Source organism: Camelus dromedarius, chromosome 4 (genome assembly GCF_036321535.1).
Source record: "Camelus dromedarius isolate mCamDro1 chromosome 4, mCamDro1.pat, whole genome shotgun sequence".
Lineage (NCBI taxonomy): Eukaryota > Metazoa > Chordata > Mammalia > Artiodactyla > Camelidae > Camelus > Camelus dromedarius.
The window spans coordinates 44757744-44990878 of record NC_087439.1 but is presented as its reverse complement, the minus strand read 5'-3'; the positions used below and the strand labels follow the sequence as shown (position 1 = coordinate 44990878).

General features: G+C 35.5%; 8 protein-coding genes, 1 non-coding gene and 1 pseudogene across 19 annotated transcripts; 4 read left to right on the top strand and 6 right to left on the bottom strand.

Moving 5' to 3' along the window:
- The first annotated feature begins 2837 nt into the window (after nt 1-2837).
- LOC105091109 (FGFR1 oncogene partner 2-like) lies at nt 2838-7113 on the top strand (annotated as a pseudogene).
- An 11555-nt stretch (nt 7114-18668) lies between these two features.
- On the bottom strand, nt 18669-51318 carry KLHL23 (kelch like family member 23). Of its 2 annotated transcripts, none has more exons than XM_064484894.1 (4): nt 51063-51318; nt 32506-33720; nt 29331-29483; nt 18669-20752 (listed from the first exon to the last, which is right to left on the bottom strand). In XM_064484894.1, exons 2-4 carry the CDS (start codon nt 33716-33718, stop codon nt 20442-20444), a joined length of 1677 nt encoding a protein of 558 aa, XP_064340964.1. In that variant the 5' UTR covers nt 33719-33720; nt 51063-51318; the 3' UTR covers nt 18669-20441. The 2 variants fall into 2 exon arrangements, with proteins under 2 accessions (XP_064340964.1, XP_031307469.2); XM_031451609.2 differs by lacking the exon at nt 51063-51318 and adding an exon at nt 34641-36519.
- A 126-nt stretch (nt 51319-51444) lies between these two features.
- PHOSPHO2 (phosphatase, orphan 2) lies at nt 51445-52181 on the bottom strand. The gene has a single exon (XM_010982492.3). The coding sequence runs from the start codon at nt 52179-52181 to the stop codon at nt 51456-51458; it is 726 nt and encodes a 241-aa protein (XP_010980794.3). The 3' UTR covers nt 51445-51455.
- A 5037-nt stretch (nt 52182-57218) lies between these two features.
- Nucleotides 57219-86109, top strand: CFAP210 (cilia and flagella associated protein 210). Of its 4 annotated transcripts, none has more exons than XM_010982491.3 (9): nt 57219-57355; nt 64329-64555; nt 68437-68610; nt 68709-68902; nt 74756-74912; nt 78490-78629; nt 80921-81113; nt 81823-81987; nt 85650-86109. In XM_010982491.3, the coding sequence occupies exons 1-9, from the start codon at nt 57292-57294 to the stop codon at nt 85992-85994; spliced, it is 1659 nt and encodes a 552-aa protein (XP_010980793.2). In that variant the 5' UTR covers nt 57219-57291; the 3' UTR covers nt 85995-86109. The 4 variants fall into 4 exon arrangements, with proteins under 4 accessions (XP_010980793.2, XP_064340961.1, XP_064340962.1 ...); XM_064484892.1 differs by lacking the exon at nt 64329-64555 and adding an exon at nt 66822-66881 and having other exon boundaries at nt 57290-57355; XM_064484893.1 differs by lacking the exon at nt 57219-57355 and adding an exon at nt 66822-66881 and having other exon boundaries at nt 64519-64555.
- Nucleotides 86110-92802: 6693 nt separating this feature from the next.
- Nucleotides 92803-128404, bottom strand: PPIG (peptidylprolyl isomerase G). 4 transcript variants are annotated; one of them, XM_010982490.3, is made up of 14 exons: nt 128256-128404; nt 118640-118687; nt 118238-118315; nt 118069-118143; nt 117353-117460; nt 116700-116744; nt 115518-115605; nt 111254-111283; nt 111023-111162; nt 100085-100298; nt 99135-99302; nt 97644-97731; nt 96062-96198; nt 92803-95875 (listed from the first exon to the last, which is right to left on the bottom strand). In XM_010982490.3, the coding sequence occupies exons 3-14, from the start codon at nt 118296-118298 to the stop codon at nt 94768-94770; spliced, it is 2262 nt and encodes a 753-aa protein (XP_010980792.1). In that variant the 5' UTR covers nt 118299-118315; nt 118640-118687; nt 128256-128404; the 3' UTR covers nt 92803-94767. The 4 variants fall into 4 exon arrangements, with proteins under 4 accessions (XP_010980792.1, XP_031307465.1, XP_031307463.1 ...); XM_031451605.2 differs by having other exon boundaries at nt 128121-128395; XM_031451603.2 differs by lacking the exon at nt 128256-128404 and adding an exon at nt 127842-127941.
- A 1011-nt stretch (nt 128405-129415) lies between these two features.
- Nucleotides 129416-130083, bottom strand: LOC105091070 (large ribosomal subunit protein eL29-like). The gene has a single exon (XM_064485412.1). The coding sequence runs from the start codon at nt 130010-130012 to the stop codon at nt 129551-129553; it is 462 nt and encodes a 153-aa protein (XP_064341482.1). The 5' UTR covers nt 130013-130083; the 3' UTR covers nt 129416-129550.
- Nucleotides 130084-138557: 8474 nt separating this feature from the next.
- FASTKD1 (FAST kinase domains 1) lies at nt 138558-171510 on the top strand. 2 transcript variants are annotated; one of them, XM_010982488.3, is made up of 15 exons: nt 138558-138636; nt 139474-139993; nt 141954-142022; nt 149082-149207; nt 151430-151828; nt 153564-153674; nt 154419-154550; nt 156895-157381; nt 158505-158619; nt 162378-162506; nt 163308-163439; nt 163796-163909; nt 169632-169770; nt 170414-170528; nt 171067-171510. In XM_010982488.3, exons 2-15 carry the CDS (start codon nt 139659-139661, stop codon nt 171160-171162), a joined length of 2499 nt encoding a protein of 832 aa, XP_010980790.2. In that variant the 5' UTR covers nt 138558-138636; nt 139474-139658; the 3' UTR covers nt 171163-171510. The 2 variants fall into 2 exon arrangements, with proteins under 2 accessions (XP_010980790.2, XP_010980791.2); XM_010982489.3 differs by having other exon boundaries at nt 138558-138741.
- LOC116153187 (small nucleolar RNA U13) lies at nt 155401-155503 on the top strand. Its single transcript, XR_004136979.1, has one exon. It is a non-coding gene; the product is annotated as a small nucleolar RNA U13 (small nucleolar RNA).
- Nucleotides 171511-173214: 1704 nt separating the features above from the next.
- KLHL41 (kelch like family member 41) lies at nt 173215-187361 on the bottom strand. Its single transcript, XM_010982486.3, has 6 exons — nt 186164-187361; nt 182526-182683; nt 182295-182402; nt 179521-179706; nt 177708-177854; nt 173215-173884 (listed from the first exon to the last, which is right to left on the bottom strand). Exons 1-6 carry the CDS (start codon nt 187271-187273, stop codon nt 173773-173775), a joined length of 1821 nt encoding a protein of 606 aa, XP_010980788.1. The 5' UTR covers nt 187274-187361; the 3' UTR covers nt 173215-173772.
- Nucleotides 187362-189529: 2168 nt separating this feature from the next.
- Nucleotides 189530-211117, bottom strand: BBS5 (Bardet-Biedl syndrome 5). Of its 3 annotated transcripts, XM_010982483.3 has the most exons (12): nt 210960-211117; nt 208499-208581; nt 204693-204758; nt 203932-203981; nt 203672-203799; nt 201126-201261; nt 199635-199730; nt 196927-196989; nt 195443-195577; nt 191497-191580; nt 190441-190464; nt 189530-190287 (listed from the first exon to the last, which is right to left on the bottom strand). In XM_010982483.3, exons 1-12 carry the CDS (start codon nt 211016-211018, stop codon nt 190186-190188), a joined length of 1026 nt encoding a protein of 341 aa, XP_010980785.1. In that variant the 5' UTR covers nt 211019-211117; the 3' UTR covers nt 189530-190185. The 3 variants fall into 3 exon arrangements, with proteins under 3 accessions (XP_010980785.1, XP_010980786.1, XP_064340960.1); XM_010982484.3 differs by lacking the exon at nt 196927-196989; XM_064484890.1 differs by lacking the exons at nt 196927-196989; nt 199635-199730.
- Between the last annotated feature and the right edge of the window lie 22018 nt (nt 211118-233135).

Genomic DNA, 233135 nt, shown 5'->3' with positions numbered 1-233135 from the left:
CTTATGAACAATGCCTGTAAAACATTTTCCTTAAAGATAAGGATTGGTACAGAACAGACTAAGTCAGATGACCTGGTGGATACACTGAGCTGCACCTAATGGAAGTTTTTGGCTTAAATTCTTACTTATGACCTTACTAATACTGCTAACTATACTATTTGTATTTTTCCTGTTTTACAAAATTGTCACATTATATATATTCATTGTCACATTTTTTCTAACTAATCCTTTCTTTTTGTTGTTAACAGTTTTATGAAATCAGTTTTCATCAGACTTTTAAAATTTCTTACCCAGTTTAGTTCAGTGCTATAGTTTGAAGTTTATCAGAAACCAGTAAATCTCCTTGAAGAGAAAGCATTTTGCAAAAGCATCAAAATAAAACAATAACTGTCTATAAATGACAAAAGACTTAAAAGCATGGTTAAACACTTAGTTACACTGTAATCGATAAAGAAACATGGTTACAATAACCATAATTATGACTGGTAACATTTCAGACATACCAGATTTTTAGGGATTCCATGTAATTTCTAGAATATCTATATCAATATTTTTTTCATACAATATAACCTAGGAAGATTTATTATTCATTTGACAATACTTTCCATGTCATTTAACATACCAAATGAAACTTACTAGTTTAAAATCTCTCTTTGAGGTGTTTCAGGGGTCCTCTGAAGCATCCCAGATTTAGCTGGAAGTCAAAAGAATTCTGATTAAAATTTGATATTTGGGAAGCTTGCTAAGAAGTTTGAAAACAATTGGTCAGATAAAAGTATAGGTTACTGTGAAAGAATACTTATTCATTAACAATAAAAATATTTCAAGGGTAAATACAGAACAGATCACTTAAGGGGTAAAAGAAACATTACAATCTGTTACTAAAGGCAGATTAACATTTTAAGAAAACTTTGTCCTCATAACAGAGAGAGAACTAAGTCTAGTCTTGTACCAGCTTACTTCTAAGATTCATTTAATGAACTAAATTTATTTTAAACTTAGCCAGTCCCGACCATGTACAAAACTCTTTCACAAACCTTCCATAACTTTCTGTATCCATATAATTTTGTCTCTTATTTTGTTTTTCATTCAGAAGCAACTAGCTTTAGGACAAAGTCACTATTCTTTCATTAACAAAATATAATTCCATTCCTTATACCTTCTTTCACTGAAAACATTCATCTTTCTTTCCTAGCATAGTGGGATGTTTTCCTTAGTAGTAGAGAATATTTCAAGGTGGCACCAAACATGTATTAATATTTATTTCTAAATATCTTTAGTTTCTCTGTAAGATGAAGTCAATACTCAGCAATTAATGTTTTGATACCTTATTTTATCTGAAAATGACCTAGCTATATAGTAAACTCCCATCATTTAACTTAATTTAGCAAAATTCTAAAATTTTAAATTACCAAATATCTGGGGAGATCATTTGAGTAGACATTTCTGAAATAATCATTCCTAAAAAGTTTACCCAAAAGCTCTTTCTCATTTGCATTTAACTTACTTAGAAGAATATTATACCAAGTTGTTTTTCTTGCTGGCAGATTTGCAACAGATATAACAGGGTCTTATTGGACTTCTATTAAACCTAAGTACAATAATAGATTTATACTTAACATTAATGAATCTTGAAACATGTCTATATAAATTAAACCAATAAGTGTAAGCTAGCTTCAAATAACAGATATTGATTCAGTACTGAATAAATTTTTAGATCACATGAACCTGATTTTCATTCTGGCCAGTTTCTTTCATATTTCTGAGTATTTATATAAGCTTTTAATTTTCTTTAAGCCAATTAAATAGAGCTCTTTTACAAATTAATTTTGGCCATGCTACATATATACAACACACAAATAGGTACATACAAACACACATAGAGACCTCATAGTTTCTATTTTAAACTTTTAGCCATGAATCAAATACAACAATATAAGACTCATCAGTTACAAGAGGTTGGATTCAAACTGGTTTTCTGCAGATTGAACAAATCAAAGTTGCCTGTCTAGACAGCTAAACATTTTTACTAACTTCTATGCAAGATATTTAAGATTTCTATTTGTTTCCAAATTATTCCCTTTCTCAAAATTTGCATTCCAGAGTTCATAACAGCAGTTGAGTCATTGATACTGAGACAGAAGTTTAGAAGTTAGAAGTTAGAATTTAGAAAGTCCATTAGTTGAGACCCCACTGTCAGTTGTACCAAAGGATCTTGGGTGGCAATTGTTACAGCGGTCTTTAAAATGGCTAAGAGCCCTGGGCCCTGTCAGTCATTACCTTCCTCATTATGGGCTTTCATAAAGGCTTGTATGTATGGTATTTCTTCCTATTTACCTTTTCTCTTTCTAGCTGGAGAATGGTTTAGTAATTTACCAACCCATTTTCAGGCCAGCATTCCCCAGAGCCTAAAGTGTGCATTACTCAAGCAGTATTACATTAAAATGCCATCTTTTTCTTAGTCATAGGTGAATAACTATAATTAGACCAGTCATTCAAAATCTTACCCAGTGAGCTATTAGATGGAACAGACAGCACAACCCCATAGCAACTTATTTCAAATACAAAGTATAAATACAAATACAAATTTCAGATTGTAATACTAGGCCTTTGTTGGTAAATGGAAGCACAAACTTACAAACGACAGGCTAAAACAAATTCAAATTTCAAACTACAAATACTTTCACTTCTAAGTCCTCTCAGCCCGAGATCTCTGTTACATGGGTACCTGTTTCAAATACAAAGGAGAGTTCCCCACCTGTCTAATTAGAGATCTCTCAGGTGAGATCAAGGGGCCTCGGTTGTCACCAGGAACTTACCCTAGGCTTGCCGATCGGATGCGACGCTTCAGAAGAAACAGAAGCATCTTTTCTTCCTCCAAGGAGTTAGTTCGGGCGATTGTGGTCCGCTGACAGGTGGAAGGGCAAGGGATGAAAGGATCCCCAGAGCAAAAGAGGCCCTGGCAGCTGCTGGGCTGTTCTCTGTTGTCCCTCCGTAGGCCTGGAGTGGCAGTCGTTCGAGCCTTGTTGGCCTGGCAGCAGGGTGGAACCTGAAGCCCCTCTTAGAAAAGAGGGTGTTTAACATCTCGTGTGGGCGCCATGAATTTGTTTTTGTTGCTGAAAGATCCGCCCCCTTCCCTGATGAGCCAAATAACCCAGAGACAAGTTCTTGGAGTTTAGAAGAAAAGAGTCAATTTTATTGCTTTGCCGGGCAAAGAGGACTCACAGCAGGCTAGTGCCTTCAAAACTGTGAACCCACCTTGAGGATGGGGCAGGGTGGTTATATAGCCATACCTCAAACAATAAAGTAGAAATATTTTCTCATCAGAAGACTTATAATGGCGACATGATGCCTCCAGGCGACCAATTCTATAGAGGCCATCAGTTAGATCTCTTTATCCCCTAAGCACTCAAGGTGTGGTCTTCTTGGAAATTCAGACTATTTTGTAAAGTTACAGTCCTGTGACCTTCTCCTTGGAGAAGGACTCAGAGACCAAGCTTGATTATTACTTTCAATGACTGGAATAAAGTAGAATCAGTAAGTTCAATAGCTTTAGTTTTAACAACGGGCCTGGAACGGTGAGTAGTAACTGGTCAGCCAGGTCAGTTGACCATTTTAAGGGCAAGCATAAGAATAAGCAATTTGTTAGCCTAAGTGTGGCCATTTTATTAATTCTCCTTCATTAGGGAAAAAAACTAAAACATAAGCTTCTAATCAGGAAATGGTGATATGACAACCAATTCAGTTTCTTGCTTCTTGGTTTTTGCCAGAGATTTAAGGTTTTTAAGGGTTAAAATTATGATATATGTAATTAAATCTCCTAAAATAAGTATTTCAGTATACAGTGGGAAAATAAGGTGTATGTTTAATGGTAAAAGTTTCATTAAAAAAAAAAAGAGGTTTCATACATAATCAGGATTTTGAATATCTAACAAATTCTAAAAGTTCTTTGTAGCCCCAGCTAACTTTAAGATGATTTAAAGAAAACCTGCGACAACTCAAATATCATGTTACCTAGGATTATTTAATATGTAAAGTTAAATATAATCAGTCCTAATTCTAGTAATTACAAACAAATCTATCAATTACAGATGTTTAACCATGTCTTTTAAGTCTTTTTTGTTGTTACAGACTGTCAAGTTGTTACAAAGGTGCTTCATCTTTAAAAATATTCATCACAAGTCAATGGAAACAGTGGGTTACAACACTCCCACGTCAAATGATTGCTATGCAAAGATTCCAGCCCATACCCTCAGCCCTCTGGACACAAAAACAAAAGGCTGTCCTGCCCCTGGGGCCCCTAGATTATGCATTCAGAGATTTTTTACTCCCTGCTAGGCAGGGTCAACACCCCTACTCAGCCTGGCCTGGAAGTAGTTTTAAGAAGGCAGACCATCTCCCCTCTACAACCACAGAAGATTATGGGAGTAAAATCTCTGAGGGGGGAATGAGACAGGAAAGGGACAGGGCACAGCCATTCAAGGAATAACACAACAATTAACACCAGAATGGCGAAAGATTCAACCCCCAGTAGGCTTTGAGGCTCAAGATGGTAGGAGATTTGACTTCTAGTAGACCTTGAGCTTCATTACATTCCTGTTGTAATATATTAGCATGGTGACTAACAAGCCCACAGGCGCCATGACAGTCCCAAGGCTAGCCACAAAAGGTCAGAGTGGGAAAAGGCCAATTTTCTGGGAATCCCAGCCCTTTCCCCAGACTAGATAGACTGGTCCTTCCAGTTATTAACATGTAAAGCTACTGAGCCCATAAAAACTGACAAAATGGGTGCCTGGTGGCTGCCGCCCCCTTTCTATCCCTCTTTGGAGACGGCCCACACTCTGTCTATGGAATGTGTACCTACTTTTACTCTAATCTAAGCACCCAAAACCCACACCTCATGGTCTTCTTGCCTCTTTATGTATCTCTAAATAAATCTACCTTTACTCAAACAAAAACAAAAACAAAAAGGTGATTTGTCCCTCATATGAGCAGAGGACTAAGTTACTCAGGACTGGGGGTGGATGTACACCTATATAATATACATATTTTATATGTGTGTATATATATATATATCATATTTTATAGGTATATATATTATATTATACATGTATATATTATATAATATATGTATATATACTCATATATAATATACATATATACATTTCCATACAGACTTGTATATATAATATATATAATATATATCCACACACTGACATGTGTATACACATATATATATTACATATTATATGTGTATATATTATATATATATATACATATCCATACACAGGCGTGTGTATTTACATGTATCTGTAAAATAGATACATGATACGGCTGCACATTCATACCTAGACCTTTGTATGGATGTGCACCCCTTTAATAGACACATGATTAGGGTGCACTTCACCTCCACCCCGGCCTGGGGATGGAGGGGTACTCCATCTCATAGACAGATGACACTGCTTTTGACTATTCAACTGGGCCTGTGCAAGTGTCCAGTGGATGATCTTTGATGTCAGATGGTCAGAAACTCCACTCTCAGGTCACACTATCATTGTTAATTTCTGAACATGCGACCAATGAATCATGTAATTCAGATGCTCCTGAACAGAACATTGATTATTTCACTTTTTTCTGGGCTCCAATTGTCTTTTCCTACAACTTAGACCACCTTGCTTCTTTATCCCATCAGTAGCCCGAGCCCCTCTCCTTTATGGAGGCAGACTTGAGATTTGTTCTCAGGTGTCCTCCCCGCTTGTCTGCCTTGTGAATAAACCATTTCTCTGCTGCAAAGCTTGGAGTCCCAGTGTTTGGCTTGCCACCATCCAGCAGATTACATATTGAAATGATGTTGAGAAAGCAAATCTTAAAAGTTCTCATCACAATGGTAAAAATTGTAACTATGTAAGGCGACTAATGATAATTAGCCTTATTGTGGTGATCATTTTGCAAGAATATAAATGTCAAATCATTATGTTGTACACCTGTAACTAATTTAATGTTACATGTCAACTATAACTCTGTTTTTAAAAGAGTAAAAAAAAATGGTTAAGATAGAAGATTTATGTTATTTGTATATTTCCACAAGATTAAAAAAAAAAAAAAAAGAAAGAAAGAAACCAGGTAATAAGAAGCTAAAAAGAAGATAATTCGCCTTTGATGGCCCACTTTGGGGTTATGACTATGCTGATCCCCTAAAAATAAAGACATTTATAAAGAGTGATTTTATAAAGGAAGTTAAATGTGGACTGAAGAATTTTCCTGTTTCCACAAGACTGATAGTACAAACTGTATCAGAGTCCCAGCAGGAAAAATTGATATACTCAAATTGGGGAGCTGGAATAGAGTTTGATACGCTATTTTCTACAGGGGTGTGGGCAGGGCATAAATAAGCTCTGAGGGAGAGTGCCTATCCCAGGGTTAGGAATATTGAGAGCTCCATGACCATCTGAAGGGATGACCAGGTGAAAGAAAGGAGTGGTCAACAAGTGAGTAGAAGCTATGAAGCAGTATCAAGAAGAAATCCAGGAACTTAATGAAGTTGCAAGACATCGGCCATGGTCCACATTAGTTATGGGAATACAGCAAGAAAACAGACAAATTAGAGAACTGCAACAAGAAAACAAAGAACTATGTACATCCCTGGAAGAACATGGCTGCCTTGGAACTTATAATGACAAGTATCGAGAGCAAATGTTTAGATTGCTAATGGCTAGCAAAAAAGATGATCCAGGTATAATAATGAAGTTAAAAGAGCAGCATTCTAAGATTGACATGGTGCATCCTAACAATTCCGAAGGATTCTTCCTTGATGCACCTCAACATGGACTGGAGAGGAGGCACTTGGAAGCAAATCGGAATGAGTTACAAGCACATGTTGACCAGATAACTGAAATGGCAGCAGTAATGAGGAAAGCCATTGAAACTGATGAGCAGCAGGGTTGCAAGAAACAGGAACGAATATTTTAACTTGAATAAGAAAATAAAGGCTTGAGAGAGATCCTTCAAATAACTTAAGAATCATTCTTGAACCTTAGGAAAGACGATGGCTCGGAAAATACATCTTTGTCAGCATTAGTGACCAGTAGTCACCTGAGTCTGAGGAAGAGATGAAGAGCTTTTCTGTCTGTGAACTTGTTACAAGGCTCCAAACATCACCGGGACTGGCCTATTAAATGAATAAATTAACAGAAAAATCCAAAAATAAAATAAAATAAAATCTAAGAAAATTTTGTATAAGATTAATGGAGTATGAAGCTAAAGTGATAAAGAGAATGACAGAAATCAGTGGGAATTACTCTGACTTCAAGAAACTATAATAAAAAAGTTTTTAGGCCACACCAATAGCAGCAATTAATTAATAAGAAGAGATAAATATCAAAAAAGAAATGAGGAAGCTTCTTGGATTAGTTATAATTAAATTACTACAGAAGAAAGAATCCTAAGAACACATTGGAAGAAACTAAATTTTTTATTATTTGAAGATAATGATACAACAAATACAACTTAAAATTATAATACACCATTACAATGACACTGATGACAAACTGTTTAATGAATGCCATCAAGTACATTTACATGCCTTGAAATCTTACAGCCTATATAAAAAAAAAGACTGATAGAAGTCTTCCCAAATTTGGTAATACTCTTAAATATTTACAAGGCATCACCAGCAACAATAAGCCAACATTTTTCTAAGAAATTAATAATATAAAAACATTCTAGAGGAATTCTAACTATCCTAGAGGAAAGACTTTATAGCCTTTCTGTAGAAAATAACCCCGCTATAGAAAATATTACAAAATTATTGTTATATGAAGATTTATCAAAGTCTATGCAGCCAAAATGTGTAGGAAAAAAGTATTGCAGAGCTGTTTTTGGAAGTTAACTGATTTAAAATGTTAATTTTTTCTGGCTTTGTGGTATTTGTCTTTGTTGTGATTTATTTATCTGCTTAAAGAGATACTCACTTTTTCCATCTAATTTGGTATTTTTTCTTAAAGAGGCCCCCAAATTGCATTTAGCATCATGCCTCACAAACTCTGATATGACCCTAACCAGAATACAACACAAAAGAAGCAGGTGTTAGGCTAACTTCAACAATAATAACAGCAACAATTAAATTAGAATATGCGGCACTCTCCCTTGATAGACGACAGGCACACACATATTTTAAAGAGTCTAGGAACCTTATTAAGATGGAGGGGGTTAAAAAGCAAAACCAACTGAGGTGCGTAAGTTGCATTTTGGAGGAAACGTGGACCCACACAACTTTGGCAACGAAGTGGTGGAAAATCATTCCAGAAGTAAAGCTACTTTAATTGGCTATCATGCAGAGACCTGCCAGGAAAGCTCTGTGGGGACTGAAATAGTATAGGAAGTCCTGGGGGAATCTCCTCTAACACACAAACTGAAACCATACTTTGAGGTCAGCTCCTCCTATTGGAAGGACTCCTCTAATACACACATTGGGGAGCATAGTTGTGCAATTAGAAAAATCCCAGGGGAAAGAATTCTATCTTACTCATTCAAAAACAGAAATGAAGCAATAAATTAACTCTAAAGAACTATGGGAAATTTTGAATTAGGAGCCCCAAAAGGAAGAAATCAGATGAAATATTGTAAAGATATTGTTAGAGCAGGTAGATAACTAGATATAAGCAGAGAAAGGGGTACACAGACCAAATGGCAGGAATTGGGCAGAAAGGAGGGTCACAAGCCTAATGCAGGAAAACATACATCATATAAGCACCAGGGGCCCCTGGGCAGAGAAAGAAAAGTAGGAATCTTTGGGCTGATAAGGGGCCACACCTTCTGGCCTGGAGACCAAAAAAGAAAGGTCAGAAAAGGCAGGAATTTCCAGTGTCCAAATGTAACCCTTTGCTCATTATGCCCTCATTTCAATAAAATTAGCCTTGCACCTACACCATGACACTTTTAATCCAGACTAAATAAGGACAAAAATCCATCCTCCCTTTGGGAAGGTGGAGTTGGGATGATAATCAGGAAATACGATCCCAAGCCCTTCCCTCATCAATGAATATTCCACCCATTCATTTTTACACCCTATATAAGTAACTTGCCAGAGAAACTCAGGGCAGCCGCTCACCTGAGCCTGCTCACTCTCCCCTTAAGAGTGTACTATCCATCCTTTAATAAATCCTCACTTTACTTTTTTAACCTCTAAGTCTTGTCTCTGAATTCATTCTGGGACGGGACAGGAACCTGGAACATCGGTTGGATCCACCGGCAACAATATTACTAATAAGCTATTCATAGATTTGAAAAGACGAGAGCTCAGAGACTTTCAAGTTTTGGGGGTTTTGGTTTTGGTTTTGGTTTGTTTTCATTTTTATTATGAAAATTTTCAAGCATACACCAAAAGCAGAAAGAATAGTAAAACAACTCTCCAAATAGCCATCATCCAGGTTTTACATCTATCACCGTATGACCAATTTTGTTTTATCTACATGCCACCACTTTCCCAAAGCCCTCACTAGACTATTTTAGAGCAAATGGCAGACATCATGGTTCCATCTACAAAATCTTGTGTCTGAATCATTAAGGACTTTAAAAAAAAAAAAAGAACCATTTTTTTTTACCATTATCGTACTCAAAAAATAAAATTTTACAAAATTATTTAATGTCATCAAAATCTAGTCAGTATTCAAATTCCCTTGATTGTCCCATAAATATTTTTTCAGTTTCTTTATTTAAATCAGGATCCAAATGCTATTCACATATTGCATTGTTGATACGGCTGTTAAATTTTTTTTAATTTATAGATTCTTTTCTTTTGTTTTTCTTCACCATTTATTTGTTAATGAAATCAAGTCATTTTCCCTATAGAATTTGTTACATTCTAGTTTTGGCTGATTGTATCCCGGGCTGTTATTTAAAATCTTCCTCTATTCCCTGTATTTCCTATAAACTGAAAATTAGGTCTAAAGGCTTTATAAGATTCAGGCTAGATGTTTTGGGAGAAATACTTCATAGGTGATGCTGTGTTCTTATTGCATTATATCAGGAGGCATGTAATGTCTGTCTCTCTTTTTAGGATATGAAAATTAACCAGTGGGTTCAAGCATTGTCAGCCTGGTCGATCATGTAAAGTTCTCTATCAGCCTCTCGCCTAATGATTTTAGCAGTTGTTGATAATCACTGACTAAATTCATTATTTCATTAAGGTGGCAAAATGGTGAGTGCTTATCATTCCTTCTGCATAGTTAGCTAGAATTCTTCTATTAAAAAAATTACCACATTCATGTTTTAGTTTCCTTGATGTACAGCTGATACAGGAAAGGTAGGATATATGCTTGATTTTTCTTCTTTTCACCAATTTTCAGAATAATGTCCTTTAATGGATGAGGAAGCACTTATGTGTTGGTTCTGATAAGGTACAAAGGCCAGGACTTAGAGTCTTAATTCATATACAAAAACAGTAACAAATGCTATAATTGGGGAAGTGAGGGGTAGAAGGGCAGCATGGAAGAGGAACAACTTCCCCTGAGAATTGATGTCTTAACTAAGACCCGAAAATGACTCACTTGGCTTTTTTCCCACTCATCCAGTAATGCCACTGTGCCCCACCTCCTTCCTTCCCACAGACACTGGAAGCTCAAGCCTCCCAGTCCCCTCCTCTGTGTGGCCATGCTCTTTCTGCTCCACACAGCTCCCAATCTGACCAAGTCCTCCACCCTTCCAGGCCCTTATTAAAACCAACACATAAGTGCTTCCTCATCTATTAAAGGACATCATGTCATATCTGGGACCAACACATTAAGGTTGACTCCGTATAAACCCCTGAGCTTTCATAGCGTGATGACATTTGTTCTCAGGGCAGGGGTGCACACTATCCCTCCGGTCTCCTAACCCTGGAAGCTTAGACTCTGTCCAGAGGCTCTGGACCTCATTTCCATCAGACCCCCTCTTTCCACATCCAGGCCACAGGTACAGCTGAGGTTGCTGCCAGGGAAAAAGAGAGAATCCATGCCTACAAGGTGACCAGTGAGCCATTGCAACACCAAGATGAAGTACTATGGCTTTCCACCCCTACTCCAAAGAAAAGCTGGAATCAGAGGTAAAAGTGTGTAGTATTGTGGTACACTCATACAGAAGGCTTAGTTTAGATAGATGAAATAATTCCATACTGGATAATCTCTTATTATGTTTTAAAATTCTATTAAAAATATAACTAATTTGAGAAAGCAGGGTTCCACACTATTACATCAATAGAATGACTGCCCCAGGGTTCATCATACATCTTAGACCTTATAAACTTCAACATGGCTTTCAGTGGCAATGGTTTTTATACTTTTGTCTCCCTCTCTGAAAAGTCAGCTCTTCAAGGGCATGAGCATATCCCTCTAGTTTCTCTTAAAATAATCCTCACTGTGCACTGTAAAACAGAGCTGGGTGATATAATGTAAGCTGAAACCTAGACCACTGAATAGAGAGAATGAAGACTTGGCTTCCACTCATGCTGATATTACTCTGGGTTCATTGTGAATGAGCTAACAAGCAGTAGTTTCAAGTCACAAAACAACAGAATAAGCACAAAGCCAATAGAGCTGAGCTGGGAAGACAGACTTGGGTGGCCTTGAAAGCAGCTGTTCCCTTTGAGTCTCTAGAACCTGCCCGGTGTAATTAGACAGTCCTTGAGGAGGGGCTGTCAGGTGGGTGGGAGGGTTTCAGCAGGTGCTGACGAGTGCCTTAGAACTGAATGACTGAATACCTTTCCTTTCTGACCAGGGATCACTCAATTTGTTCAGTCCTTATCTCTTATCTTTTTGATGACAGCCATTCTAAAAAGTGTGAGGTGATATCTCATTGTGGTTTTGATTTGCATTCCCCTAATGATTAATGATGCTGAGCATCTTTCCATGTGCCTGTTGGCCATTTCTATGTCTTTTTTGGACAAATGGTCTATTCAGGTTCTTTGGCCATTTTCTAATTGGGTTATTTGTTTTTTTGCTATTGAGTTGTATAAGTTCCCCATACACTTTGGATATTAACCTCTTATCAGATGTATGATTTGCAAAATTTTTTCTCATTATGTAAGTTGTCTTCTCATTTTGTTGTTTCTTTTGCTGTGAAGTTATTTTGATGGAGTCCTACTTGTTTATTTTTTATTTTGTTGCTTTTGCTTTAAGTGTCATATCCAAAAGAATCATTGCTAAGACCATTTAAAGGAGCTTTTTTCCTATATTTTCTTCTAGCATTTTTATGGTTTCACGTCTTACATGTAAGTATTTAATCTAATTCAAGTTAATTTTTGTGAGTGGTCTAAGATAGCGGTCTAGTTTCATTCTTTTACATTCATTTTGATTATCTATTGAGTACTCTGGCTCCCTTGTCAAGTATTAGTTGACCATACATTTTTGGGTGTACTTCTAAGCTCTCAATTCTGTTCCATTGGTCTATATGTCTGTTTTTATGCCAGATCACTGGTATAAAAATGGGCACATCAAGGTTTTGTGAGGCCTGAAACTTATACAGTTGGCAGGGGTGGGAGGGCTTCTTCAAGAAATAAAACATTAAAATTACATTTAAAAAATTAAGTGTGAAAGTTGAGTATTTATTTATTTACTTATTTTTTTGAGTATTTATTTAGAATTTGAATAGAAATCACAAAAAAATTCTGGCGACTTGGAGATTCAGTTTTTTTTTCTCTAAGACTTTTAAAGGCAATTTACCAGAAATGCTTATGTAAGAATATATAGTGGTTGCAACCTGGCTTCCACTTGCCACCTAGAACATTCTACAACCCTCAGCAATTCCCATCCCTCCCTGGGGCATCGTGGCAAATCTGACTCCACGTTTTATATATTGACTTGATTGCTTATTGTCAATCTGCCTCAACAGAATGTCATAAGCTTTTTGAGAGAAGCAACAGTGCCTTCTGTTACAGCTTTATGCCCAATGCACCCAAACAGTGCTTGGCACAGAGGGGCTCACTATATGTGTTTAGTAAACTTGATCCACCCCCATCCCTGAAAATTAACTTAGGGAAAACAATACCTCTTCCTCTCCCACTTTAGCCACTCTGTCCTCTTAGATCTGCTTTATTTTCTTTTAGCACTATCACTTTTTAAAATTACCTGCTTATTTATGCATTTATTGTCTGTGTGCCCTGTTAGGGGATGCTCTACTAAGAACATGGACAATGTCTGGCTCCCTCTGTCTTCCCAGAGTTCAGAGCAGGGCCTGGCATAGAGGAGGCTCTCAAGAAGTAATTTCTTATTTAATAGAAAAAATGAATAGAAGCAGAATAAGCAGATGAACAACTTTTCATGATGAAACTTGCCATACAGTACAACTCTTCATGTTGTTCATTGCATCACTATGTACAATAGCCAAGATATGGAAGCAACCTAAATGCCCATCAATAGGCAAATGGATAAAGGAGATGTGGGAGATATAGATATATATCCATATATAAAACATATGGATATGAAATATTACTCAGCCATAGAAAGAATGAAATCTTGCCATTTGTGATAACTCGAATGAACCTAGAGGTTATTATGCTAAGTGAAATAAGTCAGAGACAGATAAATACTTTGAAAGATAAATAAATGATTTCACTTATGTGTGGAATTTTAAGAAAATGAACAAACATAACAAAACAGAAACAGAGTTATAGATTCAGAGAACAAACAGGTGATTACCAGAAGAAAGGTGGGTGAGGGGAAGAAAGTAATAGGTGAGGGAGACTGAGAGGTACAAACTTCCAGTTGCAAAATAAATGAATCACAGGAATTAAATGTCCAATGTTAGGAACATAGTCAATAATTATACAATATCTTTGCATGGTGACATAACTAGACTTATCACAGTGAAAGGTACAGAAATTTTGAAATGTATAGAAATACGGTATCATTATGTTTTGTAACAGGAACATAGTGTTGTAGGTCAATTATACTTCAAAACAAACAAACTCAGAAAAAGAGATCAAATTTGTGGTTAACAGAGGTTGATGGGTAGGGGAAGGAGGAATTGGATGAAGGTGGCCAAAGGTACAAACTTCCAGTTATAAGATAAACAGTTACCAGGGATGCAATGTACAACATGATTAATATAATTAACACTGCTGTAAGTTATATATGAAAGTTGTTGAGAGTAAATCCTAAAAGTTCTCATCACAAAGAAAAATTGTTCTATTTCTTTAATTTTGTGTCTATCTGGGATAATGGATGCTCATTAAACTTACTGTGATAATCATTTCATGAAATATGTAAGTCAAATTATTATGCCTTACACTTTATAGAGTGCTGCATGTCAATTGTATCTCAATAAAACTGGAAGCAAAACGTGGGCAAAGAAAAAAGGAAGTCATCCCTCCTCTGGGGAGAAGCCAGGTGGGGGCGTTAAACTAGTGGAGCTACTTCCGCGTGGAAGCACACATCAGAAAAGCAGAAGTGTTCCCACGCTAACAAAGAACTCCTCTGTTCAAAAGGATTTTTCAGTTGTAATTTTGATTTTTCAAAAACTTTTCTCTTGGTTGCCCTTAGAAATCTACCAATTTAAACTCCCTCCAGTTGAACATGAATATAGCCCCAGAGACGTGAAAATACAAGACAAAGCTTTTTCAATTATCTGTTTGTCTATTCATGATTCAGTACCTCATGGGTTTTTAACCTTCCTTCTTTTTTAAAATTTTATTTATTTATTTATTTATTTATTTATTTATTTATTTATTTATTTATTTATTTATTTATATTGAACTATAGTTGACTTATAGTGTGTTAATTTCAGGCATACAGCAAAGTGACTCAGTCATACATACATAGATATACCCACACGTATATATTCTTTTCCATCATAGGTTATTACAAGATAATGAATAGGACCCTGTTGTTTATCTAATTTATATATAGTAGTGTGTATCTGTTAATCCCAAACTCTTAATTTATCACTCCCCTACCCTTTCCCCTTTGGTAACCATAGTTTTTCTATGTCTGTGAGTCTATTTCTTAACCTTCTTTATTTTGAAATGCAACACACCAGAATTTTAATTATAGTAGCTTTATAGCATTTTAATATCTGGCAGACTGTTACTGGTCCCAGTATACATTAACACCAACTTCCTATTTGTAACAAGACTCTGAGCTTTCACATGAGCATGTGGCTATCCATCTTTGTGTCCGTCTATGAAGGCATGCACGTATACTACAGGAAGGTCTTTGGTTTTATCTCTAAATAAATTGGCGAGTCATCACAGGGATCTGAACAGAGGAGTGACATGATCAGTGTCTTGTAGACTAAATTGTTGCTGTTGTCAGCAGGGATTTATCTGCTCATCAGCAAAATCTGGTAAGTACAAGGTAAGGCATTTTTCAAATAGAACTGAGTGCAAACTCTTCTCCAAGACCAGAACAAAAGTTGCTCTAACGAGGTGAGGAGACTAGGACTATGGAAAACTGGGTGGGTGACTCTCTTTTCCCCCACCTTAAATTCTTCTAAATGTTTGGTTTTTGCAGACAGGGAAGGGGAAAGAAAAGGGAAGGAGCCTGATGAGAATGTTTCTGATCCTAGATTTATGAGACAGGATGCTGTGCTACTCCCACAGAAGTTTTGTTAACTTTTTGCAGGTGTTTTCTCATAAAACTTTGAGTTTCCTCATTGAAAAAAGATTTCAAAGCTTCAGCTCATCCACTGCAATGGCCAAGAACATCTTTATTTATAACTTATGGAATAAAAACACAGGTTCACAGAAGGCGGAAGTCACTATGGAAAGATGCCCAGTTAGAACTACTTTTCAAAATATTATAGGTATGCAGATGAAAAACTCAAATAGGGAACACAAATGCACTGGAAAACTGAAGTTGTGCCCAGCCAAGGAAATAATGATAATTTATACTGGGCACAATTTTGGTTTAAACTTTATAACAATTTCCTAAACCAGGAATGTGCTGTGATTTTGGTGAGGCTGAGGAAATGCTTAGACGCATGGGACTTCTGAACCCCCATGTACAATTACTGTCACAAACCCCTTCTTAAGAAGTTTCTTCTTGTTCAAGAGACAGTTATGGACTCCATCACCTTGCCTTCCTAACTTCTTTTAAAAGCAGAGGTAAAAAAGAGAATAGAAGCATTGTTAAACCAATATCTACTTAACAACACTGGAAAATAATTTTATGTTTCTTTTGTGTTCACTGGATCTCCTAACACGTCAACAGGGGGAAAATGTTATCTGGAAGGGTCCTCCTATAAGCTCTTGGCTGAGCCTCCAAGAATAAATGTCTTGTGCTAGGAATTGGAGGATGGAAGAGCAGAAGGAAGCTCTAACCAAGATTATGTTTCAACGACTTTCAAAAATTATGAACAAAACATTCTAAAACCTTCCTACTTTTTATGTATGTTTAGAGTTCCTGCCCGAGATTCCTTACCATTCTGACTAAAACCCCAAGTCTCAGGTGGTAGTTAGCCTCAGGTGAGTTTCAATCTCACCTTCTCATCTGCTTTCTGTTTGAAATTTTGTAGCAGTCCAAACTTATTGAAAATTCATGCCTAAATTGCTTGTTGGTATTGTTATTCTGAGTGACGTGTGTGTATGTGTGCGCGCGCGCGCATTAGAGAGAGAGAGAGAGAGAGAGAGAGAGAGAGAGAGAGAGAGAGAGAGAAGGGAGAGAGGTGGAATAAAGCAAATGAGCTGTAATGTGATTCTCTGATTCTCTTATCCCAGGTGACTTTGAGAACCAGAATATTTTCTGTGGGAAAAGGGGGGGCTACAGATATTGGGATAGAAGAGGTTAGGTGGTTTTTTTTTTTTTTTTTTTTTTTAACGGCTTCCTGACAATGAGAGGATCTTAGGAAAATTTAAGTCTAAGGATCCCTCTCCTGCCTTTTGTATTTTTATTACTATGTATTTGAATTTTAGGCTAAAAACAATGAAAGTCTAGTAGCAAGAAGCATCCCTAGTGCCCACATTACAGTCTTGAAATGCCATTTTTCACTAAAAGGAACCAGGGCTGCCTGGAGCAATGGCTGATTCCAGGTCTGAAGCAGGAAATGCACAAGATGAGCCAGGAGTATCTAGTCAGACCAGAGAGCAAAGAAGCTATCAAACCCACTGGGGCTGTGCCAAAAGGAACTGGGAAACAGTCTGCAGAGCCTTCCACTGGCTCAAGATGGAATAAACTGAGCATCAAGAAGAGTAACTGCAATGGACTGAAAGACGCTAAGTACATTTAAATCCATGAGTTCATAATGACTTAAAAAAAAAACAATAAATCATGTTTGAAGGATACTAACAACTGTTTGGCAAACTGGGACACAAAGTTGGGAATCGAGCATCTCCTCTGCCTTTCCTATACAAACTACACCTCTGGGTGGACAACTAGTAAGTGAAAGAAGATTTCTCCTTATAGAAGCATTTCAACAAATACACCAAGAATATACAGCTTGGGAAATCTCCATTTTGCAATCCCTAATGAATTCAGGATCTGAATATTGAGCATTTATGGCTGCTAACATCAGAAAGAGACAATTATGTGTCTTTTGACAAACGAACACAGTACCACCTGTGAATTGTGACCAAAAAAACCCCCCAAAAACCAACCCGATCTGATTAAGCTTCTGGATCTAACTACCAGCTTATAGGAAACACAGAGGACAGAGATATTCATATGCTTAACTACACCATAGGAACATAATCAGTATAATCTCGCCTTTGGGAAAACAGGATAAATGATCTAGCTTCTTCACAAATAAACTGCAAGGGGTTAAAAAATGAAGAGATGGATGGGGAATTTACAGATTAAGAAACCGAAAAAATTTTCCGTGAAGGTAAAGATAAATGCTAATGTGCCTTTAAGCAAGTACCCTGGATGTTGGTCCTATTTCAGTTGCAGCTAAAAACTAAAAACAAGACTTGTGAGAAACAGCAACTTTTAACATTTGGATAGTTAAAAGTCCCCTTAATTAAGTCATACTCAAAATCATCTGCATAATTTTAATTATTTTGTAAAACAGTGTTTGCCCTCTCAAAACAATGCCTTGCATTTAATTATAGCAAAATATTTTTCTTTCATAGAACAGTGGAACTTGGGATAATTCTGACAGAAATGTTTACCTTCCTTAATCCTTTCTTGCATGTGTACACTAATAGCAAAAAAGAATTTTACGGAAAATAGGAGCTGAAAATTAAATGTCTCAGATCACAAACTGTTTTTAGGATCCTTCAAGCATCCTTGGAATGATTTTCTATCAAAATAATTGATACCGTCCGTCAAAAAAAAGGACTCAGGATATACAAAATGACATGGTAGACCCTGAGAATACCAAGAAGTGATCCATGATCTCGAAATTAGCCAAGAGACATACTATGTCTATATAAATGATAAATTCTTTAAATGTGACAATGGGAGTTTTACTGTGGCTGAAACTGTCAGGAAAGAAATACCAGAGGCTGGATTTGAGCCAGGACTTTATAGGACTTAGATAAGCCAAAAGGAGGGAAAGGTGATCACAACTGTTCTCATCTAGTCGTAAAACAGATTTCTAAAGCACTACTGGACAACATATCATTGGTTCAGCATTAAATGCAAGTGTTCTTGAGAGCAATAAAATAGTCCATAATTCAATTATAAATGGAAATAGTCTATAAATAAGTTGTTTCAATAATGCAGATTGTCCTTCAACTCAATTGGTCCAAACTCCAGCAGTTTTACCACATATGCAGTGATTTATTATTTTTATTGAAAATACAAAGTAATACTAAAGGAAAACATTTAAATAAATTAAAAATCATTCCACATCCCCCCATACTAACACAATGAATTTCAGTTCTGCATAGTACCTTCCACATGCATAGTTTACAAAGTCACAATCATAGTGTGCACACCATTTTGAATTGTGCTTGTTTTACTGACCGTAACACAGACATGTCCATGTTTCTACACAGTCCTCCAAATAATCATTTTAACAGCAGTATAATACTTCACTGTTTTTATTAGTCCACTTTCTTCTTTGACATGTTCCAGTTTTCTGCTATTACAAATAATGCAGACATAACCTCATGCATTTACCTTTTGTTTGTTTTGTTCTTATATTATTCTTTAAGTTACAAATTGAGGAGTAAAATTTATGGGGCAAAGATATGGTCATTTTTACGGCTTTTTCTATGCAGTACCATATTATATTCCCAAAGGGTTCAATTTTTTAAAAACCTCTTATGAAATGAATGCATTAAACAGGTTCTTTATAAAATTAAAAAAAAAAAACAGAAGCTTTAGTTAAGTTTTAAACTTAAAATATTTAAAGTTAAGATAATTATTGTCTCTTTTAAAAAATGAAGAGTGTGGGTAGAGCATCTAACAGATTACTAAAAATTCAGATGAGTTAACCAATGCTTCCTAACTTTTCTCAAGTTATGGCACACGTGGAAAGTGATACGGCAGGCACGCTGGAGAAAATGGACAAAGATGTTTCTGACCCAGAATCTCCAGCTACCCAGGCCACCTCTGGCTACCCCAAGGGTTGCAGGGTCCTTATCTAGACACATCTCTGACCCAAAGTGCCAGTGTGCACGGGTAGGGGAGCTCTAATTGAGGAGAGGTTAAGTGATTCAATCCAAGTCACAAAATCTAGTTAGTGGCAGAGCTGAGAAATGAATTCAAATTTCTTCTCATCAACGTATTTTCTACTATATCACAACTGTTCTACATGCTTTCTGGCTCTAATATTCAATTTCTTATGCAGACATGTATCTATACTTATGAATAAAGAGGATTTTCTAACATGCTTAAACTAAAGACATCTAAACTACCAATTTACATCAAAGCTGAAAATTAACAATAGCTCTTAGGTACAGCAAATGTTCAACAATTTTCTCTGCAATTCTTCAGATGTGCCATTCTTTTAGTTTGTAAACTCTGAATAGTAATAATCTTTTGCACAGTATTTTGTATATCTCTGGCAGTCAGTAAATAAAGAATAATAACAATAAATTATACACAGTACAAAGGAAAAAAAACTAGACTTAAGTCCACATTCTAAATAATTCTAAAGGTGGAAAAAAAATTTAGGTGTTGATTTTGTAGAGGTAGAGAAGATTCCCTCCTTATATTTCAAATTTCTTGCTAAACAGAACCTTAGTGTACACTGTCTGTTACACTATAGGGCCATAAGAGGCATTTCATTCCACAGAATGATTCTGATCTATACCCAGTGTTGATGCTACCAGGAGAAAAATTGACTACAAAGGCATTTCACCTTTTACCAAATCACCACTGATAAGGAGTGATTATGTGTCAACCCCACTGATTCAACTCTAAATATACATAAGATTTTTCTTGACCATTAATCACTGCGTAGGGGTGTAGTTGGGGTTAGGAATAAGAATTTACCTATTATGTGTCAGTCCACATAACAAGGGACTCCATTCTTGCTTACTACACCCTGAAACAGTGATTACTTGGTCATTTCTGTGGATTTAATCAGACATTATACACACAAACGCACCCGTGGGACCGCATGGCACTTGGAAGATTACCCACTATTTCCCATTTGTTAAGATCTGGATCATATTTCTCAATGCTCTGAAGATATGTTCCCTTTGAGTAGGAGTAGCCCCCAGTGACATAAATACATCCATTCATGATGACGGCACCACACTCCATCCTCCTCTCCATCATAGGAGCAATCTCTCTCCATTCGTTTTGTTCAGGGTCATAGCATTCTGTGATGGTAGTTTGTCCACCAACTAGATAGAGCTTATTTTCAAATGGAACTGAACACAATCCATATTCTATTAAAAAGAAAAAAGCACATTTTTATTAGGATAAAAAACAAAAGAGATACCTTAAGGTGACGATGTAACAATGCTTTACAATTTAGCAAACAAAAATAGAGTAGTTGTGACATTTTGATTTCAGCACACACTACCGCAGCACTGAATCTTGGAATCCACTCCCACCAGATTCAGATTACCTGTTCCTGCCATTGTCTTTCAGGTTACCCTTTGCAGGATGCTAGAGAGGAACTCAGACCACTACCCTTCTGGGAATTTCCCAGCACAGACACCCTTCACTCTACACCAAGTGTAACAGGTGGGAGCAGCAGAGTCCCTCTGACATGAAGCCATCCTAAGTAACTGGTGTAGGTTCCTTTGGGTCTCAGCCGCTATCCCTGTAACCAGGATCTGCTGCCACAGGTGCTGTGCAGATTACCTTGCTTGCCTCTTTCACACTGCTGGTCAAGTTAAGGACACAAGAAGTAAGAGAAACAAACCGGTTTAGTGGGGAAACCGTAGTCTGTGATCTTAAGAAGCTGTGACAGGTGCCCAAAGGCAGAGGGCTGCCGTGTGAGGTCTGCGTTCTGGGGCTGGAGTCCTCTCCTTGAGGGTGAGCCTTCAGGCTGTTTTATTTTTGTCTATTTTATCTGCCCCTCCATATCCAAACCTGTTGGCTCTTCAAGGCACCAGGATCTTTGGCAACTTCACTTCCTCTCCCTCCTCCTAGGGCTGTGACTAGGGTGAGGCACGAAGAGGCTCTTGCTCTCTGAGTGACTCCTCCAACTTTGTGCTTCAAGCGTCTCACTTGCCTCATCCTAGCCCCTCATTCTAACTCACTCCTAGCCTGTGAGCTCCTTCTCTGGGAATATCAGCCGTAAGATTACATTTCATACATCTAGCCACAGACCTGAACAAAGAATAGGATTTGTCCGTGGCACAATATTACAGTAAATAAATGAAGATTTAGCTTGCCATTGCTGAGTTGTTCCTTCTGTCTGGAAGTCTCTCCTTTTCCCAGGTCTTGGCACAGCTGTCTCCTTCTTGTTATTCAGGTCTCATCTTACTGTCACCTCCTCAGACAGGCCTTTCAAACGGATCATCCACCCTGAAGGACCCGGCCAGGCATCTCTACCACATCACCCTATTTTAATTCTCTCCACAGCTCTTCTTGCAATCTGATGTGTTCTGTGTTTACTGTCTCTCTAACCCCTTCTAACAGTGCAGGAATTGGGTCCCCACTGGAGGATGGCAAGTATCTAGCACCTTGTAAGGACTCAATAAATGCTTGCTGCATCAATGAGTGAACTGTACCTTGTCCCCTCTGTGCCCAATTATGCGCTCCTATTACTTTGTGGAAGAAAAGTTTTTAAGTCCTTCTTTAGAATGAAAGAATGTACAATCAGAAATGTGATTTCCCCTTTATTTAAGTATGACAAATTCTTATCAGCAAAGTTCTTGCTATTTAGGTTTCAAAGCCTAAGGAAACGTCTGAGAAGATGGGTATTTCTGCTTTGAGTCTACATACTGTCACTTTCAAGTTTCTGACATCCCAGAAAATAAGAATTCTCCTACCTCTGAAAAACTTCCAGTTATATACATGCAGAATTTTTATAGGATTTAGCTGTTTTGAGTACCTATGATACATTGTTTATACATATATATATATATAAATTATATGAATCATTCCATCAAATGGTTATGAAAATTAATGATTCAAATATTTTATAAGTTGGTATTTGTGATTCAACAATGAACTTATTAGGCTTTTCTTAAATAACTGAAAGGTTACAAAAGTCCTCAATTTGTGACTCTTACATTAAAAGAGGTATCTCAATCTTTCTATAGCAGTAAAATGTTTAAAATAAAGTGATTCCTGGGCTCTCTCTTCGGTTCCATTGAGCTATGTGTCTATTTTTTTGTGCCAGTACCATGCTGTTTTGATTACTATAGCTTTGTAGTATAGTCCAAAGTCAGGGTTCATGATTCCTCAAGCTCTGTTCTTTCTCAAGATTGTATTGGCTATTTGGGGGCCTTTTGTGTTTCCATACAAAATTTTAAATTATTTGTTCTAGTTCTGTGAAAAATGCCCTTGGTATTTTGATAGGAATTCCACTGAATCTGCAGATGGCCTTCGTCTTTTTAACAATATTAATTCTTCCAATCCATAAACACAGTATATCTTTCCATCTGTTGGTGTTATCTTCAATTTCTTTCATCAGTGGCTTATAGTTTTCCATGTACAGGTCTTTTACCTCCTTAGGTAGGTTTATTCCTGGGTATTTTATTCTTTTTGATGCAGCAGTAAATGGAACTGTTTCCTTAATTTCTCTTTCTGATATTTTGTGGTTAGTGTATAGAAATGCAACAGATTTCTGTATATTAATGTTGTATCCTTATGGTTAATTTGTCTATGACAAAGGAGGCAAGAATATACAATGGAGAAAAGACAGTGTCTTCAGTAGGTGGTGCTTGGAAAACCAGACAGCTACACGTAAAAGAATGAAATTAGAACATTTTCTCACATAATATACAAAAATAAACTGAAAATGGATTAAAAACCTAAATGTAAGATCAGAAACCATAAAACTCCTAGAAGAAAACAGGCAGAATACCCTTTGACATAAATTGTAGCAATATTTTTTGGATCTGTCTCCTAGAGCAAAGGAAATAAAAGCAAAAATAAATAAATGGGACCTAATTAAACTTAAAAGGTTTTACACAGCAAAGGAAACCATCAACAAAACAGAAAGACAACCTACTGAATGGGAGAAAGTATGTATTAATAATATGACCGATAAGGGCTTAATATCCAAAATATATAAACAGCTCATACAACTCAGTATCAAAAAAAAATAAATAAATAAACAACCTGATTAAAAATGGGCAGAAGACTTGAATAGACATTTTCCCAAAGAGGACAGATGGCCAACAGGCACATGAAAAGATGCTCAACATGGTTAATCATCAAAGAAATGCACATTAAAAAACCACAATGAACTATCACCTCACACCTGTCAGAATGGCTATCATCAAAAAGACCATAAACAACAAATGTTGGTGAGGATATGGGGAAAAGGGAACCCTCATACAATGTTAGTAGGAATGTAAATTGGTGCAGCCACTGTGGAAAACAGTATGGTGGTTTCTCAAAAAACTAAAAATAGAACTACCATATGACACAGCAATTCCACTCCTGGGTATATATCCAAAAACAAACAAACAAACAAAAACACTATTCAAAAAGATAAATGCACACCAATGTTCATAGCAGCATTATTTACAATTGCCAAGGTATGGAAGCAACCTAAATGTCCATCAACGGATGAATGGATAAAGATGTAATATATATACAATGGAATGCTACCCAGGCGTAAAAAAGAATGAAATTTTGCCATCTGCAGCAACATGGATGGACATGGAGGGTAGTACGGTAACTGAAGTAAGTCAGACAGAGGAAGACAAATAATGTATGATGTTACTTATATGTGGAATCTAAAAAATAAACTAGTGAATATAGCAAAAAAGGAAATAGACTCACAGATCTAGAGAAAAAACTAGTGGTTACCAGTGGGGAGAGGGAAGGGGCAAATAGGGTTAGGGGACTTAGAGGTACAAACTATTATGCATAAAATAAATAGGCTACAAGGATATACTGTACAACACAGGGAATAGAGTCAGTATTTTATAATAACTATAAAGAGAGTAAACTCTAAAAATTGTAAATCACTATGTTGTACACCTATAGCCTATATAATATTGTACATTAACTATATCTCAATCTTAAAAAGTATAAAAATAAAGTGATTCCTGGTTTTCCCCTTGTTATCCAAATACAACACATCACAGTATAGCTGATGGAAACTTCCTCAGCTGTAACTGCCTTTTTTCTTGTTGGTCACCCTATGAAGCTAGTGAGGCTAAGGGACTGTGTCTTGTTTCTTGAGCTCCTAGCACTGCAAATAGCATGTAAGAAGCACTCGGCAAGTATCTGTTAGACAAATGAATGAATGAACAATTTCAAACCAAGCATAAGAATGGCACCATCTGTCCTGGCTCAATAAGTTTACACACAAATATTCACTATAAATAGATGGCAGCCTCTATTCAGTGTTACATGAGTGGCAGGAACAAAACCACAGAGGGATTCAGAGACAACCACGATATTTTCAGGTATTCAACATCCATTGAAGTGCTTTGAGATTTTTACCTAAGATTTTTTCTCACTGAAAAGACCTGTATAGCTTATCTAATCTAACTTCCTTATTTCGCTGGAAAATAAGACCCAAGAGCTTAAGCCCAAGATTAGGTAAGTAAATAAATGGCAGAACCAGGAGAGAATGCTCTCCTCATGGGACACAGCTCTCCATGGTTTTTCTCCTTTTTCACTTACTACTTCCCAGTTCTTCACTCTCTCTTCTTCCTCAGCTCATCCTTTAACTACTGCTGTTTTCCAAGATTCTGCCTACAGCTGTACTGTTGGTCCCACCCTCCCAAGGCATCTCATGTAACCCCCACACAGCCATCATCTCTAAGCAAACAACTCCCTGATCTCCATATTTAGCCACATTCTTCCTCCTGAGCTGCAGAAGCACACTTCACTTTGCTTGCTGGACAGCGCTTCTGGGCTATCTAGTTAGCCCTTCTCACTTAACTACAAAACTGAGCTCAGCATCTCTCATCTTCTCTTTTCTTATTGGTTGCTTCTTCAGTGCTCCCAGTCAACCAGCCAGAGACCCAGGAATGACTGTCAGCTCTGTCCTCGCCCTCATCTCCTATGTCCAATCAGACAAGGGAGTGATCACTACCATCCAAGCAATGTTGAACCTGAAACAGTCGTCACATCCGCCCATTTTCTATTCCTACCACTTCAGGCTTTCAGCATTTCTCACCTGGTTTATTACAACAGTTTTAGCAGACCTCCCTGCTGTCTGTCTTTCTCCCAGCTCTCTCAAGGGAGCTCTTTTCTTAAAACTAGAACTGATCACACATCATCCTATTACTCTGAAAACTTTGGGAGTTCATTTTTAAAATTCCCCAGACTGCCATTCAAAGTTATGAAATGCTTTTCAACTGAACTCTCCCATCCAGTCTCTCATTCTACCCTCTTACATCTCATTTACATATTTGTACTCCCAGGAACTGGAATAAACCTAGAATTCTCCCTTCTGCCTTCCTTCATTGGCTAGCTTTCTGCAAGAACACCCTTCCTCACCCTTCCTTAATTCTAGCCATTCTTTAATGCCTAACTTATAACAACCTACTTCTGGAAGCCTTCTAAGACTGCCAGATTTCTCTAATTAGGCTGAAGCTCTCTCTGCCCTCAATATCAACAGCACTTATTTGTAAGATTGTCTTGTATTCCTGTTATATAGGTGTATTTACTACTAAATTCTGAATCCCTGTGGCAGTAAAATTAATCATCAGTGGGTCTTACATAATAACTAGAATGGTATCTTTCCCAAGGTAAGGTCTCAAGAAATGTTATCTTGAATTTAGTGGAATTACAGTCCCCTGCTTTTCAACTATACAAAGCTACCCTGGTCAGGAGGGAGGGTGTAGCTCAGGGGTAGAGCACGTGCTTAGCATGCATAAGGTCCTGGGTACCATCCCCAGTACCTCCACTGAAAAAAAAAAAGCTACCACCCCTAAAAGTATTAAGAAAAAAATAACATTTATATTACCTTTTAAAAATAATAGTAATCCTTTCTTTGCGGTCTAAGGTACTTATCTATAAGGCAGACTCAAGCCTGACGTTTTTACATTCCTCAGGAGGTGCTCTTAAAATGCCTACAAAGCATATCTGCCTATAATTCAGAGGATGTAGATCCAAATGCCTTCAAGGACCAAAGAGATAACAGACTATCTGAATGAAACAGGTTAGGGGTAAGAAAAACAACAGCAAGCCCCCCTCAATCTGTAATGTGATGAGAGATGAGAATGAAAGAGACTGGTGAAACGGAGCATACAAGCCTCATCTAAAGGGAACAGCCCCAACTTGGCCCCAGTGATTGCTTCCAAGAAGGAAGATGGTCCATGGTTGCCAGATCTTGCAATCTTTCTAAAGGCCAAAAATCATGATTTTTTTATTTGAAATCTCCTGAATTTTAAATATTGGTGACAAGCCAGTTAAAAAATATTTTGAACACTATGAGAGCCAAACAGAAGATACCATGCAGGGTGCTCATTTAATACCTTTGTTTCCCACATTATGTCAGGAAAATGTCCAATATAAATCAAAATGCTACAAATGGAATTCTATGTTACCATGATTTATATTGTAATTTAGTAATTACGTAATTTCTGATTGATTTTTCAATTTGCCATCGCTTTTCATACTTTGGCTTAAGTTGCACTGCATTTTAAACTCTCTTTCAAGCAGTTAACAAGCTGTATCAAATTTAGGTATGCTATGAGACATTTATTTTTAAAGGAACCCCTTTATGAAATATGTTTAAATCTGTAATATAAATAATTGCCCTCTAATTTGTTAATCTGACTTTTCATATGTTAGCTTTTCTTTGTAAAGATAAGGCAGAGTGGTATAGAACTCACAAGGTTAACATGAGGATCAAATGAAGTAACAGTGCAGGAGTTAAGAGCATGGGCTCCCAGCCAGACTGCCTGGATTTGAACCTCACAGCAAGCACTGGCTTGCTGACTTGGCGCAACTGACTTACTCTCTCTGTGTCTCAATGACCTATAAAATAAGATGGTAGTAGTACCTAGCTCATAGGATTGCTGTGAGGTTTAAATAGATTAAGACATGTGAAAGTATCGGAATAGTTAGTGCCTGGCACATACTTACTGAATAAATGTTAGCTACTACAAGCATTCCTGTGGATTCAGTTCTAGACCACCACAATAAAGTAAATATCACAATAAAGTGTCACACAAATTTCTCGGTTTTCCAGTGCATATAAAATTTATGTTTACACTATACTGTATTAAGTGTGCAATAGCATTATGTCTAAAAAACCCAATGTACCTACCTTAATTTAAAAATATTTTATTGCTAAAAAATAACAATTCAATTATAATAGAATATCAAAGATCATTGATCATAGATCACCATAACAAATATAATAATGATGAAAACATGTGAAATACTGCGAGAATTACCAAAATATGACAGAGACACAAAATGAGCAAATGCTGTTGGAAAAATAGCACCAACAGACTTAACACAGGGTTGCCACAAACCTTTAATTTGTAAAAGATGCAATATTTGCAAAGCACAATAAAATGGGGTATGCTTATACTCGGTATGACTGTTACTATTATTTTCCATTGTAACTTAATTGGTCATAACAAAAAGTTGTGGGGAGTCTGGGATAATACCTCTAAACTACTAGGAGACAGAAGGCTACCTGATTCCTTCAGAGCCAGGACAGCATGTGGCTGAAGTCTCTTCTTATGCAAATTCCACGGTATATGGAGACACAGCCCCAGGTTCAGGTGCGCTCCCCCTGAACTGTGAGATGACATATATGACGCATGATGGAACTAGCTGCACTGGTCAAAAGTAGGAGAGCCTACACCCTTAAAGAGAGGCAAACTGCTTACTGGTTATAGCACAGGTTAACGCAACCAAACTGCCTACCTTTGAATCCTGATCCACCACTCCCAAACTGTGAGACTCTGGCAAAGTTACTTACCCTTTCTAAGCCTCCATTTTCAAATATGTAAAACACGGATAAACGATACTTACGCGCAGGGTTGTAGTTAGATTTAAGGTAATATTACATGCAAAGTGCTTAATCAGTTCCAGACCCGTGGAGAGTGCTCAGGAAGGTTAGTTATTACTATTACTCTCAGATGGTTCAAGCTTGTGAATTTCAATTATGCTCTCCAGAAACTCACATAGAAGCCTGATGCTATATGGGAAATGATTCAAAGTAGTATGGCGGGCGATACACTGACCTGGATCTTTCCTAATGAACAAATCTTAACCATACGGCATACCTGTAACAGACTTATGCTTCCCCCTGAGCTCTCCACAAAGAGACAAGTCAAAGAACAAAGGACACCACAGAAGGCAGGTCATTCCTTGTGGGCAGACAACATGATCCCTTGATGACTGAAATTAAGGCCAACATCCAGCCCTGCACATCATAGGAGTAAGTGCTTAATAGTTATTGAAACCCAGAAAGAACATGTTCCTGAAAGAAATCATCTCCTGCTGAACTGAATCAACATGTATACTTCCCAACTATTTGATAGACTGTTTTTTTAACTGTTGATAAAAATTGTTTTATATAATGCATGTAGTAAATGAAAGAAAGCACAAAACAAAGAAATAAGAAACACGCACAAAAAGAATCTAAGTAAAAAAGATTTAAGAAGAAACTAACACTTTTAACCACACAGGCTCAAAATACGTGTCACGTAAAGACATCAAGGAAAGCATCTGTAGACATTACTTAATTGGAATAAGCTAATTGTGACTACTGTTAGGTGGACATTTTAATATTTTGAGCCTACATGTGTAGTCTACTATAAATTGAGCACTTTCTACTTCCAGCCCATTTTTAGCCATCTCTTATGCAGATATGCCGCATCACAACATGTACTATTTGAGACAGTATCTTGTTACCTGGATGTGGACTGGAGGTGATGAGGCTCCATTCGTTGATATCTGAATTGTAGCTCTGGACCTTGTCATAGGTGCAGCTTCCTCTGTATCCGCAGTGGCCACCAATGACGTAGATAACTTCATGTAAGACACAGGCAGTAGCATTTCCCACGCCTGTGTGTTAATTAAAATCACATCTTCAGATTGGTCTTTCATTCTGTTGTGTAATGAGTATTGGGCTAAATTTATTATTGCTTCTGTTATTATTGATAACAGCTGCAAGGCATTGTGCCAGGTGCTATGAAGGATAGAAGAATAGAATAAAAAGGCTCCCTGCACTTTTTTTAAAAGAGGGTGAGACATTTACACAAATAATGAGAACACAGGGTACAGACCTCCTGTGAACACAGAGCCAGGAGACATTGCTTTGACTAGGGGAATCACGGCAGAAGGTGGGAGAATTTGACCTGGGCAAAGGCAGCCCTTTGGCAGGTAGAGGAGAGGGGAGCCTCCTATGCAGAGGGAAAGGCAAGCACTAAGGCTTACTGGGCACTGCCAAGTAGCCCAGTTTGACGCCGGTGCACAGGCAGGGCAGGTGGCACACCTGAGGCTGTTGTGTGGGAACGAAAGCTGACGTGGCAAATTGAAGCCACGTGGCAAAGGATCCTGATGCCCAACTAAGAAATGTGGACTTAATTCAGCAGGACGTTTAAGGATTTTCATGAGAGGAAGGGAGGGACTACAGAAGTAGAAGGCCAAGAGTAGGAAAGAGCTAGGTCCTGGCCCAGGTGGAAGTACCGAGGGCCTGATTTACAAGGGCCCTCGGGTCCAGAGGGAAGGGCACGGGGGGCACGGAGGCAAGAGACACAGGAGAAACAGGCCTTGATGACCGACTGCATCAAAGACAAAGAAGACTTATTCTGGGGTCCTGAGCTTGGAAAACTGTAAAACACTGATACCATAGAAAAATAGGAAGGAAATGGGTTTAGCAGGGAAAGAAGCAGCGAGGAAGAAAGATGAGGAGGCTCATTTTAGTTGAAAATGCCAGTTCAATCTTTCAACTATCTTTTTACTTAGCACCATTACCTGCCAGGTGCAGTTTAATTTCCCAGGGCATCTCTACTCCAAAACAAAAAGTAGGCTCATTAGCAGGGCAGTTATGATGGGTGGAGGGGGAGTTAGGAGTTCCCAGCCAAGTATTTATTTCTTCTCTGTATATCCCTAAACTAAAAAAGGAAATGAATTTGAAGTTTGACTCTACCCAATTTAGGTGCTCATTACCAGGGAAAGTTGCTAGTTCACTTCATAACTACAAAATAAAACAAATTGGAGAACACAGTGTTATTGTTTCTACAGAAAAATGGGAAACAAAGTTCAGCATGAGACCACCCATCAGAACCAGCACTAGCCCAAAATGCACACAACTGACAAAAGTGTTACCCTTTCCTGGGATGATCAGATACAATCAGGAATCAAAACATCAAGTTAAAAGAATAAAACTCTGGAGTTTCAGACACAGCTGGGAGATGGGGAAGGACTTCAGCATACGAGGGTCTTCCCTTCCATTCAAGGCTAAGACAAGAACACATGTGGATTTCAGTCCTCAAAGAAACATACTCTAAACTATAAAACCACTGAAACTGTGATCTTATCATTAAGAAACAGAGGCAGAAATACATCCAGGTTTACAATAGCTACTGAAATATTTGAACTTTCCTTGTTTCCTTTGTAGGAAAGGAGTCAGGACATTCAGAGCCACCCTGGGGAAGGGACCGGGAATTAATTAGTAGGGGACTGAGCTAAGGGAGAGTCAAAAACCACAGCAGAAATAGCACCGGGCGCTAAGCCACTTTCTCCCACCCTACCGACTACTGCTGAAGCTTCGGGCATGCAGGAGAGAGGTCATAATAGAATATGAAAGACACTTGTGCCCTACCAAAGCTGACATGTTCTTCTTTAAGGACGTTCATGACCATAATGCCTAACACTTACTGAGTGCTTACTCTGTGCCAGGCACTGTTCTAAGCGCTTCACATGCATAAATTCATTTAATATTGCTCCCAGGACTCTAAGCTATGTAATATTGTCATCCCCATTGCACAGCCGGCAAAACTAGGGCACAGGAAGATCAAACCACATGCCTAAGCTCACCAGCAAGTAAGTGGAGAATGGGGATTTGGACCCAGAAGTTTGGCTTCAGAAGCAGCAGTGTGCCTGATCACAAGACCATGCTGCCTCTCAGGCTTCCTGTTCTCCTCCAAGGATCACACCGGGTCAGATTCCCAGACCAGGTCAGATTCCCACACCCTCACTAGCATTTAAAAAGAAACAGAAAGGCCTGGGAAGAAACATTTGGGATAAAATGACACAAATTTGGTAACAACCTACCAGTTGTTTGTGTGCAACTCCCCAACACCAATGAATAAATGTAAAATAAATGAGATTCCAGTTTAACTTTTTTTCCAGTTGGAGGGAAGGAGAGCAAGGCTAACCTGGTACCAAATCCCACAGAAAATAGTGTTTATCAGATAAATACTGAGATCCAACCATGTGTGTGCCTGTGTGGGCTACATGGGGAGAGGGGTTCTCCCCCTCTCCTTTACCCGAGACAAGACTCGAATCACAAAGAGCAGAGGCTGTGTATCTCTAGTTTTTGAGAAAATGTAATTTGTTACACCCTACAGAGACCAAACCTTTCAAGGTTTTACTGAAAGACCTTTTAAAAGAGATGATCAGATGGTGAGAGGATAAAAAAGCTGAATGTATAAAAGCAGAATCAAAAAGGTTCAATTTCAAGAGTAAGCCAAAAAAGAAAAATTACATGAATAAAGCTACCCAGCTTTCTCTCTTCATTTAGCCTTTGATTTAAATATAAATTCTTAGGACTCAAAGCAAGATGTAGATTCAAAACAGGTTGTAGAGTAAGTAGAATGAATTATACTGTTTTCTTAGAGCAATAATATTTCTCTGCTAGCCTGAGCAGCTTACACTAATCACATAACTCAATCAAGTTGGAGACTGCTATACTGTATTTTTACTTAGAACATTCTGTACATTATTTGTGTAGTCCACTGTAGTTCCTAGGTAGCATTCCAAAGTGATAATTCCTTTTTTAAAGTTATTTGCAAGAGAAGTGAGATCCTTGGCCTAACCTCAAACATCTGAAAAATATAGAATAGACATAACCTGCACTTACCTTTAATCATATTTGCAATAGGAATCCACTTCTCCTTTAATGGATCATAGAACTCGGCCTCTTCTGCTGGAGCCCCTTTCCTGTAACCACCTAAAGCATAGACACAGCCACCCAAGGTGACTGCGCAGTGGTAGTACCTGGCATTGAGCATTGGCAAACCTTCTGTCCATTCATCACTTTCACTGTTATATATCCACACTGTGTCAAGAGCCTCTATGTTATCTGTCCTGTAACCCCCAGTTACATAAATGTTGGGTCCCAAACATGTAACCCCATAGCTCTCCCTAGTATAATCCGGTATTTCTGCTCCTTGGATCCAAACATTTGTCAAAGGATCCCATATGTGAACCTCTGATAAAGGATGCCAGTAATAGCCTCCAATGATATACATCGTAGCTGTGGACCTCTGGGAAATCTCTTTATGCATGGGATTCAAAGCATTGTATATTAGAGATCGTATCTTATTTTCTGTTAATAGGCAGCTTCTTTGAAGACCTAAGGCTGTTTTTAAATACATTGGATCTATATCTATGTTGACATAGCTTAGTAGATTATATAGGCATTCAATTCGATTTTCTACATCGTGAGCAGTCCACTTAATAACTGGCTCTATAATAGCTTCCTCTTTCCAAACACTGAGATTCTTTCTGGACAAGATAAAGAGAAATTTTTCAAGACTGATTTCCAGAAATTCTTCTTGTTGCCACACTTCCTTAAACCTTGAGCACAGAATTCTTCGAGATTCCTTCTCTAGTTCTGGACACACATGAAATTCTGCAAAAGAGTGCATTCCAATACAATTATCAATATCCAGATGCCTTACCAAAAACTGCTCACAAGCTTTCTTTACTGAAAGGAACTGTAGCAGATCTGCTGCTTCAAGCAGGCTTTGAACATTTCTTTTAGTTATTTCAATTTGGGAAGTGTATGCATAATTTACAAGGCCTTCCAAAATATCATGGTGGATGCCAGAGATTTTTATTTTATTTTTAAATTTTTCTTTCATGTCAGCTGTGAACATTGCCTTAAAATAATTGCTGCAAGCAGCTAAAACAACTCGGTGACAATGGAAGATTATGCCTGAAGGACACTGAAGGGTAATATCAGTAAATAATCCATCCAAGTAAAATGTTCTGAATGCATCCAGAAAATCCACTGGATGAGCTGAATCCTTGAAAAGGTAAATATAATCTTCTTGTCCTTTCAGAGCCATGGCTGCAATAAACATGAAACAAACGTATTTTCAATTTTGCATATTACATCAGATAATCAATGCTAAATACTCCTGTCATAATAACAGATTAGCACCGAATGGACTCCAAAACTAGACTAAGTTCAGCACACTAAGCCACAAATGCAAAATGTGGATAGGCTACTTCGTGATTTACATGATGGTCAATTTACATTCAGGGTAGCTCAGAAACTGAAATGAGGCCCCCATATGGTTCCTTTCGAGAAGAAATAGTGATTTGCTACCCCATTCACACAATCTCCGCAATCCGCCCAGAGCTGGCGGTCCTGGAGAGATCCCACACTTGGCAAACCAAGTGTCCGAAGGGTCATCTCAATCGAGGCAGGACCTTGGCCGTCTCGGCTCGGCCCTAATTGAACTTTTTTCCCTAGCTCCGTCTCCTTTCCAAGTCGCATCGAGGTGCCAGGAAAAGGATGATCGAAATAGAGTAGAACAGAAGAAATCTCGTAAAAGGGAAACCCTGTGCCTTTCTTATTAAGGAAGGACAGAAAGGAAAGCGGCCTGACGTTGGCCCCTCCATCCCCGTGCCCCTTCCTCCCGCTGCTGCAGGGGTTTCCGCACGCCCGGAGCCCGGGCTCCGGGCCCGCGTTCCCGCCCCGAGACCGCCCCGCCTGGGGGCCTGGCGCGGGGACTCGCCTCGAGGGTGCCGCGCACCGCCCGCCGGGCCGGGTGCCCGCGTCCCACTGCCCCAGGACGCCGCACAGGTGTGGAGAGGGCGCCACGGACAGCCCCGCGCTCCGCCCGGCCCGCAGCCCGCGAGGCCATTGTCTCCGAGCCTCTGCCGCGGGCGGGCTCGGGAGGCAGCGCGGCCTCGTGCTCCCCAGTCCGGCCCCGCTCGCTCCCCGCCAGCTAGCCTCGGGCGGCGGGCCCGCCCCGCACCTACCTCCGGCGGCAGCTCCGGGACGCGGCGCGGTCCCGCGGGCTAGCGGCGAGCGTGGGCGGGGGAGCCTCCCGACCCTCTGACCATCTTTGGAAGAGGCGCGGCGGAGGCTGCCTGCTAGTGCAGCTCCAGCCCACAAGCAGCTCCTATTTTGGTGCCCCGGCTGCTCCCCGCCTCCAACCGAACAGCCCCCCGCGCGGCTGGGGCACGGGGCCACTCGCGGGAACTCCGGGGTGGCAGGGCCGCGCTGCGGACAGGGGCGGGGTGGGCGGCGGGCACGCGGCTGCGGCCCCTCCCCGGCGGTTCCTCCCGCAGCAGGTGGGACGACTTCCCCAAGGGTTCCGCCCGCGCCTAGCTTTCCCCCTGCTCCTTGGACCTGTCCCCCCGACCCTACCCTACACACACATACACCTGACCATTTTCTCTCTAGACAAACTGAGTCCTGAATTGAGACCTTATATAGGGGCTGGGAGGGGGTTGCCCTTTTCCCCTCCATGAATCGCTCTCCCCAGCCTAGGCCCTTATGGTGAGGAGGAATGAGGGAGGGGGTGGGGTAGAGAATGCAGCAAACCTAAAGGTCTAAGGTTGAGGTTGTTTTCAAAATGCCAGAAGTAGCTGCCGCTTTCCCACGAACTCCATCCCTTGTCCCCTACAGGGCACTCAGAAGGGAGCCCCTGGGGCTAATTTGTACACTGTGGGTTAACTTGGAGGTTTGAGAAAAACTGGGAGCAGCCAAGGCCAAGGACTCAGGTTACAGTATTTAGAACAGAGTAGCTGGAAGGAGCAGCCTTAAGTCTTTCTTCCTGGAGTCTGCCAGTCCAGTCACATAAAGACGTCCATATGCGTGAGACACCAGAAAGTTAAATTTTCTTGTCCCAACAAAATCCAGTACCAAATATTTTCATTTATCATTCATTCATTCATCTGCAAGATTTTATTGAGTGACTGCTAGGAATAGGCACTGGTAACAGTGTAGTGAAAGATGGTCCATAGCTCTCATGGAGTTTAGAGTCTAGCCTCCTTGAGGGAGGAAGCACACCAGGATGAAAGGACCACCAGAGGACCAGTGTGTTTGTCAGCATACGGTCCAAGAGACAAGAATATACAAACGGACAACAGCCAGACTGTATATAACAACAGAACTCTGAACCACACAAGAAGCCCAGAAAGCCAAACCACAACTTCTGCAGCAATTGGACCAGAACAGTCAGAGACTGCCAACTTCCTTACTTTTACCCCTGCTTCCAACTTGGGACCAATCAGAGAATGCCAAATATGCTTCCCAAAGCAATCACATAAAACATCCCCTGATTCTAGTAGCTGGACTCCAGCTTTCCCAAGCCAACAACCCCTTCCCACTTTTCCCACTTTTATAAAGCTTTCCCACTTCCCTACCTGCCTTTGAGTCTATGCCAAAGGCAAGTGATAGTGGCTCACTCTCTTGCTGTAGCAAGATCTGAATAAATATCATCTGTTTGTTCTCATTTGGGTAGCTTTAATTTCACATGTCAGACCATTTCAATTGAATTATGTAGGATGCTGGTTATATAGCACCCCACAAACACCACCACAGTCCAGACTTCTATGAGGTGGAGACCTAGGAATCTGCATTCTAATCAAGGGCATCAGGTGATTCTTTTGCACAATTAGAAGAATGTATGTTGGACCCCAAATGGAAGGAAGATGGGGGGAGGATATAGCTCAGTGTAGAGTGCACGCTTAGCATGCATGAGGTCCCAGGTTCCATCCCCAGTACCTCCATTAAAAAAAAGAAAGAAAAATGAAAGGTTTAGTATCTCAACATCTGGTAAACAGTTTAGTAGAGAATAAAAGTATGTGAGATTTTGTTGCAGGCTTAAGATTCTTCTCTGCCACTTATCTATCATGTGGCATAAGTAAACTTCTCTGATCCTTAGTTTTCTGACCTGTAAAACACAGAAAATATCCGTACTTTCTCAACCTAACATAAGGTTATTGTAAAGATAAAACAAAATTATGAAAGTGAAAGCGCTTAGGTATATAAATGTTAACGATTATAACGAAAGGGTATTTACACTTAATTCTCCATTGCAACCTCAATTTGGAAAGTAGTATCTTATTGACATTTCATCAAAAATTATCAACTCTGTAGTTAACTGTAATCACAGTTTGTCCTTCATAACAGAGAGTGATGTTATTGTTGGTGTTGTCATTCGAGGACATGATTGTGACTGACTGAAGATGGGGCATTCTTTCCATGGTTATCACTGAAATGTGGAGGTGGCTGTTTGTGGCTATGATGCCAAGTTTGATTTATGGTAAATATAGGCTCTGCCTAACTCATAGGAGGGGCTTCTAGAATCACAATGGTATGTAATAAACGATTCTTGAATAATAGAATTCACTATATTGTTATTTCAGATTGCTGAAGAGACCAATTTAAACTTTTGCTTCCATTGCCTGATGTTCCCTGGTTGTGAATTACTGTTTAAAACTGTGTATCAGCTATATGTCAGTTATATCTAAAAAAGACTCCCAAAAGTATATATTAGACTGCTTCAACCTGCCAAGAGAGGAGCAGTTCCTCTTACCAAAGAGACCATTGCAAATGCTAATAGATTCAATGCACTCAGAAACATATAATTAGCATTCATAAGTTAAATAAATTAATGACACTGTTCAAGAAAACAAATGTGCCATCTGTGAAACCAAGTCATAGGGAAATAAAGAGCCACCATGGAGATGAGAGATAAACAACTCTTGGCAGATACTGAGCTTAGCATGGAGTTCAAGGCTTTTTGACATCACATTGCACTTTTCAAAAGACAATTGGTTTCTAAAAATAACAATTTCATTTATTGTTTTTACTTTACTAGTACATCTTTCCACTAACTATTGCGATGTCATTAAATGTTCGATATGCTAATTGTGATATTATCAGTGTGTGTAAATGTGCCAGTGTGCAGAGAGAATTTTGTATACTTCATTTAACATACTGGATTAAACAAGTTGGTGTTAAGTGAAAAAATAGTAGGTATAATTTATAACACCACCACATAGGGCTATGTAAATTGTGCACTGCACAATGCCAGGTCATTCCACCAAGTAGAGTGCCAGGTGAACACTGTCTCTGGAGTTGTATACAAACTGCAGAGGTATATGTGGCTGCCCTGGAGTTGCTGTGTCTTAGCAAAGCCTTTTTGGTATGCTTCCTGGAAAAGAGGAAAGTGAACATTCTAATGGCTGACTAACAAGTGCTTTTGCAAGCCAAAAGGTTTCCAATCCCTTGTTTTCAACAACAGTCAAAGAGCACTTTTGACAAATAACTTGGAAAGAATCCATGAAATGAATGGCACTGCTATAATAAAATTCCTCTCATTTCCATCTAGTTGTCTATAGGAACACATTTTCTCAGGGATTACATCTATAGAAATGATAAACAAGAATATCACTGATACTAAATTCTGTCTCATGTGACCAGAAAGCAATACTCAACCAAGGTTATTTGGTCTAAATGAAAATAAAATAGCCCAATTCATCAGATTGAAAGAATTTTTGATAAATTTTTACTTTTGATTTAATTTAAACATATTTATGTTGTTTGGTCAATTATAATAATAATTGTAATGTTAATAAGCCTAGAAATTTTTTACCACTTAAGAATCAAGGACATAAAACAATTAAAAATTTATGTACATTTTTATTGCAGAGAAGCTTAAGAGGTGACTAATAAAAGATTTTCAAGTATAAAAATGTACAGACAATTCTTTCTTTGAATGTTTCCAATATGCATGAATTTCCAGTTACCACCATCTAGTGAAATAACACCAATCCCCCAAACAGGGTCTAGAGTTCAATTACTATGTTATATTAACTGTGAGTAATTGCATAAAATACAAATTTCACCCTCTAACTCTTCAGTCCACAAATCACTACATAAATACCAGATGAGCATCATAATCAGTGACCAAACATGTCTTTTCTTTCAAAGCCCTTGGTGATTGGTCACTGTGCATCTGTCACTCAGTTCACACAAGAAAGCAAAGCTTGTAAGTTCTCTTACCTCCTGTCTGCCAGTGATAAATCTATGTGGTATTTTACAAAAATAGATGACTGAAAGAGGACATTGGCCAACAAAAATGAAAATGTAGCAAAGAATTAAAAGTGATAATGCCAAAAGTGAAATTTTCGTTGAATGTAATGAGGTTCTAAGAAACAGCTGACCATGGGAACGCTGACACTGCCAGTAGTGGAGAGATGCTGGATATGCAGCCAGCCGAACTTGGTGACTCATGTGAGGATAGTTGTTGACAAACAGAAGGAAGATATCCTAGTATAAGTGATGCTGGCAAAAGATTTCATATTAAAGGAATTCTTGGCAACACTTCACGATATTGGAAATGCAAAGGAAAAATGTTGGAAGCTGATCCCAAACTTAGAAGGCAGTATGACAATTCACTAAGGAATAGAAAGATGACTGCTCTATATTGTAAGTTATAGCACAAAAGGAAGCTGAGAACTGTTTACTTTGGATAAGGTTTTTAAAAAGAAATATAATACATTAATTTCCAATGTTTCTAATAGCAGTGTAGTAAGTAAATATTGGCCTTACTTTTTTTTTTGTTTTCCTATACATTTATAACTGACACTAAGAGTTTTTAAAGTTCTGACAAAAAAATTCAAAGGTCACAGGACAATCACAATTGTTCCTACTGATTACTAAGATTACTTTGCATGGAAATCTTGCACAGTCATTTTTATGCAAGGACTGCCTGTATTTTCAGTAGGACAACATTCTCTGGGAGAAGTCCAATGTAAATATGAGCTCAGAAAAAAAAGAATAAGATAACAATTTCCCATTATTGGACAACTTGTTTGTGTATTTTTAAATGAATGATGCTAGGTTTCAAATTACAATTGTTAGCTTTTACTACATAAATTTAAAAGAGTTATTTAAAAGCTTATTAAAAAGGCACTATTTACAGTATTTTAGAAATTACAACCTTGGCAAATGTTTAAACTTATAACGGAAAGTTTTCAAAATCAATCTGACAATGTGGAAGTGAGGATATATGTTACTTTTGGAGTACTTGTTCAAAAAATAGGTTTACTCTCAAAGTAGGAACTAGCTTACTACTCTTTGGAAGAGGGTCATTTAAAAGATAGTAATTTACTGAGAATATATTTTTGGGTGCCATGGTTAAAGCTAAATTCCAGATAAAATTAATACAAGGCAGGAGATAATAAACTAGGACCTTTTTCAATTATAAAAAAAAAAAAAGAAACAATTTTTCTGGCTGGAAAAAGAATAAAAGAACATTAGCTCAAATCAATCAAGATAGACTGATACTCTTACATAAGTTAGAGATGAAAACTTTCCAGTGACTTCCTGTCTCATTCACTAAAAGCCAAAGTACTTACAATGGCCTCCTCCCACCCCCACATCCATCCCTGCTTCTGCCCTCACCAGGAACAGCGCTGCCTCAGGGCCTTACTACTAGCTATTCCTTTTGCCTGCACTGCTCTTCCTCACCCCTCCGCACTGCTACAGGACCCACTCACTCACCTCCACTGGGTTTTTGCTCAAATACCAATTTCCCAGCGAGGCCTTCATTTAACAATCTATTTAATAGGATCTCCGTACTCCACCCAATATTCCCTATCCCCCTTCAATGCTTTATTTTAATTTGTAATACTTATTACCATCTATAATATTACATATTTTGCTTATTTTTAAGTTTATGGTGGGATTTCTCCCCCTAGAATATAAACTCCACGAAACCAGAGATTTTGTCTGTTTTGTTCGTGGTATTTCTCCAGTTCATTTCCGTATTCCTAGAACAGGGTCTGCCACATAACAGATACTCAGTAAATGTCGCAAAAGTGAAAACATGAGTGCATTAAAAGTAAGACTTCTAGAACTTTCTTCAAAAACTTGCTCAAGGGCTCACCGTTCTCTAAGAAATTATATAAATGAGTTAATCCACAGACACTGCCCTCCTGCAGCATATGATGTAAAGTTTTGTGCTTTTTTTCATCTTCAAATTCAAAGCATCTGGTTTATCTATCCCTTCCTTTTCATTGCCTCTGACAGAATTCTTATCAGGTCGTCATCACTTGGCTTACTGCAAGATTCTTCTGTGTCAGTCTCTCTCCTGTCCCCTTAAGCTGTACCTTACCTTTTATCCTCCCCAAACACCACTTTCTTGACATCACTTCCCTTTACTTGCTCTTAGGGATACCTGGAAAAAATTCAAACTCCACTGATTAGCTTTCAAACCTGTCCATAAACTGGCCACATTCCATGTAACAAAGCTTTATTCTCCTACTCCCCATTTTAAACCCTAAACTTCATCAGGCTGGCCACATTCTACCTCATAAATACGCTCTGCTTACTCTCACTTTGGTTCATGATATTCCCTACATCTGGGAAGCTCTGTCAAGTCCTTTCCATATCTCCAAATCCTTTTCATCCTTTCAAGTGTAGATCACAGTGTACCTCCTTCAGAAAGCTTCTCTTATAGCACATTTAATCAATTGACCGAGTACAAAACACAATACTATATGGTCATCTAGTTGTTCCTTAACTTAAGTATTTCGTTTATGCTGACTACTAAGATGCTTCATGAAGTATATTTGGAAATTATGAACTACGTATGTACATGTCCCACCTCTTCAATCACATTGTAAATTCTCTGAAGGGCATCATTCTTTGTAAGATATAGTCCTACACTTCTTTTACTTCCACAGGCTTTTGTTTTGATTTGGTTTCTTGCACACAGTAGACCCCAAAAATATTTGTTTACTGTAGTATTTTTATCCTCCAAAATTGTGCAATAGGGTATTTTTTCTGGATTTAAACCTGAAAAGGGCCAAGTTATTAATAAATCCCTGAAAGAATATACTCTCATACTGAACTGAGGATAATAAAATATTGCATGGACCAAGCTGTGAAAATAGTAGAGATTTTGGTATGTAATAAAATGCAGACAATGATTCTAGAGGGGCAGAAAAAAATGTGAATGAGCAAGTTTTCCAGTTGGCACTGATTATAAAATCCTATGCAGCAAGTGGTATTTAGTTTAATTGTAAATATTTTTACTAGTTGTTTGGATATATTACTGAACATTTATTGTTTGAATATAAAGGACAAACTAATTTTTTTTACTATGTAACATCTTCCATAAACAATGGGAGTTTCTAAGAATTTTTGTGTTAGGAAATACTTTTGTTAATATTTTGTTTCCATATGAACCATCATCACACAGACAGCAGTTTGTATGACATGAACAAATAAGACAGATTTAGCATTTGGCTTAGAATGCATTATTGCATATGCCCTTATAGAGCACATCGAAAAATCTGTTTACAACAGAACTATCACATTGTCCATCTGAAAAAGAAGCCCATCAGGCAGCACAAAATGATACCGTGTTAGCTAAAAGATTTAAGGCAATTAATAATTATTTATATATTCCCTACAACTGGTCTCATCTGAAGATGTGCTGTGGGGCTATTAGGTCAGTAAAGCACTCGTTCTCTCATCTTATGAAGAAAAGCATACCTGATAATAAGGGTAGGGAAGTGGTTATAAATCCCAGTCCCACTCACACTATTAATAGAGCTACTCTACCTGGTCTGGTGCCTGCCTGCAGTTGCCCTATTGATGTATCAGCTGTCCCTTGGAAGCAGCTTTTGAGACCATAAAGGAAAATTTCTAACTCTCCTTCAGGGCTAGTATAAAACAGAAGCTAAAAAATTTAAATGCTGTAAAAGTAATGTGTATCAGAGGGAACATTTTTCAAAAGTAGAACAAAGATGTAATTATAACCTGTACTATTAAAAGAATACACTTGCACTACAAAAGCAGATTTAAACTAATAGATTTATGCCACGGTACATGTAATACTTGGACAGGAAAAAAAAGCCTAATATGTACTAATACATGAAGGAGGTGACTGAGCTGGACATCAAAAATATTTATTAAACACTCAGCTGGTGATTGTTATGGTGTGACAAGGCTTGGTGATATGGAGATTACTACACGGGGGGAAATATTCTGGATCTGTGGCTTTAAGAGTAGCAGTATTCCTTATGTACAATTGCTATATCTTCACTTGATCCACAAATAAAAGATATGGACTTTTAAGCATTAAGTAAGTCATTCTCAAAAAGGGATTATTTTATTTCCCAGGAGACATTTGGTAATGTCTAGAGATGTTCTTGGTTGTCACAACTTGCAGGGAGGAGTGGCACTGGCATCCAGTGAGTAGAAGTCAGGGATGCTGCTAAATATCCGATAATGCATAGGAAACACCCACTCCTGCCCCTGACCCCCAGAAAGAAATTATACAGCCCAAAATGCCTATAGTGCCGGAAGTCAAGAAAGCCTACAATAAGTCATTTGCTATGCCAGGTCCCACTCTAGCAGTTTATTTCTGTGTCTAGTAATTCCTCTTTGGTGATCAAGTGCGTAGGAGCTGGGGTAGGCTATCCTGTGGCAGATAAGCCTGCACATCATGATGCTTGGCTGCTCCTTTAGAGTGGACAGGTTGGACTCACTTTTAGGGGTTGAATTGACTTTTAGATTATTTTTATGGCACCCAGACTTGACCTATAAGCCAGTCAAGATTGCTTTCTGGGTTTTACTGTTTTTATAGGAAATGGTGCTAGACTCGGCAGGTGTGGTAATCAAGAGGCATCTAAGTATTTGACATATTTTATCTCTGTGTTAGAAAAGGAGAATCTCAAGTCCCACCCCAAACCTATGAAAAACATTTTGCATTTTAACATGATCCCAAGAAGCACTGCTTTACAATACATTGAGGAAAAAAGGAAGAGAGAAGAAAGACAATGCTTAATAGAGCAAAATGAGATAATCAGTGACTTGTTCCTTGAATATAGTACTGTTCAGGGACAATCTTGAAGGTCAAAGAGGACTGTGAGTAGGTCAGAGGAGAGTCATGAAAATAAAAATTCATTTCTAGGGATCAGATAAAGAAATCATAGTTATCTAGCCTAAAGACAAGAAAACTAAGCAACATGAAGAGTTCAAACCTGTGACCTATTAATATGCTGAAAATCAGCAAGGCCGACCCCAAAATGGTTCTGTGATAAAATAAAAACCTCCTTCTGATGGCCTTAAAATAGGGTGAGTTAATTTTATTCAGAGGATAGACTAAAAAATTGCCTTGTAGCTAAACCTACAGAGCACTCAAATTCATAATGGTAGCAGAATTACAGAATTTTAGAACTGGAAGGTACTTAGGGATAAAACTCAGTCTGGTCATTTTACAGAAAATAAAATGAACTCCAAGAAGCAAAGTAATTCACCAAAGTCATATAGCTAATTAGCAGTTAGAGCTAAGACTAGAATTCAGATCTCTTGACTAAACATTACCTAGTTTTGAAGAATTCTTTTATTACTTAGTTCTGTGACCTCACCAAGCTTGTTTTCTCATATAGAAAATTGGAATAATATTTCTATTTTGAAAGATTTTTCAGGTAAAACAAGTTTATACTTACTTACATTATGCATGTAGTAATGCTTACACCTTCCTAACACAGCAATCACGTCACACTTCAATACTGTCCTCTTGTTTTACTTCCTGAGTTCTTTAAAGGACAGAGATCTTTCTTTCTTCCCTCTCTTCCTCCCTCTCAATTCTTCCTTAATTTTATTTACACTTCATTCCATTTAAAGTGCAAAAAAAGTGAATTTAAATCAAAAATTTTAAATTTAAAGAATATTTATTAATATAGGTCAATTCTTATGCTATAATTTTAAGTGACAAAAGCAATATAACAATTATAAGAATAATCCATCTGTGTCAAAGAGCACATATATATATATGTATACATCTATATGCATATATACACAGACACACACACACACACACACACATATACAAACACACTTTGAGAAAATTATGAAAGGATTTGGTATATGGTGACATTATGGTCAATCAGTTTGTAAACGTCACCCAAGCAGTGAAGAAGTATTGGGCCTTTGGACAGTAAGCAGCCCTTGGCAAAGCTTTTATCTGGAAGTTGCTGGAGAAGGTATGGGCACACATCTGGCTTCATGGTTATCTGTGCAGTCAGAAGAGCATTGGTTAAATGCTCTGCTGTCTTGAAATTCTTAATAATCTTTGAACAAGAAGTGCTGCATTTGTACTGTGTTCCGGGCCTCAGAAATTACGTGCAGTCAGTTCTGTCTGAGCAGCGCAGCCCTGGCCATTCACTGGTAGGTGATACTGGGTGTGCTCTATCTCCCAGGAGGTCTTGATTTCTTTAACATTTTTTTTAAAGTACAGTTATAAAAAGTTAGAAAATAGATTAGCAGAGAACTTAAGTCACCCCTAAAACTCTCACAGGCAGGGACATTTTCATGAGCTCCTCTTCATACATCACAATGTTCTGTGTCTAGTCAGAAGAATAAAGAATGATTTGTTACTTTATAGTATGAATTGCCAAACACCTACTTACAAAAAAGGTGTGCATATGAAAATCAGACTACTATTCCTTAAGAGATGGGATTAGCTATTGTATTAGTTTTTTACTGCTATGTAACAAGTCACTACAATTTAGCAGTTTAAAACAACACAAAGATATGTCACAGTATCTGCAGGTCAGAAGTCTAGGCATGGTGTGACTGGGTTCTCTGCTCAGGCTCTCACCAGGCTGAAATCAAGGTGCCAACCTGGGCTGTGTTTCTCATCTGGGGCTCAGAATCCTCTTCCAAGCTCACATGCCTGGTGGTAGAATTCATTTCTTTGCAGTTAATGTTAGGATTGCGGTCCCTGTTTGTTTGCTGGCTGTCAGCCAGGGGCTGCTCTCAGCTCTAGAGGCTGTCCGCATTCATTACTATGTCCCTTCCTCCAGCTTTAAACCAGCCATGGTATGTTGAATCTTTCTTGCACTTCAAATCACTGACTTCCTTTTCCGCTACCAGCCAGGAAAAGTCTCTGCTTTTAAAGGGCTCATGTGTTTGGGTCAGGTCCACCTGGACAATCTCTAGTTTAAAGTCAATTGTGCCATAAAACATAACCTAATCATGGTAGTAAAATACATCAAATTCACATACTGGGGATTATGCTTGGCATGTACACCAGGGAGTGGGGAATCTCAGGGACCATTTTAGAATTCAGTCTACCATGGCTATCCAGTGAAGAACAGGAGGTTCCTCTACTTCTCTATCCTATTATGACTTCAGTAGCCTTTTTCAATTTACATTTTTAACTCTACCATCTCTATTTGGTAAGTTCACCTTTCAGCATAGTAAAGCTGGCCATGAAGACTTTGCTTATCTTTGAGGGAAACAGAGATTCTTTTGTTTTCAAAGGGAAAATTTTAGAGAACAAGAGTCTTACATTTTAAAAAGCCTAGTTAATTTATATCAATATATTTGTTTCGTTAAATCTAACAATCTAATGAGATAATAAATCACATGTTTAATTTAGATGTTTATATTTTAAAATGAAGACTGAGTCTAGATTATCTAGAAATAATCAAGCATAAGATTTAGAAAAGATTAACATAAAACAAACAATATTTGTCACAAATATGGCAATATTAGTATCTTCCATGTATGAAGTACTCAGAAAAATAGATAAGCAGAACACAAGACCCTACAGATGAATAAGCAAAGGACATGTCCAGACATTTAAAAAGAGGAAACAGAACTAATTTAAACCTGGACTTCAGTGATCTAACACTGAGTGTGCAGTATGTGTGTGAGGTGCTGGTATACAGGACTGAGAAGGGCTCCTATTCAGCCACAGGCACTGTTATGTTTGTGGCCAGCATCCATTCTTCTGTTTGGTGCTTCTGTTCTGACTGGTTGGTGCCTAATCCCTGGAACCCATGAATGTCACCTTATAAGGAAAACAGGTCTTTGTAGATGTAAGTTAAGGATCTTGAGATGGGGAGATGGTCCTGGATTATCCGGATAGGCCCTAAATGCAATGACAAATGTCCCTGTAAGAAAGGGGCAGAGAGATATTTGATATAGACAGAAAAGAAGAAAGCAATGTGACCACAAAGGCAGAGATTGGGATGATGCAGCCACTAGCCAAAGAATACTGGCAGCCACCAGAAGCTAGAAGAGACAAAGAACAGATTCTCCCCTAGAGTCTTTAATGGAGGGTGGCCCTGCTGATACCTTGATTTCAGCCTAGTGAAACTGTTTTGGATCTTTGGTCTCCAGAACTGAGAGAGAAAATATTTCTGTTTTAAGCCACCCAGGTTGTGTTAATTTGTTACAACAGCCACAATAAACTAATAGAATGTCTAATTCAGTAAACCTTCACAACAATGTTAGGGGAGGAAGGAACTATTATTATCTCCATTTAATAGAGAAGAAAATTGAGGTGTTGAGAGACTAGTAATTTACCCAACGCAGGCCTAGAACTCAAGTTCAGGTCTTTCTAACCTAGAGCAGAGCTTTTTATTACCATGTTGCATTAGAAATTAAAATTGAGATATTACGACTTCTGCTTCTGGAGGAATTGGGATCAGACTAATCCTCCCACTGTAAATAATAAGAAACTGGGCAAAATATATAAAATAACAGTTTCCAAGCATTGGACAACAGGCAGTGCAGGACTGCGATCCATGAGAGAAGGGAAACAAATGAAGTGAGCCTGATAATTGCCTGTATTTCTGCCTGGAGACACTTTCAGCCTGAGGTACAGCAGGTGGAATCCCAAGCAGAGCATGGTAGTCTCACTGAATTGAACAGATGGAGATAAGTTTGAGGAGGCAGAACTGGCTGCAATTCGTAGGGCAGAGTACCAGACAGGAAGGAGCTAAATGGAGAGAGCTCCAGAAATCTGTAAGAGGGGAGTTCCCCTTGAGTCTGTGATTAGATAGTAAGCCACACATGCATAGGGTGAAAACACCAAAGTATGGGCAAAAAGTGACCCCAGGAACCATAAACAATTCCCAGAGTTCACATGGAGCTGTAAGATATTTGAGTTCCAGTTAAAGCCAGAGAAGCACTGGTTTTTATACACTGGGGAACAAAGAAGGAAAGTGAAAGAACAATGCTTATGTTAAAAAGGCAAAGGGAAAAAAAAGACGGATAGATAGAAGGACAGACAGATATGTAATAAAACAGACAGTAAAATGTTAATGGTAAAATCTAGATAGTAGGTATTCATGTGTTCACAGTCAAATTAAAGAATTAATAAGGAAACATTATGTAAAACTATATGCCTATAAATTGCACAACTTACATGAAATGGACAAAGTCCTTGAGAGATGCTATGGTCATTTAAAACTATGTCCAATATTATTTAACTCCACTTTCAAAGGTAGAGTCCAGTTCCTCTCCCTTTGAGTGTGGACTTGACTTAGCATTATGTTTTAACAAACCAAATACAGTAGAATTGATGGTGTCTGATTTCTGAGACTAGGTCACAAAGGCATGGTGGTTTCCTCTTTGCCCTCTCTCTCAGATCATTCAGTTGGCAGGAAACCATGTCTTTAAGGACATTCAAGCAACTCTTTGGACACGCCCATGTGGTGAAAATTGAGGCTTCCCGCCAACAATCAGCAATAAACTGAGAATTGCTGAAAACAGTTGTTGAGAAACCAAAGCCACTTGCCAAAAGCCATGTGAGTGAACCACCTTGCAAGCAGATCTTTCAGCTCTAGTCAAGTTTTCATATGACTACAGCCCTAGCTGACATCTTGACCATTAGAGACCCTGAGCCAGAACAATCCAGTTAAGTGCTCCTGTATTCCTGATCCATAGAAACTGTGAGATAATTAATGCTTAGTTTTAAGCTGTTAAATTCAGAGGAAATTTACTATGCACCAATAAATAGTCACAAACTACCAAAGCTTACTCAAGAAAAACTATACAACCTGAATCCATAATCTATTAAAGAAACTGAATTAGTAGTTAAAATCTTCAAAGGAAAACTCCAGGCCTAGATGGCTTCACTGCTGAATTTTATCAAACATATATGAAAAAAAATAATACCAGCCGTTAGTTTGATTGTTGCTCCTTTCAATGTCATTTTTTTTCCTCTGGCAGGTTTATGCTTTTTTCATCTTTGGTTATTGGCAGTTTTACATCTTTTTATTTTCCTGTTTGGGGTTCCTAAACCTGTGGTTTGATGCCGTTTATCAATTTTGTACTGTTCTCAGTCATTATTTCTTAAAAGATTCCTTGCTTCAATTTTTTTTCTCCTCTCTTTGTGGGACACCAACTTCCTATGTCAGATCTTGCTGTGCCTCCTATGTCTTAATTTCTCTTCTGTACTATCATTGCTCTGTCACTGTATTATTCCGGATATTGTCTTCTAACTTGTGTTTATGCACTCACTCTCTTAGCTGTGCCTGTTCTATTGTCAAATCCATCCATCAAGATTCTAATTCCAGTCACAGTAATTTTCAATTCTAGCACATCCATACTGTTTATATAATTCTCAATTCTTTGCCAAAGTTTAGTTTGTCTGAAAACTCCAATACCTGAAGGTCCTACAGGTTTGTTTATTTATTTATTTCTTAATTGAAGTTTAGTTGACTTACAATGTTGTGTTAGTTTCTGGTGTACAGCCTAGTGATTCAGTTATACATACATATATTTTTCATTATAGGTTATGACAAGCTACAAGCTACTGAATAAAGTTTCCTGTGCTACACATAAAACCTTGGTTTTAAAAATCTATTTTATATATAGTAGTTTGTATGCAAGATCTGTTTAAATGAAGTTCCTGATGGTGTTCATTTATGTTCCTTGGTGTGTCTCTTTTTATTGTGTGCCCTACAATGTACTTACAATACTGTTTATAGATTTATTTTGAGGACTGTTGCATTCATTTTCTATTGCTGCAAACAGTATTACCAAAAACATCATCTTCAAATGACCCACATTTATTATCTCATAGGTTCTGTTGGTACAGGAGTCCAAGCACAGCTCAAAGGACCTGCTTCAGGGTCTCACAAGGCTAAATCAAGATGTTAGCCTGAGCTATGATCTCAGGTGAGGCTCCACAATGGAAGGATCCACTTTCAAACTCACTGGTTATAGCATTCAGTTTCCTGCAGACTGCTGGACCAAGGACCTACTTCTTCCCACTGGCTAGAGGCTACCCTCAATTGCTTGCCATGTACCAGTTTACAACATGGCAGCTGGCCTCTTCAAAATCAACAAGGGAGAGAGCTTCTTAACAAGATGGGCATTAAAACCTGATGTAATATAATTAGATACACATAATCACATGCATCCCATCATCTCTGTGATATTGCATTAATTAGAAGCAAGTCATAGATCATTTCCTCCACACACACGCAAGGAATACCAACTTACAGGATCACAGGGGTTTAACTTAGGGTCTGCTTACCATACTTAGGATGTTAACTTCCCCATGAGAGAATTCTGATTTGCTTCTACCAAGCACCTAAGAGCTCTAAAAATCTTAGAAAACTTCAGTCCAATTTCAGGGATTGAAAGTATTTAAAGGCGAGCTGATATTCCTCTGAAGGCCTATTTACTTCTGAATCATTCTTACTCTTGATGGGCAGCATTTTGAGATCCTTATTCAAAGTAAGGGGAAGGTTTATCACTGCAGGCCTCATACTCCAATACCTCGTCCCCCTGGTCCCGTAAGATTGCCAAGATAGTCACTCGGTATCTCAGGCACCACTTACAGAATTGGCCAGCACTTTCAGGGATGAGCAGCTGACCTACCTAGGTTTCTGTGCTTCCTGAGCTATTGTTTATCACTGTCAGCTCTTTCATGTTTTTAAGCAGATGTTTTAAAATTCTTGTTCAGCTATCAGCTTTTCTAGATGCACTCTGTAGAAGATCTGGTCCAAATTACTTGGTCTACAAATGCTATAAATGAAAGCCTTATTATTATTATTTTTTTACTTTTATATTTGTTACTAGCTTCAACATGTAGAGAAATTATAATCTTTAACAGTAAATGTGTTTCAACATAATCTAACTATTAATTTAAAGCAAAACAAAGATTTACCTTTTCAACCACAAAAAAATAAATTAGAAAGTACCAATATTTTCCCATAAAATTACATGGAACATTTCTATTTCTGGAGTTTCAATAGTGGAAAAGAAAATACTAATATTATTACATAATGGATACTTATGCCTAAAACATCTGAGCCTAGAAATTAGCATGGTATTATAAAGCTTTCTAGGTCAGTTGATATTTTGCTAATATCCCTATATGAAACAGTCTCTTAAATGTTGAGTGTTCCTACAAATCATATATTGCAACACTCAAGACTTCACTGACAAAAATTTTATGTGAATTAAGCATTAAGCTTATTTTTAAGATCTGTAATTATTAGACATGCTTTGGAAATAAATATCTAAGAAAATAAAACAGATGACTATTCTCTCTGGGAATAAATTTTAAAATATAATCTACCTAATAACCACCTTTGGTAGAGACCACTAGCTGTACTTACCTCAATTTTGTACTCCTCTTTTTTCCAGTTTTTCCCAGGTGCACGACCATCAGGAATAAAAGCTGTATTTTTCATCCTTCCTTGCAGTTAGGTAAGAGCACTGTGACTAAGTTTTGGCCAGTAAAATTTAAATGAGGGTGTAACCTTCTCACGCACTGTCCTTCTTGCTGGCCAGAATGCTGATGTGAGGGATGGAGCTTGAGCATCAATGTTGGATAGTGAGTTGGAAGCCAAGTGCTGAGGTTGGTAGAGCAACACAGGAGCTTTGAGATGCTTAACTCTGGAATTCTTTTAAGTAAGAGAGAATTTTTTTTTAAGCCACTGGTATTTGAAGTTTTAGTTTTATGCTGCTGTACCTAATCTTAACTGATACACATTTCAGTTGTTGGCAGATTACTCCTTTATTAGGATTTGTAAGTGAGAAATTATTTCAACACCTGAAGACCAAACTACAACAGAAGATTCCATAGGCTCAAGATTTTGAGACATTCTAGAAAGAGTTTTCTGTAAAGTAAATCCTTTCCGTGGCATGGCAACATCATTCTTCTTTAAAAAGGTTACTGGACAGACATCATTTCCGCCATCACCTATATAAACAATTTGTGTATAATTCACTCCTTGTTTTAACTGTTTATCTACAAATTCTACCAAAACTACATTTTTGCAAAGATTTTGGGGGCACCTATTGCAAGAATGAGCATGATAATTTCCCACAGTGAGATGACCACTGCTATCAAAAGCTGCTGGATTTGTAAATACTTTATCAAACACATCAAGAAAATTGGTAGCTTCTAAAACCCAATCTATGAAGACTGAGTTTGAATCTGAAATAATGATGCAGTCAAATTTATCCCTGTTCTTTCTTATAAAGTTTAAAAGTTCCACCATCCCTGGAGCAAAAGGCATTGATATCATTGCTCTTTTCATTTCATCTTCTCTTACACCTTCATCTCCCAAATACTTAAAGACTCTGCCCATAAATTCTGTCCAAAATCCTTTTTTATAAGAGTCTTGTAGTTCAATAGGAAGCTTTTTCTCTGGAGCACACTGGACAATCCAGGTGTCACTATTGTCATCTATGATTGTATTGTCAAAGTCGAAAACCAGCAAAATTTTCATGGTTCCAGAAACAGATTTGGGTTACCCTGAAAAAGAAGAAATTATTATTCCCTAAACATACTCTGTTTTACACACCTAGCTATAGTATTTATTTAACAAACATTACTGAGTGTTAATCTGCTAAAACAAAGGGTGACTATAAACAAGTTACAATGATTAAATATTTTAAAACTACCATTTAAGCACTTTTTCCTAAGAAGCAAGTTTGTATTTGAGTATGTTAAGTGAATAGAAAGCAGAATATCTAAAAAGGATATTCATGGTACTATTGTGCTCCTGTGGGGGTGATTTTTTTTTCTGTGGGGGTCATTCTTTGAGTACCCAGGATTAAATTATAGAGCAATCCAATGAGAGAAGTAATGAAACAATTATTCTCTTACAGTCTAATTTATAAAAGTTATAAAATCAGATAGAAAAAAATGTAGGCTAGTCATTCTTATTGTCTTTAGATTATCATAGTCAAACTTACTAGTTTAAAATATTTACAATAATTCTCATATTAAATAATAGGTCATGTACAATACAGATTACTCTGAACTAGCGAAAATTCTGGCCAAATTTAATGTAATGTGAAATCTTGCAAAATTTAAATCATTCTTCTAAAAGGGTTTTAGCTTAATGTCATCAGTGCCAATGTTGTAACTAAATGGCTGCTTGATGCTGTACTTGAAATTCTAAACAAACTGCTTGACTGGAGGTCAATTAAATTCTTTCAGACTAAAAGTAACTTTTGTTAACAATTTTCACATTTATTTATATTTTCTCTAGATAATTTTGCTCTGGAGTGCCAAATCATCTGGATATATTTTAAGTAAGTGCACTGCTTTTGATATAACAATTACTCAAATCTGTTTTCATTAATTAAGGTCATTAATTATAAATCTCAAGAGAGAAGCAAAGAATAAACCGGTCAACAGATGGTTCGGATAAAAATTATCATATAAAAAAGGAATTATACAGAATACCCCAGAAAATCTACAATTTTTTTAAGAGTAACTGATATATTTAGAGATATCACTATACACCAAACACTGGACTAAGAACTTTACAATCTCATCATCTCATTTAACTGTTGTAAACCTATTTAGTAGGAATTATTATTATCCTCATCCTAAAGATATGTAAACTGGAGCTGAAGTATTAGTTACATAGGTTAGGTATTAATTAATAGCAGAGTTGGAATTTGGCCCTAGGCCTGCCTGACTCCAAAGTTTATGCTTTTAAGTAACCCAATATAGTTTCTAAGAAATAGAATATTTAGACTATTGATCAGTCTAAAAATAAAATACCAAGTAGGTCATTTTGATGAAAAGATGTTTAATTATACAAAAACATTTTTTAGTCTCAAAATACACAGTAACCATAATACCATATCTGTCTACTTTATAACCATTCTGAGGTTTTAGCAAGAAATCCTAAAAAGAAGAAAACCCCCAATAAGAAAAAGATAAGATCAATTACAAATAAAAAAATATGGCATTTATCTACATGTATTCTATGGTTTATAACAATAGATATCCAGTAGGTGCAACTGAGAATAGAGCTCATGATTCATTATAAGACTAAGTATCTGTGCCTTTCAGTTGAGACTATCTGGAGAATAACTAACCTTAGAGGGGTCATTCCTGTTGTGTGAATTTAAGCATGACAGAATATTCTGACGTTATGGATCTTTCTATCTCTAAATGTCTAACCCAGGTGTCTCTGACTGCCTCCCAGAAATTTAAACGCAGAATTCACTTTCCAATAGAAACAATGTAATAAATAGCAATAAGGAATGCTTGGCAATCACATTAGTACTGCACCAGGCACATTTTTTTTTTACTGTACTTTTTAAAAATTCAAGTATAGTTGATATACAATGTTGTGTTAGTTTCAACTGTACTGCAAAGTGATTCCATTTTATACATATATATATATATATATATATATATATTCCTTTTTCAGATTCTTTTTCATTTAGGTTACTACAGGATATTGAATATAGTTCCTGTACTATACAGTAGGTCCCTGTTCATTTTATATATAGTAATATGTATCTGTTAATCTGAAACTCCTGAGTTATCCCCATCCCCTTCCCCTTTGGTAACCATAAGACTGTTTTCTATGTCTCTGAGTCTTTTTTTATTTTGCAAATAAGTTCATTTGTATCATTTTTTAGATTCCACAAGTGATATCATATGCTATCTGTCACCCAGGCACATTTTAAATTAAGATGCTTTTTAGGCATTCTGATTTATACATATTTTAGAAACATTTTTCAAATGTAACTCATTGTTGGTTGAAAACTGCTTCAAGCTTAGATTTAATTAGTCCCATGTTACTAAAATTCCTGCACTATTAACCTCAACATAAGATATATAACCCTGAAGTTACTGTAGTTCTCAGAAGTTTCTGTTATTTTTTTTCTCAACACTCGACATAAACCTTCATTAAAAATACTTACCCAATTTAGTATTTCCAAGACAATTAATCTGACTTCAGCATAGAGCTTAGGTTAAACAGTCATGACAATCTTCAGTTTTAAATACCAGCCAGTTTCTAATCAACATTACTCCTACTCTATATGCAGAGAACAAGGTCTTCTGGTTTGAAGCAAAGGAATAAAGACTTCTTAACTCCTAAAATAAATAAAAAGTATTTAAGATATTTTAAAATTTATGTTTTCTAATTACATTGTTTTCTCTTACCTCAAAAAAAGCATCTATTGGCAATGGGAGAAATAAAATTTTGCTTAAACAAAAACCTTAAATACAAAACAGAGGATGTTATGTGAATATAAGTTTTTATCCAGCAGACAAAATCACAAATGTTAGGCTGATTATTTTGAGATTTCCAGATTCCAATTTTTCTTTTTACTTGTCAAACAATGGACAAATACCACATTCTGTTGTCAACAAACTTTCAAAGATTTAGTGCTATACTTGAAATAAAAATTTCTCCAAAAATTAAGGATGTACATAGATTCGTGTTAAAAAAGCCAACTGATTTTGAAATCAACATATTAAAATATCAAAAACAGTTATTAACTGTTCTCTCAGGAAGCATGACTAGCATATATTTTGTTATGTCTGCCATGTTTCCATAGTCTAACAACAGCCTATGTGCTTTTTTACAATAATGAAAACTAGAAACTACACAAGAATTCCAATAGGGGGGTTGCTTAAATAAGAATATGTACATGACAGCCATATAATGGAATATTTATTTAGCCAGTAAAAGGTAACATGTTTGAATTAAACAAGTCACAAAACAGTGTGTACAGTAGTGTCTCATTTTTGTTTAAAAAAGTCTGTGTGTACAGTGGTAGGTTCAATGCAGTCCATCCTCTTCCCACACTGATTCTGCAGTAAAAAATTTCCCCCAGAATAATTTAAGCTCTGTTTCAGATCAAAGTGCATATACTACCTTAATTTCACAAGAACAAAAAAGGAGTGGTGGTCACAGAGGGATAAACAACTAATTCTAGATACACTTGGTTGTAAAGATCCATGGGTTAGTTACAACCAAGTGTTGGAAATAAAGTATCATTTTATCAAACCGATAAAAACGGCAAATCACTGACACCAAATCTTACAGAATTCAATACTTTTTGCAACCAATTCAGTTAAAATTCCAGAGATTTTTTTTTGTTGGGAGATAATTCTCCATGGGTCTCTGGTGGCTCTGCCTACCTTACAAGCAAGCCAGTCACTGCCCTTTGCTCTAGACTGTCTCAAAAATGTATGCACAGTGAACACCCTTGAGAGGCATGCTTATTGCCCACTATAATAAAGACCTGGATTCCCTAAACTGAGGGTTCCTGTCCTGTAATGCAACACACTCCATGCGCAGGTGACTTCTGGCACTCCCTGCATCATCCTGTGGTAACTGGGGCAAAATTGCTGATAACCTGGCTACTGCTACTGCTGTAAGTAATTCATCACTGACCTAGGGGTCTGGGTCTTCCACAAAACTGTGGCAGACTAAGTTGTTAGCATACAAGTAGGGTAAAATCTCGGACTCTTTCCAGTTCTTGACATTTTTAAAACTATGATTCCAAAAAACCACCATGTTGTATGTGCAAAAACTAATTTCTGCCAGCAAATATTTTATTAATCCTTTCATACTTACCAGCATTATAACGGTGGAACATCTGGTAGAAAATCTAAAGAAAAACAATACAACTACGTGTTAGAACCTTTGCTGATTAAAAATCTTACCTCCTTTTATTTTGAGTAACTTCAAATTGATGCCTAATATGTACGTCATAGGCAACTAGCTTGTAATGAAATCGTTTGTACCTCGATATGTTAGAAAAGGAGCTTCTGAAACCAAGCTTGTATCCACTTTTAACAGGTTTTTGTGTCCTTAGAGGTCTTATTGGTCCCTCGAAATACATTCATTTTATTGTACTGAATTTACCAAGCAATTAAAAATATCTTAAGGGTCCTACTTAACATGACTGTTCTGGGAAAACATCCAAGCTTTAATATTTCTATTTTCTAAAAAAAAACAAACAAAAAACTAACCCCTGTCTAGCTCAGATCATGCTTTACAAACCAAAGTGTTAAAAAACAGATTTTCTGTCATTTAATCCCTGGGTTTTTATAGTTCAGTGAGGGGAGCTTTGCACTTCACCTTCCACCCGCGAGGAAGTCTGTGGACCACACACGCCACGCCTAGGCCTCGCTCTCCCGCACACCTGCGGGGTACGTCCCAAAGGTAGGGGTAGGGACCCAGTTGGCTGTCGTTCTCCGTGAGGCGCACGATGGGGATGAGGATGGGAGCCCCAGGCCGGGCTGGATCACCAGGGCTCCTCACTGACGCAGACCGGGGATCCGCAGGGGTGCTGGCCTCCCCGCGGCTGCCGCGGGCCCTGTCCTCCTGCCTCCTCCCGGCGCCTGCCAGCCAGGGCCGCCCCACTCCCACGCATAGCCTCGACCTCCCGCGCAGGCGCACTCTTCCTTTTCCAGCCCACCGCCGACTGCTGCGCTTTCTCCGTCCCTCGGAGACGACTGTCGTCACTTCCGGCGGCGTTGCTAAGCAACCGCCCTGTTTGGCCAAACACTCCGCAGCCTGGAGGCCGCGGGACTCTCCGCGTCGGAATAGTTTTCCAAGTCAGAGCGCCATGGGCTCCTCAGAGATAATCGTGCGATTCCGGAGGCGCGGTGGACAGGCGAAGAAAAGCGCAGGTGAGCTAAACTGACTCATCTCGGCCCTGTTTCTGGCCCCCAGGCATGGGGTGAGAGGCGAGGGTGCCAAGTGCGGACTTTCCTTACCTTCTGAAACGGGCTCCACCAAGTCGAAAGCATCATGGGCATCATTGGGTTCTGTGTAAATTACAGTTTTGCCCTTGGATGAATGGGTAGGTGGGAAGAGTTTGCAGAAATACGGGTAGAGAAAAGAAGTCAGAGTCCCAGTTGACCAGCTGGTCCGATCCTCAGGCTGCGGAGTTGCAGCTCCAAGAGTCTGTGCTTGCTAAATTATCTTGCACTTAAGCTTTGTTATTCATTGAGTGAATTGGAATATCTTTTGGAAATATCAATGACCTCATTAGAGTCTTGGCTCTTCTGTGAGCCTACTGAGTACTCTTAGGAAAGTCTGAAGAAAATGTCTTAATTTCTTCAACTCTAAAATGAAGATAAGGTCTCACGCTAAGGAAAATACTTTGTGAGAGTAAAAATAATGCTACTTAGTGTATGGTAATTCATATGACCTTTTATAAAACCTTAATTTTGTAATAAAAGTAACCTAGTGGAACACTTAAAGAGCTCTTTATTAATTCTAGTGATTTTAGTTTAAGTCTGTAAGTTCCCAACTAATGTTATGGTGACAGAATCTTGGGAACTTGGACTAGCTTCATGTCATTTCCTGAGTTTCTGTGGCAATAGCGTCTCTTGTGCCAGATGCAGAGTGAATGCCAGCCATTCACCCAGCAGTGGACACTAGTGGATACTTATGCAGTGGAGGACTTAAGAAGTAGCAGCAGAGGGTCATGATATGTAGGAGAGAAACAGTACCCATGTGGCATGTATTGAAAAAAAAATTCTCACATACTCACTTTCTTATATATAAAGTACTGCACTAAAAGATTTAGATTTACCTGATAAGTGTTTTGTGTTTTGTGGCAGTTGGTCCAAAAGTTTGTATGTGATCCTCACTGCTAAATTGTAATCTCCATTTGGAAGATGGTGAAGTAGGAGATGGATTCAGATATGTAGACAGCTAGCTATAAAACAAATAATTAAAGATTAAGTGGGGTGACATCTTCCAGAAGAGTGGGATAAGGATCTCCAAAATTCCTATCCCCAATTAAATCAAAAAGAACAATGGCAAAAATTGTTAAAATCCACTTTTTGAGAACTCAGGAAACCAAAGGCTTGCAACAATTAGGAAGTGTTTATCAAGAAAAATAACTGAATCTTAGTTAGAACAGTGAGTATTTTGGCATTTTAACTTGTTCCAGTCCCATACTTTTCTCCCTGCCACATGGTAGTATAGAAAAGCACTGCAGTCACAGTAAAATCCAGTGGCGTAGCAGTCTGTGGAGGGAGCAGAATAGGGTTGAACCCCTTCCTTTTTCTTTTTCCAGATAACTTATTATTTGATCTATCTGGCAGTTCCCTGGAAAATCCCACTCACAAAGCTTGTATTTATTTGACCTGACCCAGAGTTCACTGGTTATGTTTGTTAAAATAAACAGTGGCAATTTTTTTTTTTTAACATCACAGCTGCCTGGGAAGTGATAACAGTTGGACACAAACGACAAGCTGACCAGAAAACATAAAGGGATACGTGGGAAATGAAATGTCTGTAGGGGAGATGAAAAGTTCCCTACATATTCCTAGGAATCCACAAGGTCAAATGCATGGATAGGGCTCTGGACATGTCCAGGAAAGACCTGAGAATGCCTGAAGCTTTCACCTCTCGTTGACTCTGATTCTCTGTTCAAGAAAAAAGTAAAGGCTATGACAGAGTTGTAAATTCTCTGTCTGAGCATTGAGGTCATGCTCCATCATTCACAGAGAGTTCCTTGGTAAAGACTGGGAGACTTATTAAGAAATTTAAATTTATGGAAATTAAATTTAGGTAATTTAAGGAAACTGTCCAATCATTAGCTGACAACTAAACTAACCAAGCTAAGATTCGACTAGCCACATATAGCAAAGAATGTAGGCTTTACAGATTTAGTTCAGGAAAATCACAAACAGCAGTGGCAACAACAAACTTTGGGTGTTGGGGGAATCTGACTTCTAGAGTTGCCACATATTATTTTAAATGTACTGTTTTCAACAAAAATGACAAGGCATGCAAATAAATATGGAAGTGTGGCCCAAACCCAGGAAAAAAATTCAATAAAAACAGTCCCTAAGGAATCCCTGATGTTAGAATTACTAAACAGTTTAGATTCAAAGACATATATAGGATGAAGTTAAAAGGCTGGAGAAAGATGTCATACTGGCAAACAGTAACCAAAAAAGAGAGCTGGGGGACTATACTAATGTCAGACAAAATAGATTTTAAGACAAAAATTGTTGCTAGAAACAAAGAAGATTTTACACTAATACAAGGGTCAGTTGTTCAAGAAGATACAACATTCATAAACATAGATACACCTAACAACAGAACCCCAAAACACAAGAAGCAAAAGTGGAATTACTGGATCACATGGTAACTCTATTTTTAATTTTTGAGGAACCTCCAAAATGTTTTCCATAGTGGTTGCACCAATTTACATTCCTACCAACAGTGCACAAGGGTTCCCTTTTCTCCACATTCTCACCAACACTTGTTATTTCTTTTCTTTTTGATAATACCCATTCTGACACATATTAGGTAATATGTCATTGTGCTTTTGATTTGCGTGATTTCTTTAACCCATTTTAAAAATCTGAGTTGTTTAATTTCTACATATTTGTGAATTTTCCAGATTGCTTTGTTACTGTTCTCTAATTTCATTCCATTGTGTTTGGAGAATACATTTTGTATTTCTGTATTTTTAATTTTTTAAGGTTTTGTTTTATGACCTGTCATATGGTCTCTCCTAAAGAATGTTCCACATGCATTTGAGAGGAATGTATATTCTGCTCTTGTTGGATGTAATGCTATATAGATGTCTCTTAGATCTTGTTGGTTTATGGTGTTAAGTCCTTTTTTTCTTTGTCGATCTTCTGTCTAGTAGAAAGTAGGGTATTGAAATCTCCAACTGTTATTTCATTGTCTCATTCTCCCTTCAATTTTGTCAGCTTCGAAATTGATAAAACAATTCCATTTACAATACCATGAAAAATTCTTAAGAATAAAATTTTGTTTCTATGAAAAAAATACTTAGGAATGAGAAAAATTTATATACTGAAAAATGACAAAATATTTTTGAAAGAAATTAAAGATCTAAATAAATGGAAAGACATCCCATGTTAATGAATTGGAAGACAATGCTGTTAAGATGACAGTAATCCCCAGATTATCTACAAGTACAATGCTGTCCCTATTAAAATCTACCTGGCTTCTTGATGGAAATGATTCTAAAATTCATAGAAATGCAAGGAACCCAGAATATCCGAAATAATCTTGAATCAGAAGAACTAAGGAGGAGGACTTATACTTCACTGTATCAAAACCTTACTATAAAACTACACTCATCAAGACAGTTTGGAATTGGCCTAAGGATAGACAGGTAGACCAATGGAACATGAATGTTCATAGCAGCAATTTTCATAATAGTCAAAAAGTGAAAACAACCCAAATGTTAATAAAATGTGATACATCTATACAGTGGAATATTATTCAACTATAAAAAGAAATTAAATACTGATAGATGCTGCAACATGAATGAACCTAGAAAACATCACGTAAGTAAAAGAAGCCAGACATAGAAGGCCACGTGTTGTATGATTCTGTTTCTATGAAATACCTCGAACAGGCAAATCCCTGGAGACAGAAAGTAGATTAGTGGTTGTCAGGGTCTGTGGGGAGGGGAGAATGGGTGTATGACTGTTAATGGGTACAGGGTTCCTTTCTGGGGTGATAAAAATATTCTGAAATGAGATAGTGGTGATGGTTGCACAGCCTTGTGAATAGACTAAAAACCACTCATTGATACCCTTTACAATTGTAAGTTTTATAATATGTGAATTATATCAATTTAAAAAAAAGATTTTGTAAACCATGGAAAATGTGTCAATGATGAAAAGCACATGGACTGATTTTAGACACCCTGAAGTCACTTACCACTGCTTTTCCCCCCTCTCTACTGCTTGAGAGTCTGCCTATTCATATTCTTTCTCTCTCTGTCCATCTGTCTTCCTTGTCCCTTCTTTCAGCCTGCTTAACTTCTCTAACAGCCACTACTAGCATTGTGTGAAAGCCACTTGAGGTAGGAGGAAATAAGATTGCCCTCTGGGAACTGAACTCTGCATCAACCCAGTGGATTAAAGCAGGAATAGGTGAAATCATTCATAGGTCTGATGTCAACCCAGGCTCTCCTGGTCCTCAAAGATGTGAGGGAACTTGGCCCAACTTTTGTGGCCTGAGATAGTAAAAAGCCTTTCCCAAACGTTCTGTGGGTTCTCCTATTTTTTATGGTTGCCCATTTCTGCTGCTTTTGTGGTTGTTCTCTTGATTCTCTTCCTGTATCAGAGTCCATGAAAAGATCTTGAATATCTCATGAATGCAAGTACTCTACAGAAGACTGGGGTGTCATGGAGGAGGGATCACATTGTATGCTTCACAGCTTTCTGACCTCCCGTTCTCCTGCCACTGCTGCCGAAACCTGCTCCCCACTGTGTACTTTGTAGGGAGAGGTTCCTGCCAGTGTGGGCTATTTGGTCTAGTCAGCCTTGTTAGTATTTTGGCAAATTAAATTCTCTCCATTTTATTGCACATCTTAAAGAGTTGAAATAACCCTTGAGTCAGAGAAAGAAAGGCATTTTCATATGCCTAACAATATGTTCATCAAAAGGCAGGTGGTTTAACTTAGTGGCCTTTGTTTAGTTAGCCCTTGGTTGCAGGTAACACAAACCAAGTTGAGCCAGCTTAGGCAAGGCAAAGGAAATTTGTTGCAAGGCTATAAGGATACAAAGGTCAGGACTCTGATTACAAGTGACCAATCTGACTTATTGTAGTTAAAAAAGGGGAATATTCTGGCTCACATACCTGTGAATTTAGATGTAACTCGATCCAGGACACTATTATACTTCTCAGCTTTGCTTGTCTTTATTCTGCATGTGGAGACTTGTGTATTGTAGGCAAGATGGTACCTGTGGTTTTGAACTCACATTTTAGGTTAGCAACCAACTTCTCACTCCCATCAACCTTAATTTAACCCCCAAGAAGACTCTAATTGATCCTAGCAGCTTTTCTTTCAGTATCTTTCTCCCTTTCTAGAGCTTCGTTTCTGCTTTTCTCTCTACTTCTATTTCATTCTTCTAGTAAAAGTAGTAAAAATTATAATAGCTAATATTTATTCAGAACATATTGTGTACTAGGCACTATTCTAAATTCTTTACACATCTTACTTTATTTAATTCTCACATCAATTATATAAAATAAAGTATGTACTATTACTATTACCATTTTGCAAATAAGGAATTAGAGTTAAATAATTTTGTATAGATTCACATAGTTCATATGTGGTGTGTTCAGAAAAAGTCCAGGTCACCTGCTTTCAGAGTCCATACTCTTACCCACGGTGCTTTATTGCTTTTGTTATGACTGTGGCCACCCACCACTATTCAAATCCATTTCCTATTTTGGTAAATTTTTCTCCTTTCAAGCCCTACCTCCTTAACTAGAAGCAGAATTCATTTTTTCTGCCTCCCTTGCAGCTAGGGGGCAGGCATGGGAACAGCCAGTCAGTTGTATATGTGCTAGATTTACATTCCAAGGAGGGTGATGAGGAAGCAAACAACATGTTGAATCCATTTTCTGGGGAGAGTGGCAGCAAAAGTGTACCAGTTCCAGAGGCAACACTGGTGAAGGTTCAGATATGCAGTGTCCAGTGGAGCAAGTTATAAGTGGGGCAGGTTGAGGTATCTACCCATTGCCAGCCTCCCTGAATCTTCACTGGAACCTCATGATGTGGTTTGTGTGGTGTTTTGAATGTATATCTTCTAAGGGTATTTCTTCAGCTCTCTGAGAGATTCAGTGGGCTACCTAATATCTTTTAATGAACTCCTTTTCTGCTTAAATTGAGTAGAGTGAGCTTGGTTGTTTATAATTAAGAACCTCAATTGATTAAAGGGGTAAAAACATTTCTCAGAGAAGAGCTGTTATGAGCTCCATTGTGTCGTTTAGAATGTTTTTGAATTCATTTAACAGACTACCCAACTCAATCATGTTTAAAAATTAGGAGATTTATTTTCTCATATAACAGGAACTCTAGGCTTCAGGTCTCATTGATCAGCAGTATAATGAGATCCTCATTACTCCAGGATCTTCCTTTGTTTCGTCTTTGTGGTTCACGGTTAACAGTTTCTTCCTAAGGCTGCTTCTTCCTGTCATAGGATGGCTGCCTGTTTGGCCTTTGTACTTCCTTGTTCATATCTAGCTTTAGAGTTGCTCTCAGATGTCTCTCCCAGAGGTACAAGGAAGAACTTTTCTAAAAGTCTGAAAACTCTTCTCCTATTTGTTTGCTTATTACAGAAATAATTATTGTCAAGGGAGATGCAAGTATTCTTAATGAGACTCAACCTGGGACTGGGACTGTAGTCAGTTCTCCAAATTATGTTACTACTGCTTGATTAGGAAGGGGTTGAATAGTGTCAGTCACAATGTCTACAACCACAAAAGGTGGACATCCCCAAAGTTATCCATTTATAAGCTGCTATTTGATTAACTTGGAAAATACTTTTATAACAGCCTGTTGGGGTAGGTATTATTGATCTCAACTTTAAAGATATTGATACTTAGGCTCTAAGAAGTTAAATGACTTGCCCAAATTTACACAGTAAGGAATTGACCAAGCAAGGACTCAAATGTGTGTCTTCTGATTTCAAGGTCTCGTATACTTTCCCCTTAATCCTAGCTGTTCTTAAGATAACAAGCATAAAATTATTATTTGGAACAATTTCCAGATATCATACCAATATAGAAATGTCTGAGAAAAACTATCATTTAAACTCTTCTTAAAAACTTTTAATACTCATTTTAAAAAAAATTTATTAGAAATAAAGAACCGTGAAGAAGATCAAGTTCTCTATCCACCTCTTCTACCTTGCAAAGTAGATCTCCGGCAGGTCACCATAATTCCACACAATGAGTGGAGAAGGATTGGAGATAGCCTTGACAGTTTGACAAGAGAAGCCGCACGCCTTCGTGCAGAAAGAAAGGCAAAGAAAGAAATGCATTTACGATCACAGGAAGTGGTAAAACATTGGACTAATACATACGCAGTAAGTATTAACCACCCAGGAGGACACATGCACTGAAGACTTACTCCTGTTTCTTAGTACTCTTTTATAAATATTTTTATATGTAAAATATCATTAAAATGCACTACAGCACATTTTAACAGCTTTATTTAGGTATAAGTGACATACTACTGTACATGCATAAAACTGGACATATTTAAAGTGTACAATTTAAGTTTTGACATATTAATATACCTCTGAAACCATCATTATGATTAAGATAATGAACATGTTTATCACCCAAAAAAAGTTTCCTCATACCCCATTTACTCCCTCTCACTCCTCCCCACCCCTCCTCCTGTTTCTCTGGGAAATCACTGATATGCTTTCTGTTACAAATTTCACTCAGCACAATTATTTGGTTTTTGTTTCAATTGTTCATTCATTTTATTGCTGAGTGATATTCCATTGTATAGATATACCACAATTTGTTTATATGTTCAGTTGTTGATGGTTTGACATCAACCAAATATTCACTTTTGACCTGTTTCCAATTTTTTTAGCTCATAAATAAATCTGTTTATGAACATTCATGTATAAGTCTATGTATGGACATATGCTTTCATTTCTCTTGCGTAAATATCTTGGTGTAGATTGCCTGGATCACGTGATAGATGTACATGTAACTTTGCAACATTTAACTTCCAAACTGTTTTCAAAAGTAGTTGTCAGCAGTGTTTAAAAGTTCTTTCTAGTTTCCTCCACATATTTGCCAACTTGCTATGGTCAGTCATTTTAATTACAGACATTCTTATAGGTGTGAAGTATTATTTCATAATTTTAATTTTTCTGATTATAATGATGTTGAACATCTTTTCATGAACTCATTTTCTATCTGTGTATCTTCTTTGGTGAAATGTCTGTTCAAATCTTTTGCTGGGTTTGTTTTCTTATTATTGAGTTTAGAGAATTTTAAAAATATATTCTGAATACAAGTCCTTTGTTAAATATTTGACTTGAAAATATTTTCTCCCAGCTCATGGCTATGTTTTTTTATTCCATTACAGTGTCTTTCTAAAAGCAGATTTTAAATTTTAGTGAAGTCCAATTTATCAATTTTTCTTATATGGATCATTTTTTTAGTAACTTAAGAAATTTTTGTCTAACCCAAGATCACAAAGATTTTCTTCTATGTTTAAGTTTAAAGTCATTAGTCTTATATTTGGGTCTATGGTCTATTTTTAGAAGTGAGATATGGATTGAAGTTCATTTTTTGCATATGAATATCCAATTGTTTCAGCACAATTTGTTGAAAAGATTATTCTTTCCCCCACTGAATTGCCATTGCACATTTATTGAAAATCCAATTGTCCATATATTTGCAGGGGGAATTTCTGGGCTCCCTATTCTATTCCATTGATCTAGTCATCTATCTTTATTTTCCAATAACATACTGTCTTGAGAATTGTAGCTTTAATAATAAGTCTTGAAATCAAGTAGTATTAGTCCTCCAACTTTGTTCTTCTTTTTCAAAGTTGTTTTGGCTATTCTAGGTCCTTTGCATTTCTACATGAATTTTAGAATCAGTTTGTCAATTTCTACAAAAAATCCAGCTGGGATTTTGATTGGGATTGTGTTGAATTTCTAGATCAATTTGGAGAGAATTTACATTTTGACAGTATTGAGTCTTCTGACTCATGAACGGAGTGTCTTTCTCCATTTGTATAGGTCTTATTCAATTTGTTAGCAACATTTTATATTTTTTAGTGTATAGGTCTTATTCATCTTTTGTCATATTTATCCCTAAATAATTAATATTTTAATGCTATTATAAATTATATTTTTTAAAGTTTCATTTTGCTATTCATTGTTAGCTATAGAAAACAGTTTTTTTTTTTTCCTTTTTGCCTTATTGTACAAGAATGGATGTTAGATTTTTAAAGTGCTTTTCTTTTGTGTATGTCTGTTGAGGTAATCATCAGGTTTTAATTCTTCATATGATGAATTGCATTGATTGATTTTCAGATATTGAACCAAGCTTGCATTCTTGGGATAAATCTCCTCTGGTCATGATGTATTATCTTTTTGATGAATTCAGTTTGTTAAAAATGTTGTTGATTTTTGCATCTGTGTTTATGGGCGATATTGGTCTGTAGTTTTCTTGAAATATCATTGTCTGTTTTGGGGTCATGCTATTTATTGTTATGATGGAGGATTGCACAAAAAAGACAGGACTTGAAAATATGAGGAACCAAGGCAGCTTCTTTTCATCTGCCTCTGATTTATCTATCTTCCTGACATTTTCTAGAACTACGTATGTGTTTGCTGTTCTCTTCTCTGTGCTTCTGCAAGATTCTCTACCTAAGAGGTACAGTAACTCGCAGTTTAATTTCATGTACATGAGTGGGAAACTACTTTAGGGTGGGGAGGTGTCCTCTGACTCCTTTTATTGTCTCACCTGGGGAAAAACTGCTGGGGAAAGATGATCCTATTCCCCACAACACTTTCCTATATTATTTGAAGCACTGAAAGGCAGGTTTTTTTTTTCTACTTTCTAGTAGAATTTTAAAAACTATGCACAAGCATAATATCTGTCCAGAGAGTTCTCACTTTTTTTTTCAGCATTGCATGTTCCCTTGCTTTGCTGCAATGTACATTATATTTATCATTGGTAGGGGAAACAGAAAACTTGTGGTACCTTGCTTTAGGAACAGTGTTCATAATTTATTAATTCTCTTTTTCCTAGGAGAGGGAATACTTATATCATGACTGATATTGTATATGTAGTATATGACATTCTGAAAAAGGCAAAACCTATAGGGAAAAAACAGGTCTGTGTTTTCCAGGGGCTGCAGGTCAGGGAGTAGTTGACTGTAATAGAGCGTAAGGGAGTTTTTTGGGAGGATGGAACTGTTCTATAAGTGACTTTATGCATTTGTAAAACTATACGCTAAAAGAATGTATGTAAATTATACTTTAAAAAACTTGATTTTAGAAAAGCTCCTGGTTCATAAATTAATGAGGGGGTAGAATATACCCCCTGGCTTTTTTTCCCAGTAGTATCACACTCTGCCTAATAGTTTACACCTCCATGGGTGTTAAAGAAGAAAAATATAGTAAATATAGTAGAAATATAATAATTAGAACTGCAGTATAGGGACAGAGATTGACTAAATGATAGATCAGCTGAGAGCCTAGAAACAATCCCATGATACATATGGGAACTTGACATATGCTAGAAATGTCATTGCAAATCAGAAGAGAAAAGATAGGAATTCAGTAATGGATACTGAGATAACTGGTACATGGAGAAGATGAAATTATATCTTTTATAGAATACACAAAAAATGAATTCCAGGATTTAAGACCTAAATGTAAAAAGCAAAACAATAAAACTTTTAAAATAATCCATAGGATATCTTCAGGATTTCAGGGTAAGATTTTAAGACATGGAAAGTATGACCCATAAAAGAGGAAAAGACTTCATCTGACGTGAGACATTGATTGCCTCCTCTGAAGAGGTATAGAAGAATATGTAAAGTATGCCACTGTTGATTTGATTCTTTTAAAGAAACATACATATAAAACTTAAATATAGAAAGGAACTTTGGAAGTACATGCAAGGAGCTAATAGTAGTTATCTTAGAGATTACAGATGGAAATTAGGACTGGAGGGAGAGTTCCACTGTATGCCTTTGTAATATTTTGGATTTTGAACCATGTAAATGTGTTACCTACCTAAAAAATTCAATTAAAAATTGGCCCATAAGAGTAACCTCCTATTTATTAATGATATATGCAAATACAATAGACTCTCATTATCATATTATAGTGTTATATCTCAAATTATCATATTATAGTGTTAAATTTTGTAAAGTTAAGTTGAAAAATGAAAACAGACTACTGCTTTTGTCTTTTTGCAGGGAATGAAAGAACAGAAACTTAAAGCCAAAAAGAAACGTGATGAAGAAATAGAGGCAGAAAGACAAATTCTTGATGTGGAAGAAGAAATACACAAACAAGGAGAAAGAAAAAAGGCCATTGAATATGCAAAGCAATGTCAATTTTACCAGACAGAAAGAGTGAAAAACTTTCATGTACTACTTGGGGTTTCTTGTATTTTTATACATATTTTTAACATATTTATACATAATTAGACTTTATTTTCTTAAAATACTGCAATTTTTTTTTGTAGTCAGGACTTCTTCTTAGCAGAGTTATGAAAGAACGTGATGCACAGATTGAATTCCAAAAGAGCAAAATAAAATCAGATAAAAAATGGGAGGAACAATTGAAACTCAGCATTGAAAAAGCTTTTAAAGAAGAACAAGAAAAAGCAGAAAAACAGCGCAGAGATAGAGTGGCTCTTGCCAAAGATCATTTAAAGCAGTATGTATACATAAATTACCTTTTTTTTCTTTTTTTAAATAATGGATATAGCTTTTTCTCTGATTATAAAAGTAATATATGCTAATATACTTAGTAAGTAGAAAAAAATTCCAAAAGGTTAAAAATCACTATTACTCCTTTACCTGGAGATAATATACTGTTTATAATTGTTACAATAACGCTGCATTACAACAACCACACTCTTTAGGTCCCAATTTAGTCTTTCTTGTGGCATTCAACAATAGATATTTTTTTCTCATATATATGTGGGTTGTTTGGGCTTGACTAGGCAGCTTTAAACTGCAGGACTGACATGGTTTGTTATTGTGAGGAGGGCTCTGATCCTGCTCCATGTGGACCTCATTCTGAGGTCCAGGATGATGGACAGCGAGCACCTGGGGGAAACTTCTTCCATAGTATTGACAGAGATGCAAGAGAAGGAGCCCAAGCCTGCAACATGGCCAAACCCAAAGTCAAAGGGCAAAGAAATACACTTGGTCTACCCTGAGGCTAAGGCAAGTCACATGACCATGCTACCCTCAGTGGAACAGAGCAGTAGATTCCCATGGAAGGAGGGAACGAGTCAATCTTTTTGAATAATAATTTAATCTACCACAATTTGTTATTGTTTTGATATATAGCCAATATAGAATTTTTGATGGTGGTGGTGGAGAGGGTCTCATTCATTGAGGTGTAATTTACATTTAATAAAATTCACCTTTTAAAAAGCATATAGCTGTGTAGCCACCCCAAAATCAAGATGCAGAACACCTCCATTGCCCCCCAAAATCCCCTCATGCCCCTCTTCAATTAAGTTCTGTCCCCAGCCTCAGCCCTTGGCAACTGTTGATCCACTGATACAGACTTTTCTGGGCATGTATACTTACATTTTATAAAATAAATTGGATCAACAGTATTATTTTATTAAATGTCTTTTTGACGTACCAGTATGTTGTAAGTTCTTGCCATGTCAGTAAATAGAAATCAAACCTGATCTTTTTCTTAAAAGCAGCTAGTACTATATATATATGTGGAAGGGGGTTATATTTATGTATTATTTTACTTTTCTTAATATCTGATACATGCAAATAGGAAAAGGCACAAAGGAGATCAGTGAAGTTTCTTCATTGTCCACCAGCCACCTTGTTTTTCCAGTGTGAGACTTCCCACTTTCTGCACAATGTAGTTTAAATGTTTATCTAAATGTATCCAAAAATTTGAATAATACTCTATTGTTGGACATTTTTACCATTTTTAAGGAAAAAAATATTTTTATCTTTAAATATTATATCATTAATACGTGATCATTATAGAACTTAAAAATATAATTAAACAAAATAAAATATAAATTAAAAATCACCAGAAACTCTGTGATCCACTGTTAACATTTGAGTGTATATTCAACTACTCTTCTAAAATTTTTTTTACTTTACAAATAATAAATGAATACATGCTTGTTGTTTAAAATTCAAGCAATACCACAAAATTTGAAATAAAATTTAGCAGCTCTTCTTCATATCCACCCTATTCAATCTCTGTCTCTTTAGGTCCCAGTTTAGTCTTTAAAAATAGCTATTATTAAAAGTTTTATAGCTATCACTTCAGAATGTTTTATTGCAGTTACTAATATTTATATACAGGACATATTTAAGTGTGTATATATTTTTTAACATGGATGTTATATAATATATTTTTCTGAGACTTTATTGTTTCACTTAACAATATACCTTGAATATTTTTTATGCCAGAATATATGAATGTGTGTCACATCTTTTTAAATAATCATATTGTATACTAAGAATGTACCATTGTTTATTTAATTACATTATTATTGAGGGAAATTTGGATTCTGCATCCCCCATTTCTAGCAATGCTACAGTGAATATCCATGAGCATATATCTTTTGTAACTTTTGTACAAAGATGTGTTTATGTAGGATAGATTTCTTGAAATACACTTGGATTTACATTGGGAGAGATACTGTCAAATTGCCCTTTGAGAAGATTTTAAGTATGCATGCATTAATGATGTCTGATACACTTTTCTTTATATTATAACCAATTCTGGATAGTACTTTTTTTTGTAATTTAATGGACAAAAAATAGTATCTTTTAATTTACATTCCTCTTAATTTCTAGTGAAACAGAGCATTTTTTCTTGTGTAAATGTTCACTGGTTTTGGTTTTTGTTATCATGAATTGATTACTCCTTTGTTCTTTTGTGTAGGTTGTTTCATATTGAAATATACGTTTGTTTAGTTGATTAAATTGATTGGTTGATTTAAAACATTAATAAGTGGTTTTTAAATATGTTAGATATTAATTTATTAGACATTGCAAATTTTTGTCATCTTTTCTGAATGGTTTTCAGCATTTAGAAAATACTTATTTATTTATTTTTCTTACATTTTTAAAAATTATTTTTTAAACTTTTTTTATTGAATTATAATCATTTTACAATGTTGTGTCAAATTCCAGTGTAGAACACAATTTTTCAGTTATATATGAACATACATAGAAAATACTTATTTTTTATGTGCTCAAATCTATCTTTTTCATTACGATGAAAAAAGTTTTGGTTTTTGTATATTTATGTCTAAAAGTCACAAATGTCTAAGTGACATACACATCAATTCCCAGGATACATGTGTTGCCAAATTGTGTATGCTTCAGTTCTTTTAACCCTCAGTAAAAAGAGAAGGGAAATTTTTGGATTTATTGTAAGTTTTTTTCTTTGACAGTGTAGAGATCCAAGGGTTTGTGCAAGTTAGGGACAGAGGTGTTGGCAGAGGGAGGCAAATATGTGACCAGTGAGTCACCTTTGAGAAATTTCTCTTTTAATACTGACTTTTGCAGCTCAGAGTTACAGGTGGCAGCCTGATCTCCAGCAAGCTACCTGGCCATTCCCCTACCTATAGCCTTTGCATGTAGGCTGTGTGTGGGCCACAGGATCCCCTTTCATGTGGTCTTTAGCAATAGGGTAGAAGTTCAAGCAGGTTTAGGGTTTGTTTTAGTTGTTTCTTTGGCTTATCTTCAGTGTAGTGTAGGAGATACTCATCAGGCTCTGAGGTCAGCATAAGTTCCTTTACTTGCTCTTCACAGTGGGCTCTGTCTTTTTGGTTGGTGGCCAAGTATTACTTATCTTTATTGCATTCTTAACTGCCCTGTTTTTCTCTGAAATCTCTTGAAAACTTAGGTATGTGGGTAAGACCTTGCTTCAGTTTCTAGTAGTGGTATAGAAATTTCCCCATTCCATTGGCTGCATTGTGGGAAATTAAGAAGGAAAAGATGTTTGACAGGTGAGCTTGGGTTGCCAATTTGGTTCCAAAAGTCCTACATCTTAAATTTATTAAGAAACATTCAATTCTGTGATTGGAGACAACAAAGGAAAATGTAAGTCTATTATTCTAAAATTTTTTAACGTATGTGAACTTACAAAATTATCGCTATGTTGTGTTCTGCTGAATGTTGATGCACGTGTCAGATATATATAATTCAGAATACTTTATTTGGGGGGTAATTAGGTTTATTTATTTCTTTATTGTTATTATTATTTTTTAATGGCGGTACTAGGGATTAAACCCAGGACCTCATTCATGCTAAGAACAAACTGTACCACTGAGCTATACCCTGCCCCTCAGAATGTATGTTACTTTAAAATACTGTTAGGAATGGTGATGAGCTCATAACAAGCCTCCTTAAGCCAACAGTAGAATTGGAATATTAGCACTAGTATTAATCTGAGTGGAAACAGAGTACTAAATGGTAGAAAAGAGAAGGAGAGGTTTTTTTCCTCCTCTTTATTGAATACTGAGAGTTTATTCAGGAGCAGAATTTCAAAATAGGCTATTTATTTATTCATTCAATTATCCATTCATTGTTTAAAACACTTATTGAACAATCTCTGTTTTGCCAGCCACTATTCTAGTCACTGAGAATACAAACATGAATGTGATATTGGGCTCTGAGCAGTATAAGAGTCTGCCTGTGACTCGCAGTGGACACAATGAGGATGGGACAAATAAGGGACTCTAGTGACACCAAAATCTCCCAAAAGAGGAATTTTGACTAAGAAACTTAAATATAATTATTGAAAAGACACTTAAGAGTATCTGTAGACTGCCTAATTCTGTTTCTTTCTATTAATAGATAAGCCTTTCTCTAGGAAAGGGCCCATAGACCTTGCTTAAGAATAACTCAGTTACTGTTAATCTCATCAGCTTCCAAAAAGAAGGGAAAATCGTCATAGGATAGTTTGCATCACTTTCCCCTGGATAAGAGAAGAGGGCTTAAGTGATCTCATTTACTTCTACTGATTTAAAAGCCATCCTAAATCTGATAACTTCCCAATTTGTAACTCAAGTCCAGACTCTCCCTTGAGTCCCAGCTTCGCTATCCAACCACCTCTAAGACATCTCCATTTCCATAGCTCCTCGATACCTCAGATTTAAAACATCTGACACAGAATTATTGATTCTCCACCCCCACAGTGCACTTTCTAGTGGCATCCTTACCACTCAGTTGTTCAAACCAGAAACCAAGGAATCCACCTTTATTTTCCTTTATTTCCCACATTAAATTGATCAGCATTTCATGTTGATTTTTACTGCTGTCATCCTAGTCCAGGCCACCCTCATGTCCCATGAATTATTGCATCAACCTCTTAACTGCTCTCCTATTCTGTCTTCCCAATCCCTTCTCCTTTCATTATCCAGAGAGATTTTATTAAAATGGAAATTGATCATATTATTCTCCTGCCTAAAACATTTCAGTGGCTTTCCATTCATTTAAAATACAGTGGAAACTTGACTATCTCTTGCAAGGCTCATCTGGCCTCATCTACTGCTCAGCCTCCTTTCCTGCTCCTCTTTCACCTTAGTTATTATACTTCTATCACCCTGGCCTTCTTGGCCTCAAGCACCTGTCAAAGCATTGCTTACCTCAGGGCCTTCTCAAGTGCTTTTCCTTCTCTCTGGAATTTTACCCTCCCATTCTTCATCTGTGGGCTTCACCAAGTCAAAGAGGTCTTCCTTGTCTTAAGGAACAACTCTGTTCAAAGTCATGTAAAATAAATAACTCAATTGCTATTCTTTTTCTTGTTCTCTTATTTTGTTTATAACACTTACCTGGATTTGTAATTACATTATTTGATGAGGGCACTCAGAATCTGCAATAAACTACTTACGGTGGGAGCTCCTGGTTGTGATGGTGGCGAGGCTTGGGTGGGGAGGGATGCAGGTGATTTGTAGAGGTAGATCCAGATCAGAGCTCTGCAGTGAGGAGGCTGCTCAGGGATCTCTGAAGAACTCACACATAAGCCCTGTGAGAGAACCAGCATTTGACAGATTACCACTCAGAGGGCCATAGTCAGTCAGTGTCGGCTAGAGAAAGAATAAGAAAGTGGCCGCTTTGGGTAAGGATACTGTTGTTGCGCTCCTTCCATCAAACCCCATCTCCTGAGGGGTGAGACCCATAGTTTAGGTACCATTGTCCAATGCCAATATTGAAAAGCACTACAGATTAGCGACTTTTCTATAAAATAATGTCACCATTCCAGCATGGAGTCAGTTAACTGGTTCTTTCTAAAGGAAAAGAACATTTGAATCTAGTGTAGAACTTAATTTTGGTGAGGAATGAAACACATTTTGAAGAAAGGAAAATATTGGCAATCCTGGGCTAATCCAGATTGGATTTAGTATTAATCACTGCTCTTTATCTATCTGTTCTTGTCCCAAAATAAATCCACAATTTCTCCTTTACATCTTCAAATCATCCCACCTAAGAATCTAATTCATTTCTTTAAAATATATTGTTTTTCTGCTTTGCTCTCAGTTATAATTGCTTTTTTCTTTAGAATAAAGGAACATGAAGAGGAAGAAGAAAGGAAGAGAAAACATGAAGAAAAGGATGCTGAGGAAATAAAGCGACAGAATTCATTATATGAGATAGAAATGAAAAAAAAACTAGAAAAGAAAAAAGAAGAGATAAATGAAAGCAGGAGACTGTTTTTTGTAAGTTGAAAATACTTCAAAAATGTATCTCTTCAAAAAATGTACAAAGTTCCATGCCTAATTTTTAATATATTTTTTAACAAATTATACTGGAGTAGAAAACAAGTTTACTATTAAGTTGGGTTTCTAAGTATACTTTGGGGGAGCTAGATTTGCTATAGTTTCAGATGGATGTGCTCTCATGCATGAGCAAGAAAGAGAGAGGAGTCTTTTTTTTAAATGAATTTATTTTCTTATCCATAAAATGCGAGTTGTTAGGAGGAATGAATGGAATGATGTGTGTCCAAGTGTCTGCTGTACTATTAACATGTGCTCAATAAATGGTAATAATTATTTTATGGCTATTGCAGTTTATTTAATTTTGTAATCCTTTACATTCTTTTCTTTAAAATTATTATTTATTTTTAAGTAATATTGGCCCAGATTGAGAACATCAAACAACACCAAAAGGCTTAAAAAAAAAGAGTAGCAGTTCTTTGCTTCACCCTTTCTGCTTCTTGGAAAATGATATTCTAAATAATCTATGTATTTAAAAAATATATATTAAGCTTTAAAGATACGTATCTTGATTTATCCATTTTAACCATCTGCCCTGGTAGTTGAAGACTTAGCTCTTTTCCAATACTGTCCCCTTCTCCCAAAATAATCATGTCATTATTTCAGTTAAATAATTATTGTGATGACATGAATATTGTCCTCTGAAGAGTCACGTAATATACTATGAGTATATTTCTTTGCTTGCATAAATGTTTTTCTGTGATTAAAGTAATTGTCATTGTTTTCATTTGCTTTAATGCTGTGTACCTCAATTTTTTCCATATGTCCCATCAAATGGATATTGACTTTAGTTTTCAAATGCTCAACTAAGTAATATTAAACTATATATGTTACTGTTTTTCTTGGAGCTCCCCATCCAGAGTCGACCGTCCTGCTCTTCCTTCTGGACTGCTTGCTCTCTAGGCCTGTGGCTCAGCTGTCATTCTGGGGCTTCCCTGTGCCGCTTTCCCGAGTTGCAGCTCCTATTTCCTGAATCTCATGCCTTCCTCTTTCTTGCTTTACTCCTTCATCTTGCTAAAATACATCTCTGAGTAGCTTCCAAAGAAAGGGTATACAGGAGGTAGAATTTTTGCATTCCTATTGAAGAGGTTATCATCTATAAAGTAATGCTTGCTTTATAGTTTGGATGTAGAATTCTGGGTTCAGAATTCAGAGTTTTGTATTCATGGTTTCACAGTCATCTAGCTTTCAGTATTGCTATTGAGAAGTATTATGCCATTTATGGGCTTTATCCTATGTGTGTGATCTGGTGTGTTTTGCTTTTTCTTCTCTTCTCTCTATTTCTCTGAAAGGTCTCAGGGTCTTCTCTTTATTTCTGCAGCTCTAAGATTTTTACAGGGACACACCTTGGTGTAGGTCTTTTTCATTTTGCTGAGCACTCTCCTGATACTTCAGTCCATGAATGCATCAACCTTTCTTATTTTATTTCTTGTATAATTTTGTCCCTTTCCATTTTGTTTCTTCTGCTGTAGAACCCTTCTTATATATATTGCCATTTCTGAACTGATGCTCTAATTAAAAAAAAAAACTTTTCTCATTTTGTTAGTTAGAAGAAGACTCAAAAATGTATACGAGAAAACCCAACATAATAATACCTTAAAAATAAAAAGTTTGTTTGGAGTGCAGAGGTAGTCATTCCAAGGCAGAATTAATGGACTGAGACAGCTTCTCTCCTTTTGTTTTGCTGTTCTCGGAAGATAGGTGGCATCTGTCCTCAAGGTTGCCTCATGGCCTTGAATGGCTGTTGGCGCTCCCGCCCTTCTGTCCACATTACAGGTAGCAAGAAGAAAAAAGAAAGAAGGAGAAAAAAGAGTGTCCTAACTATCTGTTCTCTTTTTAAGGAAATTTTTCAGAAGTCCCACTTAACAATTTCCACTAAATCTCATTGGTTGTAATTTAGTGACACCTAGCTGAAAAAATAACTTGGAAATATGGTTTTTGGCTGAGCATATTGCCACTCTGAACAAAATCTGGGTCTTGATACTAATGCAGTAGAGAAGAAAGACTCTTGGGCAGGCAATTGTTCCTGCCATTTCTGGCTGTTACTTGACTTTGTTATCTTCAACTTTGTCTTCTAAACCTTCTATTGAATTTAAAATTTTAGCTATCAAAGTTTTAATTTCTAAGAGTTCTACTTGTGATATTATTTTCCTTTTCCATAAAATCTTATTCTTGATTCATGGATGCAATATTTTTATCTAAGTCACTTTGGAATAGGAGAGACTTGTTTTAAATACTAACTCTGCTACTTACTAGCTATGCGACTTTGAGCTGAGGCTTTCCATTTTTAAAATGAGAATTACTTTGTGCTAATTCGTTCTGTAGTTTTCCTATTATAAAAAAATCTGTATGAAAATTACCATAAATTTAGGGGAAAAAACAGTAAAGTAAAAAATTTAAGAAATAATTCGATCAGTTTTAAGAATTTGGTATTTTCATTATCTTCTCATGTCAACTAATATATGTCCTAACCAGATTATAAGCTTTTAAAAGTAATAGCCCACAAATACTAGGCAAATAGTAGACTCTGAGTTATAAATATATTGGCAGATTAAATATCACATCTAATGACTTTCACCTTTCATTGATTTCTATGTATAGTAATAGAAAACACTAATATATCTGTAAACCCAAACTGTTATGTTCAAAGGCACTTATTTTTATGGTGGCTAACTCAGTTCGGGGTGTGGAATGTATGCTGATATGAACAGATTTTTATTTTATTTTTTAAAAAGACCTATTTAAAATAATTTTAGAGTATAAATCTATATATGTTTTTGTATATGTGCAAAAAAAATTACCCTGGACAAGAAGGTAGTTTCATAGTGATTGAGTCCGGTGGGTAGAATTAGAAACAGGCAGATAGACAGTGGATGTGGTAGGAAGGACAGTTTACACTGTGTATTTTAAAAATATTTTAAATTTAAGTACCATGTGACTATAGTAACTATTCAAACATTAAATGAAATTATATATATTTAATACATTTTTTTCTGGTTGTAGAATTATTTTAAATTACATATTTGTAAAGAAATGAGATACTTGAGAAGAAATGCAGAGAGGTGTTAAGAAGATATAAAAGTCACCTATAATCTTATACCCTAGGGATATTTAACATTTGGCATATTTCTTCCAGTTATGTATTCATAATGAACTTGAACCTAAATATATTTGCAAAACTGAAATATGCCATGGTAGTGTTTTATATTCTGCTTTTTTCCTCCGGCTTACTGATTGTTATTTGTATCTTCCCATGTCATTGAGAGCATAATTTATTTAACCATTTCTCCATTACTGAATGTTCAGAAGTTCCAGTTTTTTACTATTACAAATAACTTTGAGATGAACTACATGCAACATAAAACTTAATGCACAGCTCTGATTATCTCTTTAGGATTAATTTCTGAGAGAAATAAATAGATGTCAGAAGCTGTGGCCATATGACAGGTTCTTGTTAGATATTTATATGTTGGAAGACATTTTTCTTTGTGATAGGATAATATACACTTTTCCCCCCAAGGAACATATGAATGATAAAAATATCATCAAAGCTGTAGAACAACAGCAGCAAGAGGAGGAAGATGAAAAGATTAGAAAATTTATCAAAGCAAAAAAGCGTCTTATGCAAATGGGGAAAGAAAAAGAAGCTGAAACACACAGGTAAGCTTTTAACATAACTTTTGTAATTAATAAAGTACTATCTGAAATTATTTTGTTATAAATCAAAAGTTTTGATATGAGAGTAACCTTTAGGAATAAAGGTCTGATTATTTTACATATGACTAGGGCATTTAGTAACATGATTTCAGCTTGGAATATGTGAATTGGGCCTCCCTTGGAATATTGACGACATCTATGCAGTAGATAGTCGGAAATACTGTAAATCTGTGCTTTAAGAGAGGGGTATGAGCTGGAGATGGCTTTGTGAGCCATTGATACATAGTAGGAGTTGGAACTGTGGGTACAGGTGAGCTCACTGCAGGTGAGTAGGTCATGGTCCCTAAGGAAATCCACATTTAAAGGTCAAATTGGAGAGCGAAGATAATGTGAAGAGCAAAGAATTCAGTTTCCAGAGAATGGAGGAGAACCAGAGAAACCCAAGGGTGGAAGGTTTCAGTAAGAAGAAAGCAGTTATCAGTGTTAGATCAGTAGAGGATTAAGTGAGATTTTAAAAGTTCAGCACCCATCAGATTTAGAGGTCATTGCTTACCTCAGTGAGCAGTTTGAGATGAGGTGAGAGAAGAGAATTACAGTACATCTCATTTCTGTCTAGACCATGCTTTTGACTTGCGCAAAACCCTCTGATGGCTTTACATCACACTTAGAGCCTTGATTGTGGCCCATAAGGCTCAACACCCATCCTAATTCCCAGCTGACGCCAGCCTCCTTTCTCAAACCTCATCTCTTACTGTTGTCTCTCTCTTTCCCTCTTCGTTATCCCACTGGTCTTTTCCTCTCCCCCTCTGGGGAATGCTCACCTCCTTTAGCTCTTTCAAATCATTGCTCAAATATCGCTCTCTCATTCAGGCCTTCCCTGACTACCTTATTTAAAATCACAACCCCATTCCCATATTGCTTATCAATTTAACTGCTTTCTTTTTCCTTATTGCAAAATACAGCACTGTTTTATTTATTTTGTTTGCTGTTTCTCTACCTCAACTATTGTGAAAGCTCCATAAGGGCAGAGATTTTTAGTGTTTTTGTTTTTAATGTTTTGTTCACCTGGAATGATGCCTGGCACATAGTAGATAATCAATAAGTGTTTAAAATACTTTTTTAATTGAATAAAAGATTCTTTAAATTCTATAGTGCTTTGCAACTTTCAAACTTTCATACACATAATTTTATATAATACCATAACCCCTTTTTTAACCCCCTACACCAATTTGCCCCTCCCCCCATCCCTCTCCCCACAGGTAACCACTAGTTCTCTATACCTGTGAATCTTCTTTTTTGCTTTATTCACTAGTTTGTTGTATTTTTTAGATTCCACATTTAAGTGATATCATGCAGTATGTCTTTCTCTAATTTTTTTCACTTAGCATAATACCCTTGTTATCCATCCATGTTGCTGTAAATGGCAAAATTTCATTCTTTTTTATGGCTGAGTGGTATTCCATTGTACATATATACCACATGTTCTTTACCCATTCATCTGTTGGACTCTTGGGTTGCTTCCATACCTTGGCAACTGTAAATAATACTGCTGTCAGCATTGGGGTGCATGTATCTTTTCCAATTAGTATTTTTGTTTTTTTCAGATATATACCCATGTGTGGAATTACTGGATCATCTGTTAGTTCTATTTTAGTTTTTTGAGAAACTTCCATACTGTTTTCCACAGTGGCTGCATCAATTTGTATTCCCATCAACAGCGTATAAGGGTTTCCTTTTTTCTACATCCTTGCCAACATTTGTTATTTGTGGTTTTTTTGATGATGGCCATTCTGACAGGTGTGAAGTGATATCTCATTGTGGTTTTAATTTGCATTTCCCTGATGATTAGTAATGTTGAGCATCTTTTCATGTGCCTTTTGGTCATCTTAGTCATTTTGATAACTTTCACTTTTTTTTTGAGGTTATATTTAAAGAAAGGCCTTTGGTTTATTTTATAACCTATGCCTCCAATATTAGAGTCAGTAGGGTAGTTGCCATAAAGTATTTAAAAACATTTTTCATTGTGGAGAATTTTACACTTTATTTGCTATGACCACACATACACAAGATCATATTATATGCATTATTCTCTTTGGATTTTTAGAATATACTTTATTCTAAAATAAAGTGTAAATAAAGTATTAAAAACTTCCACTTAAAACTATATATGTAAGGAGCAATGGGTCTCCTTTTTAGTCTTGTAAAAGACTATAAAATATTTGTAAATAAAGTATGTTGGTTCCATAACAAATCCATTCGTGAAGACTTGACAAGTGATGCTTATTTTGTTTTAGGCTAATGGAGGAACGGAGAGAAAGAATAAATAACTTCCTGAGTGAACTAATGAAAGAGAAAATTGACAATGAGGATTTGATTATTGCTAGAGATATTGCAGAAGCTGAGGCTGAATGGGAAAAAAGAGAAAGAGAAAAATATGAAAAAAACAAAGCAGAATTAAGAGCGATTGCAGAACATAGAGCTGTTGTGGTAAGCAATCCAATAATGACAAATAAAAATAAAACGAATTTGAGTTCTTTACACTGTAGTTTCCACTCCTGCCTCTGTGACAAAAAACCTAGCAGATATTTGAAAAACAATGTATGAATTATCTACCCGTATTCTTGAAATCAGACCATGTTTACTTTCTAACAAAAGATGACATGACAATCAGTTACAAATAAGATCTTTATAGATGCAAAGTAATAATCTATTCTGTTTCAGAACCATCTGAAATGCAAACAAAAGTTAGTCATTTAAATATACTTTTCATTTGAATGTTCTTAAGACAAACCAAGTAAAAATTACCACATTGCATTTCTGTATTTCTTAATCCTTCAGAATTTATCTCCTACATGACTGACTGTCATAACATTTAAATTGTTTATAAACATTGTAGCAATTAATTTTTTACCTACAAATTTCCCTTTACTTTGAGATGAGCTTGCTTTTCTGTTCTTGTACTTTTTTTTTAACCAATAGCATTCTACTTAAGTTTTCATTGTGTTTCTTGGTACTCAGCAAATAGAACAAAACCAAAGTAAACTGGCCATGTGGGAATCAGCCCATGTGCAATTTTCTGCCCTTGCGCTGCTTCTGGCTGTCTTTGTGCTTAGAGCTTTCTGACTTCATGCCTTATTGGAGGGTGCTGGTTTGCTAAAAATGGTTTTAAGTTTTTCCTTTGCTTTTTATTATCTAGATGAAAAATAAAGAGGAAGAAGAAAGACAAAGAAAATCAGAGGCTAAAGAACAGCTGCTAGCTAACATGAAAATAGACCAGATTTTCTGGGAGCATGAAAAGGAGAAAAAACGGAAAGCAGATAAGGAACGCCAAGAAGTTCAAGACGCCCATATTCAGCAAATGGTAATTATTCCTTAATGTTTATATTTTAGCAATAAATATGTAATATAGAGTTCATACTAGTTTTCTGTTTCCCAAAGCAGTTCCCTTTATATCAAGTAAGATCAGATGGTCATTATGGTTATGACACACAAAAAAGTACTAAACATGTGAAGAGTTAGTTTTTGTTTTTAGGTACTGAAGTTTGCATACTAGGTTTATGTCTTTTGCACAAATATTTATCCTTCTTTAGTTTCTATTGTGCTTTAGTAAATGTTAAAGAAAATATAAGTTCACATGGCATGCCATGATGCTTTTTTTCTTTTACTTTTTCCCCACTTTATAACTGCTACCCAGAGACTATATTGTTTGGGATCCCACAGGTTTCATATCTGAAGTGAGTAGGGGGTCCCAGAGATCTTAGAACATGTATAGAGGACCTGGCATCCATCATTTGTGTCTAAAGACCAAATATAGCCATGCCATTTTCCATTCCTACCAGCTGTATATGAGAGGACAAGTTGCTCCACATTCTCACCAACACATGTTCTTGTCATCCTTTAATTTTAACTGCTCTAGTGTAGTGTTACCTCGTGATATGATTTTGCCTTTTCCTAGTGACGAAAGATACTGAACATCTTTTCATGTTCTTTTTAGCCATTTGTGTGCCTTCTTTTGTGAAGTGTTTATTTAAATCTTTTGCCAATTATCTTGTTGGGTTGTTTTCTTATTGTTGAGTTTTAACTTTGTTTTTAATGTGGTAAAATATACATAACATAAAATTTACCATTTTAATCACTTTTAATTGTACAGTGCAAGGGCATTAAGTACATTTACATTGACTTGCAATTGTCAGCCCCGTCCATATCCTTAACTTTTTCATCATCCTACACTGAAACTCTGTACCCACTGAACAGTTAACTCTCCATTTCCCCTTCCTCCCATCTCCTGGTAACCACTGTTCTATTTTCTGTCTCTGTGATTTTGCTTATCCCAGGTACCTCATATTAGTGGAACCATAGAATATTTGTCTTTTTTATCTATCTTATTTCACTTAGCATAATGTCTTCAAGGTTCATTCATGCTGGTGCATGTGTCAGAGTTATATTCCTTATTAATAGTGAATAATATTCCATTGTACATATTTTGTTTATCCATACATCCATCAATGGATGTTTGGGTTGTTTCCATTTTTTTGGCTATTGTGAATAATGCTTCTGTGCACAATGGGATACAAATATGTTTGAGTCCCTGCTTTTAATTCTTTTGTTTAAATACCCATAAGTGGAATTGCTGGATCATATGGTAATTCTGTTTATTATTTTTTTTGAGAACCACCATACTGTGTACTACAGCAGTTGCACTAGCAGTGTTCAAGGGTTCCAGTTTCTCCAAAATCTCAACACTTTTTTTCTGTTTGTTGTTGCTCATTGTCATAAATTTGAAGTGGTATCTCATTGTGGTTTTCACTTGCAGTTCCCTCATGATTAGTGATGTTGAGCATCTTTTTATATGCTTATTAGCCACTTCTGTTCAACCTGAAGACTTCCTTCAGCACGTTTTATAGCACAGGTGGCTATAAACAGCTTTAATGATTGTTACCTAGATCTCTTAATTCATGAGATGCAAAAATGTTAATATTCTCTCCTTCCTTCTCATTGATTTGCTGAAGTTTTCAAAGAACTTTCATAATCAGCACTTGGTTTCCCCAAAGTACAATTTTAAAAGAAAAGATAGGTTAAATACTTGATTCTTTCACTTTATTTTCAGTTTTCAAGATTAGCTCTCTAGCATCCTCCAAAGGTGCCTATTGACTCTACTCCCATGTGTTACAATTTTTAGGATTTAAAGAGTTTCTCTACAAATCTATATTTATGCATAATACATACCAGTTTGAGGTACCAATCATGTGATTCATTATGGTTATCCTTTCCTTCCATTGTGACTTCCTTTTTGTACTTCAAATGTTTCTCCCCGTTTCCTCAATCTTTCTACAAAATTACTACCCAACCAATATATCCCAGTTGCTCCTTTTAAGATCCCAAATTATAGCACTTTACCTTTGATGAGATAGTTTTTAGCCTTTTCTGATTTTTTTCCCCTGTGTTATTGAATGTCATTTCCTATTTTTTCAAATTCCTTGTATTCTATCACCAAGTCAACAAATAGCATGAAAGCTTTAGTTTTGAAGTATAGCACTCGAAATGAAAATTTGATATTTCATATTCATATGGTGGTTCTATTTCCTCACAAATTTCAATTTATGGTAGATACCAGGTTTAGCCTACTATTTTATGCTGAAGTGTTGGTTACTGATTTTGAAAAATGCGTTCATGAATATTAAACATATTCATAAGTAGACAAAATCACTCTTAATTTTCAAGAAACAGCATTTCTTAAAATTCTTCTGAGAAGATGCAATGAAAAGTTGTCAACCACAACTTCATAGAAATCTTTAAAAAGCCATTAAAGTCTACTCATATAATATAAACAGTTAAGAGAACAATGTTTTTATAAATATAAAGTTAAAAGGAAACATGAAATATTAGTAAACTGGCTTTTGGTAGATTGCATAGAGTACTCACTCTACCCTGCTCCTGATCAACCTACATTGATAAATATCACTCGTTCCAACTTCAAATTCTTAGGAAACAGAATGTAATTTGTTTCACTTAATTTAGATATTCATTGCTGATTTAATCTCACGTGGCTGGGTCACATGGTGTATCTGGCTGATTTAGGGCAATGGGTTTGGGTGCATTTCTCAGAATAGTGGATGGAGAGGGACAGTGATTAGTATGTCTTCTACACCTGCCAATGTACGTTTCTTATAAATGATAAAAACAGGACTCTAAATCTGATTATTTAATTTTTATCTATATTTCATGCTGTATTGTTTGTTTGAAGATGTATCATCCTATAAGGCTATTAGGGTAAGTTTCATTTAGCCACTACTTTGAACATGATACTGTTGTGAGAAGCATGGGATAATTTCTGAAATACATTATTTTTAAGTCAGAACATATCAAATACAATGAGTTTAGAAAGTTAGGACAAGATTTGAACATTCTCAGCCCAATGGAGTTACCACGTGTATCATAACTGCTACTTAGCTATATCAACAGAGGGCACTGGAAGCCAGGTGGAAAATGATAGAAGCCTCACTGAGAAAACACGAGTTGGGTCCTGAAGGGTGAGCAGAAGCTTGACAAGCAAAGAAGGCAGAGAGAGAAAGGCATTTTAAACAGCATGAATGGCATATGGAAAATGCCATATGGCACAGCAGGTCCTGTTCTGAAAGTGGTGATCTGTTCACTGTGTTTACAGCAATCACCTTTATCATGTTATTCTCTCCCTAGCTGGAGCCTTTTGTTTCTTGAGTTACGTGGAATTTCATGTGTCACTTAGGCCATAGTAAGGGACATGGTACTTATGGAATGGTGAGTGTTGGGACAGAGGGAGCCATGAAACTTACAAAGAGCAAAAAGCAACTTCTTTGTGAGGTTTGAGTTTGGGGAAGAATTCTCTTCTCACTCTGTGACTCATTTTCTCCATTAATAAAAGCATCAACTGCCAAAAAAAGAAAAAAAAAGTTATATCGGTGACTTCAAATGCTACTTATATTTAGAAAACTCATCTTTTTTTTATAACAATATGAAATTATATTTTCTTTCTTTCTCAAATAGGCCAAAAATAAGTTTAATGCAAAGCAAGCAAAACAAGCAGAATTAGAGTATTACAGACGTACTGAAGCTCTTGTGGCTGAAAAGGAGAAGGAATTTCAGGAATATGCCAGAGAAGTAACTGAACTTGAGTCTGAATCAACAAACAAATATATTTATCCTCTTGTAAAAGCTGTACAGGAAGGATCTGGAGGTGGTCATGGACCAATTTTTGTGGACAGAGGTGGGTTAAGACCCAGCTATCAGGCAAATGATATCACTGGAGTCCAGCTCCCTTTTTATAACTCTCAGGGATCAAAATATAATAATTTTCAAAAGTCTAAGGGAAGACTAGGTTTTACATGGTAGAAAAGTTTATTTTTAAGATGAAGAAGACTAAGTTGTGGCTAATATTATGAGCTACAAATGTAAGTGAACTATATGCATATATTTGTTAATAAAGCTACTTTTCATCCAAGTACAATTATGTCTGATCTAATTGATTCTTTACCACTCAAGATTAATTCAGATTCCATTTTTTGTATGATAAAATACATACACAACAATACGACACAACATACATTTTGTGTAACTTTAGCCATTTAGAAATATTCAGTGGCATTATGTATATTCATAATACTGTATCATACCATACCATTTATCTAGTTCCAGAACTTTTTCATTGCTCCAATGAAAACCCTGTATCTGTCCCTCCTAAGCAGTTAGTCCACATTCTCCCTTCTCCAAAGTTCTAATCTGCTTTGTCTCTTGATTTGCCCATTTTGGATATTTTATATAAATGGAATCATATGGTGAACTTTTGTGTCTGGTCTATTTCATTAGCATCTTTTCAAGGTTCACCATTATCAGTACTTCATTCCTTTTTATAGCTGAACAATATTCCATTGGAAGTATTTTCCTCTTCAGCAGAAATTTATATACTTATTTGCTTTATCCTTCAATACTTAAATTTTAGTTTCAATTGACACTACCAGTATTGTTACTAACAATATGATCACTGAATGCAGTTTGACTTCTTTGTGGTTTATTTTGTAGAGAGTATCTCACCGACGTGCAAATTACCATGTTTTAAATTCACTTCAAATAATTTTTGTTATGCAACTAACTTGATACACAGGTTCAGTGACTTATTAATTGCATTCCCCTGTTCTTTTAATTTAAAAAAATTTTTTATTATGAGGAGGGTTGGGAAGGTAAAATTTTTTACTATGGTAGAAAATATAGAATACAAGTTTTACTACGTTTAACCATTTCTCAGTATACAGTTTAGTAGTGTTAAGTATATTCATATTGTTTGCCACCAATCTCTAGAACTTTGTCATCTTGCAAAACTGAAATTCTATGCCCTCTAAATAAATCTCCATCTCCCCCTCCCCTTAAGTCCTGAGACCTACCATTCTACTTTGTTTCTGTGAATTTGACCACTCTAGGTACGTCATTAAGTAGAATCATACAGTATTTGTCTTTATATGACTGGCTTATTTCACTTAGTCTAACATTCTCAAGGTTCATCTAACGTTGCATATGTCAGAATTCCCTTCTTTTTAAGGCTGAATAATATTATATCATATGCATATACCATATATATATATATATTTATCCACTCCATCAGGTGACACTTGGGTTACTTCCACTTTTTGGTTACTGTGAATATGCTGTTATCAACATGGATCACCAAAGATCTCTGAGATACTGCTTTCTTTTGGATATATACTCAAAGTGGAATTGCTGGATCATATAACAATTCTAAAATTTTTTTGAAGAACTGTTAGTTTTCCATACGAGCTGCTCCATTTTACATTCCCACTAACAGTGCATAAGGGTGCACATCCTCACCAACATTTATTGGCAGCTATCCTAATGGATATGAGGTGATATTGTGGTTTTGACTTGCATTTCCCTAGTTAGTGATGTTGAGCATTTTTCATATGCCTATTGGTCATCGGTATATCAACTGTGGAGAAATCTCTACTCAAGTCCTTTTGAGTAATTTTTTTCAAGTTGTTTTGTTGTTGTTGTTGAGTTGTTGTTCTTTACATATTATAGATATTAACCCCTTACTGAGTAAATCATTTGCAAGTATTTTCTCCTCCACTTGCCCCAAAAGTAGGTTGCTGTTTCATTACGTTGTCCTTTGCCTGTTTTTTTAAATAAGCAAATAGGTATATACATTTGCATTTTAATCTTACACAAAAGAACCTTGCTTTTTTCATTTAATGTATCCTAGAGATCACCACATAGCAGTAAAGATCCTCATTCTTTTTCCAACTAGCATAGAATTCCCTTGTGTGTACGTACCAGTTTATTCAACTAGTGGTGTTTCTAGTCCTTTGCTATTATAAATTTCTGCAACTAACATTATGCATTATAAATCTAATCCTTTGCTATTATGAATTTCTACAACTAATGGCTTTATGCATTTCACATTTTCATCAGTGTGTCTTTGAGATAAAACTTACAGCTCCAGAGGGTGTGGAGAAAAGGGAACCCTCCTACACTGCTGGTGGGAATGTTATTTGGTGCAGCCACTATGGTAAACAGTATGGAAATTCCTTAAAAAACTAAAAATAGGCTTACCATATGATATAGCAATCCCACTCCTGGGCATATATCTGGAGAATACTCTAATTTGAAAAGATACAGGCACCCAATGCTCATAGTAGCACTATTTACAATAGCCAAGACGTTGAAGCAACCTAAATGTCCATCGACAGATGACTGGATGAAGAAGCTGTAGTACATATAGAATACCACTCAGCCATAAAAAAGAATGAAATAATGCCACTTGCAGCAACATGGATGAACATATAGATTATCATACTAAGCAAGACAGACAAAGACAAATATCTATCACTTATATGTGTAATCTAAAAAATGATACAAATGAACTTATTTACAAAACCAAAACAAGACTCACAGAAAATAAACTTATGGTTACCAAAGGGGCAAAAGGGGGTTGAGGGTTATAAAATAAGAGTTTGGGATTAGCAGATAGAAACTCATACATATAAATAAACAAGATTCTCCTATATAGCACAGGAATTATATTCAATATAATAATCTATAATGAAAAAGAATGATTATACACACACACACACACACACATATATACATATATGAATCACTATGCTGTACACCAGAAACACAACATTGTAAATCAACTATACTTCAATTAAAAAAAAAAAACAAAAAACTAAAGCTGGTAACAATGAAAAAACCAAAAAAACTCCTTACAGCTCCTTTAGCAGTAAGGTGCACATACACACATACTACATTCTGCATGTAATTCCCGGACTTCCACAACACCATCTCACAGGCTACACAAGGCAGTGACTCTTATACTTAAGACTGTGATTAAGTATTTAATCTGGGATGAGGATGGCTGCCTATACTTTTAAAAAAATGGCATAGATGAGTAAAGGCAAGCCATCATTCTGAACCACTGTTTTGAGGTTTATGGATCCCATGTTCAACCAACCAACCCTACTTTAAAGGAATAATGTACCTAATTATTAAAAAGAATGCTACAAACACTGATTTCCAAATTGTGTGCCAAGCGTTCTGAGGGACCATAGTGAACTCGCAAAGGAACAGCTGGTAGGGTATTTTTTAAATTTCAAGGGAAATACAATGTTATTTGACATCTATAGGACACCACAGCGATTATTAGTTTAAGATAGTTGCTTCAACTTATTAAGTGTGCCATTCCTTCTGATGACATCCTATTTTCATAAACCCAGTTTTCAGCAGCTGCTCAGATAAGATGCAAATACTGCACAAAAATCAATGTACAACAAGAAGAGGGTGAAGTCCAGTATGATTCTGAAGTTTGAGTTACACAATACTGCACTAAGTTGCACACATCCCATTAGCAACTAATTGTGGTTAAAAGTGAAATAAAAATTTAAAACATTTTTTTACTTGGACACTAAGTTGACTAATACACATAACCATTAGGTATTTCTTTTGGCTTAGGGTTGGTTGCCACATTAAAATTACTGAGATGCAAAGGCACAATGATAAAGTCTGGGAATCTCTCCCACTTATGCTTTCCTTTAAATTCAGTTTTAGGAGGTTTATTATTTAGGGGTGATTACTAGTTTTGGATAAAGCTATCTTATTATCAGGAGATAAATTTCTATAAAATGAGTAATTACGTAAGTGTTTTGTAATCAGCTTAGCTGAGTAAAGGCCAAAGACATTACTAGTTTTTCTCCTTTACACAATTTGATTGCTTTACTTTCAATTGGACTGGGCTTTCTACTAGTTAAGCACATTAAAAACAAAAAGGCTATGCAAAGTTTACAAATAATTACAAAACAATTCAGTGAAAAGTATGAGTGGCAAAGCACAGTCAGAGCAGTGGATACAGATGCTAACTTGATAAAAGAAACCCATAGCTAAAATTTGTTGCAAAGATGTAAAAAGGAACTAAGATATTTGTGGTATTGAGAAGATGGAGGGGAGTGTAAAAATTCTGAATCAGCACTTTAAAATACTCAGTTAGGAAATGTTTAGGAAAAGAAACCTAGAAAGCAATGAAAATAGAAAAAGCAAATTGATACTAAAGTATTTTAATACACAATTTACACAGTCCATATGAAGCACGTTTTTTATATTATCCTGGCTTAATAAAACATTTAAGAACACTCTAGAATTTGAGTTTATTCCTGCTAACACATACAAACCACTGAATGGTCAAAACGTTTCTACTTAATATGTATTTTCAGTGACTCTCAAGTTAATGAGGTACATTTTCCCTAAATATGTCTAATTTAAATAAAAACAAAAATGAACCAAAAACTAGATAATCTATTTTACAAAAGTCAGTTAACATTTATATGGCTTAACAATGGTGTTATATTAAAAGTGGCAGGCACAGAATGTAATAGTGTTCCCAATGCAGAAAATTAGGAGGAATTAAAAAACAAATAGTAGATAGTAATGCAAATTCCAAGTATAACCTTAAAAGATTGCTGAGGCAAAAGACACACTGCAGTCTGAAGCATTATGATTAAACAATTGCACTAGAACTTAATTCCTAAGCCTGGAAATGATCACTGCTGGCTCAATTCTTAAATAAGTTCAGCACTGTTAAATGCTTTGCTCAGATTTTTCCTAATACAAATTCTGTATCCCCATGGGTAAAGTAAAAGTATTATTTTGGTTGATTTATCTTCATTACTTACTTTTAATAAAAATAAAGGCCAAATAAACTGATATAATAATTTAAGAAATACAAAAAGAAACTGTTTATTATAGTATAGTTTATTTAATACAATGTTTAACTATAAAAGTTGATACAGTTTCAGAGTTTAAATTCTGTAAAATGCAGTTTGCAGAAAACAGTTTAACAGTTACTAATGATAGAAGCAGCATTTTGAAACTAATTATACAATTGCAACAACAGCTTTATTCCTAAATTTCATTAAAAAAATATACATCACAGTGACTTTTGAGCTAGGAAAAGAAGTGCATTAACTTCATTTGTTTTTCCTTTCCACAAAGAGAGCAGCCACAACTTTTAATATCCCCACATACAAATACCCAATTCATTTATCCTTCAAAATACTATAAACACACAAAAGGGGAACAAAATATACAGCATGTGCTTTTGGTAAACATAGGAATCTACTTAAAAAACAAAAAGGGGTGTGTGCAGAAACACTAATCAATCCCACCACTGCCCCTGTACATAAAAACAAACAAAACCCCTCAACAACACCCCTCTCCAACCTTGTTGATCGAATTTTTAAAAACTTATTTGACTTTTCTTTTCCTTTAATATTTACTTCTTGTGTCACACCAAAGGCCAGAGTCTTCATCTGGGCATTATGTAACACTACAGGCAGGTGTTAGCCAATGCTCTACTGCTCAAGTTTACTTTTTAAACAAGTATTTGTAACAAAACACATCTTTTCACAATTATCAGGTTATAAACCTACAATTCTTGGAGAGTTTATTCAACTGTAAATGTATGAATACTAAAGTGAATAATTATAGTAAATACAACCAAAGAGGGCAGAAAAATAACCTATTTTATGTTTCTTTGCAACAACTGTCTAGTGTATATTTAAAGTACCTTTTGGTGAACGTAAAGGGAACAAATTTCTACAGAAATCTACTTTAAAGTTTCAAAGTGTGATGAAAGAAACTGCCACCCAGAGTGAAGCAAATTAACTACAAAAAACAAACTAACTTGTTCCATACACTAACCTGAAAACAAATTAGAACTGTCAGTTAATACCACCAAAATACCAAAAGCCCAATGTGTTCTTGTCCCTAATATTAAGGAATTTTTACTATTCAGTTTCGTATCTTCTGGATACAAGAATCAAAGTCCATTAGGGAAAGCCAGTATCAATCAATATTACACTTGTGCAAAGACAGATTAATAAGACAAATTCTAGGAAACTTCTGTAATTAAGAAACTTAGAAATTATAATGCTCTGTGAACTAACTACAGAGTAATTTAAAAATGTTTTAAAGCAACCTAGCAGCTTCTCTACAGCTCATTAACAATTAACCTCTCAGCAGTATCAATTTCTGTGGCAGATGATTTACTCAGAAAAAGAATTCATATGAATAATTTAAAGTCTCAGACATTGCTAATCAAGCAGTAAAAAACAAACCAATTTAAATATTTTTAAGAGGATATTAAGTCAAAGATACTTTGAGGTAAACTGTAAGCTTACACTAAGTATTAAATCAATTTGACAGGAAAGAATTAAATAGTTGACTTTTAGGAAAACAGTTGTTCAAAGTAGAAACTAAAGGTGGCTCAACTATTAAAAAAAAATGTAATGAAAGAAAAAGAATGATTGGTATGCTAATTCAGATGCAAAGGTAGATGAGTTATAGTTAATGCTGTTTGATCATTTCCTAAATGTTATTTATATTCTGAAAGTAAAATCTAGCTGATTGTCATCTCACTCCAACTCCTTCACTGTATCTGCTCTACTGTAAAAAAACAGCTAACAAAGATTTTTTTAAAGGCGTATAAATAATGCTTAGCATGGAATTGCTCTTTTGATAACCAAAACAGAAATCTACTTATAGAAATTACTAAATTTCCCCCCTCCTACAGTTACTTGTCTATAATTCTTAGTAGGTAAAGCTCTGGAATCAGACAACATAGACGTATTTTTACTTAGCATGGGTTTTTTTTTTTTTTTTCAAATATAACTTACTAGAAATCCTTTCTTAAACAGCACCATTCTTGAAGCTCAAATAGTTTATAACAAAGATTTTTAAAATGCAGTTTATGGAATTTAAGACATATAATAACTAATTTAAAATATGTAACAGCTTATACAGCTTGGGGACTCAAGACTCAATTATCTCTAAGGTGGGTCTGTGATCAGTCTCTAAGAAATCAATTACCCTGGATTATCACAAACATGTCATTTTTCTCATCAAGAAAAAATTTTAGTAAGACTCCATTGTGGATATTTGTTTCAAGATATTCCAATCTTATAATTACCCTATTCGTTATGTAAATGGATACCACAATGCCAAATGTATCATTACTGTATTAATCAATAATGGGAAGTATTAAGTTAATAAGCATTGCTTTGTTCAGTACAAATAGCATTTAGTAGCTACTGGTTTACCAAGGAACTACTGTTGTTAATAGAGTTAAGACTCTATTGCTAAATATTAAAGTACGAAACACTCTAGAGGCAACTACTAATTAGAATTCTGAAATTTCTTTTCAAATGAGGCAGATTTTGTGTTTGCTGGATGTTCAATATTTTATTTAGGAGAGAAATTACAGAATAAAAGGCCACACATCACTAAAATAGCAATATACAACACAAAATTCTAAATGGACTTTGGATATCTTTAGTGTTTACTTCTATAAGCTATCAAATTTGGCAACTTTCTACTCTACTCTTTGTGGTGATGTTATACATGCCAAGATAAAATAATAACAGCAATGGTATACAGCCACCTGAATAGAAAGAAACTAGGGTCATAAGCATGCTACAGTTTATTGTGATACATATATAGAAAATATGCATTTTCTTCCCATTTGAAACTCACAGCTATGAGAGAGAAGTCAGTTCAAGTTAAAAACGAAACACAACACGAAGGAACCATGCAGCGTTAACACTCAACTCTATATAGGTCAGTGGCCAAAAAAGAGCAATCTCAGAAGTTAATGTGTCAAAACTAACTATTTTTAGAATCTGTCTAACTTAAAGACCTGCACAAGTGGTATGTTTTAGTAAGAAAAGTATTTTTTTCATTTTAGAGAAGGGTAATAATAATAAAACATTCCTCAAAATTTAAACAGTTTCATCTTTTCAGACGAAAAGCAACATAGAATTGAGAATTACAATCTGATCTTCAAGGTAAATTCTTGTCAGATGCTGTATAACAGCAAGTCAAGCCCAATCTGTACATCAACTGAAAAAAATACTCAACTATATTTATAGACAGTTAAGTAAGTAAAACAAAACTAGACAGGAAAAGTGTTAATATGAAACAAGCTATGGTAGAACTGTAAGGAATAACATATGAAGTGCAATATAAATAACTAAATATGTATATTTTAAAGCAAAAATTACTATAAAATCAAAAGTGATGACTTAAGATCGTAAGTTATTAGGATCCCATTTCTGTGTAATTAAAAGCTGCTGCTGCAAGCCTCTATAAATGCAATCGAAAAATGTATACAGGGTTTCTTCTACCTAGTGGGTTCTAAAGTTACTTTTTAATCATGAGAAACACAAACTTTTATAACAATGTATTCCAACAATCAGTTATGCTTGTTTCCAACTGGCTGATCACACAAATCAGGGTGTAGGATAGCATGTTTGCTACTGGCTGATTGTTGCAACACAAAAATGCATACATGAAATAGTTAAACACAGCACACAGTATTACACCAAAGTGTTTTTCTCATTTCAAGTTTATTAAAACTTTAGCAGTACAAATTATCCAGGTTGCAGATTATCAAAAGATCAACTCAATAAAGTCCACATTGGAAAAAAAAAAAAGGACAAACATAACCCAAAAATTCTAAAGAGGAAAACAACATAAAGGAAAATCATCAGCAAGTCTCTAAAACTTAAAATTTGAGACAGAATGGAAATAAGAAGTTTATACAACTCACTCATCCACTTTTGTCTTCATCTGTTCCAGGGCTTGACTCATGATCAAATTTTTTATTTTTATCATGTGCGTGGTCATTTTCTTGACACTTTGATTTTTGGTTTTCTTTTTCCACTGAGGATCTGGTCTTCTCATCCTCTTTGTTTTTCAAAGTGGAGAACTGGAATTCATTGTCCTGACTACTTTGTTTCATTTTTGAGAATGGACTTTGATCTCTATCAGCCTTTTTTTCCCTGTTATGTGAGCTGCTATGATCACGATTTTTAGAGGACATTCTCTTCTCACTCTCAGAATTTTCCTTTCTGTGTGAACTTTTACTTTCTTGGTTTCTGTATTTTTCTTTGTTTCTGCTTTGACTCTCTTCTCTCTCTGAGCTCCGTGAATCTCTCCTCCTTCTCCTCCTGTCTTTACTTCTCGACCTTCCTGGTGTCGCTCTTCTCTCTCGGCTACGTGAACGTCCTCTTCTTCTGTACTCCTGCTCTCTGTATCTATGATACTCCTTGCTTCTGCTGCGATCTCGGTCATGGCTTCTAGACCGCACTCTTCTGCTCCTGTCCCTACTTCTGCTTCGTTCCCTTGTTCTACTGTTGTAACTGTGTTTGCCTTTAGTTATATCACGTTCCCTACTCCTAGACTGTGCACGTCTATCCTTGTCCTTACTTTTATTATGGTCATGCTCATTACTTTTTGATTCTAACTGTTTAGACTTCTCTTTACTTCTACTTCTTTCCTGATCTTTTCCTTTAGAATCAGACTTTTCTTTTTCTTTAACATTCTCATGATCCCTTTCTTTACTCCTTGACCTCATCCTCTTTTCTTCATGTCTATTATGCTTTGTATCTCTTTCTTTACTCTTGGATTTCTCTTTGCTCTTACTTCTACTTTTCGATTTGGCCCTTTTCTTTACCTTGTTTTTATTATATTTATCATCTTTTTCTGAATTTCTTCTGATGTCTCTCTCTTTGCTATTAGATTTATGGTCTTTAAGTTTCTTTTCCTTTTCACTTTTTCTGTTTGGACTCTCAGATACATGCCTATGATCAGTTATTTTTTTCTCTTTTACTCTAACTGGGCTTCTTTGATTTTCTTTTATTTCATTTAACTCACTCCTAAAAAATGAAGAAAAAAAAGTTTTGGGAAAACTTTATTAGGAAAAGAATGGTATCCATTATTAGCTAAAATGATATTCTACTAAGGGTATTGAGAAACAATTGAAATGGCTTTAAATAATAACTTTATGCACAATAGTTAAAAAAAATACTTGTTACTACATTTGAAATAGAGTTAAATCTTACTTATCCCCTTTGATCCATCTTTCACCACTTGATACCCTCATTCTTTGAGCTCTCTGCATCTCTTGCCTCCAATGTGGAGGAGTCTCACTACGTCTGAAACGATCCCTTGATCTGGATCTAGAAGGGGTTCGATAACGCTTAAAAAAATAAAGAGGGGAAAAATTAACATATAAAAATATAAAAAGCATTACAACAATCATGAAAGTGTACATATTTCCAGGTTCTAAAAAAATGTCTGACATTTCCATGCCCTCTACAAATAACTAGAACTTCCCAATTTTCAGGCAGGAAATCAATGAAGCATGACATGGTTTTAACATCTTTGCTTTCATTGCTAATGATATATGTGCTTATATATTCTTGTTTTAAATATTTTGGGGGTTTAGTTTCTAAAAGAGTAAATATTGATAGCTACAATCCCCATCTACAAAAGTTCTTTTGAATACACAATCATTTTTAAGAAGGGAAAGAAGTTGTAAGACAAAAATATTTGAGAACTGCCATGAGAATAGTTAGGAAGGCATTTATAGTTCAGAGAATATACAATCATGAATTGAACTAAGATGTTAAGAGTGGAACCAAAGAGAAGCAGATGGATTTCAGAGTATTTGGGAGGTTGAACTGACAGGATTAAGTTGTATAATGTAGGAAAGAAAGGGTAGAAAGAAAATGATTCTTGGGCTTCAGGTTTAAGTAACTGCACAGCTGGTGGTATCTGTCACTGAGACCAGGAAACTCAAAGAGAGTCAGATCTGAAAAGGATGTGCTTATGCTCAACACTGTATATGCTGAGTCTGAAGTGCCCATTAGGCAACTAAATGGCCATCAAATAAACCTCTGGTGCCAGAAGAGCATATGAAAAACTGACAGTTATCACCCTACAGGGAAGCTATGAGAGTGATGAGATTGCCCAAGAGACATATGCAGAGTGAGAAGAGTTGGAACCCTGGGGTACCACAATATTTAAAGGTCAGGTAGAGGAGTATGAAGCAGCACTGGAAATTTAAGATAGATTGGCCAGAGACAGGAAGAAATAATGATGGAAGCAAAGGGGAAAGAGTATTACGAGGAAGGAGATTAAGTAAGACAAAGAATGAAAGGGTTCACTGGATTTTGTGACATGGAGCTGACCATATAGCAAGTTCTATTTTCACCAGAATGGTAGAAGACAAACTGAGAAATCGTTCAGGAAGGAGCAGAAAGTGAAGAAATAATATACTAAACATAGCCATATTTCTTGAAAGTTTTAAAAACACAAGAAAGATACTTAAATTCTGATGAGAATCCAGGAAAGAGAAAGAATATGAAATAAAATAAGGGTAGTTTTTTAACACGAGTAGAGATGCAGAAAGTAACAAAGGACACAAGAAAGACCTCAATCTCATTTTATACCATGTATGTATAAGATCTATTAATATCTCATGGATTTTCAGTGTGGAAGTACTAACATAAAGTTACTATAAGAAGAGAACATATAATTCAGTATCTACATCTACTCTAAATTTTAGCTATTAAGAAGCACTCTAAAATTATTTAAGATAAATGCAATACTATCAGGATTTCTGGGAGAAGAATCACCTACCCTTGGTCCTCTTCCTTTAATTTTCCTGCCAGACCTAGTAACTAAAAGTCGCCTCTGGTATGAAGCAGGCTGGGAGTTAGGTAGATTACTAGAAGGAAGCAAAGGGACAATTAAAACACATTATTTTATAAAAATAAATACGGAAAACATAACTTTACTGATTTGAACTAATAAATTTAAAATCTTTCATATAATCAGTGGTTCTCAAACAGGAATGTTTTATCAATTCCTACTAGATATCTGAAAAAGTATGGGAGCGTTTTTTCACTTGTCAAATGACTAAAGGGTGCCATTGGTACCTAGTGCCCACAAGTCAGGAATGTGTAAGGATGAAGAACTACTCTGCCCCCAAATGCCAACTGTGTCCTGTTGAGAAACACTGTTATACAATTATTACTAAGATGACGTTAACTTGATTGTGCTAAGGAACACAGATGAGCTCAGAGTATGCCGTATGCTGTTGAAAGAACAATTTTAAAACTGTGTCACTCTAAAGTAACTCATTATCCCACAAGCGGTTGTTCACTGGTAATAAAACTATAGTGAAGTATAATTTATGTAAATTAAGCAGACAAGATGGTCTGAATTAGCAAAATGCTTGATTAACAACATGCTTTATAGCAAAAAAGAAACTTTATTTTCAAATAGTAATGAGTTAATATTTAATTAGCACTAACAATGTTCACATAAGTTACACTTGAAAGCTCATTCTAAAGTAGTTCAAATACTGTCTCCTTTACATTCACTTCCTTAGAGACATCCTTTCCTAATAATTGAGGAAAAATAAACTCGAGCCAATCCATCAAAATTACCCCAAGTTTCAAATAACTAAGATTTATTTTTATATGTCTACTGTGTTGTGAAAGTATAGGGGGAATTCTCAGGATTTTATCACCTTTATGTTATAACAACATATATCTGATCATAAGTAAGAGAATGATGTCCATCTTTTTTTCTATTTTGGGGCATAATTATTAAAATGATTCATAAAGAACTAATAGAACTATTAATACTAATAAATGTGAATTTATGTAGAGAAATTTCAAAGTACTTGAGTATGATATCAATTTGCATTACCACAATATTATAAATCAGGCAAGGAAAAGAACATTTTCCTCCTATTAGACAAATTGAAAAACAAAAGTTCTTACTTGCTTAAAAGCTTAATGTATACAAGTAACAGAGTAAAATAGTTATCTTGTTTTAAATGGAATTTGTTTGGAAAGACACTTAACATATCTTTTTGCCATTTGTGTTGCTTTTTTTTTTTAAGTAACTTTTACTCAAAATCTGTTTGAATTAAGTCAATTTATTTTTTCAGCTAGCCAGTTAGCAAAAAGGAGATTTGCTAACATCTTACTAAAATATTTTCAATCCTGGGACAAGGTCACCAATGAAATCTTATCTAAAATAAGTAAAAATAGTTTAAAAAAGAGAAAATTCTATGGTAGAGAATGTAGGGCACTCTGTAAGAGAAACACATTCACATACCACTCTCTCTCTCTTTCTCTCTCCCTGTTCTTCCTCTCTTTTTCATCAGCTTTAGGAGGACTTTTTCTCATTAGGAATCTGTTTTCAGGTATAGGTGGGATCTCTTCTGGACGGACAGTAGACTGGGGTTGTGCTTCAAGATTTTCAGTCTCACTTTCACTAGACGCACTTAAGAGAAACACACAAAACAAGTTCCATTTGGTTATTATGTACCTACTTCAATTTTCCTACCATTGGTATTTCTTTCCTTTATAATATGTACAATATAAACACCACCCTGTCCCCCATCCTTGACCAAAGATGCAATTACATGGGGAAAATATTCATTCCTCTGACAAACTAACCAAGCGAAAACCAAAACCAAATGTTTTTGTTAGACGTTCTCAAAAATTAATATCCAATAAAATGGAACCAAAATAAGATACTCTATGGGCAATGCACTGATAAATTTAAAATACTTTAAAATATAAGCAAAAGAATTAGCTGCTTTAGAGGCAATAGGCATATAAAGACAAGTTTTAGTACAAACACAGATTATTGCAGACAAAACAGAAAAAAAGTAAATATACTGATATTATGTCTTCTACTCTTATGTTACAAACGACAAAAAAGCAACTGAGACTGTTACAGAAAATAAGGAAAACAATCACTCATTTTCTATAATCCTTATCAATCTTATATTCCTTCCATAAAATACAAACCTATATAACCAAAAGCATCATATCACTGAGTTCAGACAAAATGAACTGAATGGTTTTGTCAAAAATTAAAAGTACCCAAATTTAATCTATAGACTATAGAATATCAAAATGGTCCTATACATCATGCTGTGAAATATTTCTCACTATTTTAATGTTCCCATATAACTGACCAAAAGTCTCAGTAAGTTTATATACAAAAGAGAGGGGAATTAGAATATAAAGTGAGCCCAGTAAAAGTGTAATCAAGACCTTTTCTTGCTTTTCTTTCGCTTCTTCTTTTCTTTCTTGTGTTTACGGGAATTTTTCCTATGTTTCTTTTTTCTTTTCTTGGATTTCTCTTCAGAAGCACTTTCAGAATCAGAAGAATCAGAAGAGGACTGAGAATCGCTTGAGCTATCTGAGTCACTGGACGATGATGATGATGATGATGATGATTTATGCCTTTTCTTTTCTTCTTTCTTAGCTTTAATAAAAAGCAAAAGAGTTTGGTCAACACTTTTAAGAAAAACTTTGTTAAGTGGAAATTTAGATTTTGCGCAGATTCTCAAAGTCCAGTATTTAACACTTTGCTCATCCAGCTCTTTGATCTGAGGGGTACGGAAAGGAGTTAAGAGTCAGGATTAGAATCCAGATCTTCAAATTCATGGGCCAGGGTTACACCTATTGAGCCAAAGAATTCTGGAAAAGTAATAGATAAGTCTAAAATACTAAACTAAATTAATTTTAGGAAACATCTGAATAACACAGTTTTTAAAAAGCACAGAAAGAACAGTCAAGAGTCCCAAGTTCTAATTTCTTTGTAGTTTTCAACTTTTTTCTATTACTATCAAGATTGGAAATAGAACTGTAGGAAAAAAATAATAGAAAAAATACTTAGCATAAACACAGTAAGATAAAAAATACGATTCCATTGGCATGGGCTTATCAATGCCTGAGTATTCCTCTAATGATTAAGAAATTTAGCTGTAGTTGAAGAGCAGACAGTGGGTAGTTGTAGTCATCTGCCAATAGGGGTCTCTACAAAAAGTAATTTCAAGTTTAAATTTTATTTTCACTTAAGGAAGTTCAATTTTAAAAGGGGCCCCAAAACTCAAATGCTTTAAGGACAAGAAAACTAACACAAATAGGTGAAGTTAAACTAGTTGTAATACAACAGGAAGTTGAAGGAAGATATGTCAGATTGGATAGGGCCTGACCTATCTAATAGTATTCTAATTCAAATCATGATAGACTTAAAGGAGTCAATTCAACAATCCGATTAAAGAATGAGCAGAGGACCTGAAGATATTTTTCCAAAGAAGACATACAGATGGCCAACGGACACATAAAAAGATGCTCAACAACACTAATCATCAGGGAAATGCAAATCAAAACCACAATGAGATATCACCTCATATCTGTCAGAATGGCTATCATGAAAAAGGCAACACATAACAAGCATTGGTGAGAATGTGGAAAAAAGGGAACATGCATGGAATGTTGGAGGGAATGTAAATTGGTAGGAATAGCATGGAGGTTCCTCAAAAAGTTAAAAATAGCACTGCCATACGCCCCAGCAATTCTACTTCTGGGTATTTATCCAAAGAGAACGAAAACACTAATTCTAAAAGAATATGCACCTCAGTGTTCACTGCAGCATTACTTACAAAAGCCAAGATATGGAAGCAACCTAAGTGTCCACAAATGGGTGAATGGATAAAGAATATGTGGCGAGCGCGCGCACACACACGTGCACACACACGCACAGAGGAATATTAGTAATAAAACTGAAAGGCAATCCTACTATTTGTTACAACATGAATGGACCTAGAGGGAAGCATGCTAAGTGAAATAAGTCAGACATAAAGACAAATACTATGTGATTTCACTTATATGTAGAATCTAAAAAACAAAACAAATGAATAAACATAACAAGACAGAAACAGACTCAAAGACACAGAGAACAAACTAGTGGTTACCAGGTCATAGGGAAGTGAGGGGATGGGGAAATAGGGGAAGGGGATCAAGAGGTACAAATGTAATGCAGAGCATAGGGAATACGGTCAGTAATATTCTAATACCTCTGTGTCATGACAGACAGTAACCAGACTTATTATGGTGATCATTTTACACTGTATAAAAATATCAAATCACTGTGTTGTATACCTAAAACTAACGTAGTATTTTAAGTCAATTATGCTTTAATTTAAAAAAGAAGAAAGTGAATTCAGGCCAAAGGTAGGACAATATTGATACACAGATAACTACAATAAGCTGCAACACATCAAATATATATAAGAAAAGCAGGATAAATGCTTTATATTTTATTTACAAATACCAGTAAAATTTTCCTGTATGACCTATACCACTGGCTAACCAAACAGTAGATGAAGGGAAGATGCTCTTTATCAAAACTATTCCAGGAATAAATGAAGAAGGAAGTATAGAGTTAGAATATCACTATTTTACAACTCCTGAGGCTGACTACCAATGGCTGCTGCAGAAATCAGAGACAACCTGTCCTAAGTGACTTCTGCTCTCTCATTAGAAGGAATTTAAAAAATCAAAACTGCACCTGATCAATTTTCCAGACCTAACTACAAAGTTGTATGAAATAGAAGCACAGAAGGAACACACTACATAACAACAAGTATGCAACCAGTAAAATTCAGTATATGCAATAATGGGAAACACTACAGGACAAATGACCTAGATTGTTCAATAAATCTCAAGAAACCATAAAAGGAGATGGTGGGGGAATCTATTAAAAACAAAAACAAATAAAAAAGAAATCACAACACCAATCCCAGTATTTGAACCTGATTTGGATTCAAATTCAAACATCAAAAACTTAACATTAACAAAACAATCAGAAATTTGAACACTGTAAGGACTTTCGATATTTAGGAATATGTTTATATATCTGCATATGATTATGGTATTTTTAAGTCATCTTTTAGATATAATTAATAAAATTATTTATGAATAAAATGTTATGCCTAGAATTTCCTTCAAAATAATAGGAAATGGAGAATTGGCCAAGGGTAGGTAACATTAGATTGGCCATGAAGTAAATGTTGAAGCTAAGTAATGAATATGAGTGTTTTGTTTTACTATTTCAACTACTTCTGTGTATATTAATATTTTCCATAAGTAAAAAAATAAAAAAGGACAGAGAAAATACAACTTTGGACTGACTGTTGTCTGTTTACAGATCTTAACTGAGAGGGTTAACACCTGGTTTGTAACCTTTCCATTCACCTCAGGAACACCTAAGGATTTGGAACTTGGCCAAATCATTCTTGAGGCTAAACTCAGAATTTATAAGAGTGTCCTCGGTCCAAGATAAGTGAGAATCTGGCTGAAGTTACTATGTTCTTGACCAAGGGCTTGCAGTTCACTGTCAAGATTGCTTTTCTAGTACCAATGAGATGCTGCTGCACCGGAGAATGGGAACAAGGTATAAAAAAAAAAGCTGAAGGGACCTTAGAGGTAACAGCTTCATTGAATTAAGGCAGTCCTTCCTCACCCAGTCATGTTCCCCAGTAAAAATATCTAAGACCACATAATATGCAAGCAAAATAAAAATATTCCACATAAGCACAAAATACAGCTGTTAAAATCATTGATAAAAAATAGTAATACTTTACCCTATGATTAACAAAGCTTTATTTGCCAGCTCCAATTTATATTTATTTTGCATTGGGATTCTTTCTTATGAGAAATACATTGCAGCTAGTTTCCTTAAAAAGCAAGCCATTTTCCCCACTAAATATGTTAAATACATGCCAAATAACCATTTATATTTAGTTTTCACATGACATTTCATGTAAGCATTTGAGCAAAGCAAGATACCACAACAACATGGAAGTCCAGAAAGAGATTTTAATTCTTCTTACGGTAAGATAATACACCTGAGTATCATATGATATCATCTATAAAAGGAAATAAACTGTATTTTAGGAAAGATGCTTTGGAAGAGAACTTAGAAAGCTCTAAGCTTGAAAAGGTTCCCCCTTTTCATGTTTGTCAATATTATTTTTGAATGAAATTTAATTTACATCTCTTGTTCCTATAGATCTGCTCAAAAAAGAAAAAGATAAAATGAGAAATAACAGCTAAAGAATAGAAGGGTAAAAAGGCAAAAAACAGAGACATACAATATCAACATTAGTCTTAATAGAATGTAGCTTGAGTTTCAAAATTTGTGTTAATTTAAATATTAAAACATGATTTAGGCATACTGTGAATCTGATTGAAATTTTATCCTTCTCAGATCAACAAGTATGTTTAACTGAATAGTAAATAGGTACATATTCAACATGATGCCAGGACATGGAGAAAAAGAATCGTAGCTTATATGGGGAAGGAAATCCCATAGGAAAATGTGATGGAAAGTTGTGTGCCCTGCCCTCAGAGTTTATCATCTATTTGGAAAATAAGACCAACAAGTGTGAATTCAATGGAAAACAGCATCTGAAAGTATACACTAAGTTGTAATAAATTTTCTAGAAACTCTGACTATAAACTGTACATGGATTTAGAAGTGAGTAAGGTCAATAAGGACAACGGTAAAGTAGAAAGGCTCTGGAGAAGTACATCAGTTCTTCTATTACCAAACATACGTGTTTCTATAAATCACTGTGCTGTGAAAACCCACACAATAAAAACCACATGGGTTATGGGAAGAACGGGGCTGGGGCACAAAACTCAAAAATTCATCAGCGGCACAGTAAAGTAGTGGAAAGAGGGTGATATAAAATTAGATGGAAAGTTTTCGTAGGAGACTATGCTTAGGTATGGCTCATAACACAAGTGATGAAATGAGGTAGCTTAGTAGATGTCTGAGATATGTGTATGTGTGATTTTTGTGTATTCCTGAAAAGCTGTTCTATTGGGTAAGGTTTACTGCACTCACATAGTATTTCTTGTAGACAAGAGCGTGCATAGGCAAAGGTTGAAACTGATGTGATCAAATCGTTTTCCAATATACCAACTGAATGGAACAAATGCATGTTTTCAAAATAAGCAGTATAGCAGAACTGACTATATTAGGATTTGAAACAGGGGCAAGAAAAAGTAGTGTGCAGTAGTATCTGTAAGAGTACTTACAATGTGCTAATAAGCACTGAACAAAGTCCTTAAAAGGTGTAATTTAAGGATAAGTAGATTCTGGATGTAAAGGGGAAGATTTTTACATCAGATTAAAAGCTTGAGGAAAGGAATGGAGCAATTCCCAACAAGATGGAGTAGATTCAAATCTCCCTAACCTCCTGCTACGTATAAAGAGAAACCCTAGACATAACACAAGGAACAAACGTAAGACCCTGAAAGGAAGACCGAAGGCAGAGTGGCCAGGGATCTCTGGATCTGAGGATGACACGGTGATTTTAAATTTGCCTCTTATACCTAGACTTCATGCTGGAGAAGCCTGAAACTTAGAAGTGCCAATGGGCACAGGTTTTTTAAAGCCCCAAGAAGAGCCTGCTCTGTCCCAACAAAGAACTAGAAAGAAGATTGTTTAGCAGAACAAAAAATTTGTTACCAGTACCTGCTCTACTCTAAGGAAACACTAAGGAAAAAAATTAAAAGTTCACCCACCACTCCCTCTTGGCTGTATCAGCAGAGACAAAGTAGAGAACTTGGTTTCCAATACCCCCCTGTCCCCCTCACCCCATAAGAACAAGCAGTGCTGCCCTTCCCTTGCTAGAGCGATGTCAATGGAGACAAAGTGGGAAGCCTGAGCTTCAACTCATCTCACTGCACTGGCAGGTGGCACAGATTTCAGAAAGGAGGAATCTAGAGAAAAAGATTCTTTAAATTTATATATGAAGTCCTGGGGAGACCTCCAAGTGAAACTGAACAGAACTAATATAGCAAAACGTTGGAGAATTAAACTAGTGTTGAATAGCATCCATGTTTTGAGATAGGCCCTTGGGCAGCATACAAATGAAGCAGACCACAATACTGCAAGGGCTCTGGAAACTGAGTTATCACTGAAACCACAATTCACAAAAGTAGGCCAGGACTTACATGCTATAAATAAGGCAACTGCCTGCTAAAATAGAAAATATAAACAGAATCCAGAGTTTCATAACATACAATACTTAAAACGTCCCCCACAAAAAAGTCACTAATAATTCCAAGAACCAGGAAAATCACAACTTAAGTGAAAAAAAAAAAAAAAAGACAATCAAAAGATGTCACACCCAAAGACTCATATGTTGGAATTAACAAGGATTTTTAAAAAGCCATCTTAAAAATGCTTCAACAAGCAATCATACACAAATGCAAAAATAGTTAAAAAAAAAAAAGCTCAGGAAAAAAGAAAAGATATAAAGTACCAAAAGGAATTTAAGAACTGAAAAGTACAATGATAAAATAACTGAAATAAAAACCTTACTAAATGTGCTCTATATCAGAGTGGGGATGACAGAGGAAAGTGTTAGCAAAGCAGAGACAGACCAATAGAAATTACCCAATCAGAACACCAAAGAAAATACAAAAACAAACAAAACATGAGCAGAGCCTCAGAGACCTGTGGAATAATAAAAAAAAAAATCTAATGTTTGAGCTATTAGAATTCCAGGAGAAAAATTTGAAACTGAAAAAACTTTTAAAATAATGATGCCAGAAAATTTCCCACATTTGGCCTGAAGTACAGACCTACAGATTCAAGAAACTAAGCAAACCTCAAACAGGATAAACTCTAAGTAATCTATACCAAAACACATCAGAATCAAACTTATAAAAAAACAAAGAGAAAAATACTGAAAGTAGCTGGAGAGGAATAACACATTACCTACCTATAGGGGAACAATATTTGAACGGCAACAGAGTTCTCATTTGAAAGCAGAGGCCAAAAAGAAGCGGCCTAACACCTTTTTATGTGCTGAAATAACTGTCAACCCAGATTTCTATATCCAGTGAAAACACCCATCATGAAAGAAAGGGAAATAAAGACATTTTCAGAAAACTAAGATAGTCTGCTGCCAGCAAATCTACCTTTAAAAAAATGGCTAAAGGACATTCACCAAACAAAAGGAAATAACAGGAGACTTGGAATTGCAGAAAGGAGTAAGAACAATAAAATGAGTAAAAATAGAAGTAAAGAAATTAACAATCATAAAAATAGAAGATAAAGGAATTAACAATCAGTTGATATAAAAATAAATATGAATGGCTCCTAAAGAGATGGTAACGTCAAACACCTTTAAGAAATGCTAATTAAAATTAGCTAAAAACAAAAAACAAAAAACCCCAAAAAACTATCATTAGGCTGGCAAAGATTAAAGAGTTTGACAATATGTGGTTTGGAAAGGGTACAGGGAAATTAACTCTCCTGTATTTTAGTGGCAGTGTCTACCAACATTACAAATGCATGACCCCTATAATCTGTTAATTCCATTTCTATGAATTTATTTTACATGATCAACATTAACATACATGTAAAATGATATACAAAATGTGGGAATGGGAACTGATGGGTGGAGATGGGAAGGAGACTTTTCACTATCCTTTTATGCTTTCTACATTTTGAATAAAATGAACACATTAACTTAAAAATTGAAGTAATTTTAAAACTTCCAAATCTCACAACTGTCTTCATTCCATTCTCCAAAAACCCCACTTCCTGCCTAACCATTTACATGAAATCTATTTAAGAGTATTATTTACAAGCATACAACTATCCTTAAGATAAAATGAAAAAGAAAAAAAAAGATAAAATGAAACAGTAGTGTAAGCAAAACCACAATGCAAGTTAAGAACCATCGATGAAAAGGATTACAAAGAACACTTTTAAACTCTTGGGCCACTTTTGGTTAGTTTATTTTAGATTATTTAGATTATGAAGTTTGCTTATCACTTTGTAAAAGAATTTCCCAAACCTGTTCACTGACCTTTGTTGGTAGGGGTAAAACTACTGGGTACTGACTTTACTAGTATGATGTTAAGGTGAAAAAAACTTCCAGAACATTGTACTTGTAAAAGAAAATACTGCCTTACTAGTTTTTTGAGAGCTATAAATTTTGTACTAATGGATTTCACAAGAAATCTTTGTACTGAAGAAAACTTCTAAGCCATCATAAAAATAAGATTTGAAATAAAGAATAGAACTATTCCTAAAATAAACCTCTTCTAGATGTTTTCATTTCAAATTTTTGAACAGTTTCCTCTTTTGAATAGTTTCTAAGTTTAACATCCCACTATTTTCCAGAAATAGTGCCATCATCACGGCTCTTAATTCCAGAATAAGGACACTGAAATGGAATCCTGTCACCATACAATTGAGTCTTTGATGTGCTTTTCCACTGTTTCCTGAGTACAAGATTCACCAGCTGCTTCCTCTATTGTGCTCTTCTTTCTGTACTGCCAGTTATTTGTTTTCTACCACGTATACCATTTATTTATTGCCACGTTACCACAACTCAGCACTTGTGACTCTATGTACTCTGTAATATATCACTGGCCCCATATCTTACTGCATGGCATGGTGGACAGACTTCTCTTTAACAACTGCAGTCAACTCTAAAGAGACCAGCATTACCTGAGATTATGCCAACTACTGAAAAAAACAGGAAGTACCTTAATCAATGTAGTGGTTTTGTGGTCTGTGTTCTATCCTCCACTCTGCCCCTTGATAGCCTCTACAGGGATGCAGTTTTGATTAGCCTCCAGTGTTCCACCTCTGCATCTGTTGGAAGGATCTTCCCCTTGACTCTGAACCTTCTTAGGCACATTCAAATATCCCCAAAAAGTATAATTTCTAATCTCACAACAGCAAAGGGAGAAAGGCCCAAGAAGATTGCCCAGACTCACCAAGACCATATACAGGTGGGCCCAGACAGTCAGATTTCTTCAGAAGTCTTTTTGTTTTCTTTCAGGAAGTTAGAAAAAGAAAAAAGAAGATTCTGTATTTATTTCTTTTTAAACTGGGGTGTGTATCTCTCAAACAAGGTTTTAAATAGAACAGCACTGTGTTGCATAAAGCTTTTTGACTGTCTCCAATTAAAAATTGTAAGGAGGCGATTTATCAAACTTACAAATTGGATGTAAGACACAGCTCTGCCTGAAAAAAAGATTATATAGATGCACAACAAAATCCATTCTGACCAATGCTGTAAATGGTAACTGAAGGACTGTAAGGTAACAGGTGTCAAACTGTGTGACCTCAAACTTAAAAGATCTTTTCCTCTTTCCACAGTGTGATCCAGAACAGAGCAGGCATGGAAGGTATGGCTCAAAACAAATTTCATCTTTTCAATAACTCCTGGGCCCACACTAAAACAGGCTAAATCTCCCCCAATTGATGAAACTGATCAGGGCAAGGTATCTTCCTTAGCATGAGTTTGAGGAACACATACTAGAATGCTACATCAACTCTCAGCACAACTTCCTGGCCCCAATAGCATGGGCAAAATTATCATTTATCACTTCAGGTGAAAATACATTATAAAAACATAATAATACTCATTCACTTTCTCATCCTTTCAGCAAATATTCAAACACTAACCATTTAGTACCAAAAGAATCTTTACATCAAATTTATTAGATAGTCTATAGTCACTTTTATGGTTTAAGATGTAAACCTTTTAATGATCTTGATCTCTTTCTAAGTATGTAAACCATATAGCATCATTAACTTTTATAAGCAGAGAATAGGTCCTAACACAAAAATCCTCAAAGACTACAAAAACATAAGGAAAAAAAAAACCCAGTTAAGTACAGAATAAAAGATGAAGATTTCCTAGATGACATGGGAAGAAACAATACCCTAAATCAAAATATTTCAATTGTACCAACAACACTTTGAAGAATTAAATAGCAACAAGTTCAGGGTCTAAAATGTGCAAAGAATAACACAGACTGCATTTTAGTTTTCATTTTTTTAAAAAAGGTAAGATACTCAACATCTCATTCTTTCTGAATCATCATGAACACAACACACACATAACTGTTGTTTGTAAGGATAGAAAGCCAGACTCATGAACATCAAGAAGTTAATTAAACAGTCCCATTATGAGCTGCAGCATATTCCTGCAATGATTTACAAGCTATATATTTGATGCCATAACAGAGAAGAAAATGATATCATCAGAATCTAAGTGGAATGCAGAGAAAAAAAATTCAAAGTAAGCCTTCTCCATGACTATCTTGGGTCTTCTTAAATTAAAGCAAAACAAAATGTGCGTATTTCTAAATGTTACAAAGAGCATATCAGTATACCTAAAACTTAAAAGCAGAATGTTCTACTTAGGGCATTCAACTTTGGAAGGAATATTAAAAGACTTTAATGAGTTAGTAACACCTAAAAGAGAAAGCTCCAGAGGTTGAGCCAGTAAGCTTGGGCTTGAGGCCTACTTAGTTCCCTGATGTAGTAGATAACAAATCTCCTTGACTACATCCGTAAAATGAGGGAAGTAATACTGTAAGAGTCTTGTGAGGATAAGAAAAGATTACAGATGATTCTCACATTTGTTAACCATGAAAAACCATGAAGTACTGATATTATTTGTTATTTCCTAGACTTTTAAGAATAGAAAGAATAGGTCAGTTTAATATTTTATGGCTTTCTACACAGGTTTGAAGGTAATCTCACCTCATTACTTTTAGAGTGCGAGACTCAATATCCATAATAAACAGTAGCAGTCACATATTTCATATATAATATAAAGCCTTAAAATATTTACTTAAAACCAAGTTCTTACAATTTTAGATAATATTGTATCTAATCTACCAGTCACGTTAACTTCAAATTTTCTCATCTAAGTAAAAGAAGTTTCTCAAACACTTCAGATGCTTCTGAATCAAAGCATTGCATGAAGGGGAAACAATTTACTCCCGTACAGTTTCTTAGTCTATGTTAATCTCTTCAGTTGTCATCCTCCCCCCACTGTCTTTTTCCCTAGAAAAGTATTTATTTACCATATTATTTAGACATCTACACTTTTTAAAAAACCAAAAAAAACCAAAGTGGAAACAGAAGGACCAGTCACTGCAAATTAATAACAAGGAAAGCTAAGCAGGTCTATGTTAATGAATAGAATATGAAGTAAGATAAAACACATTTAAAAACACAAAAATATGTTTTAAAACACAAATCTTCATGTTTATATTCACTTTAGTGTAAATTTCATGCCAATTAATTAAGAGTGTCTCTGCCTTTTTTGTATGCATAAGTTATCAGAAATATATACTTGTTTTTACCTTTAGATTTGGGAATTAGCTCTCCACAGCTGAGTATCCGCACCTCAGCAAATGGTTTGCTAGCTGCATCTGTTTTCTGGTTTTCTATCTCTCTTACAACTTCTTGACCAGAAATCACTTGCCCAAAAACAACATGATGCCTAAAGAGTCAAGTAAAGATAATTAAATAAAAGCTTCTTATTTTAATATTAATTTAAAATAGGTTTTGAAATAAATTAAAATAACCTTTACCCATCTAAATGAGGAGTTGGTTTCGTTGTTCTTTTGGAAGTCATCGGACAGAAGAATAAAAATAAAGTCAGAGAAAAATAAAGTTAGCATCTCTAAAAAGGAAAAGAAAATAACTGCATTGGAAACAAAGTAGCAAACAAAGAATCATATGCTCTTTTAACATTACAGAATTTTATATACCTTAAGTAGAACTGAATGTAAGATGCTTTCCACATATTTTCAAAAACTTGTTCTGATGATAAAAGGAATACCTAGACATGTTGAAAACTTACATGAAATTAAAGCTGACATTTTAATGTTATTTCTATCCATCCATGTTTCTTGCATATGACTGAGTCCTTACTGAATATTCATGGTTGCACAATGTTCCACTGTCTGAACATATAATTATCAAACCATTCCACCAGTTTATGAGTTTAACAATAGTGCTTATCAACCTTAAATTTTAAATGATTAAAGCCTGGATCGTATTCTGATGCCCTCACACATGTTGTGTTGGACCTGAACAGAAATGGCCTATACAGTGTTTACAAATTTTTAAATTAGCTGCCAATATTTAAAATTTTGGATACTTCTACATAAAAATCCAAATTCAAGATCTTTTTGAAAAAACTGGAAGACGCAGCACCTGGCATGTGGCAATAATTGGTCAGGCTGAGTATCCCTGTCTTCTCTAAAACAGGGATCAACAAAACAGTTTGGTTTCTTGTCCCAGCAGCCTTTACCTCCTTATGTTACTTGCCTAAGATCTATGGACCTGGTTTGTTAGCCTTAAAATAGTTAACTTCACACTGAAGAAAGAGATCTAGATTAAAACTTTGGACAAAACCCAAAGTAAGGAAAAAGTAATTTTTTCAAATCCTTTTTTTCTCCACATCAACCTTAAAGCTCTGGAGTTAAGAAAGCTGCCATTTGAGTAGCTATGAAGACATATTGGTACAACAGACTTAAGCTGGGCATTGCATAATTTTTTATTTTTAAATCTTATCAAAAAAGGTTACTAGAAATTTGGAAGTAACATGGTTTAAGCTAAGCTTTGGTTAAAACACACACACAATACTACTGAAAAAAAATTCTAACATGTACTGTATTTTTAAAAGTTCACTTTATTTTTAAAACTAATAACATGTTATTCCTCATAACAGCTATGATCACTTGAACTTGCTAAAACCACCTAGAAATGTAAATACCTGTATGTACACCATAGATGTAGTTGTGTTACATTCAATGTATATAATCTGTATCTAGATATAATCAATCCTCACTTCATAAATTATGTATTTGCCTGTTGGCTTACTCACTGTAATTTATTTGTAACCCCTGAACCGATACTTTCAGTGCTTTCATGGTCACTCTCAGATTAGTGAGAAAATGTTGATGAAGATGTGGAAAAACTAGAACTATTATACAATGCTGGTGGGAATGTGAAACGATGCAGCCATTGTGGAAAATAGTTTGGTGGTTCCTCAAAGAGTCAACCATAGAATTACCATATGATCTAGCAATTCTACTCTTAGGTATACATCCAAAAGAACAGAAAACAGGGATTCAAACAAATATATGTATGCCAATATTCACTGCAGCATTATTTACAACAGCCAAAAAGTGGAAACAACCCAAATGTCTACCAACAGATGAATAAGGATAAACAAAATGTGGTATGTAAACATAAAGGAACATTATTCAAAAATAAAAAGGAATGAAGTTCTGATACATGCTATATATAACATGGATGAACCCTGAAAACATGCTAAGTGAAACAAGCCTGACACAAAAGGACAAATATTGTATGATTCCACTTACATATCTAGAATAAGCAAATTCATAGACAAAAAGTAGAATAAAGGTTACCAGAGGCTGAGGGGAATGGGAAATGGTTAGTCTTTGAAATGATGAAATTGTTTTGGAAACAGCGGTGACAGTTGCACAGCATTGTGAATATAATTAACACCATCGACTGTACACTTACAAGTGGTTAAAATAAAAATTTTATGTTACTACAATAAAACATTTTTTAAAAAAAGATTAAAAACTGAAGTTGTTTCCTTTAAAAAACAACAGAATACAGAAGAAGTAGTGTTATCTAGAAGTGAAAAGAGGTCAGGAGAAATAAACACTTGGAAGATTCTGAGAATATACATGAAGGATGATATAAATTTAACATAGGGGTTTTGGTTAGCACAGGAAGGATTTTACTTTAAAAAGGGAAAATAAATAACACTCAGTGTTGCTGAGGATCTGGTGAAATTGGCACTACTGCTGATACTAAACTACAAACTCCCTTTTAGAAGTCAATGTAGCACTATATATGAAAAGCTTTAAAAATGTGTAAATATTTCACTAAGTAAACGTCCAGCATCTTATATAAAAGAATTTAAAAAATGCATCAAACAACAAGTACACTATGTTCATCGCAGCAGCTTGAAAACAAGAAGCAAAACAAATGCTCAAAAATAGGATTAAGTAAATAAAGCTACAGTACAAACAATGGGTTAACATGTACTATTAAAATGTTAATTCATGTTTAGTGATGAACAAAGATTTGTATTATATCCAAAAGTTGTTTATAGTATATGCAACATTCTACCTACATTTTTATTAAATGGAAAGATGCTCTGGGAATAGGACTGTTTTTCTCCTTTTTATCTATGTCCTAATTCGCCTACAATAAATGTGTATGTTTTTGTTTAAAAAAATCAGAAAGATCCATATATAGGCAATTGGGTGAATAAACTACAGTATATACACATAACAGAGTACCATGCATCTGCGAAAAAAAAAAATATGAGAAAGATCTCTATGGACTGATATAGAGTAATTTCTAGGATATATCTTTAAGGGAAAAGAACAAAACATTATATATGTATACTATCTACTGTGTAAGAAAAAAGGGAAAACAAGAAAATATAATATGTATCTGTGCTTATGTCTATAAAAAGAAATACAGAAAAATCAACCAGAAGCTAATGAGGTTGGTTACTAACATGGATAGGTGGTGAAAAAAATGGGGGAATGGGAATGGAATGCAGTTAGGTGGGAATGATACTTCAAGGGTATTCTCTTTGTTTTGATTCTTGGAATCATATTGTTTTATAAACTTAAAAAACAAACAAAAAACCTGAGAGGGAGAACAAATGAAATATAATCAGAAACTAACGAACCTAACATATTTGGAGTCAAAAATTATAAGAAATTTACATCAAAAAGTAGTAATCCAAGTCATTTTTAAACATGATAATTTAACTTTATACTCTCAGTCTAAAGATAGAAATAGCTATAAATAAATAGTGAAATCTAGTTAGTAGGTTACTTTTCACAGTGGTTTGGGTGGCAATTTTAAAATCTAGAATCCAACAAATGAGTAGAAATTTTAAACACAATGGGAGGCAGGTTTCTCACTGTTGAAAGGAGTTACAAATATCAAACAGGAAAACACTAGAATACAATAATTCACATGGTGTTGACAGATTAAGTTCTTCTGAGGCCAAAAGAGTTTATGGTTGTTAAAGAGAGAAAATCTTTATCCAAGGGACATGACCAAAAATATGAAGTGCTAACAAGAACTCTGATAACAATTTTAGTTAGAACTGGAAAATATTAGCAGTATTAACTTTGGGGTTTCAAATAAATTGAGTAGGCAAATTCACAAATACAGAAACTTTGAATAATGAGGCTCAACTGTATTTTACTCTTTGTAATTAATTAATTTATGAAGAAATACTCTATGCAAATATCTTGTTCTTTGTTAAAACTGCCCTCTAAATACACCATCCATAGGTAATTTTTTTCCTGAATTATTACTGAGATAATCGCAAAACAGGGACAGCTCTAATTCCTTTTATATTTATTAGCTGCATTCTACTTAGGAACAGTTTTCCCTTCTCTCTTGTTATTTATTAATTTATTATTTATATTTGTGTAGACTCTTGGATTTCTATTTGATAATATGATACTATCATTATTATGATGCTTCAACTTGTCCTAATTTGGGCCAGTTGGGCCAGTGGGAACCCCACCCTGCTTCAAGCTGCCTCCTGTGTCCTTTTGACAAGTCTTCATTACTTGAAAACTTTAATAGTACATTCAACACCCTTTTCAACTATTTTCCCTTCTTCAATAATTCTTTGTTCTTCCTCCTTCAAAAGTTCTCCCCCTTACAGTCCCTCTCCTATTTATTAGTGACCAGTGGCAGGCACACATGGAAATGACACACCAAAAAAGAAGTATTTTAAATCTTTTAAATCATCAGATCATAAATTCTTACATGAAGAACTGCGAACCATTTGTATCTTTCCCTCTGTTGGCCATTGACAAGAGAAATTCTTTGTTGTGTTTAACAGCAAAACTCTCATCTACAGAGAAGCAAAGTTTTCAGTTATATTACATTACACAAAGTTACATTTCAGGTATAACCTCCTTCCAAAATTTCACTCTTCTTCATATTTTGTGTTCATATCATATGCTCTTTAATAACAGACAAATTTAGATAAAAGTCTGGTTAAAAGAAGAGAGAATCAAATTTAATTAATTCCTTTCCCCATCTTTTCACATTAAAATATTTCTAATGTTCAATGCCTTGCTATAAAATTCAAATACTGTATCAACCCTCTTTCTTTCCATTTGTCCTTTATAGTTTCTGGGAAAAAAACAATACAACTTTCTTTCTTTATTTAAATAAAAAATGAAACTCTCCCAAAAAACCAAGAGAAATAATCTAGATAGGATTCTTTTGCACTTCATCTGTTTCACTACTGAGCACAAAAAGGCACATATAATATTATTCTTAGTACAGAGCAGTACTCATTAATTTAACCTTTGCCATGGCATTACTTATTGCAGAGAGCAGCCTGTCTTCTAATCTTGGATTAGAATATGAGAAAAAAGCAAGTGGAATGTGAAACAAAATTTTTACTGACTCTCAAAAGTGAAAGATGGGAAATGTGAAATTAATTCCATACTCATATGTTTATATGTGAATGATCTTTCAAATGATCTTCACATTAATAAAAAAAATTCCAGACAGAAAACTTAAATTTGGGAAAAACATTATAGCCAAATTTAGAATATCAAAGATTTAAAAAAAATCTTTATAGTAAAATGGACCCACTAAAAATATTGATATTGTTACTAAGAAATACTGTTGAATCTCTTAATAAAGATTAAGATCAAGCTATGGAAGTTCCTATTCTAGCACAGTTCTAAAAGTTTATTATAGATCATTGAAATGCTTCAAATAACATGATGTACAAATGTCCTAAACACAAAAAAAATCCTACCTTAATAAAAACACTATCATAAAATTTTTCACAAGAAAATTAACCTCCATTTTAGTTGGAAGTAGCTGGATATTAGTATATCAATAATCTTATTGATTCAACAGAGATAAATCAGATGAATAAAATATCAGAAAACATTAAAAATGCAATATAAATGTAAACATTTTTACCTTCGAAAAATCCTCCATAAATAGATTCCCCTCCTCGTCCATTTCCTAAAAGTGACAAACATGGACTCTTAGAACTGTTAAGACAGTAATCTCCTTGAAGGTGCTACCTAAACAAAATGCTTCTTACAAAGTAGGTACCTGAATGACTTTGAATCAACAGTACTCAAAGGTTCAGAGCAAATCGTAAGACATCGACTGAAAGTCAATACTGACAAGATCCCAAATTACTTTTTCCCCCTATGATACAACAGTAAAAAATGTGACAAAGCCTATTAAGATATGTAGTAAAAAGAATGTTCAGATTCTAATGATGATTATGTAGGTCTTTTAACAGAAATTACTGTTTTTCAAAGTGTCTTTAAAAATATGATTTCATGCTTTTACAATAAGAAAGTAAAGTTTTTGTATTGCAATAAAGGATTACTAGTTGTGGCAAAATCAAACACAAATATTGATAGGCTACTAAGAGATGAATAGTTTTTTTTTAATCCAGAAGCAAATTTCTGAAATTAATTCATGCATCAAAAGTGAAATTATTTCCCATGTGCTCTCTTCTTTTCATCTATATCCATGACTATTTCTAATTGTTTGACCAGGGCTGAGAAGAAAGAAAATAAATATATGATTTTCCTTTGTGGGAACTGAAGTCTTACCTTCACTGAAGTCACCACCTTGAACCATAAAATCTTTAACAACTCTGTGAAAGAGACAACTCTTATAATGTAATGGCTTCTGAGTTGATTTCCCTGTCCCCTTTTCACCTATAGAGAAGAAAAATTAGTAGGCCTTTCAGTAGAAAAGAAATTAAGGAAGTAGTATTAAAGCAAAATTAATAACGAAATCCCAAGTAAAAAAAAATTTTCCTACTTCTTTAATTTTGTATCTGTATGAGATGATGGATATTCACTAAACTTATTGTGATAATCACTTCATGATGTATATAAATCAAATCATTATGCTGTACACCTTAAAATTATACAGTGCTATGTCAATTATATCTCAACAGAACTGGAAAATTTTAAATAATTTAAAAGTTAAAAAAATTAATGATAAAAGCTTTTGTCCAGTAAAATATACCTCTTGCACTATATAAACTTCTTTAAACTATAGAATTTTCACTCCCTTCAGAAATGTTTTTAAAAGCTCATTTAAAAAGCATCCATGCTTTTTCGGTGAGTGTAGAAATCCATTTCAGATAAAATCCTATCACGACTAGTATTTCTAAGAATTACTCTGATGTCCAGTCAATGTTGCATAATAGGCATGCTAAAAGAAGGAATATGCAGGAAGAAAATATGTTAAATAAAAAATCAAAGCAAACTGAAGTCAAATGGGACTACTATTAGGGCAAGTTAAAATGTCAACAAACCTGTACAAAGGCAACGAAAGTTCTCGCATGTTTTGGGGCACACATCAGAAAATAATTCGAAGACAACTCTTCCAGCTGAAAAAGAAGGTAGTTGGTTTAAATTTCTTTCCTAATTAAAAATATTAATTATTCATGCATAAATGTTAAGTACGAACATTAATTTCCTTACCAGGTTGATTATTAATGGCGATATCAAAAAAACATCGAGGACGCTGAACCTTTATTCCCATGGCTTCAATACTTCAATCTATGAGTAAAATACAGTTTTAAGCAAACAGACTGAAACAGCAAAGATTTTTTCATAAATTTCTGGAAGGGGGGAACTCAGGGGAGCATAAACTAGAAATGTAGTCTAGATTTATTTTAACATTTACTTCCATGACTTAAATCATATGAATTATTCTTTTCTTTTAGAGGTTAGATTACATTGTGTGAGGCAACTACAAAAGATATAAAAGGTTAAAGCCATTTTATAGTAAAATTTCTATTTTAACAGCCAAGTTTAGATTGCTACCCCAAACAGAAAATTATATTAAGTCTGTATGATTAGTGAACTAAACAGGCAGATTACCTTTAAACAGAGAAAAATATAAGACAAACTGATTCAATCCTTTTGCTCCTAGAAAATGAAAATAAATTTTTATTAAAATGGTAGAGTTTTAAAAATAAAAACATTCAAATTTCTACAAAATGCCAAAAATAAACCATTGCAGAAGAAAGTGGGATATTTTAACAATAGTAATACATGGGAGATTTTCATTCTGAGTGAAAGCACAACATTAAGTTTTACATATGATGCTATTTTTTGATCATGAACAATAGCCTTTACTGATATGCTAATAGACAAAAAATATCAGTAAGTGAGATACTCTATGTAATAGTTTTCTCTACATACCAGATAACTATTACTTAAGACATTCTTTTCATAAGGCATTCTTTTTATTTTAAGGACTTAGAATGTCTGAATTGTAATACTTGGTGGAGAATGACAGAGAAAGGTGAAAACTGGAAGAAACAAAGGCACTTAGTATAAATGGCACCCAAAATGACAGACTACAAAAATGACACATCTGCTCAGAACAGAAACCAACTGAAATGTATATGCTTTTTGGAAAATACTAATATCTAAGCTAGCAGGCCAGCAAGTGTGCATGACATTTTAAGTTCAGTGAAATTTTTATTGAAACAACTGTAGATTCACAGAATTACAGGAAATAATACAGAGATACAGTGTTTCCCCAATGGTAACACTTTATAAAACTAGTATAACACAACTACAGCATAAAAGCTTAAAGCAGATACTATCCACTTATTCTTTTTTAAATTTACTTTTAATTTTTTTAAACTGAAGTACAGTTGATTTATAATGTTGTGTTAGTTTCTGGTGTCCAGCAAAGTGATTCAGTTACATATATATATATTCTTTTTCATATTCTTTTCCATTATGGTTTATTACAGGATATTGAATATAGTCCCCTATGCTATCTAGTAGGATCTTGTTGTTTCTCTATTTTATATGTATTAGTTTGTCTGCTAATCCCAAACTCCTAATTTGTCCCTCCTCCACCTCCTTTCCCCTTTGGTAACCATAAGTTTGTTTGCTATGTCTATTAAGTCTATTTCTGTTTTGTAAATAGGTTCATTTGTATCATATTTTAGTACACATATAAGTAGTATCATATGGTATTTGACTTTCTCTTTCTGACTTGCTTCACTTAGTGTGATAATCTCTAGATTCATCCATGTAGCTGCAAATGGCATTACTTCATTCTTTTTATGGTTGAGTAGTATTCCATACAACCCACTGATTCTATTCACATTTTCCCAGTTTTACTTGTACTCATTTATGTGTATTTATTTAGTTCTACACAATTTTATCAAACATATAGATTCATATACCTACCATGATTCCTTATCAATTTTACACATTCCACAAACCACAAGTTACAATACTCAACAACAGATACATGGAAAACTGCCAAATTACCAATTAATCTGCCCAAATCACCAACAATTTGAAAAATACAACCTCTATGTATTTATTCATTACTGCATGTAAAAGGGGGAGAAAATACCACTTTCTCACTTCCTCCACTTTTTATTTCTAAAAGATACAATATATACTAAAAATTTGTTTCACATGAAACAAAGCAAAAAGACACCTTTCAATCCTCCAGGGGACTACAAACATAGACTTCTTGAAAACAATAAAACAAACAAAAAACTTAGCAATTTTAGTATCTTACCAAGTTTGTGGCATTAACTTTTTATTTGTATAGAATTTCAATTCACATATCTGAAACTGAGAATATAGTGAATTCATAAATTTGAGGAAACTATTCTATCTTCAAGAAAAATATTAAATTACTACTTAGTACCTGATTATCCTTTATCTTCTAAGTAACTTTTGCAGGCCTTCTGAAATTCTCTACTTTTGGGGGTAGAATAAGTTTAATTAATTATTTATTTTACTCCCCAAAAAACTGCTAAAGCTATTTGTTTAGCCATAATATCCCAGGCAGAGATTTCTATTCTTACAAAATGAGAATAGTATAGATAGTATTGCCAAAACATACCAAATTGTTTTTGATTACAGTTAATTTCCTATTTACTGTGTTCTTGAAAAGTATTGCCAAAACATACCAAATTGTTTTTGATTACAGTTAATTTCCTATTTACTGTGTTCTTGAAAATAAACTCCAATTTTGAAAGCCAGGTAAAAGTCATGAAAGCTCAGAAAATAGTCTCTAATTATCCTTAACCTTTTAAACATAATCTTTTATGATTTTCCAACTTTTCTTAATTCTACGGCACATTGTAAACAATTCTATAGTTCTGGGACTTTGAAATTGCAATGAATACCACCACTAATTTTCGGAGTTAGGAGTCTAAGTGGGAGCTACTGGGATAGTGGTTTGTTCCGTTTTTTGATCCAGTGCTGCTTACACAGGGTAGTTTGCCTTGGGAAAATGTTGAGCTCCACTTAGAATCTGTATACTTTTTGGTATGTTATATACTTCAGTAAGAAGTTTACTCATTAAAAATAATACATATGGGGGCATGGATATAGCTCATGTGGTACAGTGCATCCTTAGCATGCATAAGGTCCTGGGTTCAATCCCCAATATTTACATATAAATAAATACATACATACATACACACAAAACTCTATTTCTCTACCCCTGATTCTCTCGAAACTTAGTAAACATCATTTGTCCAACAAGCTGCTACGGCTGAAGAAAACTTATTTTATTTAACTCAGTATGTCTAAAACATTATCTTAGCATATAATCAACATAAAATGTTATTGATGAGATATGTCACATTCTTTTTTTGGTACTAAGTCTTAGAAATCGTGTGTTTATGCCACATTTCAAGTGCTCAATAACTTCACGTGGCTCATGGCTACTATACTGGACAGCATGACTCTAAATACTTTAGATCCTGTTGACCTTTACAACTTTATCTAACATTCTCCTCAACTCTGCTTCAGCTTTGTGTTCCTGCTGTTCTTCCAATAGCCAAGGCCTGCTCCTTCAAGTCTTTTACATTTATTGTTCCCTCTGTGGAATGCTCTTACCCTAGATCTTCATGTGGGTTCATTCCCTCACTTTAAATTAAGTCATTGCTCTAGTATCACCTCCTCATGGAAACCATTCTTGACCAGTATATTCAAAGGCGCAGGCCCTACCCTCCAATACTTTATATCCCCTTACTCTACTTTACTTTTCTTACCAGCATTTATTGCTACTTGATATTTTATCATAAATTCAAGTTTTTATATCTATTCCTCTTACTAGAATATAAGCTCCATGAAGTGAGAGACTTCTCCAGTTTTGCTCCCCTCTAATTCCCAGTGCCTCAAACAGTGCTTGGCTGCGGCAGGAAACCAACATTTAATAAGGGAACAAATATACATGAAAGGATAGGCATGTGTGAGAAGGCTTTTTTGCAACATTGCAATAACAAGTAACTGAAAGGAAACTCCCAAAATGTCCCAAATTGAAAGAACATCTGAGTAAGTTACGGCATATATTTTCTATTTAATATTATACAACAGTTTTAAAACTCTGCATATAATATCCAAAACATCTGTTGAGTTGAGAAGAAAAAAAAAGCAAGTTGCATGTAAGTATTTTCAATACCCTAAAATAATACTGTTTCCACAAATAAGGAAAAAGGTCTTAAGAGATAATATAATATAATTCCAAACAATACTGTGCAGTGAGGAATAGGACTGAAAGTCAACGAGGTCTTTAGCTTTAACTATAAGGTTTGAATTTTGGCAACAAGAGTATGTTCATGTACTAGTTTCCCAATTAAAAAATAATAAAATTTAAAGATACATCTTCATAGCAAAATAAAATAGTAGGAAATACATGAAAATATTTAGAGCCTATCTCTAAGTGAAAGGGTCACAGGTGACTTTTATTTTATTTGTTTTTTGTTTTGTTTTTTTGGGGGGGAGAGTAATCAGGTTTTTATTTATTAATTTTTGGTGGAAGTACTGGGGATTGAACCCAGGACCTTGTGCATGCTAGGCACACACTCAACCACTGAGCTATATCCTCCTCCCTGATTTTTATTTTTGTTTTTCCATTTTCCAAGTTTTCTATCACAAATTCACATCTGTAAAAGAAACTCTTCAAAAGAGCATTCAAGTCTTAAACAATGTATTTTTTAAGTGTTTCACTTTCACAATTACTATTGCTGCTTAACATTTCAGTCTAGGAGATCTGAGGAAATGATTTCTCTTCTCACAAAACTGTGTACTCCTTCAAATGGAAACTAGGAAAATACATGCGAATACAGGAAAATACATGTGAATATTTACCTAAACTCTGGATGTTAAATAGCTTTTCAGGTTCACTAATAATGAAATAAATAATGAAGATAAACAGTTTGGACTGCACGAAAAAATGTATTATTTCTATTTTTCAAAGGGAAATTGGTAAAAAAAACTTGGAAAAATATTTTCAACAAACATGAATGATTTGTTAATTTTCTTACTGTAAAACTGACTAGGTCCATCCTACTCACTGCAGAACATGAAGCATCTTTGGTCCTGCCTATTCAATATCAGTCTATGTGACAATCCCCACACCCCTCACTATCACTCTACCCCATCTTTGAGAACCACTATCATAGGGTCCCTGTATCAATTAAACAAACAAAGGCTACCCAAGGGAATAAAAAAATATAAAACACCACAGAAAGTGAAACTGAAAATATAAACAGCACTAACAATTTTGCTAAGCAACTTGGCATTACAGAACAAGAATTCTGAATATATTCATAATCATTCTAACCTTAACACTTCAGTAATTCAAACTCTTGGAATGTCTCTAAGGGCAATCATTTTAATGAAATCTTCTTTTAGGCTTTATTTTTTAAAATAATAGTGAGTAATTAGAAACAACCTAAATGTCCAACACAACAGTTAAGTAAACTAGAAGACATATGATAGATTATTATGCTGTTTATGAAAATACAATTTTTAATATAATATGGAAAATGTTAAGTGAAAAAAGATATCAATATTATATGGTTAAAATGATTTTAAGTATAAAAAATTCATATATACTGTCACGGTAGTGCTTTCTATAATAGTGGAAAAAACCTAGTTATACAGTAATAGAAACTGGTTAAGTAAACACCCTCATGAAATGGATGGTATTCATTTAGCCATTGGAAATCATATTCTTACATGTTAAAACTACAGAGATAACATATTTCACCTGAGAAAAAATTTTAAAATATTGACTTTGTCATACATTGTTGATGGGAACAAAGGGGTAAAACTGACAATCCTGTAAATTTGACAACATATATTATAAATGCATTAAATACCCCTTGACTCAATAACTTCATTCCTAGGAATTTTTAAAATATGTCCTACCCATTTGCAAAATAAGGTATGTGCAAGGTCACTCAAGGCACCATTGTTTGTAGGCTGTAAACCTAAATGTCCACAGAAGAGATTATATAAATCATATTACATCTGTACATGTACAGGCTATAAAAAAGAATGAGGAAGCTGTTTATGTACTGCTATCTCTGAGACATTTTAAGTTTTAAAAAAAAGGTACAGAAATGTATATGGTATGATTTCTTTGTATATTTTTAAAATAACTTAAAAAAATGTGTTTACTTGTCTAATATAAAGGTATCTGGTAGGAGAGGAAATGGGTAGTTTCGGAAGATGGGTAGGAAGATTTTTTACTATGTAACTTTCTATATCTTTTCAATTTTACGCCATAAGAATATTCCATTATTAAAAGCTATTTTAAAAATAAATAAAACTGAAAAAGAAAAATTACCAAAACTTCTCATGGAAGAGAAGATATTCATAATATACTAGGTGAAGAAAAGCAAGTGAGCAAGCAGTATTGTCTGTAAAATCCCAATTTTACACATATCAAATGCACATTAAAAAAGATACAAAATGATTATCAGAGAAATGCATATCAAAACTACAATGAGGTATCATCTCACACCAGTCCGAATGGCCATCATTCAAAAGTCCACAAACGATAAATGCTGGAGAGGGTGAGGAAAAAAGGGAATCCTTCTACATTGTTGGTGGGAACGCAGTTTGGTGCAGCTGTTATGGAAAACAGTATGGAGATACCTCAGAAGACTAGGAATAGACTTACCATATGAACCAGCAATCCCACTCCTGGGCATATATCCAGAGAGAACCTTAATTCAGAAAGACACATGCACCCCTATGTTCATAGCAGCACAATTTACAATAGTCAAGACACGGAAACAATTTAAATGTCCACTGACAGATGACTGGATAAAGAAGATGTGGTATATATATACAAAAGAATACTGTTCAGCCATAAAAAAAAAGAATAAATTAATGCCTTTTGCAGCAACATGGATGGACCTGGAGATCATTCTAAGTGAAGTAAGCCAGAAAGAGAAAGAAAAATACCATACGGTATCACTTACATGATCTAAAAAAAAAAAAGACACAAATGAACTTATTTACAAAACAGACTTACAGACATAGAAAACAAACTCATGGTTACCAGGGGTGGGAAAGGATAAACTGGGAGTTCGAGATTTACAGATACTAATATATATAAAATAGATAAACAACAATTTCATACTGTATAGCATAGGGAACTATATTCAATATCTTGTAGTAACTTATGGTGAAAAATAATATGAAAATGAAATGTCTGTTCATATATGACTGAAGCATTATGCTCCACACTAGAAACAGATACAACATTGTAAACTGACTATACTTCAATAAAAAAAATATAAAATAGGTAGGAAATGAAATTACTGCAATAAAGAGAGGTATCTGTATCACCACGCTCAGACTATTATTTAAAATAGTCAAGACATGGAGACAACTTAAGTGCCCAACAACAGATAAATGAAAACGTGAGGTAAGTATGTATGTGTGTGTATATATATGTACATGTATACGAGACAGACAGACACACACGTGCGAAAATAATGGGATACTATTTAGCCATTAAAAGAAAAAAGGAAACCCTGTCATTTGCAACAACATGGATGGACCTTGAGGACAATGAGCTACGTGAAGTAAGTCAGACAGAGAAATACTGTATGATCTTACTTATATGTGTAATCTAAAAAATAAAAAATACATGCATACATATGCTCATACACACATAAACACCAAACTCATAGAAAAAGAGATCAGATTTGTGATAACCAGAGGCAGGGGCTGGGGAGAGGAAATTGGATGAAGGTGGTCAAAAGGTATAAACCTCCAGTTTTAAGTACTAGCAATGTACAACATGATGACTATAGTTAACACTGCTGTATTATATATTTGAAAGTCATTAAGAATAAATTTTAAAAGTTCTCATCACAAGGAAAAAAATTTTTAATATTCTTATAAATATTCAGCTAATATTCTTAATATTGTACCTGCAACTATCTAAGCTCTTATAATGATAAATTTATCCCATTGTCTCCAGAGATAGACCAACACCATCCTAGCAACATGTTATTCAATCTAGTAATATCTAAACAAAAAAGTAGAGACTTTAGAAGTTTTAAGTAAACAGCTAATCTGATCTAATCTGATTTTATAGACAGAACAAGAGGACTAGAGAGCTGAAGTGATTGACTCAACGCCACAAGCCTAAAAAAGCAAGAGTTTTCTGGTTAAGACTAGTTTGACTGTAGAAACTATCTTATTCACAAATATTCCAGATAATGGTTTATATAATTTTACTTCCCAGCATATGACCATAGTGCAATGGTTTAATTATGAATAAACCTTCAACTACAGTTTATGCATAATTAACAGTAGCTTAATATATAAAAAAGCAGGCTTTATGCAATTAAAAAATCAATGAGTTAAGGAATCATTCATGTTTTTAAAATAACCGTTTTAATATCAGAAATTGATGCCTGTATTTTTAAGTGTGCACAGGTTGGTGAACATTTTAAGCTACCACTCAAACTAAAACAAAGTGCAAAAGATTTCCTGTCTGGGACTAAAAGTACAAAGTCCCAGTTAAAGCAGTTTTCTCTTGAGTATAACCCTGCCTGTAGCAAATTTCAAAATGCAAGATTTGCCCTGCAGAAATAAAAATACACTGAGTTCTTTCGGAGACCATATATGCATTAAACCAGGTCGAAACCATTGACACTTAAATGAAATGAAAATTGAAGCTTGGTGCTAAAAATAAAGCCAAAAAAAAGTGCAATACCACTATGTAGCAGATTTGTAATAAACAGTTCAAATCAGTTTCTTAAATTATGTATGGATCCCTACCACATATAACAAGTAAAGGCACCTTAGTACATAGATAATACATTTTAATTCTTTTGAAATACCCTATAAGTAAAACAATTAGGGAGGACATTAGCGTGTATTTCTTAGGGAGAATATTAACATATATTTCTTAAAACAGCAACACTGAATAACTGTAGATGGTGGCTGATAACTAACAGAACTAGTCCATGCTACTATGAATGGCTACCCATTTTCCTTTACATAAACAATGGACGCTGCCTGACAGGAAATCTGATTTAAAATATGCAAAATATCAAAAGGACAGACTTTACTTAGTGGCCACCGATACTGCAAGACCACAAGTAACAAGCACCAAAACCGAAAGGTCTTTGATAAGTCCAAATATATGTAATGTATGCTCTTCACTTCACTCACATACTTTTGTTTTTCTGGCTTTAGCTACTGAAAATTAACGTACCCCCTAATTTCCAAAACATTTAATTGTTCCTCGGACGTATTTGCAAAAACCTGGTCCTGCATACAGTATTGTTGCGGGAATAAATTAACAGCAATGCACAAAATGGTGCTTTTATAACATTTCCAAAACGACTGGGAATCCTCCAATCCCTCAGACCTCGACTCAGCACCTTGAAAGACTACAGATGAGCCAAATTCGCACACTTCCCCCAAAGGCATATGGAGCCATCACCTTCCTCCTAAAGAGTAATTATCTCCTCCTAAAAGGCCTGCGATGCTCACAGCTCCCAGGAAACGTGGGAGAGCTTGGAGACAGCTCTGGGATGAGAAGAGAAGAGCATGGATTTAAGTTTTAAGAGAATACTTAACTAAGTGGCCTGTGCCATTTCACCACGTACGACAGCCACTATGAGAGGAAAAGGTCGGAGTAGGAGGAAAGCCTGTCTTCAGTCTAGTCTCAACCCCTGTGATCCAGGCTCCTCGATTGCCGCTCTCCAACCCTAATCTGACAGGACGTTAAGTTAATGCCTCCCGCTTTCTTACGCATCCTCCCACCTACCCCGCATTGGTGCTTTGTCTTACGATTTTGAAGCATCAAAAACCACCCTGGCTCCCTTAGAGTTCAGGCCGCTGTCGCTGCCGCCATATTACAGCTTGTGCGGCAAAATGCGTCAGGGAGGGAGGTGTGCGCCCGAGTGGAGGGGGCGGGGGCTGGCAGGGGGAGGGACGTTTCCCAGGCCCTGGAGGCACGGCTGGAACCCTTCTCCAGCCGCTACAGCTAGCAAAGCCACTGCCACTGTCCTTGGGGGCCCCGTCTGGGAACGGGTAGCCTAGATACCTCGAAGGGAAAGCGGCTAAGTCGGCCGGGCCTATCGCGCCGACTCCGCCCCTCTCCTCGGGCCCTTCCCGCTCTCGTAGCCGGGGACTGCTGCAAAGGACGCCACCGAAACAACACGGGCTTCGCGCCACCTACTTGCACCAGTACAGCCTCCTCTTCCTGCGGTCCGGTCCTTTAAAGCGCTTCAAATCTACCGCCGCCAGAAAAGGCGCTAAAGCCCACTAACCGCCTCCCTCCCCCCACCACCCTGTCCCGGCGTGGAGGGAAAGCGTCGCGCCGGAAGTACGTCACGAGTCGGCGGACAGCAGCTTTTGGTGATCCGTTCCTTGCGTCATCTCCTCACCCTCCCCGGAGTTCTAGAATTGTGGTGCCTGTTAAGTTACTAGTTTATAGGTAGCTTAATACTTTCTGTGTGAGTTGGTTGGAAAAGTTTGTAACCGTCAGAATGCCCTGTGTTCGTGAAAAGAAGTGCTGAATTTAATAAGTATTTATTGATCCTCTTTCCGGGTGTTGGGAAGGGGACCCTACCTTCAAGGAGCTTCCAGGTCAGTTTACAGTTAACGCTGTGAGTTTTTAAAACACTACAAGTTTTAAAAAACGAATGAACAAAGTGCTGTTTTAGGAAAGGAGGGAATTACAAAGTATATTGACGCTCTTTGTTGTCGTTTTTCTTAGAGCAACCCCATGATACAGGTTATTATCCTTATTTTTACAAATAAACAAATTGAGGCTCAGAAGATAAGTGCCTTCCTCCTAAAGACACTGTTCCTAAATACCAAAGCAAGCCTTTGACTCCAAATCCAGTGATCTCTGGGGAAAGTAAGACGTATACTGTTATTTAATTATTTTAAGAGGTTAAGAGTCCCTAGATTATGTTAGAATTCATTCTCCCTGCTATTTTGAGGGAGGGGCGTAGGCGACAATCGTTGTGGGGATATGGGATGAGGTGTGGTTTAAAGGAACCAGCTATGGGGACTTAGACCGTATTATCGTATTAAAAGAACTTAAGCTACAATCATTGAAAGTTTTCACCTATGTGCCTTAGGTAAATTAGTAATTATCAACAACTGGGCATGTGGTACACTTAAGGGTCTTGACCAGTTTTACAGAGCTGTAAAAGTGAGAGGACAATCCCTGACTTTTAAGCCATTGCATTTATTGAAGGGAGCAGCCGCATACTTCAAACAGTTCGGAGGTGGTATGGTTTTACACTTTGCAATGAGGAGAGCAATTCTGCAATAGTTAAAAAAAAACTGATTTATATTAAGCGCTATATTAAGATAGATTTCTTTAAGCATTTTTTTTTTTGACTGACAGATCTTGCCTCAGGTTTATTTGTACAAACAGCACAGGTAGACATGAGCCCCATGCAGACAGCTGCCCAGGGGTCACACTAGTCCTTATATCGTCACATCAATAGATGAAAGCCTCTACTCTGGAGCCTTTGTGGGGGCTTGGGCGCATTTGGGAGACTGAACTGGATCCGGAGCTGCAGCTGCAGCCTTGGTCTGAGCCTTGTCCTTGGCCTTTGGCCGACAGAGCCTGAGACCCTTGGCAGTGCAGGCACGAGCATGTTTCCCGAGCTTGGGGTGAGCAATGTAGGCAAGTTGACTGAGCTTGCGGCTGCTGCCCTTTGGAATCTTGGGCTTGACCTCCTTGGGCTTTAGGAGAGCCTTGATAGCCTCAGCACGTGCACTCATGGCCTTGGTATTGTTGGCCTGCATCTTCTTCAGGCCCTTCTTGTTGTGCTTCTTGGCAAAGCGCATGTTCCTCAGGAACTTGGGGTCTACTCTCTTAAGAGATTCGTATCGTTGTGATTGGGGTTTTTTCATGCCGTTTCTGTGCCATTTTCGGGACTGGTTGTGTGTGGTGTGGTTCTTCGACTTGGCCATGCCTGTACTGGAGCCGGGAGATCCCAAATCGCCTGGGACCAGAAGAGAAAGAGAGTGAGCATTGTTTTGTTTGATTTTTTGTTCCTTCAACTTCCTTCAGAATGTATTTTTATTTAGCTATGGTTTACAGATTCATTTCTTAGATTTCTGCCCTACTATGTAAGTGACATTGGTATGGCATTGATGTATTCTCCCTCTTTCTCACACATTCAGCCACAGACATTTTTGAGGATATATTACAGATCATTATGCCATAATTAAGATTTTGAGGTGTATAAAGGTAACATTACTAATCTTGTTCTAGGGCATACTATCTTCCTAGAGAAACAGACTTATATCTGAAGTGACTGGAGAATTATTGAATAGTAAAATATTAATAAGTACTTATATATACACATGTATACATACATTACACATGGTCAGATTTTAGGAGATTGTTGAAAGAAGTTTTTTTTTCTTTACTTTTTTCTTGGAAGACTTTTTGAAGCAGCATTACAAATGTCAATTCAAGGACTGGTGGCTGGTGCTGAGCCATGACAAAGTTTTCACCGCTCTTAAGAAGAATTGTTTTGTTTTAATTAAGTTTGTCACCCTTTCTTAATGTTATAGTATACTTTTATGAAATGATTGTTATAGAATGTAGTAGTTGTTTTCTTTCTCTAGATGCCCTAGTTGGACAAATGAAGCATTGGCATGATTTGTTGGGTTCTAGATATGTTGAAGGTTCATAGGTCTGTGAAACCCCAAACTTTCACAGACCAAATAGAGTTGATATGGTGTATTGTTCCAAGAAGGATGCTGTTACAAGTAAAAGGAAGTATTGTTACCTCCTGGCTGAAAGAACAAAGGATTTATTTCTCTCTTATATAATAGATCTGAGGTGAGTGGGCCAGATCAAAGGGCAGCTCTGCTCCACATAGTCAGTTAGGAACTTGAGTTCCTTATATGTTATTCTGACATACTCCAGGGCCTTGACTTTGCATGATTAGAGTGCATTGCCTTGGGTTTCAGCTGACAGGAAACAGAAAGAAATATAATAATGTCCTAAGGCCTTAACAAGGAAGTAGCACATGTCACTTTGGCTCTAATTCCATCAATAAGAACTTAATCACAGGGCCAAACCCAATTAGAAAGTATGGAAAAATGTAATATTGGCATGTGTCCAGAAAAAAGAAGAAAAACTATTTTAATGGAAAATTAACAGTCTGGGCCACATATCCCATTGAAAGATAGTTTTTTGCATAATTAGTTTGTGTGACTGTTCTACACTGTGAGCAGACACAAGATTTGCTGTGATGTTACTAGTGTTTTGAAATATATTTAGGTTCTAGCACTCATAGGTGAACTGTTACTTAAAGTCACTTTAAAAAGAATTTTGTTTTTAAGCGGAGATATTGGGGATTGAACCCAGGACCTCGTGTATGCTAAGCACATGCACTACCTGAGCTGTACCCTCCCTCCTTAAGGTCACTTTTACTAGATTTAAAGACCAAAAAATAGTTTTATAATCATCAAAGCAGGAGTTTTCAAGGGGTGACTTAAGTTAGCCCTTAATTTATTTTACATGCCTTTTTTAAGGGTAGGATTTTTAAATTAAAGCTTAATATGTATTCATAAACTGTAAGTATATCTCCATACATTTTGTATATACATATATTTTTACTGAAGTATAGTTAGTTTACAATGTTGTGTCAATTTCTGGTGTACAGCATAGTGCTTCAGTCATACGTGAACATACATACATTTGTTTTCATATTCTTTTTCACCATGTTACTACAAGATATTGAATGTAGTTCCCTGTGCTATACAATGTAAACTTGTTTATTCTATATATATTAGTATCTGCAAATCTCAAACTCCCAATTTATCCCTTCCCACCCCCTTCCCCGACTGGTAACCATAAGTTCTTCATGTCTGTGAGTCTGTTTCTGTTTTGTAAATAAATTTGTTTGTCTTTTTCTTTAGATTCCACATATAAGTGATATCATATGGTATTTTTCTTTTTCTTTCTGTCTTACTTCACTTAAAATGACAGTCTCCAGGTCCATCCATGGTGCTGCAAATGGCATTATTTTATTCTTTTTTATGGCTGAGTAGTATTCTATTGTATACATATACCATAGCCTCTTTATCCAGTCATCTGTCGATGGACATTTAGGTTGTTTCCATGTCTTGGCTATTGTAAATAGTGCTGCTATGAACATTGGGGTGCATGTGTCTTTTTGAATTAAGGTTCCCTCTGAATGTATGCCCAGGAGTAGCTCCATACATTTTTACAACGTGAACATACAGGTGTGACTTCCACTAGATTAAGACATAGAGCAATATCAGCATCTAAGAAGCCCTCTTCATGTTCTCACCCAATAGTTCTTTCATCCCACCCTCCTGCACCCAATAATTCTGTCACCCCACCCTCCCCCACTGAATAATCCTATCACCCCACCCTCCCTGATCCCTACCAAAGATAGACTCTAATCGGAGTTCCATCAACATACATTAGTTTTGTCTATTTTTGAAACATGAATGGAATTAGGCATATGTATTTATTTGTGGCTGGCTTTTTTGCAATGTTGTGTTTGTGAGAAGTATGATGATGAATTGACTCACATGATTATGAAGGCTAAGAAGTCTCACAGTCTGCTGTCTGCAAGCTGGAGACCCTGGAAAGCTGGTGGTGTAATTCCAGTTCAAGTTTGAGAACCAGGGGAGCTGATGATGAAAGTCCCAGTTTAAGGGCAGAAGACCAGTGTCCAAACTCACATAGCCAGGTGGGAAGCAAAAAGGGTGAATTCCTCTTTCCGGTGCTTTCTTGATCTGTTAAGGCCCTCCATGGATTAGATAATGCCCACCCACATTAGTGAGTCCACCAATTCATATGCTAGTCTAATCTAGAAACACCCTCAAAAACACACCTAAAAATAATACTTAATCTGGGTAGCCCTTGGCCCAGTCAAGTTGATATATAAAATGAACAATCACAATGGGTATTGCATAATTATTCCCTTCCACTTTACATGGATATTTGTGTTGTTTTTGAGTTCTAGCTATTATGAAAAAAGTTTTTATGAACATTCTTATGTTGTTATACAGAGCACATATATTTTGCATATATGTTGGAAATATACCTCAGAATGGAATTGTTAGATCTTTGGGTATGGATAGGATCAGCTTTCATAGATATTGCCAATGAGTTTTGTGAAGTGGTTGTAAAATACTCTTATTGTATGTGCCTTTTGATTCTAGTATTAGAGTTCTCATGTGCAAATGAGAGAAACCCAGCTTGAAGTAGCTTAGGTAAAATTGGGAATATATTGCTTCATGAAGCAAAACTGTTGGACAATGTGGTGGCTTTAAAAACATGTCCATAAATTCTTTAATGTGACTTCTAATGACTAAGGCAAAATGACAATTTGTGATTTTAGAGAGTAGGTCATAAAGGCATTTTGATTTCCTCCTTGCTATGTACACTCTTAGAACACTCACTTTAGGGGAAATCAGCTGCCATGTCATGAAGACACTCAAACTGACTATGGAGAGGCCCTTGTGGCAAGAAACAGGCTTCCTGGCAAAAACCATAGAGGAAGTGAAGCCTCCTGCCAACAGCCAAGTGAATGAGCCATTTGGAAACAATCCTCCAGCCTCAGTCAAGCCTTCAGATGACTGTTGACATCTGACTTCAATTACATGAGAAACTGTGAGCCGAAACTACTCAGCTAAGCTACTTCCAAATTTCTGATCCACAGAAACTGTGGGATAATGAATGTTATTTAATGTTAATTAAGTTTGGGGATGATATACAGCAATGTATAACCAATACAGAGAAGAAAAAAAATAGATGGAATGTGATGGAAGTTCTCTCTTGTCTAATTCTACCTACCTGTTTTTTTTGGCTTCATTCTCTTGACTGACTTCTTCAAGAGACTACCTCACATCTTAATAATCTGAGTCTCTGCCAGCTCCAATTATAAAATGCCAGAGAAGTCTTTGATGAGTGTTGCAACAACAGCTCTAAAATTTGTGCTTCCATTTACATAGCGAGGAGTGTCACTGGGAAATGTCTGTCCTGCTAAGAACTATGCATCTAAGTAAGGATATGTGAATACTCATTAGTGGAAAGTGAGTGAAACTGATGTGTATTACATCCAGACCAAGATGTTTATCAAGCATTATTCTTTTTCCATGTCCTCTCTTCCTTTTTTTGTCAGCTGAATTGAGTACTTTAAGGCCTTCTGTGGACTATGAAAGAAACCTAATTCCCTGAATCTTTACGTGGAGAAAAGTCCTCCACTGACCAGGAATACCCACATTGGAATGTGATGTGATTGAGAAATCAAATTCTGTAGGTTAAGCCACTGACATTTGGCTTTATTCATTACAGCAGATAACATTATCCATCTAATAGGCCATGGGCCTAAAGTGCTAGATTTGGCCTAACCTGGGTTATTTCAGTCTTTGCATTGTGAAGAGTGGTGTCTGATACCAAAAGAGGGGAAGTAGGTGGGCTGGGCTACTATAATTAACTTACCTTTAGTTTAGAATAATGAAAAATTTTGCTTCTACCCATAGTTGGATAAACTTGTGCTTGTTCTAATTTTCTACCAATATTATGTTTCACTTAAAAAAAAAAAGCACACCTGTTGTCACATACATTTTACAGTAATATAAGCAATTGTAAAAATTTGAACATTCTATAGAGGTATAAAATTAATTAATTGCCCCTAACGCTTTCCAATTCCATTTCTTTAAGGTATTCAATGATACATTCTCTGACCCTATACTAACATTAAAAACCCTTATTTAATATCTGTAATTCTCTTCCTTTCACAAAAATGAGATCACATGTATTACTCTGAAATTTGCTTTTGTTTGCATAAAAATTATTATGAACATCTTCTTTGATATCTATAAACCATTCTATAGTATGGATATACTACTATAAGTTATCCAGCCATTCTCCTATTGGACATTTCAGTTGTTTCAAGTTTTGGTTAATACAAATAATACTGTAATAAACATCCTTTTACATATATCCTTATATATTGATGTTTATAAATCTGTAGGAAACACAGCCAGAAGTGAGATTTTCCAGTCTCAAAATGCATTTTAATCATGTCATGGAGGGCCATGAAAGGTATCCTGAAAGGTTGTGGCACTTCAGGTTTGTATGAAAGTGGCTGTTTTCTTCCATGGAAGTTGTTTTCAATCTTTTTAGTTTTTGCCAATTTAATGGGTGAAAGAATGGTACATTTGTATTTTGTAATTTCCTGATTACCAGTGAGGTTGGTCATTTTTCTGTTGAATCCATTTTTAAAATTGTAGTGAAATAGGCAAAACATAAAATTTACTATCTTAACCATCTTAGAGTGTACAGTTCAGTAGTGTTAAGTCCATTCACATTAAGTACATTCGCAACCAATCTCCAGAACTCTTTTTGTCTTTCAAAACTGCAACTCTGTACCCATTAAGCAACTCCTCATTACCTCTTGCCCCCAGCCTCTGACAACCACTGTTCTACTTTCTGTTTCTATGAATTTGACTACTCTCTGTTCCTAAAATAAGTGGACTCATACAATATTCATTCTTTTGTGTCTGGCTTATTTCAGCTAGCATAGTGTCTTCAAGGTTCATTTATGTTGTAGCATGTGTCAGAATTTTCTCCCTTTTTAATAAAATTTCATTATATGTATATATGACATTGTCATTATTGACTCATATGCCAATGGACACTTAGGTTGCTTCTACCTTTTGGCTATTGAAAATAATGCTGTACCATTGGTGCACCATTGGTGTACAAATAACTGTTCAAGTTCCTGCTTTCGGTTCTTGTGAGTTAATACCCAGGAGCAGAATTCCTAGATTACATGATAATTCTGTGTTTAATTTTTTGAGGACTCATCATACTGTTTTCCATAGTGGCTGCTCCATTTTATATTTCCATCAGCAATACACAAGCGTTCCAATTTCTCCACATCCTTACCAACACTTATTATTTTCCGATTTTTTGATAATAGCCATCCTCTTGGGTGTGAAGTGGTATCTCATGGTAGTTTTGATTTTCATTTCCCTAATAATTAGTGATGTTGAACATTTTTTCATGTGCCTATGGCCATGGAGAAAGGCCTATTCAAATCCTTTGCCCATTAAAAAATTTTTTTGGTCATTGAGTTGGGTGAGTTCTTTATATATTCTGGATATTAATCCTTTATCAGTTATATCATTTGCAAATATTTTCTCCCATTCTGTGGGTTGCCTTTTCACTCTGTTGACAGTGTCCTTTGATGCATACAAGTTTTTAATTCTGAAGAAATCAAATTAATCTATTTTTTTCTCTTGGTGCTATTGGTATTATATCCAACAAACACATTCCTTACTGACAGAATTACTCCAGGAGAAAAAAAGCATTCAAGTTAATTTGTAAGGGAAAAAAAGGTTCCTGACATTGGGGAAACTGATTTGATGTTTGTAGCTAAACCTCAATGTTATTTCAAACTAATCTTACACATTTTAAAGCATACCGTGCTCCTGTTGGAATAAACAATCTCATAGAATATTGAGATCAGACAGGGTCATTGTGCAACACAAAATACCCAGGATTCCCCTCTTGCTAAATGAGTAAATGCTATGTCTTTACCAATTTCAGCTTTATTCCTCCTTTACTCTGCCTTCCCTATAGTTAACATTTATTAAGTTGCCCAATCATAGAATTGCCCTGTTTCCTAACAACACTCAAGATAGAACAAACCTCTTCTTCCTTATACCCTCCCCAAAATTGCCTAACCAAAGCCCTAATCCTATAATAAATTCTTTCTAATACTCTTTTACTGAGCTGCCAAATGGTTTTCTATGATGTTCATTTTCTCTGAGCTGCAACAAGTAATCCATCAACTGCAGGTTTTTGCTGTTTTTTTGGCTGAAGGACATTGACATTTGTTAGGAGGAAATTTAGAGCTACTTTTTATTAAGCACTTAGTAGCCCTTGTAAAAGATACTTCTTTATGATTTAAATCGTTAGCTAAAACGTAATTCTGTGTCTGTGGATTTAAATTATTACCTAAATTTTGTTCTCAGGTGTGATTTGTATATAACTGCATATGTTATGAATGTCCGAGGCTGCAAGTAGAGAAAAGTCACTAACAGTGACTAAACAAAAAGGATTTTATTTTCCTACACAAATGATTCCAGAGGGAGGTAAGCTACTGGCGTTTGTTCCTTAGGCTGGTCTCCTTACAATTCCACAAATGGATGAGAAGGAGACAAGCAGCCCCCAACAAGTGAAGAAACCACCCTGTCATTATCATTTAGGCTTTATTGTTTCCAGGAGCTGGTCTGGCACTCATAGCTTACCTGTGGTATTCTGTTGAGCGTAATTGCACAGACTAACATGGGACAAGGTCACTCTCTGACTGTGATGGGTCAAGCCAAAAACAAGACCATTTGATAATCACATCTGAATTAACACAAAAACAGAACTTTGTCCAAATCACAAAAAAATGATCAAACATCCACCTGTCTTGGCTAATGTGAGTGGTTACAGCTTCTTTACCAATTAAAGCTTTAAGTTCATTTCATTCCTTCTGCCTTCTAAAGTTTGTTAAGATACTCAATAATGTCTTCACAGCCTCCAATCTAGAGAAAAGTACCTCTTAAACCTCTCTAAAATCACTTAACGCAAGGCTGAATACTATAATATGTTCTTTCTAACACTTTCTTGACACCCGTTAGGATGTGTTCTGCTTCATTGCAACCAGCCAGTAATACCAACTTTGTTTAACTCTAGGTGTACTCCTGGTGGTCTTTGACTCAAGGGCCTTGACACAGTTCATGCTCAGTCTTATCTCTATGCTTTTTCTCACATTTATTCTAAAATCCCTTCTATTCTGTGTATTCAGATCAACCTCCATTTTCATAGTTGTTAGTATCAGTAGATCTGGTTCCAAACAGCCTAAATCAGTGCTCTGTGATTAGTGGTTGCCTAGGTGTGGGAGGTGTGGGGCAAGTGACTGCTAAATGGTTACAGGGTTTCTTTTTGGAGTTATAAAAATATTCTAAAATTGATTGTGGTAATGTTCCACGACTCTTGAGTTTTAAAAAGCCATCGAATTGTGTACTGTAAGTAAGTGATGTATGTTGTGTAAATAATTTCACAATAAAGCTGTTTTAAAAAAACCCTGTGGTCTAAGACTGGTACCTGTCTGCCACTACACAAGCGCAGAAATCTGAGAGAAGAGTTTAGATGCTTTCATAGCCATTTGATAATTCCATACATGTTGTATAAGAAACAAAAATCTGTACGTGTCTTTTCTATGTTTAAGTTTTCAAATTTCACTTTTCTATATATTCATTTCTATTGAATATTATAAAAATATAAATCTTCCACGGACTGGGCGAAAACCTCATGGAGTTGAGAAACACGGACCTTAAGGGCCTATCATTTCAACAGTTTAAGATGTGCGGCCCACGTCTCTCTCAAAGTGGAACTACAATGCCCAGAATTCCCCCAAGCACGTAAGCACGTCTCTTCCTCGCCGCGACGTCCCCTGGGGCATGTAGTGCGTGTCTCTGGCCGCGCACGCTGCGCTCTCCTGGCGTTTTTCCTGGTTTGGACGGACACCCGCAGAGGAAAGGTGATGTCTCTCGAGGAAAGGCGAAAACCTCTGGGATATGAGGGAGGCATGAATGACAAAACCGGGCCTGTTGCTTCCCTTGCTGAGGGACCAGGAATAGTCGAGGTCTGAGCCTTCATAAGCAGCCTTCCCCGCGAACCTTCAGAAAAGTACCCAAGGCGTTGAGGGACAAAGTCAGGGCCGGGTAGACAGGTTTTATTTTTTGCAGCCAGCACATTTTTTGGCCCGGGACACACGGTTCGGCTGAGACCTAAAGGCCTCCTTCCGGGTATTGGGTTTCCGGAGCGCGGAGGACTAGGGCTGGGCTAAGACTATTCATTCTCTCGGCACTACTGTGTGCCAAGGGCGGACCGTGCCTGCCATTTGCAAGGGTGTCGCTGTTAACCCTATACTGTATCTGTTCAGAGCTGGTACCCATCTCTCATTTATAGTCCCAAGGTACCCCCTCCCCCCCTTTTAGTTAAGTGCCTTCCCCAAGGTCACTTAGCTGAGGGGGAGTTAAAATCTTGGTATTCTAACCGCTGAGCTGCTTCCACTTTAATTTGTGGACAGATTTCAGACTCTTGAAGATACTTTGCGCAGGTTTTTGTGTATGTTGCGACCCAGGTCAGCTTGGCTCAGAATGTCGTACTGATTGTCACAAAGTAGCCAATATTGTCTCATCGTTTTTTCTTGTGAACAGACAAGTTGGCATAGCCATAGAGAGGACTATGAGGCTTGGTTTGTTGATGTAGTCTGTAGTTAATGCAGCAAAAACTTGTTACTTTAATTAGAATTTTGGAGTTAATTTCACATTGATAATATATGCATAACCATGTTAAACCAATTTCTTTACAGAAGCTGCATATTGGAATGGATTTGGAGTCATCATAATGGAAACAAAAAACATGAAGGAAAAACAGTTATTTTTATACCAGCGTATTATTGCACATGACTGCTAGTCGCAAAAGGTTTTCTTTACCTAAGAAAATTATGATGTAAATGAAAAGATACTTTTCCCCTCTAAACTCATTGTTTCCAATATGCTTCGCCTACGAGCTATTTGTCCATTCTCTTGGAGGGTGTTTAATTTTCGACTCTTGAGTTCTGAATCATTAATTAGCCAGATGAGTAAGTGTACAGATGAAGAGCAAATATTTGATCTTATTGAAAAAAACAAAGCCATACTTTCTGAAAAGCAAGTGGGATGTGCCTTCAGTATACTTTGGCAGTTTCAAAAGCAGACGGTCAGCTTGTCAAAAAATGTAAAAGGTATCAGAGACCATCCCCAGTTTCTTACTCTTCATAATTTAACTACAGCTAAAATGGAATTCATGAATGATGATACCCTGGTGAATGTGTTGTACATCACACAACAGTAAGTAATGTACTTTTAGATTTTATAGAAATGATTGTAGGTTATATTTTGACTTTCTAAAAATTTATTTAAAACGAAAAACAATGTTTTTTTCCTGTAAATAGTTTTTCTGATCGTCTAATATTTTAAAACTATTTACAGGCTATTATTTGATTACAGTAATCATTTCTCATCATGTATGTATATCAAAACATTACACTGTACCACCTAAAAATAGATAATTTTTATTCATTAATCATACATCAATAAAGCTGGGGAAAATTTAAAAAGAAAAGAAATTTTACATTGTTTGCAATGAAATCCAGCCTTCAGAAGAACTGGATTCCCTTAAGGAAGGATTCAGCGGCTACATAAAGGAAAAAAAAAAATACAGAGGTAACAATTAATCTGTTTACTAGTCTTATTGGTGGAAATTATCCAACCTGGGAAGGTATTTAAGTAGCTATAGATGTCAGCCTTGCACAAAACAGAGATACAGCTGTTTTTATTAGGTAGACAACATATATAGGAAAGGGACTTAAGGGTTTACTTATTTGGGGGGTTGGTGTTAGACTGAAAAAGAATGTGTCTCCTCCTTTTGGGTGGTCTTTCTCAGACTGCAAAGTTTTTTCTCTGAGGTACATCATGAGATGGTCAAGATAATCAGTTTTGCTTTCTCAGTGGTCATAATAGTGTGGGAAATGCTGAATCAGACAAAATTAAACAGATCTTTATTGCAGGACTCTTCAGAGTCTTTGGTATGCTAATGTATATTGTGAATCTCTAAGTTGGGAGTTTCCAGACTCCTTTAACCACAAAACATGTTGAACACCTCACAAGAATACTGCCTAGATGGAGAATGGTGCTTTTTGACGATTTGCCTAAAAACCATCTTTCTATGTATCCTCCTAAGTCATATTTTAGTAAGGAAAGGATTTTAGGAGTAAAATACAATTTTGTTTTCAAGTTTTTTAAACAGCATGTAGTTCGATTTTGTTTCATGACTCAACTTGAAAGTCTTTGACTTATAGTAGACAAATACCATAGGCTTAACATTATAAAGATGTTGAAGTCAGTTAAAAAGAGATTTTTTTTTAAGTACAATATATATATGGCTTAATTATATAGAGAAAATATCTCTTGTTGGTGCAGGTATATGCTTTGCATTGTTAGAGAAGGAACTGCTATATGCTTCTGGTAGTACAGTATGTATCAAGAACTATAAAAATACCCTTGCGACCCAATAATTTTGCTTCTAAGATTTACCCTAAGAAAGTGATCTGAGATACATGTAAAGATTCTTGCACATGCTTATTCATCCTAGGATTGCTTATAATATTGAAAAACTAAGATTTTAGTAAGTAGCTGAGTATTTAAGTAATATTATATTCATATAATGAATGTTATACAACCATTAAAAACCATGTTTTGAAGAATATATAATGATATGAGCAAATGCCCACAATATAATGTTAACTTACTGAAAAACGGGGTTAAAAATACAAAAGAAGTATGTATATTTTATATGTGTGTGGAAAAATAACTGGAAAGAAGTTCTTCAAATTAATGATGGTGTAGATATTTATGAGTAGCAGAATTATAAATGATTTTATTACCCTATTAAAGTTTTTCTTTATTTTACAAACTTTCTCCTATAAAAATATTTTTACAATCAGAGCAAAGTAATACATATTTATTTGTACTTTTAACATAAAATATGTCATTGAACATTTTCATTGTTCAGTAGAGGGTATTGAAATGAACAGATGAAAGGATGAGAAGGGCACTGGGTAAAGTATAGGTGTTTTGTTACATTGTACCAAGAAATCAGAATACTAAAATGGGAGCAGATCAGAAATAAGGACTGTGTAAGAGTATAACTTGAGGTTCCCTTTTGCATTATAATTCTTACTGCATGTGTATTTTTAATACTTTTAAAATGTTTATGTATGGAAAATTATTTTCTCTTGATTTTATTGAGGTTTGGTGTTGAGGTCCATGACCCACTAGTTGAAGCACTAGTTACAGAAGCATGGCGAAGACTGGAAAGGCAAGTACTCTGCGTTTATCAACTAAGATCAGGGTTATCCTGTTTAGGATTAGCATAGTGAAATCTTGTAGGGAAGGAATGGGGAGCTGCTGCCTAACTATCAAGCTTCATTGAAAAAAAAAAGTATTTAAACTCAATTTAGTTCGAGGGTTTTTTTGACTGTGTAAAGTGTGTGTGTGTTTTTTTTTTAGCATAATGAAATCTTGCAGAAAAAGAATGGGAAATGTATTTTTTCCTTAAGAGAGAAAGAAGAGTATTTCAAATATTCCTCTTTAAGATTGGGGAATGTAGTGTGGTTTTAATCATATACAATTAATCAAAATATAAGATGGAGTCACAGCTATTCATGGACTAGGCTTTTTGAATCTTCTTTTCTGGAAGAGTTTTACTTTAGAAAGAAAAAAATTCTGAGTGATAGGCTGTCAATAAAAACCTACCTGTAACTATCTTTTGTTGAGGGTGAGGAGAATAATCTTAGTCCTTTTGTGAGCAATTCATACTGGAGTTGTTCCTCCTTATCCAAGGGTAATTGATTCTAGGACCCTTTCGGATACCAAAATCCAGGAATGCTCAAGTCCGTTACATAAAATGGTACAGTATTTGCATGTAACCTATACACTTCCTCCTGTATACTTTAAGTCATCTCTAGGTTACTTATAATACCTAATACAGTGAAAATGCTATGTAAAGAGTTGTTCAGTACGTGGGAAATTCAAGTTGTGCTTTTTGGGAACTTTCTGGGATTTTGTTTTTTTAACTGAATATTTTCAATTTGCCCTTGGTTGAATCCGTGGATTTGGAACTCTTGGATATGCAGGGTCGACTGTACTGGATTTTAGGGGGTTAGAGTTGGTCACTCTTGATAAAAGCTCAAAACCTTTTTCTTCAAAGCAGCCTTAAGTGTTCTGTATATTGTGCATCTTGAGCAAATCAGTTGTAGGATAGATGCTTCTTTTTTTTTGGTTTTACTATCTACTAGTTAAACAATTAAATTACAAATATACAGTTGTGCTTCCCAGTGAATCAGACATTTCTTTTAAATTTTTCTTCATTTCAGAATAGCTCAGATAATGACTTTGTACTGTATGTTTTTAAAATTTGTAGCGGTAGTTTTATTATGATACTAAGTTATAAACATTTTAAAATCCCTAATTTGTATTCCATATATACAATTTCTAATAGAATCATAGAATAAGTGTTAATTTCTGATTTTTTTATAGTCACAGTGACCTATGATATTTATTTTTTGTTACTACAGTAGTGGTAAGCAACTGATTTTGCTAAAATATCTATGACTTTGTTATATAAATATAGTTTATAATAATTCAAATAGAATAGATTTATGATTTAGCACTATATGATGGATCATAGCAAGGATAGTTAACATATATTTGAAATTCAAATTTAAAAGCCTCTTTATTATGGAAGATTTTAAATATTTACAGAAGTAGAGAGATGAGTATAATAAAGTCCCATGTGCCCATCATCCTTCAACAATTACCAACATGTTGCAGTCTTATTTTGTCTAGATCACCTCTAATTCCTTCCCTACCCTTCAGTACAGTTTAAATTATTATATCATTTTATTATAAATACCTTAGTATGTATTTCTGAGAAACAAAAAGCAGTCTTTAAAAAAATATATAATCACAAAGCCATTATTATACCTACAAAAATGAATCCTTATTCCTTACTATCACCTGATAACTGGTCTGAGTTCCAATTTCCTTGATTGCTCTATAAAGAAAGATTTTTTTTTCACATTTTATGAATGGACTTTATTAAAAACAATAAATTTACATGCAGTTGACATTGTCCTAGGAAATCCAGTCTATATGCTATCTGTTTCTACGGCAACCAAGAAATGATGTGGTTAAGTCATGCACCTTATTCTCTAGTATAATTCATTTCTTACCATTTCTTTTTTTTTAAACTTTTTTTTATTGATTTATAGTCAATTTACAATGTTGTGTCAAATTCCAGTGTAGAGCACAATTTTTCAGTTATACATGAAGATACATACATTCATTGTCAATTTTTTTTTCACTGTGAGCTACCACAAGATCTTGTATATATTTCCCTGTGTTATACAGTATAATCTTGTGTATCTATTCTGCATATGCCTGTCAGTATCTACAAATTTTGAAATCCCAGTCTGTCCTTTTCCACCCCCCTGCCCCCTTGGCAACCACAAGTTTATATTCTATCTCTGTGAGTCTGTTTCTGTTTTGTATTTATGTTCTTTTTTTTTAGATTCCACATATGAGCAATCTCATATGGTATTTTTCTTTCTCTTTCTGGCTTACTTCACTTAGAATGACATTCTCCAGGGACATCCATGTTGCTGCAAATGGCATTATGTTGTCATTTTTAATGGCTGAATAGCATTCCATTGTATAAATATACCACAACTTCTTTATCCAGTCATCTGTTTATGGACATTTAGGCTGTTTCCATGTCTTGGCTATTGTAAATAGTGCTGCTATGAACATCGGGGTGCAGGTGTCTTTTTGAAGTAGGGTTCCTTCTGGATATATGCCCAGGAGTGGGATTCCTGGGTCATATGGTAAGTCTATTCCTAGTCTTTTGAGGAATCTCCATACTGTTTTCCACAGTGGCTGCACCAAACTGCATTCCCACCAGCAGTGTAGGAGGGTTCCCTTTTCTCCACAGCCTCTCCAGCATTTGTCATTTGTGGACTTTTGAATGATGGCCATTCTGTCTGGTGTGAGGTGATACCTCATTGTAGTTTTGATTTGCATTTCCCTGATAATTAGTGATATTGAGCTTTTTTTCATGTGCCTATTGATATTTGTATTTCTTCCTTGGAGAATTGCTTGTTTAGGTCTTCTGCCCATTTTTGGTTTGGGTTGTTTGTTTTTTTCTTATTAAGTCGTATGAGCTGCTTATATATTCTGGAGATCAAGCCTTTGTCGGTTTCATCATTTGCAAAAATTTTCTCCCATTCTGTAGGTTGTCGTTTTGTTTTACTTCTGGTTTCCTTTGCTGTGCAGAAGCTTGTAAGTTTTATTAGGTCCCATTTGTTTATTCTTGCTTTTATTTCTACTGCTTGGATAGACTGCCCTAGGAAAACATTTTTGAGATGTATGTCAGATAATGTTTTGCCTGTATTTTCTTCTAGGAGGTTGATTGTATCTTGTCTTTTGTTTAAGCCTTTGATCCATTTTGAGTTTATTTTTGTGTATGGTGTAAGGGATTGTTCTAGCTTCATTGGTTTACATGCTGCTGTCCAGTTTTCCCAACACCATTTGCTGAAAAGGCTGTCTTTATTCCATTGTATATTCTTGCCTCCTTTGTCGAAGATTAGTTGACCGAAAGTTTGTGGGTTCATTTCTGGGCTCTCTTCTGTTCCATTGGTCCATATGTCTGTTTTTGTACCAATACCATGCTTTCTAGATTACTGTAGCTCTGTAGTATTGTCTGAAGTCTGGGAGAGTTATTCCTCCAGCCTCTTTCTTTTTCTTCAGTAATGCTTTGGCAATTCTAGGTCTTCTGTGGTTCCATATAAATTTTATTATAATTTGTTCTAGCTCTGTGAAATACATCCTGGGTAATTTGATAGGGATTGCATTAAATCTGTAGATTGCCTTGGGCAGTGTGACCATTTTAACAATATTGATTCTTCCAATCCAGGAGCATGGGATATCTTTCCATTTTTTTAAAGTCTTCTTTAATTTCCTTCATCAATGGTTTATAGTTTTCCATGTATAAGTCTTTCACCTCCTTGGTTAGATTTATTCCTAAGTATTTTATTGCTTTGGGTGCTATTTTAAAGGGGATTGTTTCTTTACTTTCTTTTCCTGTTGATTCGTTAGTGTAAAGAAATGCAACTGATTTTTGAATGTTAATCTTATAACCTGCTACGTTGCTGAATTCTTCAATTATTTCTAGTAGCTTTTGTGTGGACCTTTTAGGGTTTTCTATATATAGTATTATGTCATCTGCATATAGTGACACTTTTACCTCTTCTTTTCCAATTTGGATCCCTTTTATTTCTCTCTTGCCTGATTGCTGTGGCTAGGACTTCCAAGACTGTGTTGAGTAGGAGTGATGATAGTGGGCATCCTTGTCTTGTCTCAGATTTTAGTAGGAAGCTTTTGAGTTTTTCACTGTTGAGTACTATGCTGGCTGTAGGTTTGTCATATATAGCTTTTATTATGTTGAGATATGTTCCCTCTATGCCCACTTTGGTGAGAGTTTTTATCATAAATGGGTGTTGAATTTTATCAAATGGTTTTTCTGCATCTGTTGAGATGATCATGTGGTTTTTGTCCTTTCTCTTGTTGATGTGATGTATTCCGTATGTTGAACCACCCTTGTGTCCCTGGGATGAACCCCACTTGGTCATGATGTATAATCTTTTTTATGTGTTGTTGGATTCTATTTGCTAATATTTTGGTGAGGATTTTGGCACCTATGTTCATCAGTGATATTGGCCTATAATTCTCTTTTGGTAGTGTCTTTGCCTGGTTTTGGTATCAGGGTGATATGGCTTCATAGAACGAGTTTGGGAGTATTCCCTCCTTTTCAATCTTTTGAAAGAGTTTGAGAAGGACTGGTATGAGTTCTTCTTTGTATGTTTGGTAGAATTCCCCGGTGAAGCCATCGGGTCCTGGACTTTTATTTGTAGGGATATTTTTTATTGCCATTTCGATTTCATTTCTAGTGATCGGTTTGTTCAAGTGGTCAGTTCCTTCTTGATTCAGTCTTGGTGGACAGTATGTTTCCAGAAACTTGTCCATCTCCTCTAGGCCATCCAGTTTGGTTCCATATAGTTTTTCATAATATTCTCGTATAATATTCTATATTTCTATGTTATTTGTTGTAATTTCTCCATTTTCCTTTCTTATTTTGCTAATTTGTGCTCTCTCTTTTTTCTTCTTTGTGAGTTTGGCCAGAGGTTTGTTGATTTTATTTACTTTTTCGAAAAATCAGCTTTTGGTTTGATTGATTTTTTTCTAGGTTTTTTTAAATCTCTATTTTATTTATTTCCTCCCTAATTTTTATAATTTCCTTCCTTTTGCTGCCTTTTGGGGGTTTTTGTTCTTCTTTTTCTGGTTCTTTCAGCTGGTGGGTTAAATTGTTTATTTGAGATTGTTCTTCTTTTTTGAGGAAGGCCTGTATCGCTATAAACTTCCCTCTTAGCACTGCCTTTGCTGTGTCGCATAAATTTTGTGTGGTTGTGCTTTCATTTTCATTTGTCTCAAGGTATTTTTTAATTTCAGCTTTGATTTCCTCATTGACCCATTGGTTTTTTAATAGCATATTGTTTAATCTCCATGCTTTCCTTTTTTTCTCCTTTGTTTCTCTGTTGTTAATTTCTAGTTTCATGGCATTGTGGTCAGTAAAGATGCTTGAGATAATTTCTATCTTCTTAAAATTGTTGAGGTTTCTTTTGTGCCCAAGTACATGATCGATCCTGGAAAATGTTCCATGTGCACTTGAAAAGAATGTATATCCTTTTTTTGGGGGGTGTAATGCTCTGTAAATATCCACCAAGTCTAATTTTTCTATTGTATTATTTAATTTCTCTGTTGCCTTATTTATTTTCTGTCTGGAAGATCTGTCTAGTGATGTTAATGTGGTGTTAAAATCTCCAACTATCTCTGTTAGTAATTGTTTTATGTACTTTGGTGCTCCTATATTGGGTGTATATGTATTAGCGAGTGTAATATTCTTATCTTGTATCACTCCTTTAATCATTATAAAATGTCCTTCTTTATCTTTCTTTATGGCCTTTGTTTTAAAGTCTATTTTGTCTGAAATCAGTACTGCCACACCTGCTTTTTTGGCTTTTCCATTTGCATGGAATATCCTTTTCCATCCTTTCTCTCTCAATCTGTATGTGTCCTTCTCCCTAAAGTGGGTCTCTTGTATGCAGCATGTTGAAGGTTCTTGCTTTATCATCCAGTCTAAGGCAGTTTGTTTTAAATAAGTATACAGACAAGGTTCACACATTACATTTGCTTGCCATGTTTCCAGTTTCTCTCTTTTTCTAAGTAATCATTTTATTTAAAAAATCATACACAGTTATACCAATCATAAATATACATCTTGATGTATTTTCACATACTGAAAATATACTTACACTGTGTAATAGCACCAAGATCAGAACACAGAATATCAGAAGTTTCCCAGAAGTTCTTTTCATGTTCTCTTCCTGTCACTCCCCACCACCCCACCCTAAGTGACCACTATCTTGACTTTGCGTATTGTTTGTTTTATGGGGGGGAGTTAATTAGGTTTCTTCATTGATTTTCGCTTGGAGGAGTTACTGGGGATTGAACCCCTGAACTCTTGGGTGCTGAGCATGTGCTCTACCCTTCACTCTTGACTTCTAACATCATAAGTTAGTTTTGTTTTTATAGAAATGGAATCCTATATTAGGAATCTATCTAGTATCTAGTTTATTTGGCTCAACATGTTTTAAAGATTCATCCATGGTATTGCACAATTTGTTCTTTTTTATTACTGTGTGGTATTATAGGGGTATGTGCAATTTATTCATTGTACTCTTAATGGACATTGAGATTGTTGATATTTAGCATTTATTTTTTTGCTATTACATGTGCTGCTGTGAAATTCGTTATGCTTGTCTTTTAGGGAATTCAAAGTCTTTAAAATCGATAACAATTCTCCTTTCTCTTTTGTCTTACCATTTACTTGTTGAAGAAGTTGGGTCATTTTTCCCCTATGGAAAAATTCTGAAGTTTTTCGTAGCACAGTTGTACTAGTGGTTGTTTTATTTATTAATACACAACCTTGAACTGAAATTGTTTTGTCACCTCAAAAAATTAATAAGTAAATGATTCAAGTAATTTTGAGTGATTTTTCCCATTTGAAAACCTTTCAGTAGAATTTGGCTTTTTAATACTTAGCATGGGTTGCTTTTATAATAATAATAATCAATGTTTTAGAAAATTTTATTTTATATTAGTAATATATTAGTGTTTTTATTGCTTTTTACTTTCTAACTTTGTATTATGTTTTAAGTGAAAATAAATAGTAATGATCCACTTTCTATATTTCCCTTAATAGGTTTGATATTAATGTGCTATCAAAATTTTCCTCTTGCCTGGCAAATCAACATTTATATTTTAGTCCATTAATGGGAGAAATAGCTGATATTGTGAATAGGAACTTGGAAACCATACAGGACTTAAGGTAAATTTATTTAGGGGTCTTGTGTTATGGTGTAAAGAGTCTGGGCTTTGGATGCACACATACTTAGACTTGCTACTCCCTAACTATGTGACTTTAATCTCTTGGAAGTTCACTATCCTTACCTGTAAAATAAGGATAGTGGTGTCTACTGTGCAATGTTGCTATGGGAATTAAGGTGAAATGTATAAAGCATAATGCAGTGTCGTTAAGATCTGTGATTTTTTCCTCACTTACAAGCTAATGTGTTTACCTGCCATCCTTAAAACCTCATTTAACCTTAATTACCTGTGTAAAAGCCCTGTCTTAAGTACAGTTACATTGCTTCTAGGGCTTTCACATATGAACTTGGGGGGAACACAGTTCAGTCTACCGTACACCGATGTTCATAGCAACATTAATCACAATAGCCAAGGGTGGAAGCAACCTACAATGTCCATTGACAGATGAATAGACATTCAAAATTTGATATATACCTACAATGGAATATCATTCAGCCTTAAAAAGGAGGAAATTCTGACATATACTACAAGATGGATAAACCTTGAACATATGCTAAATGAAATAAACCAGACACAAAAGGACAAATACTGTATTATTCCACTTTATATGAGGTACCTAGAATAGTCACATTCATAGCAACAAAGTAGAATGATTGTTGCTAGGGGCTGGGGGAAGGGGAAAATGGGGAGTTATTGTTTAGTGGGTAAGAGGTTTTATTTTGAGAAGATAAAAAAAATTCTGCGGGTAATGGTTGTACAACAGTGTCAATGTACTTAACTGTACACTTAAAAATGTACAAAATGGTAAATTTTATGTTGTATATTTCACACACAAATGAAAGCGTATAAAAGCAGAGACAATAAAAATCACTGTAGAGGGGGAAGGGATAGCTCAGGTGGTAGAGTGCATGTTTAGCATGCCTGAGGTCCTGGGTTCAATCCCCAGTACCTCCTCTAAAAGTAAATAAATAAATAAATAAATAAACCTAAAAAAAATTATAAAATAGAAGGGAGAAGGGGATAGCTCAAGTGGTAGAGTGCATGCTTATTATGCATGAAGTCCTGGGTTCAATCCCCAGTACCGCCTCTAAAAAATAAATAAGCCTAATTACCTTCCCCCCAGGAAAAAAACAAAAAAAATTTTTTTTAAATCACTGTAAAGTACATTTTGTAACTTTAAAAAATTCTTATAGACCCATTTGAGCATCTAATGAAATCTTTGGGCATTTCCTCATTCTGAACTGCAATTACAAATATATATACAATTAAAAAAATCATATCAGAGAGATTTATGGTTAAAATAAATAGCAGTGTTAAGTTACTAATTGATGTTAATTGATGTTAACATTAAACATTTTGATTAGAGAAGTCAAAATATTGTACAACTGGGTTTTTAAAAGAATAATTTGTTTAATTGAAAAGATTGAAAAAACTTTGAAACAAAAAAATGCAAATGACCCCACTATCCTAATAGTTAAGATAGTTTTAGGTTTACATTTTTATGTCTTTTTTGTAGATTGTTTTATAATTACCATCCCCAGGTGATTTTTATATATGTTTTCCATTTTGCATTCTTTATTCATTGTTAGGTATATTGTCTTTATAGTTTTTTGATTGTTGTATCATGTGAGAACTGTCTTTTGAAAGCAGAGACCTCATTTTTGTAATTTTCATGTCTTCTATAATGCCTAGAAGGTTGATTTCTGTTCTTTAAAAGTATTTATTGAATGAAGGAATATTAAATGCTACCTCATGTTCATTATTGTCTTATCAATCTAGCATGAAACATTAAAAAACATGAGATCACTCACTAGTGAGAAATATTTTGCCAAGATTTTTATTAGTAAATTACAGATACACAGAGTATTAAAGCAAAGTCTACTTCCAAAAATATAAAATGAGACTTTTCATCTTCTATTCATGGGCTGTTTCCCCAGAGTGATTTCTGAGTAAAGTTTGCTAAAATATTTTCCTTCAGAGCATTCATCTATAGAATATTATATACACTCAATAAAAAATACTATTTCAATGCTTTTTTTGTCTAAAAGGGTTTAATTACTAAGACATTTGAGTTCAAGTTTCACTAGTATTTAAAAGAAAAATTTTGTGGTATAAAACCCATAATATTGTTACCAGTTCTTTGCCATTTCTAATCATTTAGTCTTAAAATTGTTTATTATTCTTAGATAATGTAAAAATCATTGCATCTTTTTCCTTTTCCAGGTCCTTGTCTGTTTTGATGGTCAGCATATCTTCTTTAATATCACAGCATTTTCAAGAACAATTAGTGAATAAAACAGAACTTCTTTTTGACACCATAGATTCTTCCCAGGTCAACATCGCAAGAAGAATAGTACAGTTTCTTCGAAATATTAAATATACTTATTACCCATTATTAGAAAGGTGCAATAAAGTATTTTTAAGCAATGTGAACCACCTTGATTTGGACTCCATCAGTAAAATACTTAGCCTATACCACTCTCTACAATTTCATAGTTTCGAATTTATTTTGATGGCTAAAAAGAGACTAACAGAAATGATTCCTCTGTTTAATCACCCTGCTAGCTTTGCAAAGTTGTTTGTAGCATTGGGACCCATGGCAGGACCTGAAGAAAAGAAACAGTAAGTTCAGCTAAAAATGCGTTTTACTTTTCTTGTTGAGAATATATGGAAACTTCAAGCTTAGATCTCCTTGCAGTTCTCAAAGGCAGAAAAGTCACTCCACTGAACTGTGGAAGGGAGAATGTTCGCTTTTGCCCTGCTCCTTGATACCTTCTCTGATTATTCTAATTTACGTCTCAAACTCATTAGTCTCCTAGTGTGTTCTCAATGAGGGCCAATAATCTTGGCCAGCACAGCAGTGGATGAGGGAGAACACCATTTAAGTGCTATGATTCTCTCTTCTTTAGGCCACAGGACTGGCTTTACACAGAGAGAAAAGACTGCCCAACCCCCAGTATGGAGTGTGGAATATTCAGAATTATAGTAGTCCTAACAGTGGACCATTTATGCTTTGGTGTCTTCATATTCATCATCAGAAGCATTTATTATGCGCATTGGTATATGTTTCCATTGTCAGGTTTCAGTGATCTTGATCTGTTTCCTATATTTTAAGGATTTCCAGTTTCACCAGATATTGATAGTTGGAAATATTTGGACTGTGTAACAATGAGTAAATTTTAAATTAATACATGATTATTAGGTATAAGCAAACAGATAATTATGATACTAGATTCAGTTAAGCTTGGGTTCCAGGAGTTGCAGAATGGAGGTATCTGCATCATTACTCTGTTAGCGAAAACTTCATAATGAGTTTTATTTTTAAGAGTCTTTTGAATTATATGAAGAAATTTAAGGGTATATTTTAAGAGACTACATCAAGATGGGAACAAGAGTATTATAAGGACTTTATTGGAATCTTTCTCTCTTTTTTTGTCACCAAGTACTGTTAGAATCTCTTATGCTAAGACAGTACAGAAATTGAATTTGACTGAGTCCCTGCCTTCAAAGAATTTATATTTCATTTGGAAGGACAGAAATATGTAATTGAAATATGTAAATGCCATGACACTTTAACATAGTTAATGAGTAGGTACTAAAATTAGTACTATAGATAGTAATTGCAGTAGGCAGACAGAAAAGTGAGAAAAATATTGACTAAAATGGTTGAGAAAAGCTATCGGAAAAATCTGGGTTTGAAGTGTTTGATAAGGTTGGTGAAAAGTATGGTGTGGAGCTATTCAGGATGAATAGAAAATTAGTTTATCTTTCTTCAGATTTCATGTTTTGGCATGCTTTCTAAATTATTCTGAAAGACACACATATACTTGTAGTACTGCACTACTTTGGATGGTTTCAAAATGGACCATCTTCGTAAATTTTCATTTTATAGTATTACAGCAAGTACTTAGTATATAAGATTTCTGCTAATACACAGGTGTATTGATTTCCTGGTCAGATCTTACTCAGTTTTCAAAATTTAGGTATTGTTGGAATATCAGTTGTTAGTTCCTCAGTTCTCTACTACTGAATAATTTTATTTAATCATTATATTTTATAACTATTGTGACCTTGTCTTATTTGAAAATCATTAATTAAACACTTTATCTGTATTTTTTAAGAGATAGTCTAAGATTATACTGAAGCCTTAATTACTTTGAAGAAAACAATATATTTTTCTTTATTCAATAATTTATGTTATTCCCAATTATGTGGGGAAAAATTGGAACTATATGTTGAATTTACTTTTTGTTTATATTATTTCTTTTCTGGTTTTTACCTGAGAACTGTTACTTTTTTAAAAATTTCATAAGCTAATCATCAGTTTTTTCAATATAATATTTTTCTTTGCTTCTAGACTTAAATCCATGATATTATTGATGTCAGAGGAGCTGACTAGTCAGCAAGTCCTGGCAGTGATGGGAGCAATGGAGGAGATGGAAAGTAGAAATTCCTGTCTGATTAAAAAGTAACCTTTCCTGAAATTCATGGTGTTAAATTTAGTTGACATTCATAAGTTGTTATTTTTTACTGTGGAAAATTAAGGTTTTTTTCTATATTCTAGCTGTTGATTTTGAAGAAATAGGGAGCTAACACTTAAGTCGCTATTTATTGTCTAAATAATTTGTTTTTCAAAATAGAGATTTTAAAATTGTCTACAGCATCTTTCATTTCATTTGCTGCTGTTGTTACTCACAAGCAGAACATAATCTGGGAAAGTGGAGAGTATGGGGCAAGACCCAGCTTTTCAAAAGTATAGTTACTGCAGAACATTTAACAACTATGTGAACTTGAATTGTTTCACACTATAGTCATTACTGTGAGATCATACCACCATACATTGACTTTTTGCTAACTTGAGATAAAAGAAGAAAAAAATGGTTCAGATTATATTTACTTACTTTTTCATTATTTATTATATATTCCTTTTAAAAATATTCTTTCTGTCCTAATTCCTCTAACTTATTGCCTCTTACCATTTCCCATTGCTTTTAAGTATCTCCATAAGAAGGCCAGGGGATTTAAGGAAAAAAATTAAGTCAGTTTTACATTTCTATCACAATCTTGAAACAGTTCTTCAACAACAGAAAACCTTGTGGCATTTATTACAGTTTCTCCAGCACAGAGCATGTCTGGCATGAAACAGCTCCTCAGTGAAAGTTTAATAAATAAATGAATGAACTGGTTATAATACATGTTTTATTCTCTTTAGAATTGCATCAATTCTGCATAAACATTTGGACAACTATAAACCAATAGAGTTATTGAAGATAACTCAAGCATTGATTTTTCTACGTTTTCAAAGTAAGGAGCTTTTTGCAAAACTCAGAGAAGTATTGCTTAGGTAAGATTAAAATAGATATGTTTGTTTAGTCTTTCATTTTATAATCTAGTCTCAGTGTTGGTTTTGTATAATTATGTATAGAGTTGTTGGAACTTTTGAAAGCAGAAATTATTAATAGTGTTAAGACATTTATCTCGACCATACCTATTCTGCCAATGCTTATGTTTGGTATATTTTGAGATGGAAATGAGGCCAGTAGGGTGATGAGTTCCCTAGGGCATGAATAGACAAAGCCAAGCCTTTCTCCTTTCCTGCAGGAGTGGATTAACCATGAGAAGATTGGAGCTGCTGATGGAAACAAAGCTTCATTTTGGAGTGCTCACACTTAAGGGGCCTTCAGCCTGCTTACTTGCCTGTTTTAACATTTTAAATTTATAATTTTAAAAATAAAATATGTGGGGGTAATGTTAGTGAAAAGTATTTCATGTAGATTTTTCCTTTTATAATTTAAAATTCTCCACATTTCTATGGATATAGCATTCATATTTTATCTAAGAAGTTGGTAGGAATATCTACTGGGCAATTTCTGGAAACAGACAGATACAGCTTTTGGGGGCTTTCTTTTCTTTCTCTCTCTCTCTCTCTTTTTTTCTTTTTATTGGGGGAGGTAATTAGGTTTACTTATTTATTTTTGATGGAGGTGCTGGGGATTGAACCCAGGACCTTGCACATGCTAAGCATGTGCTCTACCACTTGAGCTATACTCTCCCCCTTAGGGCTTTCTTTTCTTTATATAAAATAGTGTATTAATTTTTTGTGGTCATAAGATTAAAATATTTATTTAGTACTTATTGAGTGCCTACTTTGTGTCAGGCAGTGGGCCAGATAATTATATAGAAATCATTTTGAGGTCCTTTTTAGGTTCATAGGCATGATGATTGAGTGTTCACACTATAGTGTGTGATGTGCCTCCTTCAAACCAGCTATGATGTCGGCACATGACCTGTCTGATGTTAAAAAAAAATCATTTTGAAAACAGAAAAAAGTATAAAGAAGAAAATAAAAATCATTCATAAACTCTTGCATCTATGGTCAATAATTTTGTTTATTTCCTTGTGGTACATGCTTACATATATGTCTATATATGTATATCTGTATCTGTGTGTATATATATGTATTTTTTTTTCTTTCATAGTTGAGAATCATGAGCATACAGTTTTGTATTCTCCCCCCCAACCCAACAGCATTTTCCCACATCATTTAGAACTATTTGTAAATGTTTTTAGTGATTGGTATTACCCATCACATGGTATCACCCATACCATAACTCACTTACCTCTTCCTCATCATGGGGTATTCAAATCATTTTCAAATTTTAGCCACATAAAAAATATGGCATAACACAAATCTTTGCCTGCATTTTAGATTATTTTCTTGGGTTAGTTTCCTAGACAGAGATTTTTTTTTTAACATTTTTTTTATTGAGTTATAGTCATTTTACAATGTTGTGGCGACTTCCAGTGTAGAGCACAATTTTTCAGTTAGATATGAACATACATACATTCATTGTCACATTCTCTTTCGCTGTGCCTAGACGGAGATTGATCATGTCAAGTGATATAATTACTTTTAAACTTCATAAGCCATACTGCTAAATTACTTTCCAGAGAGGTTATGCCAACTTTTAAGTTTACTATTAGTGAATGAGAAAACTGGTATCAGTGTACCCTTGCTAGCATTGAATATTATCATTATTTTAATATGCTAATTGAATATTTTAAAAAGTAACACAATTTTCTTTTAATTTAGATTTGATTATCTCTTCTAAACCTAGAGATGTTTTAAAGACTCCCAGTTTATAATTTGTATTTTAACAACTGCTGTTCTGGTGGTGGAGCTCTTACCACAGGGGTTTGTGAAAGGAGGAGGAGAGAATGGGGTCAGTTGTATGCCCTGTGTTATCTGGGTTTTTGTTTTTTTAAGGTTGGACTTCTTGCACAGTAGAAGTAAGGGGGGAATCACTAATACTGAGTGGTCACTGTTTGCCAGGGCCTGTTCTAGGTCATACCAGCTCCTGACAGGTCATATCAGAAAGTCCAAATTCTGTCTCCCTCAACAGCACTGCAAACATTGTTCTGACACTGACCTTTTGTTTATCAAGGACTGTGGTTTTATTTTTGCATAAAAAATGTGGATGTGGATGTGCTTTAGAACATCTTAAGGATTCCCTTAATAGTGCTTTATGTATTTGAATTTATCTAATTCTTCTTAATTTATATATAAAGCCTGTCATACCTATTCATTATAATAATTATATGTTCATATTTTAATACTTACATATATTTTAGGTTTTGCTGCTGATGTATTCATTTTGTTCTTTTCATTTTTCCCTCTTTCTTTATAGTTATTTGAAAGTCAGTGTCATGCCTACTGAGATTTCCATCCTGGTCTGTGCTCTTTCCATGCTTCCTTCTCCTCACCTAGATGAAGCAAGGATATCTCAGATTGAAGCAGTCTTACCACAGTGTGACTTAAATGAACTGAATGGTTTTGCCACATATGTTTTAAGATGTGTTCAGTATGATCACATGTATCTGGATAATACTACTGGGAAACAGTTGAAACTACTTCAAAAATTAGATCACTATGGTCATCAGAGACTACAAAAATGCAACAGTTTGAATCTGTTATGGGAAGAACTTAAATCTTTAAAAGGAGACTGGTTTCCTGATACACTTCTTGAAGAAACAGTTGCTACGTTACAGCGTTTGATGGATGAGATTAATTACATAAATGTTGCAGGAATTGCATCTTTTATTTCTAGAACTAACTACCTCAGTACTTCACTACTTGATAGGATAGCCTCAGTGGTCGTTCAGCAAATTGAGAAGGTGAAATTCAGATGTTATACGTTAATATTATATGGTTGTCAACTTCTAGAATCATAAATGTTTATCATAAGTACTTTGAGAACTTCATTATAATTTGAAGTTTAAAAATTAAACTCTACCCCCCCAAAAAAAGTAAAATAATAAAAATGGAACTCTAGTTTCTGATTCAGCAACTTGTCATTCCTCCCCTTAAAGCCTCTTTCTCCAGCAGAGCAGATTTGGGGAGACCAGCTGTAATCCTTCGGTTCATTACCAATGTTGTTAAGATTAGTAGTCAAAATTCATTGACTAGAAGGAACTACTTGAAACAATATAGTTGTATTATTATGAATGGCTTATGGAGTGTGAATGGCTTTTGTTTTCCTTTTCATTTTCTATAATCCTGTGATAATTACTTTCACTATTTAAAAACTATTCAAAAGTGTAAGATAAGTGTGAAAATTGAGAAAATTATAGGATATTCCCTGACTTCAGTATTCTTAAATTGTCAGTTGTCTTCTTACAGATTTACTTCTGGAACTTGTAAAATGCTCTTTATTGGAGTATGTGAGAAGACAAGCATTTAGAAAATCTATTGTTTATATCAGGATACAGCTTTTACTTAGAAGGCAGTATTTCTAATAAATGAAAATAAAAGTCTGTCTTTTTGCTTAGCAAGTGCCTGCCAGTCATTAAGTATTGGATGAATGAAATTTTAAAAGTGAATGAATGAAAGAAAAATTCTGGTTATTATTGTAAACTAAGAAACTTCCTTAATTTCATTGTATGATGGATCTTTAAAATGCACTAATGTCATGGAAATTAGTCGATAACTATTTTCTAGCATTTTAATGGCTAAAGGATTCTAGAACAGGCTTTTGCACCTAACAAAATCAATTTGTAGATTATCTGATGTATTTTTTCTGCATTAACATTTACAGTTACTTGAAATTCGTGGTAGAATTAAATAGATGATAGCAAAGTAGAAAACTTAGTAAACAGAGAGATACATATGTCATTTAACTGTGGGCATGGTCATTTAACTATAGGCATGTTAAAGACTTCTACCTAAAATAATAATTAGGTTAAATTTGTTTTATTTCATTGAGGTTTAAACAATAACTTTTTTGTTCTGTTTACACAGATCCATCCTTTTGCAATCCTTGCTGTAATTCTTCCATTCAGCATCTTGAACTATGATCCACCTCAAAAGGATGAATTTTTTGGCACTTGCATTCAACACCTTAATTCTTACTTAAGTAGGTATATTGTTTGGTAATACAATGATGAGGAGGTTGGAGGATACTGTTGCTCTTTTTTAAAGGACAATGATGATAGCCAGGAGTTTTATATCTTAAAATATGTTTTGGATCCATTTTTGGAACCTTTTTATTATGAAAAATGTCACACATTAAAAAGTGAAAGAACTGAACAAGTAGTACCTATAAACTCAGGATCAATAATTGTGAACATTTTATTATCTTTGCTTTACTATTTGTTTTTCTTGCTCTCTGATTTTTTTCCAAGCTGTATTTCAAAGTAAGTTGTAAGTTGTGACCCCTCACCCCTAGCTGCTTAGGCAGACTCCTCCTAAGAATAATGATCTCCTAAGTCACCACAATACTGTTTTCACACCTAAGAAAATTAAGTCCCTTAATAGCTAATACACAATCCATTTTTTTCTTTTCCATTATGGTATATTACAAGATACTGAATATAGTTCCTTGTGCTACACAATCCATTTTTAAATCTTCCTCATTATTCCCAAAATGCCTTATTTAGAGTGGTTATTTTGAACCTGGGATCCAATCAAGCTTCACTCATTCCATTAGGTTATCTCTTTAGTCTCTTCTCTGCTTTTTGTTTTGATTTTGTTTTGGTTGGTTGGTTTGCTCTGCACTGACTTGAGGGAAAGAATTTTATTTTTTTCTAATTTTATTGTCTTTTCAAATACATAGAAAAATTGAAAAAACAGTGTGACAAACATCTGTATACTGTACACCCACAATGTAGCTTTTGAATAATGATTAACATTTTGCTGCATTTGCTGTGTGTATATGTGGTGTGTGTATGTGTGTGTATATGATTAACTGTTTGAAGTATCAGCACTAAATACTTCAGGTTATAAGGACATTCTCCTATATAAGTACAATATCAGTATCACACTTAAGAAAATGAACAAGAACTATATACTACCTACTGAGTCCATAAAAAAAGTTCCTGGTTGTCACCAAATTGTCTTAAATTTTTTAAAAAGCAACTAGCGTTGAATTGGTTATGTCACTTTCTCCCTATCCTTTTCCCTTGATCTTTATTTTTTGTAAAAGAGATTGGCCATATATTGTGGATTGCACCTGGATTTGTCTGAGTGCTTTCTTTTAACTTGCTCCTCCATCTTCTGTATTTCTAGTAAACTGGAATTTAGTTATTGATGCTCGATTAAATTCAGATTAAACATTTTCAGCAAAAATGCCTTATAAGTGATGCTATATACCTGATATTTGTATTACATCTAGGGACATATAACATTTGACTGTTTCTGTTAATTTTAATGTAGAAAACAAATATTTCTTAAAGTCCTTAGTAGATTTTTATTAATTGTTGGAAAGGTTGCTGCTCTGGGGCTGATTATTATGTGTCTCTTAAAAAAGTCTTTACATAGTGTTTCAGTACTGGAAAAAGTGGAATAAAAATATTCCTTCCTACTTTTGGCCTTAGCAGAAGCAGCATGTGAGGATAGCAGAGGCAGGAAATTATTATTTTTTCTTTCCATTCTTTATTTTGGGTTCTGAATTTTGTTTGGTTGTTTGGCCTTCAAGGAAAAGGGATTTACAGGGCTTCTCTTCTCAGACCCATACCTCTTACTTGCCAATTAATGCCTTTTCAGTCAACATTCACCAAATACTTTATTGTCAGGCAGTCTTTTAGTCACTGGGGATACAGGAGAGAATAAAGACAAATAGACTTTACCATCATTGAATTTACTTTCTGGTGGGGTGAGACTGGTATAAACAATAAACGAATACATAAGGTCAGGTGGTGATAAGTACTCAAGAACACTAGGGCGGGGTAGGTGTGGAGGATGGAGGATGGTGGGGTGGGTGGGCTGGAGTGCCATTTTAGATCTGGGAGTCAGGGACCGCCTCCTGGAGGAGGTGTCATTGACCATGGATTGAACGAAGTGGGAGAGTGATCCATGGCCAGAGGTGGGGAAGAGAACCCCAGCACAAAGAAAGCAAGTACAAAGGGCCCTGAGGTGAGAGCATGCTTGATTTCTTTCTGGAACAGCAGATTCAGTGTGGCAGGAATAGAATGAGGGTGACTGATTTGGTAGGGAAAGTGGTTGGAGAGGCAGCCAGAGACTCTCTTCCTCTGAGCTTTTTGCTGTGCTTGAAGAGTAAGAAATCCTCATTCTGTCATCCACCAAGCAAGTAATACTCAAGTAATAGCTGCTATGTCCAGCATAAGGTGCTAGGCTCTATATTAGGGTATGTTTCTCTAGACCTGTAGATCGCTAGTTAGGCTGTGTGAGACCAGTATAAATATATCAATTGTGTCAGTATCATGTTCTTGGACTTTTCTATGTGTTTGTGGGATCTGTAGGCCAGATGATGTCTTACTATGTCTAGTACTGTGTCTCTAATAGACAAGTAAATTGGGACTGTGATATGTGTATGTTTATTTGTGTATGGGTGTATGCATTGTGTAGTGTTATATATACCCCCTTTTAGTAACACAACTATATATGGAAAGATGAGACTTTGAATGTGCTCTCCTGGTTGTTCAGTTGTGTGTCAACAACCAGAAGGAAATGAAAGTACTTTTTTTTTTTCTTTTCAAATAAAAGATACAAGAGATGAGAGGTTGAAAAGTACAGCTTTGATTTTTTTTTTAAGACTTACTGAGAGACTAGAAAATTCTTGGAGACCTTATATTAGCAAAATTTTGATTAGCTAATAGATTAATAATTTTCTTTACTTTGAGTAAATGTTAGTTTTGACATACCAGTTTTGCTGGTAGAGATCATCATTATTAACCTTGTTTTGAATTAATCTTGCTTTACTAAATAAACTCAGCAAAACATTGAAAAGATTTAACATCTTTTTTTGTCCTTTGTAAGGGCATTGCTACTAATGGGGCATTTTAGATGATCCCTTCCTTCTCATCAGAAATATCTCTTGGATGAGGTAAATCAGGTACATAACCTGAAGCTGTATACCCTGGAACACTCACCATCACCTGGATGACAGCTAAGGGAAGAGGTGCTAGGTGAGACCTGAGCTTCATATGTGTCTACTCTCAGCCTGGAGATCTGAGCAGCACAAGATAGTGGTTCAGGATCCAGAGCTGGACTCTCCAGGTTAAACCCCACCTTCCACTTGGCTAGCCCTGTGACTCAGGGCAAATCATTTAACTTCTCTGTGCCTCAGAATACTCAGTGTATAAAGCAGAGATAATAATCACTCCTGCTATACACTGAAGTGAGGTTTAAATAAGGTGATATTTGTAAAGTGCTTAGAATGATACCTAACAGATGCTGAGCACTGTTATCATCAACACAGAGAGACTGGGATCACTTCTTATTTTAAATACTCTACTGACCTTTTGTTTTGAATCCTTCTGTTTTCAAGGCAATTTTAAAAACTTTTAATGGAAGTATAAAAATAACAGAAACATTCACATATCCTTTATATATATAATATGTGTGTGTGTGTGTGTGTGTGTATGTGTGTATATATATTACGAATTTATCCAAGTTGAATCACCCAAGGAATCAGCACCCAGATCAAGAAACAGAATATTAGCATTTTATCCTCCTCCCCTGGTCCCCTCTCCTACTCTACCTCCATCCAGAGGTAACCACTTTACCACTATCCTGACTTATAACAGATTAATTTTGTCAAGGCTGTGTTTTTATCTGTTTTTAAAAACCTGGTTTTACCTGAATAAAATATGTATTTATGTATATGTGAGACAGCAGTACATTTAATTTTTTTTAATCTTAATTTTGTTCTAGGTATATTGGATCCTCTCATGTTAGTGTTTCTTGGTTTCTCTCTGGCCACACTTGAATATTTTCCAGAAGATCTACAAAAGGCAATTTTTAACATCAAATTCTTAGCCAAATTAGATTCTCAACTTGAATGTATGTATCTACATTTTACTTTAATAAATTATCACTTGTATTTTGTATCCATGTTTCAGCTCTACCTATATACTTACTAAAGCATTTAAATGTAAATTTTTTTTTTCTGTTTATTAAAGTATTTCTGATTATTGTAGAGAATTTGGAATACAGAACAATAGAAAATAGAAAATATAAGATTATTCATAACCTTACCACAAGTGAAACTACCAGTTTTAATGTTTTGGAGTGTTTATTCTGTCTCTCTCCTGCCCTCATGTATATGTTTTTATAAATATATATATATAAAACAAAATATGGATATATTCACTTCTGTATGTTGCCGTTTCTCATTGAACTATATTTTGAACAATTGAGTATTTTTTGATGTTATGAATTTTTAGTGTCTGCAGAATCTGCCATTATGTGGAAGTAATAAAATTTATTTGTTATCATGTAGGTTGTTTCCAGTTCTTCATTACTATAAATAATGATTGTTATACATGAGTCATTGCCCTTGTCTTTGTTTCCTTAAGATAGAGTGCTAAGCGTGGAATATTAGGTGAATGAAGATTCTTCAGTAGTATTTCTTAAAATGTAATTTTAATATTCATAACTAGTGGAAACAACAGGTGTTTGTTCTAATCATGCCACTGAATGTAGTAATTTAAAAAAACAAAGCATGTATATGCAAATGAAATGATTTTATAATATGAGAATAAAAGTTACAATCAATGATGGGGATAAATGAATGTGAAAAATGGATTGTCTTTGCAAGGTTAAAGATATCATAGTCCATTAATATATATTTTTTAATTTCAGTGTTACGTTCATCTTTAAATTTGAGAATCCAGTTTCGTCTTATGGAATTAAATAGAGCAGTCTGCTTGGAATGTCCTGAATATCAGATTCCATGGTTTCATGACCGATTCTGTCAACAACAGTATAATAAAGGTTTGAGTTTTCTTTGGGTCAGAAAGTAAAGCTTAATTCTAAGGTATATCATTAGGTAGTGCACTCTTATTATTGTTAAACCTAACCATGACACCAGAGTTCCCAAGACTGCCATGACCTGTTTAATGGGAACATTTTGTAGATGAGATATGTGTTGTATGAATTTCTTACTTCGGACACAACCTCTTTTGGTTGAAAGCCAAAGAACTTGTACTGAATTTAGTATCACTGCTTATTGTATTACATTGAAGCTCTTGTTGGAAATGTTAATCTTTATTTTTCAGTTTTAGCCTTGGGTTGATTTTCATTCAAAAACTGATTAATTTAAATGAACTAATTATTTTGTTTTCATAAAGATACTACAAGCATGAATGGAGCACAGCAGCAGATTTATCAAATGTTAGCAGAGATACTAGGAGGAATCAATTTTGTGAAAGCCTCGGTTCTTACACCTTATTACTACACGATTGGTAAGTCTTCGGGAGGTTACTAGCTACTTTCAGAAAATCAAACTATTCTAAATGGAATCATCTCCTCAGTTGGAATTTTAAAATGTTTATTTGAATTTTTTCATTATCTTGAAAATTTTCAAATACACAAAAATGGAAAGAACAGTACAATGAATTCTCAAGTTCCAATGGCCCAACTTTGATAACCAACAGCATTTTGCTGTTCTTCCAAAAATTTTTTTAAAGGTCAGTCTTTCAACAGTTCTAATTGAAACCAGATTCAGATTCACTGAACATTTCTGGATCTTCAAAAGATTCTGTTCTCTTCACTCAGTGAGGTAAAGTCAGGAAATGACTTCGCACCTCAATTTCCTTGTTTTAAGTTCATTTCAAAAACTAAATTAGATTATCCACCTGGACAGAGATTTCCGTAGGTATGTGCTCAACCCAAACATAGGTAACCTTGTTTCTCAGTGGTCTAGCAGTAGAAGGTATCCTGATTTAATTGTGAATAATAGAAAGCGGATGGGCTAGCTGATATACTGGATGGCAATATAAGAGTTTTTAAAGTTTGCTAAATTCAGATAGTGGGTTTAAGTGAAAAAGTGAGATTTTAAGAGGATTAAAAAGCCTTCTAAATTTAAGTTTAGAAGACATCTGCATATATACAGGATGTTTTAAAGGATTAGAAGCTTGATATACATTAATAATGAAAATGACTGCTCAACGTCAAATACTATTACAAACCATATTATTAGTAATAACAAGAAAATCCATAGTCCCACTGTATTCTGTTCTTCAGACACATCTTAGTATTGTATTCTTTTTTTGAGTATTGCATTTTATGAAAAACAGTGACAAATAAACAAAGGAAATCATGTCTTAGAACAAGGGAGGACTGGGACTTCATGGATTTCAATCCTTGAGCAAGTTCTTAAACCTCTGAACCTTATTAGTTTCTTCCTCTGTGAAATGGGAATAATAATATTTCCTTAATAGGATTAACTGAAATATTGCATGAAAAGTGCTTAGCACTACCCTTTGAACTTAGTGTTGAATAAATTTTATTTTAAGAAAGGTAGGAATGTTTAGTCTGAAAACTAGAAGTCTTATGGTAAACATAATTGTTTTAAAATGTTAGAAGGGTTATTATTGTGAAAGAAGAATTAGATGTCTCTATCTCAAGGGTAAAAAAATTGTAAAAAAATTAAAGTAAGCAGATTTTAACTCAGTATAAGGAGAATTTTATGAAAGACTTGTCAAAGCCTTGTGAAGAAGAAGTGTTCAGGCAGAGGCTGATCAGATGGTGGGGTGTGTGTATGTGTGTGTGAGATTTCTGTGCTTGGCAGGAGGCTGACCCAGATGGTCGTTAATACCCTCATCTTGCACTACCGAACATATACTCTCAGTTGTTTGGTTTTAAATTAGTCAGGATTAGGTTTAGCTATGAGTGACAAAAATCCACAAATAACAATAACTTAACAAAGTTTATTTCCTTCTTCCTTACACATAAGGTGTCCAGGGCTGGGATGCCAGCTACACAGACATTAAGGATCCAGGATCTTTGTACTTTATCATGTCTACCATCTTCAGCATGTAGCTTCCACTTCGTGGTCTGAGATGGCTGCTTCTGCTTCAGCCAACACATCTACAATCCAAGCAAGAGGGAAGGAAAAGGAAGGGTGCCCCTTTAAGCATAGTTCCCTAAGGTTGCAGTACCATTTTAAATTATACCTCATGGCCACACTTGCCTGCAAGTGAGTTTAGAGAATGTGGTTTTTAGATGGGAGGGGTATAGCTCAGTGGTAGAGTGCGTGCTTAGCATGCACAAGGTCCTAGGTTCAAACCGAAGTACCTCCATTAAAAAAAAAAAAGGAAAGAAAAAAGAAAATGTGGTGGGGGGAGTTCTTTTTTTTAAATTGAAGCACAGTTTACAATGTTGTGTCAGTTTCTGGTGTACGGCATAATGTTTCAGTCATACATGTACATACACATATTCCTTTTCATATTCGTTTTCACTATAGGTTACTACAGGATATTGAATATAGTTCCCTGTGCTATATAGTGAAAACTTGTTGTTTATCATTTTACGTATGGTAGTTAGTATCTGTAAATTGTGAACTCCCAATTTATCCCTTACCACCCCCTTTAACCCCTGGAAACCGTAAGTTTGTTTTCTACGTCTGTGAGTCTGTTTCTGTTTTGTGAGTAAGTTCATTTGTGTCATTTTTTTAGATTCCACATATAAGTGATATGATACAGTATTTTTCTTTCTCTTTCTGGCTTACTTCACTTAGAATAATGATCTCCAGGTCCATCCATGCTGCTGCAAATGGCACTATTTTATTCTTTTTTATGTCTGAGCAGTATTCCATTGTGTGTGTGTTTGTGTGTGTGTGTATGTGTGTATGTGTGTGTATATATATATATACCACATCTTCTTTATCCAGTCATCAATTCATGGACATTTAGATTGTTTCCATGTCTTGACTATTGTAAATAGTGCTGCTATGAACATTGGGGAGCATTTATCTTTTTTAATTGGAGTCTTCTCCAGATATATGCCCAGGAGTGGGATTGCTGGATCGTATGGCAAATCTATCTTTAATTTTTTAAGGAATCTCCATTCTGTTTTCCATAATGGCTGCACCAAAATATGTTCCCACCAACAGTGTAGGAGAGTTCCCTTCACACCCTCTCCAGCATTTATTGTTTGTGGACTTTTTAATCATGGCCATTCTAACTAGTGTGAGGTGATATCTCATTGTAGTTTTGAAGAAAATGTGGTTTTTATTTGGGTGGCCATGTAACCAGCTAAGATTTAGGGACTCTATTATTAACAATGAAGGGAAGTGTTAGGTATTGGGTGACAATTTGCCATCTCTGCCAAAGTTACTTTAAAAGATAGATACACTCCTGTTTAACCGTGCTGTTTAAAAGATATATACTCCTACAAACCAGACATAGAAAACAAACTACAGTTACCAGAGGGGAAAGGCGGGGAGGGATAGATTAGGAGTTTGGGATTAACAGATACACACTACTATATATAAAATAGAGAAACAACAAAGACCTACTGTATAGCACAGGGAAGTATATTCAGTTTCTTGTAATAAGCTATAATGGAAAAGAAACTGAAAAATACATATATTTATGTATGTATATGTATAACTGAATCACTTTGCTGTACACCTGAAACTAACATTGTAAATCGACTATACTTTAATAAAAAAAAAAAAGAATAAAATTTTTTTTAAAAGATAAATATACTCCTTATAAGTAATGCTCACAGAAGAAAAGGCACTACAATATGAATGTAAAAAGAGTCTGTAATCCCATTTCATAATAATTTAAAATTACAGAGCACCAACTTTAGGACAGGCGTGACAGCTGGCTCTTTATTCCTCTTAGCACATTTTATTCTTTTTATTTGTTTTGCTGATATTTATTTCAAACTAGAAATATTACATATCCATTGTAAAACATTTGGAAAATACAGAAAAGTGAAAAGAAGGGAAAAATTACATGTAACACATGTAATTAGGACTGAAACTAGGATTATTATATCCCAAGCCCATTGTAATTCCAATTCATATTTGTACCTCATGCTGTCAAGAGGCTTATTTTTATGTGAAAAAATATATAAATCATTAAACATAAGATTTAATCGGTAATATTTGTGTGTAAGGATATGGTATAACTATGATAATACAATAGTATGATTAAGAACTAGGGATTGGGAGCATTGCTTAAGGTATTAAAAAAACACTCACTTATATGCTACCTAACACATGCTTATAGAAAAACCATTAAGGACAGATAACAAAAAAAGGAAAATCTTTACTTTTGGTGTCTGTTCTCTTTCCAACTTTTTTTTTTCATTTTCAATGACATTTGTTGTTTTCTTTCTAATTTTACAAGCAATACATGTTCATGTTTACAAGCAATACATATTTTTTTAAAGTTCTGACTTTTTGAAAACCAAAAAAGGCTTATTTTATAGTATTTGCAACTTTGTTTATATATTGTGAATATTTTTCTATGCCAACAAATATACAAGATTTTTAATGACTGCCTAATTTTTCAGTGAATGAGTATGCTATGATTTATTAAGTTTTTTTGCTGGTATTTGCATCTTTCAAAAACAATGCTGCAATTTCATATGAAAACAACAATAGTAATTGATACACTTACATTTTCCTTATTATGTTAGATATTATTTTATTTTATATATAATAAACATTTATTATGTCCCTCTAAGGTTCACAAATTGTTGTATTTTATGATAAGGAAACTGAGGCCCAGAGAGGTTGTTTGCCCAAGGTTATATAGCTGACAAATGTCAAAGCCGGGGTGACCTAGGCGTTCTAGCTCCAGAATTCACTCTTTTAATGAGAAAACTGTTTCATGTTTGATAATTGACTGAAAGATGCTTCAGTTCCCCAGTTTCCCTTATATGTAAAAAGTAGGTAATTAAACCTATTCTTTCTTCCTTTTCATTCTTTTTTGCCTTGATTTCAATACTTTTATGATTATTTTTACTATGAAAAAATTTCAAACATACAAAAATAGAGAGAATAGTATAATGAACCCCCATCCAGCATCAAAAATTATCAACACTTAACTAACCAGAGTCCCACCTGATCCTGTGAGCAGGTCACAGATAATATATCATTTCAGAATGTATGTCTAAAAGGATACATAACCACAGTACCATCATTTTCACCCCTACAACCATTCATAAGAATTTGTTAGTGTTACATAGCTTATCAATGTTCAAATGTCTCAATTATCTTTTATATGTTTTATTTTCTGTTAAAATTGGGATCCAGATTTTACATTTGATTTGTCTTTTTACATTCTACTTTCTCTCTTTTTTCCCCTTACAATTTATTTATTGAAAAAATTTTTTTTTTCATATTTTGGACTTTTCCAGTTTCAACCCTGTGGTGTCATTCAACATGCTCCTGCATCCCCTGTTTTTCCTGTAAACCAGTAGTTAGATCTAGAGTTTTAATTAGATTAAGTTGAGTGGGGAGTTTTTGGCCAGCTCTTTCACAGGTGGTATGTGCTTCTTATTGCATCTTGTCAGAAGACATATGATTCTGGTTGTATCTTTTTACTATATTAAGGCTCATCAGTGTGTTTGTATGTCATCAGCTCACCCATTAGGAAGTTCTCCCATCAGCTTTTCACCTACTGATTTTAGCAGCCATTAAAATTATTGCCTAAATCCATCATTCTTCAGGATGGCGCAGTAGTGATATTCCACATCTATCATTTCTTCTGCATTTATTAGTTAGAATTTGCCTGAAAAGAACTTCCCTGCATCAGCTATTTAGTTACCATATGTGCAGGAAGGACAAGGATACATGCTTGAATCTTTGTCTTTACCAATTTTCACATGAGTTGCTTTAGCTTCCTCCAATTGTGACCAAGAGATTTAAGGGGATTAAAATAAAACTCCTTAATGTGATTTGGCCTAGTGCAGAGCTAAATATAGCCCCTGTGCTACACGATAGTTTAATAATACTTGCTGGTTGATTTTTATTGATTGATTTTCAAAGAGGCGCTCTTGGACTAGACCATATAAAATAAGTTGGATAATTAGTGAAGTACCTTATTCTGTGTGTGTGTGTACGTGTACATGTACATACCTGTATATATATTTAAAATATATCTTAAATTTTGACCTATAAGAGTGTATCTAATTCATACTGTTTATTCTTGTACTTCCTTATAGATTTTGAGTGTATCTTGGATAAAAGAAAAAAACCTCTTCCATATGGAAGCCATAATATAACTTTGGAAAAACTTCCAAAAATGTACTCAGAATCAAATACTCAAATAACTGGATCAAGACTGCCACCAGGAGCTGAAAAGTAACTCTTTCAGTTTCAGATTTTGTTATCTAAATGTTAAATGTGGTATAATTTAATGAACTCAGCTATCAAGGATTGATTATAGTAGAATCTGCTCATGTACTTCATGTGTTCTACTGACATACCTTTGCTTTTCTTGTGCCTTTCTGCCTTAATGTCCATCCTTCACTGTCTGAAGCCTAGAGGTCTCTAAAGAGCTAACCTTCAAGTTGTCCTCAGTGGAAGTAAATATTATCTTCTTCTTTGGACCTCCCATGCCTCCCTACTTTTCTGATAGCACATAGCTGTTTCTGACACTGCATTACAGTAACTATGTTATATGTTCTCTGTTCAATTATAAGGTCTCTCTTTATTCTGCTATCCCTCACAATGCCTTACATATGGTAGGTGCATAGTAAATATGTATTGGACAAAAACCAAATAGATGAAAGCATGCAAATACTTAACTATAATTTAGTTTAATTCTAATGAGTAGGATCACTTGTCATTAATTACTAATTTAAATAGAAAAATAACTTGGTATACTCATTTATTCATTTGGGTTTTTTTAGTTTATAAAAATGCAACCTTGTTCCTGAAGGTGTATAATTATTCAGTTTCTTATTTAATTTCAGAAGTAAATATTTATTTTTGTCTCATGTAGGATTGCTTTGGAATTTTTGGATTCGAGAGCATTTTGTAGAAACATCCCTCATTTAAAAGGAAAATCTGCTATGAAAAAACGACATTTGGAAATTTTGGGGTATCGTGTAATTCAGGTATGAAATACTTACATAATTCAGCCTCTAAAAAACCCAGAGACACTGGTTGTACATGTGTCCCCTTTCAATGTGAAAGTTGTAGAATTATCATTTTTTAATATTAAAAAAAGTTATATTAAAAATCTCAGAAACAAAACACCCTCTATTTTTTTTTGAAGAATAGTAAATAAAAATCTTTTAAAAAATTGTCTCTAAAAGACCTCTTCATTTTTATATTTATCTTACAATAAAGAGTAGGATAGCATTGTTGAGAAAGACTAGTGTATAAATATGAGAAAGACAAATGGGAAAAAATGTCCATTGTTGGTATTGTAAGAAGAGGAGGATGAAAGAAGCTGTGAGGCAGAAAAGGGTCTTCCAGGTGTTGCCATGAAGAAGGACCCACTTGGCTTCCAAAAAGCATTCAAAGGCTATGCTTATGTAAACTAATGTCTTAGGGTTCTTAGAGCTCTGCTCAGTATGCTTAGAAGTCTTCCCTGATGTTTTTTGTTGTTGCTTTAAAACTTTCATTCATACTGCATTACTTATTTTACAGATCCCTCATTTTGAATGGAATTCTATGGCACGGTCAACAAAGGATGCTCGGATGGACTACCTGAGAGAACAGATATTTGGAGAAGGCAAATCATGATCGTAGTTTTTATTTAGAATTAGTTATCATGGTGTGTCATATCTGGACTTATTTTAATTAAGTGGCTTGACTCAAACACTAATAGTGTAGAATTGACTGATTTCAGGGTCAATTGAATAGCTTATAAACAACATTTTACAATGGAATACTTTCCCTACTATCTGGTTGGGAAATTGTTTTAAAATTCTTAATATAAAACACATGTAGCTTTTAAGAAACTTAACTTGTTTACAGTTCATTCTTTGAGTGCATACTGTGTGCCAGGAACTGTTTTAGATGAGGGATGCTGCAGTGAGTACAATGTATCTTTCATGGGTTGAGTCAAACAAAATAAATGAATAAAATTCATTATACCTTAGATGATATTAAATGCTACGGAGAAAAATTTGGACCGAGGTGGGGGGGCAGTAAGAATATTGTGGGTAGGTGTGTTTCACATAGAGCAATCTGGGAAAGGCTCACTGAGGGGATGTTTGAGTAAAGACTTAAGGAGCTATCTACGGGTAGAGTACTCTAGGCAGAAGGACCAGTAGCTGCAAAGATCCAGAGGTGGAAATATTCCTGGCATGTTTGAAAATAGCAAGGAATGCATTGTGGCTGGAGCAGAACAAGTAGGAGGTGGGGGTTGGAAGTATATTAAAAGATAACAGTGTCAAATATACATTACCTCATGACTACCCTGAGTGAGATGAGAGGCTATTGGGAGTTTCTAGCAAGGAAATAAGAACTCATATTTTAACCTGATCACTTTTGCTACTCTGTTGAGATGATGAGAAAAGACTATAGTGGGGCAAGTGTATAGGCAGGGAAACCTGTTAAAAGTTCATTGCAATAATCCAGACAAGAAATGGATGGTGGCTCGGAGAGAGTAGTAGCAGTGGAGGTAAAAAGAAGTGTTCAGATTTTTTAATGCATTTTGAAGGCAGAGGCAACAGCATTTGATAACTGATTGGATAATGCGGTATGAGAGAGAGGAGTCAAAGATAATTCTGTTTTTGTCCTGAGGAACTAAAAAGATGTCACTGCCATTGACTGAGATGGGGAAGTCTATGGAAAGAGGAAAGTGGGCCGTGGGGGGAGGTCATGAGTTTGGTTTTAGACATGTTGAATTTGTGATGCCTTTTAAATATCCTAGTGGAGATATCAAATGGATAATTCAGTAAATGAGGAGAGGTCCAGGCCTCAGATATAAATTTGTAAATTGACAGAAGTATTTCATGCGATGATAGTTCATGAAATCCCTAAGAGAGAGTGAATGGAGGAGAGGTCAGGTGTGAAGACGGAGGTTCAGGCACCCCAACTTGAGGTCAACAAGTGGAAGAATCAGAAAAGGAAACTGGGCAGGGGTGGCCCAGGGGTGATCTGGGCAGGAGGTAGAAGGAATAATCGTAAGGAGTAATACTTCCTAGAAACCAGGTAGAGAAAGCATTTCAAAGAAGGGGTAAAAAGTATGGTAGAGAAAATACAGCTGTATGAACATTCGTATTCTTTATGCAGTTGCTTGACACGTAACAATGGAATATTCCAAATTAGTTCCAAGTCAAGCTTCTCAGAAAATAACGTATGTAAGGATCGAAGTCAAACATGTCTATGAAAGCACGTGTGTTTAGTGATACTGAGTGATAATTAGTTGATGACTTGCAGAGAGTTGATTGTGATGGTTTTGGACAGACTGAGGCGTCAACTTGCTGTGTACACTAAGAACAAACAGCTTGAATGTAGGGTTTCACATCCCAGAAAATGGAGTAACAGTCACCTTTCTTTCTATCAGAAATTTGCTGACAGGTAGGTCTTTCATTGAAAGAATAGATAAAAGTTAAACCAATGAATATACACCCTCCTCCATATCACCCACTGGCCCCAAATTCTGCCCCAGCAGTGGAAGAATCAATCCATTTCCTAAGGACACCTCCCAATACTACTACCACAGAAACTGCAGTTAATAAATTGAAGAATGTGATTTATTGGCTTTATATCTTTAAAGTTTTAAATTTGATTTAAATGACAAACAATATACTAGTGTCGCAAAAAGAATGGAGGAAAAAAGACAACTTGAATTTGACTTTTTACTTAGAGACTTTTCCCCTTCAAATGATACCCATTTATTATATTCCTCAAATAGCATTTCCAGTTTTCTCACGACGTATAATCTTTAATGCACAGAATTCTTGTCATATCTTGAAGCACAGGGAAAGATTTTTGCTATTTTAAACATTTTTAAAAATGTAGATGTACATGTTTCATTCTCCAATTTCATTTGTAATAGAAAATGAGTGTAAAGATACCTTAGCAATGGAAACGAAAGGATTAGAAAATAATTCAGATTTAGGAAGCTCCTTTACAATTGATTGAGACTGATTAACAAAAGAAATAATCTGTTCAATTTAATATTTAATTTCTTAATAGAAAATGGTTTTAGGCTCTGATCATTACATTGAAGATTCAGTGACTTTGATTGAGGTTTTGATGCCCACTGCTAATCTCTTGGACAGTAACATAGTGAATAATTTCTACATGAATCTCTGTATAGGCTTTTTAAAAACAATAAATTAAAGCCCTATTATCCAAACAGACCACCTCCCAGTCTATTACGTTTTTTCACCTTCTTGTTTATAGTTTAGACAGTTTGAAGAGATTTAACCGTGTTGCTAGGCAACTAGCTCCTGAAGCGTAACGTATTTCCTTCAACATCCCAGCCCATTCTTTTTTATCATCTTCATACCTAATGGAGAAAAAAAAGAAATCAATAAATAGTTTTTGAGAGATAGTTCTATAGATTTCCCTGTGTTAAATACACAAATGTGGTTCTTTGAGAAAACCCTACTGTCTTTTACCCAGAGGAGGATACACTTGACTGGTAGAATAACACTTGAATTCCTCCCAGAATATGCATTCTCTGAGCATATTCCCGAACTACTGGTACTGTATTTAATCTGGATGCTTAGGCAGTTAAGCCTTTTCTGGGAATCAAAGGCTGTCCAAAGATGAGGAATAATAAATAGTTAGACAGTTCATCATTCATCTTTGGACTGATAAAGATGGCTGGTCTCTGTGAGCCAAGATCAGCAAAGAGTAAGAACTGGGAAGAGCAAGGTCTATTAGTCACCTTGATTATGATTTCAGTTGTTCCCATCCACAGGTGCCCAGGATGACACCTGACACTAGTGGGCACTGTGTAAGAAGCTGTTCTCCCCCTTTGTTGTCTTGTGTGACTACTCTTAGACTTTGCACTTGACATTAGGAAAGACCTGGTCATCCTCTCTGAATATTCAGGGTTTTAAAGATACAGACAACTTGAATTCCTTTGAAATGTGTGCCTCTCCTCTGCCTAGTGCCTGGAATGCAGTCTTTGCATGAGAAACTCCCAATCTCTGCCTTCTTTCTGAAGCCTTTCTTGCCTTCCTCAAGAAGTTTGTTGCTTTCTCTTTATTTCTCTCATTGTCCCTTATATAGTATCTATTATAGCAATTCTCATTCTGTTTTAATTTTTTCCCTATATTTATGCCCTCAACAAGTTCAAAGTTTCTTTTGAAGGCAAGTAATAAATCTTATTTACCTTAGCATCTATTAATACTTGGCACATAGGAAATACCCCCAAATCGTTCTATGATGAGTGAATGAGATTTAAAATGATAATTTTTAAAATCAGCTGATGCCTATGTAAGATAGGTGTTATCTGACTTAATTTCAATAATGGACCAAATTTAATTCTCTTTAACAGTTACTGTGCACTGAGTGATTTGTATATAGAGAAAAGTAGAAAAAATATTTTACTGCTAATAAAGGAAAGAATCTTAATTATCTATATAAATTTGTAGTAACAATTTAAATTCAATAAAGAACGGTTTGAATCTCCTAACAAAAAAGTGACCACATTTAAGCAGAGGTTGAGGTTAAATGAAGCTTAAACATTTGCTTCCTGACAGTTATATATTTTTCCTTTCAGCTTAGCCAATCCTAAATAATGGAATAATTTCAAGAAAAAATATGAAAATGGAAAAAAAATTTTTCATATCATAGTAAGAGGGTCTATAGGTACAAAATATGGTACACTGATAGTTTTCATCTCTTATTTTCATCTCTGCATGTGTGAATAGAGATTCCCTAAAATAGAACAGAGATTGCTGGCCCCCACCCACAGAGTTTCAGTAGGTCTGAGGTGAGGCTGAAAATAACAAGTACCCAGGTGGTGCTGATGCTTCCTTGGGACCACTGCAGATCACTGGTTTTCAGACTTGACATGCAAACTGGAACCACCTGGAGACATTAAAAATACTAATGCCTGGGTCTCATGCCTAGAGATTGACTTAACTGGTATGGAGTATGGCCTTGGCATAAGGATTTTTTAAAGTTGCTCCAAAGTTTATTAACCAAATGGAAAATAATTCTTCCTAAATTTAAAATTTTATAGCCAAGCAGATAATGATGAATGCTCCCTCTTGCCTTTCCCAAATTCAGTGGTTCCCAAACCCATCTGTACATTGGAATCATCCAGGGAATCTTTTGAAAGTTCCAAAGCCCAGACCATACCCCAGATCAATTAAATCACAATCAACAGAAATGGGACAGAGGTGTCAGTACTTTTTGAAGTTCCCTAGGTGATTCCAAAGAGCAAGCAAGTTTGAAAACCACTGCCCAAATCACAAAAGAAACCATAATGAGAGAGAATCCCTCATTCAGGCTGCCCTCAGCCATATAAGGGCTACTCTTAGCAGGAGATGTTATACTTCCCTTTGCTGCCTACAATTTCCTCCTGTTGAAGCAACATGGCTTTTGACCACCATTAGGAACCAGAGTGGCTCATGTGGCATTCAGCTGATAGCACTATTCCTTAACATCAGTGTTTCTCAACTCTTGCTGCACATTAGAATAATCTAGGAAGGTTTTGGGAAATACTCATGCCTGGGCCCTACATGCGGAAATTCTGATTTAACTGGTCTGCATGAAGGCCCAGGCACTGGTATATTTTAAGAGCATCCCAAGTGATTTGCCTACTCACTCTTGGTACCTATCCCTGTTTTCCCAAAACCCTAACCTTCCCAGCCCTCCATTATTTTATACTTTTTTCTGTTGCTTCCAGTCTCCCCCCATCTCTCACCCTCTTACTAAGCCTGACCTCTTTCCTCCCTGGAAATCTTTTATAGCCACTTTTTCTTGCCCTCTGCACAGATACTTACTATTACAACAACATAAGGAAATGATGTCTCAACCATAACTGGTTAAGCTATGGGCCTTTCAGCCTTCCAGTTCACCAGCTGGGAATAAGGCATCACTGGTTCAGGTATGGAACATATGTTATCCACGTTCTAGTTTCAGGCTTAGTGGTATGCCTTCACTGATCACTCTTCCAAAGCTGTACTTACACTTAAATGTGCAAGCAAATCACCTGGGGATCTCATTTAAATGGTTCTCATTGAGTAGGTCTGGGGTGGGCCTTGGGATTCTGCATTTCTAAGAAGTTCCCAGAAGATGCCAACACAGGTGGTCCACAGACCATACTTTGAGTTCCAAGGTTCTGGACAATCTGGTGACAGGCCAGGTAAGGGCATCCAGCCTTGGGACTGGGGCTGGCCTTTAAGATGAGAGGTAAAGCATAAGTTTGGCAGTTTCTGGATGAGTATACAGCAGAAACTCATGCTCACCTCAGGAAACTGAGATCTACCTCCTGTAAACTTAGATCAGCAAGCACAGTGCCTGGACTGAAGGCAGCATGGACCACTCAGCAGACACATGTGGTGTCCTGATGGTGACCAAATATTTATATACCACATGCCCTGCCCCGACTGTGTGACTCTCCTCCATGACACAAGGTACACTTCTGCTCCCAAGACTTCTGGATATACTGGTTTCTATATGACATTCACTGCATTAGAAACTACGGCAAAATACACACACATACACACGCACACACGCACACCTTCTTTTAAAATACATTCATTTTAAGCTTAACTATAAAACAGTTCAATTGAGTAACAACTTCAACTGTCATACGTGGGAGATCTGCCCAGCACCTATCTGGGAGGTCAAATGGATTGCTACTTTTCACTTTTCTTTTTCATAAAAAAGCTTTTATAACTGAATTCTCAAAAAATTGGAAAACTATTTAAATTAGATTCAAAATAGAATTAATGAATTCATGGAAAACTCAAGAGGTTAAATATTTCTTCAGAATTCTCTTTTCTTAGGAAATAAAATACTCAGGTAGAAAGGTAAGAGGTTTGGAGGTAGCCTTTGCTCTACTGGATGCCTAGAGCTTTATACTTTTAAAGCTGGAAGGGAATGTGAGGATCAGTCGTCCAACTCTAATTTACTGATTAAGAAATGGGCCCCAATAAGTTCTTTCCCAACCTCACAGCTAATTAGAAGCAATACTTGATTAAGTAAGTAGCATGTGTAAAAGTTCAGTTAGGTTCAAAGAGTGTTCAGTCTATTACCAAGAAGTAGCATACATTTTGGGAAAGTCTGGCTCACTGTTTAATTCAAAATTGTTTATCAGTTATTTGACTTAACATTTGGTTCATAAAATTGGAATGAAGAAAACTTACTTCCATATGTCATTGACTTCAGTGGGTGCAAACTCTTTGGACTCCAGCTGAATCATGGCAAAACCACCAATGGCATACAGAGATCCAGCCAGGCTGACCAAACTGATGGAACTTCTTTCTTGGGGAAATTCAGTCATTACTTCCCACCTGGGAATTATTAAAGTTACAGAAAATACAATTAATGTAAAACTTTTTAAAATGCCAAATGTACTTACTGAACAATTATAGGAAATTATAATTTAAAAATTCAAGTAGCATAGGCATCCAAAACTAGAAGATTAAATTTACTATTGGAGAATATCTAAATGTCCCTTTACTTGAAAGAAGTACCAGATTAGATTTTAAAGCCCTCAGTATGTCAATCCTAGAATATTTTACCTTCATCAGTTAGCACCTTCAGCAGTGGTTATCAAACTGTGTGCCATAAACAGTGGGGTTTTGGGGGCAGTTCTAGGGCTTGTAGGTCCTACTGTGTTGGATTTTACTTGAATGCTAATACAAATTTTTAAAAACTCTAATCATCATTTCTCAAGAAATCTCCAAACCCTTTTTAATAAGCATATGAGAAGGATAGTTTAGAAACTAGGGTTGGAAATTTTCTTTTGAATGACTTATATTTCATCCTTTTCAATAAAGGATTTAAGGGAACATTTTAATGTTAATAGCTATATGAAACAGGACAACTAAAGACACAATCAAATTAGCTGGGGAGTATCAAGACTCTAGAATGAGGTAGTCATTTTGATAGCTCTCTATTCCATTACTCTGACGTTAAAGATGGCCCTCATAATTTTTCTCTAAACATTTTTCTAATTATAAAAATAATATATGTACATAGTGGAAAAATCTGGAAAATATAGAAAAGTATAGAAGATGATGAATGTCACCCATGATCATGTCCTTCAGACATAATTATAAACAATATTTTGGTGTAATTTTGTCATTTTTAAAAAAGCATACAAATTTAAATACAAACATCTATCTATACCTATGAACATAACTAAGAACATAGAGTATTTACAATTTTGTGTGCTGCTTCTTTAACTTCTTACAAATGTTTACCTACATTATATAGTCTTCAAAAACATAATTTTTAATGATCATAAAAATCTTATTCCATAAAACTTCCTCATGATTTTCAGATTAACTAAAGTCTGTTTTATAATCAGGCATACATTGTTCCTTAAAAAAGTAATAATAGTGCTCTAATTTTTTCTTCATTGCTAAACTAGGAGTATAAAAACTATATACTCATCCAAATGTGTGAGCTCAAAAATTTGAAAAAGACTAATTCTATATAAAGAACATCTGTCAAATATCTTTTCACATTAATTTTAAGCCATACAAGCTTTAAAGTGAAAATTTGAAGACAGTTATAAAGAACATAAAAGAATTAAACATCTGAAACATTCGTGCTTTACAAATTTCACAAACTACATGGGTCTTTTCATCCTTAAATTTCAAATCAAATATCCCTGCAGAGACATGTATATCTGTCTCTGTGTATATAATTATTCAGAAGTGTTACCTTTGCATGACTAAATTCACAAAGCTAACAACAAGTAAGAACAAATTTATCACTCCACATTAACTTAAGGGTCATGTGTTCCAAATTACAAACACATATAATGCATCAAGATGTTAGGTGTTTCCTATCTGTACCAGCAAAAGAAACCCCAAATAAGATACTACTTCAGTCCTTGATTCCCTGCCCTCCTCTCCCCATGTGCTAATTAGAAAGCATAATTTTTATCCATAATTAAAAATAAAAAGTACAGTGATTCATACACTGTAGTAAGATATAGTAGCTTACTTATTGGTGACAAGGTCAAAGGCTTCAACTGAAGCTGAAAGACCATCTTCAGTGACACCTCCAGCAATCACAATTCTGCCTTTATGGACTGCCACTCCAAACATGGAACGAGGGGTTTTCATTGGAGCCAGATCTTTCCAATCTCCTTTTCTGGGGTTGTAGATAAACACCCTGTTTGTACACTTTCTGTAAACATAAAACACAACAAAATGGTCCCTTTAGAACATTCCTGATTTGAAAGAAGCAACTTCACTAATCATTTAGCTTTGCTTCTCATTTGAAATATGCAGTACAGCAGAGGATAAGAAAAATTCCAATGTAGTTTTTATCTGAACATGTCACCAGGCAAAGGACAATTCCAAATCTGAACAAAAACTATTTTATAGCTTAAGTATACTACTGGAAAGTAGGGTCCTTTACTTTTGGCAATTGCCTAGAGGCCCAGACAGAGTACATTTTAATCCTGTCTGCTACTAAATTCAACAGAAGACATAAATAGAGTTTAAAAAAGTCACAAACCCTTTATTGTGTCTCAGTAACAAAAAAGTTTATTTCATTATCTGAATATCCTAGGGATGAGTCAGTTAAAAATTGATTAGGTTGTGAATGCACCTATTTTAAATGTAACTGTAATATGACAACTCATTTCATTTTAGTCTACCACTAATACACCAATGCGTTTTAAGAAATCTGGGACTACAGATTAGACAGCTAGCCATCTGAGCTGATTAGTAATGAGAACAATTTTATATGCTAAATGCTACCAGAAAAACCTGGACTTATCTGAATTATCCTTATTAGTATATTCTTCTGATTTCTTAAAGTTATCTATAATTTACTGATGGGAGTTTGAATTTCAAATTATACTTGATTAACTGGATATATTTGGTAAAGCCAAAAAGCAACCAAACAAAACCTCAACTCTTTGTGAGGACAGTTTTTTTCTTTAATTTTATAAAAGACCACATATCTGGAGCAGAAACATTTCCTTTAATATATGACTATGAATATTATCTTAAAACTTCTTCATAAGATCATGATCCAAAATCATGTTCTTCAAATTTAGTGGCAATAACTAGTATAATTCAGTGCTTGCTTTTAGGTAGTGACTTACTTTAAAGTTCTTGACTTTGGCATTTGTCAAGCAATGCTGTCTTGGTTAATCATATTCTCAAGATTAATATATTGTTACTGACAAAACCTGTATGTTTATTACTGACATATCCATTTCCTAGTTACTAATACTACTTGGAGGAAACAATTTAAATCATTTGGCAGGGTCACTATGTAATACAGAATTTCCATTCCATTTATTCAGGAAAAATCCCCAAAATAAGATTTTGCACTAGGTACGCTTATACTATGGCCTGCCTTTAAATATTTATTTGATGGGACTATCTGGCATTAAGGAGGGTATCAAAATTTCAGAATATGTTATCTTTGAAGATGGATAGATTGTATGAAAATCCATTGATTTTTTAAAATCATGTTTTCTGTAATATATGTCATTAAAATTAACTAATAACCACTATTAACTCCAGAATATAGAGTTCTTTAATTCTAGCACATTTCCATTTTTTACTCTCCTTTCCTGATTTTTCCCTTAAATTCATAATGCTGACTCCTTTTCCAGGATTGGACATCTCTTAATTAAATAACCTTAGCAAATGAAGACAAGCCAAATTAGGCAGAGTTGTCAGGGGCAGAAAATTTGTTCTCACTATTGAAATTGAAAATCTTCCTTTTACCAGACAAGCTACTGTCTTAACTGACTTCTGGAGCACTCTGAACTCACTTCTCCCTTTGGGGTATATGATCTTTCCTAATTACCTATCCCTTGAGAAGTACCTAGAAATCATTTATATGAAACGTCATTCTGTTTTTCTCACAAGAGACTGGGCGCTAGTGGGTATACCAGGTACATCTGTTCTGTTTGATCAGTGCCTGTTTGTGACCAGTTGTTAAATTTTTTTAAGCATTTTTTATTGATTTATAATCATTTTACAATGTTGTGTCAAATTCCAGTGTTCAGCACAATTTTTCAGTCATTCATCGACATATACACACTCATTGTCACATTTTTTTCTCTGTGAGTTATCATAACATTTTGTGTATATTTCCCTGTGCTATACAGTGTAATCTTGTTTATCTATTCTACAATTTTGAATATTTTGAATATCACCTGCCTAGGAGTAAATAAGTGGAAGCATTGCTGAGAAAGAACTGCCCCCTTTTCAGTCACCATGCTTTTCAGTTTCAAACTCAACTATCTAAATTCTCTGTTATGAATGTGAAGCACAAATCCATGATTTTTATACACTATTATTTTAGTAGTAATATTTTAAATATAACATTAAAGACATACACTTAATTTTTATCTACTGATGGCTAAGTGAATAAAAAGCCCACAATTTTAATGTGGTAAAATATTATATATTATAAATTAGCCAGATAAAAGACTTGCTTATGCTCCTAAATGCTACTTTTTTACTGTAAAAATGCTTATAATGGAGATAAGTTCATTTCTAGCAATATGCTGGGTATATACAAATTTACTTTAGCAAGTTTAAAATTTTATGCAGTTTTACTTCATAAATCATATTTAATATCTTCCAATAACTTTAAAAAATTTTATTCTGAAATTTTACTTCCAAAATACTGTAGGTGAGAACCAAGTCACATTTCAGTATGTAGATTCAAGTGAAAAGAGGAAGGACCCCTTGTAATAAAAAGTCACTTGGATATAAGCCATAAGGAGATTTTAGGGTACTTACTTGTCATCTGTCTTTCCTCCGAGACAATATATCATCCCCTTATGTGAAATCACACTATGGCCATAGACTTTGATAGGAAGTTTTTTAACTTCATTCCATTTTGCTGCCCTAAAATCAGAAGATTATAAAATTTATATGCTTTCAGTAAATTTCAGGTTCTAAAATTATGAATATGTTACAGGCACTCATCTACCTAAATGCTTAGGAGACGGAAATGTCATGCCAACTTACACAGGATCATAGCATAATACTGAGTCCAGTGAAGCCTCTGTTTGAAGGTCTTTACCAGCAACTACGTAGATTTTGTCATCTACCTCTCCCAGACCGAAGAGACACCTGGCTGAAGGCAGAGGTGGAAGTCCAACCCACTCAGATGCTATGTTATCAAGCTGAAAGAAAAAATATGTGAGGAATTGTGAAGCTTGTCACAGGTATACCAAGAAAATATGCACTTTATGTATTGTTTAGCAATCATTGAGATAGTCAAAGATCTCACAAGTAAAACTACAATCCAGAAGGATCATATTTTACCTCTGAATTGCCAAGAAAAATGAGAAAATCTACTTTGCTTACCAAAATAGCTAAAAGTACCCAAATCTGCAGAACTTCAAGAAAGCAAAGAGAGAAAAAAATAGTCACCAGAGATTAGTTAGAACTGTGAGCTTTCTTGTCAAATTTTCTCCCCACGTTGCCTTGTTCAGGTTTGAACAAGGAATCATAGTATTTTTAGGACACTGGGAAAAGAGATGTAGCTACCATAGGGAGGGTCAGTATGTGAGTGACCTCTGCGTGCTATATTTAACATGCTCCCAAGCCAGCACCCAGAACAGCTGGACCTGTCGCTCAGTTCACAGACAACTGGGGTGTTAAACATTATCTTTTTTCTTCAGCATTTTTAGATTCTCTATGCTTTACTTTAATACTTCGGATATACGCAGGTGTTATACCCTATAACCTATTTTTTGGGAGTTATTTGAAATACCCTTTTCTCTCTCTTTCCAATTTATATTAGGAAGTAACTGATTGTTTTTGCTTCTGCCAATCCTGCAAGCATAAGACAGCCCTCCAAGAGCCCATCCTTGCTCTGGGATAGGTGATTCTGGTATAGCTGGCATCAACTTTAGTACTTACTATTGGTAATTTTAAGATTTTCCACTTTGCATTTTAGGATACCAAGGCCCAAGAAAACTGCTTTCTGACGGAGCGTCACAGGTTTTTTTGTTCTCTCTATTGCTACTTATATACAGCAGAAGAAAAACGAATAAAACCCAGAATAATTGAATACCAAGAATATATGTAGATATTAAGGGCTGTATATAGAGAGGGGTCCCTATGGAAGCCTATCCCTGTCTGGTCTAGTAACCTTGGTTAAAGCAAAGCACTAATTAAAACTAGATAAGATGAGAAGTTTAATTCCCACATGTGCATTGTTAGTTTGCATTCACTAACTTCTACATCTAGATTGTGATCACTAATATTCTCATTTTTTTTAAAAAATCCTTTAACAAAAAAGTGGTGTGTAGTCTAGTAGCAATAATAATGAACATTTATGGTAGTTTTTACTCTGTTAGGCTTCATAATAAATGCTTTACACAGATAATCTCATTTAGTCCTCTAGGATAGGTACTTTTATTATCTCCATTTTACAGATGAAGAAACTGAGGCACTGAAAGGTTAAATAACTTGCCGAAGCTCAGAGAGCTTTAGAGTGATACTCAATGCAAGCTGTATAAATTCATAGTTTTTTAAAAAATGGGAACAGCAACCATTTTAATCCCAAATAGGAGAATTTACTGCCCACAGTACTGCTTACACCCCATACTACCCCCATTAGGACACTTCCAACAACAAATGAGACAGTAGACTGCCTGCCAGGGTGTTTTGTTTTTGTTTTTCTTAAATAGATGAGCTGTCAAGCTATTTAACCTCTCTGGCTCCAGTTTTCTCATCCTTAAAATTAGAGTTTGGACGGAGATTACTTTAAGATGTAGTGGTGTTCAAAGATTTAATGAAACTATTAATTTTATGGGGAAAACCCTCTCTTACCTAGGTAAAGAAATTCTCATAATCTAATTCTAGTATACAATCAAAGGTCAGATTAATCCTAACTTAATACATTTTAAACAGAAGTGACCAAGCAGAAAATTTAAAACCTGAAATTCTCATATGTATGTTTTCTTGTGAGTCATAACCCTCTTTTATGGTCAGATGTTTTTATCCTGGCATCTTGTTCCACTATTTATGCCTTTTAAAAGGAGCAAGACATGGGACATGACAGGGAGGTGACCCTTTCAACTCTGCATAACTGTTTCTGTAGCTATATAGAGCATCAGGCAGGTTTCTTTTTTTTTATTATTGAGTTATAGTCAGTTTACAATGTTGTGTCAATTTCCAGTATACAGCACAATCAAGCAGGTTTCTTGAACCAGAAACGAGAGGCTGTGTCATAAAAGTAAGGGCAGTTAACAGGATGGAAAAGAATAAAGATAAGGCTATAAATATTCTTTGGATCTATGGTTTCTAGGTATCTGTCTGTCTGTCTGTCTATGTTTTGATGTCATTTTTACTCCTAGATATAATTATTGCCTTTTCAATTGAATTTGCCCTTTCTGAAATGTATCTGAATTTAAAATTGGGGCTTAGAAAAATTTCTAGCTCACATTCAAATAGTTCTGATTACACTTTCTATTTTATTGTTATATTTCATGGTTAACATTCTTTAATGGAACTTTGAAAATTAAGAAGCATGGTTTACATGTATTATTACAATTACATTTTCCAATATTAGAAAAAGCTGGTTAAAGGGTGTATTTTGTCAGTGCACAGTATGTCACACACTTTGAGAGCACATAGTGACTGTGGTATGACATTCTACACTTACTTATCTTTGGCCTTTCCAACTCAAGAACCCATAAACCCTAGACCTATGACCTAAACAAACTCTTGAACTATCTGTATGCTATAAAGTACTGGTACTGGATTATTGAAGATGAAGGTTAAGTCACTGATTCCATCATAAACTGATAAAGTATAATACATTGATAATATGAAACAAACTCCTTTCGAACAAACTACAAAGAGGCTGTTAGTTTAGGAGGATTTGCTTTCTTGGAAACGTCTATGGTTTGATAAAGTAGATTAAGTTGTAACAATGTCTAAGTACAACTCTGATCCAAATAAATGTGATCATTTGTCATAAATAAAAATTATCATAAATTTAAAAATTTAAATACAATTAATCAATTCAAATTAGTGACACTTGTGCAGACAAGTTTTTCCTAGAAGGTAATTCAAAGTGTGTAAAATATGTATTCAAGTTCTTTTCCTTTTCAACAAAATTATACTTTAGGCAGTAACCATAAATAAGAGATGAAATGCTACCTCCAGGAATTTTGAATTGGTTCAAGGAAACTTAGGAAAAGGTAGAAAATCTGATCAGTTATAACTTTTTTTTTGTAATGTGTAAAGTACTTTGATTTTGGGAAATACAGTAAGCTATTTTTCAGAAAGAGAATACAAGATTAAATTTAGTTTTTATTAAAATACTAGGCTTTAAAGCATTATAGTCACCATCAATGATAAACATGACATTTTGGGTTAAAGAGCAGAAAGAAAATCATGAGCCATCACTTATACATTAATTAGAACCTCATTCATCAACAGAACTTTTATTGAATATTAACAAGCAGTTAACTGATCTAAATATTTGTCAGCCCTCTAAGTAGTGAAAATGCAAGGGACTGGAAAAGGATGTCAAGCAGAATAAAATGCAATGCAAGCCTCTTGAATAATTCAGAAATCAGCTAACAGGACGGTGAGTAACAGCCTTTCTTTTATGTCTCTACTTACATGAAAATAGCCTTTCTTACCTGGAAGAAGTATGACTGTAGAGGCTGATCTTTATTTTCTTCATCCACATATAGTCCTCCAACCACATATACCTGATTCTGTTGGGTAACAATGCTGGAATGATTTCTGGGGATCTGCTCAGCCAGTGCAGTAAGGTAGCATTCATTTTCTGTGGGATCATAAGCCACTGCAGCTGTGTCATTAATCAAGAGGATAAGGTCTTTGACAAACATTCCATGCCTGGGAATGTCATTCAGGTAACCAGGAAGTAAATCTTCATCACCAACATCACCATTTACCTCACCAGCCCCAGCCTTCTCTGCGTTTTTGCTAGGTTCTGGGAGTTTGCCTGCGAAGGCATCTTTGAGAACTTTGATTTTTTTCTGGAGTTCTGGGTTGCTTTTAATTATATCATCTCTCTCAACATGATCTTTAAAATATTTTTCTGTCATAAGGCGAAAACGGATACAATCAAACACTTCGCTAAGGTTTTTAACCCGGTTTTCTTTGTCTGTTCGCACCCATTTCATCACTGCCTCAAATACTGCTTCTTCCTTCTCTACGTTGAGGCTGTCATTTGAAATGACTGAGATCAGCTCCTGTGGAGACAGTTGCATAAAGTCCTCTTCCTTACAAATCTGTACAAAGCGATCAGACACAAACTCACGGGCAGAGATGGCGAGTCTTGGACAGTCAAGCAGAAGTCCTAATCTTAGGATAGCTAGGCAGTTACCAGGAGCAAGTCTTTTCTGAAGATAAGAAACGCAAACAGTGAACACCGAGGGGATCTGAAAGCGGCTGGCCAATGCAAAAATATCTTGCACATTTCCATCGTTGAGATCAATACTGGCAGAGTATAGATACTTAATGATTAAATCAAGTACAGCAGGATCCACATTATCTAATACTACCTCCTTTTTTTTCTCCTCATCAATTTCAGATAAAAAATACTCACGGAAGTAAGGACTACAAGCTGACAAAATCAATCTGTGGCAAGGAAGACTTTTGTCACCTGCTTTTAGGGTGCAATCGATGAATTTTTTCTCATCCAGGAGATCTTTTAGACCATCCTGAAGAAGGGTGGATTGGTAAAGCCGCAGTTCCTCTGCGAGTTCCCGCTGGGAATCCATTTTGTGAGTAACCTAGGTAAGGAAGGGGACACTAAGGCCTTAGCTCCTCACAGCACACAGGTCTAGCAGTAAAAAGGCAGATCAGTGTGCTTAGCCCAGCTTGAAGCCTTTGCAATTTAATCCCACCAGCTAAATATAGATACCAACTCTAACAACTGGAATTTAGGAGAGCTAGTTTGGAAAGAAGAGTTGTTCTTGCAGCTGTTAGAGATTGAAAGGAACAACTGGAACTTTTCATCACTAAGGAAACAGCTAAGAAAAAAGATTTAAATGAAGATGAAAGCTTCCAAATACATAAAGCATTAGAAGATATTCTAATAAAGGCTACTACAAGAAAATGTTTATTGAACTAACAGAAAACTGAATCATAAAAATGAGTCAGTCCGCTAAAAATGGTCTAGTGGCAAGCAACTTGGCTATCTAAATTAATGATGCAAAGGTCAACAATATGAGGTGAGTTCATTTGGATTCTCATAAGCAAGATCCTCTTTCCAATAACTGTTACACACAAATTTTTATTTTCTGTTTAAAACAGTGAGGTATATAATTTTCCTTTTAGAAGTAGGAAACTTAAAGACTTCTACTTAGGTACTACAATTATAGTTAAAAAAAAAAAACCTTTAAAATAATAATGCACCCATCATGATTAAAATAAATGCAGAGAAACTGCTAGTTTTTTAAGATATCCTAAATTATCTTTATCCTTAAGTTGAAAAACTATAATTAGTATTGAATTAAATTATAAAATTATTTAATTTGTTCACACCCTGCCTTGCTCTAAAAGGATTTGATGTGGCAAACACTATTATAATAAAATAAGTAAAAAAAAAAAAAATACAAAAGGTTAAAAGGAATCATCAGGACCAGAAAAGAAAAAATAGTTAAACGTCAACAGTAGGGAAAGAAAAAATCCACATAAATAACAGTATGATCACTAAAGATATTTTGTGATTTTAAGTGTTGATCTTTCATTAAATAAAAATTTAAAAAATAGAACAGATGTAGCCCCACGAGAATGTTACCAACAGAACAGAGAAAAATGATGAAGTGCTACATCACTGTTATAATTTGAAAAACAGCCCTTAATACACACGAACACAAAAAGAATATATAAGTAGAATCGTAATTTAAGTTGTTGATTATACTAGAACACAACATATTAATTATGGGATGCAGAAGGCATGATCTGAAAAAAAATGATCCTTTGCTTATATACAGATAGCATTGTATATTTCTTCATTAAATATTATATTACAAAATGATATTGTCACTTTTTTGAACTCAGTGGGGCAGTAGAAATACCATAATTTCAAAGGTTGGTATTCTTAAACATGCTCAAAAGAACTTAAGCTCCATAAAGACAGGGATTTGGGGGAGCTTTATTGTGTTTAGTGCTATAGCCACAGGGCCTCATGGGTACTCTATAAATATTTGTCGAATGAATGTATGCCCCAGATCAGGTAATTAGGTATTTTTAAACTTAAAGGTCTCCATCCATGAGTAAAGATTTTTTCTTATTTTATATCATGGTGAATTCAATGGCACTGTCAGCTGCTAAAACAACAGCTGAGAGAAGAGCTCATTGACTCTTTTTCCATTTATAGATGCCACTAAAGGTTTTAACGCACTAGAAAAAACTAACAGCTGCTCCCTTGTTTAAACAATAAATGACTCATTTCTCTCTACATGTAACACTTAACATTTGAAAAGATTAATGAGTCAGATGCAAACCCCATGATGTGACGTTAGAGATTATTCCTTTCTAGTTAGCAATTTTATAGTCTCTTTTGCTTGAAAAAACTATTGAAACAATATTCCTAGCAGCATTTTGTGACCTGTATGAATTTTTCAAGCAATATTTTCTCTCAATATAGTTTATTGCGACTCCATCCCTTAAAAATGTAGAAATCCTTTCCTATTTAGATGAAGAATCCAAATTATAGCTTTTGTTCATTGATTTTTATTAAACTTAGGTTAGCACTTGGTTGTCCTGTGTGTCTGTGGTTGTGCATACAGTTGCATCTTATTTTAAATATTTTTACACATTCACTTTTTTCCCTCGAGAAAGAGGGCTCCTTTGGCTAATTTTAACGATTTGACTAAAGTTTCTCACAAAGTTCCTTACAATGTTGCTTTATACCGAAGCAGTGGCAAAAAAACAATGATGCCAGAGAGGTCACCAAATTCTACCTGACCAAGAAATCAGAAAATACTGTATTTTTGAAAACTTCAAAGAAGTTGCGATGAGTACAAAGAGAAAGTCAATAAATGAATTATTTATTTACAACTATTTAAAACTATTTCCTTACAAAATAAATGTATTCTTGCCAAAACTACACTGAAATTATTTACAAAATACTGCCTAAAACTTTACATAGGGGTTGATATCCTCCAGAGTTAGCTATAATTTTTAGTTTTTCAGAAATCATTACCTAAAAATGACAAGTTTAAGGTTTGTAATTTAATATATTAGAATTGACTGACTTTTGGACCTATATGATAGTATATTTAAACCATATTTTTATAATTAAAAAAGCAGTATTTTGATTACTCCATAAGAATAGTCTTATTCTTTTAAATAATACTTTCAAAACATTTAATGGTGCTGCATAAATTCTTTATTAAACCCAACATGATACAGTCTTTTAATATCTGCAGACTAATAATTAACAAGTATTAGGTACAAAATAAACATATTTACAACAAACCAGGTACATTTCAATTACAATTTCAAATATAGTTTTTAGAAGACTGGCAGTAAAATCTTAGATAAATGAGTTTTTCCTTAATCATTAAAAAACTCTCTTAAAAGCTTTTTCTGTAAATGTAAAAACTATTCCACGCTTTATAGCAGGCGACTAGTATCTTTAATCTTGAGAAATCCTTAAATAGAAATCCAGCTCAACTCAAGATCAACTCATTACTTCCCAAAGTCCCTGTAGGGTGAATCCATCCTTCAATTTCTCTATTGCAAGCCCCAGTTCTTCTGAAAATACAGGTTCACGATCTTGTTGCTTTTTGGGAGATAAGAGGATGAGATGGGAATAGAGAAGGTGGGCAAGGAAGAGGGGGAAAAAACAAAAAATAGGTTTCACATAAGTTTGTGAATACTAAATATTAGACTATAGAAAGTTTTTAAAAATATACTGTAGGTAAAATATCCTTACCTTATTGCCATCAGCAAAATAAGCCTATAACAGAAAGAAAATTATATTTCACACACTTGACATATAATATTATAATAGGTTAGTAGGCTAAGGAACAGGTAATTAATTTCTAGAACAATGCTGTGACTAACTGTATTTGTCATTCTGTTACTGTGTGTACTGGCCTTCTCACCTATCTTTACAATGCTGGTTGCAGAGTTCACTTCTGTCAATCATTATTAATGTCTTCAAAAGTTATGCCTTAAGCGCTAAAAAATGTGCTTTGTAATTAGCATATAGTTAGCACTGTTAACTTGAAAGGAGATAAAAAGAATGACAGCAGCTGTAAAATTTCATTTCTACTTTTGGTTGAGTAAGATGCTGGCAAAACAAAACAATTAGTGCTTCAATGTGTCAGCAAGTATATAAATTGAGGTAGTAGCAGTTTATAATTAAATATTTTACACTTATTTCACACTTTTTCCTAAAAATATATGTTCCCAGAGAGGTATTCTAGTCAGATTCATTGATCATAGAAAGCAATATTATTATTTTGGCTATTAATTACATAATACAAATTTGGAAACAAGTTTTACTGTTCAAACAGAATCTTTTAAGATAATATACTTATAAATTGAAAGGAGGGAGGTCTATCTCATAAAGATTACGAATGGAAAGTATAAATTTTAAATTAATTAACTGTATTACCGTAATTTATTATCTTAAGGTATGAAAAAACTTTTCATATATCTTAAATCCTCAATAATCCCTAACTTAAAAAAAAATCACTCTCCAACTCATGTTTAAGATACTTTTTTTAAAAAAAATTTTTATTGTTTTGTTGGTGGGTAGGTAGTTAGGTTTATTTATTTTAATGGAGGTACTAGGGATTGAACCCAGGACCTCATGCATGCTAAGTATGCACTCTACCACTGAGCTATATCCTCTCCCCAAGACACTCTTAAAAGTGTCAAGTTCTATCGTATTTTACACTCTTAATCTATTATTTAATTTAATGTGACTCAGATAAAAAAAAAAATCACAAGAAATTTAGTAGTTCTCCTTTGTGACGCTCACCACAAAAGCATCCGTGTGATCATCAGAGTCTATTTCTACATCGTCTTGAATTTGTTCAACTGTCAGAGCTTCAAGGGGCTGTGGCTAAAAATCAGTAGGTGTTAAAATGCATCAAAGAGACAATGTTAATCAAACAAATACTTTTAATAAAATGTGCTGTGAGAATCGTAAATACTTGTAAAAGGATATCACAGTTACAAACTACTCAAATCTTATAAAAACAACTACATAATTTATATTCTATTAAAACTAACATGAAAAAAATGAGTCAGTTGAACCTAAGCTTTTAAATATGAAGTCAGTATGATCAAAAGATTTAAAATGACAATTTTACACATACTTAATATAATACTTAGAGATATTGGTAAAGAAAAACTCATTGGACTTTATCTGAGTTTTTGATAGTTAAAAATTACCTGATAGTTTTTTAAAAAACCTAACTTTTGTGTCATGGCAAATTTTCAATTTTCCTCAAAACAGTCATTAAATAGACTTTATTAAAAAAAGGAACTAAGATTTGTATGGAATATTCTAAAAGTAAAGCAGAATAAAATATACTGCTTATATCTATTCATGTTTAAAATATTTGAATATCTTTAGTGTATTAGGCACCATATCGGTACAACCAAAGTCATAAAGTCTCTGCCCTTATTACAAAAGGTGTGTAATGTAGTGGGAGTGGAGTGAAGGATAAAACACAATTACAAATAACTAAATACCAGGTTGAACTATACGAAACTGCCATTTTTGTTAGTCAAAAATGGTCAAATATTAATAGTATTATATGGTCCGACTTACATAAAGTAGCTGTAACAAATGTAATATTTATTATAATAAAACAGTTCAGAGACAGCATAACTTCTGGCTTGTGCATCCCAGAAACTTTCATGAAGAAAAGGCTGGCATGGAATCTACGGCTTTTAGGAGAAGGGTGAATTTCATATATAGGATTAGGGGAAGGGTATTCCTGGTAAAGGGGATCAGCATCATAAAGGTGAGAAACCACAGGATGTGGCTGAAGATGATGAATGGTCCAGTATGGTCAGAATATAGGAGTCCCACAGGACTTAAGGAGCTATGCAGGAATTTTGTACTGAACAATACCAAGGAGTATCACTCACACTGAAGTCTATGTGAACAGTGTTCTCCAGCACTGGGGAGCACACAGCCTACAGAACCAGGCACTGTGTGCAGAAAAGGTGGGAAAGATAGACTGGAGTCTAATGAAACTCTTTAATACCGTCCTAGGGCTTTTGGACTATTTATAGGTAATTGGTGGGGGCGGGCTGAGTGTGAAGTGTACTGCTGGCCAGAGAGTGATGGGATTCCCCAGTCTAAGGACAGCCAGTGCTTCAACCATGTTCAGAGCTGTGTGACTGTGTCCAAGTAATTTAACCTATCTAAGCCTCAGTCTCCTTAACTGTGAGATAAGTATAATAATGATAATAATGATATACTTCATGGTGGTGTTGGGAGGATTAAATGAGATGATGCATATAAAGTTCTCAGAGCAGTGAATGGCAAAGAGCAGGTGTTCAACACAGTCATTCAGCAACTATGAATATTCACTAAGAGTCTATTATGTGCTAGTTTTGATTGCTGGAGATACAGGGATTAAAGAAAAATAGACAAAAATCCCTGACTTCATGGAGATTATTTATAGTGGAGGAGACAGATTACTGTTACCAAAAATAAAGCAAGCAAGAAGCAAGCAAACAAGCAAGCAGAATAAGGGGTAGAAGAGTGATGAGGGCTGTGGTTTTAGATAGAAAGTCAGGGAAGAACTCCCTGGAGAGGTGGCTTTGGAGTAAGGACTTACTTGAGGTGACAAAGTTTTGGCTGGTTATTCTTATATCCTGGGAGCCAAAGAAGGGGGAAAGAGGAGAAATGAAAGGTGGAGAGAGAATGTGTAGGATAACTAACATACTGAGTGTCTGCCACATCCCACTTACTGTACAGATATGATCGATAACTTTGTGAGATTATCTTCATTTTATAACGTGAAAACTGAAGCTCAAATCTGCCTAGGATCACAACTAAATGGTGAAACTGGGACTGAAGTTAAGTTTGCCAGGTTTCAAGGACCATGCTTGCTCTACAGCATTATTCTACAAGCAAAAGTAGTAACAGAAACTGCAGTTTGAATGCAAAGAAAGGGATAGGAACAGGGAAGAGATTGGTATAATTGTGTAAAATAAGATAATGGGAAAAATAAACAAGGAAAACTCCAAAGTTTTGAGCACAGCTGACTTTGCAATGTGAAAAATAGTAGTTATATATAAATAGATAAACAGTAAGTTTCTGCTGTATAGCACAGGGAACTATATCCCGTATCTTGTAGTAACCTATAATGAAAAAGCATATGAAAACGAACATACGTATGTATATGGATGACTGAAACATTATGCTGTAACCCAGAAATTGATACAACATTGTAAACTGACTATACTTCAATAAAAAAAACCCAAAAAGCAAAAAAACCAAAGAACCTCAAAAAACAAACAAACAAAATAAGTAGTAAAAAATAAATATATAAATAAATCAGCAGGATACTGCTTTTGAGAAAAATGATGCCATTTGAGTTATGCCAAGTTTGAGATACTCAACCATGTCCCAGTGCATCTTACTGATCTGGAAAACTGTTTACTTAGTTAAATTACGAAGATAAACTTCAAAATGAGAAACTCAATTCATGTTATTTATATGAGAATATATTCAAGAATATTTGGAACCACGATAAGCTGAGAGAGTATGCCAGGATCAGAAAGATTTGGAAGTCATCCACAGAAGTACAAGTTGCAGAAACGGGAGGAGCAGGTGATACAACTGAGGGATATACAGAGAAGGGAGAGTGAAAGGGAGAATGCTGAAAGAAGTACAGGCTGGGAAGAAAGCAGAAAAGGATGGTTAAGGAGGAAATTCTTAGAGTGTGTGTATAATATGGTGTCAACAAGCCAGGGAGACTTTTCAGCTGGAAGGGGAAGGGGATATATATGGAATGGGACAGGGAGAGAAACAAATCCAATATAAGGAGCATAGCAAGGTTGAAGTCAGAAAGTATGAATCTGTACTCAGCTGCCCAGCCCTATTTCTTTATCTTCTCTGTTCACATGCTGTAGTCCAAGAGCAGGAGAAGAGACAGATAATATATGTGTTCTGTGATATGTCTCAACATGCTGAGTACCAGCAGGGACACTGATGAAAGAGTGGATGGCAAGGACACAAGCAATAGAGCATACAGTGAGGACCCCAGCAAGTGGACAGACAGCAAGAGGGCCTGTGATAGAGTGCCTCTGGCAAGGGTACCGCTGATAGCACAGACAGCGAGGAGTCTCTAATGGAGTGGCTGGTGAGGACACCAGTGATACATCAGATGACGAGGGGCCCAGCTGCAGAGGCTGAAAAGTAAAGCCAAAAGATGGCTGGTGTACCTGAAGAGCAGGAAGTGGTGCAGAAGCCAGAATTCATGAGGAAGGCAAAGAGGCATGTGGGGTCTGATATTCAAAATACCTCATAATTGGCAATGAAGAGGCTCTGATGAATAAGAATGGACACAGGACATATTGACAGAGCACTTTTGAGGTTGCTATATTGTATAACACGGTGGGAGAAAAGAATGATGTCTGTGAGGCCTATAAAGTTTAACCAAACGCTAATGGATGGCTTAAGTCTGTCTGCATCAGAAGAGCCTTGCACATGGAGACTTCTTCAGATTCACTGTTCACCAAGATGGGTAGGAATGAATGCTGAAGCAGCCAGGGAGAAAACAGGTGGTAGGCACAAATCAGTGTTGGCCCAGGGGCCATGCTCACTGAGCAGGGTCTGTAATTCATCATTTTAAACATAGTTTAAAATTAAATTGTACACAGTATGTTTATATCTGAATTTTACAGATTGCATAAAGGGAATTCAGCAAACTCTGTGTATCACACACCAAACAAATTACCTTTTCTTCCATCTCATAATCCACTCCAAATATAGGACTGGCAGAATAGACTTTGTGAAGTGAATTGATTTCTTTAACTGATTCTTGTAGTTTTTCCACAGGATCTATTTTAAAGCCAAGAACATATCCTCCACTCTACAAGAAAAAATAATGAAAAAATAAAAAATAAGCCTGAGGAATGGTATTTACAAAATATGATAAAATATAGCTCTAATTGTCCTTTTTTCAGAGTACAATATATAAGATGATTTTTAATTAAATTTTTATTATGAAAAGCATGCAGCATATACAAAAATAAAAGTGTACAATAAGCGTCCATGTGGCCATCATCCAGCTTTAACAAGTAACAGCATATGGCCAACTCTGTTCCATCTATAACTTCCCCATCCCCCAAGTCTCCCCCCATCACCCTACTCAGGATTATTTCTAAGTATATCTAGATATCACATAATTTCATCTGTAAATGTCAAAACTAATATTTCAAGATTTAAAAAATACACTGCAGATTGTGAAGGCCCAGGGAATTAAGTTTTTCTTGAGCTAGACCTTGAAAAGGAATAGACTAAACATTAAAAGAAGAAAGGGAATAGTGTACCTGAGCCTATTTCTTTGAAGAACTAGAAAAGAAACTTGACCATAACAGTTTATTGGAGAAGTGTTCAAAATTGGAGAAGTGTAACATTTTGGGATTCAAATCCTGGTTTTACAACAAATTTACTAGCTGTATGATGCTGGGAAACTTATTTCCCTTATCTTTCTAAGCTTTAATTTTCTAACCATTAAAATGGTTATCAAGTTGTATTAAGTATAATAACGTATATATGACATGGCACAGTTCTTGGAACACAGTAAGAGCTCAATAAATGGCAGCTACAAATCTACAGGCCAGAGGAAAGGAGTGTGAGTAGACATTCATGTTTAAACTTTAAATTTAGAAGAGTTTATAAATAAGTAAATGTTTTATTTAAATGTATCTCTGCAAAAACCATGCACAATGGGGCAGAGCAGTTTATAATTAGATTCAGTATAATCTGTGTTTGATAGTATAAAATCTCAAATAAGGTGTGTGTATCTGTATATACCTGTGTTTCCCAAAGATAGTCTTGTGAATCAGTCAGACCTGGAATCAAAACTTAGCCCTACCATTTACTAGTTATGAGACCTCGGGCAAGGTTCCTAACATCCCCAAGCCTCAGTTTCCTTGACTGTAAAATGGGGAAAAATAGTAACTGTATCATAGGGTTATGTAAAGATTGAGATAATGACACTTGACTGTAATTATAATACATGTCTGCCCAACAGAGAAACATAAGCAGGATTCCTCTCTGGGGACAATTACTATATGATTTCAAATTCTTCATATAATTTCATATTACAACTAATATTATTCTTGGGTATAAACTGGTCACTACATAAATACAACTAAAAATAAAGACTGTCACAGAGTTTTAAAAATCTATTAATAAAAATATGAAGCATCTTACCTGCTGAGAGCTTTCTATGACAAGAGCTAAACCAAATTTTGAATCTCTAATCTTTATTGACCGCTAGATGTAATGAAAAAGAAAAAAAAAAAGCTTGTTTTTTTATCTGATAGTAGTGACTCTTCAACATAGGTTTTTTACCTTTTACACAGTAACTACTTTTCATAGTCTAAAGAACAGAATTCTCCTTCTTTCTTTCATTACACTCCCAAAGAGATCAAGTAAATGAAATTTTCATACTGGAATTAGGCATAACAAAGATGACATCTCTGAAAAATGTACAAGATTCTCTGACTTAGATCTTCCCCACTTCAGGGTGTCCACAACTTTCTGAATATTTTAAATCAAAGGCCAATAATCTTTTAGTTATGGAGAGCCAGTGTCTTTTGTGGCTTGTAAGGCTGGGTTAGTTTTTAAAAGTCACATGTGCCTTCTGTTTCTTACATCATAGATGGCTAAATTCTTAAAGTACCTCCATTCCACTTATTAAAAAAAATAAGTATGAGATCCATCACTGGGCATTAAGGAAGGCTAGGATAGGTCAAATGTAATTAACTCAACAAGTAAGTGTGACATGAGGACAAAGCTTGGCTGGCAGGAGATGAGCAGTGAAGTGACACCAGTGGCTGGGGAGGAGGGTTGAGGGGGAGAAGCATAATGACACACAGGACTATAGAAAGTGACACAAAATGTACTTGCTAGCAAGGTTAGAGAGAACCATGGAGGATCTAATATTATGACCAGCAGACCAAAAGTCCGAGAAGGGTAATATTCTGTGGTAGGTCATGGCATATCACACTTCCAGACAGATGGGCATTGGAAGCCGTGAATGAGAGAGAGAGAGAGAAAGAGAGAGAGAGATTGATGGAGAGAGACACAGACAGACAGACAGACAGACAGACACACATACATACACACACACACTAAACGGTAACTTATGAAAACCTGACCTTCTATCTAGACTACATACTCTGCCAGTTATACCCAGTCCTGGATAAGAACCACAGAACATTGGCATCCTGGTTGTCAGTCTAGCCAGGTGACTGTGGTTGATACAATCTGATATAGAAACCGGCAAGAAGATATATATAAATATATATAAATATACATCCATAGGACTGGAGTCAGTGCAATGGCTGAGGCGAAGGGCTGAAGTTAATAGAACCTGAACTCCCCAGTGACAGACTGTAATGATATCAGGTTGCAAGTTGTTAGGGCCAGGCTGAATTCATTCCAGAGTCCGTATTTGGCAACTGTATTCTTAAATAACAGAAAGTATCCTACTTGAAGAACAGAAAGCACAAGGTTGTTAACTACTCAGTAATTACTCAGCATAATAGAGGCTAGGTCAGGCAAGCTATAACACAGGTAAACGCAATATAAAACAGGAACAAACAATACAAACATAATTTATAAAATAACCTATGTAGACTCTGTCACATATTCCCAGCTATGATTTTAAATTCTTGTATTTCTTTTGATGGTCAGAAATAATTTTCTTCCTGTCAGATCCTATGATTTTCCACTTAATGTGTTGCTTTTCTCCACCAGACTGAAAGCTCCTTGATGGCAGGAACTGGAGTCAGCGCAATGGCTGAGGCAAAGTGTACTGGTTCTTGAGTTCCATCACTGAGCCTAGAGTAGGCTTTCAATACTTGGCAAATGAATGACCAGACATTTTAAAGTACCTCAAATCAAACAGTTTAGCAAAAGATAGGCTTGGGAATAGTTTGCAAAGAATATCCTTCTCATAGGTCAAGAAGTCTCTTAAAAAAATGACATTTTCCAGATACCATATATATTGTATTGAGTACTCAATATTTATTAATGAAACTAATTAGTCTTAAGACTACTTATATCCTACAATAAGGGTGATTATCATAGGATAACCTCACAGGATTTTCATTAACTATTTTTATGTTTCATCTAATTTGCACCAGAATCCGTTAAGGTTTTTTTTTTTTTAATACATAAAATGAAATTCTTCAATTTATTGGAATTTACTATTTGTTTCACTGAATCACATACTTATAGAAGCAGCGGCAGAGTAAAAAGAACCACCTTTATCTGTTCCCAAAACAAATTAGTCTCAGATGTAATTAGTTCTTATTCTAAATTTTAACAGCTTTAATTTAGTTTAGGCTAAAACCATTATCATGAAAAACCATCTTGATTCCTTTTACCAAACCTGTAGTATGAATCCAGCTTATAATAAATGTATACATATATTATATCTGTATCTGAATACAGTGAAAACAGTTCATTCACAGAATTAATGAATTCATTCTGGCTTTAAAAGGGTTTGAGCAGAAAGTAGCAAGAGAGCCAAAAGTGTGTGGATCAGTGTGCTGAAGCCATGCCAAAGAACCACTCTATACTTGCCTCCTGGAAAAGTTGTGGAAAATTTTAGTAGCTAAAGTCCTTTGAATTAAATCTAAGAAAAATCACCTTAATCGTATGATAACTTTAAATTTTTAGAATTCAGTATATTTCTCTCTTAAAAGCAAGTTGATAATGGTGCTATTTCCCTTGAATGTTAGATACTATTGGATCCTTTCTATTATCAACACTTACAGTATGCTCTCAGCTAAACTGCTACCACTTAAAAAAGGAGAGAGAACTCATCTAATCCCAAAAGTCCTATTAACTGTTGGACATAAATTATTTATTCTGCATTAAAATAAGGTCATCAAAATGCATGCACTTACAATTTGCAGATATGGTATACTGACATTAAAACTGTCATTCATATTTGCATGCCACACAATTCTCACATTGGTAATAAAAAAGGTTCCTAAATTTCCCTGTAAAAGAGAGTAATTAGAGATACATCAGTGATCATGTCTGAATACTTATTCTTTATTTTCTAAATACTAGAATAATTCTGATTATCACAGCAGCATAAAATACCAGAGTTGAGTATTATGGAGTGTTAATGACTTCACCATTCATTGGATGGCAGTGCAATTAGATGACTGAGAGCCTGGAGTTAGACTGTGATTACACCATCAGTACCTACTAGCTGCACAGGAACATACAGAAGGCAGCTTTCTGAAAGTGACATCTAAGTGTGACCTAAAGCAGAGGTTGTTAAACTATGGACTGTGGACCAAATCTGGCCTGCTGCCACATTTTGTATGCAAGCTAAAAATAATTTTTACATTTTTAAATGGTTGGAAATAAGTCAAAAGAACAATATTTCATGACACATGAATACTATGTGAAATTCAACTTCATGTCCACAATAAACTTTTTTTGACCACAGCCATGCTCACTTGTCGACAGATTGTCTACGGCTGGTTTTACACTACAGTGGCAGGACTGAGAAGTTAGGACAGAAACTATAGGGTCTTCAAAGCCTAAAATATTTACTATCTGGCTCTTTATAAAGTTTTCTGACTCCTGATGAGGAGAAGTTATTCAGATGGGGAGCTGTCTATATCCTATAGAATCTTTATCATAGTTTAAAACTAGAACTTTTCAAATGAGCAAAGTTTATTTACAATTTAAGTTTATGATTCAATGTTTAGCAAGAAGCTCTTCAGTCAAATGCTGCAGCTTTACCACTCGGTTATCAGTCTAATCTAGGTTGTAACACACACAAAATTTGGAAACTATTCTTAGTAAGAGGCAGGTTTTTTTCTCCAGAAATTGATTTGTTATTTATTCCAGCTATTAGTGGCATATGTATTTCATCTGGTCATAATTTCAAGAACAAATGAAAAGTTACAATAATGGCTGGAGTCACCAAATGAGTTATGTTTAATTCCATAAAGATTGGATTACAAGGCTTCCGTGACTGTCCACCCTATGGCTCTCCTCCATCAGCAAAAGTTACCACAATGTGGAGGGTAGTGCAATATAGGGGAAAGAGCATGGTTAGGGGACAAACTAGATGTGCGAGGTCATATGATTCTTTAGGGACCAAGTTTTTCATCTGTGTGAATGGAGACCGAACTAGATGATCTCTAAGGTCCATTCCAGCTCTATAGTCTACACAGAACAAATGTTGCTAAAAAGAGCACAAAAACCATAAAAATATGAAAATCAGAATATTATTTTATATCAACAGTTATAATGCTAACTTATTAAGAGCTATAATGCTAACCTTAAATAAATATACAAACCTAATCATAAATGGGAAAATGACCACCAAAAAAGCACCACCCTAAAAGGTTCCTTAGTTCTTTGTATGGTACCTGATCACTGGACAAATTCCATACTCCATTGATTTTATCGTACACATGTTCTTGTGGTAATAATCTTAGTTGCTTATTTTGAATTAGTGCGCTTCTCAATTTAAAATCACGATACATTTTAGAAGTTTCATATGCTCTATAAAAAAGAACAAACAAAAGATTAACTCAAACTGAAAATGTGACTTTCTTAGGTTCTGTTTACTTATCTACAAAAATATGCAGTTGTGTATCACTCAAATAGTTACTAAGGTAAATTAAAATTTTTCTCTTTTCAATAAATTCTGGTAATTATCATCTTTCGTACGTGTTTTTTGTCATTTCAGCATAGTATTTACACATTTCATTTCAGTAACCTATTTTTCAGATGTCTAATTTTGGCAATATATATAGTATGGCACAAATGAGAGGAAACAGATCTTTTCTTTAAGCTGAAAAACAATGCTTGTAAAAATAGGCATGGAAATTACTTTTTCTGTCAAAAAGCTTCCCTTTTTTTCTGTTTCATTCAAAGGCCACTGTTATTCTTCTAACATAAATAGGAGTAAGATTACTCTTCTCACTGAAACCTGAAAAACATTATGCTCACATCTACCTCTGTACAGAAAATTAGAATGAATCTCTACCAACTACAGAAGGGACCCTAGGACAGTGTACGTATCTGTGTTTGTAATAAAATCCTGATAATTTTGTTTTCTTTCCATGTCTCCCTATAGATAAATAATAAAAACAGAAGAAAATTCTGATTAACTTTTGGTTAATTCTAATTTTAACGCCACAAAAATGTAAACTTATTTCACCTTTAATAAAACTAGAGGGTTTTCTTAGCCTGAATAACTTTAGAAGTCATTTATATAAATTACGATATGCATTGTTAAACTTCTGATCTTTACTTTAATCTTTTAACATACAAATTGTGAAAGAGCAGGATTTGAGCATTTGCCTATAAATTTTAATTTCCTTTAATGCTGTAATCATCAATATTTAACTAGCAGAAAAAATGGAAACTATTCAAGTTATAAATTGTTTGGGGGAACACATTTTTATACTATTAAAGAAAAGCAGCTTCCCTGCTTCCTACAGACTCCATTTCATATTACTTCCCTAAGTAAAGTGAAATAAAGAGGTAAGAATTAGGTATATGCCCAAGAGAACTAAAAAAATGTTTCCACACAAAAACTTGCACACCAATATTCATGGCAGCATTGTTCATAATAGCTAATAAATGGAAACAACCCAAATATCTATCAATTGATGAGTGGACAAACAAAATATGTGTCCATGCAACAGAATCTTATTCAGCTATAAAAAGGAATGACGTACTGATATATGCTACAATACACAGCACGCTTGAAAACATTACATAAGTGAAAGAAGTCAGACATAAAATGCCACTATATTGTATGATTTCATTCATTCATATGAAATGCCCCGAATAGGCAAATCCATAGAGACAGAAAGTAAATCAGTGGTTGCCAGGGGATATGGGGAAGAGGAAATGGGGAGTGACTACTAGGAGGGGTTTCTTTTTGGGGTGATGGAAATATTCTAAAATTGAGTTATGGTGATAAAACATTGTGAACTACCAACTGTAATTCTAACACTAGCAAACTGTAAACTTTAAAATGGTAAATTTTTTGTTTCTGTTTTTGTTTTTATTAGGGAGAGCTAATTAAGTTTAATTTTTTATTTCTATTCTGAGGAGGTACTGGGGATTGAACCCAGGACCTCCTGCATGCCAAGTATGCGTTCTACCACTTGAGCTATACCCTCCCCCGCTAAAATGGTAAATTTTATGTTATATAAATTGTATCTCAAAAAAATTAAACCATTATATAGATTTTAAAAATCATCAACAAAACTAAAAAATCAAATAAACTAGGAAACTAAGAAATTTGCAACATATATGACAGATAGGAGCATAATCAAGAAATTTACAACAGAATAGTATACATAGCTAAATAAAAAAATTTCAACATTATTAGTAATGAAAGAAATTTAAATTAAAACAGTGGTATATATATTATATCTATCTGTGTGGTTATAAATTTTTGTATATATAAAAATATACAAATATATACACATATTTTCCCTGTCATCTTAGCCAAGCTTTTAGAAAAAATCATAGTACTTCGGCTGATTAAAAAAAAAAAGAGCTGAGGTAGTAAAAAGTGAATAGTTAAGCAAACAAAAACCAAGAACCACAAAACAACAAAACTCTTTAAAGAAATCACCCAAACATGCCTTCTACTGTTAGAAAAATAATCTTAATTTCTTAACTGAATTATCCAACTTGGTTATCTACATAGAATGAATTCTCTATTTCATTGTTAACTACCTTGGTAGTGCATTTAATAGAATCCTCAGCAGCATTATGTGTTTTATCAATACCTTCAAAGTGTTTATGAAATGGTAATGCAATGTGTTCTTCCATGTATCTTCAGGGTATCTGCAATAGAGCTTGGAGGAAGATAGCACCACATGTCTAAACTTTATTCTTTAAACTTTTATATCATAGAACTATTTAAAATCCATAAATATTACCATACCTGTGTACTGCAATCACAGAGGTAAAAAGTCTAGGACTTCCAGGAACCAAATTTGTAAATATAAACTCAAAACGAGTACTGTTACATTTTGTTAGTATATAAAGAGCTTCAGTTTGGCCTCGTAATTTCTGTAAGGACAAATTTATTTAAAACTTCAGATTTTAAGAGCAATTTCTCATTTACAGTGAAAACAAATATCAACCTCAAATATCTACTGTTTTTTCACTATATATATTTCAATAAGATTTTTTCAGACTTACAGAATTAGCAGTCCTTGTTGTAATATTCAATATGCAGTTGTAACCAATAGCTAAAATTCAAAAGCAAAGAATTTAAAGAACATTATACAATAAAATGAGGGGAAAAAAATCTATATATACAGAACTTTAAAGTTTAAAAAACTGAATATATGTAAAAATACAACTTTAAAACATTTTTATGAAATAACTACAAATTTAAGTTAAATAATTAAAAGGACTTGGAAGTTAATTCTGCCTCTTTTGAACACACAAAAACATAAATAACATGGAGAAAAAGTTTGCTTCTCTAACAGTATTTTATATTTTTGTATTATTTACTAAAAATCTTAGCACCACAACATCAAGAGAAAAAGTCTAGCTGGATAATCTTCAGTAGTTTTAAAAAATCGGTGAAATAAAATTTAACACAGTGAGAAGTCGTATTTTTATGAGAATTTAGATCTCCCTTCTTTGTATTACTTGAAACAGGTTATAGCAAGTTTCAAAGACATGCAAGAAACAAAAACAAAAAGTCACTCAATGTAAAAGCACTAATCTCGTGTATGTCCAAGAAACAAAATGGACATACTGTGAAAACATTCCTTTTGCATTATGATGCAGTCTAGACTTTCTTACATTTTTATCAATTTAAATTTTCCACATATTTCATGATATCATTTTTTTGTTTTGTTTTATTTTGTTTTGTTTTTGTATCAAGAGCCACTGTGTAAGCTCACCTGACAAATTCTTTTTTCTTTTTTGCTTCTAACAAAGATACTTACAAAGATTGACTCTGGGTAATGCCAAAGAGTGCCAGATAATTCTTAAATTTGTTACTAAGAGTCTACCTAAAAGCAAACAAACAGAAAAACAGGTTACCTTAAGTAAGGACCTACTTTTGCAGTACAGAATGAGATGGACATGAAACTTCTGACCCAGTACCAGCAGCAACACCGACAGATGTTTCTCATACGTATTTTAATTGAAAATATTTATTGTGCATGTCTATCCTGTGCAAGGTATACAATATATGATTCAGAATCCCAGAGAAACAAACTTTGATAGTTACAAAAGAGATAAAGGTATTCATTGCCAACAGCTTGGTGTGACTCAAGCTGACAGAGAAAACTCTGTACTGCTTTTTTTTTTTTCTCGATAGAAGTCCCAGCAGGTTATATGTGTACAACTGAGTATGAGTATGGGATAGTATAATTACTAAGCCACTGAGGGAAATCACACTTCTCAAAGAACTCTCACATACACGTGAATCCCTGCCATGTGAGCGTTCCCTTAGCAATTCTCACTTAAATGAGCCATATAGTTATATACTCAGCTTATTTTTTTTTTCTGTGAGCAAATTTTTTCCTGATATAAAGTTATAGCTAGGCTGAAGTCTGTTGAAGGCTTTATGCTTTTCATTCTTTGACTCAAATTGATGTTGTTACACTGAAATATGTACAAAGTTAGATAAACTTCATTTCTCAAAGTCTGTCCTGTGGAATAGTAGTCCCTGTAGATGTTCCAAGAAAAAAAAGTCAAGTAAACCTGTCCATGGTTAACTATGTGTCTTACAAACTTATAATACAAGTAGCATATTTGGATAGTTTTGAGATATCCTGAACTAAAAAACTCTTTTAACTTTGTTTAACATATTTCTTCAACAAATTATAACCATGGAATTCTTTTGTTGAGTAATCTATAGCCATGTCATACTCCTTCCTCCCTGAAAACCCCTAGCATATCTAAAATCAGAAAAACTAAGCCTGTGTGAATGCTGGAGTAAGATGGGATAGGAGGTTCCAAAGACAAAGGAAGGTGTTCTCCAGAGAACCTGCAGAACATTACTTGGTATGTTTGACAAATAATAAGTCACTCAGCATGGCTAGAATGTGAAGTTCCCACAAGATCATAGAAGACTAGACACTGCATCTATCAGTCAGGGTCAAACAGGAAAGAGATGGCTCACTTAAATTAGGATGACTGAGATTTTTTTACAGAAGGACGTATTACAATGGTATAGGTGGGGTGTTAAGAACCGTAAGTGAGTGCAGCAGATCTGCTACCGCCCCAGATCCAGAGGGACAAGGATGGGAAGCAGTTCACCTAATCCGGAAGGAACAGGAGTCCTCTAGAGCTGATGCTTTGCAAAGAAAGAACCATACCTCACTCTCCTGCCCTACTTGATCTTCTGCCATGACTCTTCCAACCAAAAGCTACAGTGTGAAAGGAGCCCTGTGATGTAGTGTAAGGGGGAAAGGGTGAAGAAGGGTGCTGGACATGGAGAGACAAGTGGAAGACAGCAGCACAAGCAGGAAAGGTTGTTTGTGGACTAAGTGGACATTCGTCAATGCCAGACCAAGAAATTCAGACTTAGATCTGTTAGCAATGAAGGCAGTAGAGTTAGGGTTTCAGTTTAGAACTAGAAATCAGAAGAACTAAAACATTCTGAGAAGAGAATGTGATCCTAGCAGTTTAGAAAGCAATGCAGGCAGTTGGTGCATCATTCACTAACTGTGTGATGTTAGAAAAGTTAATTAACCTCTCTATTCCTCAGTTTCCTTATTTTAAGATAATAGCATCTACTTCATTTTTTTTATTATTTTTATTAGTATTAAATGAGATTACACATATTATAAAAAAGATTCAGAACATTGACTGGCAAATAGTAAACATTCTAAGTGTTAACTGCTATAATTTTTTTTAAATATCTGAATTCTTTACAAACTTATTTTTATGACTTATTTTATTACTATAGATACACTGATTTGTGTTTTCCCAATGCCATTTCACCTAAGTAACATTATGTCTCTACGACTCAGCTCTAAGCCAAGGACATTTACGAATTCTTTTTGATATTTTTCTATTACAGGATTCCAGAAAAATTATGGAGTGGAATTTGCTTTACAAAAATACCAACCAACTCTGTTTACCTGATTTTCCTGTTCTTGGTGTACCCCCTACAAGTCTCTCTATCTTTTTACGTTGCCTCTTTTCTGCTGAAGAACCCCATGCTATCTATAACTCCAAACCCAGTGTTCCAGGCATGGACATTTCTCTCTGTCCTCCTAAACACCAAAATATAATTGTCCCTGTCTCTCCTTATCTCTGAAATACTGAATTATGGCTGTTTCATTCTCCTACAGGTTCAGCACACAAAGCTTTCCAGGAACTGTGCTGGAGATTTCTGGCCAGGGAGGTATTTTACACCCGCTACGCCGAAGTGCTAATACAGGATTCTGCATTCATTGAGTGCCCATAGTCTTTGTTTAGACTGGTGGATGAACTGTCACGTAAGAGTTCCTGCCAATCTGTATGAGAACAACCAAACTTCCTTTTGGCCTCTTTAAGTTAATTCAGGTTTTGTCAAGATCCGGCCATCTAGAGATGAGTATTCCACCCTCAAAGGCAAAGACGAAGATTTCTTGTTCACTGCTAGATCTTCATATCCCACCTGGGCCTGGCTGACAGTGGGAGGCATTTTAGAAATATCATTTAAGCATTCCTTTAAGGATGGACTCTAGCCATTGACAGGATCTGCTTGTAGCAGGTTCCCCTCACAGAGAAGAAAGGCCCACAACTGAATCTGCTGCCCACATAACGGCTCAGAGCAGACCAGAAGAAAGGCTCCAAAAGGAAGCAGCCACTCAAAGGGCTGCAGGGAACACATTCTGCCAATCAGGGTTACCACTCCATCTCTAGTATTTACTGATCCGCCTTATCTGTTCTGCTAATAAGGGTAACTGTTCCTTCTCTGGATTTACTGATCCTTCTTACTTGAATTAGGTCTGCTCCTTTTCCCCACCTTCCTCTTTAATAAGAGGATTATGTCCCACCCTCCTAAACCTCCTTTCCCCTTAAAAACCCTTTTAGACACACTAAGCTGCTCACTCCTCCTCCCCTATGTTTTTCCTTGAAAAACAGTAGTGATGTTTTTCCAAGACCTGCTTATCACTGGTCACTGGCTCCATGTATGCAGCCTGGACTTTTAAAAGTTCCAGCCTTGGGGAAATTTGGTTTAGGAGAGACTGTGGAGTCCAGCCTGGCTGCTCCTCAGTAACATTTAGAGACATCTCACAGATTTCTCAGTACTTAACCTACAAATAGACTTCACAACACAGCACTAACTTGCTTTCCACATGTCCATCTCCAAGTGTCAGACTTGGGACTGTGCATTATTCTTGGATTTCTTAAAAGGAAGCCTGGCTCCAGGTAGCACAGCTATGACCTACTTAGGTTTCACTACCCCATATTCTTTTTGTGGGAAGGCAGATCCAAAAGTCAGAACTGTCCCATGCCCCTTGCAAACAGGGATCTTGGAGTTTTAACAGTTATGAGGTAAAGTTGATATTAGAATCAGGAGTTACCAAAGGACCCAAGTCTGAGGGACATTCTGTATTTCCTGGTTACAGGTTTAATGCTTACCCTTTCTTCCCTTTAAGTCTGAGAAAAATCTTGTGTGGAGTTAACTCTCCCACTCTCACAATTACGTTTATACATAAAGGTGTTTCACATCTTATTCTCCAGATAATATGATTTAATACTTGTAAATTAAACCAGAAATATAAAATACACTAAAAAATATACTCACCTCTATCCCCATTATTTCCTTTGGTGTCTTCAATTGAATCTAAACAATCAATAAGGACTTCTCCAGGTCTTGTTTTCATTTGTCTAAAACAAATATAAAGGCTTTAATTTTATAGCTACAACTACACACACTTACAATCTAGTTAGGAAGAAAAAAGACATATGCATATAAAACAGCCAACAGTATAAATGATGCAGTACCAAATGCTCAGGTATTTGAAAATAAGATTTTCAAGAACTTAGTGGGCAGGGTATGGCTCAATGGTAGAGTGCATTCCTAGTACGCACAAGGTCCTGGGTTCAATTCCCAGTACCTCCATTAAAACCAACCAACCAACCAACCAACCTAATTACCTACTCTCCATAAAAAAACATAAAAAAAAAACCAAATTAAAAAACAAAAAAAGAACAAATAACCTGGAGAGATCAATGGGGCCTGGAGTGACCAGGGATATGCAGAGATGCCAGAACTAAAGGAAAGGTAGAATTTGGAGAAATAAGAGAGAGAGAGGAGAATTCATGCTTAAAGATCAGAAATAAGATTTAAGGAAATGTGACAAGACTGGCCTGGCTGGGGAAGAAGGTCTATCTTGAGAGGTAGTGAGAAGTATAACTGGATAAGTTAGGAGAAGCCAGATTATGGAGAACCTAGAATGCCAGTCAGATAGATATGTGCCGTATTCTGTGGACAGTGGATAAGCCCCAGAGGTTTCTCACTAGAGGAAAGGAGTCATGCAGCTATGGAAGGAACAGATTAAAGCAAAGCAACATTAGGACTTGCTAAACGATCAGATAAAGGAGACAAAAGAAAATAAATGAAGAACAGGTTGCTGACTGATAGAATGCATTCCAGAGTGTCAAAAGAAAGAAAAACCTAGCAGAATATGTGGTAGAGCCTTCTAATATTCTCAATAAAGCCAACTCAATTACCTATTGAAAATACATATACAATCATATGATTTCCCTGCTTAAAAGTTTTCCACGGCATCCCACTGCCTAGAAGATGAAGTCCAAAATCTTCAACTGAATATTTCACAATCTGGCTAATCTCCCTTTTTATTTGCACCTCCATCCTCTACCTGCCAGACCCTGCCTTCTAGCCAATGAGATTTATATCTCCAAGACTCTGTCTCTAATTTTTCCCCCCCTCCTTTTCTTTATTCTGGAATAGGCTCCTCCTGTCTACTGGCAAGGCACTGCACATTTGTCAGGGCTTAACTCAAATATTGTTTCTTTGAGGGCATTCCTCAGGCAAAATGAACTTTTCTGCTTCTATGGTCCCCTAGCTTTTTGTTCATTTTTTCCAGGATGGTATTTACATTTTAAATAGTTGTCCATATGTATCTTCTGCACTAGAATGGGGGGGGGGGTTGCCATTTCTTATTATTTTTGTATCTTTAGCTATCAGCACAGTAACCAGCACATGGAAAATATTTGATAAATGTTTAACTGAAAATGTTCATGAAATGGACCTCTGCTTGACCTAAGAACCCTCCAAGAATAACAGAAAGTCATAGAATGTCTGCAATATGTAACTGAGGCTTATAATTTTATAAATACCCTCACAATGTCTTAAAGCATCTAAGACCACGTTAGTGTTAGATATCTAGCCACAATTAAGCCTGGGAAATTAATATTTCATTTTTCCACCTAAGAAAATTCTGTTCGTAATAAAGAATCATGAGAAGTGGCTAAGAAGCTCTAAACCATTAACTCAAGAACCTTAGCTTCACTGTTTTCCAACACTTAATACCCAAATAGGCATTTTTTTTTTCCCTTGAACTTTTGGGGAAAGGTTTCTAACTATTCTCTCTTTAAGACATGAAAATTTCCAAAAAACAAGACTTCTGTTTGAGAGGCTCTAAAAGGGGGCTCCTTCTTCTTGGTGAAGGTTAGATGGAAGCTTACCATGGAAATACAGTTTGCATTGTTAGGAATTTTGGAGAATGCTTACTTCCACTTCTCTGCTTTTACAAGGGAGGAGATTCAAGCTTAGAAAGCTGAAGTTATTCTTCTAAGGGCCCACAATGTGTGTCCTTATTCCAAATCTAGTTTCAGAATCCTCGTTTCCTAAGTCCCTGAACCAAATTCGTTCCACCACAAAAATCTGGCACCCCAAGTTCACTAGGCTGTACGGGACGCCCAAGAGCTAGGTGGCCCCTGCCCTGTTTGGGCTCCGCTTCCTGATAGGTCCCCCACGCCGAGACGCCTGGGGCCGGGGATGGCACGGGACCGAAACTGTATACAATCTAGACGCGCCTGGCTGCGGCGTCGGCCTCGAAAGGGCCGCAGGGCTCCGGCTAGCCAGGGGTCTCCCGAGAGGCGGACGCCAGGCGCCAACCTCCTCCCACCCTCGCGGGGGCCATGAGCCGCGGGGTCGCAGGCTCCGCCCGCGGGCCCGGAAACCGCGCTGCGGCGCCCTCTACAGGCTCTAGGCCCCTGGGGGAATCCTGACGACTCACTGCGAGGACACGTCGAAGCGGACATCTCGGTCCTCCCAAAGCGCGTCCAGCACCGACATGGTGACCGAAGCCCGCGGCCAGCGTTCTCCACGGTGGCAGAGGGCCGAGGGGCGTCTCGCCGGCTCCGAGGCAACGAGGCGCCTCTGTCACGACGTCTACGGCAGGCGCCGAGGCCCAAAGTTCCTGTAGGTAATTCGCGCACTTTCCCAGTTCTGACGCGTCGTTAAGCGGTTTTGAGGCTCAGAGTTCCGCGCCTCAGAGAAGCCAAGCCGAGCTTCGTCCAGGAGCGTGTGCTTGACTTCTGAGTGACCTTCCTCGCCACCAGACATGCACCCTTAAGCCGTCCCACCCACTCCCCCCATTTCTTTACACTGTCAAGAATTTAGACTTGAAGCTCTAAATTCCTTATCTGGCCCGGCCCCATTCCGCCCAGTCCACCTCATGCGGACCTCGAGCCTTCTACTTGCTCTCCACCAGCCGGGGCTCAGAGCCTTTGGAGGCCCCCTTTCTGTCTGGAACTCTGTTTCTCCACATCTCCGCATGGTTGGCCCTTTGTCACTTAGCTCTCAGCTCTGAAGTGAACTGAAGCTGTCCTTGATCTATCTTCTGCCACCCTACTGTGAGTACCCTGAGGACAGGGCCTGATGGAGTTCCCTTTGGACAGAGCCCAGCACAGAACTGGCACTCAGTAAGTACTTTTTGAATGAATCAGTGCCATCCTTCCCTCAATTCTTGACATTTCTCTAAATCAGTGGTTCCAGGTGTGCTCTGGGGACTCCAAGAGGTCCTCAAGATCCTAGCAGGGTGCCTACAAGGTCAAAATGTATTCATAACAACATTGTGTGCCTTTTGAACTCTCAATCAATCCTTGAATATAAGGAGGAATTTTTCAGAGGCCATATAATGTGGAATTGAATGTGGAAGAGATATGGGAAAACAGCTGTCTTAATTTTAAGCTGGACATTAAAACAGTTTTCAAAACTGTAAAACAATCTTACTCTTCTCACAAATTTTTAAAAAATATAATTTAAAAGATGTAATATATGTTAATATATAATGAAGTTATATTTAATTTTTCATGAATTAAATGAATTTTTAAACGTCTCAGTGTCCCTAGATAGAACCCGTATAAGTAAAACTCTTTCAGTTCCTCAGTGATGTTTTTAAGAGTATAAAGGAGTCCTGACATCAAACGTTACACAACAGGCCTTAAATTATCTGGTGCTCCTATGAGTCAGGCCCTGTGCCAAATACTGGGGATACTAACATGAAAAGCGTGAGGAGTTTTTCTCAGGTTGAAGAAGGTAACAGAGAAAAAGGAATATGTGGTGGGCACATCCTAAAGTGGCTCCCAGTGAGTCATGCCCTTGTATTATCCTTTCCTCTTGGATGTGAGCAGAACCTGTGATTTGCATCTAGCCGATAGAAGATAACAAAGGGGATGGGGTGTAAAAGTGATAGGAAATCATTCCCATGATTATATTATGTAAGACTACATCTCAGCTGACTGGATCAAGAGACTCTCTGGCTTACCTCACAGAGGCTACCTGCTATGATACCACCTTTAGGCCAGCAGCCTCAAGCTGTATAGGTGCAAGGACCTGAAATCTGCCAACAACCTAAATTAGCTTGGAAGCAGCTCTTTCCCCATTAAAACTTCTGATGAAGTCTTAGCCCCAGGAAATGTCTGGATTGCAGCCTGGTTGTCACCCTAAGCAGAAAAGCAAGGTAAGCCATATTTGGACTTCTGATCTATAGAAACAAGGAGATAATAAATGTCTTGTTTTAAGCTGTGGTCATTTGTTATATGCAGCAATAGAAAACTAAGACAATTATTGATATCAGGACTGGTATGCTCCTGTGACAAATAGCAGAGGCTATTAGACCTAGCAAAATTCTACCGGCAGGAAGAAGGCTGATAAAATTACTTCCCTGCAAACATGGGCTACATATCATGAAAAAGGAGGGATGACTCTGAGGATAGAACCAGAAGCCCAGAGGGCAGCGATCAGAGCCTTGGGAGATTATTCCCAGATGTTATAACTTAATCAGTAAAGTTCGAACATTTGCCCAGATGTCAGAATTGTTATAATCAGTGATTTATACTTTCTATTTCTCCCGTTTTGAACTCTAACTGTTCTCCTATGCCTCTCCCACCATTGGATGATGGGAGTGCTGGGAACACTGGTGTCTTCAGTTTCATAGCTCACCAAGGGGAATTGTGCTTCAGGGAACTGCATTTAATGGATTATGGTCAGGAATCTCCTTTGCTCAGATATAAATAATTTAGATGATGAGATCTTGAATTTTGACTTGATGCTATAATGTGGTGAGAGGGGAACCTTGGGAGGGAGTGAAGAATTTTTTTTCCTTTGGAAGAGGCATGAATTGTTGAGGGCCATTCTAGGTGGCTTCTAAGATTCCCACCCATGGTGTACATACCTTATGTAATCCCCTCCCCTTGAATGTGGAAGAATCTATGAATATGGTAGGATATTAGTTCTGTGGTTAGATTATGTTATATGACAAAAGTGAAAGAGTTTGCAGATGTGATTTAATGCCCTTTGAATTAGTCAGAAGGGAGACTATTCTTGGTGGGCCTGACCTTATCAGATGAGTCTTTAAATGTGATTTCCCTACTGACTTTGATGAAATAGTCTTCAAGTTGTGAGAAAGCCACAGGACTGGGAACTGAGGGTAGCCTTTAACAGCTGAGAGCCAGAAAGAAAACAAATTCTGCCAATGACCTGAATGAGCATGGAAGGGGAACCCAAACCTCAGAGGAGATCCCATCCTGGCTGACACCTTGATTTCAGGTAAGACCCTGAGCAAAGAACTCAGCCTAGACTCCTGATCCACAGAGAACAAATAAGTTTGTGTTGTTTTAAACATCTAAGATGGTGATAATTATCATGCAGCAGTATTAAATTAATACACTGACATCACAGTAGGACCTTTGAACTGAAGATTGAAATGACTAGTTTTCAATGTGCTTGTAACTGGAACTTCATGTACTTTGTTTCCCAGACTTTTTTTCCTCCTGCCTTTGTAATTAAAGTTTTGTGTGTGTATGTGCTTTTACTTTTTAAATCAATTTTACTGAGGTATGATTTACAAACAGTAAGATATGCCTATTTTAGGTGTACTTTGATGAATTTTGACAAGTAAAATGTGTCCATATAACCATTTCCACAACAAACCTACAGAACATTTCTGTCACCCCCGAAAGTCATGCACCTTTGTAGTCAACTCCAGGTCCCAGGAAACCACTTGTTTGCTTTCTATCATTGCAGATTTTTTTCATTATTTTAATGTGGTTTAAATTAAAAAATATATATATATATGTATGTACATAAAATATGCCAGTATGTAAATTAACTTTGAGTCTTCTAGAGTTTCATATAAAAAGTATAGTAAATTATATATTATATAAACTCCTTTGTATCTGGTTTCTTTCATTTCACATAATGTTTTGAGGTTCATCCATATTGATACATATATCAATAGTTTGCTCCTTTTTATTTCTGTCTTGTGGCTCATTCTATGGATCCAGTGCAGTTTGTTTCATCTGTTGACATTTGGGTCATTTCCAGTTTTTATCATTAATATAGTTGCCAAACACAATCATACATGTCTTTGTGGATATAGATTTTCATTTCTTTCAGGTAAATTCCTAGGGGTGAAATTACTGGGTCATATGGTAGGTATATGTTTAACTGCCAGCTGTTTTCCATAACGGTTGTGCCATTTTACAATCCCACCAACAAAATGTATCTCCATCATTTGTCAATCTTTTTAACTTTAGCCATTCTAGTTGGTATGTAGTGTTATATCACTGTGGTTTTAACATGTATTTCCCTGGTGACTAATGATGTTAAGCATCTTTTGTGTGCTTATTGACCACTTGTAAATCTTTTTTGGTAAAGTGCCTGTTTATGTCATTTCACATTTTAAGGGTTTATTTTCTTATTATTGAATTTTGTATGAGGAAAATCCTTTGTTAGATATATGTATTGTAGATATTTTCTCTCAGTCTCTGGCTTACCTTTTCATTTCTTAATTTTTGTCTTCCAAAGAGCAAAAGTTTTAAGGTTTTTTTAAACATTTTTTATTGAGTTATAGTCATTTTACAATGTTGTGTCAAATTCCAGTGTAGAGCACAATTTTTCAGTTATACATGAACATACATATATTCATTGTCACATTTTTTTTTGCTGTAGGCTACCACAAGATCTTGTATATATTTCCCTGTGCTATACAGTATAATCTTGTTTATCTATTCTGCATATGCCTGTCAGTATCTACAAATTTTGAAATCCCAATCTGTCCCTTCCCATCCCCCACCCCCTTGGCAACCACAAGTTTTATTTCATGTCTGTGAGTCTGTTTCTGTTTTGTATTTATGTTCATTTAAAAAATTTTTTTAGATTCCACATATGAGCAATCTCATACGGTATTTTTGTTTCTCTTTCTGGCTTACTTCACTTAGAATGACATTCTCCAAGAGCATCCATGTTGCTGCAAATGGTGTTATGTTGTTGGTTTTTATGGCTGAGTAGTATTCCATTGTATAAATATACCACATCTTTTTTATCCAGTCATCTGTTGATGGACATTTAGGCTGTTTCCATGTTTTGGCTATTGTAAATAGTGCTTCTGTGAACATTGGGGTGCAGGTGTCTTTTTGAAGTAAGGTTCCTTCTGGATATAAGCCCAGGAGCGGGATTCCTGGTCATATGGTGAGTCTATTCCTAGTCTTTTGAGGAATCTCCATATTGTTTTCCACAATGGCTGCACTAAACTGCATTCCCACCAGCAGTGTAGGAGAGTTCCCTTTTCCCCCACAGCCTCTCCATCATTTGTCATTTGTGGAATTTTCAATGATGGCCATTCTGACTGGTGTGAGGTGATACCTTATTGTAGTTTTGATGTGCATTTCTCTGATAATTAGTGATATTGAACATTTTTTCATGTGCCTGTTGATCATTTGTATTTCTTCCTTGGAGAATTGCTTGTTTAGGTCTTCTGCCCATTTTTGGATTGGGTTGTTTGTTTTTTTCTTATTATGTCATATGAGCTGCTTATATATTCTGGAGATCAAGCCTTTGTCGGTTTCATCGTTTGCAAAAATTTTCTCCCATTCCATAGGTTGTCATTTTATTTTACTTATGGTTCCCTTTGCTGTGCAGAAGCTTGTAAGTTTTATTAGGTCCCATTTGTTTATTCTTGCTTTTATTTCTACTGCTTGGATAGACTGCCCTAGGAAAACATTTTTGAGATGTATGTCAGATAATGTTTTGCCTGTATTTTCTTCTAGGAGGTTTATTGTATCTTGTTTTATGTTTAAGTCTTTGATCCATTTTGAGTTTATTTTTGTGTATGGTATAAGGGAGTGTTCTACCTTCATTGGTTTACATGCTGCTGTTTAGTTTTCTCAACAGCATTTGATGAAAAGGCTGTCTTTATTCCATTGTATTTTCTTGCCTCCTTTGTTGAAGAGAAGTTTTAAGTTTTTAATGTTAATGAAGTTTAACTGATCATTTTTTTCTTTTCTATTTAATGTTTTTTTGTTGTCCTGTCTGAGAAATCTTTCCCAACCAAGATCACAACAATTTTCTTGTTTTCTTCTAGAAGTCTTAACAGTTTTAGATTTTAATTTATGCATATGAACTGTTTCAGGTTAATTTTAATATATGATGTGAAAAAAGGTAGAGGTTCACTTTTGTCTCCCATAAGAGTCCTTTATTTTCTATATGGATAGTCAGTTGTTCCAGCACCACTTTTTTTTATTGAAGTATAGTTGATATACAATGTTATATAAGTTGCAGGTATACAACTTAGTGACTTAAAATTTTTAAAGGTTATATTCCATTTATACTTATTATAAAATATTGGCTATATTTCCTGTGATGCACAATATGTCCTTACAGCTTATTTTATACATAATAGTTTGTACCTCTTAACTCCCTTCCCCTTTATTGCTCCTCCTCCCTTCCCTCTCTGCACTGGTAACCAATCTGTCTGTGAGTCTGCTTTTTTTCTGTTATACTCACTAGCTTGTTGTATTTCTTAGATTCCACATATAAGTGATATAATATAGTATTTATCTTTCTCTGTCTGACTTATTTCACGTAGTATAATATCTTTCAAGTCAATCCATGTTGTTGCAAATGCGAAATTTCATTCTTTTTTTTATGGCTGAGTAGTATTTCATATATGTGTGTGTGTGTATATATATCTTTCTTTATCCTTTAATCTGTTGATGGACCCTTAGGTTGCTTCCGTATCTTGGCAGTTGTAAATAATGCTGCTATGAACATTTAGTGAATGTATCTTTTTAAATTAGTGTTTTTGGGGTTTTTGGACATATACCTGGGAGTAGAATTGCTGGATCATATGGTAGTTCTATTTTAATTTTTTGAGAAACCTCCATACTGTTTTCCATGGTGGCTGCACCAATTTCATTCCCACCAACAGTGTGCAAGGGTTCCCTTTTCTCCACATCCTTGCCAACATTTGTTATCTGTGTTCTTTTTGATGATAGCCACTCTGACAGGCGTGAGATTATATCTCATTGTGGTTTTGATTAGCACTTCCCTGATCAGTGATGTTGAGCACATGCCTACTGACCATCCGCATTTCCTCTTTGGAAAAGTGTCTATTCAGTTCTTCTGCTTATATTTAAATTGGATTGTTTGCTTTTTGATGATAAGTTGTGTGAGCTGTTTGTATATTTTGGATATTAATCCCATCAGATATATTGTTTGCAAATATTTTCTTCCACTGAGTAGGTTGTCTTTGTTTTGTTGATGGTTTCTTTTGCTGTGCAAAAGCTTTTATGTCTTGTTAGGTCACATTTGTTGATTTTTGCTTTTATTTCCTTTGCTATAGGAGATAGACCTCAAAAATATTGCTACAATTTATGTCAAGGAGTATTCTGCTTATGTTTTCCTATAGAGGTTTTATGGTTTCTGGTCTTACATTGAGGTCTTTAATCCATTTTGATTTTAATTTTGTATATGCTGTTAGAGAATGTTCCAACTTCACTCCTTTATGTGTAGCTGTCCAGTTTTCACAGCACTATTTATTGAAGAGACTGTCTTTTCTTCATGTATATTCTTGCCTCCTTTGTTGTAGATTAATTGACCATAGGTGTTTGGGTTTATTTCTGGGCTCAATATTCTGATCCATTGATCAGTGTGACTGTTTTTGTGCTTGTACCATACTGTTTAGATTATTGTAGCTTTGTAGTATAGTCTGAAGTCAGAGAATGGGATTCTTCCAGCTCTGTTCTTTTTCAAGATTTTTTTTTTTTTTTTGGCTATTTGGGATCTTTTGTGTTTCCTTACAAATTTTAATATTATTCTAGTTCTGTGAAAAATTCCATCGATATTTTGATAGGGATTGCATGGAATCTGTAGGTTGCCTTGGGTAGTATCTAGCACCATTTGTTGAACTACTCTTGCCTGCTCACTCCTTTCAAGAACACCTATTTATTCTTATCCTAAAAGCAAAGTTAAGGCCTTGAGAGGGGAAATGTATAACAACATTAGAGCCCACTGAAACAGTGCAAAGTCTGGATAGCAAAGAAGCACAGTAGAGTCAAAGCAGGAATGAAAAACCAGTTGTTATCCTTAAGTCACTGAGTCATTTCTTCTCCCTACTCCACCCATCTCCTTTTTAAAATGATCACCTTTATTAATGTTGAGAGTTCATGAATAATAATTAGAGTCTTCCCTCCAGGGTGTCACCTTTCACCCTTCATTGAGTGTCCACAGTTTCTTGGATGCCCCCAGATACTGTCTTTTCTTCTGCCAAGAGAAGACACATCTTACTAGGAAGACATTCAGTGAGCCAAAATATATTTTATAACCTTAAGATTAAAAGAAACCTAAAATCTAGAATCTACATATCATAAAATGTGCTTCAGTGCCCATATTTTACTCTTTGTTCAGTTAGGTGGCAATCAATGTTACGGTAATATACTCCATTCTTAAAACAAAATTATTGCACTTAGCAACAATTTTTCAACTACTAGAAAATTGATATTAAGTAAAAAGCCTTTAAGGGGAGAAGTAATCACATTTGTATTACTCCTAGTGTTTGATCTATTCTTTAACTTCTACATGAAGACAGTCATTAGATACATGTCACAAGTTCCTGAGAGGTGTTTATTACAGTATGTTTTAAAACATAAAAGAGCTATGAGAGGGTTTTAATGTTACTATAAAACATTTTATTTTAAAATGTTTAACCTGTATACTTAAGTGTTGAATTTATAGAATCCTTTGTTCTTTTGTTAAACAAAGGCTTTCTTACTATAAAGAACTTGTGGGATCCTTTTCAAGATCTCAAGATTATGGAAAATAAAATGAAACATAGTTCATGTACAAGGTATTCTGTGGGATGTGCTCCTAGAAATCATGGAGGATGCATAAGAAATGATGTTTTCTTATATAACTGAAAAGTAACACACTGCTCATGTAACTGGATGAAACACAAACATTCTGAATTTGTGACTAAACTCACCAGCAATCAATATGCACAGTTAGAACAGTAAGCCATGCTTAAAAACATGTTCATTTTCTTAATATACCACATCCAAAATAGATGTGTTCTTGCTTGATTGGATTGAGTTGATGTTTAGTTTAGGAGGTTGGCAGTGGATTATGCAGAGTAGGTAAATCCCAGTTTTGATGGGGACAGTGAAGGGTAGAGTAGGGAAGCAAGGAAAGCCATGTGCTCATCACCTCAGCCTTCCTACTAAGATGCGTAGTTGTCTTAGTAATAGCTGCAGCCCCTGTATTTTGATGCTAGTCATGGGAGGAATCAGGTCTCTTCTCTTCCCATTGTCACCAGCTCCACTGACCTCCAATCTGGTCAAACTGGAAACAAACCAATGACTCTTAAGTGAATCACTCTAGTCCCATTTACCATAGTTCAGTGTTTCTTCCCTAACCTTTAAAAGGCTGAACTCTCTTTATAATTATCCTTTTCATTATAAAGCCAGACTACTCCAGAACTCTAACATTACATCTCACTATTTGCCAGTGGCCAGGAATTCTGAGCTATTAATTCCTGATTCCCAGCATGTATCTGTGCTTTTCTTTATGCTGTTCTCTACTTGGATACATTCTCCTCCCCAATCTAATCCTATTAGACTATCAAGTTGTACTCCTGAATTCATATTTATATTACTCCAACCTCCACTAAAAAATGAGCAAGCTTTTATACATTGACCATCATTGACAAAATGATAGATGGTTATCATACCAAAAGTTTGTCAGTCATTTATATCCAGATCACAGTATCATAATATCCATTATATCATATACATTGCATGGCCTTGATCTAAGTTGATCTACATCTTGGCTCCTGTGTATCTTCTGTATGAAAAAAAAGAACAAGGAAAATGTCTATAATTATTTATATTTCATTATTAGTAATTTTATAAAACATTTTACAAATATTTTAAACTCATACCTCCAAAGTAGATCTACTGTGGTGCCCAAAGTTATTTTAATAGCATGCCATTAATAGTACATAGTAACACATTTAGAAGGTTATTATTTTGTTTTGCAGAATAATTTGTACACTCAAATTGAGGTTCAGTGCTCAATGGGCTGATAAAATTGCAACTCTTCACAGCATTAAACATAAACATTATGAATGGAGTGGGTTTAATTGTTATTGTTCTTTCATGCAAATCCAAAACACATAAACAATCTGATGATGTTGAACTATTTACAGTGCACTAACCATCAGGTTAGATTTTAAAGATTAAAGAGGTTACAGAAAGATGAAAAAAGTTATTGTCTATTTCTTAGAATTTCTATTACCTACTGATTATAACATACCTAGTAAAGCTTGGAAAATCCATTTTGTAAGCTATAATATTATCTGCACTAATAAAAAAGTAAATAGTATGAAAAATGTTCTCCAGATGCTGTCAGCTTATACACTTTTAGAATACACATATTGTGAGGAGAGGGGCAGAAAAGAGGGAGAGAAGAGCCATGAAGCCTAGAGGGGGGCTGAAGTAGAAATGACAATTTCAACTTGATGGCAGAAGGTCATTTGAATGGCATGGACATCTAACTCTGGATTTTAGGTTATCTCTAGAATTGTGATATAAACCCCATTCATCTCACAAAACTTTAAGCAAAATCTGTTAAAACACAAAGGCTTTGTGTGAATATTTTCTCCCCTGTAGAGATCAGAAAGAGGTACTAAATTTCGGCTCAGAACAGAGACAGGGTGTTATGAAGATAGGGCAATGAGTAATCTGAACAAATTAATTCAGAGGAAGTCAAAGCTTGGAGCTGTAGGTACTATGAGAAGATAAACCCTCTGGGATAGCACAGACATCTTGGGTACATGGTTGGATGTTGCACAGAATCTGGAATGATGTTTTAGCCAATCTTATCTCATTGTTACAGGCAAGGTGACACTGCTGACATCTGAGGTTCCTACAGATTAACACCTATTTTCATATATGAAAATAATGATATCTTGAGGATTTAATGAAGATGTGGAATGTTCTTTCCCCTTCTTACAGTCATTCTCATAGGCTTCACATTGTAACTCCAGTGATTCTTTGATCTGTAGGACACATACTCTCTTAGTCGCACACTTGCCACTTGACTCAGCTGGGGATGAGCAAAGGTTAGGACTTGGACTCCTTCCTACAGCCCTGGCAGCCATTCTTTATCTTTTTTTCAATTGCATTTGCTGCATAACACTATCTTGCACTCAGTGTAGTGTTATTTTTCAATTAACAAATATTTATTCAGTTTTATGAAAAAAAGATAGCCAAAGATTCTATCTCCATGACATCAGAGGGAAACAAATTCACATGTAACCATCTCCACGTTGATAGGACTTGGTGTTTATAATCATATATACCTATGTTTCACTTTTCTTTCATTTGACATCATTTAGATCTTAGATGCTCCAACATCTGATGTATGTCAGTGCGTCATCCTGGATTTGCCAGCAGAGTCCTACAGAGTAGTCGAGACATCGGTGCTCACCACCTGACTAAGCCTTAACATTCCTACTGGAAAAGACACTGAAGTTTAGACTTGCAAAATGAAAATTCAGGTTTAAGAGTAGCATTAAATTATGTTGGCGTGAGTCAAGTATTTTGAAAATAAGTCAAAGTAGAGAATGACTAATCAGGAAGTCTTCAAAAGATGCTTTACCAGAGGACTTCTTCTTATTTGGGAGGAGACCAGAGCTACAGAGTGTAAAGTTGCAAATTCCTCCCCAGAGCTCATGCTCTCACTTTTAGAACATTTCTATTTTTTTTTAATTAATAAAAATTACAAAAAATGATGGCTGCAAAATTTTAAAACAATACAGAAACATAGAATAAAAGGTTTAAGTACTCCTTCATCTGCCCCTTCCCTCCAATAACACTTTTCTCCCGAGAAGTAACCATTGTTAACAGCTTAGTCTATTTCCTCCCAAAACTTTTCTATATATTCCTGAATATACTTACACACATACATATCTCTAAGCTGCAGCAAGTGTGTAAATAGATGAAAGGAATCATACTGCATATATTGTTGTGGAGTGTAAGTAACAAATCAAGGGGTACATAGATATCAACCCGACTTATTACTAAAAATGTCAACCTTGATCACTAGTTAAGAAGGTGTCTGCCCTAGGTTTCTCCCCAGCAAAGTTACTATTTTTCTCTTTCCATGCTCTAGTCTTTGGAAGTGAGTTACTCAGTCTAGCCCACACTCAAGGGAAGGAGAATTAAGCTCCATATCCTCGAGAGGGAAGTATCTAAATATATTAGTTGGAATGCTGTAAGAAAGACTTTTCCTTCTCTACCATTTATTTATTTATTCAGTCATTTATTTATGTCAGTATGGATGCATGGATATTTAATTTATTCTTTGGGTTATAATGCAATACCACAGAGATTTATTTTGTTGCTCAAATTCTCATGCTTTTTAACTTATTCACTCTCTCACTCTCTCACTCACTCACTCACTCACTTCAAAAGCATATTTGAAAGAGGAGCAGGCATAATAGGATTCTATTTATGTTTTCAGCTCCTTACTCATTCCTCTCTCACTGAGTCACTGGTTTTTAATGTCTGCCTTCTAACGAAATGAAAGTCAGGTGGAAGATGAGCTGTATGTGAGGCCATAATCTAAGCTGGTGGAGATGGAATCCGGGGAGGGATTGGAGCTTTGTGTTCCTCACCAGCCCACACCCAACACCTGTTATTGACAATATCAGTGACTTTTTGACCCTTCAACATTGTCCATTCCTGATGAAAAGCCAGAAATAACTTACCCAGGTTCCCAGAATAAACTGGGACTAGGTTATAAAAACTTCCTCTCTCAAGGACTGGACTCAGGTATATGCATTTTTACTAGGCTGGATGAAAGTGAAAAATTGACTAAAAAAGAATCTACGATTCTGACAAAAATACAATTTTGACAAAAATTACTCATATCTTTTTAAAGTAGGTTAATTATAATTTCTGTTTTAAAAGCATTTTTAAGGTAAATTTTTATCACTTGATCACCTCAGGCCATGTTTAATTTTTAGATGACCAAATGATTATAATTTCTTTTCAGCTACAAATGTACATGTTTATCATCTTAGGTAAGAAAAGGCCTTTCCAGTATCTCACCTTTTCAAGTGAAATAGTTTCATTGTATTTCAAAACTATATTTGTAATTGAATCCATGTAGAGGAATGCATTTTGGACAACTATTGAATTCATAATAGGAAGATTTAAATGTAGTGACCACAGAGATTGTTATTTCATCATGCCATTGAGCAATGCTACTATGAAAATTAAATAGTAAATTAGCAGAAATTTTATAAAGTAAGTGAATCAAGATGAATCTATAAAAATTGATTGCTATAATTTAAAAAAATTAAATGGTTTCCAAATATTGAGCTACCATATTTTATATATTTTTAATTTTAGGATCAAAGGAAAACCATAACATTTAACCTAGGAAAGGTGGATATAGAGCAGGAAAAAAAAAAAAGGATAAGAAGGATGAAAAATAGAGGCAAAAAAAAAAATTTCCTAAACATCCCACCTAATTTTACCTAATCCAATTGAGGTGGACTTACAGTAGTTCTTAAAATTTTGTCTCACGATTGTGTACAAGAAGCTGGTCTTGATTTTTCACATTTGGCTTTTAGGACCAGGTATGATAATTAAGAATGTGTCCAAAAGTCAGTGTATGCCAAATGAACTATATGGTTTAGGACTGATTCTGGGATGGGTTCAAATAAAAACAAAGAAGATTTACTTTTCTTCGGTTAGAATTTGTGAGAAATAACAATGTGTTCTCATGGGTCTTTTAAGAACTGACAAATTTGCTTTGCTCAGTGAATAAGAAATACTTCGAACATATTTAACAATCTGCCATGTTTACATTACCATAGATTCTAGGAAACGTGATAGAAACCACACGGTAAGAAGCAGCTGAAAATCACAGGATTCCTTCTATCACTGTTTCCTACACTCCCTCTGGCAAAGTCATGGTCATTCTTAGAGTAATACCAAAATAACAGTAATATGCTGAGATTTAGATCCCTATTGATCCATGGGTCAATTTCTCAATTAGTTCAGAACCTGGAGGGAAGCTGGAATATAATTAAGTGAGGCCCTACACCCCAAACCCCAATACTTCACTTCACTTGGATAACACTTATCTTTTATATTAGCTAAGGCACTACCTCCTCCAGAAGGCTTCTCTGCCCCCACCCCCATTCTCCTCTTTGAGTTCAAGACTTCTTCTCTGTTATTCTTTTCTAGTGGAGCACTGACCACAGTATTTTGCAGTTATCTGTTCCCTCCCTGGATGGTCAGTCTCACAAGGGGCATTTTAAAAATTCTGAGCACCTAGTACAGCACCAGTTACCTAGTAGATGCCTGTTGTGCAATGGAAATGATTCAACACTCAATTTAGTGTTCATTCTTATTGGCCCAATCATTTTATGAGGTGTTCTGTTTTTACTCTGTAGTTTCCATTTCATCTCCATCTTCCTATAGAGGAAAGCAAAAAAAAGGAAATACACTACAGTTCAATTATATATTTTAATCATGCCATATATTTATATAAGAATCTATACTGAAGTAATATGATTCTAGTTTATAATATAATGAAGAAAAGCAATAGAATTCCCACTCTTGGGCATATATCCAGAAGGAACCCTACTTCAAAAAGACACCTGCACCCCAATGTTCATAGCAGCACTATTTACAATAGCCAAAACATGGAAACAGCCTAAATGCCCATCAACAGATGACTGGATAAAGAAGATGTGGTATGTTTATACAATGGAATACTACTCAGCCATAAAAACCGACAACATAACACCATTTGCAGCAACATGGATGCTCATGGAGAATGTCATTCTAAGTGAAGTAAGCCAGAAAGAGAAAGAAAAATACCATATGAGATTGCTCATATGTGGAATCTTTAAAAAACAAGCAAACGAACAAAAAAAAAAAAAACCCAAAGCATAAATACAAAACAGAAATAGACTCACAGACATGGAATACAAACTTGTGGTTGCCAAGGGGGCAGGGGGTGGGAAGAGATAGACTGGGATTTCAAAACTGTAGAATAGATTAAACAAGATTATACTGTATAGCACAGGGAAATATACACAAGATCTTATGGTAGCTCACAGAGAAAAAAATGTGACAATGAATATATATATGTTCATGTATAACTGAAAAATTGTGCTCTACACTGGAATTTGACACAACATTGTAAAATGATTATAAATCAATAAAAAATGTTAAAAAAAAAGCAATAGAATTGAACATGTGAATATAATTTTTAAACAATCCACACTCGTTACCAGAATTAAGGCCCTTTTCTAAGTTTATCTTCAACCTCTGTCTTCAGCTCATCTCTGGACTTGGGTAACTATCAGATTCATTTCAGTTGAGATTATAAGAAAATTGACACTCACTAATGCATGCCCACTTAGGAGACCTGCCCTGAAGGCTTGGGTTGGGATGGTCTGACATAATACATGGATCATGGGGCATATCAAAAATGAAACTTCATTTGGTAGTGGAGGGATCTCTAAAGAAACCTGAAAATATAGGGAGCCATTCTCCACAGCAACTGAAACTGAGGCAGGACCAGAGGTCATGTGACTGCCAGCTAAACACTGGCTCTCAAACTTGGCTTTCCACAACTTGGAAGCCTTTGAAATTCCTGATGCCCAGGCTGCACCCTGGACCAATGGAATCAGAATCTCTGGGGACACAGCCCAGGCATCAATGGTTTTTAAGCTCCTCATGTTATTCCAGTGTATAACCAAGGTTGAGAATTCCTGCAGTAAAGAGAGCAATGCCCTAGATATTTACAGAATACCTAGGTATTTGGAGAATAATGAAACAGGTTTCAAATGCACAGTCACAGCAGCAGGTGTTCCAAATTGTAGGTATTACATTGTTCATGAGCTTCTTCTTAAATGATCAACCTTAAACAGCTGCATTAATGTTACAAACAACAGAGACTGATTTATTTACTGTTAACTCTCCAGAATGATTCCATAGAGGCATGCAGGCAAAATTATACAGATAAAGAGATAATACATTTTACTAAGAAAACTTAAAATTCAAGTTGCAGATGTTGTCTGGAGTATGAGCAGGGTGGTACCACCAATGTGCTCACTGTGCCAGGGGGAACACTGAGAACCCACGTCTTGCAGCACTGCTAGTTCAGCTCAGCTCACAGGCCTCCACAGGCCTCCTCAGCCACCATTTTTAACTTGCAAGGATATAAGGTAAGCATGGAGAGGCATGGTTTTTCATCCCAGTGAAGGACTCTAAATCCAGGCAAATCTGGATTCTAATAATAGTAATAGTAGTTAACACTTACATGGGGCTTTCCATATGCCAGGCACTTAGTAAATGCTTTCAGTATTGACTTCTTTGAACCTTATAACCTCCCTAGAAAGTTAAGTATTATTAGCTGCCCTTCCTTACAGAGGTAACCTGAAGCACGGAGAGGTTAAGGAACTTGCTCAAGGTCACACAAGGCAGTGTGCTATAGAATTCAGGATTTGAGCTCAGAAAGCATGGCTCCTGATTCTGTGCTTTTATCCGTTATTCAACACTTCCACATACTAGGGATGCAACTCCCCGTGGCCGTGGGTATGTTATTGAATCTCACTGAGTCTCATTTTCTCATTTTAATAGTACTTATCTTGCAGGGTTGGTGGGAGGGAAACAGCTAGTACAGTGCCTGCCACGATTTTCTCTCCGGGGGTGTTATTCTCTGCCTCCAGGCAGGTTATTGTCAGCTCATTCTACCCCATGGGCCTGGGTGGAGGACTTGGATGTTTACTTAGTGATTCATTAAGAGAGACTAGCAGAGCTTTGTAATTTCTCTTGTCTCCTACTTCAGAATATAAGATAATAGATACAAGCATTGTACCCAAGCAGATTCCACATTCTCGCAGACCATACTTAAGAAGTAATGATTTCAAAGATGATTAATTTCAGCTACTTCTGTCCTGAGTAAAATCAACTTCACTTCAGTTTGGCTGTACTGTTTAGCTAAGTTAAGAAATTTCCCCAAGGGAGTTCATGATGTATATTATAAGGATGTATAAATATATGTATTGGGCACTACTCGGAAGCACTTTTCTGAAAACGGAAATCCACCCAATCAAGTCACAGTAGCTGGAGTAGAGATGAAAGAATTGCTTTCTTTTGCCATTTAAAAACAGTTCATGTGTTATGCCTCCATTTATATGAAATTTCCAGAATAAGGGAATCCTCAGAGACAGAAGGTAGATTAGTAATTGCCAGGGCCTGGAGAAAGGGTGAGAATGGGGAGTGACTAGTAGTGGGTGTGGGGTTGCTTTTTTGGGTAAAAAAAATGTTCTGGAATTAAATAGTGGTAATGATTGCACAACTCTCTGAATAAACAAAAAACACTGACGTGTACACTTTAAATGGGTATATTTCACGGTATGTAAGTATCTCAAAAATGCTGTTAAAAACTGTTCACGTGAATGTTGTTGGCTTTGTCTGTCGTGCCTTCAGTGTCCAGAGAGGGAAGTCACCAGCCAGATGGATATTTTACAGATGACTGCTGCTTACCTTAGCTGCCACAGATGGGTATTACCCCAGGCAGTACTGTAGGATGTAGGATTATGATGACATTTTTCAGACTGAGTAACTGAGAGGCTATTTGGGGTGACCAAGTTCTCTGTAGGAATCCTAAATCAAATTCCTACTCTGTTGCTACCCCAAGCGGCCTAATTACCCAGTGCTATTGTGAGAGTGACCAGATATGCCCAACCGTCTTGGCATACTGTGATTGTCTTAGTACCTAACACAGCAGGTGCTCAAGAAATCTTTGATGAATGACTGAATGAGTGATTGAGACTCCCCATGGATCTGGGTTGGAGTAATGTCTCTGAACCCAAATTGTGCTTTAAAAATTTTTTTTTCACCTGGTATAACTGCAATGTGCTCTGAAATACGTTGATGCAATATTTTTAGAACATTCAAACACAATGAATTATGTTTATAGTTTATACATATATTTATATTTATATATATATTTATAAATATATATAGTATTATATTTATTTTAAAAAAAAGAACTCAGGATACAAAAGTAGTGCCCCCTTCCTCTCCCTCCTCACTACATAGGCATTACTTAGTCTTTTTAAATTAAGGGAGGTAGGGGCGGGATGGTGGGCATTTGGGTTGGGGGTGGATTCTGTTTAAGCCATTGTCTAGAACAATAGTGACACCCTGTGGTGAATTCTTATAATAGACTATTAAACAGAGTGGGTGTGGATTTCCCTACATGCCTACTTGAAGCAAAAAGTACTATTAACCAAATTAATCAGACTTCAAATTAAATGAGAATTTATTGAGTGCCTACTATGCACAAATACTACGCTAGTGATTTCATAGATTTTATTTCTTTCCAGTATTTTATATTTCACCCAGACAATGAGGTGCTAAATTAATTCTCTATATATCTATGTCTAGAGCAGCTATGGCATCCAGAACTCATAAACTTGTATGCAAAATGTGTGTATGTGTGTTTCTAGGGGAATGAGCTATTAGCTTTAATAATATGCTCCCATGGGTTCCCTGCTCCCATAAAACTTGACATTGCTACTCAGAGTACATCTCTAACAATGCTATTATGATATACTTTGGACTAGCTTCATCAATCTCTTTTTTTCTGTAAGTTGCCATTTCTTCTGGCAAACCTAGCTCACCCTAGGTTGAAAAACTTTAGAAAAATCTTCAAAGAAAAAAAGAGGAAGAAAGGCAGAGGAAAAAAAGACAAGAAGGATAGGGTTAGAAAGCATCACAACATTGTAAACTGGAGAGAGCATTGGAATCTGTCAGTCCCAAATCCATTACTTCTGCCCATCTGAGCCTAGTCAACTTAGTTCTTCTTTGAATCTCGATTTCCTCATCTGCAAAATGGTGATGATAATGTCAGAGAATTATTGTGAGAATCAGTAGATGGCGATGAGTTTTTAGACACAATCAAAAGTACAACCCATGAGAGAAAAAAGTGATAAGTTGGACTTTTTATTAAAATGTAAAACTTCTGCTCTGCAAAAGAGACAGTTAAGACGAGCCATAGACCGAGAGAAAATATTTGCGAAACATGTCTGATAAACGATTTATATTTTAAATATACAGAGAATCCATTTAGAAAACTTATGCTTATAAATTTGAAATTGATAAATTTAAATTTGAAAGTGATAATGTATTATCCAAACAAAATTTTTTATTTATAGCATGTATTTTTTTCTTGTATATGAAACAGTACACGATCACCATAGAAAACATAAAAATAAGAGAAAAGGATAAAGAGAAAAATTTAGTTTATCCTATAGCTCAGCAATAATAATTGTTAACATTTTGATGTATTTTTTCCTGTTTTTGCTAAACATACATGAATATATTCATATGGTATCATTAGTTAACTGATATTTAAAGTTATCCTATTTGTTCTGCCTCAGGGGATCTAGATTTCTAAGAGAAGTAGGAGCCCCTTTCCAACACTGAGACATAGAATATCATATCCTGGTTTATAGCGTGACATCAGTCCAGCCCTGGAGCCACACCTGAGCTGGGGTTGGGAAGACAGGCAAATGGACTCCTCAGATGTGTGCTTGCTGCTGCTTCTGTCTCTGAACAGCTCTGGTTTGTGTTTGGGCATGCGCATGTATGAGTGAGCATGCACACTCACGGGGAGAGAAAGAAAGAGGCTGAGAGTCTGGGGCTGAGGCTTAGTGCTTGCAATGCTGGCTGTCTGCCAGCCAGCATGGCTTTAGGAAGCCCCAACCCAAGCAGTTTTTCCTTATCTTTGGAATATTCTTATTGAGGGATAGCATAAATACAGAAATGTATGCGGGTCATAAGTATATAAGTAGAATTTTCAAAAATCCAAGTGCACCTAGATCAAGAAGTATAACCAGCACCCCAGAACCCCCCACTAAGCTTCTTTCCAGTAATTACCTGCTACACGAGTGACCTGACTTCTAATACCATAGATCATTTTTGTCTGCCAAACAGACTTTATGATTCTATAATGGACTCTTAAAAGGAACTATTGTACCTTCATGAGCGCTATGTAAAGTAAAGTTGCATTGATATAAATAATTCAGACCAGAGTTCTAAGAGGGGATGAGGCCAACCAGGTAGGCCTGTCGGCTCCGATGTGGAAAGGGATCTTTACAGCCCTGGACTTGGGCAACACGACTTGTCTCTCTTGCAATCATTGGGGTACCAGGAGACCTCTGATTGAAGTCCTGTCCCAACGGTGCCTGATCTCCTCCTTGAAATCTTGCCCTTCCAACTTCAGGTAGTATCAGTACCACTCAGTTGCCCTGTCTTGGGTCCTGCCAGACAAAACTAACCTGCAGAGCCTTCTCAATCCTTGTCGCTTGACGTCTGCCAAGCCTGCTGTGTTGCCCTCTGTGAACTTAACCAGGCACTCTTGCTCCTAATTTGTAGGAGACTTTTGAAAGGTGTAGGCCTAGATAATGCAGACTGAAAAAACTAAAAAGTGAAATATAAAAAGTAAGTTTCAAAGAACTAAAAAGAACAGGAAAGAATACGGGTATTTGTTTTGTTCCTTTTGGTATATTTTAAGACATGAAAATTTCCAGTTTCCTTTTCTAGACTAAAGACAATAGGGAAGTCAAAATGGGTCTCAAACCTCACATTAGTCCATTTGTAGGATGATACAATAACTCTTCAACCGTAGGTTGAGCAGGGTCAAACCTTCCCTATATATTCTTGTTAGAAGTTATCTATCCGTTCTCTGTGCAAGTTTAATGTTTTATGTGTTCTTCTGCATGTCTTCCCTGATGCTGGTTGGAAACCACTGAAACACCCTGGAAGTCTGTTTTGGGACAGTTAGGAGGAGTCCATGGGGATTTCGTGAGCACTCAGTATATAACGTACAATGTAATGTGTTATAGGGAGTTGGAGATACCCATAGGGTGAGTGTGATTTACAACATCCTTTATAATTTAGAATAAAGGAGGTGGGTTTAGAGAGACCTTAGAGGTTAAAGAGATCAATCTTCTACTCAGTGAAGTAATCCCTTTGACAGTAACCTTGATAAATAGTTATTTAACATCTGCTTAAACATTTTCAATGATTTCCAATGACAAGAAGCTCACTGCTTATCTAGGCAGGTCATTTTATTTATTCCCAACTTGAATTATCAGGAAGCTTTTTTTTTTTTTTTTTTTTTAAATATAGTGATTTGAGGTCGTCTGCCTTCCTGGAATTACTTCCTAGGGAGCCCAGTTCTTTCCTTGAGAGTAACACAAAATAAGAGCTAGTAAACTACTGGGCAATATTCCTATAGTGAGAGAGTTACCATGTCATTCCTTCCCTTCTCCAAGTTAAATATCTCAGTTCTTTCCACCATCCACTAACCATCTTGGTCTCCTACCTCTAGACAGTGTTAATTTTATCAATGTCCAGTAGTATTGGTACTATCTGAAGTAGTCTTGGTGCTGCTGTAGATATAGTCTGGTCAACTTAAGGTCCAGTAAGTTTATAACTTTGATTTGGATTTAGTTCTTCCATTAATGCAGCCTAAGCTGCGTTGTTTTTGGAGGGGTTTTTTTTTTTTTTTTTTTTTTGGTGATCAAGTCACACTTTTGGCATATATAGAAGTGTAGTTAAAAACTGGCATATCTTATTTTTAAAATTCATATAGTTTAAAAATTAAATATAGTAAAATAGCATTTTTAGTGTATAGTTCTATGAGTCTTGACACATGTATAGATTTGTGTAACCACTACCACAATCAGGATACAGAACAATTCCATCTCCCCCCTAAAATTTCCTCCTATTATGCCTTTGTAGTCATACCCTCCTCTGACTCCTAAGCCCTGGAAACTACTAGTCTGTTTTGTCTTTTCAGGAATGTCATATAAGTGGAATCATTCAATATGTAACTTTTTGACTGGCTCTTTTCACTCAGCATAGAGCCTTTCTGATTCTTTCAACTTGTTTCATGTATTAGTAGTTCATTCCTTTCTATTGCTGAGTAGTGTTCCATTGTATGGATGTACCATTGCTTGTTTATCTATTCACCAGTTTAAGGATATTTGGTTGTTCCCAGTTTTTGGCAGTTTTTATGGAGCTACTGTAATCAAACATGTACCAATTTTTGTGTGAACATAGCCTTCATTTCTCCTAAATACTTACAAGTGGAATTGTTGAGATGCATCTAAATTTATATAAAACTTTCAAATGGCTTTTCAGAGTAGCTGTACCATTTTTTCTTTCCACCAGCAATTTTTGAGAGTTACAGTCATTCTATGTATTTGTCAGCACCTGGTATTGTCAATATTTTAAAATTTTAGCCATTCTAATGAGTGTTTAGTGATATTTCATCCTGGTTTTAATTTATTTGTGTTTCCCTAATGGCTTAAGATGTTGGACTATACTAATTTGCTTTCTGTTTATTCTTTTCAGTGAAATGTCTGCTTGAGTTTTTTCTCATCTTTTAATTAAGATGTTTTCTTATTATTGAGTTTTGAGAAATATACATATATATATATATATATATATATATATATCTGGATATAAGTCCTTTTACCAACATGTAAGTTGTAAATAATTTCTCCCAGTATGTAGCTTGTCTT

What these genes read in the sequence shown, in the direction of transcription:
- KLHL23 (XM_031451609.2), bottom strand. Translation starts at nt 35,133, where the DNA reads ATGGAGGGGAAAAGGGCAACCCCCTCCCAGCCCCTATATAAGGTCTCA. An exon ending in TCCCGGAGCTGCCGCCGGAG is followed by an intron (nt 33,721 to 34,640) that starts GTAGGTGCGGGG and finishes TGTTTATTGCAG; the next exon opens with CCATGGCTCTGAAAGGACAA. An exon ending in CACCTCCAGTCCACATCCAG is followed by an intron (nt 20,753 to 29,330) that starts GTAACAAGATAC and finishes TCTTTTTAATAG; the next exon opens with AATATGGATTGTGTTCAGTT.
- PHOSPHO2 (XM_010982492.3), bottom strand. Translation starts at nt 52,181, where the DNA reads ATGAAAATTTTGCTGGTTTTCGACTTTGACAATACAATCATAGATGAC.
- CFAP210 (XM_010982491.3), top strand. Translation starts at nt 57,292, where the DNA reads ATGGGCTCCTCAGAGATAATCGTGCGATTCCGGAGGCGCGGTGGACAG. An exon ending in ATTGGACTAATACATACGCA is followed by an intron (nt 64,556 to 68,436) that starts GTAAGTATTAAC and finishes GTCTTTTTGCAG; the next exon opens with GGAATGAAAGAACAGAAACT. An exon ending in AAAGAAGCTGAAACACACAG is followed by an intron (nt 78,630 to 80,920) that starts GTAAGCTTTTAA and finishes ATTTTGTTTTAG; the next exon opens with GCTAATGGAGGAACGGAGAG.
- PPIG (XM_010982490.3), bottom strand. Translation starts at nt 118,298, where the DNA reads ATGGGAATAAAGGTTCAGCGTCCTCGATGTTTTTTTGATATCGCCATT. An exon ending in AATGGTTCGCAGTTCTTCAT is followed by an intron (nt 111,284 to 115,517) that starts GTAAGAATTTAT and finishes GACTTCCAAAAG; the next exon opens with AACAACGAAACCAACTCCTC. An exon ending in GCTAATTCCCAAATCTAAAG is followed by an intron (nt 100,299 to 111,022) that starts GTAAAAACAAGT and finishes TTTTTATTAAAG; the next exon opens with CTAAGAAAGAAGAAAAGAAA.
- LOC105091070 (XM_064485412.1), bottom strand. Translation starts at nt 130,012, where the DNA reads ATGGCCAAGTCGAAGAACCACACCACACACAACCAGTCCCGAAAATGG.
- FASTKD1 (XM_010982488.3), top strand. Translation starts at nt 139,659, where the DNA reads ATGCTTCGCCTACGAGCTATTTGTCCATTCTCTTGGAGGGTGTTTAAT. An exon ending in ACACCTTAATTCTTACTTAA is followed by an intron (nt 158,620 to 162,377) that starts GTAGGTATATTG and finishes ATTTTGTTCTAG; the next exon opens with GTATATTGGATCCTCTCATG. An exon ending in CTGCCACCAGGAGCTGAAAA is followed by an intron (nt 169,771 to 170,413) that starts GTAACTCTTTCA and finishes TGTCTCATGTAG; the next exon opens with GATTGCTTTGGAATTTTTGG.
- KLHL41 (XM_010982486.3), bottom strand. Translation starts at nt 187,273, where the DNA reads ATGGATTCCCAGCGGGAACTCGCAGAGGAACTGCGGCTTTACCAATCC. An exon ending in TACAGTCATACTTCTTCCAG is followed by an intron (nt 182,684 to 186,163) that starts GTAAGAAAGGCT and finishes TTTTTCTTTCAG; the next exon opens with CTTGATAACATAGCATCTGA. An exon ending in TTTGACCTTGTCACCAATAA is followed by an intron (nt 177,855 to 179,520) that starts GTAAGCTACTAT and finishes AATAATTCCCAG; the next exon opens with GTGGGAAGTAATGACTGAAT.
- BBS5 (XM_010982483.3), bottom strand. Translation starts at nt 211,018, where the DNA reads ATGTCGGTGCTGGACGCGCTTTGGGAGGACCGAGATGTCCGCTTCGAC. An exon ending in TCTGTGATTGCAGTACACAG is followed by an intron (nt 201,262 to 203,671) that starts GTATGGTAATAT and finishes TCTTTTTTATAG; the next exon opens with AGCATATGAAACTTCTAAAA. An exon ending in ATCACACGGATGCTTTTGTG is followed by an intron (nt 190,465 to 191,496) that starts GTGAGCGTCACA and finishes TTTCTGTTATAG; the next exon opens with GCTTATTTTGCTGATGGCAA.